General features: G+C 36.1%; 4 protein-coding genes and 5 long non-coding RNA genes across 27 annotated transcripts in view; 6 read left to right on the top strand and 3 right to left on the bottom strand.

Annotated features, from left to right (window-relative positions):
* Positions 1-920, top strand: part of LOC129921823 (myosin heavy chain, striated muscle-like) — a 10,254-nt gene extending 9,334 nt beyond the window's left edge. Inside the window, exon 4 of the mRNA XM_056004886.1 lies at positions 1-920. This exon is cut by the window's left edge and continues 2,212 nt beyond it. The gene's annotated coding sequence lies outside the window, so the exon portion shown is untranslated.
* Positions 921-1,574: 654 nt separating this feature from the next.
* On the top strand, positions 1,575-6,624 carry LOC129921824 (E3 ubiquitin-protein ligase rnf168-like). The gene is made up of 5 exons (XM_056004888.1): positions 1,575-1,673; positions 1,992-2,307; positions 2,848-2,912; positions 5,378-5,509; positions 5,664-6,624. Exons 2-4 carry the CDS (start codon positions 2,001-2,003, stop codon positions 5,507-5,509), a joined length of 504 nt encoding a protein of 167 aa, XP_055860863.1. The 5' UTR covers positions 1,575-1,673; positions 1,992-2,000; the 3' UTR covers positions 5,664-6,624.
* Positions 6,625-56,914: 50,290 nt separating this feature from the next.
* LOC129921844 (uncharacterized) lies at positions 56,915-60,589 on the top strand. Of its 3 annotated transcripts, XR_008773829.1 has the most exons (6): positions 56,936-57,003; positions 58,273-58,390; positions 58,785-58,923; positions 59,160-59,249; positions 59,901-59,989; positions 60,464-60,589. It is a non-coding gene; the product is annotated as an uncharacterized LOC129921844 (long non-coding RNA). The 3 variants fall into 3 exon arrangements; XR_008773827.1 differs by lacking the exon at positions 58,273-58,390 and having other exon boundaries at positions 56,915-57,003; XR_008773828.1 differs by lacking the exon at positions 56,936-57,003 and having other exon boundaries at positions 58,260-58,390.
* Positions 60,590-84,003: 23,414 nt separating this feature from the next.
* Positions 84,004-102,412, top strand: LOC129921686 (uncharacterized). Of its 9 annotated transcripts, XR_008773660.1 has the most exons (8): positions 84,004-84,413; positions 87,876-87,975; positions 88,080-88,252; positions 95,752-95,901; positions 96,881-96,965; positions 97,532-97,812; positions 98,399-98,508; positions 100,649-102,412. It is a non-coding gene; the product is annotated as an uncharacterized LOC129921686 (long non-coding RNA). The 9 variants fall into 9 exon arrangements; XR_008773657.1 differs by lacking the exon at positions 87,876-87,975 and having other exon boundaries at positions 84,007-84,413; XR_008773658.1 differs by lacking the exons at positions 87,876-87,975; positions 88,080-88,252 and adding an exon at positions 92,899-93,028 and having other exon boundaries at positions 84,008-84,413.
* An 18,227-nt stretch (positions 102,413-120,639) lies between these two features.
* On the top strand, positions 120,640-141,429 carry LOC129921707 (uncharacterized). The gene is made up of 7 exons (XM_056004235.1): positions 120,640-120,657; positions 121,660-121,813; positions 127,412-127,534; positions 128,620-128,644; positions 130,989-131,043; positions 131,561-131,621; positions 138,034-141,429. Exons 1-7 carry the CDS (start codon positions 120,640-120,642, stop codon positions 138,042-138,044), a joined length of 447 nt encoding a protein of 148 aa, XP_055860210.1. The 3' UTR covers positions 138,045-141,429.
* Positions 141,430-142,027: 598 nt separating this feature from the next.
* On the bottom strand, positions 142,028-187,779 carry LOC129921684 (uncharacterized). 2 transcript variants are annotated; one of them, XM_056004095.1, is made up of 14 exons: positions 187,695-187,755; positions 183,068-183,153; positions 181,478-181,683; positions 178,277-178,422; positions 167,055-167,104; positions 164,533-164,656; positions 158,728-158,866; positions 156,690-156,809; positions 151,987-152,038; positions 151,396-151,530; positions 149,752-149,934; positions 147,815-147,982; positions 144,199-144,345; positions 142,028-142,599 (listed from the first exon to the last, which is right to left on the bottom strand). In XM_056004095.1, exons 2-14 carry the CDS (start codon positions 183,123-183,125, stop codon positions 142,574-142,576), a joined length of 1,554 nt encoding a protein of 517 aa, XP_055860070.1. In that variant the 5' UTR covers positions 183,126-183,153; positions 187,695-187,755; the 3' UTR covers positions 142,028-142,573. The 2 variants fall into 2 exon arrangements, with proteins under 2 accessions (XP_055860070.1, XP_055860071.1); XM_056004096.1 differs by lacking the exons at positions 142,028-142,599; positions 183,068-183,153 and having other exon boundaries at positions 144,007-144,345; positions 187,695-187,779.
* A 10,831-nt stretch (positions 187,780-198,610) lies between these two features.
* Positions 198,611-215,739, top strand: LOC129921687 (uncharacterized). Its single transcript, XR_008773663.1, has 4 exons — positions 198,611-199,028; positions 207,302-207,451; positions 208,478-209,211; positions 212,560-215,739. It is a non-coding gene; the product is annotated as an uncharacterized LOC129921687 (long non-coding RNA).
* On the bottom strand, positions 201,429-204,242 carry LOC129921688 (uncharacterized). Its single transcript, XR_008773664.1, has 3 exons — positions 204,099-204,242; positions 202,372-202,452; positions 201,429-202,249 (listed from the first exon to the last, which is right to left on the bottom strand). It is a non-coding gene; the product is annotated as an uncharacterized LOC129921688 (long non-coding RNA).
* Positions 215,740-217,334: 1,595 nt separating the features above from the next.
* LOC129921685 (uncharacterized) lies at positions 217,335-265,969 on the bottom strand. 8 transcript variants are annotated; one of them, XR_008773653.1, is made up of 12 exons: positions 265,545-265,967; positions 265,347-265,441; positions 265,035-265,176; positions 264,846-264,865; positions 264,434-264,621; positions 262,763-262,891; positions 261,462-261,637; positions 221,368-221,427; positions 220,178-220,454; positions 219,141-219,174; positions 219,017-219,101; positions 217,335-218,888 (listed from the first exon to the last, which is right to left on the bottom strand). It is a non-coding gene; the product is annotated as an uncharacterized LOC129921685 (long non-coding RNA). The 8 variants fall into 8 exon arrangements; XR_008773651.1 differs by having other exon boundaries at positions 219,017-219,174; positions 265,545-265,645; positions 265,893-265,967; XR_008773649.1 differs by having other exon boundaries at positions 219,017-219,174; positions 265,545-265,677; positions 265,893-265,911.
* Between the last annotated feature and the right edge of the window lie 22,389 nt (positions 265,970-288,358).

The raw sequence follows: 288,358 nt of genomic DNA, 5'->3' as shown, positions 1-288,358 counted from the left end.
GCTCCAGTTTGAACTCATCAGTAGCAGAACTGACGCAGAAGCTTGAGCACTGTGAGAATGAGAGAAGTAACTTGAATCAAACAATACAGGAGCTCAAGACTATGATTGTCCATTTGGAAAAAGTCAAGGAGGCTTTGTCATCACAGCTGGAAGAAAAGTAAGTCCATAATTATTGTTTGATGTACATTTCTCTCCTGGTACACTATGTTTAAAAATTATTCTCAGTTAAAAGATTAAAGTAAAGGTTACCTGTTTCTGTGGCTTACAGTTCACGAGGGTTTCAACTGGTCAGCATGACGACCTACCGCCTTACTTTTCCCTAACTAATGTCAGTTACCCATTAGCGCTGGGTGAACTCAAAGTGCCCAAAGATCCCAAAATTAAAAATCCAAGTCTTCACAGGATTCGAACCCAGGACCCCTAGTTCAGAAGCCAAGCACTGTACCGCTCAGCTACAGCGCTTCAGTTAAAAGATGTTAACATTTTATCTTTAAAAAGAAATTTTTTATTTAAAATTACTTTTGTATAGCGCATTTTTCATGCTATAGCAGGCTCAGTGCTCTCTAGTTCAAACACTTGTGGACTTAGTGTGTGGTATGTGTATGTTGGAGGGGGGGGTATCTGGGAGAAGATTTTGCCTTATTGTAAGAGAGGTATCTGGTATATTTCTGTGCCCACATGATAGGTAGCTAAAGTGACATTCATCCACGTCCCAACAAAGTGACAATTTTGCATTGTTTTTAATTACCTGTTTCTCTTAGGGCTCTGTTTTGTTGTGGTGGTGATATTAGATGTTGTAAATTAAAAGTTGCATCGTTAAAAGAAAATTCCTGATTAATCATGTCCTAAACCTATAACAGTTTGTCTACTAAATGGAATGAATGACTTGCACTTGAGAAAAAAAATGTTTACAAAAATTGTTTTACATTTTATCACCAGCTGGAAACTAATTTAAAAAATAGAGCCTTTCAGAGATGTCTTGGATAATTTTCAAATGGAAAAAAAATTCTTGTTGGGTTTGTAGCATTTATGTTTGTATATTTTCTTTTTAATAATTACTCAGCGATTAGCAAATTTCTTAGTTATTAATTAGAATTGAGCATTTTTTGTTTGTTAATAATATGTTTTACAACAAAGAATCTAATACAAATCTAATAGATGAGCATATTTCAGTGCAACATGTAACAATACTTACTCGTGTCATTAAGATCAGTCTTTAAAAAATATATTTAGATATCTACTAGAAAAACAACTGAAAAGTGATATTTATTTATTTTTTTTAATCATCAGAAAGAGACAAATATACAAGTGAGCAAATGGAAAGATTGGCCAAAGAAGCCATTAAAAACATGGGTCATCAAAACCATCGCCAGAAAGTCAAATATGTGGAGACTTTAAAAAAGGTAAATTTAGCTTTGCAGGAGGTTCATTTTCACTTTGTAAAATATGTAAACATTCATCATTCACTCTTCTTCCCTCCCCCATTTCACAACTGCCATAATAGTCTCTCAACATGTTTTTGCTCTATTACAAATCTTGTCCAATTTTCTTTTGCAATGCTGTGTTCTATTTATAATTAAATATGCTTTAGATTGCTCCGGTGATTACTACTACACATTGTGACTCTTCAAAAATGACACAGACACCTGGTGAACCAAGAATTCCGTTTAAAGGTAAACAAAGCAAGCTTTTTGCATAATAGATACAAAAACTACATTTAGTTTTTTTTTAAATCTAATTCAAGCATAGGATCCTGAGAAATAATAAGGCAATGACATGGATCACAAAAATCAAGACTTTTCTTTATTGCGTACAGTATGGCTGACAAACATAACCGCGTGTATGTTCCACATTGGGGCCCAAAATTTCATATTTTCAACCTGAGTGTTCCACATTCTGGGTCTTGGGGGTAGGCATGTCTGTGCAATCAAATAAAAAAAAGTTTTTTTTTCAGATCAAATTCTAATTTGCTTTGCTATCTATAATTACAGGAAAAAAAAATGCTGTCTGAATCTGAGTGCATGTGCCCAGTATGCATTAGCTTACTCATCCTACCTGTAACGTTCCCCTGCAATCACTCACTGTGTTTAAAATGTTACAAGGAAACAGTGGAAAAAGCCAACCTCTCATGCCCTGTCTGCAGGAAGCGCATTTCAGTTTGGGCCAGGAAAGCTGCCAAGGAAAATAAATTGATAAACATGGAAAAGTGGACAGACATCCAAGAGGCCTTCCCTGAAAAAGTGAGGCGCAGGCTGGAAGCCAGTGATGAAAGCGACAGTGAAGATGATGAAGATGATTTTGAAGCCAGTAAGTTGAAATACATGAAATTAATGTTTTTTGGATTGTTATTTTTCTAGGTATCAAAAATAGTAATAAAATCCCATCAAGGATGTTTGAGAAATATAGAACATAAAGATAAAATCACCTTCAGTAATCCTTCAGTCTTTTTAGGGCATCCATGAACTGTTGGTCAATTCTCTCCATTACTTTCTTTTGCCAGAATAAGCAGCTTTTCCATAGACATGGCTGTACAGTTCATAATGTTGTCCCCCATTGCATCTTTTATCTGCCTCTCCTTCTTTTTCCTGGAACTGTTCCCTGCAGAAAAAGTTTTGCAAGCCCTTTAAATAGATGTACAGTCTTAGCCAGCGTTTTTTTATTCAACAATGGTCAGAAAAATATCATTACTGTGATTCTAACCACCTTTAGAATGAAACAGACCAGACTAAAGGTAGATTCATGCAAAGACAATGGCTTTAACCTTGAGTAATGATAAAAAAATATTGAAAAGCTCCCATTTGTTTCAGAGCTGAACAAAATTATTGAAAAGCTCCCATTTTGTTTCAGAGGAAAGACGACAAATTTCCTGTCCTGGAGAAATCAGACAAGAATATGAAGCTGCTATCCAGCAGGTGAAATATGAATAAACTTTATAATTCCTAGAAATGGAAACAAATTTTAAATTTTAATTGTCATTCTTTTAGAGTAAACATGGTAGTTACGGTGACATTTTTTTTTTATAGTGCATCTTTATTCATATTATTCCTTCATCATGTTGTATAAGTGTTTCTCTCTGGTTCATAGGTTTTATATATAGCATTCTCAGTGTGCTATGGTCAATCTCTTTTGTGGATCATTGGGGAGAGAGGGTATCTGGGAGGTTTCAGTGCTTCTCAGCTGCGTCCCACAAAATTCCCATACTGGTGTTGTTAGGTGATTCTCTTGTTTCATCTGACAGGGTGACTTGGCATATATTTGAATCACCTTCCTTGCTTCATTTCTATTAGTTGATAGTAGTAATGGGGGAGTGACTGGCATAATTAAGTGGTCTCAATTAATTCAGTTGTGGCTAATTATAACTTAAAAACAAAAAGAAAGAAAATCTAGATCAAAATCATTTTATAGCAATTGCACCATGATATAGTCCAGGGGTTCTCAACCTGTGGGTCGCGACCCCTTTGGGGGTCCATTGACGATTTGCCAGGGGTTGCCTAAGACCATCGAAAATAAGGATTGTTATTGTCTATTCTTCTATTGCTGTATGTGTGTGTGTGTGTTCGGGGGTCGCGGAAGAGTGGGGGATTGTAAAAAGGGGTCGCCGAGCATAAAAGGTTGAGAACCGCTGATATAGTCGATCTGGTTGTGGTATTCTCCATTCGGACTGTGCCATGTGGTTATACACGATTGTTTGTGGCATCCTAGTTTGTTAGCCTGTAAGAGATTGTTGTATTTCGCAAATTCTAAAAGTCGTTGACCTCGTTCATTGGTTGAGAGGTTACTGTATCTTCCACAAGTGCCTTTCCAGGTTTGGTAGGAGTCACTTCCTACTTTGGCATTCAGGTCTCCTTGTACAACAAGGATGTCCCTTTTTCAGGACTTTATTGACCACTTCCTATAATAGCTCATAAAACTCTTCTACTGCCTCATCCTCATAAGTTGATGTAGGAGTGTAGGCATGAATGATGGTGATATTGAAGGGTGATGCCTTTAAACTTATGGAAATGAGTCGACTAGATATAGGGTACCAGTTCTCAACGCAATTGCTGTAGTTACTGTGTTCAAGAAATCCTACTCCTTGTTCGTAGACATCTTGTAGTCCACTGTAGTCCAGTTTATGGCCCTCTTCTGTGGTTGTTTCACCTATGTTTTTCCAGCACATTTCAGAGAGTCCTATGATGTTGAAATGAATTAGGTTAACTTCATGTGTGGGCTCTTCAACTTTTCCTTCCTCTATTAGTGATCTCACATTCCATGTTCCTATGGTGAATTATTCCTGGTATTTATTTTATTTTTGCATGGACCAGTAATACACTTCTCACCTCCGTCCTGGTCTGTGACTGTAGACGCGGCCCTTGGTAACCCGGGCAACAGCCGAGCCGGTATGGATTTATTTACGGTCATTATCTCATTTGGTGTAACGAGGGCTAAATACTTGCATGGCGGCGCCCATCCCTCTCTATGCTTGACCACAACTGAGTACCTCTAATTTGGTGGTTTGCCTTGGTCCTGAACATGTGGCCGTCGTAGTCCATCCTGGGACTCTTCCTCCCTGGCTGGTGACCTTAGTCTAGAAGGCCTTTCACCCAGTGGTGCCATGTTATCACCACCCCCTCACATGGTTTAGTCCCCCAGCTGAAGCGGTTTTCCAGGACATGGCGCTTGGAGCCACATGTGTGAGATTTAGGGGTCGGAAGGGGACCAGTGAGGCCATCCACCTAATAGTGCATCATACCAGACCATCAAAGGTACTACCCCTTTCCAGTACCCCCTTTGCCCCTATTTAGACTTAGTTGTTTCAAAACTTGATTATCAAGAACATCTGGATATTGATTATAATACTTGAATAATGTTGATCAAGCATCAACTGTTACTGTCACGCAGACCAGATCTTTCTTTACAGCCCCTTTCTCTCTTTAAATAACTAAATATATGTAGATCTAGATTTATTTTTTAACTAAACTGTAGCTCTGTTCCATCTGCAAAATAACCACAACAGATACCAAAATCAATGAAATTCAATGACCAAAACAAAAATTTTACCCTAACAACTGTCCTACACAAAAAGACACTTCCAATGCTGGCTGGTGCAAAAGTAACTATTAATTATACCATTTCTCTGCCAATTCCTCCATAAAACAACATGTTGTGTTAAATGGTTAAAAAAATATATTATTTGCATTGAGCCCGATCTACTTCTCTGTGGCTATACATTACTGCTATAGCACTCTGTCTTTATAGCATCAGTTGTGCCAAGGCTTTGTTGAGTGTTTTCTTATATCAATAAACTCAAAAAAAAAATTCTTGTTCCTTTATGGTCGTAGGTAGAACTTCACTGGAATTGAATCTCTTTTATATGAAAACGTTTATTATTCATTAGATTCAGCAAAAAAAGGACGAACAGGCAAAGAAAGAGGAGGAGGCCAGTAAAGTAAATTTTGAAGCTCTGCAACAGGAAGAATTTTTGTCAGAAAATGTGGAAATAGAAGAGAAAGCACTGATGCTTGAATAGGTCAATAAATATTGTAATAAATAAAAACTTAATAATGTAAAAATAATTTGAATTTATTGATTTTGATTGTTTCCAATTCTGTTGAAGTGTCTTTCATATTTTTATTAATCAATGCTTTCATGTTTTTAAACTGGAGATGTGTTTCTTGTTTCAGAAAAAGTCTAAAAAAAATAGCCTCTTTCTGAATCCAGTTGTCAGATTAAAGAAGTGTTTAAAAGCAGAGGATATAGTGTTGAGTTGGAGAGCTAACAACTGTCTTTCTGGCACTGAAAGTTTCCATGACTCTTCACAACTCACAGAAAACAGATCAGCTATACCTGCTGGCAATAGTTCAGAAAAGAATGATGACCTTAGGTTTGCAACAAAATTGCAAGAATTTTTTGACTTAATGGATAAAAAAAGAATAGTGGGTGGATAGGTCAAAAGGATCTAGCAATGAATATACATTCTGTAGAAAGCATAAATGTGATGAGTGACTGTTACATTGTGTTGTTGATTGTTATATGTTGGGTTGAGTTGTTTTTTTATGTTTTAGTAATGTTTTTGTTGTTGGCTACTTTCTTTTTGATACTGTCACATGACCCATAACAGTCTGACCTTTTGCACTTACCTATACTATTGAATGACATCGTCATACAAAATAACAATTTAAAAGAAAGAATAATTATAAGTTATGTTATTTATCAGCCTCTAGGCATCAATTTATTGTTTATGTCCAGAATGTACAGAATGCTGTGTAAACATATGATGTTATTCTAAACACAGACTTATTGTTCTTGAGTTGTTGATTCCAAGTGCTTCCTATTCTATCTAGATCACATGTTTTTGAATTATATTGGTCTATATATATATAAATATACATTACAATTTATTGATGATTCTATTTATCCATCATTTGAAACCTTTCATTTACTTTTTTTACTGCTAATTATCAAACAAAATTTCTATATTACATGTATGATCTTTGCATAGTCTATGCCAAACATTTACCCTGGATTGTCATGTTATATTTGATATTTTCATGTATTAACTTACTGCCAAAGCCTTAAAGAGAAATACATTCATTAATCCAAACTTTGCAAAAAAAAAAACACTATTTGAAAATGTCTATTTTTTTTTTTAACTTATAGCAAGCATTGTTTATTAGAATATTATCAGACTTAATCAAAATACATTTTCTTAAACTAAATTGAACTAAAACTTTGACAGCACATTGATTAAAATGTAACAGACTTTGTTTTTGTCATGCCTTTTAATAAAAGCCTTAATGAAAAATGCCATTTGTAATTGAATCCAGTCTGTATTATATAAACAAAGAGAACAAAAACCTGAGGATTGTATGGAGATAGTTTAATAGTTTGTACAAAATATAGCATCACTACATTATGTGCTCACCAAGAGAATTATGGGATAGAAAGATAGTAACATCAGAAACAACATACTCTAGTGGCTATTGTCACTCAACTATGTACTTTCTATAATGGATACTTGCCTTGATCAATATACAACTGACTTCAGTGGATCCTATCAATTTACTGTGTGGGAGACCAAAGTTCAACAACTATAATTTAGATGTTAAAACAATACATTCTAAACACAATCACTAGTTTGATGTGAAGGCACTGAACTATGTATTTCAAAACTTAAGCTATTCTGTGCATGCAGTGTCTTCTGTTTTCTTGTCCCATGAAAAACCAAAAGGTCACTCAACACTATTTGATCACATCACTATCCTAACTTTTAACAGCAGTTAGTTGCATAAATAGTTCTGTACATATACATATATATTATTATAAATATAAATTGTAACAAACCAACATATGTTTATGAGTACATTGCATTGTGTTGGCTAGCTAGAGACACACACAGACAAGACACATTGCATTGTGTTGGCTAGCTAGAGACACACACAGACAAGACACATTACATTGTGCTTGCTAGCTAGAGACACACACAGACAAGACACATTGCATTGTGTTGGCTAGCTAGAGACACACACAGACAAGACACATTACATTGTGCTTGCTAGCCAGAGACACACACAGACAAGACACATTGCATTGTGTTGGCTAGCTAGAGACACACACAGACAAGACACATTGCATTATGTTGGCTAGCTAGAGACACACACAGACAAGACACATTGCATTGTGTTGGCTAGCTAGAGACACACACAGACAAGACACATTGCATTGTGTTGGCTAGATAGAGACACACACAGACAAGACACATTACATTGTGCTTGCTAGCTAGAGACACACACAGACAAGACACATTGCATTGTGTTGGCTAGCTAGAGACACACAGACAAGACACAATATGTTATGCTAGCTAGCTAGAGACACAGACAAGACACAATACATTGTGCTTGCTAGCTAGAGACACACAGACAAGACACATTACGTTGTGCTTGCTAGCCAGAGACACACACAGACAAGACACATTGCATTGTGCTAGCTAGCTAGCGACACACAGACAAGACACATTACGTTGTGCTTGCTAGCTAGAGACACACAGACAAGACACATTACGTTGTGCTTGCTAGCTAGAGACACACAGACAAGACACATAACATTGTGCTTGCTAGCTAGAGACACAAACAAGACACAATACGTTGTGCTAGCTAGCTAGAGACACAGACAAGACACAATACGTTGTGCTAGCTAGCTAGAGACACAGACAAGACACAATAGGTTGTGCTAGCTAGCTAGAGACACAGACAAGACACATTACATAGTGTTGGCTAGCTAGAGACACACAGATAAGACACAATACGTTATGCTGGCTAGCTAGAGACACACAGTCAAGACACATTACATAGTGTTGGCTAGCTAGAGACACACAGACAAGACACATTACATTGTGCTTGCTAGCTAGAGACTCACAGACAAGACACATTGCATTGTGTTGGCTAGCTAGAGACACACAGACAAGACACATTACATTGTGTTGCCTAGCTAGAGACACACAGACAAGACACATTGCATTGTGTTGGCTAGCTAGAGACACACAGACAAGACACATTACGTAGTGTTGGCTAGCTAGAGACACACACAAACAAGACACATTACGTTTGGTTGGATGTTTAGAACTTCAACAGATAGGCAAGAGACACAACCACTCCACCAATATACAAAAAAAAAACGGTCTGATGCAGTCAACTTGAATCTAGATTGATATATACCGCAGTCAACTTAAATCTAGGTTGATATATACCGCAGTCAACTTAAATCTAGGTTGATATATACTGCAGTCAACTAGGTCAAAAATATATCTATGTAGATTAATATAAAATTAATAGTAACTCACAGGAAACACATATCCTAAACAAAATAGGGGTCAGGAGGTATTTGAATACTATGTGTTTTTTTTTTTAGTAACAACATAACCAATAGACAGAATGAAGTTCCTTGTAAATATTTTGACCAGCAAAACTTTTACTGTCAGCATAATGGTAACAAATCAAGATGAACAATAAAAGAATGACCAATTCTATGACAAGCATCATATATATAAATGTAACTCATACAGAAGCTAGTTAGATTTATACATCTCATAACAATACAGATATGTTTGTAAAATGTTTTACATGTTTCGGATGTTCCTTCAGAGTTGAAGATAATTACTTCCTAGTCCAAACCTCTCGCAGGACGACGGGGGATGGGAGCGGGCACGGTTTGAACCAGGGACCATCGATAAATCTGAACGACAGTCCAGCGTGCAAACCGCACGACCAGGCAGATATGAAGATACTGACCATAGAAAAAGGTTGAAAATAAAAAGTGAAATGAAATCTATAAACAAATACCTAAACTAACTTTTCAAACATTTTACATGTTTTTTCAATACCATACAATTGGTCACAACTATACACACAGACTTAATATTAACATCACAATTTCTGAATGTTTAATAGGCTTTGATTCACTCAGACATAAAGCATCCATTCACTCAAACATCATAAAGCCTTCATTCACTCAAATATTAACTATTCATTTACTCAAACATAAAGCTTTCACTTTGAAAAAAACAAGTTAAAATTACTATTTTTTTAATTATGAGAGAAATGATCAACTATTCATTAATTCCTTAGCCAATGTTCCAGAGCTGTTATCAACAAATTATTGTGCATTGGTTAAACTGATTCCCCCCCCCCCAACCCCACAACCATACATTATTACTTAAAAATTAATTAATTAAAAGTTGTTCATTTTTACAAGTAAGTCGGGCCTTAACATTCAATTTTAATTAGTATCATAATTATGACAAAAATTATGACAATAATTTTTGGGTCTCATCATAGACATAAATAAATATAGACTGGAAAAAGGAAATAACTTCATGTAACTTGAAAACATGTATATCTATTGTATTCGAATTTCCGAATTCTGAAAAATTGAAAAATTGCATGATCTTCAGTCTTAGAGATTAAACAAAACTCCTAGACATAAATAAAGTACACAGAAATGCAAATCACAAATTTTCGTTTCATAAAACTATTATCGGCCAGTCTATATTTATTTATGTCTATGGGTCTCATACATATGGAACTTTGACTAAACCAAACAGCCAAACACCTTGGTACAATAACTAACTATTGCTTTTATTATGGCAACAAGGTTTAGTTTAGGACATCACTGGCCTAAATACAAATTTTCTCAAACAGAAAAACTAGTGTTCACACTGGTGATGACTGCACTCTAGAATTGACCAACACTATAAGTGACCAGCACAGCAATGAGTGACCAACACACAAGTATGCTGACACAGAAATTAGTGTCCCTTTTCATTTGTTTCCAAGAGATGAAGTTTTAAAGGGAAAATGGGAAATATTTATTCGGCTGAAGAGCAAATAGTTTACAAAGGCATATGCTCACATTAAATTCGCGGAAGACAAGTATCGGTGCTTGGATTAGTAGATCTAAAGTATTTTAGTGCCCACTCGTGACGTCACACAGAAATTCCGTGAAAATCTGACCGTTTTGCATGCGCAGAAAAATTATGTCAGAAAAACATCAATTACTAAGTTTACCTTACCTTTACCTATCTCTTGGTCTGTTGGACCGTTGGGGCACCAGACAAGACTTGTCGACCGTCTTTCTCCATTACTCCCTTTCTTTTGCCTTGTTTAGAACCTCTCTCAATGGCAGGCCCGTCCATTCTTTTATGTTGTCCTCCCATCGCTTTCTTTGTCTGCCTCTTCTTCCTTTCCTGGTACTGTTCCCTGAAGAAAGATCTTTGCGAGCCCCGTAGATCTTGTAATATGGCCATATTTAAGCTTTCGTCTTTTTACAATAGTTAGCAGGTCATCATGGGCTCCGATCGCTTCTGTAAACTTGTCTCTGATCTCTTGGTTTGTAACGCGGTCTTTAAATGTGATGCCTAGGATCCTTCTGTAGCATCTCAATTCCATTTGCTAGGATCCTCCTCTCTAGCTCTGCATTTTTATATGCTTGCGAGTTGTGGACTTTGAATTACTAAGTTATTATTGCACATTTTAAAAAAAAAAGAATAATATATTCATTTTCTGTAAATCAAAATCATATTATATCAAAAATTGTCAAAACCATCGGACTTTCACTTTAATAAACTCTAGGAGGATAACTGCAGAAAAAAATAACAAGTATAGACATTCAAAGTGAACTGGATAGATGTTGCATATAAGCTAGAGTAAATAATTCATCAAGAAGATTTCTGAAAATAAAAAGCGGCTGTATTGCAAGTGATCCTGGGAAGCTTATTAGACAAGTTCTGAAATCAGAATTAATGTTCCATGTGTTCCAGGATTTGCAAGTCTTTGTTTAACTTGGGTTAATAGTTCTGATGGAGGTGGGGTGGCTGAGTAGAAAAAGCACAACTTGGCTTCCAAACAAGGGTCACGAGTTCAAACCCTGGTTAAGACTGGGATTTTTTTTATTTTGAGGATATTTGGTTGAGCAGAAAAAGCACTTGGCTTTCAAACCAGGTCCCGGGTTCAAATCCTGGGGAAGACTTTTAATTTCAGAATCTGGCGCTTCTGAGTCCACCCAGCTTTAATTGGTGTAGTGTGCGTGTGAAGTTTTCTTGTTTAAACGTTATGTTGTTAGGTATAGGAAGTGGTTTGTATTGGGCATGTTTTGATTTGTTCATTCATTTACTATCTCATGTTTTGTACATATTTAAAATAGGTCTATTGTATTTAGTCAGAAGCGTAGCTAGCCATGTAGCTAGCCATGTGCGGCACTCCGATCATAAAATCTCGAAGCTGGTGTTCCATTAGTATAGCTCCATGGTTTTCATGCAAACATTTTTGAATAGGCGCTAACAACATCTAGCCCTGCTGGTTATTATTTGTTTCGATCGCCATCAAAATCCCTGAGATTTTCAAGAGTCAGATCTATTTCATGCTTTTTGGTCTGACTTTTGAAAGAGATGAATAAAGTGAGGCGGAAGTCGGGATTTTACTAGAGTTTTTGACAGCAAAATCGGAAGATCTCTTTGTTCTTTTTCATCTCTTTGTTTAAAGAGTTTTCTTATTCAGACAAAACCTATGGCCTGGTAGAGTTGAACTATCCTCTTAACCTAATCAACTATGGTAACAAACAGATTTCCAGATACCTGCACACCCAGGAGAGGACGAATAGGAGGACAAAGTTTTACAAAAGAGGACAAAAAGAGGACGAAGCTTGACGAAAAAGAAAAAAAAAGAACAATAGAAGACAACGCTTGACAAAGTATGATTGAAAAGAGGACAAAGCTTGACAATGGAGGACAAAAGGTGACAAAATGAGAACAGAGCTTGATAATAGCGGACAAAACGAGGACAAAGCTTGGCAATAGGTGACTAAATGAGGACTGAGCTTGACAATAGAGGACAAAAGGAGGACAAAGCTTAACAATAGAGGACAAAATGAGTTGGATTTTCGGAAGTCTGTTTTGCTTTTATCTATATTTCTTAACCACTCCGTGCACGCAAAAGTGTGAGTTATTAAGAACCTTAAGTCGTGCAGTAAAAAGCTAAAAAGGCCTACATTTTCTCCCAGATTTATTTTTTCCAAATCTCTTCCACGCAAACACATTGAGACTTGAGACTGGAAAATTATCTCCCCATTTTTTTTTTATATCTTCTTTGTCTTAGAGGAGAAAGGGAAAATAAGATAAGATAAAGGTTTTATAAATGTATCTTGTACCTTCTCACGCGAGATTTTTTTGCGGAATCTGATACAATCAACAAGCATCGAGACGAAGGTTTTATCAAACAGATTCGTAACAACAAAATAATTAAAAGTTCTCCCTTTTACAACTTCTAGAGCGATTATTTTCCTCCTAATAATTAATGAATGTTAGATTAAAAAACGCTGGAACATTTTTACCCCGCCCAATCCCCCTTGCTGTTCACGCTCGTTGACTTGTAGCACCAAACTGCTGGTAGACATCTATAGGCGTATTATATCTTGACTAATAAAACTTTAAATAGCTTCCTTTCGTGATCGAAACAAAATAAAACTTTTATTAAAATATTGACAAAATCTAGTTGATGTGAGATTTAAAAAAATGTACTAGATTTTAGTAATAATATCTTTTAACAAAATCTAAGTCACTACAATGACACAACCTTTCAGTCTCAGGTTCTGGAGTCGTCTGTCCTAATTAAGACCACAGACGACAACGCCACCTATGTTGCATCATTCGCACGCTAACATCTTCCCATCTTCACCATAAATAAACACACACACACAATGAATAACAACCCTTACCCCCCCCCCCCCGAGAAAGAATCCCGTTGGACCGTTTGGCTATCATGCAAGGTTTGCCTTCAGTATTCATAGATATGGATCAATATGTAGGGTTTTGTCCTCTTAGATAATTGTACACTTTTTTTCTCACACACCCATTCTCAGCCTTAAGCAATTCATTCTTTATTTTTCAACTGGTTCACAGACTAGTGGTTCACGACTAGTGGTTCACGGACTAGTGGTTCACGACTAGTGGTTCACAGACTAGTGGTTCACGACTAGTGGTTCACAGACTAGTGGTTCACAGACTAGTGGTTTACGTCTAGTGGTTCACTGGGTAGTGGTTCACGGATAGTGGTTCACGACTAGTGGTTCACAGACTAGTGGTTCACGACTAGTGGTTCACAGACTAGTGGTTCACGACTAGTGGTTCACAGACTAGTGGTTCACTGGATAGTGGTTCAAAGACTAGTGGTTCACAGACTAGTGGTTCACAGACTAGTGGTTTACGTCTAGTGGTTCACTGGATAGTGGTTTACGGATAGTGGTTCACGACTAGTGGTTCACAGACTAGTGGTTCACGACTAGTGGTTCACGACTAGTGGTTCACAGACTAGTGGTTCGCAGACTAGTGGCTCACGACTAGTGGTTCGCCAGCCATTTCTCGTTTGGCACGCTTTTCTTTCAGAGCTGAGACCCATGTTCTTATGTTCCCTGTACATCGCTTTCTTGGTCACCATCTCTCTCCAAGAAGTGCAGTCTAGGACTAAGTCTTCCCAGTGGTCAGTATCAATGTCCACTGCTTTTAGGTTGCCTTTGACGTCATCCATAGATCTGAGATGGACATGTATGATTAAAAAAAAAACAATCATTGTACTGCGTATGTGTGTGCGTGTGTGTACTGTACAAATTATACATGATTTGATGATAGTGTGTGTTGTTGCCTGTCGTTGACTTCTAGCACCAATCAGCTGGCAAACAACTAAACCGCTATAGGCGTAATGTATCTAAACAAATAAAACTTCAAATAACTTGAATAACTTCATTTTGTGAACAAAACTAGATAAAACTTTAATTTTAATATAGACAAAATCAAGTTAATATGAAACCAAATACATGGAGTAGACTTTAGTAAGAATATTTCTTAACATGATTTAACTCACTACAATAACACAACCTTTTAGTCTCACGTTCTGGAGTCGTCTCCCCTAACTAAAACTAAATACCAACAGCGCCTATTTAGTTGATGCAAATCAGGTGACGTTAATTTAGGTGATGTTATTTAGGTGGCGTTAATTAGGTGATGTTTATAAGGTAATGTTAATTAAGTAATGTTAATTAGGTGTTAATTAGATAACGTTAATTAGGGGAGGTTTTCCTTGTCTGTATTTGCCAAATACGAGCTATAAATCTACAAATAGAAAACAAAACCTGTATAAATACTCAGAAAGACACAGAGATAAAGGTACATTTCTTATTCCATTTGCTGAGATATATATATATATATATATATATATATACGAATGCTCCATCTTTCTTAGTGCTATTTGAGCATGGTATCAGTGGCACAAAGGGGTTCAATGAACCCAGGACCACGACCATCAGGGGACACAGCTTGTGACGTAGCAACACTAGCTCAACGGGGTTTATTTCACTTGAGCCCATGACGGATGACAAAAAGGGGCCACATGAGATTTAGGGGATGATATCAAAGTGAAAAAAAAAAAACACTTTTGTAAGAACCGATTAAAAAGTAGAATCTACAAATCCTCCTCAAAATGTTCTTAACTTTCTACCCAAAACGTTATATTCGTTTTAAAACATTAATCAGTGTTTTTAAGCTAAAGTCAGCGTACTAGCGACTTAAATTACTTCATTGTAAGAAACTGCTCTCAACCAGGTTAATTGTAGTGGTGGCTAGCTCTGACCGTGCATTTGAGATTACTTCATTGTAAGAATTTACTCTCAACCAGGTTAATTGTAGCGGTGGCTAGCTCTGACCGTGCATTTGAGATTACTTCATTGTAAGAATTTACTCTCAACCAGGTTAACTGTAGCGGTGGCTAGCTCTGACCGTGCATTTGAGGTAACAATAGTTGCTTGATCATTCCACTATGTTTCTTCTTCTGTATATTTTATAAAACCATGAATAGTATTCAAGGAATGGGGGGGGGGGCAGGGCCCTATGCGAAACGGATTGAGCGGGGCCCAGTCTGTGTAGGGATAAGAATAATTAGGGAAAATTATGATTATTGGTTAATTATGCATGAGTAAATGCATGACGCGTTGGACGTAATCATCTTCTTTTTAAAGTAACGTCTGTAATATATAAGATATAAGATTATGATCTAGAATTAGCGCGGGGCCTAAGAAAGGGCAGGGCCCACTGCTGAGGCATAGGTTGCAATGGCCTCACACCGGCCCTGTGTGTGGGGGGGGGGGAAGAGTTTGGTTAAGAAAATATTTATGTGTTGTAGAGAAAGAGAAAATGGAAATGGGAAGAGGGGTGACAATAACATTTTAGTCTATAGGGATAGTCCTGATGGTCAGGAATCAAAATTGTGACATACTTGCTAATTATTCAATTTTCTGAAAGCTCAATTTGTTTCTTTTTTCTATAACTATAACATAGTTAATTATAGGTATTTTGTATTGACACCATACAAAATTCTAGGACTACACCATACAAAATTCTAGGACTAAAGTCAGAGATCTAAACTGACTTCTTTCTGCTGTGTTTATTAAAAAACAAACTTTTGCACTTTGAGGGCCATAAGAGACATTTGTATATAATGTTCTTCTTATTGTCCAGTGCACAATTGTAAGCGAAATCAACGATGTGTTAAAAATGTTGGAAAGTTAGCAGCAAGATCTACATAAAGCAGATAAACAACTGCAGAAGATCTATAATGAAATAAATAATTAGAGAATGACTTTTTGAGTGTAAGATAAAAGGGGCTGCTAAAGTAGCAGAACTTTTAATTGTTGATGCAGTTTTTTCCCTCTACACCAGGGGTTCTCAACCTGTGGGTCTCGACCTCTTGGGGGTCGATTGACCATTTGCCAGGGGTCGCTTAACACCATCGAAACTATGGATTGTTATTGCCTACTCTTCTATTGCTGTATGTGTGTGTCGGGGGGGGGGTCGCGGCAGAGTGGGATTGTAAAAAGGGGTCGCAGAGCTTAAAAGGTTGAGAACCGCTGCTCTACACGATTGCGGAAAGTTAAGAAGCTATTTGATGAGCCTACTACTAATGACCAAGAAGAGAATACTCAAATAAAGAAGACTTTCAAATTCAACGCATTTTACGGTACTATTGATGTCATTGTTTCTAAGTAACATGACGAATTTCATGGGCATAAAAAAAGTGGTCGAAATGTTTTAGTATTTGAAGCCCATTTCATTTCAAGTACTAACAGCAAAGAGTTGGAGGACGTCAACATTCTTCTAGTCTTATCTCTGACTCAGATGATATTTTTCTATGAATATTGTTCAGAGATAAAGTACAGTTCCCCTTTTAGACCATACGGTCACGGTCTATAGGGAAGATGATGTTATAAGTCATCAGTTTCTTTGGCCAACGGTTAACGAGCAGGGTGTCATGTGGCCAGCACAAAGACCAAGCTCCTTTACTGTCCCCAACTGAAGTCAGGTATTCATTAGAGGGTGTACTCAGGGGCGCCCTGATAGTCCCGAACTCAAATCCCAGTCATTACCGGGATTCGAACCCAGGACCCCAGGTTTGGCAGCCAAGCCGTTTAACCATTCAGCCGCCGCGCCCATATTGTTCACAGATACAACCCACCAAAAGAAGCCTTTAATGACATATCAAGTCTGTGTTCAATACGAGATATGGCTAGGTTTTTCGGTACCAATACGCAAAGTCACATTGGATTGGGCTAAGTTTAATGAGAAACAACTAGATCTATATTAGTTTCCGAGTTAAACATACATCTATTGAAGATAAAAAGTCACTCTGCGCTCTCGATTTAATCATGTATTTACAATGTGTTGATGAAATGTGTCGAGTATATTACAAAATGTTCGCCAATTTAAATTTTAAAAAATTATTAAGAATTCGGGCCGTACTTTGGGCATCTCTGGTATAGAGCATTTGGTAATTAACGTCCTTTAGCTTATGGATTACCTCCCCTGCCTGCTCCCCTCTCCGGCAGAAAAGAAAAACAAGTTTTTGTCTCCGTTGTCGTCTTACATTGCGTCACAATAACCCAGGGGCGTAGCTAGTAATTTTCCATTGCTTGGGGGCAGGGTAGGCTTGACTTCTTTGGGAGCCCCTGCATTTTGCGTAATATTTAAATTTTAATGTAAAAAACACTAATTTGGAGGCACCCCTCAAGTGGGGGCCCGCTAGGAATATTCAAATCCTCCCACCTCCTCTCACGACCCTAGCTACGCCGATGCCGTAACCCTTAGTTACAATCACATTGGGATTTGTTTCCTGTGTGTGTATACAGGGCCGGCCTCAGGCCACTGCCACCTATGCGGTCGCAGTGGGCCCCACACTTTCATAAGCCCGCGCTAACTCGAAATCTCCTGAAAACTCATGAAAATCTTCAGGAAAAAGACAAAATTGTCGTTTTGGTGTGTCATTATTATGGAATTCTACGCGCGATATAAAAAGGCATTGTAAGCTTTCGTTTAATAAAAATACTACAAATTTTAACCTAAAGCGTTAGTTCCTTTCCTTTTTTTTTTACTATAAGAGTCACTGGCATATACATATAGATGTAAAATATAGATGTAAAATATCTCGATCTCTTAAAAAAAAAAGAATAAAAGTGATATTTTTTAAAAACTCTGATCGTGATTTTGTACGTAGCAAAGAAAGAATAAAATGCGATGACACATTTATTTTCTAATACAAACTCTTAATTGTCACTTATTATCCGTATCCCTACACAGACTGGGACCCGCATACTCCGTTTCGCATAGGGCTCTGCAATAGTTAGGATCGGCCCAGTGTTTGTGTGTGTGTGTGTGTGTCACGTGCTGTGACCTGCATAAAAGTTGTGTAATCTCCGAATGAACTCTTTATGTTGATTGTTGTATTTATGTGTATGTTTCTGTTGTGTTGTTTTTATATGAGAACTGTGTCCTTGTAAGCACAACAAATTTCCATAAGGTTCAATAGCTGTCTTAGTCTTAGTCCCGTACTTAGGCCTACTCTTGAACAGGCCCTAATTTTTTAATTTTTTTTAAATTAATTAAGAGCCCCCCCCCTTTTTTTTTTCCCTTTTTAAGTACAGATCGTATATGCCAGTGAAAACTATTACTTGAGGGCCCTAACTTAGCTATAGCTTTCCTTTACGTAAATATGGATCTGGTAATGATTGTGATAGTAAGTGTATGTGTTTTGCGTGGCTGGTAGTGCAGTGCGTGTGCCTGTGTATGAAATGACCAGTGGACCTTGAGTGTACATGCTTGAGTGAACAGCAGTGTGTCAGGGACTGTGTGTAAAAGGAAGTCAGAGTATAGAGAACAAGTGGCTGGAGTAGAGAGCATAATAAGGACGAATAAAATCATTGTGTTTATTGAAGCTCGTGTTGTTTTAGTCTATTACAATGATTGTACACCTTCAATTTCTTTCCGTTCTACGCTGTGATTAAAGCTCTCTCTCTCTCTCTCTCTCTCTTGTAATGAATTAATTAATTAATTTCAAATCTTATCTTATATAATACAGACGTTACTTCAAATAAGAGGATGATTACGTCCTACACGTCATGCATCTAGTCATGCCTCTTAACAGATGACTTAAATTTTGTCGTCATAAGTTTTTCCTGGCTGGCATGCTCTAGCAGCACTAGGGAAGAAGGAGCGTTATTACAGATTTGTCCTGGCATATGGAACAAGGAATATGCCTTTATTATGGAGGCCCCTGCCCTCTTGAAGCTCCAATATAAATAAACTTAGTAGTATTGACATTGTCACGAGTCGAGTCTGTGACCTATTTCGACCAGTTTCTAGAAGCTCGAGGTCAAACCAGTGTAAGTGTCCAGCGTAAACAAGTTAATTTTAGGTATCCAATCAAAGAAAGAGGTTAAGGGAAAAAAATAGCACACGTCAGCTTCTAGAAGGTCAAAGTTACTAAAATAATCAGGGGGAGAAGTTTCCATGATTCTGGAATGTACGATTAAGAAAGGTATAAATTAAGGGAAAGTCAGTTAGACGGGGTCCTCGCTTAGTCCTCGATTAGTAATGGTTATAAGTTTTGTGATATTAGCGGGTCCATTAGTTGAAGTTGAATGTTATACTAAGTGAAGTTTCATGTATCTTTAAGTTTTACTTATGAAGTATCAAGTCAAGTTGTTATTGAATTGAGAAGTCATTTTATGTGAAAGTTGAAGAAGTATTATTAAAGAAGTTTGGAAGAAAATAAAGAGATGTTTCTTTCTTCATTTCATTGAATTGTCAAGTTTGATCATATAATCCCCGGCAAGTGTGATCGTCACAGACATCTCTAAAAGTATGTTATGTTTGAAAATAAAGAGATTGAGTACTTGTAAATATAATCTCATTTCGTTGCAAAAATGTATATCTTTGAAACGTGGAGGCGACACTGCCTTATTATGCAATACGCTGTTGTAACTCCATGACAGATTTCCAGTGTAATGTAAGAGTTAGTACTGTTTTTTTTTCTTCACAAAGCTTATATTAACTCCCTCCGTCCGTCTGTCTGGTACAAATTTCTCCAACTTCCCATTCTCGGATTAAATTTAACTTTTGCACAGTTATTCATAGTAGATAACAATACATGAAGCAATCAAAACAAAACGACATACGAGTTAATCAATTAGTAATCAGTGGCGTAGCAAGGGTACTTGATGCCCGGTGCGGCAGGTCTTCATATTGTCCTCCAAAAAAAAAAAAGGGAACGAAACAGTAAAACATCCTTTTTTATCCAATAGAAATATATATGTAGTCAATGTTCAAGTATTGCTGATTCGGAATAAAATCAATTTTACAAAAAGATACATCTTAGTGCTTTCTTACTAGCAATTTATCGAGAAAATTATCAAAATACTTTTTTCTTACCAACTTTGTTCAATTGACAAAATTGCCAAATGTGTCATCAGTCGATTGAAAGTAATTCTTGCATAACTAAAGTTTAGAACTATTTCTCTTGCATGTGGCATGTACCACAATTGTCAGAAATATGTGAATCAAGATTGCGATATTCGAGACAGGTTCATCTAGTGAATGCTTTTCTTTTTAACTCTAGAGCTGAACGGAACCTTGTTTCTTGAGTTGAAGGCTTCTGAAGAAACTGCGACAACCGTTGAAATCTCTTTCTATCCACATGAAATTGTTTTTGTCCATAGTACTATCAACATTTTTTTTTTCATTCTAGGATTGGGAAAGCGACAAAAACATATCACATCATGATATTGCTTAAATTTGATGATAATTTCTTTAACAATATGTTGATTTTAACAATATGTTGATTTTAACAATATGGTCCAATGAAAAAAAAAGCTGTGAATTCTTTCCAAAATGACTGAAACTAAACGGAATCACAGTGAAATGAAAGTAAGCTACAACAGTCAACTTTAGTCAAGAGACATATTAATGCAATCTAGATTTAGATAAAACTAGTGCACTGAACAATTTAGTATAAAATGTACCAACATAGCTTTGTCCCTCATATAAATACAGAGCATTGAACAATGTAGTATACTTTTACCATGTACCACAGAAGAAAGTGTACAAGTGCGTTGCCTTCAGGGCTTTAAACAAATGTAATCAATTTGATTCATCATGTTCTACACCTTACATGTAATGGAAGAAAGAAAAGAGGAGAAAAACAAAGCATAGACATACAAACATTTGTTTGTGTTTCTTAATGTGTTATACAAATGTGTAGTTTTTACTGACAAAGTTTGTACTCAGCTTGATGCCCCTCATAACTTGATGCCCCATGCGGCCAGCACCACCCGCACATAGCTAGCTACGCCACTGTCGTTAATGAATTGTTTTATATGGAATACATTATAATTTAATAAACACTCAAATGTGTAATGATTAAGTTGAAATTTTTAAAGTTAAGTTTACTAACAAATAAATCACTAACTAACATGAGAAAATGACCCAACGCATAACATCCTCACTTGTAGATTAGTATGCACAGATGCAAAGTTATAATCTCCGTCTCGACAGGTCTGGGAAACCAAAAATTCTTGACCCCTACGGTGACATGTATGCACTACGCAAAGCAGCAGGGTTTCTGTCCAGGGCTTTTGCAAGAGAGGATTTGAGCCTCTCAAGCCCTGACTCAGATGGAGTTAGATGATGATGATTAATATGATAAATGGATTATTTTATGTCACCTTTATTCCTCCCCTAATAATGTTCTCTTTCATTATCCCACACAGGAGCCATCAGAGTTGCAGTCCTGAAACTATTCATTCATCTTCTGTGGAGTCATGGCCCTCATCGTCTCCATCATACCCATCGTGGAGCCAGGGGCCCATAGATACAACAAAGCCAACCTGGCTCGAAAAGCGAAACGAACATTTCATGAGGTTTATGTCTCTTTTTTTTTTTTGTTGTATATTTGCCAACTCCGAGTTATGAATTCAATTTAAAAGCAGTGCTTCCTGTTGTAGTAAACGCACCTTATGGATACAGCGTAGGTGGAAGGAGTTTAGCTTTTTGGTGTGGCGGGAGTATAGGGTCCAGGTCTATGATGCATATAGGAGTGAGGGGAGAACTACAGCACTGTAGACTGTCAGTTTTGTGGATATGCTGAGTCCTCTCCGTTGCCACAGTTGTTCTTGAAGTCTGCCAAAAGCAGCACTGGCGCGAGCAATACTTCCGTCAACCTCATCAGCAAACGCCAACCTGATGATGATGAATACAAGTAATATTTCGCTATGGACAATGTTTGTTTAAAAGTTTTTATAGAGATAATCGACTAAACAACAAAGTTGTTATACATTGACCATTTCTACTATCAAATACGTGTAGAGGTTTGGTATCCAACTAATACCTCAGATTATTGAAAATTTAATCTACCCATCATAACAGAGCTCAATTATTATAGTTCTTAGCAGCAAATAAAGAATAAGGCTGTGATTAATGCTAATATTAAGATTAAATCTTATGATTACAACTTTAATATGTATACGATTAAAACTAAGACTACGTCCAGTGTTACAAGTATCGCTGCCTTCTGGTGCGCTCCCGACTGTCACCTCGATAGTCCCGTGTTCGAACTCTTTAAAACTATGATTAAGTCTAAGATTTAATCTAAGATTATTAATTTTTAAATGAATTCTAAGATAAAGGTGGAAACTAGGATTGATTCTGTTTTGTAATGTGCAATGATATGATAAACATTTTTTTTTAAATTTCATACAAGAACACTGCATACAAAGAGCATACTAGAACACTCCATACAAAGAACATACAAGAGCAATCTATACAAAGAATATACAAGAACTCTCCTTGCAAAGAGCATACAAGAACATTCCATGCAAAGAACATACAAGTGCATTCTATACAAAGACCATACAAGAACATTCCATGCAAAGAAAATACAAGTGCACTCTATACAAAGAACATACAAGAACATTCCATGCAAAGAAAATACAAGTGCACTCTATACAAAGAACATACACGAATATTCCATACAAAGAACAAACAACAACATTTCATGCAAAGAACGCACAAGAACACTCCTTACAAATAACATACAAGAACACTCCTTACAAATAACATACAAGAACACTCCTTACAAAAAACATACAAGAACATTCCTTACAAAGAACATACAAGAACACTGCTTACAAATAACATACAACAACACTCCTTACAAATAACATACAAGAACACTCCTTACAAATAACATACAAGAACACTCCTTACAAAAAACATACACGAACATTCCTTACAAAGAACATACAAGAACACTGCTTACAAATAACATACAAGAACACTCCTTACAAATAACATACAACAACACTCCTTACAAATAACATACAACACACCTTACAAATAACATACAAGAGCACTCCTTACAAAGAACATACAAGAACACTGCTTTCAAATAACATACAACAACACTCCTTACAAATAGCATACAAGAACACTCCTTACAAATAACATACAAGAACACTCCTTACAAAGAACATACAAGAACATTCCTTACAAAGAACATACAACAACACTCCTTACTAATAACATACAAGAACACTCCTTACAAAGAACATACAAGAACACTCCTTACTAAGAACATACAAGAACACTCTATACAAGAACACTTCATGCAGAGTAACATTCAAGTACACTTATACAAAGAAGACAGAAAAACACACACTTAAACATACCATACAATGAAAGGTTTAAGAAGCTAAAATTATACTCCAGCACCCGTGACAATGAGGAGCTCTGGTGTGGTATATATTCTATTTACATCATTCAAGGATCTCTGGCGTTCTACGTCTGGAAATAATTATTTCCCTTTGCAACTTCCAATGTGACTAAAAAGCTTTAATCCTAGATACACATCCACTGCCACAGGTTGGGCATTTGCCTGAAGAGCCCATCCTACCGTCGAGAATGGACCCTGGCGTTCCAGCTTACGCTAATTAGATTTCGGACAATGTAATATTACAACTGTTGCGGCTGAGGGATAAAGCACACGGCTTCGAACCTTGTTTTATGACTGGGATTTTGAATTTTAGGATTTTCAGGGTACCCTCTGATCCCACCCAGCTCAAATGAGTACTGATATTAGTTGGGGTAACATAAATGCGATTGGTCGTTGTGCTGGCCACATGACACCCTCGTTAACCGTCGACCATAGAAACAGATGATCGTTATATCAGCTGTCTTATAGATTGCAAGGTTTGAAAATGTGTACTTTAATATTATTAAATATCTATGTTCTTTGGGGCCACGTTGTCTGAATGGTTAAACTCTGGGCTTCCGAACCTGGAGATCCTGGGCTCGAATCTCGGTGAAAATTTTGGTTTTTAATTTCGGAATTTTTAGGACGCCTCTGACTTCACCCAACTCTGATGGGTACCTGATTTAAGTTCTGGAAATTAAAGACGGTTGGTCGTTGCCCGGCCACATGACACCCTGCTCGTTAACCGTTGGCCAAATAAACAGATGGTCTAAACATCATCTACCCTCTAGATCGCATGGTCTAAAAGGGAAACTTTATTTACTTTATTTTATAATTTTCTTTGAAATGCAGAAATTATAGACTCAACAATGTAACTCCGACAATTCTGCTTTTATGTCGTCTGCTCGGGTTTGTAGAAAAGAATAACACTAAATTCAAGTGTCGCACACATTTTAGACCAACATTTTATGGTCCAGCAAACCTACACTAAAACAAGATCTCGTGTTATAGATCTAGTACCTACTCTAAACCATTTGTACTTGTTTAACAAATACGTAATTTGGGAATCAATGTCACTGCCAAAGAAAGGGAGACAAATCCTATGACTATGGTGTCACAAGAAAACGAATGCAAACAACGTGTTATTTCCCTTTTGAGCTGTACTAATAGACAATTAAAAATGTCTGAACTATATTCTCTTAATCATTTTTTTTGCGTTCATTCAGCTTGCGGTTTGGTTAAAGATAAATTAGTGTGTACAAGGTGGATTGGGTGGAGCGAATCGGTGGAGCTAGCTTGTGGCATGTCATGTCGTCATGTTGTGCACGCACCTAATGCTAGAGTGCACTGATGCACAATCTTCGGCCTGTGGGACATATTCAGCCCGTAACGCGGTGCTATACAGCTCAAGGAGACTTCAGACCATAGTAATAAAGATGCAATTTCTCGGTGCTATGAATTCAATTATTTATTTTCTTTTTAATAAGGCGGTCCGTGACTCGCGCCATTTGTAGAAAATGAAATATATGCCCCAAATCTGTTTCAAATTTAATTTTAAACATGCGAAACAGAAAAAATAAAGCAGTGAGATTCATAACAAACGAATATTCACACTTAACCAGAGTAACACCTTTAGTAAAATCACTAAATTTAGAGATCGCCTTCAGGACAGAAGACTCAAAAGTAAAGTAGCAAATTATACATAAAACACTGAACCATAATCTTCAAAAACAGAAACAAAATTTAATAAAATACTCTGAAAGACACAAAGATAAAGGCACATTCCTCATCCCATATGCTAGGACAAATTTGTACAAATACTCCTTCTTCCCTAGTGCTATTAGAGCATGGAATGGGTTGCCTGAGCTATCCAGTAAAACCAGTGACTTGGCAGAATTTAAGTCATTGGTTAATATGCATGACTAAATGCATGACGCGTAGGACGTAATCATCTTCTTTTTTGAAGTAACGTTTGTAATATATAAGATAAGAAGATAAATACATTTTAAAAACAACGCTTGTCTAAAGGGAATAACCGCAAAATAAATGAAATATATATCTCAGTACTACATGAAAAAGATTCCTTTTTCTACATAAAACAAAATAAATGTATTCAAACTAAATGATCAAAAATTTCGCTGATTTTTTTTTATTGAATCGAAAGGTTTTTCACAACATGACCTTCTGACATTAGCACGTGGCGCCCTCGAAAGTTGTTCATAACCTAACTGTCTGACCTCAAGCTGTTGTTTATAACATGACCTTCTGACATTAGCACGTGGCGCCCTCGAAAGTTGTTCATAACCTAACTGTCTGACCTCAAGCTGTTGTTTATAACATGACCTTCTGACATTAGCACGTGGCGCCCTCGAAAGTTGTTCATAACCTAACCGTCTGACCTCAAGATGTTGTTTATAACATGACCTTCTGACATTAGCACGTGGCGCCCTCGAAAGTTGTTCATAACCTAACCGTCTGACCTCAAGATGTTGTTTATAACATGACCTTCTGACATTAGCACGTGGCGCCCTCGAAAGTTGTTCATAACCTAACCGTCTGACCTCAAGATGTTGTTTATAACATGACCTTCTGACATTAGCACTGGCGCCCTCGAAATTTGTTCATAACCTAACCGTCTGACCTCAACCTGTTGTTTATAACATGACCTTCTGACATTAGCACGTGGCGCCCTCGAAAGTTGTTCATAACCTAACCGTCTGACCTCAAGCTGTTGTTTATAACATGACCTTCTGACATTAGCACGTGGCGCCCTCGAAAGTTGTTCATAACCTAACCGTCTGACCTCAAGATGTTGTTTATAACATGACCTTCTGACATTAGCACGTGGCGCCCTCGAAAGTTGTTCATAACCTAACCGTCTGACCTCAAGATGTTGTTTATAACATGACCTTCTGACATTAGCACGTGGCGCCCTCGAAAGTTGTTCATAACCTAACCGTCTGACCTCAAGATGTTGTTTATAACATGACCTTCTGACATTAGCACTGGCGCCCTCGAAATTTGTTCATAACCTAACCGTCTGACCTCAACCTGTTGTTTATAACATGACCTTCTGACATTAGCACGTGGCGCCCTCGAAAGTTGTTCATAACCTAACCGTCTGACCTGAAGATGTTGTTTATAACATGACCTTCTGACATTAGCACTGGCGCCCTCGAAATTTGTTCATAATCTAACCGTCTGACCTCAAGCTGTTGTTTATAACATGACCTTCTGACATTAGCACTGGCGCCCTCGAAATTTGTTCATAACCTAACCGTCTGACCTCAAGCTGTTGTTTATAACATGACCTTCTGACATTAGCACTGGCGCCCTCGAAATTTGTTCATGACCTAACCGTCTGACCTCAACCTGTTGTTTATAACATGACCTTCTGACATTAGCACGTGGCGCCCTCGAAAGTTGTTCATAACCTAACCGTCTGACCTGAAGATGTTGTTTATAACATGACCTTCTGACATTAGCACTGGCGCCCTCGAAATTTGTTCATAATCTAACCGTCTGACCTCAACCTGTTGTTTATAACATGACCTTCTGACATTAGCACTGGCGCCCTCGAAATTTGTTCATAATCTAACCGTCTGACCTCAACCTGTTGTTTATAACATGACCTTCTGACATTAGCACTGGCGCCCTCGAAAGTTGTTCATAACCTAACCGTCTGACCTCAAGCTGTTGTTTATAACATGACCTTCTGACATTAGCACTGGCGCCCTCGAAAGTTGTTCATAACCTAACCGTCTGACCTCAAGATGTTGTTTATAACATGACCTTCTGACATTAGCACTGGCGCCCTCGAAATTTGTTCATAACCTAACCGTCTGACCTCAACCTGTTGTTTATAACATGACCTTCTGACATTAGCACGTGGCGCCCTCGAAAGTTGTTCATAACCTAACCGTCTGACCTCAAGATGTTGTTGATAACATGACCTTCTGACATTAGCACTGGCGCCCTCGACAGTTGTTCATAACCTAACCGTCTGACCTCAAGCTGTTGTTTATAACATGACCTTCTGACATTAGCACTGGCGCCCTCGAAAGCTGTTCATAACCTAACCGTCTGACCTCAACCTGTTGTTTATAACATGACCTTCTGACATTAGCACGTGGCGCCCTCGAAAGTTGTTCATAACCTAACCGTCTGACCTCAAGATGTTGTTGATAACATGACCTTCTGACATTAGCACTGGCGCCCTCGAAAGTTGTTCATAATCTAACCGTCTGACCTCAAGCTGTTGTTTATAACATGACCTTCTGACATTAGCACGTGGCGCCCTCGAAAGTTGTTCATAACCTAACCGTCTGACCTCAAGATGTTGTTGATAACATGACCTTCTGACATTAGCACTGGCGCCCTCGAAAGTTGTTCATAACCTAACCGTCTGACCTCAAGATGTTGTTTATAACATGACCTTCTGACATTAGCACTGGCGCCCTCGAAAGTTGTTCATAACCTAACCGTCTGACCTCAAGATGTTGTTTATAACATGACCTTCTGACATTAGCACGTGGCGCCCTCGAAAGTTGTTCATAACCTAACCGTCTGACCTCAAGATGTTGTTGATAACATGACCTTCTGACATTAGCACTGGCGCCCTCGAAAGTTGTTCATAGCCTAACCGTCTGACCTCAAGATGTTGTTGATAACATGACCTTCTGACATTAGCACTGGCGCCCTCGAAAGTTGTTCATAACCTAACCGTCTGACCTCAAGATGTTGTTTATAACATGACCTTCTGACATTAGCACTGGCGCCCTCGAAAGTTGTTCATAACCTAACCGTCTGACCTCAAGATGTTGTTGATAACATGACCTTCTGACATTAGCACTGGCGCCCTCGAAAGTTGTTCATAATCTAACCGTCTGACCTCAAGATGTTGTTTATAACATGACCTTCTGACATTAGCACTGGCGTTCTCGAAAGTTGTTCATAACCTAACCGTCTGACCTCAAGATGTTGTTTATAACATGACCTTCTGACATTAGCACTGGTGTTCTCGAAAGTTGTTCATAACCTAACCGTCTGACCTCAAGATGTTGTTTATAACATGACCTTCTGACATTAGCGTTAAGCCATTAAAAACCTGACATTAGCTGGCACCCTTGAGAGGTTTCTTGTAAATATAAAATGGATTAACGTTTAAAAAAAAAATCTTTGGGCAGTTTAGACCAATAGCTCGTTGACATGTCGTAAAAACCTGTGACGTGGCAACCAGCTATTGGTCTAAACTGTCTACAGGCTGTGACGTCAGTCAGTGGTCAGTGTTGACACCTTCAATAACGAATGATCTCGCTCCTACCCCATTAGACTGCTTATAAACCAGTGGCGTAGCTACCAATGTGCGGGTGGTGCGGGCCGCACAGGGCACCAGGTGGAGAGGGGCACCAAAACTCCCCCAGTGTGTATTAATTTCCTATTTCCCTGAGCGTTTCAGTAAAAACGACTAATTGTATGGACACGAACAAACATAAACTACTGTATTTTAAACATGAACTAACGATTTATAAACTAGTCATGTCGCTATTTTGTTTCATCTCCTCGACTATTTCTTCCATACAATGTAAGCTATAGAAATGTTTGAATCTAATTTACTACATTTATTTCGGACACACGGCACATGTTGTTACTACACTGATCAATGCTCTGTAATATAAAGAAGAAGATAGGCCAAACTTTTTTTACTTCATTGTTTAGTCCATTGGTTTAATCTAGATATTGAGTTTACAAATATATTTCTAAACTATAGCTCTAAACCATAGTCTAAGTTTATTCATTTCTTTATGATTCTTTATAGTTTAATTTTGGAAATAATTCTATTGTAATGTCAATATTTTAAAATAAGCTAACCTTTGTTTTCTACGAGTTTTTTTTTTAACTAACTAGTTAATTGTAATACTGTAACGTAAAAAAATGATGAACAGTGCTCAAGGCTGATTAGTCAGGCTGGCGCCTCAAAACCATTTTAAGCTCACACGGAGAAATCGGCATATCTGGTTCTGTCCGGTCTGGGTAGACTAAATATATATATAAGGGCCCGATACCCAGATCTATCGGGGTCCCTCATTACCGACCCATCGGTATAGCAGAAAATGGCATCTGATGGGTAGGACTTTAGTGTAGCTGATGCCAAGTTTGGAGTATGGCAGGCGTTAATTGCCACTTGGTGGCTCCCTCTTGTCCTATAAGGGACATGTTTATTTGTGGGGCCAGAATCTCCTCCGCGGAGGGCAGGTACTAATTCTTCTAATAGGAATTCTATCAATGGAGAGCCCAGCTGATTTAGACAAATTGGCCGCAATGTGGAGGAACGATCGCATTTTTATGCGGTTCCTCTCTCTCCACTGTTGCACTAAGATTGTGGTGAGTAGCCTAGAGTCGCCCCTTTTGTAGCGCTCGTAGGCTGTAAGTACCGCCCTCTCCCTCCTTAAATGTAAAGGGGCCACGTTTGTTAAGATTTCAGCAGCGTTTGTTGGGCTTGTCCGAAAGGTGCCACAAATGAACCTTAGTGCCTGTGATTGTACTCGGTCGAGTGATTCGAGGGCAGTTTTACTAGCAAATACTTGAGCTGTACTCAATTTGTGATCTGACTGTCCCTAAGTACAATGTGCGTAACATGTAAGCTTTGTCACCCCACTTTGTGCTGGCCAGCTTTCTTAGTAACGCTAACTTCTCCGAGGCTTTTCTTTCAACTTCCTGGACGTGCTGAAACATTGACAGTTTTCTGTCCAGGGTCACCCCGAGATATTTTGGCGTGTTTTCACGTTGGAGTCGAGCCCACCGAGTTGAAGATTGAATGGAGCCTTAAAAATGTCGATCCCTAGGCTGAATAGGGACCAATTAAAATTATGTAAAAGCGATTTTTTTTTAATTAACAATATTTGATTAATGAATACATATTATTTTGAACAAAAAAGTAAGGTTTTGCAAAGTTATTAATTAGTTGTTTTTTTTTGGGGGGGGGGGGGGGGAGGGGGGGGCATTAAGATGAGGTACCGCACCGGGCATCATATTCTCTAGCTACGCCACTGTTATAAACACACACACACCATTTCGCTACATCACTTTTTTTCCAATGTTTTGTTAAGGAAACAACGAAACAACTAATATAAACAACTACCAAAAGTTAAGTGTGCGCGCGCATGCCCGCTACACGAGAAAAACATCCGGCAGTTGGACGTGTTAACATTTTGGTTGATGTGTTTCGTGCATTGGGGGGGGGGGGGGTAACGAAGCTGGGTGCTGGAAGGAGCAGAGCAGTGGTTAGTAACTGGTCTAGAGGGTTCTTGAAATTAGGTGGCATGTCTACAGGCCTTCTAATGGTTTCGAAACCTGCCTTCCGCAACCCTAGCCGTCTGCAACAACTTTATTTTGTAACCTTCATCTACTTCGCCTGTTTTCAATAAGAACCTATCTTTGGACTTCTTTGGATCTCAATTGTGGTACCAGTGGCCGTGGCGAAACATGTTATCGGCTCCTAGTCCAGACTATATAGCACTGTCGATCATAGTATCGAGAGGTTGTACATACATAGTTGAAGATCATTTGCACTGTTCTGTAATTTTATAATCATTGTAAATATGGACCTTACAAGTTGTCAGATCAAGATGCTTTTTTTTTTAATTCATCACATGGAATGTAGATCAAGAATTTTTTTTTTTTTTTTTTTTTAAAGGAAACCTCAGAATTTGCGCTATTCAGTTATTTTTTAGTTTTGGCAGCTTGTTTAAAATAATAGACAAGTTAACATTTACATAATTGCCACAGTTACTGGAGTTGTAAAAATAATAATGAATTACTATACTATATTGTTCTAAGTGCAAAGATCTTTATCGCGGTTTATGTCATTATGCATAATTTTTATTTTTACGTCTTAATTATTGTAAGAATTAAGTCGAAGACACTTGGAACTCGCTGGCACACGGAATTTCGCCTCAATGGCTCCTTCTGCACTGTCTGAACAAACTGTTCAGTCTAGGAAAGATCTAAGGAGATGTCATTTTTTTTAAACCCGCCTTCTTCTTATAAAATACAGACGTTACTTCAAAAACGAAGATGATTACGTCCTACGCGCCATGCATCTAGTCATGCCTCTTAACCAATGACTTTAATAACCAATGGTTCTTAATATCTTATCCCAAGAAGCTTGGGTTTAGATGCAAGGATGAAGGCCGAGCACACCGGGGATCCCCCCATATTCTTTATCTGTACCTCAACAGCTGTTCATAAAAAAGGCCATATGAGGAACGGTATGTGGGTAATAAAATGTTTCTTATGGTTTTCTTCCATCCCCGCCAGTGCAATGGACTCGGTCATAAGGCACCCCTACGGGAGTTCTGTTTTACTTCCCTATTTGCCTTATTTCCTTTTCTAACGACCGTTTCCACCCGAGCGCCATTTTAAGGCGGAGAAGCATTGCACAGACTAAAACATTTCACTCTTTCTTTCCTAACTGACGATACCAACGTTGATTTGACTCATTAAATTAAATTTAATTTTTGGTTTTTATAAACTTTAATTTGTGTTATATAAAAAGAGCATGCATTCTTCTATAATATAACTATAACTATAAATATGATAACTTTATTCCTAATATAACATTTCCTGACTACTTACAAAAAAAGTTATTGAAGTTTAAGCATAACAGGGGAGTGAAACACAATTGAGCAAAATGAATAAGTCCACTGGAACGTAGAAAATAATGAAGGAGGGAAAGAGTTAAATCGTTTGGTTATTTAAGTAAAAATGTTTGTAAAATGTTTTACATGTTTCGGATGTTCCTTCAGAGTTGAAGATAGTTTACTTCCTAGTCCAAACCTCCCGCAGGACGACGGGGGATGGCAGCGGGCAGGGTTTGAACCTTCGACCGTCGATAAATCCGAACGACAGTCCAGCGCGCAAAACCGCACGACCAGGCAGCCATCCTAGGTCATTGGTTAAGTTGCATGATTAGATGCATAGCGCGTAGGGCGTAATCATCTTTTTTGAAGTAACGACTGTATTTTATAAGAAGGAGAAGGGTTTTAAAAAATGGATCTTTCCCAGACTGAACAGTTTTTTTCAGACAGGCAGAAGGAGCCATGACGCGAACTTCCGTGAGCCAGAGAGTTCTGAGTGTCTTACAACAATTAAGAAGTCTGTGTGTTGAAATAAAAATTATGCATAATGACATAAACCGCGTTAGAGATCTATAATATGGTAGGGTAATTCACTATTTTGTTATTCGCTAATTACCACAGATGGGCAAAGATTGTGTAGGCAAAATTCTTGGTCTACATTCCATGTGATGAATTTTTCAAAAATTAAAGAAATACCCAGAAAGACACAAAGATAGAGGCTATTTCTTACAAGTGCTCCTTCCTCCCTTGTGCCGTTAGATAATGGAATGGGTTGCCTGAATCAGCCAAGAAAACCAACAACTTTGCGACTTTAAAATTTTACGATTTTTAACATGACTACATTGACTAATAAAATGCGTAGGACGTTATTATCTTATTTTTTGAAGTTGCGCCTGTAAAAATAATAATAATAATAATTATAGCTTTTATATAGCGCTACCTTCATGCTTATAGCATGCTCAGACCAGTGGGAGGGGGTATCTGGGAGAATCGTTTACCGTGCTGCCTGTAGGCGCTCAGTAAAAACAACTCTGTTTGAATTCGGTGTTGACCCTCTAGCCTTTTTCATTGGTAGCCAAAATCCCCTCGGGCCCCACCACGTGAGGTGGCCCCCAAATGATTGTTTTTTTTACATTAAATATTGAATATTGCGCTAAATGCAGGGGGCCCCAAAGAGGTCATGCTCCCGCCCCCCCCCCAATGATGGAAAATTCCTAGCTACGCCCCTGTGTGCTTGTGTGTGTGAGAGAGAATTCTTTTAAGCTTTAGGTCACTATCATGATCGAAAGTTATACATGGACGCAAGCCTCTTAAACTCAAGCATTTTCAATAATCATGTGGATGATAAAATCGTCATGATAATATAGATCAGTGATGCCCAAAATACGACCAGCGGGCTAGATACGGCCCGCGATGTGTTTCCATCCGGCCCGCCAAAACGTCAGCACAAAGAAGAGAAAATCATCCCTTCCAAAAAAAAAAGGGTTTAAAAATGTATCATTACCTACTTTAGGGCTCTTATATTTTGAGAAAGATGATAATAAGCGAACTAAAACATTTCTTGATACACTCCTATGTGCACTTAAATTGCTATCATGTGACAAAATCATGACATCCTTCCAATACTTTTGTGGTAAGACTAATTGTTTTATTTCTCTACCATTTATTTTTGTTTTCCTTAACAGTATTTCTTCTTCTATGACAAATTTCTCAATAAGATTATTATTTCTTCTGTCAGTAATTCTATCATAAATTTTTGCCAATTATGTTATCCTGCCTTTGTTCTTGGGCCAATTTATTTATTCCTTTTAATTCTTCTGTTTTAATTTCTTTAGTTCCATCTTTCTGTTGTCCTGCTTGTGTTACATCCTGTTCTTGATTTTGTATTTTAACTTCTATTATTTCTTCTTCATTCTCATTGTCCTCTTTGCAATTAACTGTTTCCTCAGTTATAACTATAGACTCCTGTATTTCTTCTTTTGGCTTGTCCCTAGACCTATTTACTACCATATTACTTATGTCATTTTCTGTTTCAGCCTTACTGTATTGCTTTAGTCTTTCATATTTCTTTTCCCATGATTTAATTTCTTGTCTTGAGGATTCCTTCAAGCCTGTTAAGTTTCCAATCAGCATATCATGTCTCATGTTAGGCATGGCTACTCCCTCACAATGACCAGTGTAAAAAGGTGTCCCAATGAACACTTTAAATACTTCCTTCACACTGCCATCTGCTAACTTCACTTTCCTGGTGTATCCTTTATAATACTGAGGCTCAATCGAATCAGCACGAACCACGAGTGTGTTACAGCCACTACCTCGGATTCCTTGAATTAGCACATTATTTATAAAAGCTGGGTAGAAGGCTATTTTGTTTTCCCAAACAAAAAATACTCTGTCAGAATCTCTATTTTTAAATTCCCTGCTTTTACTCCTATTGTATGTGTTATTATTGTAATTGTTGTACCTATTCCTACTGTCTGCTCTGTAATTAGGCCTATTTCTACTATCTGCCCTATTGTAATTATGTGCACTACCTGATCTATTATAATTATTCCTACTGTTTGACCTGTTTTGTGTTCCCCTGCATCTCATAGCCATATGTCCTTTATTCCCACATCTATAACATGTTTTTTTCCCTGTTGTTTGACTTATCTCTAGTATTGCTATATCTAAAATGTTGGCTATCCCTACTTCTATTCCCATTATTTGCGCTGTTTTCCTGTGTGTATCCCACTAAATCAATATTGTTTTTATCTTTAACAGAAAAAGGATTACTGGGATATGCATTTTTATATGTTCATATTATCTCAGTAATATCATCTTTGATAAATGATTGTAATTGAGGGTCACATTTAGCTATAAAGTTGTCAACCAATATAAAAAATTTTAATCCTTGAACGAAGTGGTCGTCTCCTTCCCATTAGGACTACAACAGTATGATTTTAAAACTCCTTTATCCCACTATCGGTCAGAATGTTACAAGATCAGCTGTCGTCATCGAGAAGTACATATAAGTCAAACTCATAAAGCGCTGATTGTGAGTGTGTATGTGTTTCGTGTGTGAATTTCGTTCGTATTTGCATCTATATTTTTTTTGTAAAGTAGTTACGCTGAGGTTGTCTATTGTAGTCAAACTGAATTTTCATCTTATCTTATCTTATCTCAAAGGTACTGTCAATCTTCTCAAACCCTATCCATTTATTAAAATAGTCTTCTTCCTAGCTTATAGAGGTTTGTGGTTCTGTTTGGTTGGACCGTGTGTTTTCAAAATATTTTTTTCTAAATGTGCTGGCATTGTGTCCATACGCATTCAGCAATTCCTTTTTTTTTTAATTTGGTCGCCATTTTGTACAGTATGATTGTGATTTGGACAAATTTGAGACCACTCATCCTCCCTTATGTTTCAATTAACCATTTTAATTTCATATCTCTTTAGGTAGTCTGAAGTACAATCTCTAGCCTCCTGAAAGGGTTGTAGTATTTTTTCTCAACCAATGGTTGTTGTCATGTGAAATGTTAGTGTTGTTTGTATGGCTACTACTACTATTAGTTTCAATGTCATTTTCTGAGGTACTGGTATTATTATATATTATATATAATATACATAACATACATAATATTATATTATATTATAATAATATATTATTATATTGTTACGAATCTCACTATCCAGGCTCTCTGCAAACTGCACCACACGACACCAACTTAAAGAACTTGACACCTCAGGGCTCCAAAAGTGACGTAACAGTTTAATAGTTGAATAAATAACAGCCAATACTGTACAATTGGCAACACGTAACACAGGCTGTACAAATATCTCTCCGATAACTCCGTACCGCCGTATCAACTCTTGCACTGGCCTCTCCGTCTCGTTCCGGGCTTGCACTGGGTTCAATAGTTCAGGACTGACTTCACACACTAGGCTCGTTGTGTCGGACTCGATCACAGACCAAGATCAAGACGCCAGTCGTCTCAACTGTACTTGACAGTACTCCGCACTGAACCGTACAGAACCACACCGCTGAACTGTGCTGTAGTCGACCGGACTGTAGTGAACCGGGCTCTGAACCCCTGCCGTGAACCGTCTTGACTGCGACACCTCCGCTCTTATATAGGGTCCCTACTGGCCTTCTCGAACCGGACAGAACGCCGCTCGACGTTTCTAGGTGGTCAAATGACTACAACTCTCGTGACGCTCCTGAGCTCTGTTCACGACGTCGATCCTTCCCGGACCGCCGTCGATCCTTCCCGAACCGCCGTGTTGACACTCGTCTCGGCTGACCGTCGTAACTCGGAACGGTTGACCGCTCGTCTAGCGCTGGCCTGGGGCGATTTGCGTCGGCTGACTACACTCACACCACTACCCCCATCTGTGCCACCACCAGGTTTATAACAATATTATTAGTATTGAAGCCCTCATTAATATTAGTAATATCAGTATTCACAGATACGGCATCGAAGGGTTACGTCCTTTTAGTAGGCCTAATTGAATACGTTATTTACCCCACGCACATTCTCAATACTCAAGTGCTTAATTTTTAGATTTGGAGCCAACACTATACAAGACTAGACACACATTTATAGAGATTATAATCGAACGTCTCAACGTCTTATAAGTTTAAGACGTTTCGTCTTACATGAGCACTAGCCGGATATGACCCGCGGCCTGCGGGCCTTAGTTTGGGTATTACTAATCTACTGGACTGAATATAGATCTATGTATATCTTGGAAAATGTTGCGTTCCCATTTTTTTTAAATAATTTTGCCATAGAAATAGAAGTAGAGTGATCAAATCAGCCAACATATTTATATCCAATATAAATAAAGGTCAAAACGGGTTTACCCGATTTATTAAAAAGTTTCGCTCTTTTGATAGAAATACAATTAGGTACTTTTTGTCTACTTTTAGGGCACTCCGGTTGTGAGGGGGGGGGGGACATTAAATATGCACTACTGTCTCCGCCATGCTCTAAAGAAACATTTATGCCAAGTTTTATCAAGATTGGTCAAAGGTTTTGATTTTTATTCGGGACACACATAAATACATACGTAATACATAAATAAACATACATACATACATACATACATACATACATACATACATACATACATACATACATACATACGCTTTACTTTCTGCTTTATAGTATACATTATTCCCTCCTATTTCTGGTCGCGGGCAGAGTGACAACTCGGTACCATCGAGATAGGACATTTCGCATTTCACACGACACCACCATGGGCATGCCTGGGACTGGGTTACAACTGTTTGTTTACCGATACGCCCTTCATGCCCTTTTCATTGACAGACCTTGTTTACCGATACGCCCTTCATGCCCTTTTCATTGACAGACCTTGTTTACCGATACGCCCTTGATGCCCTTTTCATTGACAGACCTTGTTTACCGATACGCCCTTGATGCCCTTTTCATTGACAGACCTTGTTTACCGATACGCCCTTGATGCCTTTTTCATTGATAGACCTTGTTTACCGATACGCCCTTGATGCCCTTTTCATTGACAGACCTTGTTTACCGATACTCCCTTGATGCCCTTTTCATTGACAGACCTTGTTTACCGATACGCCCTTCATGCCCTTTTGATTGACAGACCTAGGTTTATGATCAGATATTTACATTTCTTTCTTACATTGATGGTGTACTTGCTTGGACCTTCAACTTTCTGATAGTGTGTAAATAAAAGGACATATAACAGGTATGCAAACAACATCCCCTTATAAAGAAACCAATAGATATATGTCTATATAGATCATCGGTTCTGAACATTGGGTGGACTTTTTCTTCATTGGCATTTGGGTGCTGATACGCCATCTTATGCTTGATCTGTAAGCTATTCTTCTCCCCCCCCCCTCCCCCCCCCCCCGCCAGCTACGCCACTGCTTGAAGTTATTCTTGATAGGACTCTGTGACCCCTGTTTAGGGTGAGTTTTATTTCTTATTATAAATATTATTTAATATGGTTTCGTTCGTATTTGTATTTGTAGTTTTAGATTAGGAGTTACTTTCAAGGTTCCCCGTTATTTTGTTTTCTATAGGGTTTCAGTTTTGGCGTTATATTTTGATACTGTGGGTTCTGGTGCTGCCCTGAACGCCCTGAACATTGTTATCCTCGTTGATGGTGATCATTCTTCTTGGTTAAAAGATCATTGTGTTACCCTGAACGTTGTTATATGAAGTTGAACTGAACCTGTTACAGAGATGAATCTTTGTCTTGTGCTGGGAAGCTGAATTGCTGTTGACGTCAATGTTATCATGAACATATTATAAGTGTTTTTTTTTACATACTATTTAAGTATTTATATAGACTGGAGACGCGTGGCTGAGCGGTAAAGCGCTTGGTTTCCGAACCAGGAGTCCCGGGTTCGAATCTTGGTGTAGACTGGGAATTTTTTATTTCGGGATCATTGGGCGCCTCTGAGTCCACCCAGCTCTAATGGGTACCTGAGATTAGTTGGGGAAAAGTAAAGGCGGTTGGTCGTTGTGCTGGCCACATGATACTCTCGTTAACCGTGGGCCACATAAACAGATGACCTTTACATCAACCGCAAGATCTGAAAAGAGAACTTTCTTTTTACTTACTAAATACTTGGGCTACATCGGGATTTGAACTTGATCCACTTATTGACTCTAATGTTCGGCTACATATCCATTATAACCATTATTGTAAAAAGAATAAGGCGACACAACTTAGATCGAGTTTTTAAAATCTTATTACATTACTAGTCTCCATTGGATTCGAACTGGATTCCCATCTATCAGCACGTGTCAAATGACTATAATATTATTATGATTTGACTAATTAATATCATGCACTAAATAGCAATATCCAGAGTGCATATGTCTTCCCTAGGTCCGAACTTACAATTATTACTTTTTATTTTGTGGATATTGCCACCATTACGAAACAGAGTCATGGCGTTGCATCTATTAAAATGATTTTAAATACTGCTGTATTCTAAGTTGGGATTGATTTTGGCGTTAAAGTCTCCCATCAGTAGAATTAGGTCATCAGTGGGTGTTTCATCAAGTTTGGTTTGAAGTTTATTATAGAAATCATCTTTGATGGTATCTTCTGCATCCTCTGTAGAGGCATATACTTGGATGATAGTGATTTTAATTTGGTTTGTTTGGAGTCAAGCTGTAATGATGTGGTCACTGACTGGCTTCCAAGCAATCAGCGCTGAAGCTGCTTTTTTAGACAAGATGATTCCTACACCACCAGTGTGTTCCTTGCAGTCAGTGATTATTTGTCCAATTGATGTCCACCGCATCTCGCAGATCCCAAGGATGTCCAGCCGGTAAGAGTGAAACTCTCTTAAAACCTGGGCCAGTTTACCGCATTGATTTAGAGTAAACGCACCTAAAAGTCATTAACTATGAAAAATGTTGGATCTTCGCTCTTTGTAATGAACATTAAAAACTGGTGTTGTTTTGACTACTCGCTTATGCTCCTATATCTGTGACTATGACTTTATAATTGATGAATTCCATCGGGTATATTATAATGAATAGTGTAAATGATCATGAACTATATAAAACTTCTCAAAAACCTTGACTGCTCAACAGTATTATATAGTCTGGACCTGGATGCGTTAGCCTGCTTGTCTTGTGTGTTATTCTAAGTGAAAGTAAATACTGAATAAAGAGTTTGAAGATTTGTTACAAGGGAGAGAGTAGGAGTTTGAAGATTTGTTACAAGGGAGAGAGGAGGAGTTTGAAGATTTGTTACAAGGGAGGGAGGGAGGAGTTTGAAGATTTGTTACAAGGGAGGGAGGGAGGAATTTGAAGATTTGTTACAAGGGAGGGAGGAGGAGTTTGAAGATTTGTTACAAGGGAGAGAGGAGGAGTTTGAAGATTTGTTACAAGGGAGAGAGGAGGAGTTTGAAGATTTGTTACAAGGGAGGGAGGGAGGAGTTTGAAGATTTGTTACAAGGGAGAGAGGAGGAGTTTGAAGATTTGGTACAAGGAAGGGAGGGAGGAGTTTGAAGATTTGTTACAAGGGAGAGAGGAGGAGTTTGAAGATTTGTTACAAGGGAGGGAGGGAAGAGTTTGAAGATTTGTTACAAAGGAGGAAGGGAAGAGTTTGAAGATTTGTTACAAAGGAGGAAGGGAAGAGTTTGAAGATTTTGTTACAAGGGAGGAAGGGAAGAGTTTGAAGATTTGTTACAAGGGAGGAAGGGAAGAGTTTGAAGATTTGTTACAAGGGAGGAAGGGAAGAGTTTGAAGATTTGTTACAAGGGAGGAAGGGAAGAGTTTGAAGATTTGTTACAAGGGAGGAAGGGAAGAGTTTGAAGATTTGTTACAAGGGAGAGAGGAGGAGTTTGAAGATTTGTTACAAGGGAGGAAGGGAAGAGTTTGAAGATTTGTTACAAGGGAGAGTGGATGAGTTTGAAGATTTGTTATAAGGGAGGAAGGGAAGAGTTTGAAGATTTGTTATAATGGAGGAAGGGAAGAGTTTAAAGATTTGTTACAAGGGAGAGTGGATGAGTTTGAAGATTTGTTACAAGGGAGGAAGGGAAGAGTTTGAAGATTTGTTACAATGGAGGAAGGGAAGAGTTTAAAGATTTGTTACAATGGAGGAAGGGAAGAGTTTAAAGATTTGTTACAAGGGAGGAAGGGAAGAGTTTAAAGATTTGTTACAATGGAGGAAGGGAAGAGTTTAAAGATTTGTTACAAGGGAGGAAGGGAAGAGTTTGAAAATTTGTTACAATGGAGGAAGGGAAGAGCTTAAAGATTTGTTACAATGGAGGAAGGGAAGAGTTTAAAGATTTGTTACAAGGGAGGAAGGGAAGAGTTTGAAAATTTGTTACAATGGAGGAAGGGAAGAGTTTAAAGATTTGTTACAAGGGAGGAAGGGAAGAGTTTGAAGATTTGTTACAAGGGAGGAAGGGAAGAGTTTAAAGATTTGTTACAAGGGAGGAAGGGAAGAGTTTGAAGATTTGTTACAAAGGAGGAAGGGAAGAGTTTGAAGATTTGTTACAAGGGAGGAAGGGAAGAGTTTGAAGATTTGTAACAAGGGAGGAAGGGAAGAGTTTGAAGATTTGTTACAAGGGAGGAAGGGAAGAGTTTGAAGATTTGTTACAAGGGAGAGTGGATGAGTTTGAAGATTTGTTACAAAGGAGGAAGGGAAGAGTTTGAAGATGTTTTACAATGGAGAGTGGAGGAGTTTGAAGATTTGTTACAAGGGAGGAAGGGAAGAGTTTGAAGATTTGTTACAAGGGAGGAAGGGAAGAGTTTGAAGATTTGTTACAAGGGAGAGAGGAGGAGTTTGAAGATTTGTTACAAAGAAGGGGGGAGGAGTTTGAAGATTTGTTACAAGGGAGAGAGGAGGAGTTTGTAGATTTGTTACAAGGGAGGAAGGGAAGAGTTTGAAGATTTGTTACAAGGGAGGAAGGGAAGAGTTTGAAGATTTGTTACAAGGGAGGAAGGGAAGAGTTTGAAGATTTGTTACAAGGGAGGAAGGGAAGAGTTTGAAGATTTGTTACAAGGGAGGAAGGGAAGAGTTTGAAGATTTGTTACAAGGGAGAGAGGAGGAGTTTGAAGATTTGTTACAAGGGAGGAAGGGAAGAGTTTGAAGATTTGTTACAAGGGAGAGTGGATGAGTTTGAAGATTTGTTACAAGGGAGAGTGGATGAGTTTGAAGATTTGTTATAAGGGAGGAAGGGAAGAGTTTGAAGATTTGTTATAATGGAGGAAGGGAAGAGTTTAAAGATTTGTTACAAGGGAGAGTGGATGAGTTTGAAGATTTGTTACAAGGGAGGAAGGGAAGAGTTTGAAGATTTGTTACAATGGAGGAAGGGAAGAGTTTAAAGATTTGTTACAATGGAGGAAGGGAAGAGTTTAAAGATTTGTTACAAGGGAGGAAGGGAAGAGTTTAAAGATTTGTTACAATGGAGGAAGGGAAGAGTTTAAAGATTTGTTACAAGGGAGGAAGGGAAGAGTTTGAAAATTTGTTACAATGGAGGAAGGGAAGAGCTTAAAGATTTGTTACAATGGAGGAAGGGAAGAGTTTAAAGATTTGTTACAATGGAGGAAGGGAAGAGTTTGAAAATTTGTTACAATGGAGGAAGGGAAGAGTTTAAAGATTTGTTACAAGGGAGGAAGGGAAGAGTTTGAAGATTTGTTACAAGGGAGGAAGGGAAGAGTTTAAAGATTTGTTACAAGGGAGGAAGGGAAGAGTTTGAAGATTTGTTACAAAGGAGGAAGGGAAGAGTTTGAAGATTTGTTACAAGGGAGGAAGGGAAGAGTTTGAAGATTTGTAACAAGGGAGGAAGGGAAGAGTTTGAAGATTTGTTACAAGGGAGGAAGGGAAGAGTTTGAAGATTTGTTACAAGGGAGGAAGGGAAGAGTTTGAAGATTTGTTACAAGGGAGGAAGGGAAGAGTTTGAAGATTTGTTACAAGGGAGGAAGGGAAGAGTTTGAAGATTTGTTACAAGGGAGAGAGGAGGAGTTTGAAGATTTGTTACAAGGGAGGAAGGGAAGAGTTTGAAGATTTGTTACAAGGGAGAGTGGATGAGTTTGAAGATTTGTTACAAAGGAGGAAGGGAAGAGTTTGAAGATGTTTTACAATGGAGAGTGGAGGAGTTTGAAGATTTGTTACAAGGGAGGAAGGGAAGAGTTTGAAGATTTGTTACAAGGGAGGAAGGGAAGAGTTTGAAGATTTGTTACAAGGGAGAGAGGAGGAGTTTGAAGATTTGTTACAAGGGAGGAAGGGAAGAGTTTAAAGATTTGTTACAAGGGAGGAAGGGAAGAGTTTGAAGATTTGTTACAAGGGAGGAAGGGAAGAGTTTGAAGATTTGTTACAAGGGAGAGAGGAGGAGTTTGAAGATTTGTTACAAAGAAGGGGGGGAGGAGTTTGAAGATTTGTTACAAGGGAGAGAGGAGGAGTTTGAAGATTTGTTACAAGGGAGGAAGGGAAGAGTTTGAAGATTTGTTACAAGGGAGGAAGGGAAGAGTTTGAAGATTTGTTACAAGGGAGAGTGGATGAGTTTGAAGATTTGTTACAAAGGAGGAAGGGAAGAGTTTGAAGATTTGTTACAAGGGAGAGAGGAGGAGTTTGAAGATTTGTTACAAGGGAGGAAGGGAAGAGTTTGAAGATTTGTTACAAGGGAGAGTGGATGAGTTTGAAGATTTGTTACAAAGGAGGAAGGGAAGAGTTTGAAGATGTTTTACAATGGAGAGTGGAGGAGTTTGAAGATTTGTTACAAGGGAAGAAGGGAAGAGTTTGAAGATTTGTTACAAGGGAGAGAAGAGGAGTTTGAAGATTTGTTACAAGGGAGAGAGGAGGAGTTTGAAGATTTGTTACAAGGGAGGAAGGGAAGAGTTTGAAGATTTGTTACAAGGGAGAGAGGAGGAGTTTGAAGATTTGTTACAAGGGAGAGAGGAGGAGTTTGAAGATTTGTTACAAGGGAGAGAGGAGGAGTTTGAAGATTTGTTACAAGGGAGAGAGGAGGAGTTTGAAGATTTGTTACAAGGGAGAGAGGAGGAGTTTGAAGATTTGTTACAAGGGAGAGAGGAGGAGTTTGAAGATTTGTTACAAGGGACAGAGGGAGGAATTTGAAGATTTGTTACAAGGGAGAGAGGGAGGAATTTGAAGATTTGTTAGTAAGCAAAACGTCTGTATTGTATGAGATAAGAGTGGAATCATAGGAAGATTTTAACCAAGACGTAGTCTTGAAGTTATAGACACATAGAAGCGGCTCGTACAAAGAGCGTATATCACCAGTGTTAGCATAACCCTGCAAGATTGAGGAGAGTTCAACTTCAAGCCACTATTTACTTAATAGTTTCCGGACCTTTAACTGCAATGTTACAAGAAGCTTTATAAAGAGATATGGCTGCATTGTCATTAGGGTTTGCAAGAACAGAACGATAGCAGTTGTGCTCTTTCTTTAGCAGCTCTTAAATTTCCACCTTGTTCTCATCAAACCAGTCTCTATTGGGTTTGGCTGTCACGTCCTGGGGTATCATTTTTAGCTGGCTTCAGTTACTAAATGAATCATCGTACTGGAGCTTTCTGAGATCAACCTCTAGTATTCCTCTGAATTTCTCCTGTACAGCAGACAACCTATCAACACCGACCACCAAGTTGGTATTGCGTCCCTTCTAGTTTGATTAGAGTAACACCATTAGTAAAATCACTAAACTTAGGGACACTCTCAGGACAGAAGAGTAAAGCGTAAAGTATCTATAATACATAAAACACTAAACCAGAACTTACACATAGAAAAACAAAACCTGATATAAATACTCAGAAAGACACAAAGATAGAGGCACATTTCTTATTCCGTACGCTGGAACAAATTTGTAAAAGTGCTCCTTCTTTCCTTGTGCCATTAAAGAATAGAATGAGTTACCTGAATCAGCCAAGAAAACCAACGACTTGATTAACATGCATGACTAGATTGACACAAGAGATGCGTAGGATATAATTATCTTCTTTTTTTTTAAAGTTAACTTCTGTAATATACAAGATAATATATGCATCGCCCATTGTAGCCGTTGAACTATAAGCATTCATGGGCATATATTTGGGATGGTTCGTAGCATGCTTACCGGGCGGGCGATCAACTCTCGTTTTTTTTTAAATAAATGATTAATCCTTGACAAATTCATTGCCATAATGGGCATAAACGTTTTTAATTATTGCTTTTTTTAAAATAAGACCTTCAATTAATCACAAATATTCTTAGATAGACCTACTAAATAGATTTCAATTTAGATATATTTATATAAGGAGTTGGGGTTAGGGTTGATGTGGCCAAGTAGTAAAGCGCTTGATTTCTGAACCGAGGGGTATCGGGTTCGAATCTCAATGAAACATTATTTTGAATTATGTGATTGTAGTGACCTAATACAATACTACATGAAGACATGTCTTGATGCTAGGTTTTATTGAACAAGAATGACAAAACTGTTCACAATAACACAGTACACATACACACACACAAGCTGACCTGGACACCATGACATTTTGACACACTAGAACAGATCAGTTCACAACACACAACAAGAAATATAAATACACAACATTAAAGTAAAGTAAAGGCAGTCGTTGTGCTGACCACATGACATCCTCGTTCATTAACTGTCAGTCACAGAAACAGATGACTTTTGATCATTTGTCCTATAGGTCGCAAGGTCTAATTTCTGGATCATTGGGCACCTCTGAGTCCAACCAGCTCTAATGGGTACCTGACATTAGTTGGGGAAAAGTGAAGGTGATTGGTCATTGTGCTGGCCACATGACACCCTCATTAACCATAGGCCACAGATACAGATGACCTTTATATCATCTGCCCTATAGACTACAAGGTCTGAAAGGGGTACTATACTTTTTCTTTTCTTAAATTCCACTATATCCAGAAGAGAAAAAGAAAGTAGTATAAACCAAAACCAAAACAGTTGTCACTCAAACATCAGGATTAAGGATGCATGTTACATTCTATCAGGACACAGTCAATGAATTATTTTTCACCTTTGAACAGGGCACAACATAATGAGGCAACACTTATTCTGGATGTTGAAACTAGTGAAACATGCCTTGTGGAGTTCCTCCAAAGAACACATCGCCTTGTTTTATCGTGAGGCCCAAACAAAATTCTGGCCCCCAACAGTCTTTAAGAAACAATAAACAGTAGAGATGGGCGAGTCAATTATTATTCGAATTACACGATCGAATTAACTGGCTATCAGCGAAGAAATTGTTTAAATTGTAAACTATTTTCTTTTTTTTTTCCGGACCTCCCCGCGGTCGCATGCGGACCACAGTTTGAGAACCAGTTCTTTATAAACAAACAGAATCCCACTCCTATCAAAGACCAGCTTAGCACTCGAACTTCTGGCCCAACACACACACACATAGTCTCCCCTGAATTAAAAAATGTTAACAACACAATTCTCATGTCTCACTCACAATAATAAACAACTTCCACACAGACTCACATCTTACACCCCCGTCTCCTGACATACTGTACTAGTGGAGAGGCTTTTTACAAAACTTAAATTGACTCTGTCCGTCTGGAAAAAAATCTGAACACGTTATTAGGCCTACTTCAGCACCTATTTTCTGATCAAGTTGAAACTTCACTACTGGAATTCTGTCTCCTCGCACCTTCGATATGGAGTCACGGAGGTCACGGTCTCACGCGTGACGGGGGGGGGGGGGTTGGTGGTCCCTTTGGCTCCCAGCGCCCCCCAAAATCTCGAAAACGCCCCCAAAGGGGCGATATCGCCCCGTTGAAGACCACTGGTCTAGACGATAGTGTGGAGCGCATAGAACATGACCGAGCAGCCATCTATATTGTGTGTAATAAAAAATCTAACCAATCTAGTTAATTAAAACTAGTTTACATTGATAATTAGCGATGATTTATTTCCATGTCTATCAACTAATATTAGATCAATCTAACATTTTTTTTTTTTTTTTTTTGTTCTTCTAATTAGATAATTCAGAAACCAGTGAATCTATTTCTAAACGTTTGCTGTTTCTCGCTCATGGATAGAACAGCAGGTAAAGTCAACCTTCTCTGTGTCCTAGAACTTCTTATATACTTTTTACTTCTGTCGACTTCCAGAATGATCGCAAGGCAGAAAAGGTTTGAGTTTTGTTCAGCAGATTCAATATTTGTGCCGCTCGTGAAAATCAATAAATACTCAAGAAACTGCTCTTTGCGAAACCTTTTACAATGATATATAAGGCATATTAATTAGTATTTAATGTTGGAAGGACTACTTCATAGAACAACAAATTCCTATATGAATCATAATATTCATAGCAACGGATGATAAACCTGAAAAAAAAATAATTCCAGTGTGTTTGATGATCACACAGGTCAAGGGCTGTTGAATAAGGGGACAGTACTGCTAGTGCACGCATGTATGACCTGTGCTGAGGTCATGTGACAGATAGCCTTTACGGGGGAGAGACTCAGTGTGTAAAGTCAGTGTAAAGAAAGGACAGTTGAGTCCAGGACAGCAAGAGAAAAACTGTGCAGTACCTTGAGAGTCCTCGAAGATGTAGCTGTACGAGCTAGAGAGACTTGTAGAGATTAGTTAGGCAGTTCTGTTGTGAAGAAAAGCATTTCAGTTAGTGTAGCCAATTGTTTTTATTGGCTGTTGTTGGTGTAATTTGTCATTAAACCGCCACTTTGTTTATTGAAGCTCTTGTAGTCAAGTTGTTTTAGATGTGTTGTGTTGTTGGCAGTGTTTGCAGAAGGCTTGATAGAGAAGATCGTAACAATATAAACACACACATACACAATCCATATTAAGCCCACCAAGTGAAAAACAAATAAGCGAAAAGTTTCGCTAAATACTCAGAACGTGCGAAGTGTTTGGGAAACACTGCACTAGAGACATAATAGCGCTGACTTTGATTTAGGTTTTCCTTCAGTGGACAGTGACTTGAAATTCCCATCTCTTAAAAATTAATATATGAACAAGAAAACATAAAAAAAATACTTTTTGAAAAAAAAAACTACAAAACTTTTTGACCAAACAGACAGAGTTGATATAAGCTTTGTACAAAAAAAATGTGTGTGGGGGTGGGGAGGGGGAGTATTTGAAAATCCCCACGGACCCCCCACTTGAGAAAGCACCCAAATTAATGTGTTTTTTACATTAAAAAAATATTACGCAAAATACAGAGGCCTCAAAAGAGGTCAAGCCCTGGGCCCCCCAAGGATGGAAAATTCCTAGCTACGCCCCTGGTGGCCGCCTGTTCGAGTGATATGCACTTCAATGCTCGTCGTCAATGACGTCATCCCCCCGACGTCACGCATGAGGTTTGCCCTGCAATGAATGATCTTCATTTCAAAAGAAGTGTCCGAAAATTAAAAAAAAAAAAAACCATTACTTACACAATAAACCTGTTTTTACAAAGCGTATACCAAATCTTGTCTGGTAAAAAGTTTGAACACGTCATTTCACCCATTCCCATTCTTGGATCAAGTTGAGTGAAACTTTTGCACAATTATTCCTTGGCGAAGAAAATACATGAATCAATAACAAAATAAATAACAAATTTGTACTGGGGCGTGGTGGCTGATTGGTTAAGAGCTTGGCTTCCAAACCTAGGGTCCTGGGTCCGAATCTTGGTGAAGACTGGGATTTTGAATTTCGGTCCACCCAAATCTAATGGTGACCTGACTTAATTTGGGAAAGTAAAGGCGGTTGGTCATTGTGCTGGCCTCATGACACCCTGCTCGTTAAAAGTTGGCCATAGAAACAGATGACCTTAACATCATCTGTCCCATAGATCGCAAGGTCTGAAAGGAAAACTTTCCTTTTACAATATTGAAATGTATAGTTGCGAATGTGGAGTTCTTCCCCATACCATAGAAAAGCTTTTTAAAAAGTATTTTCATATTTTGCCTTTTTTATGTTCCTATTCTTGTCCAGATAGTTATCCAGTACTTCTGAAAGACCTTTTTGTTCCAAGTAATTTGCATTGCTGATGAGGAGCAAGATCACTCAAAGTAATCTATGTGCGTATTCTGAAATCCAATATGTTCATTACAAACTTAAATTGCTGTAACAAAATTTATCTATTTATCTATCACATTGACTTTTTCAATGAAAAAACATTTTTAAACGAATCATCTGAACATGTTAAAATGTGGGGAAGTTAATAGCGTACACAAATTCTACGTTCAAACTATGTCAGCATAGCCTAGGGCCTGGCCTAGATTATTGATCTATATTTGTTTTGTTAGTATTCCCCCATACTTAGATCGATCTCAAATTACATAATTCGAGATAATTTAAAATTTAGAGCATTTAAAGCGAAGACCAGGAAGTGAGAACTTAAAATTATAAATACGAATTACAAAAAAAAGATTACTTCCGCAAGAAGTTTATCTTATTGACGTCTGAAACACAAACATGGCAAGCTATAGAGTCAATATTTAACCATTTGACAACTAGAGTGGCCGTGAGTCGCCGCTACTGGTGGTCAACTAGCCGGAGGAAATTCCAGCTACCCTTCGCGTGTCCCTCTGGTGGAAACGTCTAGTGGTGGAAACTCCGGAGGAATTCAGCTACCCGTCGCCTCAGCGTGGCCCTCCGATGGAAACGTCTAGTGGGTGGAGACTAGATAGTCAAAGTACGAGTAGTGAACCAGGCCCGGCCGGGCTTCCCTGGGTGAGCTTTTGTTGTTTTTTTTCTCTCGCTCGGTGTTGGGATGGAAAGAACGCCCGGAACCCAGTCCAATAAGTTCGTCACGCCGTTCCACAAGGGGGCCGTCATCAGTGTCCCGTTAGCTGGAGTGGCGGTCCTTGCACGGAACAGTGGCGGTTACAGTATAGGAATATGAGACAAGCTCCCCTCAGTTAGCACTGTTCTCGGCCACTTGTAGCGAGTGGGGCCCAGGAACGGGGACTGTGCGCTGTGTACACGTCACGCAGGGCAGGTCTTAGGCCACTGCAACCTATGCGGCAGCAGTGGGCCCCGCACTTTCATAGGCCCCGCGCTAATATTAAGTGTATATTATTAAAATAAACCATTACAACTTATATATCAGGGTTCCCTCGGTATCCGGATTTTCTACGGGCTCAAGAAATTTCCTGAAAAAAAGACAAAATTGTCATATTGGGATGTCATTCAATTACTCGAGGTCAACAATTCACGAAGATATATTGAACAATTTGGCAATATTTGCTATTGCTTTTGAGCGTGATCTATGCAAGAAACAAAATTTTGAGAATATACTGTATGACTTCGCTACACGCAAGGTTCGTAAAGTTAACTTGCTCGAGGTATTTTACTTGGTAAAGAATGAATAAAATGCAATTTGCACTTATTATCTTTATCCTTACCAGACTGGGCCCCGCACTATCCGTTTCGCATAGGGCCCCGCAATTGCTAGGACCGGCCCTGACGTCACGGTCCGGTCTGGCCCAGTCAATCGATATGGCCGTCTACCGTTGGGAGCCATCAGACAGGACAGGGGTGAAGAGCCCCACGTCCAGGCCTGGTAGTTAGATACAAGCCTTTCTAACCACCAATGGGATAATGGCACCTACGGCGTCGACGCCCTTCTGGACTTCACTGAAGGTAGACAACTAAAGCGTGACCTCTATGTCGAAGGCGCCGACTCGAGTCGCCGATTTTGGGTTGTTTCGTTTACGCACGCACTGCTAGTTTTTAAATAACTTAAATAACTATTTATACCCTTACTAACTCTGACCTAGAAGAGCGATAGTGAAGCTATTTTTTAGATGTTTATCTGTATCTCTCTGCAGTGGACTGCAGCATGTTGGAATGGATTTTTTAGATTTTTTGAAAATTACTTTTTTTTTGCTAGCCTTTAAAATGGAACATATTTAGGCTTATGTGTAGGCTTTAATAGAATAAGATTCTAATGGGAATATTAATGTTTCAGCTGTAGAATATGGATATAAATAATGATTCATTGATTGGGGTAAGTCAAGTAATCAAGTTTGTATTTAAAATTATTTACTTAATTTAGAATTTCAATTTATTCTAGGTCTCGGGACTAAGCTAGGTGTCTACTCAGGGTCTAGACTAGATCTAGATCTAGACTAGGTACTTTGATAAAAATTTCAAACTCAATATATTGTAATGAAACTGATATAGTTAGATAGAGCTCTTTAAACTGAATTTATTGATAAGATAATTAGAACAGAAGTTGTCAGAAGTTATAGCAATTTTAGTGGCGAAAATTTTGCCTATATTTTTAAAAATATTTCGTGACCGAAAAAGGGAAATTTTGCAATAAAAATGCTGTAATTTATAAACTATTTGAGTTATTTGCATGAAAATTTCACAAGAAATGCATGATTATGTCCTGATATTTATTTTACTTTCAAACAAGGGATAGACTTTGACGAAATTTTCTTATTAATTTTTAAAGTGAGGTTACTTGTAAAAAAGAAACGATCGACGAAGAAGTACTTTTTCACATTTCAAAGACTGTAACTTTTGAACCATAAGAGATAATTGAATACAATTTTAAACAGAGATGCTTGATTACCTGTTACTACTTATTTTACCTTTAAATTATACATAGAAGTCCAAGAAAATATTTTACACTTCATGACGAGGCACCACGTGTCAAAAAAAAAGACAGAAAAAGTACTTTTTTTCTGTTAAAAAGGCTGTAATTTTTTTAATTTTCAGAGATATATGAATACAATTTTCAGCACAAATGCATGAATTTAATTGTGTTGTTCTTTTCATTATTTTGAAACCTGAGATTGACGTTAGCACAAAACTTTTTTTGGTTATAGAACTGTGGCAACAGTAAGTAGATGTAATAAGTCACCAGGTCGAAAATAATTTTCCAATCAATATGAACTATTTTGCTTGCCCTCAATGATAGTGGCAGAATCTGTAAAAGTATTAAATTACATCCCTGTCTGTTGCTGCCACATTAGAGTGAGCTCTGCGATGCTGCCAGGTGTCAAAGTTAGTGTATCATCCAATACATCTTAACTACACCACTACTGCTCCCTGCCTCTGCATCATCAGTGTATGTTTTGTTTGTTTTACATGTTCCTGATGTTCCTTCAGAGTTGAAGATAGTTACTTCCTAGTCCAAACCTTCGGCTGGACGACGGGGGAGGGAGCGGGCAAGCTTTGAACGCGGCACTATAGGTAAATCCAAACGACAATCCAGCGCGCAGACCGCACGACCAGGCAGCCATCCATCTGACTATCATGTCACCACACTCACCACCTCGTAGCACACCACTGCCAGTTACATCCATGATGAAGTCCATCCACCTACTAGATAGATTTATATAGAGAGAATATAGAGGATTCAGCTATTTAGGCAAGAATGGCTATCCTAACCTGTACTATACTACAAAAGATCATCTGTATTAGAAATTTATTAAATTAATTTAATAAACAAAAAACAAAAATTTAGTTAATGTTAATATAGAATTAAAATCGGAGTTTATTGATGCCTAAATATAGAGACTGTCTGAAATAAATTATTGTCTCCGGAATAAAATAATGTGGGTCAAATTTGTCTGCATTAAATGAAAACAATATAGAAATGCAGATCTTAGAGAGGAAGTGGAGATGGATTGGTCACACCCTTAGAAAAGATACCAGCAACAGAGCTAGGCAGGCCTTAGAGTGGAACCCCCAGGGAACAAGACGCAGAGGAAGACCAAAAAGAACATGGCGACGCAGTGTACTTGAAGAAGCAGAGAAGACCGGGAAGAGCTGGGACACCATCAAAAAGCTAGAAAGAGACTGTGGAGAGTGGCGTGTTTTTGTCGAGGCCCTATGTTCCATGAGGAACTCAAAGGAGTGATGATGATGATGATGAAATGAAAACACATGGCCTCTTTGCCCTTAAATATAACAAATATAGGTTAGGGGTACAAATATAAGTAGTCATCCTTATTCTCCTTAAACTTAAACTAAAGAAGATTTTGATACTTATTTCTTTTCTATGTCGAAACATTGTCAAATAATGCGCTGTCAAAGTCAAACTTTGAAATTTTAGCCTATAGGTGTCCAAATAGCATAAACTACTCTAGATCTAGTTTATAAAAGATCTATTATAATTTATTATTATTTATATAATAATTACTATAGATCTAGACAATCACAATAGTCATTATTATCATAATCATTATACTATGACTATCTCACACTATCTGTCTATACTATTAGTCTGAGTATAGTCACTAGACTATACTTAATTATAATACAAAAATAGTATGACTATCTCACACTATCTGAGTATCTGTCTATACTATTTGTCTGACTATACCATCACTATTGTCACTAGACTATACTTAATTAAAATACTACTATTTTATACTATATTTTTTCATACTAAATAAAATTATAATATAGTTAATGGACCTCATTCACCAATCGTAAACAAACAACATTTAGCCACGTGATTATCTATATCCTCTATACAAAGTATGCCATCCATAGTGGCTGTCACGTGATACATATTTTTTATTGTTTTATCAATATTATGCCATGGCTAAATGTGTTTATTTACGATTGGTGAATGAGGTCCATTAATATTATTTATACTATATTTTTATATTATAGAGTCTATACTTTATTAAATTATAGTTGTTACACTACTAACTAGTTATAGATCTAGACAATGTAGTCATCTAGTCAGTAGATCTATGTTATACACATTATAATAGTATTATAATTATACCGTTTAGTCAGTTTAGTATAGATTTCTATAGATCTAGATCTAATCAATCTAATCTATCTCTAGAGATCTATATATTATTATATAATAGATCTAGTCTATATTAATCCTTTCACCACTAAACAGTTGTCAGAAACTATCTATCACCAAAGACAGGCTTAGAGAAGGGATGTATAACTCTGTATCAGTTATTTTAAAAAATCAATTTTATGACTAATTTCACAGGAAAAAACTAATTAGATCTAATAAAACCTAACAAAAATGTCAAAAACATTCTTTTTATAATAGAAAAAAATACAATAGAGTCGACCTAGGAATACTGTTCAGAGTTGTATAACTTTGAAATCTCAGGAGATCCAGAGATACTAAATGTCCAGGCAGTTTCCAACATTGATGACTATCCGATTCTTCGCTCAGAAGTAGCAGCAGCAGTAAAAACCCTGAAAAAGGGAAAATCAGCTGGAGTTGACAACATTCCTGGCGAACTTCTTCAGGCGGGAGGAAAAACTATGATAAACGCACTCTATATGATTGGCAACAAGGTCTGGCAATCAGGAGATTGGCCCAAACCCTGGACCCAATCACTCATAATAACCCTTCCAAAGAAAGGCAACTTACAACTCTGTCAAAACTATCGCACCATCAGCCTCATAAGTCATCCCAGCAAAGTACTGTTAAAAATCATATTAAACCGGCTAAAACTGATAGCAGACAACATCATATCAGAGGAACAAGCAGGTTTTAGACAAGGTCACAGCACAACGGAGCCAATCCTAAACCTCAGAATACTCTGTGAGAAATATCTCCAACACCAAGAGAATCTTTTCCATGTCTTTATTGATTTCAAGAAAGCTTTCGATCGAGTATGGCACGGAGCACTCTGGGCGACAATGGAAAAGTACAACATTAATAAAAACATAATCAAAGTTATCCAGAACCTCTACAAGGATGCCACCAGTGCGGTGTACTTCAACAATAATATTGGTTCAAAACCACAGTTGGAGTAAGACAAGGCTGCCTACTGTCACCAACACTCTTCAATATCTTTCTTGAAAGGATAATGGAAGATGCCCTCGAGGGCTATGAAGGTACTGTTAGCATTGGAGGAAGAAGAATTACTAACTTGCGCTTCGCAGATGACATTGACTGCCTAGCAGGGACAGAAGAAGAACTAGCTGTCCTGGTGATGCGCATTGACAAGACTGCCGCAGCATATGGCATGCAAATAAATGCCGAAAAAACTCAAATTATGGCCAATAGCCATCAGGGCTTTAAAAGAGGCTTCAGTATTGGAGGTGAAAAGCTAACTAGTGTTAACAGCTTCAAATACCTCAGAGCTATTGTCTCAGATGAGGGAACAAAACCCGAATTATTGGCCCGAATAGTACAGTCCACAGCAGCCCTTTCGAAACTTAAAATAATATGGAAAGATAAGGGCTTAGCCCTCAGCACCAAAATCAGACTGATGCGCTCTCTGGTCATGGCCACATTTTTATATGCTTGCGAGTCATGGACGTTGAATGCAGAGCTTGAGAGGAGGATCCTAGCAATGGAATTGAGATGCTACAGAAGGATCCTAGGCATCACATTCAAAGACCGCATCACAAACCAAGAAATCAGAGACAGGGTTACTGTAGCGATCGGAGCCCATGATGACCTGCTAACTATTGTGAAAAGACGAAAGCTTAAAACCTTTGGCCACATTACAAGATCTACGGGGCTCGCAAAGACCTTCCTTCAGGGAACAGTGCCAGGGAAAGAAGAAGAGGCAGACAGAAAAAGCGATGGGAGGACAACATTAAAGAATGGACAGGCCTGCCATTGAGAGAGGTTTTAAACAAGGCAAAAAAAAGGGAGGAATGGAGAAAGACAGTCGACAAATCTTGCCTGGTGCCCCAACGGTCCAACAGACTAAGGGATAGGTAAAGGTAAAAAAGTAGGTCTAGATCTAGGCATTTAACTACATTCAATGTACCAAGCTCACTACAAACATTTGCCCATTTATTCTCTATGAAAAAAACAAACAAACAAATATAATATAAGATCATTAACATTGATGTCCAAAACTGGCTGTCTGAAATAAATTTTGGTAAGAAAATCATAATTTAATTCAAACACCCTATTATTTTTGTAGTATAAAATCAAACAACTTGGCTTATGAATCAAATAAAACAGCTCCAAAAAAACAGAATAAGTATTGCCGGGCTCATTAGCTTAGACTTAGCCAACCAAAAAATATAGTCTTAACCCTAGGAAGAGGTAAAGTCATCCGGGTAACATAGGAAAAAACAAAAACCTGATGTAGACATTTGAAATTCTTTTTTCTTTTACATAAAAAGACAACTAAATGGAAGGAAATTGGGTCAGAATCATTGGAAATGGACATGCTAGTTTCATTAAATATCAAAAAAAAGATTTAATGACCACAAAAACAGCTAGTGTCTGAATTCATGTAATGTCCGGATTAAATAAACTACTCTAGATATTATATTAGATCTATATTACATTATTAGTATATAGATTCTAGTTTCTATATCTATCTCTCTCTAACCTCAAGAACCTTTATGATGGTTTCACCTGTCAAGTAACCCACTGTGGCAAGCTGTCAGAGGAATTTCCAGTCATGGTTATTATTTTATTGGGGATCCCATAATGTCTCATTACAGTCCAAATAGATTCTCTGTCGACACTATCAAAAGCTTTTTCAAAGTCAACAAAAGTTGCATATAGAGGAGATTGCCATTCGACACATTGTTCTACAATTATCCTGAGTGTAGCTATTTGGTCAGCACAAGATCTCCCTTTTCTGAATCCGGCCTGTTCTTCCCTTAGGTGTTCATCACATGCTCCCTTTATTCTGTTTAGTAGGATTCTGCTAAAAATCTTGCTTGGTACTGACAGCAAAGTGATGCCTCGCCATTTCTCACATTGTGATAGATCTCCACTCTTTGGTATTTTTATTAGCAAGCCCTATAGATTGCAAGTTTTAAAAGGCATTCTTATTACATTTTAATCCGCAACTATTCTAAAAATTATAATCATTTTTTCAGACATTTTTTCTTTTCTGAGCCACTAAATTGATGATTATGTTAAATCAACAATTGATTTTAAAATAATATTTCTGATTTACTTTGATGCAAGAAAAGGCTAATATTATAAGCAATACGTACTATAGTCAAATTATGCACTTTTATAAAGTATGCTAAGCAGGCTTAAACAAAGCATTAAAAAAAGAATATTTGCTATTGATCTTTTAGAAAATGGGGCTATCTATGTTATAATTTTAATGAAGATTTTTTTGTTTTTACATTTTATCCTCAAATTTAAATTAAAACTATGTCAATAGCTATATGTCTTCATAAGTTATAACTAATTTAACATGTATTTATCTTTGGAATGTTTGTAAATTGTTTTACATGTTTCGGATGTCCCTTCAGAGTTGAAGCTAGTTTACTTCCTAGTCCAAACCTCCCGCAGGGTGACGGGGGATGGGAGCAGGCAGGGTTTGAACTAGAGACCATCTATAAATCCGATCGACAGTCCAGCGCGCAAACTGCACGACCTGGCAGTCAGGATCGTTATCTGGGTAAATATTGTCTGATAAATTGAAATAATGCTTAAGTCTAGAAGAAGTAAAACTATGGCATGCATCCTATTCACCTAAATTAATTCCACTAACTTCGATAGTAAAGCAGTTTACTTGCTATGTTGTGAGTTTTTTTTTTTAAAAAGATTTTAAAATATGAAACATTTGTTGGTGCTCCTGCTCTGACACTGAAAAAAAAGTAGGTCTGTTGAAGTTAATGAATAATAAAAACAAAGAAGAATATCCAGATTATACATGATTACATTTTGTAGTGTCATTCAATAAGGAAATCTACTTGAATTGTAAGCATGTTTCTAACCCTAAATATTTACTATATAAATAAATTATGGCTTTCATTAGCGCTACTTTCATGCTTATAGCATGCTCAGAGCACTATGGTCCAATCTCATTTGTGGACCAGTAGGAGTAGGTTTTCTAACTGCCTTAAAGCACTCAGTAAACACAACTCAACTCGAGTTGTGTGTCGAACCTCTTGCCCCCTTCATAGGCAGCCAAGCTAAGCCAAGTTCAAGCATAGTTGGCCTCTTGACCACGCTTCCTACTAGGCTCGATTGGTTACCTTGGTTGTGGAAAAGGAAATATTTAAAGTTCTTGAAGTGTTCAGTATCCTCATTTTGTAATTAAACCTGATGCATAATGGACATTAATATTTTTACTTTATATTTTCATATGTTTCCAACTGTGAATTGCCTCTTACTTTAAAATTTAGCTCTAGCTGGATAACTTTGTGCAATAGAAAAATTATGTTTAGATTTTGGAAATTATAATTTATGTGCTACATCTTAAATTCACTATATACTTGTAGAACTATTGCTTGGAATCTAATTGCAAGTTTCTACTGTCGACTGTCATACTAGATATGGTCTTATGACTGCATTAGAACCGAAACTATAATGGAATCTAATTGCAAGTTTTTACTGTCAACTGTCATACTAGATATGGTCTTATGACTGCATTAGAACCGAAACTATAATGTTTGCCCCCCCCCCCCTCCCTCCCTTCATATGGAAAGCAGGTAAATCTTTCATTTAGAGCCAAATTATATAACCCTTACCGTATTTATACAATAAAAGTGTACTGAGCATGTTATAGTAGAAAGAAGACACATTATAGAAATCTTATACATAAGAATTTGGATACCAAGAAAAAAAATCTTTTCTCTAGTGAAACTAGATCTGTATGGATAATGGTTTGCTTTTAATGTTTAACAATGCAGCCAATCAACCTTACTGGTACATCTGGTAACAGGTACATCTCTTATGGCTAAAATGACCAGTGTGTGTGTTTTGTATCAAGGATATGCATGTTGTTGGTTTTGAAAAAATGTTTGATGTGACTGCCAAGGCTTTTTACAAATCTTTTGTATGTGTGTATGTGGTTTTTTTTTTCTATTTTTTTTAAATTTTGTATTGTAATCGGAATTCTTAAATGGTGGGAAAAAAATGTAAACCACTATTTTGACTGTCAAAAACAGTAAACCTAAAAAAAATGAATTTTGTAGTTTTAAACAAATTGAATCACACTTATAACATATATAAAATATAGATTTATAACATATTGAATCACACTTATAATACATACAGGCTTGCTGCCTGGTCGTGTGGTATATTATTTGGACTTCTCGATGGTCCTGGGTTAATACCCTGCCTGCTGTCATCCTGCTGGAAGTTAGGACTAGGAAGTAAATTATCTTCAACTCTGAAGGAACAACTAAGATATGTGAAACATTTTACAAACATTTTTTTGTCTTCCTTTCTCAGCACATACAACTCAATTTACTTCTATTGGCTGGAAATATTTAAAGCATGACAGTGGCATAGGTAAATTACCAAATAGTGGATCTTATGTTGGATTGATCAGCCCTGATGAACTGACCTGACCATTGTAATTGAAACCATAGTGAGTAATAATTTCTTAAAAGCACTCTTCTTACCTCCCTCCCCTCCCCTTAAGATTCTAAAGAAAAAATTTGTCAGCATGTTACATTACTAGACTGTAAGACTCTTTATGACATATCTGTCAGACATACCTACAGGTTGGAAAACTTATCTATTTGACATACCTAGATGACATATTAACTCTGATTAATAAAAGAAAAAAGTTTTTCAGACACAATCACTTTATTTGTATTTCAGACTCATGACCACTCTATCTGTATAGGTCCTGGTATACCCTGGGATGATGTTCACCCACAACTTTTAACTTGAAATCTTAAAGGAAGTTTTGTAAGTATATTTCATTAGATTCTTCTGCTTAAAATAATTTATAACAATAAAGAAAAAGTTAAAGACTGCTATTGCATGAGGCTTGTATTTAAAAAAAAAAAAAGAAAATATAATTACTGACAAATGAATTCAAAAGTTTGATGTCAGCTGGCAGAATATGAACCTGGCACCATTATTATTATTATTATAGCTTTTATATAGCGCTACTTTCATGCTTATAGCATGCTCAGAGCGCTTTTTGGTCCAATCTCATTTGTGGACCGGTGGGGGGGAGGGGGTATCTAGGAGTTGGTTTTCCGTGCTGCCTTTGGGCGCTCAGTAAACACATCTCTGCCCGAGTCGGGTGTCGAACCTCGAGCCCCCTTCTAGGTAGCCAAGCCAAGCCAAGTTCAAGCGCACTTGGCCTCTTGACCATGCTTCCCACCATTGTGAAAGGTAATCCAGTGTGCATACTGCACAACCAGGCAGCCATCCAGTCTTAAAAAGAATGTGTTAATTAATCATTTTATTTAGTTTTAAATTAGACTGTTTTATGTTTTATTTGTATCTCTTTTCTATGGACTTTCTTTTGTTTTAACAATAATTTATTACCAGTTATATAAATTTAGTAAAATGTTTGCAGCTAAATATCACTACCATTGTTATCTTTAGGCTAAACTAACAAGCATGAATGTCTGGTACAGTAAGATAGGGTTAATGGTCAACCTGACATTATGGTTCATTCATTGGGACAGCTAATGGTGAGTCAATTCTATTTTTAAATATTAAATTAATCTGATGAATTCCTTTGACACTTTTTGTATTACGTATCAAACTTGGCAGTGAAACAAAGACCAAGGAAAAGAAGCATAACTTAATTTATTTAGGTGATAGAGTAGCAGAGTAGGCCTAAAGTGTCTAATGCAGAACATTCTCAGGACATAAGCAATGTATTCATATCTTGTACCTTTGCTGAAATGTTAACAGACAGAAATTTAAAGTAGGGAATCCACCTGGGAAATAGTTTAAAGAGTGTTGGTAGACAAAAAGATTTTAAAAAAATAACCATAGACTTGCAATGAAAAAAAAAAGAGCCTACTGCTGTGCCACACCAGTTGGTTAAAAGAAAGACTTAGCAAAAGAAAATCTGGAGATGCTTTAGTAATAAATAAGTCAGCACTTTAATATTGTATTCATATATATATATTCATATTATCACATTCCATCTTTCACAGTTTGTGTCTGACCAAGCAGTTCTCAAGTTAGGGCTTGATGAAGTCTACAAACTGACCACTATATCTACTGGACAAAAAGGATCATATTCTGACCCCCTCCCTCCCAACCATTTTCTCTGCCTTATCACAAAAAAAAAATTTAAAAATGGAGGCGCCATGGTTAAACAGTAAAGAGCTTGGCTTCCAAACCATGGGTCCTGGGTACAAATCCTGGTGAAGACTAAGATTTTTAATTTCTGGATCTTTGGGCGCCTCTGAGTCCACACAGCTCTGATGGGTACCTGATATAAGTTGGGGAAAAGTAAAGGCGGTTGGTCATTGTGCTGGCCACATGACACCCTTGTTAACCGTAGGCCACAGAAACAGATAACCGTTATATCATCTGCCATCTCTTATGTCATGAAAAAAATTATTAGAAGAGTTTATGACATTATGCTGATGTCACATGTTGATAGATGAATTCACAAAACTTTTATGTACATAGAGCTGTTGAAAAAGGCAATTAGAGTTGAACTTAGTCCAACATAATTATTCCTTGAATGAAATTGGCTTTTCATTGTGAATATTTTTGTCCATTGCCACTGCAGAGAACCAAAAATGTAATGAAACTGTTCTTATTATCTCCTGCAATTTTAAAACTAACCTATTAAAATACTTTCTGTTAGTAAACTGAGTTTGAGAAAACATTATATAAAATGAATTAGACTGAAACTTAAAAAAACTATGCTTACTCTGTGTTGCTCGGAATCCTAAACATTTCTCTTTGAAACATTTTGGAAGGAATCTTTTAATGATTAAAGCTGTGGTATGTAAATAAGATGTAATTATTTTTATTTTTTAGGGTACAAATGCACTTGGAGCTTTTGATGGTGTTCTGTTCAATGCAACTATTCCCACATCTCCAGCAGCTGGCTTTGCAGCTATTGGCGCAGACAGCTATGGCTTGGATGATTTTGATAATTATCTGCTTCCGCTCTTCAAAACTCAAACGCACGTTTGCCATGTTGCAGTTAATTCCTTGCCACTCTGGTACTGTGTGTGGTACAGAACCACCTTCACATTTATTTTTCCAATTAGACATTAAGCTTTCCATGTGCTGAAATTTAGCAATGTAGAACTTTTTATTTTACCATTTTCTAATATTAGTTTGTTAGCTTCAATAACTATTAACCTTTTAGATTGTTATCTTTCGTAATGTTAAGACTAGAAAACAAGATCTCAAAATTATATTTAGGACGATGATTACAATTACTTAGTCAATTACTTAGATAAAATAATTATAAAACAAAAGTTATATAAAGACATAATTATACAATCTTTATGTTTTGTATGTTCATAAAAATGTGTATAGCAGTGTTATGGAGTGTGTGTGTGTGGGTGTTTCCAAGGTAACGTTGAGAAATTAGCGATTGGTTGGTGGATATGCAGTGAGGATGGTGAAATTACAAAAATGGTCTAGTGTAATGCAAATTACCCAGGGATCTGAAACTGTACAGACATGTTTTTTGTAGTGAGTTAGATTTTGTTTAAAATACTTAAAATACCATTTTATATTATTGCTACTAGATTTATTTCATTTCATCTAGGTTAGTATTAGGGTTAGTGTTATGTTGTAATAAAAGTTATATTTAGTTTTGTTTCAAAAAAGAAGTTTTTTCAAGTTTCACAATTAAATATATATATATATATCCAAGCAGTAGTTCTCACCAAACTTTCATACACTGGCAGAACTACCTTAAAAAAATGTTCTGCTGGAGGCTGGTGTGGGTAGTATAGAAGAAATACTTATCATTCAACATCTGTGATGGGTTGGAAAATTATCCCACATGGGGGGCGACTGCATGCCAAATATATCTTCAAGGATGGCGTAACGGGGTGCTCCTGTAAGCACTATAAAGATTAACTCAGGCACCTTTTTGCCATAGAGGAAAGTAGGTTGTAATAGGGTTTATGAAAACACTGCACTCATCTTTTATCTTCAGCATCATTATTATTATTAAACCATTACTAAAATTTTGCTTTGTTATTTTGCCATGTAGCGATTTACTGCTGCTGGGGTGAACAATGCTTAAAAAAATACAAATATGCTGTGTTTTTACTTTGGCCCAGCGGTGGCTCCCACATTTATGTCTTTTGTATTTTTCTGTACCAGTTCTGTTACTATGCAAATGCAATAAAAAAAAATACAAGTTGTTGCACTATTGATATTTTTTATACTAATTTTTTATTTATATTATTAATTATTTATTATTATCTAAGCATCTGTTTGTATTTGAGCTGGGTAATGAATATAGATTCTTAAATTTAATTGTTGTTTGTTGCTTTCCTCACTTTTAAACTGTGACCATGTAAATTTTGTCTAGATGGAGAATGGTAATGTCTTAGTGTTAATGATTAGATTGAGAATGGTAATGTCTTAGTGTCATTGATAACAGTGAGAATGGTAATGTCTTAGTGTCATTGATAAGATTGAGAATGGTAATGTCTTAGTGTCAATGATAACAGTGAGAATGGTAATGTCTTAGTGTCAATCATTGCATTGAGAATGGTAATGTCGTAGTGCCAATGATAACAGTGAGAATGGTAATGTATTAGTGTCATTGATTAGATTGAGAATGGTAATGTCTACTGTCACTGATTAGATTGAGAATGGTAATGTCTTAGTGTCAATGATAACAGTGAGAATGGTAATGTCTTAGTGTTATTGATTAGATTGATAATGGTAATGTCTTAGTGTCAATGATTACATTGAGAATAGTAATGTCTTAGTGCCAATGATAACAGTGAGACAATCATTAGATTGAGGATGGTAATGTCTTAGTGTCAATGGTGTAACATTATGATTAGAGTGAGATGCACGAGATGATTTCAGTTCACGTGAAAATGGGTCTTACACATTGTCAAGCAAAGAGGTACCATTTTTTATCACACAACCACGTTTTTTTAGTAAGTTAGCACCATGATGTATCAAGAGACGTAGGTGTCTCTGTTTTATGAAATTGGATTAAATAATATGAGTACCTAAGTGGACATTTTTCTATGGATGTAGTTTGTATTTGATGAGAAATAATTCAGGATGATATTGTATGGCTGAGATTGCCTACTTTCTGAACTATTATTTGATGTAATAAATATTTGTCTGACAGAGAGGAGTTTGTAATTATTTTATCCATAATATGTGATGTGTTTAATTAAGAATACAAGAACACTACATCAAGGCCAGAAGAGGCCCTTATACCATTCAATCAACATTCACACCATTCAAGACGGTACAAATAGTTAGATTGAGAATGGTAATGTCTTAGTGTCAATGATTACATTGAGAATAGCAATGTCTTAGTGTCAATGATTACATTGAAAATGGTAATGTCTTAGTGTCAATGATTACATTGAAAATGGTAATGTCTTAGTGTCAATGATTACATTGAAAATGGTAATGTCTTAGTGTCAATGATTAAATTGGGAATGGTAACATCTTAACGTCATTGATTAGATTGAGAATGGTAATGTCTTAGTGTCAATGATTAGATTGAGAAAGGTAATGTCTTAGTGTCAATGATTAGATTGAGAATGGTAATGACTTAGTGTCAATGATTAGATTGAGATTGGTAATGCCTTAGTGTCAATGATTAGATTGAGAATGGTAATGCCTTAGTGTCAATGATTAGATTGAGAATGGTAATGTCTTAGTGTCAATGATTAGATTGAGAATGGTAATGTCTTAGTGTCAATGATTAGATTGAGAATGGTAATGTCTTAGTGTCAATGATTAGATTGAGAATGGTAATGTCTTAGTGTCAATGATTAGATTGAGAATGGTAATGACTTAGTGTCAATGATAAGATTGAGAATTGTTATGTTTAAGTGTCAATGATGACTGACTAAGTTTTGGAGGATGTCAGGAGGAGCATACCAGTTTACAGCAACTTCTATTAGTGACCATAAAAAGAGCAATGAAAAAAGGGCCTTAAAAGTTAATCAATTACAATCTTAGAAGCCCAACTACAAAGTACTGTTAAGTAGTAAACTCACTTTAATTTTTATAATAATACTTTGAAAAAGTTTTCTCTATTAAATCAATTATTTTATAAGAGTTAAACATACATTCTCTATGAAGAAAATATGGTTACAGGAGGCGAATCACAATATAATCATCTGTAGTGTAAACAAAATGTTACTTCGTGACCAAAGATTTGCTATTTTCACACAAAAATAAGCACAATGTCATTGTATTCACAAGAATTCATTCAATCTCGTTTTCACTATGCATGAAGATAAACATATTCACATTTTCTAAAGACTCTGGCGTTCAAAATTTTGCACAATGTCATTTTATTTGTACACGAAGGTAGCTGCAAAGTCTTGAGAAAAAAAAGACTATATCTAAATCATTAAATTAAGCTTGGTCTAAGACTACCTTGTTTCTCATTATATCTTTTATACTTTGCTAATCTACTTATAAGTCATTAAGCTGCTTGGCTTTGTAGCACTGGCAAAGATATATATATATATTGTAACGTTTCTCACTACCCAGATTCTCTGCAAACTGTACCACACGACACAACCAATTCAAAGAACTTGACAACTCAGGGCTGAGTAACAGTTTAATATCAAATATAGACATTTCGATTAGGATTTTATAACATTAGCCAATTGCGATTGAACTTGGTCCGTGAACGAATAAAAAATTACGGTTGGGGTTCGATGCTTAGTGGAGAATCTTATTAGGGGGTTGCAGCACTAAAAAGGTTGAGAACCGCTGGCCTATCTCAAGAGTTGCCCTGGCTGTAAACGTCATTGTCTAGGGGGTTGGGTAACTGGAAAGCGACTCTAAGCCTTAGTTAGCTTCTTGACGACAGAAACATTTAACTATGTGGAGGCCCCCGGGGTAGAAATTTTGTAGAGCCCCGTACACTTTTTCAAAATCATAAATTAAAAAATCCACTTATTAATAATAAAACTATATGCCATGTTTTGGAAGAAAGAAACAAAGTAGATTTATTCTACTTTATACTTTATAGACTCTTAAACAAAATTTTTATTGTATTTTTTTAGTTAAACAAAGAAGGTACATTTAATTTATCTTTGAGTTTGTGGAGGGTAAGGTCCTGGTTTGACGCACTGCCGTAGAGATTCAAAACTGCATTTCTAAGTTGTAAGCATGATACAAGCATACACTTCTTTCTTGTCAATCGTAAAATTTAAAGTTTTATCGGACACAATGTTCTAAACAAAAACCAACAAACATAAAAGTGGCTGAAACGTCAAAATTTTGAGACTTAAAATCTTGTGGAGACCCCTTTCTTGTGGATTCACTGGGGCAGTAGCTCCACCATGTCCTGTCCTAAATCCGGCCCTATGAACATAGGCTACTCTTTAAATAGACACATCTCAGAACTTTATAGTTAATGAAACACTTTATTAACTATTCTACGTATTAAGTAGTACGTCCCGTACGCAGATAAACGCAAAAGAAAATACAACGCTCACCAACAAGGACTATCTACGATAAGACTTTCCTACTAATAAGCTCTCGACTTACTCAAACCCAAACTATAGTCTAAACTAACCCTCTGAAAGTATATGCACTCTCTCTCATTTGTGCCCCAGTCACCAACTCGCTCTCTCATCTGTCCTTACACACATTCACCTGGACCTGTTGACCAGGATCTTACAATCTCGTGCAACTATGAATTTAGCCCTACCATTATAATAACTAACACGGTTTGTTACACTGGTCTGTAAAAGATTAGTTACTTTATGTAAGACTGGGTGTGTATGATGTGTCTGTCAGATGGACTAGTAAGCAATCAATGAAATAATTACACGTAAGTAACATATCCGGTGGCGCTATGGTTGAGTAGTTAAGTGCTTGACTTCAAAACCTGGGGTCCTGGGTTCGAGTCTTGGTGAAGACTGGGATTTTTAAGCGGTTAGTCGTTGTGCTCTATAGCTGTTGGCGAACTATAATAATTTTCTCTGAGTGCTGTGCAAACTGCGTTGGTAGCCTAATAATTTAAAGTCGTAGAATAAGCCAATCATAACTGTAATTAATCAACTTTTTACTTGACAGCCAATTAAATTAGTCCACCGATATATCATCAGTCGAATCTACACCTGTTTATTATTTAAATTTGTTTTGAGGTCAATTAACAAACCTATTAAAGCACATCTTGTTTATTCTTTATTATGATATTGTGTTCAGATATGAGGTGATGAAGACAATACAATATTTTATTTTACAAAAACATTTTCTTTTAGTTTACAATCTACTTCACATTATCTTCCTTACTAACTCTAATAGTTTCACATGCATTTAAAGCTTAAATATATATAGATTACAGACATAACTTCAAAAGAGAAGATAAATATGTCCTACGCATTTCATGTTTAAATCTAGTCAGTGGCGTCACTATGGGGAGAGGCGTGTGGTGCAAAGCCGCACCGGGTGGCACCCATCAGGGGGTGACACCCAAGTGTAGAAAATGCACTTTCCCCTAAAAACAACTTTTAAAAATACAAATTTCTACCTCGAATGTTTCTCACATTTTAGAATCAGCATGTACTAAACTTTCTGAATTCAGTTTGATTTGACTAGTAATTTTCCTATTATGAGAAAAATATTACGTTGTACACGCCACGGGAAAGAGATTATGAAGCTCAGAAATGTAGAAAAACGTTTGGCACCCGGGGATCCCCCCAGACAACTCTGAGTGAGATTAAGGCGCTCCCCCTTAACAAATTATCTGATCAGTTGAGTGGCGAAAGTAACATTTTATTAATGCAAAATGTTGAGAAACACATTGACATAAGCGCTCGCGCGCTATTCGACACATAGGGCTGCAAGCTTTCTCCACAGCTACTTTCTGTAACGGACTTAGGTTAGTTCTTTGAGAGCTAATTTATGCCCAAACTGTAGTTTTCTACAAGCGTACAATTATTATAAAGTACACTCAACGGAGTAGAAAATTAGTATTTATTTACTGCAAACAATATAATATATAATATAATATATTACATAAGGGTATCATGACACATCATAGCATTACCCCAAATATTCAGTACGCACACATAGCAAGAATAATAATATAATATCTCCTTACTCTAGGCATAACATAATAACCGAAAAACAATCACCAACACCCTACTCAGACAAGGTCAGCTTTCTGACTAGACGGACCACAGGAAACCTTATTGTCCCCCCCCCCCCCCCCTTGAAAAACCCCGTGTTAAAAACAATCTACAACTCAACTAATAAAATAAACAAACACACACACACAATTTCACTTTTTACACACCCCTCTCTTGACAATATACAATTGGGGCATTTAAATAGCCCCTCAAAGAACTAACCTAAGTCCGTTACACTTTCCTCTTAAATCGGTGTGACACCATGATTAAACGTTGACGGCATGTTTTTGCGCTTCTCTTTTCGGCTTTCGTGTTAAGGATGACTTAAGTAAACATGTTTCGTCTTGTCTAATTGTCACAGTCTTAGTTGACATTGCATGATCTAAAGTTCACGTCATGTTAAGAGTTTAAAAGACACGTGGAATTCCTGATGTAGAAAACAGGAAGTAGAATGAATAAAGTTGACTTTGAGTTCAGTCAAGTCAAGTCAGTAAGGTATTGCTCCCGGTCCAGGAAGGTTGGACGTTGCTTCCTGGACTGGTGTATATATATGTATATAGGATGAAAGTCGATGGACTAATGATTGTTGATTAATAATATTTGAGAGTTGATTTCATTATGTGCTTATTGAATATGAAGGTATTATTCGTATTTCAATGGAAATCTATAGTTGAAGCTCCAGTGGTAATTGTTCTTATTGTTACCCGCTGAGATGCGGACGTGATTGATAGGCCTACATTTGATACCGCTGCTATGCGGATAGGATTGTTTATTATTTCTTGACTTGTAGCACTAACAAGGAGTGCAGTGCATTATTATTGTAATAAAATAAACTTCATGTTTGTCTGCTGAAACGAGCTTCAGTTAGTTTATAATATTCGTCTTGTCACGTGTCTAGAGTACTTCAGGAAGCAAGAACTCAGCATTACACATTGACACTAATGATATATCTCACAAATGTCAATCGACGTTCAGTCGCCTCTTACCGTAGACGGCGAATGCCTGTGCTGGAAAATAGTTCTCTATTGGTAGCATTATCTCGGTATGTTATTCAAATGATCCTTCTCAGCCGTCATTGCTCAGTCTTTTTTCAAGGTGGCGTTGGGACAATGATTGTTTTGAGTAGGTGGATTTCATCTCCAAGCTAATTGATTTGTTTGTTCAAATTGGCCGTGCTTTTTGAAAGATGGCTCCTGCTTTCCAATCCGTGATAACACTGCCTAAATTCGGGTGTAACAAATCAGCTTACAGTTTTATTGTTCAATTTTAAGAAACAAAAAAAACCCACAATAGTTGTTTTTAGGGAGAGATTTCGTTTTCCTTGGGGGGGGGAGGGGTGACACCGACCCTAGTGACGCCACTGAATCTAGCCATGCATGTTAATCAATAATATAATAAACTTTAGCCTACTAAGTAGTTGGTTATCCTGGCTGATACCACACTCTAATTTTTAGTACCCATTAGAGTTTGGTGGACTTAGAGGTATCATAAATATTCTGAATCTCAAAGCCCTTGTCTTTACCAGGTTCAGAAGTCATGTGTTGTAACCTTCAGCCATTAAAGATGTAGTGAAAGAAGTGTATACTAAAAAAAAATGTATATGGGTTAAATACATTTTGTCGCATAATAACCTCAAAATGAATTTTTAAAATTTTTATTTTTTTTTGGACCACATTGTTCACCTGCGGTCACATCATTATTTTTCTTTTTTTTATGAAAATTAAACATATTGAAAATTTTTGCAGCCTATTACCTATGATATACTATCAATAAACTACATGTGAAAAATTTTTAGTCTAAATTATACAGAACTTAAGATTTTGAGATTCTTGTGGACAACATGCACCTAAAAATACATTTTGAGAAAAACGCATTTAAAGTTTTTAAAATGATATAAAATATTTATTGCAACCATAGGAAATAGGAGTTATAGTTATAGGAAATAACAGTTTTCCTATTTCTGATGTGATGGTCTGATTATGTTTTTTGTATGGCTGTTTTAGTGCCTCTGATCTCTTAAAGTGTGACACCAAGATGTAGTGCCATCAGGACACAACCTGTGGTTATGATCTAGGTCTGAGCTCATCATATGAAAAAATGAGCCCATAACAGCCAGCTTCATTTTTTTGAATGTCAGGAGCATTTTGGCGCAGAACTTTAAAATAGTTATTTGTAATTTTTTCAATTTTTGGCTTTGTAAGCCTATAATTTAGTTCTTTTTTGTTAGACATTTTTAAATTGTTCAAAGCATTAAACATTCTTTTTGAGATGTGGTTAATGCAGTCCTCTTTTAAGATTTCTACATCATATCCTGAGTTGGTAATGGCAGATGAATGTGATTTACTATCGCCATCACACAGCATCATGCCATAAACAAGTTTTCTGATGCCACAGAGTGAGAACAAATTTTGGATGCTGCTGCGGCCTCCATTGCATTTGCTGAGCCACTGAAGTTTTTTTGACACATATGCTTAGAGGCATCAAAATTTAGCTCTGCAGAGTTTGAATCACAAACACAGCAATAATTTGATAGGACTTCGGTGTCGATGACGAGTCCAGTATCAAAATCAATAACTGCCAATTCCTGAATGAGATGAGTGGCCCCTTTTATGCCAAGTCCCATCAAAAGAAACTGTAATAACAGGACAGCCTGTTGAACTTATTCTATCATCTGTAGTCAGAGGTTGTGAAATGTTTCTTCCATGCACAACAGCAGATGCCCTAATCATACATTCTTCACCAGCTTCAATTATAGCAGTGTTGACTATGTTAGCTAGATTGTTATAAGTATTTCTGTGCATGCAGGGCATACTCATAAGTCCACAAAACCTATCAAATTTAGAATGCGAGATTCCAGATTCTTGTAATGCAGCGACAGCGCGGACATTAATATCCAGATGAACATTATTACTTTTTTTTTAGGTCCAGTCAGGCCACAAATATGTTTCACAATTTAGGCATTTGATTTTAATCAAATGAGCCATGCCTTTTGATTGTGTGATGCACATGGTTAATTTTTTGTCGAAGCAATGTGGACAGCACAACAAGGAGACCATTGTGGTCAATTCCATTGAATTCATCATGACGTATATGAAATCTTCAGGCAGCCTCTTATTGGTGTTATCAGCGTTAGTAATTGCAGTTAGAATTATTTTTCGTTCAGCTGCACTTGCAGGCTGCGTTGTTGCTGCTTCAGATCCAGCTGTATCCAAAACAGAGCTGCAAACAAATAAAAAAAAATTAGAGGTTCTTTAAAAAAAAATTCAATAGTATGAAAGTACACGTCACATCTATTTATGTACAACATGAAGATTATTTTAAATTTTATAATGCATTTTAGGAATCACATATTGTATTAATCATCAAAAGTAAAAAATGTAAAGAGACATGTTACATGTAGATCTATATAACATGGTTCATACAACTTTTGTGAAAATGAATTCCAGACATTTATCTTATGTTTTCCAGACTTACTAACAGTAAAAAGGATGGCTACCTGAGCATGCCATATGTGCTCTGGACTGCTGTATTTGTGATCTTGGGTTCAAACCCGGCCAATAACTAACCCCTGTCGTACTGTGGGAGGTTTGGACTAGGGTGTAATAATAATTTTCAATTATTAAGGAACATACGATACAAGGGGGAAAAAAAGTTACTAATCTTGTAGCACTTAGACTTGGGAAATTTAATAGGCCCTATATAGTTTAATAGGCCTAACTTAGTTGTAAAATCTTATTCTTAATCTCATAACTAGTCCAATAGTTTTATAATTTTTATATAGATATTTAGTGGCTTAAACATTAGACACTAGTTAAAAAGTAAAGACTTATTTAGACTAGCCTAGGTTAGAGGGCCTACCGCTAGTAGGCCTATAATTCTATTGGAGGAGATAATTTTAAATAAAGATCTAGAGATAGATTAACTGTATTGAACTTGAAATTTAATTTGCAGTAGTGGCTTACTTATGTCTAATTCACAATAGGCCTATGCCTATGTGAATACTGACTTGTTTTTTTTAACGGGGTAAAAATTGATAATATTGATATCTAGATCTAAATCTATATCATAACCATACTAGATTATAATTATAGATCTATATGCTAAGTATGCTAGATCTAAATCTAGACTTAGATCAAGACTAAATCTAGACTTAGATCAAGACTAAATCTAGTAGTAGATCTAGTATTCTGTCTTTTTAGTTTTTGAGTTTAGACTCAAGATCTATATTCTACATTGAATAGATTTGGGGAAAAAAAAAAAGGGGGGGGGGGGGGTAATCGTGCATAGATCGAGACTAAATCTAGTTGCAGACCTAGTAATCTAAGTCATTTTTGTGCTCTAGTCTTTTATCTTTTAGTTTAGACTAAGATCTAGATCTATATTCTATGTTGACTAGATATAATATAACTTTTCTTTATTTAACTGGGGAAAGGGGGGAGGGGGGGGAATTGCGCATAGATCGAGACTAAATTAGGTACTAAATCTAGTAGTAGACCTAGATCTAGTAATCTAATTCGCGCATAGATGAAGACTAAATCTAATTCTAGACCTAGTAATGGAAGTCATTCTAAAGGCCTAGTCTTTTAGTTTAGACTCAAGTGTGCATAGACAGCTGCCAAATAATTAACCTAAAAAACTAGGGGCCTTCGATGGGAAGTTTTACCGATCTTATAGGCATATTCTATGTTGACTAGATATATTATAATATAATTTGTTTTCTTTATTTAATGGGGGGGGGGGGTAATCACACATAGATCGAGGCTAACATTAAGGCTAGTAGAAAACCTTGATCTATTAAGAAGTGGTGCATAGATCAAGACTAAATCTAGTACTCTAGTCTAGTAGAATTTAGAATTTAGTAGATCTAGTAGACCTAGAACAGATATAGATCTAGTAATAAAAGTCACGCATAGTCATAGATCGAGACTAAATCTAGTAGTAGACCTAGATCTAGTAAACTATCTAAGTCGCGAATAGATCGAGACTTTTAAATCTAGTAGTAGACCTAGATCTAGTAAGTCATTCTTGTTGCCAAATATTTTTGGTTTAGACTCAAGATCTAGATCTAGACTCTCTATATATATATATTCTATATTGACGTCATTGACGAGATATATTTGTTTTCTTTATTTAAAAAGGGGGGGGGGGGAGTTTCGCCCATGCATAAATAAATCTAGGCCAAAAACTTCCCGACCTTTGGTAGCCTAACTGAAATTTGATCGACCATCTAGATAATATAGAATAACATCTTCTAATCATCATCTTTTTTGAAGTAACGTCTGTATTATATAAGATAACAGCATTCATAATAAACTAGTTACTAGTCTAGGACTAGATCTATTACTAAATCTGATTTAAGTCTACAGTACACCGTCTAGAAATTGGCTGGCATTTCACCGACATGCCGTGGATTGCACATGCTTTCACAATAGAAAGATCTAGTAGGCCTATTAATGGAAGCCTCTATGCCCAACTAGATCTAGCAGCCTAGCATTTTACCGGTTACGGCGCCTGAGGGCTGAATGACATCGGATTAATTTTTTTTTAAAATTCCAGACTTTTTCCAGACATTTAACAAAATTGCCTCGAAAAGTAGCAATTTTCCAGACTTTTTTAAGACTGAAATCTGAATTTTGAAATTCCAGACTTTTTCCAGACCGCGTACGAACCTTGATATATGTATTACATCTTAAAAAAAAAAAGACCAAGTTGAAGTCCTACAACTACATGATAATTTAGATTTAGAATCTAGATCTAGATGTCTAGATCTAGTCAATCTAGAATATCTAGTCATTCTAGTAAACTAGCTAGATCTAGATCTAGTTCTAATGTGATCTATGTCCCTAATCTATACTAGATCTAAAAAAGGATAGATCTCTATGTTTGCAATCACTTTCATGATATTTATTTAATGTCTAGATCTATATATAGATCTAGATGTGATTCATTGATATGATAAACACGTTGCGTTTGTCGAATTCAAAGATTGATGAAGCAAAGGTTTCATTATCTCTGTATTTTATTTTTATGATTTTATCATTTTATGTGTAAGCACACGCTGGTCTAGTAAATAAAAAACTCTAGATTTAGACTTACCTTTGTAATTATGCATTTGTCTTTGAAGCATGTCTTCCTCTGGGCTTACAGTAACGTTTTTTCTTTCCAAACATATAGATCTAACCTTTTGTTGACATTTCTGAGTTTGAATAATGAATCGAGTGTTGATGTGAAGGAAGCTTTGTTTACAGAAGAAGGACCGGTTCACGTCATGTGCGCATGCGTGCAAATTTTGTTGTCATAGTTACCAATGTAGCTTTGATAGTGCGCATGCGTAAATATGGCTTAGTGAGTGTGTATATGAGGATATAGGAAAAAAAAAGAGGTAGTGACGTATTTTGAAAGTTTATATTTATAGAATGAGAAACCATGCTCATAATCGGAACTAGAAAAGTAGACCTTTGTATCGATACCATCTGTTAGGGATAAGAGCGTACATTAGCTTATCAACTTTAGCTTACAAAATGTTGATTTTTAACCAAAACATCAAAATTTTGCTTATACATCTACTTTTAAAATACAAAATTGATGTATAAAGCGCTGTTTTTTTAGTATTCTGAAAGGGAATTCGTTTTCTAGACATTTTAAACTATTAAAACCAATTAATTTTAAAATATCGATATTTTTGACCTAGATCGATGTTTTCTCACTGTGCATCCCCCTTAACTACTCAGAAGTCCGATTTTAAAGATCCATCCCCCCAAAAAAAAAAGGCACAAGCCGATTTCAAATAGCCACTACAAATAACAAACAGGTCGATTCAAAACAGAAACTACGAATAATGTTCATATAGAGTCCAAGCAGCGGCTATGAAAAATGCACAAGTCTATTCAATCAGCCATCACCAAAAGAGTAGAAGTTGATTCTAAGTAACCACAAAAAAAAAAAAAAACCAACATAGGTCCAATTCAAAACAGTCATTACAAAAAAGTCGATTCCGAAAAAGCAATCATAAAAAAAATGGATTACAAACAACAATTAATTTAAGAAATTTCTTGATTCGAAGACAAGCCTTATTAAGTCCTTAATTAAGATCATTCGGGAAATACCAAAAATAAAATACAAAAGCTTTAAAGCAAGCCTGCAGGTTATCACTATAGGTTGTTCCAAGATTTCGAATCTATCAACAACTGTTCTTACTAAGCATCTAGGAGGTAAAAAGAACCTGTGCAAGAAATTTCTTTTTAATAGGTGCGACAATGTAAGAGATTTCTTGGTTTTCGAAGATAAGCTTTATAATTTCCTTATTAAGTTGATTGGGAAATATCAAAAATAAAATACATAGCTTTCATAGCAAGCCTACGATTTTTCGCAAATTGTGGTCCCAACGTTTTTATTCTATCGAAACCCGTTCTTAGTAAGCATCTAGGAGTTAAAAGAAACCTGTGTACGAAATTTCACGTAAATAGAAGCGACAGTTTAGGAGATATCTTGATTTTCGAAGACAAGTCTTATAATCTCCTAATATTTATTTATAGTTGATTTGGGAAATACCAATAATAAAATACAAAGCTTTGATAGCAAGCCTGTGGTTTTTCGCAAATTGTGGTCCCAACGTTTTGATTCTATCGAAACCCGTTCTTAGTAAGCATCTAGGAGGTAAAAGGAACCTGTGTACTAAATCTCACTTTAATAGAAGCGACAGTTTAAGAGATATCTTGATTTTCAGAGACAAGCCTTATAATTTCCTTATTAAGTTGATTTGGGAAATACCAATAATAAAATACAAAGCATTGATAACAAGCCTGTGGTTTTTCGCAAATTGTGGTCCCAACGTTTTTATTCTATCGAAACCCGTTCTTAGTAAGCATCTAGGAGGTAAAAGAAACCTGTGTACTAAATTTCACTTGAATAGAAGCGACAGTTTAAGAGATATCTTGATTTTCGAAGACAAGTCTTATAATCTCCCTAATATTTATTTATAGTTGATTTGGGAAATACCAATAATAAAATACAAAGCTTTGATAGCAAGCCTGTGGTGTTTCGCAAATTGTGGTCCCAATGTTTTGATTCTCTCGAAACCCGTTCTTAGTAAGCATCTAGGAGGTAAAAGGAACCTGTGTACTAAATCTCACTTTAATAGAAGCGACAGTTTAAGAGATATCTTGATTTTCAGAGACAAGCCTTATAATTTCCTTATTAAGTTGATTTGGGAAATACCAATAATAAAATACAAAGCTTTGATAGCAAGCCTGTGGTTTTTCGCAAATTGTGGTCCCAACGTTTTGATTCTATCGAAACCCGTTCTTAGTAAGCATCTAGGAGGTAAAAGGAACCTGTGTACTAAATCTCACTTTAATAGAAGCGACAGTTTAAGAGATATCTTGATTTTCAGAGACAAGCCTTATAATTTCCTTATTAAGTTGATTTGGGAAATACCAATAATAAAATACAAAGCTTTGATAGCAAGCCTGTGGTTTTTCGCAAATTGTGGTCCCAACGTTTTGATTCTATCGAAACCCGTTCTTAGTAAGCATCTAGGAGGTAAAAGGAACCTGTGTACTAAATCTCACTTTAATAGAAGCGACAGTTTAAGAGATATCTTGATTTTCGGAGACAAGCCTTATAATTTCCATATTAAGTTGTTTTGGAAATACCAATAATAAAATACAAAGCTTTGAAAGCAAGCCTGTGGTTTTTCGCAAATTGTGGTCCCAACGTTTTGATTCTATCGAAACCCGTTATTAGTAAGCATCTAGGAGGTAAAAGGAACCTGTGTACTAGATTTCACTTGAATAGAAGCGACAGTTTAAGAGATATCTTGATTTTAGGAGACAAGCCTTATAATTTCCTTATTAAGTTGATTTGGGAAATACCAATAATAAAATACAAAGCTTTGACAGCAAGCCTGTGGTTTTTCGCAAATTGTGGTCCCAACGTTTTGATTCTATCGAAACCCGTTCTTAGTAAGCATCTAGGAGGTAAAAGGAACCTGTGTACTAAATCTCACTTTAATAGAAGCGACAGTTTAAGAGATATCTTGATTTTCAGAGACAAGCCTTATAATTTCCTTATTAAGTTGATTTGGGAAATACCAATAATAAAATACAAAGCATTGATAACAAGCCTGTGGTTTTTCGCAAATTGTGGTCCCAACGTTTTTATTCTATCGAAACCCGTTCTTAGTAAGCATCTAGGAGGTAAAAGAAACCTGTGTACTAAATTTCACTTGAATAGAAGCGACAGTTTAAGAGATATCTTGATTTTCGAAGACAAGTCTTATAATCTCCCTAATATTTATTTATAGTTGATTTGGGAAATACCAATAATAAAATACAAAGCTTTGATAGCAAGCCTGTGGTGTTTCGCAAATTGTGGTCCCAATGTTTTGATTCTCTCGAAACCCGTTCTTAGTAAGCATCTAGGAGGTAAAAGGAACCTGTGTACTAAATCTCACTTTAATAGAAGCGACAGTTTAAGAGATATCTTGATTTTCAGAGACAAGCCTTATAATTTCCTTATTAAGTTGATTTGGGAAATACCAATAATAAAATACAAAGCTTTGATAGCAAGCCTGTGGTTTTTCGCAAATTGTGGTCCCAACGTTTTGATTCTATCGAAACCCGTTCTTAGTAAGCATCTAGGAGGTAAAAGGAACCTGTGTACTAAATCTCACTTTAATAGAAGCGACAGTTTAAGAGATATCTTGATTTTCAGAGACAAGCCTTATAATTTCCTTATTAAGTTGATTTGGGAAATACCAATAATAAAATACAAAGCTTTGATAGCAAGCCTGTGGTTTTTCGCAAATTGTGGTCCCAACGTTTTGATTCTATCGAAACCCGTTCTTAGTAAGCATCTAGGAGGTAAAAGGAACCTGTGTACTAAATCTCACTTTAATAGAAGCGACAGTTTAAGAGATATCTTGATTTTAGGAGACAAGCCTTATAATTTCCTTATTAAGTTGATTTGGGAAATACCAATAATAAAATACAAAGCATTGATAACAAGCCTGTGGTTTTTCGCAAATTGTGGTCCCAACGTTTTTATTCTATCGAAACCCGTTCTTAGTAAGCATCTAGGAGGTAAAAGAAACCTGTGTACTAAATTTCACTTGAATAGAAGCGACAGTTTAAGAGATATCTTGATTTTCGAAGACAAGTCTTATAATCTCCCTAATATTTATTTATAGTTGATTTGGGAAATACCAATAATAAAATACAAAGCTTTGATAGCAAGCCTGTGGTGTTTCGCAAATTGTGGTCCCAATGTTTTGATTCTCTCGAAACCCGTTCTTAGTAAGCATCTAGGAGGTAAAAGGAACCTGTGTACTAAATCTCACTTTAATAGAAGCGACAGTTTAAGAGATATCTTGATTTTCAGAGACAAGCCTTATAATTTCCTTATTAAGTTGATTTGGGAAATACCAATAATAAAATACAAAGCTTTGATAGCAAGCCTGTGGTTTTTCGCAAATTGTGGTCCCAACGTTTTGATTCTATCGAAACCCGTTCTTAGTAAGCATCTAGGAGGTAAAAGGAACCTGTGTACTAAATCTCACTTTAATAGAAGCGACAGTTTAAGAGATATCTTGATTTTCAGAGACAAGCCTTATAATTTCCTTATTAAGTTGATTTGGGAAATACCAATAATAAAATACAAAGCTTTGATAGCAAGCCTGTGGTTTTTCGCAAATTGTGGTCCCAACGTTTTGATTCTATCGAAACCCGTTCTTAGTAAGCATCTAGGAGGTAAAAGGAACCTGTGTACTAAATCTCACTTTAATAGAAGCGACAGTTTAAGAGATATCTTGATTTTAGGAGACAAGCCTTATAATTTCCTTATTAAGTTGATTTGGGAAATACCAATAATAAAATACAAAGCTTTGACAGCAAGCCTGTGGTTTTTCGCAAATTGTGGTCCCAACGTTTTGATTCTATCGAAACCCGTTCTTAGTAAGCATCTAGGAGGTAAAAGGAACCTGTGTACTAAATCTCACTTTAATAGAAGCGACAGTTTAAGAGATATCTTGATTTTCAGAGACAAGCCTTATAATTTCCTTATTAAGTTGATTTGGGAAATACCAATAATAAAATACAAAGCATTGATAACAAGCCTGTGGTTTTTCGCAAATTGTGGTCCCAACGTTTTTATTCTATCGAAACCCGTTCTTAGTAAGCATCTAGGAGGTAAAAGAAACCTGTGTACTAAATTTCACTTGAATAGAAGCGACAGTTTAAGAGATATCTTGATTTTCGAAGACAAGTCTTATAATCTCCCTAATATTTATTTATAGTTGATTTGGGAAATACCAATAATAAAATACAAAGCTTTGATAGCAAGCCTGTGGTGTTTCGCAAATTGTGGTCCCAATGTTTTGATTCTCTCGAAACCCGTTCTTAGTAAGCATCTAGGAGGTAAAAGGAACCTGTGTACTAAATCTCACTTTAATAGAAGCGACAGTTTAAGAGATATCTTGATTTTCAGAGACAAGCCTTATAATTTCCTTATTAAGTTGATTTGGGAAATACCAATAATAAAATACAAAGCTTTGATAGCAAGCCTGTGGTTTTTCGCAAATTGTGGTCCCAACGTTTTGATTCTATCGAAACCCGTTCTTAGTAAGCATCTAGGAGGTAAAAGGAACCTGTGTACTAAATCTCACTTTAATAGAAGCGACAGTTTAAGAGATATCTTGATTTTCAGAGACAAGCCTTATAATTTCCTTATTAAGTTGATTTGGGAAATACCAATAATAAAATACAAAGCTTTGATAGCAAGCCTGTGGTTTTTCGCAAATTGTGGTCCCAACGTTTTGATTCTATCGAAACCCGTTCTTAGTAAGCATCTAGGAGGTAAAAGGAACCTGTGTACTAAATCTCACTTTAATAGAAGCGACAGTTTAAGAGATATCTTGATTTTCGGAGACAAGCCTTATAATTTCCATATTAAGTTGTTTTGGAAATACCAATAATAAAATACAAAGCTTTGATAGCAAGCCTGTGGTTTTTCGCAAATTGTGGTCCCAACGTTTTGATTCTATCGAAACCCGTTATTAGTAAGCATCTAGGAGGTAAAAGGAACCTGTGTACTAGATTTCACTTGAATAGAAGCGACAGTTTAAGAGATATCTTGATTTTCGGAGACAAGCCTTATAATTTCCTTATTAAGTTGATCTGGGAAATACCAATAATAAAATACAAAGCTTTGATAGCAAGCCTGTGTTTTTTCGCAAATTGTGGTCCCAACGTTTTGATTCTATCGAAACCCGTTCTTAGTAAGCATCTAGGAGGTAAAAGAAACCTGTGTACGAAATTTCACTTAAATAGAAGCGACAGTTTAAGAGATATCTTGATTTTCGAAGACAAGTTTTATAATCTCCTAATATTTATTTATAGATCTAGTATCGTATTATTTCCGACATTTGGATTTTTCCGGTATTTGGTTTCGCCCTTACCAATATAAACAACCATATTAATATTGGTTTACGTTCGATTGACGACTGCTGATAAAGTTTTCTGTACACTACGTGTGGACTTATTATTCAACTTCTAAATCTATATGTAGGCAAAAAACTTATAAATAGATCTTGTAGATTTGTAATTCTAGATCTAGATCTAGAACTTATAAGACCAAGACTTAGCCGGCAAGCTAGGCTGAGATGTGGCAATTCGATGATCAACTAAACAAATTATCATTTTTTTAATCCTTGCCATAACTGATGTCTCTCAATCAAAACTTAGAAATAATTAGAAAAGTAAAGCCTATCAAAGCTTGCAATACACATGTGATCTAATTCTAGACTAGATCTATAGATTTATCTAGATTATCAACAGTTCGCTTTCAGTGGATCTGATTTCACGATAAGTATAACTACTACAAGTTGTAATCTAGTACAAGATCTTATCTAGATCTATAGGAAAGGCCCATCAGCGAAATGGCATACAAAGCGAACACCTCCCGGTATTTTTTATCCATTCTTATTTATTTCAAAAGTAACTGCAGAACTAATAAAATGGTGTTACAAAGACATTTTTTTTACATTTCCCACATATTCACTTTTGTTTTCCCTCAATAAAATAAAGCGTAGCTGAAGGTCAAAGTTGACATGTATGGAAATTTCATTCTCAAAACATTTCCAGATAAACGAGAATAGGTCCGAACTTAAGGTGATTTGCATATTATGCTTCTAAATTGACGAGGAAATAGTTAGCTAGAATAGCTAAGGCTATTCATTCCGTTGAAAAAAAAATATTATGGGGTTTTCGCTCAAAATGACCTTTTAAACTGAAAACCTATTCAGCGAAACCCCTATTATAAGCTTAAAAAGCCATTAATAATAATTTAGTTACTGATTTAATCTGTTTTTCTTTTTGTCTTATCTATTGTTATTGTTTGTAAACTGAAATATTAAAATAATAGGCCTATTTTTAACCTTAACCCAACGTCTTCGATTTCGAAGATTAAGGATGAGTGCATCACTACGTGTTTCACATGACTACGCCCAGTTGCGACCAGCATATTTTCCTGCATTTTCTTTCCGTCTAAAATGTTTGACTCGCAGCTCTCCAACAGTCTCTCAGAGGTCATATGCTGGCAGCTACTTTCCTCTATGCCAGTGAGGGTGAAATGACGCTTCAGTTGATCTTAACAGCGCTTATACAGGATACGGGGGGGGGGGGGGGGGACCTCTGTTTTGCCCTCCTCCTTTTTTTTTAACTGTCTGGTTAACCTCTTGTTACTAATTAATGAGATTAATATGTGTATAAATGTTTAAAAGAAGCGCAGAATTCATTTTCACAGGGTAACCCCACCATTCTGAGATTAGGTTTTCAGATCTCCAAGAGTTTTCCAGGAGAAAATATTCGATTTCAGGATCGGAAAAAACGCGAACTATATATTTAGTAATAAATATAAGAGTTACCATATAATATACATTTATAAAATTACAAGATCTCTCCTGAGCCTTTCGTCTCCATGCCCGAAAACCAAGCTGTTGTAGATCTGTCTCCATACATCATCAATCCATCACATTCGGGATCTGCCTTTGGGTCAATCAGCTTGTGTGTGTGTGGGGGGGATCGAGTTGATGGCGCTTAAGTGCACTGAACATAATTTCTTAAAAAAAAATAGTTGAGTAACGAGAGTTTATGAAATGGAGAGTAGTACGACGTAGAGTAGCCTATAGGAAGGTGGCGTGATAGAATTTTGTAGTTTCTTTATTTCTTTTAAGAAAAAAAATTGAGCGCAAGTTTCGTAGGCTATATAGACATCGGTTCCAAGCAGAGAAAGGAGATGTGGAGCACGAGAAAGTGAAAACAAATTTAGGCTTTATGCCACAAGGAAGACAATAGTTATAATGCTTCATGGAAGAAGTTAGATGATAGAACTAATTGAAGCATAATTTCCTATATTTTAACATGCTATTTCGCTATTTTTTACGGCCTTTCGCTCATTATGACTCCCGCGAAAATTGCGTTAGCTGATTATGTCCGACCCATACCGCAAGTTGACTTGAATTATAAATTTAATAGCTGATATGGAAAAAAGAGTCAAATTTAGTTTTATAGCCCAATAGGTGAGGAGTCCGCAGATGTTTTCATTATAAAATTCTAAACTAAAAACTGGCACAAAAGTGTTCGCTATTGGTCCTATCCCATAGATATGTATAGATCTAGATCTAATTTTCTTCTACAAGATGACTAGTCTAGATTCTAGGTCTAGTTCTAATTACCACTTTGATATTCACTTTGTAAATAAGACATCAACTACTCAGGTCAAACATTTGTTATTGTTGAAATAGATCTATATAGATCTATAAATAAATGTTAGCACTATTGTAGAAAAAAACAAACATAGAGTCTGTATAGATTTAGATCTAAATCTAAGTGATTTTTTTATCTATTTTTTTTTAAGAAATTATGTTCAGTGCACTTAAGCACCATCAACTCGATCCCCCCCCCCCCCCCCCCCCACACACACAGGCTGGGCCTGTTCTAATTCTATATACAATAGATACTTAAATCTCTGGATATATAATATAAATAAAAAATAAATCACATTTTATTTTTTGTATCGGCAGTCTAGAATATAGAGTTAGATCTAATTTTTGATTTCTAATAAAAATGATGGTAAAAGAAATTATTTCGATACGACTTGAGTCTATTGACATTGCATTTATAAAGCTAGAATTTTTCAGAATCTATAAATAGTAAAACTTTCATTTTCTAAGACTTAAACTCTGTCCAACACAACATTCATCACATTTTATATTTTTCAGATGAAGATGCATAGCGGGCTTCATTATATTGCTTTTGAAACAGAGCCACATACAGATTAATAAAACCAGCTCTTTTGAGTAACAGGAAGGACTTGAAAACTACATATTAAAAAACAAGCAGCAAAGAAGAAAATTTAAGGCAAGTTGTTTTTCTAAATATTTTGATTTATTATTTAAAATGAACTTCATTGTTTCTTTTGTTGTATGCATAATACAGAACAGGCAAATTATGAAAATAATCTTGACTAGAATTTTTCAATCTAGATTAGATTTAGATTTAACTTTTTAGAATCGATTTCCACAGGGGATGGGAATGGGCAGGGTTTAAACCCGGAACCATCGGTAAGTCTCAACAGTCCATCACACAAAATGCATGACCAGGCAGACATCTTGATTTGAATTACTAACTAAGATACTTTATAAAAAAAAACAACTAGTTCTTGGCGTCCATTGTTATTCAAACAGTTACATAGTTACAAAAATTGATCTTGAAATAAAATGTTTGTTTTTTTTAAATAAACAAGTTAACTTTAAAGACCTTGCGATCTATAAGGCAGATGATGTAAAGGTCACCTGTTTCTGTGGACCACGGTTAACGAGGATGTCTTGGCCAGCACAATGAACAACCACCTTACTTTTCCCCAACTAATGTCAAATACCAATTAAACCTGGTTGGACTCAGAGGTATCCCAAAATTCAAAATACCAGTCTTTAACGAGATTCGAACCTGGTACTGCAGGTTTCACTAAGGGCCTCTTTTGAATGAATAGATCTACAATTTTCATACTAATAGATAAGATAATAATAATTAATATACAAACAATACTTCAATTCATTTCTTTTATTTCAACAAATAAATGAATGCATATTATGATTTGAATAAATATATCTTTATATTAAATTATATAAATATTTCTCATTGGATAGCTTGGATATAATACAGGTAAAAAAAAAAATACACTGTCTCACATTTACACATATTTATATATAATTTAACTACTATAATTATGAATGTACACAAATTATTTTTTTTAACACACATTATTTCAAATATTCTAGGTAAACCAGCCTATGTATTAGCTATGTTTAAAATTCATCCCACAACTGCATCTAAGACAGGGGTGGGCAAATTACGGTCCGGGGGCCGGATGTGGCCCAGCGGAATGTTTTATGCGGCCTGCTGACACCTACAGCAGACATGCCTATAGTCCCGCATTATGCGGAAACGGCCCGCAAAATCATCAAAAAAGCTCACATGTTCCGCCGTTCCGCATTCACGATTTTTTGTTCCGCCAAGTCTGAATTTTATCATTATTTATTAATAGTGCGAATTGAAAATACTGAGTGCAAAATAAAATATATATAGGTCTGTGTTTATTGTTTACATTTCATCTACTTCCGGACCCGGTGTGTCCTAAATTTACGAAGAAATGGCTGAAGACTAGATCTAGATCTACATCTAGTTCTAGACATAGATCTCTAGATCTACTGATCTAGTAGTCTAGGTCTAGATATTAGAATTAGATCTATTCTTAGAATCTAGTAAGTGCTAATTAGCCAAATATTCCATTCAAATCCCTTTCTTTTCACGACAAGTCACAATGGCTCTACTACAGTACTCTACTAGATCTATTATCTATCTAATGATGTCTAATCTATCATCATCTTGATCTAGACCTAGACAATCTAGGAATCTAGTCTTAGTCTAGACTAGGCTACTAGATAGGTCTAGGTCACTAGACTTCTAGATCTAGAATCTAGACTAGATTTAGATTAGAATGAATAGATTTCAATAGATCTAATCTAGTCTAGATTGTTTTTTAGATTTTAGATGATTTTATTTTATTTGATAGATTATCATACTTTCATAGATGAAATAGATCTGACTATTCTAACACTAACTCCTTGAACTGGTTTCTAAGTAATCTAAGAAACTTTCAAAAGGATTTAAAAAAAAAACGTTATTAAAGATCTAGACCTAAATTAATTAATTAACTTGACTTAGACTTAGACACAGTAAGTCTAAGGCCTAAATAAGGCTATTAGTATTAGATCTACTTTTCTTATTACATAGCCTAAATTAGTTTCTAGATCTAGAAGTAGGGCTAGCACTAGATAACTAGATCTAGAAGTAGACTCTAGATCTATCTAGAAATAGACTTAGAAGGTGATAGATCTCTAGATTCTAGATTTCTATGTATCATTATGTAAATTTAGTTCTTAATAAGTCTATTATAGACTATAGAACTATAGATTTAGACATAAATATTTAGATCTCTAATATAATTATTATAATCTGTGTTCTTAGACTTAGAGGACTTATTAGATATAGAACTAGTAGACTCTTAAATTATTTTAGATCTAGAACTATATACAAGATCTAGTGTGACTAGAGTAGAGCCCTAGAATTAGAAAAGGATAGATAATCAAGTAGATCTAGAATAATCTAGACTAGATTTCACTAGATCTAGTCAATAGATTTAGACCTAGTAGTAACAAATAAAAATTGTTTGTTTTTTTTAGTTTTTGTTCTTTAGGAGGGTTTTTGGGCCAAAGTCTTGTTCGGGTCTCTTGATTTAGAATGCACCATTGAAGGACATGGTCAGCATTCTCTGGTGATGGGCAAGTTTCTCTAGTCCCGACATTTAACTTCCGGACATATATTGTCTCATTCAGTGAACAAGCCTTTTCCTTTGTGGAAACTAAACAAGCATTACTACTGGTCGATTTTGACTGACTGTAATTTGACAGCAGTCACAAGGATAGAAACTAGTAAGCTAGTTCCACAGTTCCAGAACATCATGCATGAGTGTAAAAAGTAAAATACTGCACATTAAGTAGAACTGTATATTTGTCAGGATATTATAATGTAAAATGACAACAGCAATTTGAAAAAAAAATTCGTAAAATTGGTTTAAATAATTGCTAACTCTTGTTGTAATTCCTTAACGTGAAGTGTGGGGAAAAAAAGAAACGTGAATATAATACAGTGTAAATATGAATTAAAAGACATTCTACACAGTTAGCTTAGAGTGTCTCTATAAGTTGTATATAAATATGCGGCCCGCCATTCCCAATTTTTAAAATAATGCAGCCCTCGATACAAAAAGGTTGCCCACCCCTGATCTAAGATATTCATGTACTGTTTTGGATGTTATGTATGTCGACATATCCGATTTGATTTTCTGGCCCAATAAGGAGAGTCTCAGGCCCAAAAAATTTATTTGTACTTATGACAGGAAGATGACAGTAATAAATGACTGTTTTGAAATTTTCATTGAGAGACCTAGCAGCGTTAAAGCACAGGCACAAACCTATTCTTCCTATTAGCACAACACAGTAAAATATCTGATTGGAACTCATTACTTTCAATAAATGAATTAAAAATATTTATACTAAGCTTTATAGTTTCTTTGGATTTAATAGCCTTTAAATTTTTATTTTTAGAAGTGATGTTGTTCACAAGAGAATCAAATTTAACTTTTTGTTTTTTAATGAGGTGATATCAATCTCAGAAACCTTAGTTGGCAAAACTTTTTTAAGCTCTGATGGATTTATCCAGTAAGATAATAAGCCTGTAACTGTCTTACTCTCTTTTAGCCTGGTGTTGGCTTCCAGCATAAATAAAGTGTCTGCCACATTTCTTCTTCTTCTTCATCGTTCTCATTGTTATGTTGGAGTGTTCATATGACTAGACCAGTACATGAGATGAACTGCGCAGTGGTTTCCAAATCAGGGAGCTCTCCATATAGTTTTCTTTCTATTGGGGTGATTTGGGGCCAATGTCTTATACGGGCCTCTTGGTAGAGAGAGCAGTTTTGGAGGACGTGGTCGGCATTTTCTGGTGATACTCCACATGGGCAGATTTCACTGGTTCCAATTTTGAGCTTCCGGAACATGTGTTGTCGCATTCTGTTGTGTCCGGTCCTGAGTCGAAAGATTAGACGTTGGTCTTGTCGGGATAGCTTATAGTAAGCGTCATCTTTCTTGTGATTTGGATGGGAGCTCGTCCATTTCTCATTTATTTTATCTACAATTAATTTCTTCATTTCTTCTGGATAGAGTGCAGAGTTTACTTGTGAGTTTGTTCTCCCACTCTTGGCGAGTGTGTCAGCCTTCTCATTTCCTGCTAGTTGTATGTGAGCTGGTATCCATTGAATAACAGTTTTTTTGCTGTTGTTGTTGAGCTTTGTAAGTGCTGTTCTGAGGTTTTTAATATGAGGGGAATCAGAGTTTTGCAAGCTTTGGAGGGTTGTTTTCACGTCTGTTAGAAAGACAATCTGACTGTGGGGGGAACTTGGATGATTTGCTAACATGGTAGCAGCTAGTGCTAGTGCTTCCCTTTCTGCTCTGTGACTGTCAGAGAACTCTCCAGTTGCAATGGATTTTTCTAGTTTTCCTCCATCTGGCCATTCGATAAGTATTCCAGCTCCTCCATTTGTGGTGGCTTTATGGGATGAGCCATCCGTGTAAACTCTGATCCACTGATTGCTAGGGTAATTGGTATGTAGAAAACAGTTCACTATTTCCTTGAGCTCTGTTGGTCTGTAATCAGATTTTCTTTTTATGTTTTCAATATGGTCCCTTATAGTAGGAAGAGGGCTTTCGTCCCAGGGTAGAGATTCATTATAGTGTATTGAGGATTCCAGAGTAATTTTTTCAAGTTGGTGTTTCTTTTTTAGGTTTAGAGATTCCTGTATGAAATTGGTCCTTTTGAGACGTTTTTTTGTGCTAGTTTTGTGGATTTTTGTTCTGAGTGGGTGCCTCTCCAAGGTTTCCAATTTAGTGAATTGGGAAAGGATTTTTATTTCTCTTCTTTTATCCAGAGAGATCAGGGCAGCGGTTTCCTCCATAGCTCTTATGGGTGTTGTTTTGATTGCTCCTGTCATTATCCTTTGACCAATATTTTGAACCTTGTCTATTTTTCTTAGGTTGGTTTGGGCTGCTGAGCCCCATGCTGTGGCACCATACAGGTCTTACATAACTGGTATAAATCTTTTTCAGGATGTTGTGATTAGCTCCCCAATCTGTGCCAGCTAATTTTTTCAAGAGGGATAGTCTCTGGATGCCTTTACTCTGTGTTTTATCTATTTGGTTTTTCCAGGTTAGTCTCGGGTCATAGGTGACTCCAAGATAAGTAGGGCTGTCATTTTTTTCTAAAGCTTCCAAATCTAATGTTAATTTTATTGTTTGTTGTTTTGTTGACAGTGAGAATATGGTATATGTGGTCTTTTTTGTGTTGATGGACATGCCCCAGTCTTTGGACCAATTATTGAGTTTATCAAGAGCATCTTGTAATCGAAATTTCGATGTTCCTACATATTCTTCTGTGCTAATTATGGCAAGGTCATCTGCATACATGCTGCTTTTAACTTTTCTAGGTAGGTTTTGATTTAGATCGTTTATGAATATTAGGAAAAGTGTTGGGGATAGGACTCTTCCTTGGGGGACGCCATTTTTTATACCCACTGTGTGGCTTCTTTGTCCTTGCATGCAAACTAAGGCTTTTCTATTATTTAGGTATTCCTTTATCCAGTTGTACATTCTTTGGGATATGTGATGCTGGATTAGCTTGAGCAAGAGACCTTGTTCTCAGACTTTGTCAAATGCTTTTTCTAAGTCAACCCACACAATTGTTGTTGGTTTCTTTTCTCGAAAGCCGTCTTCTATTTCTTGTGTGATGAAGGCAATTTGATCTTCTGTTGATCTGCCTTTTCTAAGCCAGCCTGGGCTTCAGTGAGTAGGTTATTTGACTCAAGGATCTATGTCTGCCACATGAGTGCAGGACTCACCAAGTCCAACTATACAAGAACAGTGGGCGAATAGAATAATACCATCTTGACTTATTACTATCCAGGGCTGCAGTACATGCTAACCACTGAGAGTGAAGACCTATTAAAAAGAAAAAAAAATTATTTAAAATACCTGTACATATCAAGACATTGGATCATATACATGTAAATACCTTTGAATATCAAGATATTAACTATAATATAACAATATTTATTACTTACCTTTGCTAGTGGTTTAAAAGCCATAACATCTTGAGCAAGAGACCTTGTTCTCAGACTTTGTCAAATGCTTTTTCTAAGTCAACCCACACAATTGTTGTTGGTTTCTTTTCTCGAAAGCCGTCTTCTATTTCTTGTGTGATGAAGGCAATTTGATCTTCTGTTGATCTGCCTTTTCTAAGCCAGCCTGGGCTTCAGTGAGTAGGTTATTTGACTCAAGGATCTATGTCTGCCACATGAGTGCAGGACTCACCAAGTCCAACTATACAAGAACAGTGGGCGAATAGAATAATACCATCTTGACTTATTACTATCCAGGGCTGCAGTACATGCTAACCACTGAGAGTGAAGACCTATTAAAAAGAAAAAAAAATTATTTAAAATACCTGTACATATCAAGACATTGGATCATATACATGTAAATACCTTTGAATATCAAGATATTAACTATAATATAACAATATTTATTACTTACCTTTGCTAGTGGTTTAAAAGCCATAACATCTTGAACCCAACCATCTAGGAACTGGATGTAAGCTGCTAAACTCTTGTAAGCCTGTAGACATTTTCAAAAGTAAAAATAGCAATAACATTTTAATAATTGATTTAGAACTCTTGTAATATAAAGAATTGGTTGGACTTCGAAGCATCCTAAAAATATAGAAATTCAAAACCCTAGTTTACACCAAAAATTCAATTGAGACTAGTGAAGTGCTTCAGCCGCAACAGCCAAAAGGTTTGGGCTAAGGTGTAATTAGCTTCAAATCTTAAAAGAGCATTTGAAAGTTGTAAAAGAAACACAGATCTAGGACCATTAGATTTATCAACAAGTTACTAGTCTTGATGAGCCTAGTCCTAAAATAAACTTTAAAAAGTCTTCAGCCTGGATAGTAAAGTTTTCTTTGGTTTAGATGCTAGATCTGATCTATATAATACTAGTATCTAATAATAAGTAACTATTATCTGTAACTATAGTCCAAATATATCTTGTGCAGAGATGTGTTTAATGAGCGCCTAAAGGCAGCACTGAAAAACTCCCAGATACCCCTCCCCTCCGGTCCACCAATGAGATTGGACCATAGCGCTCTGAGCATGCTATAACTATAAGCATGAAAGTAGTGCTACATAAAAGCTAAATTTATTTATCTTATCAAGTGACCTAGAAGTGAAGACTAGATCTAGCTATATCTATTAGATAAAAATTAAGTTTCATATGCTTAAAATATGCAGCAACAGAGAGATGTAGATTTTAGATGTTATCTAGATTTTCTAGATCTATTCTATAGAGTCTAGATGAGATCTAGAATGACCTACTAAGCCTAAGCATTATGTAGGCTAGACTCTAGATCTAGTCACACTCTAATCTGAGACATCATCCAGATTTTGTATATAATATATCTATGAAGCCATAGATCTACATCTAGAATACTAGATCTTGAAGGCTTGAGTAGAGAGTAGATCTCTATCACAATCTATGTAGGCCTACATTATATGTTACAACAATGTTGATCTAGCTCTAGACCAGTGTTTCTCAAACTTTTTTGTCTGCCGGCACAGTAAACAAACTACAAAAATTTCGCGGCACACCACGAAGAGCAACAGATGTTTTATAATAAAAAGAAAAAAAGATTTTGCCTGTTTTTCAGTATTATGTTTAATGTGAATGTTGTGCCTGTTTTTGAGAGCAAATGCGATCTAATCGAGGCTCCAAAGTCGACAAACAAACTCGCATTTCATCGTCTATTGTAAGAAGTCTCTCTCTTTTCTTAGATTTGATTTCAGTCAGTGCTGAAAATCCAAACTCACAAAACCATAAAGATGTAAATGGAAGAACAATTATTTTGATTGCTTTTAAATTGATTACAGGATATAACTTGTTGATTGAAATCCAAAACACATCCAAGCTTTCTCGGAAAACTTGACTTAAGAATTGCATCGTTTTTTAAATCATTGAGCTGCTCTTCTTCTTTAGTTGTAAAATTTGTAGCTTCATTGTTTCCAAATGGAGAGTTGACCCATTTATATTCATTACTTCAAACTGTTGAGAAGTAATGCTGCAATGTTGACTGCAGGTGTTTCAAAGTGTCCAGAATTTCGGGGGTGATTTCTTTATTTGAAGCAGATTCATTGTAAGTAGGAAAGCAGTCCTTTCGTGATTTTACTTTGCCACAAAGACAATCAATTTTAACCAAATGATATTAGTTTTGATGATGCAATGATGATGGTTTCCGATGGTCCTTGAAGACTTCAATTCAATGAATTTAATTTGTCAAATAAATCAGAGAGAAATGTCACCTTAACCCACCAAATCTCGTCATGAATAGAAAATCCAAAGTCTTTTTTTTTTTTCAGCCTCCAAGAATGAAATCAGCTCAGCCTTGGGTTGGATGACACCCTTTAACACTTTTCCCCTGGAGAGCCAACGAACGTTGGTGTGATACAGGAGACATTAGTAGTCTGAATCCATTGCTTCACAAAGCTCTGAGGAAAGTCAGAATGCAAGCGGTCGAGATTTGAGGAAGTTTACAACTTCAATCACTTGATCCAGAACAGACATCAAATATTTGAAGGCAAGAGCTTCTCTGTGGATCATGCAGTGAACAACTAATACATTTGGATTTTCTTGACGCACAAGAGTGAAGAATCCCTTTCTATTTCCCTGCATGGAAGGACAGCCATCGGTGCAAACGCTGACACAGTTTGTCTCCACTGTACTTTGAATAGCAAAATGTTTTCGTTCACCACTTAAATTCGCCTTTGGTCGTAGTTGGTAAGTCTTTGCAAAATAAGAATTTGTTGACACATTTTTCATCCTTTATGAACTGAATAAAAGCTAACAACTGGGTTTTGCACTAATGTCAGTGGATTCATCCACTTGAAGGGACCACAACAGAGACAGTTCATCGTCAGTCATTTCGAAGTGTTCGAAGATTTGATCTTGTAAATCTGACAATAAGTCTTCAATTCTGCGCAAGATAGTACTATTTGACAAAGGAACTTTTTTAACTTTTTCGGCAGCATCGGGTCCAAGGATAGTTTCAACAACTATTGCTAAAGCTGGTGCAATGACTGATTCAGCCTCTGTGTGTTCTTTCTTGCATTTGCTAATAACTGAACAACCTTATAAATTGCAATTAATCCCTTTTCTGAAAGCTTTAGGTAGTTCGTAAGTTTCTTAGCTTGTTTATTTTGTTGAGCCCTGATGTTTTCGAAGTATTCCTTCAGTTGCGCTTTTACAGCTGGATGTTTTGTTTCCAAGTGTCTCTTCAATTTGCTTGGAACAAGCGCCTCATTCAACAGAGCTGAATTGCAGATCAGACAGAATGACAATGGAGAATCTTCAGGTCCTGAAGATATGAAACCATATCCGATGTAATCTTCTTTGTACCTTTGTTTGGTTCCATGCTTTTCATTGAACGCTTTCGCAGTTTCATTCTTACCAACGTATTTCTCCATGGATAACAATGATTAAGGCTTAGTAATAATTTGTTATTGTTAGCATACACCTACAAAATTTACATGAAACACATCGCTTATTATTATCGTTACCAATATAAGAACTGCTGAGCGTCTGCTAAGGCGGCCTACATTTGAGTCATTATAATAATATATGTATAGTGGACAACTCCATAACCTGAAGAGCTAACACCCCTTTCCGTCATAATGTAGCGATCCACTACTATTACTGGTCGTTGCAAGCTGGGATGTCGTTACAAGGTAAAATAAAAATTTAATAGTAGGCAAACCTGTGTAACGCTGCACGTGTGGCATTCTGAAAACTCCTCGGCACACCTGCAAATCTTCGGCGGCACACAGTTTGAGAAACACTGCCCTAGACAATAATAAATATTGACTATTCAATCTGATTCTACATTTATGTCAAACAATATTATGAATATAGTATAGATGTCTAGATATGCTAACTTAAATAGTTAGAATATAGATCTAGAATCTAGTCTAGATTAGTTATTAGTAGATCTAGATCTAATCTAGGTCCAACAATAAAATTGATTCAGAATACCTTGAACTCATCCTTTGTGATTGTGTAAGCACTTTCAGTAGAACAAGATTATAAGTGAAGAGATCTGGATAACACAAGGAGGGCAGCAAATCATTTTCTTTATTACGCTGGCTTGCTTTCAAAGTGTAAGAATTAATATTTGTTTCTGACTATATCATTCTTTGCTCAACTTATCCATGGTAAGTGCCTAAAAGCTTGTGTTGACTGTGCATAGAAACCAGATTTTTACCAACAATATGTCTGCCGTGCCCTGATCACATGACTATGTCTACCAACCTAAAGGTTCCTGATGTGATGGGGAAGGTAAAGGCGGCTGGTTGTTGTGCTGGCAACCTCATTAACCATGGGCCACAGAAACAGATGACCTTTACATCCTCAGCCCCCTAGATTGTAAGGTCTGAAAGGGGAACTTTACTTTGATTTACTTTAGTGGGAAAAAAAAAGTTTCTTCTTCCCTTTTTTATTCATTAAACACTGTTTTCTTTTCACTCAAAGAACTTGTAGGACTACTTTTAGCCTAATCAATTTGATGGAAACGTGGTGGCTGAGTGGTAAAGCTCTTGACTTCCATACTGGGGGTCCCTGCTATGAATCCTAGTGAAGACTGGGATTTCTAATTTCTGGATCTTTAAGCACCTCTGAGTCCACCCAGCTCTAATGCCCAATCCATGGTTCAACAAATTTAAAGATCTTACATGGCAGTATGAATAAAATGATAGTCTATAAAGTCAACTAAAAAAAAGTGAAATTGTACAAGATATAAAATGGAAATATTAATTTGGAGCAAGTCACAACATTTTGAAATAGAAATGTACCAGCTACAACTCGCTAGATGCAGTGGATACAAAATCACAAAATTTTGAAATAGAAATGTACCAGCTACAACACGCTAGATGCAGTAGATACCAAATCACAACATTTTGAAATAGAAATGTACCAGCTACAACACACTAGATGAAGTGGATACCAAATCACATCAGTGTAACTGGCAACTCAGATGTAGACTTCTTGGACAACCAGGGAAGGCTAACACCAATCATCTAGCAGGCTGTGAGCTTCAATCAGCTAATTACATTTTGAAAAAGAAATTTACCAGCTACATCACTCTAGAACACAGGACTCTACAACATAGGATTCAGCAGTCAATTCTACAGAAAATAGACAAAGTAAAAAAGTAAAACAAAAACCTAACTCCAAACAATAAAAACAACAACCTTCAAAGCAATGGAAGAGATCATTTTTTCCCTGGTTTCTCTGGACAAAATAAGAGAAATAATAATCCTTACTCAGTTTACTAAAATGGAAACCTAAGAGAGCTTCCCACTCAAAACTTAAACCCACAAGTCTGGCACTCAAAATTAACTGAAAATACCTCATTTCATACGAGAATCTCAAACAAAGAAACACTGCTTATAAAATATAATTTATGAATTAGTTAAACAGTGCAATGACTCTCTTCCCTGGGACCTAAGCTCTCTTTCTGCCAAAAAAAAATCTTATCACAATCAGAAAGTTCTCAAGGAAGAAATCTAATATACCAATAACCAGTGGGTCAATTATACAGATGGCTCATCTCAAGAATCCACCGGTAACGGAGGAGATGTCTTATGCAATGAATGGCTCAATTGAGAAAGATTAGAAAAGTTAATAGCCACTGGCGATCTCTCAGACAGCCACTGAGCAGAAAGGGGAGTATTAGAACCAGCAGCTACCACACTAATCAACCATCCACCTGTGAACAGCCAGATTTTCTTTCTAAGGAATACCAAAAACATTTCTTTCCTATCTTTCAAAAAATCTGATGCCTCCTCTATCAAACAAGTCAAGACAGCTCTTATAAATCTCAACAATAATAGCAAAAAAACTGTTCTCCAATGGATCCCAGGCACACTTTCGTATAGAGATGAACAAGCTGACACTGCCAAAATGGGAGAATAAGTAAGCAGTCTTAAATTCCATGGAAGGTGCAGTGGCTAAGCAGTAAAACACTTGGCTACTGAACTGGGGTGCAGGGTTCGAATTCTGGTAAGACTGGGGTTTTTAATTTCACGATCTTTGGGCGCCTCTGAGTCCACCTAGCTCTAATGGGTACCTGACATTAATTGGGGAAAAGTAATGACAGTTGGTCATTCTGCTGCCCTATAGACCACAAGGTCTGAAAGGGGTACTTTACTTTTTCTTTTCTTAAATTCCACTATATCCGGAAGAGAAAAAGAAAAAGAGAGTAGTATAAACCAAAAATATAACAGTTGTTGCTCAAACATCAGGATCAAGGATGCATGTTACATTCTATCAGGACACAGTCAATGAATTATTTTTCACCTTTGAATAGGGCACAACATAATGAGTTAACACTTATTCTGGATGTTGAAACCAGTGAAACATGCCTTGTAGAGTTCCTCCAAAGAACATATTGCCTTGTTTTATCGTGAGACCCAAACAAAATACTGGCCCCCAGCAGTCCTTTAGAATAAAAATTGTATGGAAAGCTGCCTGATCTGAAAAGAATGGAGTTCGTCTTCGATATATATATATATATATATATATATATATATATATATATATATATATATATATATATATATATATATATATAGTTAAACTTTTGTCACACAGTCTCATATTTGTTTATATTGACTTTAGTATTCACATTTATTCAAATAAAATAGCTGTATATATTCTACATTTATCCTTAAAATGTTGTGCACTGTTGGCCACTAGTTCAAATGTTTGCTGTGTTAAAGGCTATAACTAGGCCTACTCATGTGGCTCACATTGAGTTAAAATCAGACATTGTAATCCTTTTTGTGTGTGTCTACATCCTCTTATTGTTTTTTTGTGTTTTCAGGTGGCGATTTTATTGTTTACCATGGAGTTGTCTACTTTTCAAATTTTACTGACCAAGTTTTTTACAGTGACTGATCCATCAGCAGTTTCCGAAGCAGTAACTGATATCTCAAAAAAATATCGCTTTACTGATGGTGTCTGGTCACCTCAGGTAATCTTTCTCTTTTTCTTTTAATATGTAAAGAAAATTATCTGTATGTATTTTTGTATATAGAAATGGATACTGTTTGTCTAAGGTGGATGTGTTTGACCATGGTGGATAAAACAGAGCTTGATCTTTGCAGAAGCTGTAGAACACCTTTCCACCATGGGAACCATAAATTTAAATGAAAGTGTTCAGATTTTATCCATGATCACCTGTCCAAAGATTTGAAGTATCACACTCAATGATCTATTTAAACAAATAAAAAGAAGTCTACTGTTTAACCGCAAATCTTAATGACATTTGTAAAGACCTTCACATAATCCCTGTTGGTTTTTATTATCTTTTTAATATGTTTAATTTGTTGATTTTTACTTGAAAAATGTGTAGTTTTGGATACTGGATAGACAACACACATACCCACATTCTCATTATAAAATAATTAGTTTCTACTTTTGGACATTATGACAAATAATATAATCCATTAGCTTTGTGGCGGTATTAAAATGCCCTATAAAAAGGAACTTGATTCAAGAAACACAAGGAAAGGAAAAGAGAAATCTATTGTACATAAGTAAGAAGTAATGGGATGCAGTATGCACAGTGGATATTAATTAAAAAAAAGTAAAGTTTACCTTTCAGACCTTGCGATCTATGGAGCAAATGATGTCAAGGTTATGTTTCTATGGCTAGTGGTTAATGAGCAGGTCGTCATGTGTCCAGCACAATGACTAACCGCCTTAATTTTCACCACCTAAAATCAGTTACCCATTAGAGTTGGGTGACTGAGGGGCACCCTAAAAATTCAAAATACCAATCTTCATTTAGGTTCAAACCCAGGACGCCATTGTTTTCCTATGAGGTACACAAATCATTTAGCTGACAAAAAAATCAAAATATTGATATAGAAGCGAAATGAAAAATGACTGAGCTTTTGGCCCATGACTTTGAAATGTTAATATCTATGTAAACTTGTTTATGTTGGCAGAGGATCAACAGGATTTGTTCATTGAAAGACACTTGAAGGTGTAGGCAGTTAAAGCAAAAGGACTTCTTGCAATGTTTGTTTCAAGGTAATGTTTTATAGACATAACATTTACCATCCTTTTTATTTATGAAAGCAGTAAAAGTTTTTTTTTCTTTTCTGGGGGGGGGGGGGGGGGATTTTTGTGTAATTCTGTTTGTGGTAAAAAAAAAATAATAAAGTTCCCCTTTCCAATCTTGTGGTCTATAGGGCAGATGATGTAAAGGTCATCTTATTCTGTGGCCTATGGCTAACGAGGGTGTCATTAGGCCAACAAAATGACCAACCGCCTTTACTTTTTCCCCAACTAATGTCAGGTACCCATTAGAGCTGGGATTCATACCCTGGACCCCCGGTTCAGAAGCTAAGCGCCTTACCACTCAGCCACCGCACCTCTCTGTTTGTGGTAATCAGGCTATTTTATCTTGATAGGCTATAAATATAAGTGTAAAATATTTGTTAATGTGTATAAGATGCATGTCCAGATAAAGGTGCTACAACTGACCAAATTAAAAAAAAAATCATATGTAAAGATAAACTAAATCATGAATAGTGATGTGCCTTTAGAACTGTTTCATGGGAGTAAAACATCTAAAATCATTTTTTTTTCCGCAGGACCAGACACAACAGAATTTGACAACATATGTATTGGAAGCTCAAAATCAGAAACTGAAATCTGCCCATGTGGAGTGTCACCAGAGAATGTTGACCATCTTCTCCAAAACTGCTCTCTTTACCAAGAGGCTGTACATGACACTGGCCCCAAAACACCCCAATAGAAAGAAAACTATATGGAGAGTTCCCTGATTTGGAAACGCTGTGAAAATAATCTCATATACTGGTCCAGTCATCTGAATGCTCCAATAAAAAAATGAGAAGGAAGAAGAAAGAAGATTGTATGTACCATTTTTGTTTGTTTGAGGATGGGGAGAAAAGTGTTCTTAGAATTCAAACACCAAAAGTATGTGTCTTTATGAATTCAATGTAATTGATACTAGGCTTTTTGGGCTGAAATTAAAATGCTGGAAATTTTATTGGAAGTGCAGAAAAAAAAAAAGTTTTTAGCCAAAATAAACACTGTATAGCCTGAGAACAAATCAGGGGGAAGAACCAAGGGTAATGCTAGTATACTATAGAAGTATCTTTTTTTATGCTTGAAACTTCATTGATGCATAACAGTGTCACAAACTGCTTGTTAATGTGATATGAAACATATTTTTTTTTTGTTACACATATAATCACTCTAAAAAGTTTATTTCTAAAATAGATAACTGTCTCTAGAAACCTGCTAGTGGACCATGACCAACCTTTTTCTATCTTGCTTTGTATGGTATAAACTTTCCTAGTTTTTACTTTATTTTGTTGTTCTAGTCATGTCAGTTATGCTATAGGCTACTTTTAATTGCATGTATAAGATAAAAATAGTGAAAACAAGAGTACATAACATTTTGTAAAGAAATTATTAATATTTTGCATTTTTAGGGGAGCAACATGGCTATTGAAAAGCAGAGACCATACAAACCTCATTAGATGAAGAGTTTTATTTTGTTGGTAAAGTCCTTGGTTTTGAGCCAGCAGAGAAACATAGAAAGGTAATTTGTCAACATTTCAGATTTATCACTAAGAGAAAAGCAGAAAAGCTTTGATGGGCAGTATCTCTGTTGACCCAATGATCCATCCAACTTATGGAACAAGTGATGGTGAAGATGTTCATTACAGTGCTAATGTCTGGGAACACTGAATAACTCACATTTTTAGTTCATGCTTTTCAAAATTTGGTGATAAAAGCTGAATTGAAGCCTTCATCTCTGGCCAATAGTCATGCTGTTTATTATTGCTGGTATTATTATTGCTGGTATTATTATTGCTTTTGATTAGCACAACTTCCATGCTCCTATAGCAAGCACAGTGCATTCTGGGTCAATATCTTTTGTTGACATATGAGGGGATATGGAGGATATCTGTGAGTCCTTCCTTTAGGCTCTTAGCAAGCACAACTTCCATGCTCCTATAGCAAGCACAGTGCATTCTGGGTCAATATCTTTTGTTGACATATGAGGGGATATGGAGGATATCTGTGAGTCCTTCCTTTAGGCTCTTAGCAAGCACAACTTCCATGCTCCTATAACAAGCACAGTGCATTCTGGGTCAATATCTTTTGTAAACATAAGAGGGGGGGGGGAGGATATCTGTGAGTCCTTCCTTTAGGCTCTCAGCAAGCAAATCAAATCCATTAAAAAACACCTAGTTTACAATGTGATTTCAATTTAAGCTCTCCTCACTTAGATAGTCAAGCAGTTTATAGCTTAGCATTTATACATTCAGTTTATAGCTTAGAATTTATTTATTTGGTTTAAAGCTTAGCTTTTATACATTTATTTTATAGCTAAGCATTTATACACTCAGTTTATAGCTTAGAATTTACTTATTCAGTTTATGGCTTAGAATTTATTTACTCAGTTTATAGCTTAGCCTTTATACATTCAGTCTATAGCTTAACATTTATACATTATCTGATCACCAAATATTTATTCTTTCAGCTCTGTTTATAGCTTATAATTTATTTATTCAGTTTATAGCTTAGCCTTTATACATTCAGTCTATAGCTTATCTTATATAATACAGACGTTACTTCAAAAAAAGAAGATGATTACGTCCTATGCGTCATGCATTTAGTCATATTAACCAATGACTTAAACTCTGCCAAGTCACTGGTTTTCCTGGCTAGCTCAGGCAACCCATTCCATGCTCTAATAGCACTAGGGAAGAAGGAGTATTTGTACAAATTTGTCCTAGCATATGGGACGAGGAATGTGCCTTTATCTTTGTGTCTTTCAGAGTATTTTATTAAATTATGTTTTTGTATTTGAAGATTATGGTTCAATGTTTTATGTATAATTGCTAATTTACTTTTGAGTCTTCTGTCCTGAAAGCTTTCTAAATTTAGTGATTTTACTAAAGGTGTTACTCTAGTCAAATGTGAATATTCGTTTGTTATGAATCTCACTGCTCTATTTTGTGTCTGTTCCAGTTTCTTAATGTTTTCTTGAGTTGAGGGGTCCCAAACAGAGGATGCATATTCTATTATTGGCCTAACCTAGGTTAAAAAACATTTTAGTTTTATGTTCTTATTTGATTTATAGAAATTTCTTTTAATAAATCCTAATGCTTTGTTTGATTTTTTTATAGTTTCATCAATATGTGGATTCCATGAAAATTTTTTCATTTATTATAACACCTAGGTATTTTGTGTTTTTAGTCTGTGTTACTGGTTTGCCATGAATACGATAAGTGGAATTAATTTGTTTTAGTTTTTTTGTTACTCTTAACAACTGACATTTTTCTGGGTGGAAAGACAAGCTCCAATTTGATTCCCATTTCTGTAATTCATCTAATTCTCTTTGTAAAATATCTGTGTCTTTTGTTGTTTTTATTGTTCTATATATTATGCAATCGTCTGCAAATAATCTGACTTTTGTTCCTGAAGTAATGCAATTTGGTAAATCATTTATACATTCAGTTTATAGCTGAGAATTTACTTATTCAGTTTATAGCCTAGCATTTATACATTCAGTTTATAGCTTAGAATTTACTTATTCAGCTTATGACTTAGCATTTATACATTAAGTTTATCACTTAGAATTGTACTCAGTTTATAGCTTAGCCTTTATACATTCAGTTTATAGCTTAACATTTATACATTATCTGATCAACAAATGTTTTTTCTTTCAGCTCTATTTTTACAATATATAAAGAGTGACTTTAGCTCAACTCCTCACCAAGCTTTACAGTCTGTGACATTTTTTTGGTAAAACTTTTAATCAGATTTATGTGTGTATACTTAATTATGTTAACTACATTTATCAAGAATACTATATTCATAAAAAGAAGCTGCTTTAAAGGATTAAAGATAACTTTGACCCTTTTGAGAAAACAAATTTAAACACAAGATTTTGAATTAATTTTGTAATTCTTTTATATTTTTTTTTCTGAAAGCCACATAACGACACAAGTATTTATTCAAGGTTTTGAATGTATGGTATACTGTTAGGTTTAGTATTGAGTCATTCAGTAAATTGTTTTTGTTTTGTGGTTTTTATAAATTAATAAATGGAAGTTTATATAATGTGTTATGCTTATATGTATGATTTTTTTTACTGATCTAAAGAAAGAAACTTGAGGATTTTAATTTTTATTCCTTTTGAAACATGTAAGGAATATTAGAACATTGGTTGGCAACATTATTAGTGTAAAAATGTATTTCACTTGGTAGCCAAGAATGCTTATAACTGAGATGACATCACTAATTGTGGTTAACAAGGGTGCCATGTTGTCAGCACAATAACCAACCGCCTTTACTTTTCCTAACTCATATCAGGTACCCATTAGAGCTGGGTGGACTCAAAGGCACCATAAAGATCCCAAAATTAAAATACCCATCTTCACTAGGATTTGAACCCAGGGTCCTTCTGTTTGGAAGTCAAGTGCTTTACCACTCATCCACATGCCTCTGTTAAAGGCTAGATTTTGTGACAATTATTTTTAGGACAGAGAATGATGTATGCACAAAGTTGTAGCTTTTTTTTATTTTTATTAAATTTATTTGTATTTAACCACTGACTTATTAATCTCTGAATTGTCAAATTTAAGTTTGTAATCAGTTAGTGTTGACCTTGGCTTGATAGGCTAAAAGGATTAACAATAATAATAATAATAATTATAGCTTGTATGTAGTGCTACTTTCATGCTTACAGCATGCTCAGAGTGCTGTGTTCCAATCTTATGTGTGAACCAGTAGGGGGGGGGATTTGGGAGAGGGTTTTCCATGCTGCCTTCGGGTACCCAGTAAACAGAACTCTGCTTGAGTCGTGTGTTTAACCTAGAGTCACCTTGATAGGTAGCCAAGCCAAGCCAAGTTCAAGCATACTTAGCCTCTTGACCATGCCTCCACATTGAAATTAAATTGTAAATGTTAAATATTTTTAAAAATTTAATACAGAATTTGATATTTATGAAATATTTAATACAGAATTTGATATTGATGAAAAATTTAATACAGAATTTGATATTGATTACAAAAAATAATACAGAATTTGATATTGATACCTGATACCATTTCATTTGTGTGTGTGTGTGTTTCCAATAATAAAAAAATAACAAAAAATAATACAGAATTTGATATTGATACCATTTCATTTGTGTGTGTGTGTGTTTCTAATAATATTTCTATGAATGTACAATTTATTCTCTAGATAAAGATTCATTTTCTGTTTTGTAAGGCAGCTCTCAATCCTCAGTGTTATGAACATAATGATAACAGAGTCGAAAACCATGTCCGCTTAGTATGGCTTTAATACACTGAATGACTACACAACACACATTTTGTGAACACATTCTTACAGACGAGTTACAATCACATGTAAACATAAGAACCAAAACCGATACAGCATATAATTTTCATAAGTGAAATTCTAAATTTACTGAACTAAACAGACTTCAGCTTCACAGAACAGACTTCTATTTCACAGAACATTCTACTTCACAGAACAGGCTTCTACTTCACAGAACATTCTACTTCACAGAACATTCTACTTCACAGAACACTCTACTTCACAGAACACTCTACTTCACAGAACATTCTACTTCACAGAACAGACTTCTATTTCACAGAACAGACTTCTATTTCACAGAACATTCTACTTCACAGAACATTCTACTTCACAGAACAGACTTCTACTTCACAGAACATTCTACTTCACAGAACATTCTACTTCACAGAACATTCTACTTCACAGAACAGACTTCTACTTCACAGAACATTCTACTTCACAGAACATTCTACTTCACAGAACAGGCTTCTACTTCACAGAACATTCTACTTCACAGAACATTCTACTTCACAGAACAGACTTCTACTTCACAGAACATTCTACTTCACAGAACATTCTACTTCACAGAACATTCTACTTCACAGAACATTCTACTTCACAGAACAGACTTCTACTTCACAGAACAGACTTCTACTTCACTGAACATTCTACTTCACAGAACAGACTTCTACTTCACAGAACATTCTACTTCACAGAACAGACTTCTACTTCACAGAACATTCTACTTCACAGAACAGACTTCTACTTCACAGAACAGACTTCTACTTCACAGAACATTCTACTTCACAGAACAGACTTCTATTTTACAGAACAGACTTCTATTTCACAGAACAGACTTCTATTTCACAGAACAGACTTCTACTTCACAGAACAGACTTCTACTTCATAGAACATTCTACTTCACAGAACATTCTACTTCACAGAACAGACTTCTACTTCACAGAACATTCTACTTCACAGAACATTCTACTTCACAGAACATTCTACTTCACAAAGCAGGCTTCTACTTCACAGAACAGAATTCTACTTCACAGAACAGACTTCTACTTCACAGAACAGACTTCTACTTCACAGAACAGACTTCTATTTGACAGAACAGGCTTCTACTTCACAGAACAGACTTCTACTTCACAGAACAGACTTCTATTTGACAGAACAGGCTTCTACTTCACAGAACAGACTTCTACTTCACAGAACAGGCTTCTACTTCACAGAACAGGCTTCTACTTCACAGAAAATTCTACTTCACAGAACAGACTTCTACTTCACAGAACAGACTTCTACTTCACAGAACAGAATTCTACTTCACAGAACAGACTTCTATTTGACAGAACAGGCTTCTACTTCACAGAACAGGCTTCTACTTCACAGAAAATTCTACTTCACAGAACAGACTTCTATTTCACAGAACATTCTACTTCACAGAACAGACTTCTATTTCACAGAACATTCTACTTCACAGAACAGGCTTCTACTTCACAGAACAGACTTCTATTTCACAGAACACTCTACTTCACAGAACATTCTACTTCACAGAACAGACTTCTATTTCACAGAACAGACTTCTATTTCACAGAACATTCTACTTCACAGAACATTCTACTTCACAGAACAGACTTCTATTTCACAGAACATTCTACTTCACAGAACATTCTATTTCACAGAACATTCTACTTCACAGAACAGACTTCTACTTCACAGAACATTCTACTTCACAGAACAGACTTCTATTTCACAGAACAGACTTCTACTTCACAGAACAGACTTCTACTTCACAGAACATTCTACTTCACAGAACATTCTACTTCACAGAACATTCTACTTCACAAAGCAGGCTTCTACTTCACAGAACAGAATTCTACTTCACAGAACAGACTTCTACTTCACAGAACAGACTTCTACTTCACAGAACAGACTTCTATTTGACAGAACAGGCTTCTACTTCACAGAACAGACTTCTACTTCACAGAACAGACTTCTATTTGACAGAACAGGCTTCTACTTCACAGAACAGACTTCTACTTCACAGAACAGGCTTCTACTTCACAGAACAGGCTTCTACTTCACAGAAAATTCTACTTCACAGAACAGACTTCTACTTCACAGAACAGAATTCTACTTCACAGAACAGACTTCTATTTGACAGAACAGGCTTCTACTTCACAGAACAGGCTTCTACTTCACAGAAAATTCTACTTCACAGAACAGACTTCTATTTCACAGAACATTCTACTTCACAGAACAGACTTCTATTTCACAGAACATTCTACTTCACAGAACAGACTTCTATTTCACAGAAAATTCTACTTCACAGAACAGGCTTCTACTTCACAGAACAGACTTCTATTTCACAGAACACTCTACTTCACAGAACATTCTACTTCACAGAACAGACTTCTATTTCACAGAACAGACTTCTATTTCACAGAACATTCTACTTCACAGAACATTCTACTTCACAGAACAGACTTCTATTTCACAGAACATTCTACTTCACAGAACATTCTATTTCACAGAACATTCTACTTCACAGAACAGACTTCTACTTCACAGAACATTCTACTTCACAGAACAGACTTCTATTTCACAGAACAGACTTCTACTTCACAGAACAGACTTCTACTTCACAGAACATTCTACTTCACAGAACATTCTACTTCACAGAACAGACTTCTATTTCACAGAACATTCTACTTCACAGAACATTCTACTTCACAGAACAGACTTCTACTTCACAGAACATTCTACTTCACAGAACAGACTTCTATTTCACAGAACATTCTACTTCACAGAACATTCTACTTCACAGAAAATTCTACTTCACAGAACAGACTTCTATTTCACAGAACATTCTACTTCACAGAACAGACTTCTATTTCACAGAACATTCTACTTCACAGAACAGACTTCTATTTCACAGAAAATTCTACTTCACAGAACAGGCTTCTACTTCACAGAACAGACTTCTATTTCACAGAACACTCTACTTCACAGAACATTCTACTTCACAGAACAGACTTCTATTTCACAGAACATTCTACTTCACAGAACATTCTATTTCACAGAACATTCTACTTCACAGAACAGACTTCTACTTCACAGAACATTCTACTTCACAGAACATTCTACTTCACAAAACAGACTTCTATTTCACAGAACAGACTTCTACTTCACAGAACAGACTTCTACTTCACAGAACATTCTACTTCACAGAACATTCTACTTCACAGAACAGACTTCTATTTCACAGAACATTCTACTTCACAGAACATTCTACTTCACAGAACAGACTTCTACTTCACAGAACAGACTTCTACTTCACAGAACATTCTACTTCACAGAACAGACTTCTATTTCACAGAACATTCTACTTCACAGAACATTCTACTTCACAGAACATTCTACTTCACAGAACAGACTTGGCTAATAGAAGAAGAGATGTTAGTTTGTTAGTTCAACACTTTCAATGAAATTTAAGCCTCTTGTGTTGACATGTATGGAAAGGATTTTTTTTATTTTTACTTCAAGAAATCTAAAATGTCCTAATATAGAGTTGCCTGACTGCTATAGGCTTTGCACTGTCATCACTGCCCACTTCCCTCCCCTGTGGCTTGCAGATGCTTTGCACTGTCATCACTGCCCACTTCCATTCCTGTGTCTTGTAAATGCTTTGCACTTTCATCACTGCCCACTTCCCTCTCCTGTGGCTTGCAGATGCTTTGCACTGTCATCACTGCCCACTTCCCTCCCCTGTGTCTTGTAAATGCTTTGCACTGTCATCACTGCCCACTTCCCTCCCCTGTGTCTTGTAAATGCTTTGCACTGTCATCACTGCCCACTTCCCTCCCCTGTGGCTTGTAAATACTTTGCACTTTCATCACTGCCCACTTCCATCCCTGTGGCTTGCAGATGCTTTGCACTTTCATCACTGCCCACTTCCCTCCCCTGTGTCTTGTAAATGCTTTGCACTGTCATCACTGCCCACTTCCCTCCCCTGTGGCTTGCAGATACTTTGCACTGTCATCACTGCCCACTTCCATCCTCTGTGTCTTGTAAATACTTTGCACTTTCATCACTGCCCACTTCCCTCCCCTGTGTCTTGTAAATACTTTGCACTGTCATCACTGCCCACTTCCATCCCTGTGGCTTGCAGATGCTTTGCACTGTCATCACTGCCCACTTCCATCCTCTGTGTCTTGTAAATACTTTGCACTGTCATCACTGCCCACTTCCCTCCCCTGTGTCTTGTAAATACTTTGCACTGTCATCACTGCCCACTTCCCTCCCCTGTGGCTTGTAAATGCTTTGCACTGTCATCACTGCCCACTTCCCTCCCCTGTGGCTTGTAAATGCTTTGCACTGTCATCACTGCCCACTTCCCTCCCCTGTGTCTTGTAAATACTTTGCACTGTCATCACTGCCCACTTCCCTCCCCTGTGGCTTGTAAATGCTTTGCACTGTCATCACTGCCCACTTCCCTCCCCTGTGGCTTGTAAATGCTTTGTAATATGTGCTAGGACATTATAATGTTGATTACTGGAGGTACATGTGATACTTCTAAAACAAATTTATTTAGAAAGCCTACTGTTAGACTATTGTTGGAATTCAAAAAGAAAATATTGAAATATTACACAAAGTTGTATATTTGATTCTTAATTGAAGCATGTCTTTTCAGTAGACTAGTGACACTTTGGCTAACTGAAGACCTATTACATTTTCCAAGTTCTTGGCTTAGTGCATTGGTACTATAAGATAATAGTCTTTGGACATTAAATTTCTTTTTTTAGAATTACAATAATAAAAGGGGGACTGCAGAGGAAAAAAAGTTTAAAATTTAATGATAAAACATGATGTTACGCAACATTTAATGAAACAAAATATGTGTACGACATGAATGTACAATACTAATGAAAGGCCAGTATATGTTTGCCTTTATCATTTAACGTTTGATTCCACTTGTGTTAATACACCTTATTTTTATACAAGCAAATCTACACAACCGCTAAAATACTTATTGGTATCTACGTTATTTATCAGATAACTGTAAGTTTAATTTTTAAAAACTTTGAATAAAGAAGAGGTATGTAAATCTTATCTTATTAAATACAGACGTTACTTCAAAAAAGAAGATGATTACATCCTACGCGTCCTAAAAGTAATAAAAACTAATACAGAAAACAGTGTCGTCAAGATTTGACCATCTTCAAATTTGTTCTAAATTCAGAAAATATTTGCAATAAAAAATCCTTTTTAAAAATGCCGGTACTGTTGTTTTTTTTTTAATGGTAAACCTTCGTCCTCTCAAAATAAAAACGACTGTTACTAAAGACGGATTAGTTGTAACAAGTGACGCCCAGTAAATTTCTAACACATGTCATGGGCCGGATGAGCAACAAAATGTATCGAGTCTTCAACACACAATGTAACATTCGTATCAAGAGGATGAATAGCACCATGTCACGAGCCGGATATGACGTCACGAGCTGGATATGACTAGTAGTTTGGACATCTCCGGTCAGTAATATATTGTTACATATAAATGGTGGTCTCTGTACTCCCATATGGTGGTGAAAGTTGGACACTGAACGCTGAGGCCGAAAGAAGAATTCAAACTTTTGAGAGTAAATGAGTTTGTTTTTTTAACTAGTCTGGCTGGCAAAAAGGATGAACTTCTCAATACTGTGAATAGACGAAAGCTGAGCAAGTTCGGTTCAATTGTTTGTTGTTTGTAAAATGTTTTACATGTTTCGGATGTTCCTTCAGAGTTGAAGATAGTTTACTTCCTAGTACAAACCTCCAGCAGGACGACGGGGGATGGGAGCGGGCAGAGTTTGAACCCTCGACCGTCGATAAATCCGAACGACAGTCCAGCGCGCAAACCGCACGACCAGGCAGCCATCCAATTGTAGTTGGCTGTCAAAAGTCATCCTTCAAGGTACACTGAAGGGAGCACAAAGAACGGGTCGTCCAAAAAAAAGTTGGCAGGACTATGTGAACGGCCTTGACATCCTGCTAAGAACATCCGGGGCAGTGGATTTGGGTGAAGTGAAATGTCCAACCCTACGTCGATAGTCAAATGGACGGAAGAAATGCCAGAGATTGTTCGTATTGGTTGTCTGCTTGGTCATGTGGTATTCTCTTTAAACTGTCGCCTCGATGGTCAAGGTTCGAACCCTACCCACCTCCACCCCCCACAGTCCCGTTGGATGTTTATGCTAGGATGTAAATAAAAACAAAATGTTGTTCTTCGTGCTGTACAGTCAACATTCAGACATTAACAACTGAGATGCTTTGAACTAATCAACAAAGTCCAATGACTCATTAGATTAGCAATATAGGTCAGGATTTGCATATAGTCCACACTGTGGCACATCTGACCTGTCAGCCATTCATTAACACTGATGGAGTGGTGTCTAATATAATATAAATAAATAATAGGTCTGGTTGGGAGATTTGTAAACAATTTTTACTCTTCCCTAATTGTGAAAACCATTGCAACGCAGACGACCGCATGCCAAAGGCGATGAAGAGAGTAGATTAGATTTGCGGTCGAGGGGTGGACTGGGCTCTAGGTCGGCAGCCAGTCTAGGAGATAGAAACTCCAAAATAAAGCCTACAGCCTTTTGATGTCTACAGCTATCTCAGACTACTGAGCCACTGTGGTCGACACTTGACATAAAGAAGGGTTTTGGTCTGTGCACTCCATATTCCACTATAAATAGACAGTGCAGGCTGGATGCCTTGCAGTGTGTCTCGAATCACCCCGAGTACCGAATCTTCTTTGGTGATTGTAATGGAAGACTGCGTAAAAGAGGTGCCTTATGCACTATAAAGATCAACTCAGGCGCCATTTCACCCTCAATGGCATAGAGGAAAGTAGCTGGCAGCAGATGGCCTCTGTGAGAGACGGAGAGCTCCCACAAAGGTTACGGGACTCATATTTGAGACCCAAAAGAAAGCCCTTATGGAAGACAGGCGCAGAAGACGGAAAGAAAATTTAAATAGACCGCCGGCGGATAACGGCTTTGTCTGCACGAGATGCGGAAAAACATGCAGGTCGCAACTGAATTTGCGCAGTCATGTGAAACACTGGACTCATCCTTAATCTTTGGAGTAGAAGACATGGACATTGTTATTAAACTTGTAGAATGGGGGGGGGGGAGGGGGCGGACGTAATAGCCGAAAACTTGTTCTTGTTAAATTGAAAACATTTTTAGTCGATTGATACGTTAAGAAGGTCTACAAATTTTTTTTTAGTTTTAAAGACATTACTACTTGCAGAAAGTCATAACTAAAGTAAACATTGCTTTAAAATAATTACTTACAAAATTATAACATTACTTGTATTAGAATGTCTTTTGTTCAATGCACCCATACATACAGACTACTCGATTTCTTTGTCACACACTTTTATTTCTGTGTGGAGGCCCACAAACGTGTTCTTCAACCCGGACCCACGCTGGCTACGCCACTGCATTGCATATTATTCTTTCAATCAAAGACTGTTGGCTTGTGTAGTCCCCGATCTAGCACTATATTTTTTTAGTAACCCGTGGCAACCCGGACCCACGCTTGCTACGCCACTGCATTACATATTGTTCTTTCAATCAAAGACTGTTGGCTTGTATAGTCCCCGATCTAGCACTATATTTTTTTAGTAACTCGTGGGAAGACTAAAGCTTGAAAAGTATCTATGGTGTTTGTTTGAACCATCACTTGACATCACGTTTGCTTAACACACGTGCTTAACCCGATATAAACAATTCAAGAACTTGACAACTCCATTGGACCTCATTCACCAATCGTAAACAAACAACATTTAGCCACGTGATAATATTGATAAAACAATGAAAAAAAAAACGTATCACGTGACAGCCTTTATGGATTGCGTAATTTGTATAGAAGAGATAGAGAGGCTAAATGTTGTTTGTTTACGATTAGTGAATGAGGTCCATTTCCAAATAAGGGGCTACTTTAATACTATAGCTTTATGCTCTAACGAATGTAATATATTACATCCAAATACTGTACAATTAACACTTTACCGTTGTACTCAACTTGAACTGGTGTCTCGACTGTCCCGGACCGACCCCTTTCGATGTAGGGGTCACGGAAGTCGCGCCCGTACTGACTTCACTCTGGACTCCCTGCGTCGCATTGTCTTGCTGTGGATTAACAGTACCCGACTGAGGCGTCTTAACTCTGACACAATCTAAAGAAAGTGTTCAAGGATTGTCTCAGGCCAATGCTAGACAAGTGCAAAATAAAAAGTCGCATCGACCGATAACTATGATACTTTTTAACTCTTTCTCTCCTAATGGATGCTGCCAACGTTGATTTGACTCCCATTAAACTAAATTGATTTTGATTTATAAACTTTAATTTGTGTTGTGTACAAAGAGCATGCCCGCTCCTATAATTCAATAACAAATATAGGCTAACATTTTCTGATAACATACAAAAAAATATTGAAGTTTAATCATAGCAGGATAGTGAATTACAAATGAGGGAAAAGAATAATAGTCCTACTATCGGAACGAGAAAAATAATTACGAAGAGAAAGAGTTAAGAGCTATAAAAATTTATTTTTACAGCCAATGATAGTCATGTTTCATCAATACAATTTCAATTTATATATATATATTTTTATTCGGCCTTCTTTCCATCCTCTTTTAGACGTAACCCTAGGGGTGACTGCATGCTTAGGGGAGCTGAAGCGCTGTAAAGGCCTATCGGGTGCCATGATGATGTTCGCCTTCACTAGCTTAGATGAAAGCAGGGAACAGGCCGCTGGAGAGAAATTAGAGTCCCAAAGAAAAGCCCCTTCCAAAGGCATGCACGGAGGACGAAAAAATAACTTAGGCCTACATAGACCCCAGTTCGAATTAAGTCTTTGTCTGCACCGGGTGGAGCCAGGGCCGGATTTAAGTACGTTGAGGCCCCAGGGCAAGATTTTGTGGAAGCCCCTACAATTTTTCAAAAGCTTTAAGATCCACTTATGAATGATTAGGCTATATCTAAAAGCATGTTATATTTTAGAAGAAAGAAACAGAATTCTTATAAATTTAATCTCACTTTCCCTTTAAACAATAATTAATATGTATATTTTAGTTTAAAAAGTGTAGGCCTATAATTGTTCAGTTCTTGAAGTGAAAAGCCCTTGGAAGACTCACTGGCGAAAATCCGGAGATGCACCGGCCAAACTGGTGAAAGCACCTTAAAAAGATAACCCGAGAGCTTTAGGCAAACAAAACAATCTATCTATATATAAGGCAACATTTAACAAGGTGGACGCGTTGAAAATCAACAACAATTTAGTGTGAATGACATAATAACAAATATCAATGCATTAAATCAGGACAGTCAGAGGCGTAGCTAGGAATTTTCCATTGTTTGGGGTTCCGGGGGGCTTGACCTCTTTGGGGGCCCCTGCATTTTGCGTAATATTTATTTTTTAATGTAAAAAAACCCCACTAATTTGCGGGCCCCCTCAAGTGAGGCCCTGGGGGATTTTCAAATTCTCCCCCCTCCTTCTCATCCCACTCTAGCTACGCCACAGGGGACAGGAGACATCCAGCCGGAAGAAAACGATTGATGACTAAATAAGGTGGACAACTCACGAATAGAGAGACAATAGGATGATACACAGTTGTCTCCGTTGAACTAATACGAAATGATAGAGAGCATGCTTAATAACACTCCTGCAGGACTATAATGAGACACGGCTGTAGTGTAAACGAAAATTCGTAAAAATGGAAAAAGACTGAAATATATCTTGTAGCAAGAAGCTTATTCAAAATCGAGGTCAATTAGTTTACTTTGTGCAGAACCACAGTCCTTACCTGTCTACGATCTATTGGCATATCAAGAAGGGGATGACGAGGATAATGTACACAAAGGGCTTTCTATTATAGAAAACTACAAAACATTGCAACACGAGAGACAGTGAAGTGTTACAGTAATGCAGCTAATTTTTGTTGTAAATATATCATCACATAATCTTTGATGCTCTCGCTGAGAGCATAAGGCCTGAGTCAGCCTTTAACAAGAGAAAGATAGCCATATAAGTAATAATTACTTTAGAATTCGTTAGATAGGACAATTTTAAATTGAATTTAAAAAGTAAACAAATTGGACAGAACACAAATCTTGTAGGTAAACGTTGTTGTTTGATGAGTGGAGTGTTACTGGTTGAACGTCAGATTTACTAGTTGAACGCCAGTTACTGGTTAAACGTCAGAGTTACTAGTTGAACGCCAGTTATTGGTTGAACAGCAGAGTTACTAGTTGAACGCCAGTTATTGGTTAAACGTCAGAGTTACTAGTTGAACGCCAGTTACTGGTTAAACGTCAGAGTTACTAGTTGAACGCCAGTTACTGGTTGAACAGCAGAGTTACTAGTTGAACGCCATTTACTGGTTAAACGTCAGAGTTACTAGTTGAACGCCAGTTACTGGTTAAACGTCAGAGTTACTAGTTGAACGCCAGTTACTGGTTAAACGTCAGAGTTACTAGTTGAACGCCAGTTACTGGTTGAACAGCAGAGTTACTAGTTGAACGCCAGTTACTGGTTAAACGTCAGAGTTACTAGTTGAACGCCAGTTACTGGTTAAACGTCAGAGTTACTAGTTGAACGCCAGTTACTGGTTAAACGTCAGAGTTACTAGTTGAACGCCAGTTACTGGTTAAACGTCAGAGTTACTAGTTGAACGCCAGTTACTGGTTGAACAGCAGATTTTGTTCACTTCTAGGAAGACAAACATTGGGCCTTATCATTTCGAGGCCTCATGCTATCTGTCTATCTATCTATCTATCTATCTATCTATCTATCTATCTATCTATCTATCTATCTATCTATCTATCTATCTATCTATCTATCTATCTATCTATCTATCTATCTATCTTCCTATATCTATCTTCCTATATCTATTTCTATCTATCTATCTATCTATATAAAGAGAGAGAGAGAGAGAAAGAGAGGGGGGAGAGACAGGGATTCACTGCATTAAATGACGACCAGTTTGTGATTTAATTAGGTCTACTGGCACTGTTCAGCGTGCGCCCGACAGGTGACAAAATAAGCAGTGACAAAAAGGAGGGCACTCACGGAACTTGCATTCGATGTGATCGCAGATAATCCATTGTGTTGCTTCATATATTCTTTAGTGACAGTTTCGTGACTTTGTTTTGTAACACTGATTTGCTTTCATTTTGTCATTAGTATAGGGATTTATTGAAAAGTTCTGTCGGAGTTTTATTTCACCATCAAGCTCATAGTGATCATCTTCATCATACTGACCTTTGACTTTTGTCGCACGGGTGCTGTGGCGAATTAAAAAAATAGGTTCTTTAATCTGATTTGCATAGGATTACCAAACAAAAGAATCTCGGAAGCAGCTTACGTGAATTTTAATGTGTGACATTGACAATTCTATTTTGTTTTCTTTTGGGACATTCGTTTCTCTTTTCAAAGGACGCAACTACAAACTGTCTAGTTTCTAATTTAATATCAGTTTTGAGCAGAAAATTGCAATAAAACTTTCGTAAAGGCACTCTACTGTATTGGAAAATATCAAGCTTTATATCGTGAAAGAAAGTCTACAAGCCTATTTCGCATTTTCACATTTAGGACTATAAGAGCAGCAAATGATTTGGAAAATGAAGACCTTTCTGGGTTCAGTGATTTTGCTATAAACGTGTAAGTAACATTTTAACAAATCAATTAGGTCTGCTTTTAATGTTCATTGAGTGTTCATTTTAGAGAATCCATCCGATTACTTTTTTTTTAGTATTGTAGCCTACTGGTATATAATCAAAGTCCAAAACACAACAATAGGAGAAACTGTAATTTCTTTTTTGTCTTTCGAGTTTCGGATTTTTTTTTTCAGAAATAATTACACCATAGTCAAATTTACTGTACGGCGGAAGGGTTCAAACACGAACCATCGTAACGACAGTCCGAGGCGCATACCATAAGACCACGCAGCTATCCATATTTTACATTATATGGACTGCAGTTCCTTAAGTAGGCTATCTGTCAAAAATCATCTTATTTTACTTTTTAAAGAATGGTCAATGTTTTGTTATGTTTTAGAAATATAGATTCGATATTATATTATTAGCGATATCTATTGATAGTTTATCTGAAAATTAATAATTAATAAATATAAAATAAATATAAGTAATAAATTATAAAGATTGGGTGGGGAGGGAGGGGGGGGGACATATTTGTGAATTTAAAAAAAAAAGAACAAAGAGTGTAAATAAAAATCTGAAATTTAAAAACAGAAAATTAAGAGACGTCCCTTCATCTTTTAAATTGGACCAGCAACAAAATCAATTCAAAACATTCTTTTCAAGAAAACATTTCAACATAGACGTCATGCCCATTTCTACACCGCCTACATGGCTATATTTGAAGGAACTTCATGAACAGAAATGTCTAAGAAAAATCGGAAAAATCTTGGAAGCCACCCGCTCCATCAGAAGAGGTCGCGAAGTGGGCTACTATACTGTCAATCTTGACAAGAACAGAGCGGTACAAAAACTCGTCCGTACCTTACTCGGTCAGACTATATCAACGCCAGTCGTTGATCAGGAAACATGAAAAGGACCAAAATGCCTGAGTGTAGTCGCTGAATGAACTCTTTATGTTGTGTCTGTTCTATTTATTTATGTGTATGTTTCTGTTGTGTTGTCTATATATGAGAAAAGAGTCCAAATTTCCATATGGATCAATGAAGCAGTCTTAGTCTTAGTATTTATTGTGTTGCAACAGTCAAAACGATGACCCCCCACCCCCAAATAAAAATTAATATGCAGCCTCGTTTGCTCTTCACATTATATCGGTCAGTGTCTCCTCCTACTTTGGGCTTATTTTCACTTGCTCTACCGTCGCCAGGAGAAAGCTCTTTACAACTCAGAAGCAGTGTTCCCCCAACCCCCCCCCCCCCCCCAAGCCCACTAAAAAGTGACAAAGGGCAGCGCCAACATACTTTTTGTTTTCCATCTAGAGCCGAGGTTCTCAATGTAACTGGTCTTTTGACGTGGTATTACTATTACACAAAAGACTGGTCATTAAGATGTAGAAACTTGTATCACACAATCAATGTGTCGCGAATGCTGTAGAATGCTGGGTTCGTGCTGCCTGGAGTCACACTTGACACGTAACAAACACAAATGGTATAGTTCCGTGGATTGACTAGAATCCGAATTGAAGCAGACAAGACATAACGTGTATTCAATGACAATATGCTGCACTTCATAGTAGTTACAAAAATGCATAGAAATATAGTTACGTCCGTGTAACAGCGGTACCAGATATATCCAATATACTAAGTTCTCAAGAGCAGGTGTATATATATATATATACTTTACTATTAAATCACGTCCGCACCACAGCGGGTAACAATAAACTTCAATAATATGTAGGCCTATCCAGCTCTAAGTACAGAAAATAACTATCAAAATACGTGTACTGTCTCAAGTCCCATAAACGACTCAACTGACTAAAAGTTACTACTGTCTTCAAGTGACTGCCCTACTCAACTGACTCAAGGTTACTACAGACTAAAAGTTAATTTAGTCATTCTTACTTCTTCTTTCTATATCAGAGGTTTCACGTGTCTTTCACCTTCTTGGCCCGAGGTGAAAATATAGCAGGCAATATCAACCGTGACTGTGACACTCAACCTGTGGGTCACGACCCCCTTGGGGGGTCGAATAACGATTCGCCAGGGGTCGTCTAAGACCTTTGAACATATAGATTCTAATACTGCAAATGCTACGTCATGCTTAAAAAAATAGTCACATAAGTCTGCACCACAAAAATGGTGAATACGAAATAAGTTAAAAAGTAAAAGTTTCCGTTGCGGTCTATGGTATGGATATAATGAAAGTTATCTGTTTCTGTGGCCCACGGTTAACGAGGGTGTCATGTGGCTAGCACAACGACCAACCGCATTTACTTTCCCCAACTAATATCAGGTGGGCCCCACACATTAGAGTTGGGTGGACTTAGAGGCGCCCAAAGATCCCCGCGTCTCCCAAATAAGAAATAGATTAGTAAATAAATGCATGTCACAAAGATGCAATTTTATTTATTTATAATTTAATCATAATCAGAACTATTGTTTTCAAGACTATAATGACAATTGTTTCATGTTGAAACCTAAAACATGGCAACGCATATCAAATATTTACATCAAGTGAACTGTTTTAGAACATTATCAAAAGCACAGCTACTTAGGCTTATGATTTTTAAGGTTGGGGGTCGCCGCATTAAATAATATGGGCATATTGGGTGAGAAAATTTGAAGTGAAAGGCTGTTAAGGCGGTAACATTGTAGCCCTATCTTTGTGGGCTACCTCCGTAAGTTGTGGGCTTAACATTGTAGCCCTATTTTTGTTGGCTACCGGTAAAACTTTACATCGATGTAGCCCTATCTTTGTCGGCTACCTCCGTGAGGTGAGGGCCTAACATTGTATAGGCCTATATGTAGGCTATACTTCCTTAAATTATATCCTAACATCGAATATTCGTATGCTACTCCCATAAGTTGGACTTCAATGTAGGTTACATTATATAGCTCCTAAGTTGTAGCATTGTAAAATTGTAGACTTCGTCCATAAATTGAAGTACGCTGTTAAAATGTGTTAATGTACGTAGGTGACATCATTTCTATAAAATTATATAGTGGGTATGCAGATGAGATTGTTTGTAATTTTTTTTTTAAAATGTTCCTGATGTTACTTCAGAGTTAAAGAAAATTTTGATTTACTACCTAATCCAAACCTCCCGCAGGACGACGGGGATGGCAGTGGGCAGGGTATCAACCCGGGACCATCGACAAGTCCTAACGACAGTCCAGCGCGCATAACGCACGACAAGGCAGCCACCCTTGTAGACCATATATTTATATTTATGACGGGTTTACGAAAATGCAAGACCCGCGCACTTTAGGCCTATACCCTCACCTTTAATTCAATTTAAACTTTTTAACAAAATATGCATGTCAAATAAAAGATGCTAAATGGGATTAATATAAAATAACGTTACTCGATTATTCTCTTCACCAATAAAGCCTAACGTGATTATGTATATATATAGCCTATCATCTATTAAATTAATATTAGCCTTTTAATACAAGTTTGAAGCCGGAAAAGTTTGATTTCTATAGTTATACGAAATTCTACCCAAGAGAATGGTCGTATTTATGACAATATTATAGCTTGTGCCTACATTTACAGCCCCTCCTCTCACATGTTCATACATGAGATGACTTTCTGACGGAAAACTTCTGACTATTATGGGGAAAACATTTTTTTTTTGGTCTACGAAGTTACTATAACAGTTTGATAACCACTGCCACTGCATATTTATCCCGTTTAGATTTAGCTAATTAACAAATTAGCATCGAAACTCGTGTTTAGTAAGTGTTCTTGGTGCTTACTCAGTTACTGCTAACCTGGACAGCTTCCGTTTGCCCGGTGATTGTTAATCGAAACATTGAATGCACCTTGTGCGATTGTCTGGCTATAGAATATCAACACCAACACATAGTGACATAGCCATAGCAGGTAAGTTATTTTTTTTTTTCAAATATATAGTGATTTTAGTCCAGACTCCGCTGCTAAAAGCGGAGGAAATTACCCTATATATTATATAATTTATATAATATGATTTATTATATAAGAATCTAGATCTAGATATAAAAAATAAATGAATTTAATAGGCATAGGCTGCTCATACTATACTCATAGGCGACATAGGCATAACTAACTAACTTGTTACTTAAGACTTATAAGCCGGCATAAGCCAAGCCTAAAGGTAATATTAAATATATAAAATATAATTTATAATAGTCTAGTAATAGATCTACTATATGTCTATATACTTTATATAGTCAATATAGATCTAATTATTAATATTATCTAGATCTACATATTAAATATTAGTGATGTCCACTGATGTAACTTGTAAGGTATTACTTTTTTATTACATTTAAATTTAATGTAGAGGTCTAGTCTCTAATCACTCTGTAGAAATAGATCTAGATTTAGAATCTATGTCTAGTTGAATAGTATATAATATATAATAATTCAAAATCATTGGAACTGTCATTCATGCAATCATGATTCACTCAATCAATGACTCATCGTCATTGACATCATAAATCATAAATGACATGATCATTTCTTACATTCAGTGGCATCTTCAAAAACCTTCAAAACCTACACATTTCATTTGTACAGTCTAGAGAATCTAGTCATACTAGTCATAGTGACAGGTCTGACAGTCATACATGCTATATTATTATTGACTTAAATTTAAACTCTGCTAACTCTTTGGTTTTCCTGGCTGATTCAGGCAACCCATTCCATTCTCTAATCAATGGCACTATTATAGTCACTAGGTAAGAAAAGGCACCTCTTGTATGAATTAGTTCTAGCATATATATATATGGAATTTATATGAAATGTGTCTCTATCTATAGATTTTGTATACATAGTCTAGATAAGATGTAGATCTATATAGATTTACTTAATTATTCATGCCTTCATGGCATGAAGGCTTGTGTTCAGGAAAGTGGAGAACCCTTTAAAGTATCATATGGGGTAAAACAAGGTTGTTTCCTAGCACCCACACTGTTCAATATTATGTTTTCTGTCATGCTGACAGATACATTCACAAATAGAGATACAAGCGGGATAAATACAACATACAGATTTGATGGTGACCTATACAACCCGAAGCGGCTCAAAGCAAAGTAAAAAAAAAATCAGCAGTAATCAGGGACTTGCTATTTGCTGACAACTGTGCCCTAAATGCCTGCTCTGAAAATTATCTGCAAAAGATCATTAGTAACTATGTATCGCCAATGCTAGTGCATCCTATTTCAGAATGTCTAAAATGTTTGGAATAGACGGTTATCTCCACATACACAAAGCTAGAGATTTATTGAGCTGTCATCCACCCGACAGTTCTCTATGCCTAAAAGACCTGGACAATATATATATATATACTTTCACATGACCCATCTCAGAAAAATACTGAATGTTAAATGGCAAGAAAAGATACCAGATACAGAAGTCCTTCAAAGAGCGGGCCTACAAAGCATGCACACAATCCCGATGCAGTCCCAGCTGTGATGAGAAGGCCACATCTGCGCAGTAGGCGACCGCAGCATCCCTAAACGACTCCTCTATGGCCAATTAAGGGAAGGAAAGCCCTCACAAGGTGGACAAAGAAAACGCTTCAGTGACACCCTCAAAGCTTCTCTGAAAGCATTCAGCTTTGACTCAGACACCAGGGAGACAGAAGCACATAAAACTGGCGCACATATTGCAGGGGGCACTAGAATATCGCTGGGAGAAGAATAGCGCCAGAGAAAAAAATCAAAGGCCAATGACACTAGCTCCAGCTGGAATAACCTGCCTATTGTGCAGCCAAACTTTCCGGGCTCACATGTTTGTAAAATGTTTTACATGTTTTGGGTGTTCCTTCAGAGTTGAAGATTCCAAACCTCCCACAGGACGACGGGGGATTGGAGCGGGCAGGGTTTGAACCCTGGACCATCGATAAATCGGAACGACAGTCCAGCCCGCAAACCGCACGACCAAGGTCTCACCAGCCACATGTGGAGGCTCAAAACCCCAGTGCAAAGCCCTCAGCCCCCTGCATGACAAAAGTCATCATTGAACTTCAATGGATGAACTTAATTATAGATTCTTAGATCAAGACTAGTTTTGATTTGCCATATACTGTTTCTTCACTAATCATAGGTCTAGAATTATATGTGTTTAAATTATACTTCCCCCTTCATTTGTCATGGTGTGAAGCTTCTACCTGGGCATTAGCAATGGTCGGGATGATGTCATCATCCACTGATATTTTTTTTCTTGGTTGATTCCTAAAGCCTTTGTTTTACATGTTTCAGATGTTCCTTCAGAGTTGAAATAAATGGGCGAAACCTCTTGCAAGATGACGGGGATGGCAGTGGACAGGTATGAATTCTGGACCATCAAGGCCACCCAATGGCAATCCAGCACACATACCACATGGCCTATGTAAAGCATTGCTATTTCCAATTTATCTGGCCAAAGGCCGAGTACACCAGAAACCGCCGCCACTTTCCTTTGTTGTGCCAAGCTAACCGTGCAGGACTCGCCATTGGTGTAACGTTCCCTTGAGGAGCGGCGCATGGATTATTGACAGGGACGTGTGAGCTCTCTTTCTACTCCACTCAGTGCAATGGGAAAGCTCTTGCATTCCCTTGAACACTCCCACAGGAGGTTTGTTTTGCTATTCATTTAGCCTGATCACTTCCTCAAATGATCGTTTCCACTCAGGTACCACGTTGAGGCAGAATAGCGTACTCGGGAGATGTAATACCAGAAATGAATGTAGTCCCATCCTGAACATCTTTAGAGCAACATAGTCTAGAAAAAAAAGTCTAGACATTTTTTGTAACATTGAGAAATTTCTTGCAGAATTAATCTTAAGTGTCTTCATAGACATATAAGATAGGTTTTCTTTGCCATTTCACTGTGAACTATTTTTTTTTTATTGGTTACTGCCACTGACTGACTGACTGACTAGTGGCCAATTAGAATCACTACTTTCCTCTTGCTATCAACACAATCTACTTTTTAGATTCAGCTCCTCTTTAATTCTTGTGTTTTATTATGTTAAGAGGTTTTATTTCCACCTCTGCTTATCTGATTTACTCTTAACACCTCTATTCATCCTATCCCCTTTGGGTTGGAACTCAAAATCAGTGAAACTAGCTTTTAAAATAAAACATCACTGGTTCATTACTAGGAACCTCATATAGAGGAAATTTTTAAAAATCAAATAAAGCAAAAGGTTTTTATTAAAATATATATTTTTTTTTACAAATCCAATAAAGACAAACTAAAATGTTATATATCCTTGATTAGGGTTAAAAGAATATGCATCCTATGTTTGGGACCCCTCAACTTAAGAAAAAAACATTTAGAAACAAGAAGAGACACAAAATAGTGCAGTGAGATTCATAACAAATCAATATTCACATTTAGTCAGAATAGCACCATTAGTAGAATCATTAAATTTAGAGACCCTTCAGGATAGAAGACTAAAGTAGCAATTATACATAAAACACTGAACCAAAATCTTCATATACAAAAAAAAAAAAAAAAAGCAAACTTATATAACACTAAGAAAGACAAAGAGATAAGCACAATTCTGATTCTATTTGCTAGGATGAATTCAATAAGTGCTCATTCTTCAGCCAGGAAAACATTAATATGATTTTATGCACATATTAATGTATTAATTAGACATCTATAAAAAAAAAGTTTTCATTGCAGAATCAAGAAAGACCTTCAGTTAATACCAAGGAAGTGATTACAGTTAACACAAGTCTGGACCTGGACACATTCTCAAAGCTCTTACCTTTCTTGCGATGTTACTTTGTGATTTCTCCGGTGAATGAAGAAAACAAACTAAATGTGGAGGACCAAGGTATTTTTGTGTACAGTCTTTATGTGAATATCTTATTACTCATATAGTTTAGTTTTGTACATTTACTTGAGGTTTTGTGTGTGTGATTATATACATATATATAGTATTCTCTGTAAAGAGTATGGCTTAACAATTAGCATGAAGAAAAAAATGTTATGGGACCACCTTCTACAACATCACCCTCCATCCTCATAGACGATAACAAACTGGATGCTGTAAATGAATTCTGCTATCTTGGATCCACAATTTAGGATGACCTGTCTCTAGAAGAGGAGAAATGGTTACAGAAGACTGCCTCAACATTCGCTAGACTCAAGTCAAGAGTTTGGGAAAACTAGAAGCTCACTACAGCGACTAAAATGGAGGTCTACAAGGCATGCGTTCTGAGTAAGCTATTGTACAGCAGTGAGTCGTGGACCACCTACGCAAAGCAAGAGAAAAAACTAAACTCATTCCATTTGCGCTCTCTCCGAAGAATCCTGAAAATCACATGGAAAGAAAGATCCTTCTTGCACGAACAGGTATTCCCAGTATCTTTATAGTCCTCAGAAAACACCACCTGCTCTGGCTTGGACATGTTCGCCGGATGGAAGACAATCGCATCCTGAAAATTATTCTCTGTGGGCCTCTTGAGTTTAAAAACTGGTTGCTCCGACCTCCTTTACATGGATGTAACAAAATGGGACCTAAAACCAGCAAACATTGATACTGACCATTGACATAGCCTTAGCCTTCACTAGGGACAGCAAAAAAACATGGGCCTCAGCTCTGGAAGAAAAGCATGCCATGTGAAAAATGGCCAGCTCCTCTACCACCTAATTGAAAGTCACCTTAACCTGCAATATTTGTGGACGGGAATGTCTCTCCAAAATAGGGCTCCAAAGCTACATGAAAAAGTGTTTGAGATGAACCATAGTCACTCTACAACTGAAGGGGGCCAACTGGAAGTATTCTCTAAAACAGACTTAAGTTAGCTTTTTATAAAATACATTCCTTGACTGGCTTTTTATAAAAAGTTTAAAACAACAACACATGAGGGTATGGGTTGGCTGAGATATTAATCACACCAATAAGTTTTTATTTTTGGTAAAGTAAATAGACTTAAGAATACAGTTACACTTAAAAATAGATATACAGTTATACCAATTTCACCCTTGTTGTTTATTGAAAAGTAAAAACATTTGTTAATATATTAGTACAGTGATGCCCAACATAAATCGACCTGCGGGCCATTTTCATTTCCGACACTGGTGTCACGGGCCACATAAGGGAAAGGTACAGAAAACGAATTGAAATTGATCTGAAACTATTTGATTCGAAACCCGTGGATCTAGCACTTACATTCATTGATGGGATAGTATTGTCTTTTTTTTTTCATGCTTCGGATCATTTCTCTACTAAAAATATGAGCGACAGTGTAGCTAGCTTTACCAACGACTCATATTCTTGACTCTTTTTGGTAAATAACATTAATCTTCCAATCTCTAGACGTAGTTTTAAACAATCTTTTGATTCCAATGACGTCAAATTTGTTTTATAATGGCGTTTCTTTACCTTATTTACAACTCAAATATATTGGCTTATTATCAGGTTCTGCCAAAAAGTAAAGGTCCTTTCTGTTTTTATAAATTCTACATTAAGAGTCCAATCTCATAAACGCACAAATGTTAGAAACATTGAGGGGCCTAACGTAGGGAAAGAGACATTTTTCAACCTTTTCTTTAGGGGGGGGGGGGATAAGTGGATTTTTCTACAATTTGTGCCGACATTTCGGTGGGCCGGATGGAACCACGTCGCGGGCCGGATCTGGCCCGCGTTTTGGGCATCACTGTATTAGTACAACAAGGGAAATACTTTAATTCACTTTTAGCTGAAATAAAAAATTGAATACTTGTGTGTGATGCTCTTGAAATAGTACAGGTCAACACATATACATGTAAAGTATCAAGTCTCATTGATCACATTATTTACAAACATTGAAAACGTCCAAAACAAACTCACACTAAAACCCCAACTTGCCTCTCTGTACCTCTGAATCTTCTCCTGTCCAAGCCACATACTACAAACATTCACAGGTTGGCCCTTGAAACAGAAACATGGATTACCTTGGTCTACAGCATCAAACACAAAGAAAGAAAAGAAATCCAACATCTTTTTTATGATTTTTGAATTGGTGACTTGGCTTGACCATGTAAGTGTGGCGGCTGAGTGATAGAGTGCTTGGCTTCTGAACCGCAGGTCCTGTAGCTAAATGCTGGTGAAGACTTTGATTTTTAACTTCTGGATCTTCGGAGCGCCTCTGTGTCCACCCAGACCTAGTATTAGTAAATTTGAACTCTCAACCTTAAACCGTACATGAGGACATTAACTCATGGATACTATCAGAAAAATATTGCACAAGTCAGCCTCTGAGATCCTAGGGACAAAGCAAAGGAAAATTAAGCCATGGGTTACACAAACATCCTTGATTTATGTAATGGAAGTAGAGAACTAAAAACAAAAAAAAAGTGAATCCCTTTCTGGCAGAAGAATGCAGTTCAACCAACAAAGAAATATGCATGAAAATGAAGTCAACAAAAGAAAAATTAATCTTTGACCAGCGAAGTATAAGCGATAGTTGCTTGAAAGCTGGCAATAGCAAAAAAAGCATTTGAAACATTAGAACCTTTAACAAACTGGAACCTCAGTGATAGAATACAATGAAATCTTCTGATTGAAGAAGCAGGTGTGCTTAGAAGGTGCACAGAATATTGCAAAAGATCTGTATAACTTTGAGATAAACCCTGACTACGATCTAATCAACAAAATGCTTTGGGACAACAGAGACCTTGGTGAGGCTCTAATATTAGAAGTAGAGGAAGCAATAAGACACTATAAGGTGGCAAGTTGTCAGGAATTGATAACATACCATTAGAACTACCCTAAATCACAGCAGCTCACATATAACTTGAGACAATGCCAAAACTATAGAAACTATAGAAAAAGTCTAAAATGTTTGTTTGTTTTACATGTTTCGGATGTTCCTTCAGAGTTGAAGATAGTTTACTTCCTAGTCCAAACCTCCCGCAGGATGACGGGGGATGGGAGCGGGCAGGGTTTGAACCCTCGACCGTCGATAAATCCGAACGACAGTCCAGCGCGCAAACCGCACGACCAGGCAGCCATCCATCTGTCATCCAAGCAAGATAATGTTAAGACTAATTCTCAACAGACTCTAGAGAAAAGCAAAGCATGTCCTTTCTGAAGAAAAGGCACAAGACTGTTAAATGAAAAATTAGTTATTGCTACTTTACTTTTGATACTTCTGTCCTCAAGTGTCTCTAATTTTAGTGGTTTTACTAATGGTGCTACTCTAATCAAATGTGAATATTCCTTTGTTATAAATCTCACTGCTCTATTTTTTAATTTTTTCTAGTTTCTTTATGTTTTCTTGAGTTGAGGGGTCCCAAACAGAAGATACATATTCTAATACTGACTAACTAAGGTTAAAAAGCAGTTAATTGTATGTTCCAATTTGATTTGTAAACATTTCTTTTAATAAATTCTACTTCTTTTTATTTTTATTTTGTAATAATTTCATCAATGGGGGGGGGGGGTTTCTATGATATCTTTTCATTTATTATTACACCTTGATATTTTGAGTTTTTAGTCCTTTTAAAAACAAAAACATTTTAAATTTTGTTTACAGTGTCTAGGACATCCAATCAAAACCAGCCTAAAAGTACACCAAATAAATCATTTTGTGTACATTGGTTTATGGAGTAATCAAGAGAAAAAAAAATCTAACTTTGAAATATTAATTTTATTGTTGTTTTTAAGGTGTTAACCTTATTAATTTTATTGTTGTTTTTAAGGTGTTAACCTTATACAAGCTTATTGACTAATAATGTAGTTGTTTTTTTTTATACTTTAATTGATTTATTATGCTTACAGAGTCTTGAAAAAATGTCCAGTTGGAATCGGTTCTGTAGGCCCCAGTATCCCAATTAGTTGTTGGAAAGGTTTTTATCCAATGACCAGGCGTGAGCTGGGGGCTCTTCACTCCAATTCCTAAAGTTTCACAATTTCTAGTTCCAATACAAGCCTAAAGTTCAGTCCCTTTAGAGATGCAAAAGTCAATATCCTTGCAATACTATTGTACAAAACTATGGCATCAAAACTGCTGCAAGATTGTAGTAACAGTTTGCATACTCACATTAAACAAGGGTAAGCCAACAGTACTGCAAGATAGCATTATGGAGCCACAAAACCAACAGTACTGCAAGATAGCATTATAGAGCCACAAAACCAACAGTACTGCAAGATAGCATTATATATATAGCTCTTTCTGTCTCAGAAGACAATGGATGTGCCCAGATGAGTCACTGGCTTTAGTTATGTCTTGAGAGGTGCGGAATCTGGAGTGACTGATCAAGCCAATTCTAGAGCGGCAGAGTTTGCCACAGTTCATGCATGTATATACATCTGTCCTAGGGCTAGCTGACAGGGCAGATTTCTTTTTCTTTCTCTTGGCTGACACAGCTTTGTTTCTTTCGTACCAGCACGTACAGTCTGTCTCCATGCTGTCCTGTCTTGGGCTATCTCCTCCTACACATTTTGGTCGATGCCTGTGGCTCTCATGTCTTGCTTGCAGACATCTCTGTAGGTTAGTATTGGGGGGCCCTTGGGTCTGGCTCCCTCTGCAAGCTCAGCGTGTAACATGTCTTTAGGAATTCTTCCATCTGACATAGGAGTGACATGACCGAGCCAGCATAGTCTTCTCTGTTTAAGGAGAGCATAGATGCTATGCATGTTGGCCTGTGTCAAAACTTCCTGGTTGGTGACATGATCCCTCCAGAAGATGCACATTATGCGTCGCAGGTGGAAGCTATTTAATCTGTGTTCTTGAGGCATGTAAGTTGCCCAGCTCTCACTGCCATAGAGAAGTGTGCTCAGAATGCAGGCATTGTAGACAAGAATTTTTGTTACCGTGGTCAATTTGGTATTTTCCCACACATGCTTGGAGAGTTTTGCCATTGCTGCAGAAGCCTTTCCTATTCTTTTTGTCAGCTCAGTGTCTAAATCTAGGTTGCTGGCTATTGTTGTTCCCAAATATGTGAATTCCTGCGCCACTGTGTGTGATTTCCAATATGTATCACTGATAGCATTATAGAGCCACAAAACCAACAGAACTGTAAGATAGCATTACAGAGCCACAAAACCAACATTCATCATAGTGAGAATAAGGGTCTATAACAAAAAAGCAATACAGCAGCAAAAGTGTGTAAGGTAGCATTATAGAGCCATCAAACCAACATTCATCATAGTGAGAACAAGGGTCTATAACTAAAAGCAATACAGCAGCAAAATTGTGTTTTAGGAGTCAGCACACAAAAAGACTTGGTGCCAGAATAATACAAGTACACACCACTGACACACCACAGTCATTAATAGCAACAGTGTAGTACTTCTCTGACAATTGGTTTTTAGAAGAGTATCAAAGATTTGTTGAGATTTTAAGACAAATATTGTGATTTCGGAATTATTATTTTTTTACTTTACTTTTTTCTAAATGTTTTTCATAATTAAAATATTGTTTTTGTTCTTTTTTTCTCTTAGGCTCAATGGAAAAAAAAATTCTAATGGTCATTTCAATTTGCTCAACTTTCTTGATTGCTGTTGCATTGGTTTGTACTGGCATTTTAATTTACATTTGGAAAAGAGTATTCAATGTCGGTTTAGGTGAAATTATTTTTTGTATTTAAAGGATTATAAGCTATATTTGTTTCGATTTTTAAACCAACTCTCTCATCCTTTTTATGTTTCCCATGTTTGGTACTTTAATAATATAATACAGACGGTACTTCATGTTTCCCATGTTTGGTACTTTAATAATATAATACAGACGGTACTTCAAAAAAGAAGATGATTACTATTTGGGCATAAATAAACCCACCCCTTTGTAGACACTACTCCCATCTTTATAAAACTCTAAACCAGGCCCTCTTAGTCTTTAAATGCCCCTAATTAATTCACAAATCCTATTACCACATTAACCCAGCATAACCAGCTGAAAAAAAACAACAAATTATGCTATTCTTCCTTGGTACAGACCGCAAAAGAGCTCAGGGCAAAAAGCTGGCTGGAAAATACAACATATTCATCATCCTATATCTTCAAAGCTGATAAAATCCTCCTAGCATTGTTTAAGTTAGCTAAATCATTCACGAATTTTTGTATATCAATACCTTCTGTTTCATTCATGTACATTTTTAACAGCACCAGTATTGAAAAGCTGCCTTTTGTGCTTATTGTCATGCTAATGTCTCAGAAACTAGAAATGCTATTGAAAAACTTATTTCACCATGGCCTTAAATGTGCTTAAAAAAAGATGTGACAGCTGCTTTTAGTCTGTTCCCTTCTTTAAATATTAAACATGCATCTAGGTGAAATGTCTAAACTAGCATAATGTTCTGTTTCAAGTTTCTATAAAGCAAAAACACTATATATTTAGGCCAAATTCAAAACTCCTGATTGGAGACGCTATCTCCCCAGGAGATGCACTTACATATTTATATGCATTACTTACATTTTTACATTACTTTTAAAACTTTGTGGCAGCCCTTTTGTCTCTAACTGTTTTAGTAATGTAAGATTTGTTTGATTTTTATTAGTTACTGTTTGTTAAAAAAAATTATAGTTATAAATAAACTTTAAGTACCGGTAAACAAATTCACAATATATTTTCACTGTTACTTTGGTTGAAACCAATTTTATAACAACAAAAAAGATTCTTTCAATATTGTTTCATTTTTTTAATTTCTCAGGCTCCTCAACAGCTGTTCAATTTAGGTAAGAATTGATTTATTTTTTTAATGTTTCTTTTATGCAAACCTAACTTATGCATGGATAATTTGAACAATGTACAATGACATATTTGGAGGCATGGTGGCTGAGTGGTAAAGCTCTTGGCTTCTGAACCAGGGTCCGGGGTTCAAATCCTGGTGAAGACTGGGATTTTTAATTTCTGAATCTTCGAGCGCCTCTGAGTCCCCCTGACATTAGTTGGGGATGGTTGGTCGTTGTGCTGGCCACATGACAGCTTCGATAACCATAGGCCACAGAAACAGATGGCCTTTATGATGTTCACATTTATTTGCACTAATTTCATGTTGTTTGTCAAATGCAATTAGCAAATATAAAAATGGGTGGGTAGATAGACGAATATGTTGAGCGAGATTATCTTCTTTTTAAAAATTTTTTTGTCATCTGTAAATTCAAAGAATAATTGGTTTACAAAAATTAAATATTGCATAATCTAATAAATTTTTCCTTGTAAAAAAAATAATCATCTCACATATTATTATAATCTTCTGAGCTTCATTTGACATCATATATATTACAGACATTCTTTCAAAAAAGAAGATAGTTATATCCTATGTGTATGTATGGTTAAGCTATGGCTTCATTTTCTTAGTTAATCTAAACTAGCTAAGACTTTGGTTTTCTTAGTTGATTCAGGTATCTAGTTCCATAATGTAAAAATTCAACATGTTGTCATATTGTGTTGTTTATATTGTTCTATAATTAAGGAGATCATTTAAGAACATTTGAAACAGTTGTGTGCCTAAGACTGTTTCTCATACTTATCTTGAGTTAAATGTTATTGATATAGATTTGGAGCCTTCATATTATTACACAGCCTATATCCTTAATCTTGGGAATCAAAGACATTGCCATTACTCCAGTTAGTTCTCTACCTAGCAGGAAATCCTGAATCCATCAAAAAGACCTATTAGTCGAGTTTCACATGACTTAAATTTCTTTAAGTCATAACTGCTTTTATTTGAAAATATATATTATTGACATCATTGTCAGATAGTCCAGAGATCTTATCTTATAAATTACAGATGTTACTTTATAGAGAAGATAAGTACATCCTTGTTTGTGTATCCATGTACTAATTAATGTTAATGTCATAATCTACCACTAGTTCATGTCTGTAAGATACTATAGAATAATTGTGTTAGTCTGAGCGAAAGGAAATTCAATTTGACTACAAAAGTCTACCTCAGCAGTATTACAATAACAAAATAGATGAAAAAAAACTAACACTATCAAACATGAAATACACACACACACAACCAGTGCTTAATGTCTCTGATGTTGTTTAGTCTAGCTGTTTTTTTTTTTTTTTGTTTTTTAATTTGGTACGAACTTAAATAGTTCATTCATATCCTAAAGTTTTATGTTGGTCTATGGTCAATATTTTCCCATTAATGTCATAATGACTGCATCCACCCATAATTTAAAAAAACAACATTTTCATGTTTTAATTTCAGTTCTGATAATTGGTAACATAGTTCTTTCTAGAGTGTGAAGATCTGTGTACTCCATATTATGAAGTAATTTCTTCTGCTATTACTGTGCTTTTTATATTTTATATGGCTTAAAAGAACTCATCTATGATTATGTCAAATTTTTTACAAAAAATTTCATAGTACCTATTAGAATTTTCTTACTTAAATTGTCTGATTTTGTCAAAGGTTCTGTTCCTGCCATTATGTATGGCTTTTCCTTTTGTAATAAAATTCCTAAAGCTGGTGATTTATTTTGAATACCAGTACTTAGAAAGTTTATTTCTGTGGTCTTAAGATGTGTAGCTATTTTAGCTTTTACTTACTTGGTTATTTTAGATTTACTAGATTTAGCAAGAGTTGCCGGTATAGTTGCATATAGATAATGATGTGAGAACAATAACATCAAAATATAAGACATTATAAAGTGTGGAGAATTGTCTCTTCTCTTATTAGATGAAATAATTTAATAAGGATCATTTTTTTGTGTCCAGAGACAGATGTTACTTTATAGAGAAGATAAGTACTCATACTCAATAAATGGACTTCTACTTGCTCACAGTTTGCATCCTTATCGGATGTCAAACATCTTTCTTGAAATTCCCATATTATCTCCCCTTAAAGAAAACAAGTATCAATGAAAACCCTGTATGGCAATTTAAAAAAAGAGTAAGTAAAGTTCCCCTTTCAGTCCTAGCAATCTATAGTGCAGATAGGTCATCTGTTTCTTTAGCCAACAGTTAACAAATAGGGTGTCATGTGGCCAGCACAACACTAACACTAAACATTTTTCTTATTGTTTTTTTTTTAACAATTTTAAAATGTTCTTATTCTTTCAGTATTCAAAGCAATGCTGTGGTCTGCACCTCCAATGCTGCTGAAGAAATAGAGATTGTAAGTATTTAAATACCATTTAAAATTTTGTATCAACATTATTTACTATTTAATTTCTGTATTCCACAAACATATAAGAATTGCAATGAGAGGGGGGGGGGGGGAAGATTCATCATGTGAAAAGTTTAGAGATGAAAAAAGAGTTCTTATTAAAAGAATTTTCAACTGGTCATTGCCTACATTGATTCTGTCAACCATATCTATGGCCTCTTTAAATCGAGAAATGACAATGGATCATCTTATGGAAGTGAGATGAAGCTTATGCCTTAATCTTGGATGGAATGATGCCACCCTCTCCATGTGTGTAGCCAGCCAGGCTAATGAGCCCCTCCCTACCCAAATCTTACTTGCTTAAGTGTCAGTACTCGCCTTTTCCCCTTCTCCTGTTAGTGATAAATAGTTAGACCAGGCCCAAGGTCTGGTTGTCAGAGGCTATTTGAGATGCATGGCTTTTTAAGAAAAATGTTTTTATATTTAACTTGTTAAAATTTTATTAGATTTTTTTTTCATTCCCTAGGCGAACAGTACAGAAGAAAACCATGTTTATGACTCAAATAATATATACAGGATATCAGACCGTAAGTCATTAAATAGTATTTGAACAGTCTTATTTCAAGTTTATTGCTTTCATGATCTCTCTATGGTGCAAAGAAATGTCTACTGGTAAGGCTGTTTGTGCCTGTAGAAAGTAGAGCTATTAGTTTTCTAACAATTTATTGAACATTTTTTATAATGAATAAACAATGTCAAGAATGCTTAATTGGATATTACAGTTGCCAACTCTAAAAAAAAAGATTAAGATATAATTTTAACAATATATTAATTACATTATCTTACGTTAGATCCCCTCTTGTTTTAAATACTTTTAAGTCATAGAGTGAAGTCTACATGTCCTTCCATATTGACATTATTTTTTGCTACAAGCAGAAAAATTAAGAAAATTTCATTCTGCTGCATTAAAAAGTACTTATACATTTTAAATTACAAAAACTGATCAAAACTTCCTTCTTTTTGTACACTTAGCTATTTAGTTGTTCTGCCACCTATAAAAATCCTCAATAGGATAGAAAAAGTTCTTTACAGAGCGACCATTTAATTAATCTCCAGACATTAGATCCCTAAAAAGAACTGAAAAAAAAAAAAGATATTTAAAAAAATGCTATTGCAAACCTTTTACTTTTTTTAACTAACAAACTTTCACATCCAAGACATAAAGCAAAACTTGTATAGGCAGTTTAAATTCACACCAGACAATGGAGGAAGATTAAACTAATTTTTTTTATTTTTTTTAGTGTTTTTGTAGTTTGGGTACTACATCAGAAATGAAGATTATAAAATCCTAGTCCAAACCTTCTACAGGATGGCAAGGTAATGACCGCCGTTAGGTGGGTTTGATGTAGCGACCATCATGACAGCAGTCCAGAGCACTTATCACTACACTACAAAGTTTCCCTTTCAGACCTTGTGGTCTATAGGGCAGATGATGTTAAGGTCATCTTTTTCTGTGGCCTACGGTCAATGAGGGTGTCAAGTGGCCAGCACAACGACCAACCGCCTTTACTTTTCCCCACCTAATGTCAGGTAGCCATTAGAGTTGGGTGGACTCAGAGGTGCCCAAAGATCCCGAAATTAAAATTCCCAGCCTTCAACAGAATTTGAACCCAGGATCCCCGGTTCAGAAACCAAGCGCTTTTCTGCCCTACTTTAGTTAGTATATATTTATTTGGTTTTTGAAAGTTTTTTTTTTAGAAAAATTACTGGCCAAGCAAGCATTAAAAAAGAAATTATAGTATAAAAAAAGATTACATTATTATTGACTACATTATTAGTCAATATGTTTTTATAACTAGACTAAGTAGCCATCCAATTAATTGAGGTTTTTAACAACATTTAACATTCAGTTGTTTTCATGTTGTTTTTATTTTTTAAATTAGAGTGTTTGTTATTTCAAATTTTTTATTTGACCATTACAGTTCCAGCCCAAGACTTCAGACGACCTAACTGAAACAATTAATTCAAATGCTACAAGTATTTCTGACCTAAGTGTGAGTCATTTAATAAAGTCTAATTTCAAGTTTATCAACATGCTGTTTTTATTTTTTCTATATATCACAAGCTAATATAAAAATGTTAATACTGTGTATGTGCATAAAGTAGATTTATTATTTTCTATGATTTTATAGGATAAAGTTCTTTAATGACTCTTCAGTTTTTCAAGTTTTTTTTTAATATTAAGGGGACTTTTTTTTTTTATTAGAGTGTTTGAGCTCTATTTGTTTGTTTTTGTTTGACCACACCAGATCCAGCCTGAACAGAGCCTAACTGAAAGCATCCCAACCAGTATTGCTGACCAAACTGTGAGTTATTTAACAATGTTAATAACGTCTAATTTCAAGTTGATCAACACTCTGTTTTTAATGTTTGTATATGCAGAGATGCTTACATGCCAAAAGGGAATTGTGTATTCCCAGACCTGGAAATGTGTATTTTAAGAAGAAAATGTGTATTTTCCTAAATATCAAGAAATATACTAAGGATAGACTAAAATTAAATCATTCAAGCACATAACATACACAAAGGGCAGCAATCCTAAACACAGCATAAAGTTATATAAGACATTTTGTACATAAGTCAAAATATTTACACTTGCAGTCTTTGTCTGAGACTTTTCTAGAAAATGTTAAAATGAAAACGTTCTTGTCACCTGGCAATGATTTACTGATCATAATGCCTCTTGTGTACGGTACTTCACATTCCATAATAGCAGCAACAGAAAATGTATTCAAAAGAATGAGAATTTTTGTTACAAGTGAATATAGACTTAAACCGGATGTAATGGTTTGCTTATCTGGATCAGTGACATCTAGTTTTGTAAAAGTAGTTTTGTTTATAGGCAATTTCTTTACAAGGTTTCCAGCCATTGGAAATATTTTATATCATTCAGATTTTCTTCTTCCATACCTTTTTTTTGCAGAGTTATCTATGAAAGCTTTGGCATCCTCTACAATCACTAATAACAAACATTTTAAACATTTGTTTTTCAGGCAGATAATTTTAATTAGTCATTGAACTTGTTTCTAATATAAAAAAAGTAATTGAGTCTGCCTAAAATGCCCCTGATTTCATTATTTGAATTTAGGCCTTCATAAGTAATGGAACCTAGATAGTCGCTAGTGACTATTCCAGTAGCTACCACAGAAGGTACATTCTGCAAGTTAGGGAACATCAGTTTGATTCCCTCATGTTAAAAGAGAGATTAAGCTCAACCAATATTTCTTCAATGAAAACCTTTGCCCTTCTCACTATCATGTAAAAAAAAAATCTAATACAGATCTAGAATAGATCTAGATCTGTAAGCAGCTTCATAAAGTTATTTTTTAATGTGCATAGGGATATTTAAAGGTATTTTATCAACCCCACAGAATTGTAGGCTGTGAAATACTAGATCTAGATCTGTACAAAGTTAGCTTAGAACAGCCAATTTTTGCCCCCCCCCCCTCTTTTTAATTTTAGATTCCATAAATAAGAAATAGCTGCTTTTGAGTAGAATAAATGTCATAAACTGGGATTTTATAAAAGAATTGAGTCTCATTTTACATTTGAGTAAAAATCAATAATAGTATGTAATCATCTCACTGTATTTGTTCCACAAAAAGAACTAACCAGCAATAGTGTTTATTGGAACATATTTGAAGAAAGTTGATGGGAAGGGATGGCACCCTGAGCTACCGTACCAGGTGCCACAGACACTGTCTGGGAGGTTTCCATTCTGTTTTTAGGTGATCACTTGGATCTCTACTCTACTTATTCCAGAAGAGTTTTATCCTGTGTTGTCCTGTTTGTGGGAAAAAAGCCAAATTATTTTTTTTACAATTTTATTAATTTTAACAATCAAAACAAGACTATGGCTTAAATATATTATATTGTTCTATATTGTACATGTTTCAGATGTTCCTTCAGAGTTGAAGATAATTACTTCCTAGTCCAAACCTCCCGCAGGACGACGGGGGATGGGAGCGGGCAGGGTTTGAACCCTGGACCATCGACAAATCTGAACGACAGTCCAGCGCGCAAACCGCAAGACCAGGCAGCCAAATATTCCTGGTCCATTGGTGACTTCAATGGGGGATCACACAAACTCTCTTTGTAATCTTGTTATTTCTATATATATATATTACAAACTTGTATAATAAAATTGATACTGTAAATATGTGCATAAAGTAGATTTATAATTTTCTATGATTTTATAGGATAGAGTTCTTAAATGAGTTTTAAAGTTGTTTTTTATTATTAAAATGACTGTGTTTTTTTTTATTAGAATGCTTGACTCCAGTTTTCATGTATTTTTATTGTTAAAATGATGTCTTTTTTTTTATTAGAGTGTTTGTGATTTCAAATTTTTTGTTTGACCATTCCTGTTCCAGCCCAAGACTTCAGAGGGCCTAACTATAACTATTAATAGAACCTCCACCCGTATTGCTGACTAAACTGAAACAGATCCAGTTTATATTAATATGGCTTGCCAAACTGTGAGTGATTTAACAATATTTCTAGTCTTATTTTAAGCTTATCATCAACATGCTATTTTATTATTTCTATATTTCAAGTTTTTTTTTTTATTATTAAAATGACTGGTTTTTTTTTTATTAGAATGTTTGAGCTCTCTATTTTTTTTTTGTTTGACAACACCAGATCCAGCCCAAATCTTCAGAGTGCCTTATTGAAAGCATCTATAAAATACCTACAAACAATGCTGTCCGAATTGTGAGTCATGTTTAAAAATCCTAATTTTAAATTTATCAACATGCTATTTTTATTATTTCTATATGCTACAAACTATTATAAAAAAGTTCCTATAGGGTAATATGTGTGTTTGTGTAAAGTAGTTGTTAATTTTTTTTTAAAATAATCTTATAGGATAGATAGTGTTCTTAATGGCTGTCCAGTTTTTATGTTATTTTATTGTTAAAATGACTGTCTTTTTTATTAGAGTGTTTGTGATCTCAAATTTTGTATTTGACCATTCCAGTTCCAGCCCAAGACTTCAGAGAGTCAAACTGCAACTGTTAGTTGAACCTCTACCTGTGTTGCTGACCAAACTGTAAGTTATTTAACAATATTTGTAAAGTCTTATTTCAAGTTTATCAACATGCGGTTTTTTATAATTGTATTTGCCTCAGGCTAATATAAAAAAAAATCCTACAGAATACTGTGTTTGTGCACAAAGTAAAGTTATCATTTTTTATGATTTTATAGGATAGAGTTCTCTAAAGTTTGTTTAGTGAATTAATCTCCATTCTTTGATTTTCTTGTTTGAACATTCCACAGCTTAATGATTCCAAATGCCCAACTGAAACTGATCCAGTTTATATTAATATGGCTTGCCAAACTGTGAGTGATTTAACAATATTTGTAAAGTCTTTCAAGTTTTATATAAACATGCTACTATTTTTATATGCCACAATCTTAAGAAATACTAAGACTGCTTTATTGATCCTAATGGAAATTTGTTGTGATTACAAGGACTCTTTTTCTCATATAAAGACAACACAACAGAAACATACACATAAATACAACAGACACAACATAGAAAGTTCATTCAGCGACTACACACAGGCATCTTGGTCCTATTCATGTTTCCTGATCAACGAGTGGCATTGATATAGTCTGACCGAGTGAGGTACGCATGAGTTTTTGTACCGCTCTGTTCTTGTTTTGATTGACAGTTGTCGCCCACTTCATGACGACCTGACATAGTTCTGATGGAGAGGGTGGCTGTTGTCTTCCAAGATTTTTTCGATTTTCCCTTAGACACTTTTGTTCAAAAAGTTCCTTTAAATGTGGCAATGTTGTGAGTGTAATTTTTGATGCCCTTTTTATAATGGTTACTAGACGGCTACATGTTCCACTACATATTATTGTGTGTGTGTGTGTGTATATATAAAAAAGAGCTATTCAATTCTACGATTTTATAGTATAGAAAGAGTTCTTTACAAAATGCCCTGTCATCTCAAAACATTTATTCCTCAAGATGAGGTGGAAAAAAATATACATTGACAAAAAAAATTTAGTGCAAACAAACAGAAAAATTGCATTCTACATCAAAACATTATTTTGACATCCTAGTCCAATCTTACAGGATGACAAGGGGATGGGCCAGGTTTGTGCATAGGACCATCATGACATCTGTTCAGAGTGTGTACCACATGACCAAGTACCCATCCAATTAATGCTCCTCTATAGAAAATTAAACGTGATGTCATTTATATGTTATTTTTTTTTTACACTCACTCCATCTGTCTGTATGGTAAAAAGTTTGTACACATTTTTTCTCGTACACCTAATCTCTGGTCAAGCTGAAATTTTGCTAAATTATTTCTTTTACATGACAATGCAAGAATCAATTAAAAAATTAACCAATTAGTTAATTAACTATTGCTACTGTAATTAATTATTTTGTTGGGTATCTTGAGCAAAAAAAAAGAAATCATACTTGACAGATGTTGTGGTATAAGTTGAATTAGTCCCCCTCAGAACTCCTGAGACATCAGTGAAAATTATTTTTATGCATTTAAATAACAATCATGGAATCATTCACCTAGATAGCCCCTTCGTCCCTCCCCCTTTCACAACTGGTCCAAATTATTTGTATGCCTTTCAATAACAATCATGTAATCATTCACCTAGATACCCCCTTCATCCCTCCCCCTTTCACAACTGGTCCAAACAAGTGATAGGATCATAGCACATTGAGAAAGCTAAACAAAAACAATTGGTAAAAATATTTCTAATTGCACAGATTTACTATGTCTTGGCCATTCATATAATTACATGACTGATCCAAACTAATTGATACAATCACACTTAATATAAGCTTGTTTTTTTTAAAGTATATTTTATGTTTTTTTTTTGTTTGTTTTTTTAATTAAAATGACTTGCTTTTATTAGAGTCTTTGATATCACTAAATTTTGTTTTTAACCTATCCACAGACTGTCAATGAAATGAATAAATGAAAACATTTGAGCAGCCTTAAACATACTGAAATTTTATTCTACAAAAATGTAACTTCCTTCAGAATGAAAAAAAAACAAGTTTTGGGCAATTATATGGAAAAAAAAACAAGTTTGGGACAATTTTTAAAAAATGTCTGATTCAGGTCTTTTTGAATGATTGTTGTGTTTTTTTAATTTTAAAATAATTTTTTTGTGTGTTTTAGATCTATATGTTATCACTGTAAAATTGAGTTGTTTAATTTCATATGCATAAGTCTTGTTAAGTTGTTCAGTATTTTATAGAGATATTTCCTTTTGATATCATCATAAGCAATTTAAATTGATGTACTAGTACATTGTTTTCTTGCCATTTTTTTTAGTTTGTATTTATGTTATGAGTGCTGCTTTCAATCTGTTAGTATTACTTCTTCCAAAATTCTTGATATTGGTTAGTCTAATTGTGAATTCAGGTGTTTTCCTCCATTTTTTTTAGCTCTGTTGTAATTTTGGTCCTCTCCTGAAGCTTCTAATTTTTTATTTCTGATGTTTAAATTAGTGTTGGTGAGTTTATAGTGTTGGTAGGTTTATAGTGTTGGTGGCTGTTCATATTTTCCTTTGTCTCCATCTTGTTTTATTTAGGAACTCCTCAAAGTATTCAGCCCATGTGTCAATGACCCTTCTGTTTTTTTTTGTGACGAGGACACCATTATAGTTCCCATACATGTGTGATCTTGCTTGAAATCCATTCTTGTCATCCCTTATTTTCATGCCCATTCCTCTCGCATCAAGGTTCTCAATGAGTGCTCTTTGTTTTTTTTATTGCCTCATTTTTATTCTTTCTGACAGATTTTGTAACCCTTCGCCTTGCTTCCTTGTACTGCTTTCTGGTTTCTTTCTTTAGCATTATCATCCAAGCATTATTTGTCTGTTCTATATGCCTGCATTCTATATGTCAGACTCTCCTTTTCTTTTGCTTAAATCCAACCATGTCATCTGGTTTACTTTTAATAGCATGTTGTTGTTTTTTTATTGCTCATTTGTTATAATTAGGATTACCCACAGGCTATGTCTGTTGTTGTGCTTCAACAATTTATCTTTTGGTCTGTGAATTCTAGTATATGCTTCATTTAATTGGAGTGGCCAGCTTTAAATTCCTTCCCATACACACTTCTGGCCTGTGAACTGTTCTCACGTAACATTTTGACCCAATATCCCCCATCCAATTTCAATACTCTTCTAAGATATTACTTTGAATTAGAGCGGCTCACTTATATTGATCTCCCACACACAAACACATCCTTCTGGCCGTTTTTTTTTTTTACCACCACCCCAACACACAAAATAAAATATCTATATCTGCATTTTCTTTTTAAAACATTTTACACACATGAAAAAAATTTGTGTCCTAGCTTTGATAGAAAAAAAAAGATTGTTTTCATATAATGTCTACAAAAACAAGTTAGGGGCCACATACTGCCATTGAAATTTACTTTCAAAAGGAGTTTTTTTTAAAATGGTGATTAAAACAGAAAGAAGTATAAAATTGTCTTTTTGTTATAGCAACTTGAAGATAAAATTGGGAATGAAACATCATTTTAGGAAGTTTTAATTGCTGTAGTTTCCATTTGTGAACTGGCTTAGTTGTTCTAGAGCAGGGGTTCTCAACCTGTGGGTCGCGACCCCCTTGGGTGTCGCCTAAGACCATCGAAAATATGGATTGTTTTTGTCTATTCTTTTTTTGCTGTGGGGGGGGGGGGGGGGTCGTGGGGGATTCTAAAAAGGGTCGCCAAGCTTAAAAGGTTGAGAACCGCTATTCTAGAGACAAGTTAAGTAATAACAAGTTAAATTTGTATTTTTTTTAGTTCACCACAATCGGGGTACCGTAACTAGTGAAAGGTGAGGGAATCAGTAAGTGCCCTTAGAATTATAGTCTAGATTGTAATTGTCCTTTTCCAATGCTGTTAGATGTGTTAGGAATTCTTAAGTTTCTGCATCAAGTGGGTCTATCATGAGTTTTTGATTAGCATATTGCTGTGCTACTTTGGTTATTGTATATTTTACTTTTACTCTTTGTCTAAATTTAGCTTTGGCTACTAGATGGTCTGCATCTGTTTGTCTGAAACTTCTTACATGAAAGACATCAAATCTACATCTTTTACTTAATGATTATCCATTTATGATCTATTTGATTTCGTTTTTTCCATCAGGTGAGATCCATGTTGCTTTGTACATTTTCTTATGCTGGAATTTAGTGCTACAGATAGACATTCCTTTTCCTGAGGCCAAACCCAGTAATGTTAGGCCATTATTATTTGCCTCTTCATATAAGTTTTCTTTGCTGATTATTTGTCTGAAGGCAAATTTTTTTCCAATTTTGGCATTGAAATCTCCTAGAACTATTTTGATGTCCTGCAGTGTTGCCTTGTCATAAATTCTTCTAGTCCATCATAGAAGGTTTATTGTGTGATCAATGCTTTTTCCTTCAACGTTTAGGGCGTTTTATTATAGCCTAATCATTTTTTTTAAATAAACTTTATATTATTTATATTTGTTTTAGCTTTCCCAACAATATTTTTTTTTATATGACTGTTGTTAACCCTGCGCACAACCAGCTGGGGGTGGCCTATTAAGCTCTCTGGATAGCTGCCTTTACTTTCAGTTAAGGTGCCATAATCTTTGTGGATCCTTCCTTTTCATACAGGCAGCAAGTTCGATTTTGGTATACCATAAGTATTTTATTTCTTCGATATTTGCCATATCTGAAGAGCATTCCCCTATTTGCCACCTGAGTAAAAGTTTGATGGGAGATCAAAGACTCCAGATGAGAAAAGTTCCAGCTTGATTTAATTGTGATCCTTCAGTTGTGAAACTACTATATGGAAATGAATCCCTGGGCAATGGCAATGGTCGAAACTATATCTCCTCAGCAGTTTCCCTCTCTCCAAGCAACTGATCTAGATCCAAAGGAACAGCAAGTGTCGATACAAGATCAGTGGCCTCACAGGCTTTATACTATTGTCTTTCTACTTCTGCTGATGAATTTCAGAATTATGGCCCTTGAAGGCCTGATTGTTAATTTGTTTACCAACATTGCATTGCACTAGATAAAATTATCTTATAAGCTTTGGAAGGTGCCTGTTTTCTTCGTATTCAACTTTTTTTTTCGCATATTAACTTCGAACATTTACTTTTTAAAAATTAATGTAGCCATGATATCTGGACAGTTATTTTGTAGGGATACTGTTTGAGTCACAGCTTTTCTGGAATGTTACTTGCGAGTTGCATAATGAAACTATCGATGTGAGGAAATAAAGTTCTAAGGTTATTACCTGCATGTAATTGTTATGAACTATTTGTTATGAAATATTTGTTGTGATTAAAATTTTGAAACAGTTCCCTCTTCTGTCATTTATTTGTGGAGTTTTGTCTGTATTTGTTTACACCAAACTCAAATACCAGCATACAGCTGTTTAGTAATCTGCAGTAACAAGTTTTCGCCAGCATCATACACTGTTTTGTAATTACATTAATTATAGAGTACTTGCTTACAGAAATAATATAATATAGATGAATCAACATTATTAAGGTGTACGGTACATTAAATAAAATAACTGATGAAGAAGACAACATAGCAAATTTTAAAATACTGTGGAAACAATCCTGTAATAATTTCACTGAAGACAAACAAATGATATACAATGAATGGCAATGCCTTCAATTTCCAAGATTAAAGATGAATGCGAACCCAGTCATGACCTGTATATTTTTCCACATCTGGTGCAGACAGAGCCATCTGGTGTGGGGTCTAGTTAAGTTTTCTTTATAGAATTATAAATACATTAAAAGGCAAATCAGAATCAGGTGATAAGGTATTAGATACTTCTGGTCAATGATTTTAAAAATAAAATTGGAAAGCTCATTTACTTTACAAGACACAAAACAAACTAGTGCAGCAAACTATAGAATAACTATAAATGGAAAAGGCAACACATTATATAAAGAACTTGAAACTGTTTAATAAAAGAAATAAAAACAAGCAACATAATTTATCTCTAGATCCAGAATTATAAGAGGATGTACAAAATGTTCCTCATAATGATAAGGACAAGGAGGCTCATTATCTAAGGCCGGCCCTGGTTACATGTTTTAGAGGTCTATTATTTCATGCACAGTACACCAACGATTGCTTCATTATGACTGATAGATTGCTTCATTATAATTGATTTCCTTGTGTAAACAATGCTTAAAATGGTATAAAGATAAGAAATAGACAAAAACTAAAAAAAAAAATTCCGAACAAGGGTAAGTACTTTATCTACCTAAGAGTCTTGTACTTTAGCTACCTAATAGACATTTGTACTTTATCTACCTAATAGACATTTGTTTTAATATAAAGAAAAAACGCAATACAAAAACAATATATCCAAATAGTGTATAAAGAGAGATGGCTCGCAGAATTGACTTGGGAAGAACAATATTTACAGCACATCAATGGCTGTGTCTGGCAGATACTACGGCTAGTACACAGCTGTGGACTTTAATCTGGTTCTCCTAGTACACACTCTGTTGAAAGTAAACAGATAATTATACATTACTTTCATCATGTCTCGACTACTGTAAACAGTACTGCTTCTTGCACGACTTAATCAAAGTTAGATATGTTGACCTCTAGTTCCTTTGATGGATTATGGGCAGGACATGGCCTAAATTGTGCGATGTGTCAAAAAATACAAATACCTCTAGCTCACAAAACAAAATTTAAGCAACCGATAAAGTGGATTAGTTTAAATAAGGAAACAACAAACCTATGGACTGAACAGAATACCGACAAATAAACATTTCCAATACATGGTTGAATATTTTTTGTTATTATAAAGAAGAAAATTACTTCAATAAAACAGGAAACGAGGCATTTCGTGTTTTGTAGAAACCTCACTCAATGGTTATGTCTGTGCTGAATGGCTGATTGTGGCAAAATATGTAGGTCACAGTCAGGGCTACCTAGCCACGTGAAATACTGCACTCCTCATTAATCTTCAGACTCGAAGACAAGCTTTAGTATTATTATTAGAAACCTCATTAAAATTTCTTATTGTAAACAAAGTTTCTACCATAACTGACATCATGATAATTGTTTCCACTTACAAGAGCTAAGGCAAAGTAAGCAGATCGAAATATCTAGGCCTACTGTATATTTTGTTTTTTTTATAGTTCTAATGTTTTAATTGGTGTAATGCACAAAATGTAAGACACATTTCCTAATGGATAATAAAGATTATTATTATTCTCTCGACAATATTACTGGCCACCGAAAGGCAGGAAAGCCGCCATAGCTTTGTGTGTCTGTCAGTCTGTCCTTTGTTTGTTTGACATGGTTCGGATGTTCCTTCAGAGTTGAAGATTGTTTACTTCCTAGTCTAAACCTCCCGCAGGATGACGGGGGATGGGAGCGGGCAGGGTTTGAACCCTCGACCGTCGATAAATCCGAACGACAGTCCAGCGCGCAAACCGCACGACCAGGCAGCCTTTCCTCAACCTGTGACACTTATAGAAAATCTTGTGAAAATCTGATTTTACAGCTTCGAAAATCTCTTTTGCTTAGGCTACTTTATGATTTCTGAAAGTTAACCGTTTTTATTGTTATAATAATTATGCAAGCCGGTTTTTCATAAAAATGCATAATGATACACAATCTTTGATACATAAAGATACAGACTATTTTATTTCCAGTGATACATATGAGTCTATATTGAATGAAAGTACAGGTACAATCTTTTAATTAACTTCTCTTGACTCAAAATATTGTTTCGTATATAGAAGATCGTTTAGTGGCTATGTATCTTTTCTAAAACATGTTTATTAGACAAAGGAATAGTTTAAAGCTTAGAACCTAGATACAAATCGCAAATCACTTACACTACCAAAAGCTCAAACGTCAGATAAAAGATATGTAATAAAACATGAATGGCTGCTTAATCGTTTGTTATGCGTTCTGGGCTATCGTTCGGTGGTCTCGATGTTCATGAGTGCAAACCCTGCCCGCTGCCTTCCCCCTTCGTCCTGCGGGAGGTTTGGGCCAGGATGTAGTTCATCTTCAAAACTGAATAAGCATTCGAAAAATGTTAAATGTATTTACACACATTTTGTTACAAAATTTCCTACCGTTGGGGGACGTTAATTGTGTGGTACTTGTATTTGCAGACTTGTAATGTAACGAGCAATAGTGACAGCATAGTGATGACTTTGTCTGGCAGACACTAGTGTTAGTGCACAGTTCTGGCCTCAAGTCTAGATCTCCTGGTTCACATTCTGTAGACAATTTAAAAAACACATACTATATCATCAAGAATGTCTTCAATGCTCTTCGATTTGTGACTTGCAGCATACATTATTTTTATCTAAATGTTTAGCAACTAATGAAAAAGATTAGGCTAAGGGATTAGTGGAGGCAGGTACGATTAAAACAGCAATTTCGTGTATTATAACGTCACAAATATCTTTAAGCGAAAACAACTTTTGTAGTCTACACAATTGAAACAATAATTTGCATTTTTTGATTACAATTATACACGTCACATTCTTTTAACAAAATTTAAAAACTTTAATGCACGCATCACGATGATACTCTCTCTGTAATATACACAGTGGTATAGAGTTGGTATAGACTGAAATACTATTTGATAAGCAATAATACACATTAATTCACAATTTTACATTGTTTGAAGCAGAAAAATATACTGCCTTTTTAAAGCGAGGATTGGACTTATAGTCATAGTCGAGTTCGTAGAAAACCAGAAACGTGTTCGTATTCAACCACGAGGGAGGAGCTATGTATACATATACACACACAATTACACAATAACACAGTCACGATCGAAAGACTACTACTAATGTCTAATATCTCTATGAAACATAATGGGTCACTTCAAAAAAGGAGTCAATTAGTCAATACTGTACAATTGGTAACACGAAACAGTGTCTGTAAAAATGCTTAACCGTACTGTACTGATGTATAAACTCTGTACTGATGTATCAAACTCTGTGCTGATGTATAAACTCTGTACTGATGTATAAACTCTGTACTGTTGTATCAAACTCATCCAGATCAAATCTCAAACTAGCAGAGTTCTATAGCTCAATGTCTACTGGTCTAGCTCTGAATCATCCAGATCAAATCCAGATCAAATCTCAAACTAGCAGAGTTCTATAGATCAATGTCTACTGGTCTAGCTCTGAATCATCCAGATCAAATCTCAAACTAGCAGAGTCCTATAGCTCAATGTCTACTGGTCTAGCTCTAAGCTCTGCATCATACAGATCAAATCTCAAACTAGCAAAGTTCTATAGCTCAATGTCTACTAGTCTAGCTCTAAGCTCTACATCATCCAGATCAAATCTCAAACTAACAGAAGTCTATAGCTCAATGTCTACTGGTCTAGCTCTAAGCTCTACATCATCCAGCTCAAATCTCAAACTAACAGAAGTCTATAGCTCAATGTCTACTGATCTAGCTCTAAGCTCTACATCATCCAGATCAAATCTCAAACTAACAGAAGTCTATAGCTCAATGTCTACTGGTCTAGCTCTAAGCTCTACATCATCCAGATCAAATCTCAAACTAGCAGAGTCCTATAGCTCAATGTCTACTGGTCTAGCTCTAAGCTCTACATCATCCAGATCAAATCTCAAACTAACAGAGTCCTATAGCTCAATGTCTGATGGTCTAGCTCTGAATCATTCAGATCAAATCTCAAACTAGCAGAGTCCTATAGCTCAATGTCTACTAGTCTAGCTCTGAATCATCCAGATCAAATCTCAAACTAGCAGAGTTCTATAGTTCAATGTCTAGCTCTAAGCTCTACATCATCCAGATCAAATCTCAAACTAGCAGAGTTCTATAGTTCAATGTCTAGCTCTAAGCTCTACATCATACAGATCAAATCTCAAAGTAGCAGAGTTCTATAGCTCAATGTCTACTAGTCTAGCTCTGAATCATCCAGATCAAATCTCAAACTAGCAGAGTTCTATAGTTCAATGTCTACTTGTCTAGCTCTGAATCATCCAGATCAAATCTCAAACTAGCAGAGTCCTATAGCTCAATGTCTACTGGTCTAGCTCTAAGCTCTACATCATCCAGATCAAATCTCAAACTAACAGAGTCCTATAGCTCAATGTCTGATGGTCTAGCTCTGAATCATTCAGATCAAATCTCAAACTAGCAGAGTCCTATAGCTCAATGTCTACTAGTCTAGCTCTGAATCATCCAGATCAAATCTCAAACTAGCAGAGTTCTATAGTTCAATGTCTAGCTCTAAGCTCTACATCATCCAGATCAAATCTCAAACTAGCAGAGTTCTATAGTTCAATGTCTAGCTCTAAGCTCTACATCATACAGATCAAATCTCAAAGTAGCAGAGTTCTATAGCTCAATGTCTACTAGTCTAGCTCTGAATCATCCAGATCAAATCTCAAACTAGCAGAGTTCTATAGTTCAATGTCTACTTGTCTAGCTCTGAATCATCCAGATCAAATCTCAAACTAGCAGAGTTCTATAGTTCAATGTCTAGCTCTAAGCTCTACATCATACAGATCAAATCTCAAAGTAGCAGAGTTCTATAGCTCAATGTCTACTAGTCTAGCTCTGAATCATCCAGATCAAATCTCAAACTAGCAGAGTCCTATAGCTCAATGTCTACTAGTCTAGCTCTGAATCATCCAGATCAAATCTCAAACTAGCAGAGTTCTATAGATCAATGTCTACTGGTCTAGCTCTAAGCTCTACATCATACAGATCAAATCTCAAAGTAGCAGAGTTCTATAGCTCAATGTCTACTAGTATAGCTCTAAGCTCTACATCATCCAGATCAAATCTCAAACTAACAGAAGTCTATAGCTCAATGTCTATTGGTCTAGCTCTAAGCTCTACATCATCCAGATCAAATCTTAAACTAACAGAAGTCTATAGTTCAATGTCTACTGGTCTAGCTCTAAGCTCTACATCATCCAGATCAAATCTCAAACTAACAGAAGTCTATAGCTCAATGTCTACTGGTCTAGCTCTAAGCTCTACATCATCCAGATCAAATCTTAAACTATCACAAGTCTATAGCTCAATGTCTACTGGTCTAGCTCTAAGCTCTAGATCATAAAGATCAAATTTAATAATAATTTTATTTATAAAGCGCTGTTAACAAACAAAATGTAGGCTCAAGGCGCTGTAATAACATTACAAACAAAAAACACTAGAGCTAAAATGACAGTTAATCTAAAAAAGTTTTAAACAGATAGGTCTTAAAGTTCTTCTTAAAATTGGTGTAGCATGTTGTCTGTCAGAGATCAATGGGGAGTGAGTTCCAAACCTTTGGTCCGTGAACTGAAAAAGCACGCAGACCGTAGCTTTTGAGGGAGAAACGTGGCACTACTAAAAGCGTTGAGTCCATTGAGCGCAGGGCTCTCTGGGGGACATATGGAGTAATCAGTTCGCTAAGGTACAAGGGCATCTCATTGTTATATATACACTGATGACAAAGTGTGGCGACCTTGTAATCGATTCTCGCTTTCACGGGAAGCCAATGGAGCGTGCGCAAGAGCGTAGTAGCAGAATCTTGTCTAGTTTTTTTTAAGGACTATTTAATCGCAGATGTATTAATGTTAGTCTAGCTCTATTACAATTTTAATTACATGACTGATCCAAAATAATTGATCATATTAATATAAGCTTTGTTTTTTTTTAAAGTATTTTTTTTAACGTCACATTTACTACCAATACATTGCCTACTAGTTTTGGGTGAAGTGGATGGTATCAATGGTCTCGTTGTCGTGGTACTTGTAGTTGCAGACGTGTAATATGACGAGCAGTAGTGACAGCACTGTGTTGGCTGTATTAGGCAGACGCTAAAGTTAGTGCACAGTTCTGGTCTCAAGTCTTGATCTCCTGGTTTACAATCTGTACAGTATTTAAAAAAATACATTACAAGACTATATCTTGAATGCTCAAAAAAAAAAATGAGCGACTTTTGCAAAGTACAGTTTTAGTGTTTTAGATTCGCATATATACAATGCTTGGCAACAAAGAAGAAGAATTATGCTAAATGAGGCCTGGGAAATGTAACAAAAGAAAAACCTGTAGACATAAAAGTATTTAAAGATAAGCATGTCAAAATACTGGTAAACTGCAGAAATCAGATCCCCACACAAAAAAAAATAATTAAATTTTCAACATTGCCAAATCTAAGCCACATTCCTTGTCGTAGATCCGAGAATGAGTGTGAGAAAAAAAAACGTGTTCAAACTTTTTACCAGACAGACAAGTGAATCGATAGAAAATAAAATATGAGAGCCTAAGTGACTATAGAAATAATATAAAATAACATTATACCTTGTTATATTAGAGGGATTTCTAATGGTCCGAAAGTTACGCTGAGCAGGGCACGTATCCCGTGTGGGGGACGAACGTATGCCAAAAGCAGTCTTTTTTTGGTGAGCTAAAAGGTGGTCGACGTAACAGAGGCGCCCCATGGAAACGCTTCAAAGACTAGCTTAGGCGCTAACTTGCCCTAGCTGACATAGAACAGAGTACCTGGTTGCATGCGGCCTCAGAACAAGACAGCTGGAGGTCACTCACAAAGGCCGCGGGATACACATTTGAAACTGATCTTCGGACTCGAAGATAAGCCTTATTATATTAAACGAGGGGATAATGACAACTGACCATGCAGCCACCTTCGAGGCCCTAAACATCCCTAAGAATATTCTCGCTACCTGTTAGTGGCCAATACAGCTGCAAACCTACAATATCACCTTGTAAAATGTCCAGTAGATAATCGACGCCGTTAGCGCCATTATCCAGACAATTCAATGGGAACGAATTTATTCAACGACCAGGCATGGACCAAAGTCTTGTCTGAAGGTTCCACAATGGCAGCAATCATAACTATGATTGGATCGTCCCATATACGTGGCGCCTGTTGTTCCCGTACCCCGCCCGGAAATGTCTTCATGTTCTTGTACTGTAACCACAACAATACAGTGTGAGAACCACCGCTCCAGCTACGTCCTCACATCAAGTGAGATACAAAAAAAAAAAAAAAAAAGAAGATATTAGGATATCAAGTAGAATTTAGAAATCTTTAACTACAAATCCCAAAACTAAAAAGTGTAGCTAGAAGAAGAGACGATTCAATTTGTACCGATAAGGACGCCTATGTAAGGCTACTTATCGACATTTGCCCCTTGTGAATACATATTTTAAAGTGCTTCTGAAGTCTTATGAAGTAATTGAGAGCGCCTGCAAATCCGAGTAGCTATTACGAAAACGCATATATATCACGATGTCACTAATCGAGAACATCAAAGCTCACACAGCTTTCTCATTTCTATCAAGAATTGCATAGAATCCTAAATGCTGCTGGTAAAATCATTGGCAAAAAAAAAAAAAACCCATTCGGGCAGCTACAAGCTAAAAAGATTCTAGAAATAAAAGGTCATCCATTTGGGTCAGGATTTTGTGATTTTACCATCACTAAAGAGATACAAAACACCGATAGCAAAGACAAACAGACACAAAAAATCCTTTGTTCCCCTGGCAATCAAATTATTAAATAGAAACAATCTTATATAAACTTTTCGCAAGAATTGCATATGAACGCCTGATAGTACTTATTGTTAAAAACTAGTAGTTCATACATCCCATTAAATGTCAACAAAGTTTCCTACCTTTAATTGAAGTGAATAGCACAAGGGGATTTACTGTCGTGGCTAATCTTTTAGGTGTGCTTCTTCTGGTGCTGTACGTTGGGGTAAAGGGTGTGCCATAGTTACATGTGCCACAGCAATCCACTTGAGAATTCAAGCAGTGATCTTTTGTACAATCGATGATTCTATCTCCGTATTCACAGCCTAAAGTGGTACAATCTCAAATTAAAATAAGGCCTATATGGAGAATTCTTTTAAAAAAAGTCTTTTTGGTGTGTTAAGTTATGAACTATCGATTCGCTGTGTGTTTTAATAGAGCATATGTGGCGCACAAATTGCTGAGGAAAATAGAACAGCGCTGGCAGAAGAAAAACGCCAGAGAAGAAAAGCAAGGCCAATTACACTAGCTCCAGCTGGAATAACCTGTCCAGCATGCAGCCAAACATTCCGGGCTCACATAGATCTGACCAAACACATGAGGAAGCACAAAACCCCAGTGCAAAACCACGATGGACGAACTATAAAATATGTATGTGTTTTTTTTTTGGCATTGCACTATGAAAATTGTCAACTCCATTTAATAATTATGGATTCGTATAGATAATTATCACCGTTTGGTACAGAGGCGGACTGAGTGTCAAAATCAGCCAGGCATTACTTACTATTGGCCAACATTTTGAGTGCCATATCATAAGTATTGTAACGAATCTCCCATATCCAGGCTCTCTGCAAACTGCACCACACGACACGACGAACTTAAAGAACCTCACCTCAGGGCTCCAAAATAACAGTAACATTTTAATTTCAAATACATCACAATTGGCAATAACTGAATGTCCAAAAACCTTGTCTTACTCCGGACTTCACACACCTTGCTGGTTCTGACTTCGCCTCGTACTGGTCACATTGCGAGGTAACGTGAAGTGAAGTGATTCTGTACTCGTTGAGGAAATCGCAGCAATCACCACATTTTTTTGTCATAGGAGTTACTTTCCTACAGCTTGCTATTGATGTTACAGAAGGCACCATCTTCACTAGCATGGCCATTGTAGCTGCGTATTTCGTGGCTCTGGGTTTCTACCACCTCGTTTAAAGTTTTCATTTCGGGGCTCGTCATCTCTTCCACTGAGGTGTACATCTGTTCTACCCTGGCACAGGTCTCATTCTGTAAGCTCACACTTGAACACATTCTAAAAGTCAGCCAACATTTGTTCTTTAAAAGTAATCAACAGCTCTACTACATCGGGCTCTAACTCAAACAGGTAGGTGTCCGGATCTTCACCTTCTTCAGTTAGCAATAGGAAGGAAAAAAACCCGCATTTACAGCTTTAGTTCTGAATAATGTAGAAGTAGTTTCCTTTATTCGATATCAAACACAATAATTAATTACCAATAATGAATTGACTAATGGGTTTATTTTTAATTGATTCATGTTTTCTTAGCTACAATATAATTATTCAAGTTTCCACTTGATACAAGAATAGGTGTTGGAGAAATAACATCTACATTTATCTAAGGAGACCAAAACCTACATATTTAGCCATATATCTTAATTCTGAAGGATTACACTCCTCTAAGATACTCTAAGCGTTACTAGACATGGATTGACATGTATGGCATTATGTATGACGTAATAGATCATTGAAAGTGTGTATTGAGGTTTACCTTTCACGGGCCTAGACACATTGTTACACGTGTCACAACATGCTCGATAGCCAAGAGTAGAGTAACAGTTGCCCATAAAGTCATTGATAAACAAACTGCAAGAATAGCTCGGTCTGTCTCCAAATGCACAGTTTTCTAGAGAGAGTAAAATGTAACAGAGCTGCTCAAAAGATTCCTCAAGCGGACTAATTCAACTTAATGCCACCACATCTTTTAAGTATGATTTCTTTCCCTTATTTTAAAAAATAATTCATTATCAATAGTTAATTAACAGAGCTGCATTAACCATAGAGTAGCAGCAATAGCACAGTATTAAGATTTACTACTTCTAAAGAGAAAAGTATTGCTGGGAAAATTAAGTTAGCTTTATAATGTACATAAAGGTACATGGATGGCAGTTTTAAAAAATGTGTTTTACAATGGACACAACTGAAGCGACCATAATTTCAAAAATATTTGGCCTTTTATCGTACGGATGTGTCATGTAGTACCCCCATAGTACCAATAAAAAATAGTTTATTTTAAAAATCAATATTCAGTTCTGATTAGGTGAATAAGAAAAAGAATATTTAAGATCTTTAAGCTACACACCATCAAGTTGAGGAGCGTATGGGTCGCTGACACAATGTCCATTTATACAGACCTGAAACAAATACAGGTATTTAAAAATTCAATGATTAAAATTTTATAAACTGTGTGATAAATTACTTATTTTGTTTCAAGATTTTACCAAGAAGAACATAAAAATACTTTTAAAAAAACAACAAAAGTTATATTAAATGTAATTGAATCAATTAGTTAAAATCAGTCATGTAATTATAGACTGGGATTTTTAATTTCGGGAGCTTAAGGGGCATCTCTGAGTCCACCTAGCTCTAATGAGTACCTGACATTAGTTGAATAAAATTAAAGGCAGTTGGTCGTTGTACAGGCCACATGACACCTTCCTTAACCATAGGCCACAGAAACAGGTTACCTTAACAACATCTGAGATATAGACCGTATGGTCTGAAAGGTAAACTTTACTTTTTTTCCTTATATGTAAATATATATCTAATTTTATATAATATAGACGTTACTTCAAAAAAAGAAGATGATTACGCCCTTCGCGTCATGCATTTAGCCATACATATTAACCAATGACCTAAACTCTGCAAGTCACTAGTTTTCCTAGCTAGCTCAGGCAACCCATTCCATGCTCTAATAGCATAAGAGAAATAATTTATATATATCCTCCTTCGTGATCGAAGATGAGCACATTTCTCATATCCTATGTACTCGTAGATGAGTGTAAAGTCAAATCCTCACTTTAAAAAGCCGACCGCATACGTGGCCTGGCTGGGTTGGGCCAGTTGCAGATAAGTTTGCCTTTTTCTCTCAGCTTTTTGTTAGTTGTTAGTTCGGCGCTTTTTCACGCTGGTCACTCTTCTTGCTTCAAATCTCAAGACTCCAACACTCACAGCTTCACGCCATGAGGAACGATTGAGAGCTAGTGCTTCCCAGCGGTAAATGTCAATATTTCACTAGAGCTCTTGAGAGTGTCTTTATAGTGTTTGCTGCTTGCATTGACCTCCATTGGGAGCGCTTTCCAAAACACAACTCCCCGTACAAAGGTCGTACGGAAAGGCGATTATCTTGCATGCGGACTACAACTCCCGCCTATCGAAATTGGGGTCTTTTTTACTGTGACATCGATACTGTTCATGTTGGCTTACGTTAGGATTTCTGTATCTGGAATGTGGTCAGACCAATGCGCCTTATGATATTTCTGAACTTAAATTGTGTAATGTCTCTATAAATAGCTCGTTTTTTATCTATAGTATTAGTCTATCTTTATGTAATTGTACAGCAGACTGACCTAGATATATAAATCTGTGTGATAGAAATATTTACACCAATGGTTTTCATTTAGCTTAATCAATGCACTATGATCCTATCACTTGTCTAGACCAGTTGTGAAAGGGGGAGGGAAGAAGGGGGGGGTATCTCGGCGAATGCTTACATGATCTCCTTTTAAATGAATTTTAAAAAATGTTCCCTCAGGGCTAAAGATTCCTCAAGCGGACTAATTCAACTTATGCCACCACATCTTTTAAGTACAATTTCTTTTCCTTATTTAAAAAAATAATTCATTATCAATAGTTAATTAAGCAATTAGCTATTTTTAAAATTTTATTCTTGTGTTATCAGGTAAAAAAAAATGAAGCAAAATTTCAGCTAAATACAAGATTGGGTGTGGGAGAAATAACAGGTACAAACTTTTTGCCATACAGACAGAGTGAATTGATAAAAGCTTTGTAAAAAAATGATGTACTTCTATTATTTGTAAATTTTAAAAAAAATTTCATCAACATTTAGACCAGTGTTTTTATAATAGTGTTCCGCGGAACACAGGCCTGACTTGGTGTTCCTCGAACTATTTAAATAATTATTAGGAGTAGTTTAGGCCTACACATGAATTAATCTCTACGTATGAATTAGTTTCTAAGTAAATGCAGAAAAAAAAGATTTTGTTAGCTCTTCCTGGTAACAAAAAAATTCTATAACATCACTATGAACTTTGAACTGACCTAGATTCTGACTCAAAATTGAACCAAAGATAGAAAGAGCATATCTCTGCACTGTTTTATGGGGCTACTGATAACAAAACAGATCAATTTATTTCGTGGAGGGAATTAAATTGTTTTGTTTTAGCTTATTTTATTGCTTGAGTTTTCATATATTTACTTTATCAATGTAACCCATTGACTTTTGTTGGTGGTAAAATGTAAAATGTTGTAAAATGTTTTACATGTTTCGGATGTTCATTCAGAGTTGAAGATAGTTACTTCCTAGTCCAAACCTCCTGCAGGACGACGGGGGATGGGAGCGGGCTGGGCAGGGTTTAAACCCTGGACAATCGATACATCTGAATGCCAGTCCAGTGCGCAAACCGCACACAAGGCAGCACAAATGCAAGGGCCCCCAAAGAGGTCAAGCCCCCCTCCCGGGCTACCAAATGATGGGAAATTCCTAGCTACGCTCTGGGTAGGGGTTGAACATTAAAGCCTCATTAACTAAGGATTCTGTAATATTAGTTTTGCTTCATTTATTTCTCTGGATAGGGGAAAGGGACGATGTTGGCTATTTCTGCCACAAGTAGTACTACCAATGAAATAGTAGTTGTAGTGGGTGGAGTCACAATAAGCGAGTTTAGGGCTAGACTAAACCCAGAAATATGAGAAATGGTTAGAGAGAAAGATGGAAGAAAAAGAGAGAGTGAAGGACAAAAAAAAGAGGGAACAAAAAAGGAAAAGAGAGTGAAAGAAGGAAGGAAAATAAAGTGAGAAGGGGGAAAAAGAGAGAGAGGAGGGAGGAAAAGAGAGAAGAAAGAAAAAAAAATGAGAGACAGAAGGAGGAAATAGAGAGAAAGAAGAAAAATAGAGAGTGCGGATGCATGTGTAAATCAGATGTACTTGAAGTATTTCTAAAGATACTTGATTATACTAAGTGCGTGCGTACCTTGTTGAGTGTATTTTAACTGCGAACTCGGACATGAACATCACATTACAAGACATGAACAGCTACAACAGGATCAAAGCCTCAAGAACCAAGTTAAATCCAGATGAACAGTATAAACCATCTTTAATACAGAATGGGCCACAGTCTAGTACGTCACTAACAGCGATGTTTACCCCTCAAGAGTCTAGCAGTAATTGATTTCTAAAAGTCTATCCTAACCTCTAACCCCAAAGTCGATGTCGTCACTATACAATGTACGTTCACTGTCGGTCTAATAAAGTGCGCAAACCAACTAACTAAACTAGCTATCTAGCAAGAGAGAAGAAAGAAAGGATGAAAAAAAAAAGAAAGAGGGGAGGAAGGATGAAAAGAGATAGAAGGAAGGTAGGAACATAGAGAAAAGAAAGAATAGAGATAGATGAGAGAGAGAGAGAAAAGGAAGGATGAAAAGAGAGAGAAGGAAGGTAGGAACAGAGAGAAAAGAAAGAATAGAGATAGATGAGAGAGAGAGATAGAGAAAAGGAAGGATGAAAAGAGAGAGAAGGAAGGTAGGAACAGAGAGAAAAGATAGAATAGAGATAGATGAGAGAGAGTGAGAGAGAAAAGGAAGGATGAAAAGAGAGAGAAGGAAGGTAGGAACAGAGAGAAAAGAAAGAATAGAGATAGATGAGAGAGAGAGAGAAAAGGAAGGATGAAAAGAGAGAGAAGGAAGGTAGGAACAGAGAGAAAAGAAAGAATAGAGATAGATGAGAGAGAGAGAGAGAGAGAGAGAGAGAGAGAGAGAAAAGGAAGGATGAAAAGAGAGAGAAGGAAGGTAGGAACAGAGAGAAAAGAAAGAATAGAGATAGATGAGAGAGAGAGAGAGAGAGAGAGAAAAGGAAGGATGAAAAGAGAGAGAAGGAAGGTAGGAACAGAGAGAAAAGAAAGAATAGAGATAGATGAGAGAGAGAGAGAGAAAAGGAAGGATGAAAAGAGAGAGAAGGAAGGTAGGAACAGAGAGAAAAGAAAGAATAGAGATAGATGAGAGAGAGAAAGAGAGAAAAGGAAGGATGAAAAGAGAGAGAAGGAAGGTAGGAACAGAGAGAAAAGAAAGAATAGAGATAGATGAGAGAGAGAGAGAGAAAAGGAAGGATGAAAAGAGAGAGAAGGAATGTAGGAACAGAGAGAAAAGAAAGAATAGAGATAGATGAGAGAGAGAGAGAGAGAGAGAAAAGGAAGGATGAAAAGAGAGAGAAGGAAGGTAGGAACAGAGAGAAAAGAAAGAATAGAGATAGATGAGAGAGAGAGAGAGAGAGAGAGAAAAGGAAGGATGAAAAGAGAGAGAAGGAAGGAAGGAAAAGACAAACAGGGAGAGAGAGAGAGAGAGAGAAAAGGAATGAAAAGGAGAGAGAAGGAAGAGAGAAAAAAGAGAAAAGAAGGAAGGAATAAAAAGAGAAAGAAGTAATGAAGAGAGCGAGAGAGTGAAGGAAGGAAGTTCAAAGACTCAAAAACAAAGATATACTGCTGCAAGGGTGAACGACTGTATAGAAACTACAAGAAACATGCATAGATGTGACCCTGCGGGTCCAAGTAAAACGAACGACATTTGGACCACGAGACCTTACTGCCCTCTCACAACTTTTTAAAAATTTAATTCAGTAAACAATTTTTTTTTCTCTTCGGCTTAGATTTGTATTGCTAGTTCTAGTACAATAATCACATTGTCTTAGCGTTTCTTCACCGATCAATAACCCTGATGCAACCAGTGGTTGATAAACGTTTTTGAAATACATTGAGGATCGATGAAAGCTTACCTTTCCATCGCCACAAGATGTTCCAGTGAGTGCTATATGCGGGATACATAACCCTCTTAAAACATCTGCACATAACATTGCTTGGCAGATTTCAGTGATAGAGCGTCTAGATTCGGAAGCCTGATTTAATAAAATAAAAAAAAAAGGTTACAAAGACAGTTTGTGTAGAAACACAAACTCAAAATCGGCACCCGAAGTGGTCCACCCAGGCAGGTAAAAAGGGCAGGATTCAATATTTTTAGAAAGAACATCAGAATGAAATTGAAAATGAAAGAGAAATATGAAGAAAGAAGGTTGACAGATCTTGTGTGGTGACCAAGGGTCCAGCAGACCAAAGGATAGGTGAAAGTGAATGTGTAGTCAGACGTGAACGTGGCCTAACTGATGTCTTATAATGAATATCTAATTCATCTAATTGTTTTGTAAAGGGTCGATCTCTTATTGAAATCCTCAAGAAAAAAACATTTCCGTAAAAAAAAAAATTACTTTAATTATCGACTGTACAGCATTGTCTGGACCCTGCTGGGCCATTATCCATGGCATTGGGTCGTGGGCGTCGAGAGCCCGAGTGGACTGTTCACTCTGTGACCAAGGTGTGATTACCAGTTAACGCTGTTATATATATATATATATATATATATATATATATATATATATATATATATATATATATATATATATATATATATATATATATATATATATATATATATACTCATATCTTAGGCACACTGATTTAATATTGATCACGATGTATAACCATCGTTTATTGTGTCATATCATATCATTGTTTCATTAAACCTTTTGCTTTGTTTTACGCATTCTCGTTGTTGACTAGTATACGTTATCAGATTACCATTATTCGTTCTCTTGGTAATTACTTCATAAATTAATTGATAGACAGTAAGGCGTGTCCAGGCAGACGAGCCAAAGTGTAACCCCGACAGGAATTTACTACTCAGCGTTGAGGTGGGGAACCCTGTGGAGTATTACATACCCTAGAACCTATCAAGTTGATACTTTAAACAAATATTTACTGTACCTAACAAAACACGAATCAATAAAAATAAAAAAATAAGTGAGTTAATAATTGGTAATTAATCATTTTGTTTGATATCTTATAAAATAAATAGCTTGTACATTATTGATATAGTTTTAAGGGTGGAGTTCTTCCCCTTTAGATTAGGTTTTCTTTTTAATAAAAGAATTTCTTTTCTTTTTTAAAGTTCCGATTACCATACCAGGCAGTGATATAACAACTTAAAATGTGAGCGTGATAAAACATCGCCAAGGATTTTTAAATGAGGACATTTTTCTATGTGCGGTGAGGTGGCTGAGCGGTAAAGCGCTTGGCTTCCAAACCGGGGTCCGTGTTTCGATTCCTGGTGAAGACTGGGAGTTCTAATGGGTACCTGACATTTGTTGGGGAAAACTAAAGGCGGTTGGTGGTTATGCTGGCCACATGACACTCTCGTTAACCATAGGCCACAGAAACAGAAGATCTTTACATAATCTGCCCTATAGACCACAAGGTGTGATTTATAGGGAACTTTTTTTTTCTAAATAATCGTAATCTTTGCTGCCCTTTTGGCCGAAATAATCAGTATTTACACTAAAAATTAATTTGTTGGCTAAGATAGTACCAAGGTATTCACAAATTTACATTATTTCAATGTTCTCTTTTGCTACAGAAACAATATCGTTTTCCTTCTTTTCCCTGCGAAAATCGATTATCATTTATTTTTTTACATTTAATTTTAAGAAATAGAAATTATATCTACAGTATCTCTTTGTTCTATTCTCTGAAATACTCATTTACCTCCGAAAGCAGGGCAAGGAGAGTCTCATCAAATTAGGGGATCGGTAATTAATATGATGATAATCAATGATTAAGAAGTGACTTAGCAGGAAATAAAAGTGACTAAGAAGTCAATGCATGATGAAGTGACTAAGCAAATATTGCGTGATATGAGTGATAACTCTGCTTAGCAGGAAAGAAGTTAATTTAATTGGGCTGTTAGCGAGTTGTGTTACTTACCCTGCAAAAGAAGGAATCATTTCCAAAAAACTGTTGACACTGTTGATCAGGTTTGATCACCTGACCCAATATTTTATCAGATACATCTGGAATGTCTGCTGATGCTTCGACAGCGTAGACAAGACAAGTGTAACCTCGACTTGGAATAAACATTTACAATATATAATACATAGAGTTTACATTTTAGCTTCAAATCTTTACTCCTTTGAAGTTAGAGTTACATAGGCAAGACTCGTGTGTTGGTCGAGAGAAAGGGAGGAATGAAATGGTTTGACTGTGCACTGTAATAATAATAATAAAAAGGCCCTTAACATTCCTAGGAACATCCTCGTTGCCTGTCAGAGGACGTACTGCTGCAGACCTGCTACATCACCAGAAAATTCGTCAGTGGAAACTGATAATGTGACTACGATGAATTTTCTTTCCCTTTAACTAAACTCAACCCTGGCAGCGCCAGAGAATGAATAGTCATTCTTTTCTAACATAATAATAATAATAATAGTAGTCGTCATCTTTACTATTCATGATTGGATTTGATGTGTGTGTGAATTGGAGTTCTATATTTCTATATTCTCTATTACCTTGGTAAGAATCATAGATGCTTGGGTGTACTGTGTAGTGAACTACAAGTGCGAGATCAATACATAGCTAACACAGTCACAGAGAGTCGATACAGAATCCAAACTTGAGATAGGACAATGACTAACTTTTATTACAGAAGGGGACACAGTCGAGCCAGTCACTAAACTAAAAGTCTACATCAGTAATATCAAACTCACTAACAAGGGCGTCACTAAAATGTGGCGTTTTAAAGTCCGTCGACTAAAGTGCGCCTCGAAACTAAACTAAGTGTCATAATGAAAGTATGCTTACAGATGCCGAATACTATTTAAAAATGTCCGTTTTTCAGCTTATAAAATTGAAAAAAGCCAGACTCAAACTCAAATATAACCTAATAACAAGCAAAATAAAAATAATATTTAAAAAAGTATTAAATCTAGTTATATCAATTAGTTTGGATTAGTCATGTAATTAAATTTATAACATAATGGGCCTATCTTGATTCTAGACAAACAATAATAAATATGCGCGATTAGAAATATTTTCAACAACTGTTTTTGTTTAGCTTTTAGGTTTTTAATACGCTATGATCCTATCACGTGTCTGCACCAGTTGGAAAAGGGATTGGGGAAGAAAAAAGGGAGTATCTGGGTGATCCTTGTAAAAAAAAATGAGCAGCCTGAGTTCGAACTCGAGGTCTCCTCAGCCTCCTCAAGCCAATACGGTAACCCCTCTGCCTGAGATATGCCTATAAAAATGGATTTTACAGTTATTTACAAAATTTTCTTTCTACAAATAATAATAATTCAGCTTATCAGTCAAGTGAAATTTCTTTCCCTTGCTCGAGATACCAAAACAAAGACACCCAACAATTCATTAACAATAATTAACTAACTAATTGTTTTTTTTTTATTTGATTCTTGTACTGGCAGATAAAAGAAATAATGCAAAATTTCAGTTTTCTTTTTCCAAGATTGAGTACGTGAGAATTAACATGTACAAACGTTTCATCAGACAGACACAGGGAGTTGATACAAGCTTTGTAAATAATAAGGCATGTCTTCGACTCTGAATATTTATAAGAATGCAGTATTTTCCGTGGCTAAACAGCCCCATCTGCGACCTACATACTTTGCCACAACCAGCGCAGACATAACCATTTTCCGCCGGTGGTCGATTTACATGTTCTTTTCGAGGCACCACCAAATTTCAACAGCCACATGCAGATCTTGAGTTGAAACAACAACAAATAAATGTTTTCATAACAATGTAGAAACCAACCTGGAGCTCAATTTTTTCTTCAAAAAGCTGGTAAAGTAACTGACACTGCAGGGAGAGAACAGCCATGGATTATACTCTGTCCCAGGCTTTTTTTCCGCATCAGGAGAACCCATTTTATAATGTATCTCTCTGAAGCGTTGCAGAGATTGTTTTCTCCGTCGTGACGTGCTGAGAGGCTGCAAATTGTAATAAATTAACTAGTTAAATTTCCTAGTATGGTTGTTTAAGAAAGTCTTGTCTTTTCCTGCCTCACATGGCTGCTTTGTGGTATACTCCCCGCTCCATATATTACAAAATCAAAGTCTCCTGCCCGCCATAACCTACAGGAGGCTTTCAATTGAATCTAATACTGCTCGGGTAGGCGAACTAAAGTAATAGCAAAATTCTTTATTGAAGAATTTCATGATAAATTAAACAATGTAAAGGACAGTGAATTGCGACTATGAATCTTATCTTATATGATACAGACGTTACTTCAAAAAAGAAGATGATTACGTCCTACGCGTCATGCATTTAGTCATGGATATTAACCAATGACCTAAACTCCGCCAAGTCACTAGTTTTCCTGGCTAGCTCAGGCAACCCATTCCATGCTCTAATAGCGCTAGGGAAGAAGGAGATTTTGTACAAATTTGTCCTAGCATATGGAATGAGGAATAATCTCATAAAAATGATAATGAATGCCACCGATGTCACTGACACAGTAGTTTCCCCCTCTCCCCACAGCAGTTCCCCCTGTTATGACATGATTAGGATTTAGTTATTTGTTTCGGGAATAAGGGGAAAGTTGTACTTAGTGACAAGTGACGTGAAAGATAGTTAAAAAACAAGAACTCTCTAAGCGACGCTTTAGAATCAAGGCGCTTTCTTCTTTACAGTAAGAATAAGAAGAATTATATAGACAGCTAGTAATAGAGGACATCGGACGGTTCCCGTGAACTACCAACCTGATTTACTTTACATTTGTGTTTGGTAATCCACTTATCATAATCAGCTGTTCCTTTCTTACTAGACCATTTTGTGCAAAGTCTACAGGTATTTGTAAGAATTTCTGCATCTAAACATTTACCTGTTTCTATTGATATGGCTGTAACAACGCCATGATGGCTCGAGTGCCCTCGACGCTGCCATGTCCCATCAACGCTCACACCGCAGTCAGTGATGCCTTCTTCGTTGCTGATTCCAACCTTTTCTTTCACTTCCCTTGCAGCCTTTTCCATACTTTCTTCTGCAACTTTCTTAGATGCAAGGCCTATGGTATGCATTACAGATTGATAAGATGTTTCAGAAATAGGAGGCTGGACTGTTTGTGTGTTGACAAGAATTCAAGAGCGCACTGTGACCTCGACCTATGGATCTTACAAATGATACCATCCTGAGATTTATTTACCTAAATCCTCTTTTTTGACCATCTCTATTTTCTTTAGAAGATCTAAAGCTTTCTTCAAATGAGCAGTCAGCTGAAGTGCATTTCACAATTAGTTCCTGACAAAATCCAATTCTTGCGCTTTCATTCAAAAACAAATTTAGAGAATAGTTGAAGCATTTCTTCTTTCATCCTCTTTTTTGACCATCTCTATTTTCTTTAGAAGATCTAAAGCTTTCTTCAAATGAGCAGTCAGCTGAAGTGCATTTCACAATTAGTTCCTGACAAAATCCAATTCTTGCGCTTTCATTCAAAAACAAATTTAGAGAATAGTTGAAGCATTTAGGACATATCAAGTAACTTGCCAAGAAATTATTAAAACATGCTAGGTTTAAAAAGATATTACAATCCAGTGGATTATCTGATAAACTTGATTCAGATGAAATATCTACATTAGGTGAAGCAGCTTGATGTGTCTCTTGTTGTTCACCAACTTGTCCATGATCATCACTTGTACTACTTGTAGACTTTGCAGACTTGGTCTTATTTATTCCCACGAAATTTTCTTTTTCTACCACAACTTTGCCTTTTATTATGCTTATTGGCCATTATTGTTACACAAATAAAAATGCAATATGAATATAGATCTAAATATCAAAATATACAAAAGAGTCTTTCACCAGCAGCAATCCAAAACGAAAAAATGTTGCTAGAAATTACACAAAATCCAACAGAAAATAAACATGCTTTTGTTGACTGGGACAGTGAAGTAATAGAGTACATTCCCTTAGCTACTTCCTTTATATCTATAAGCATATCGCATTTTAACTTCATTAGAAAATAATTAAAAAGTATAATTTACAAAAAAACAAAAACAAAAATATTTACCTGCTTATGGTCGTTGCTAAGGTAAACAAACACTACCCCACCTAATACAAAAATTATTTTAAAATACTTCTAGAAGGAATACTTGCCTCAAATAAACTGAATTTGATAGAGAAATGGTTGTACAATATAAATATGATGAGAATGAAAAAGTGATATTTTGGTCATTTCTTACTATTCTCTAACCTTAGATCCACCTTAAGTATTAAAAGTGTTTGCTGTTTTAACACCAGCGACGACTCAATGTATCGATTGTTGGCCTTTCGTTGGTGTTATCTGTTCCAGTATTGAGTTCAGTGTTACCTCCAGTTGGACTTAGTTACATTTTCAAGTACTATACAATGCGGAAGAGCATAACACCCCTCTCCCCACAGCTGACGTACCCAACGAAACAAAACTTTTAACACTATCGCTAGGCGTATCAGCTAATCTATGTAACACATCTCCTTTATTTTTGCTATTAGCCCATTTGTTTATAAGTCTAATTAAGTAGACGCGGTGGTTGAGTGGTTAAGCGCAGTGGCGTCACTAGGGGTGTGCGGTCCGCACCTGGTGACACCCACGTGAGTAAAATGCAACTTTTAAAACTAAAACATTAATACCTTGAATTTGAGAAAAATAATTTCTTGTAGACACCAGGAAAAGAGTTTCTGAAGCTCAGAAATGTAGAAAAACGCTCGGCGTCCGGGGCTTCGTCCCGGAACACTACGAGTGAGATTAAGGCACTCTAATCATCTAATCTAACCAGTTGAGTGGCAAACCTAGCATTGTTTATTTTAAACTGTTCAGAAACACATAGACTGAAACGCCTCATTCGACGTATAGGGCTGCAAGCTCTATCCACAGCCCTTTCCCAGCTGGCTCCACGGAATTCAGGACTTCTAAAAAAGTGTGAGGCCATGCTAGACATGTTTTTGCGTTCCTCTTTTCGGCTTTCATCTTTAAGTCTGACTTTGGTAAACGTGTTTCGTCTTGTCTAATGTGATATGTCTCACAAATGTCAATCGACATTCAATCGCCACTTTCCTTAGACGGCTTGTAGGGGAAAATATTTCTCTATTGGGTACATTATCTCAGTATGTTATTCCTAGTATCTTTCTCAGCCATCTACTCAGCCTCGTTTCAGCCTTCCACGTCTTGAAGCGTGGGGGCCGCTGGGACAATGATTGTATTGAGAAGCTGGATTTTAATCTCCAGGCTAATTAATTTTGTTTATTCAGATAGGCCTTAATTTTTAAATCCGACATGCAACACCATGATATGATCTTCATCGCTTGAGATAACACCTTCTAAATAGGCTTGGTTAACTTTTCTATTTGTTCAAGATCTGTATAACCAATGCTTATGGGTGTATTGGGTAACCTGCACCCAATATGCATAACTTTGAGGGCGTCTTTATCCGTCATCTCGAGTATACATTAAATTGTATTTCAAAGAAATGCTATGTCGTCTGCAAAATCCAACTCGATTGAAATCCGAATGCAGCCCGTTTAATGTATTTTTATGACATCGTCGATGGCTACAAGAAAGTGAAATGGGGAATAAGATATACCCTAATCTTATATACGTCTCGATGTTTAAGTAGGCCACCGTCTGTTGTGACACAACAGCTTGATTCACTTTAGACATGTCGCTGAATCTGGACAAATTGTTGCGAGTTTCCTTATAGCAGCATTAATGCCTTCCAACAAACTAAATAGCAAAGGAATTACCCATGTGCCAGTTCATGTGCCACCGTTTGAGAAGTAGAGATAGAATAGCGATCTTCTTGGCGATCTTCTATCACAGAAGAGCTCTTCCCGTTTGTTCGGCACATTGTTTCACCAAAAGCAATCCCTGAGAGAAATTAGGATTCCGTTATTAGAACATAGGTTAAGGATTCGTCCTGGATATGGTTTGGATATGTTCTTTCAGATTCGTAAGCAAGTCATAACTAAATGGATAAGTAAATTGTGATATCATGAGTGTTTTTTTTACCTATTTGAAATAATAATATTAGTATAATATTACTGAATAATTATAACATATTAAATTAAATTAGATTCCATTTTGCCTTAACTGGCATGGGAGAATAAAGCTGACAGAAGAAGGCCTAACCCACAGGAGCCGAATACAAAAAGGAAACTTAAATAGACAGTTATGCTCCTACTTAGATCACTCAATCCTCATGCTCGGCTTCTCAGGCGCTCTCAAGGGATTAAAAAAAGTGTTAATAAGTTGAACAGATTTATTTACATGGACCAATGTCTTCCGCTCTACTAACTTGAGTGTCTCTCTTGTCACTATTCTTAGAGTATCTCTAATCTTGTAGTTTCTGTCTTTGTCAAACTATATTGCTACTATATTGCTACTCATTAAATTTCCTAAATCTATCTATAACTCAAGAACACTCTACAAAAAAAGGATTTGTCGACACTAGATGTAACAAAATATGAAGGCTGGGTTTCGTATCCAAGTGAAATATTGCTTTTTTTCATTTACTTTTTACCTTTACCTATTCCTTAGTCTGTTGGACCGTTGGGGCACCATGCAAGATTCGTCGACAGTCTTTCTCCATTTCTCTATGTCTTTTGCTTTAGAACCTCTTTCAATGACAGGCCCGTCAATTCTTTTATGTTGTCCTCCCATCGCTTTCTCTGACTGCCTCTTCTTCTTTTTTTTTTATTGGTACTGTTCCCTAAAGGAAGGGCTTTGCGAGCCCCGATGATTTTTTAATATGAATATAAATTTTTTAACGCTAGTTAGCAGGTCATCATGGGGTCCAATCTTTGCGGTAACCCTGTCTCTTATCTCTTGGTTTGTGATGCAGTCTTTGAATATGATACCTAGGATCCTTCTGTAGCATCTCTATTCCATTGTTAGGATCCTCCTCGTCAACGTCCAAGACTCACAATACAAATGCGGCCATGACAAGGGAGCGTATCAGTCTGATTTGTTGTCGAGGGCTAATACTTTGCCTTTACATAATAACAATTTTATTTATAAAGCGCTGTTAACAAACAAAATGTAGGCTCCATGCGCTGTAATAACATTACAAACACAAACACGACAGCTACAATGACAAACTAATCTAAAAAAGTTTTAAACAGATAAGTCTTAATGTTCTTCTTAAAAGTGGTGTAGCATGTTGTCTGTCTGAGATCACTAGGGAGTGTGTTCCAAACCTTCGGTCCGTGCACTGAAAAAACCCTCAGACCGTAGCTTTTGAGGGAGAAACGTGGCACCACTAAAAGCGTTGAGTCCATTGAGCGCAGGGCTCTCTGGGGGACATATGGAGTCATCAGTTCGCATATTATTATATGTTCTGAAAGTGCTGCTGTGGAGTGCAATTCGGGCCAGTAGTTCACATTTCATTTAGTGCCACCAAATGCAGTTCCTCCCCTAGGGCCTCGATTTATCTAAGGTCGGCCCTGGAGGCAAGAAAAGTGATAACTCAAGATGTCTGACCAGCTTTAAAAAGTGAACACTAAAGAGGACACGTAAATGAACAACATAAAATAGACGTTCATGAACATCTTGCACACAAGCTCAAAGTAGAAATCTTGAGCTGAATTGTGAATAGAAGAACTTGAATGTGTAAAGCTTAGACTTAGAAGAAAGACTCTTTTCAATGATAAGGATTACAGGAAATTGATTAAATGAGAAATCATAGACCATCAAACGGCTTCATTAGTGAAGACTTCATTTAAAAACAGCTTAAATTTTACTTGTTCGATTTGTTATTTCACTGCTAATCTTGAATCACGGTCTAATGAAGTCATCAGTCAAAACAAAGAGACCCACATTGAGAACTTTTAGCAAGAAAAAGGAAATACGTTTAAAATATGACCTCAGCGTTACGACCTAGTTTCCCACTACATGGCTGCCTGCTCGTGCGGTATGCTCGCCGGACTGTCGTTCCGTTGTCTCCATGGTCCAGGGTTCATACCCTACCCGCTGCCATCCCCCGTCGTCTTGCGGGAGGTTTGGACTAGGAAATAGATTATCTTCAACTCTGAAGGAACATCCAAAACATGTGAAACATTTGACACTTCAAAACAACGTGTTAAATGTAGAATACATACACTCACATTGCATCTGGTTCGTAAAAAAAAACAAAAAACAAATTAAATTTAAATACGTATTAAGCTGTTGTAACAAATTAATTCTCAACCAATATTCTGGAAGGAAGTATGATCATGAGCTGAAGTAGGCCTACTGTCTAAAGACATTAACCCGAAAAGAGAGCACTTACCTAAGGTACTTTGTTTATCATTGTTACTGCCCAATGTAAAGAGGTCATAACTGTAATGAAAAGAATGGATACGATATTGTTCGTTATTAATGTTAAATGTACTGAACTGAATTTAAATGACTCTATTTTTACCAAGCTTAAAATCAACTCATTCTGTCTGCCTTGTAAAAAGTTTGTACACTCTTCGGCTCAATCTCGGATCAAGTCGACCCTAACCCTATATGCAGTACTTTTTTGTAAAAAAAAATAGGTGCCGGTACTCAATGATGGATTGCCTAACTTTAAATTACTAATAAATTAATAATAAACGTTAAAATACCAGAAAAGTAATAATTTTCCCCCACATTGAAAAAGGTGAGAAAGGTGCTGGTCCGCCGTACTGGTGCTAGGAGAGTTTTTGGGAGGGTGGATTATAGTGATATGAATAATGCACCTGAATATCACGTGATCAGGTCATGAGATCTTGTAGAAAGGACTGGTGTTTTTGTGATTTTTCAAGATTGCCTTGGTAGACCAATAAAAAAAAGAACGAGTAGGCCAGAGAGACAATTTAGTTTCGTACATTCACCCCTCAGTGACGTCAGTTCAGTGAAACCCCGAGTAAAGTAGAACGAGAGTGTAGGACGAGACAAGAGAAACTAGTTCAGTCCAGCGATTACAGTCAGTCGTTTTGTGTTGCTTCTCGTAAAGTACTTCAGTATTACACGCAGTAAAAGAAGTAAAACATTATTTGAAAGGGGGGTGCTCAAGTTCATGAGTAGTTTGTTTTGTGTTGAGCAGTGTTTGCTGAGAGGCTGATCAAAACAGATGCAACATTGGTGTCTTAAATTAGAATTTTCTATGGCTTTTATGAAAATGATCCACGAACTTGAATTCAAAGTGCTGAAACAATAAATACGATGACAAAGACTGAAATGCTTTAAAAGAAAGCCTTCAGGACAGAAGGCTCAAAAGTAAAGTAGCAATCATACATAAAACACTGAACCATAATCTTCAAATACAAAAACAAAATTTAATAAAATACTCTGAAACACAAAAATAAAGGCACATTCCTCGTCCCATATGCTAGGACAAATTTGTACAAACACTCCTTCTTCCCTAGTGCTATTAGAGCATGGAATGGGTTGCCTGAGCTAGCCAGGAAAACCAGTGACTTGGCTGAAATTAAGTCTTATCTTATCTTATATAATACAGACGTTACTTCAAAAAAGAAGATGATTACGTCCTACGCGTCATGCATTTAGTCATGCATATTAACCAATGACTTAAATTCTGCCAAGTCACTGGTTTTCCTGGCTAGCTCAGGCAACCCATTCCATGCTCTAATAGTACTAGGGAAGAAGGAGTATTTGTACAAATTTGTCCTAGCATATGGGACGAGGAATGTGCCTTTATCTTTGTGTCTTTCAGAGTATTTTATTAAATTTTGTTTTTGTATTTGAAGATTATGGTTCAGTGTTTTATGTATGATTGCTACTTTACTTTTGAGCCTTCTGTCCTGAAGGCTTTCTAAATTTAGTGATTTTACTAAAGGTGTTACTCTAGTCAAATGTGAATATTCGTTTGTTATGAATCTCACTGCTCTATTTTGTGTCTGTTCCAGTTTCTTAATGTTTTCTTGAGTTGAGGGGTCCCAAACGGAGGATGCATATTCTATTATTGGCCTAACCAAGGTTAAGTAACATTTTAGTTTTATGTTCTTATTTGATTTATAGAAATTTCTTTTAATAAATCCTAATGCTTTGTTTGATTTTTTTGTAGTTTCATCAATATGTGGATTCCATGATAGTTTTTCATTTATTATAACACCTAGGTATTTTGCGTTTTTAGTCTGTGATACTGGTTTGCCATGAATAAGATAAGTGGAATTAATTTGTTTTAGTTTTTTTGTTACTCTTAACAACTGACATTTTTCTGGGTGGAAAGACATGCTCCAATTTGATTCCCATTTCTGTAATTCATCTAATTCTCTTTGTAAAATATCTGTGTCTTGTGTTGTTTTTATTGTTCTATATATTATGCAATCGTCTGCAAATAATCTGACTTTTGTTCCTGAACTAATGCAATTTGGTAAATCATTTATGTAAATTAAAAATAGTAGTGGACCCAAGACTGTACCTTGAGGTACACCTGAGTTTACTGTTATCGGTGTTGATTTAGAGCCATTTATTATTACAGTTTGTTCTCTCCCTATCAGAAAGTCTTTAATCCACTGATGCAGTGGACCATTAATGCCGAAATATTTTAATTTTTTAAGCAAACTATGGTGGTGAACTTTGTCAAAAGCCTTAGAAAAATCTAGTAAGATAGCATCTATTTGTTCACTATTATCTAAACCTTTTGAAAAATCATCAATTAGTCCTATTAGTTGTGTTTCACATGATCTATATTTCCTAAAGCCATGTTGGTATGGTGTGAGGACATTATGTTTGTCTAAGTGGTTTATGATGTTGCTACATATTATGTGTTCTAGGATTTTACATGTGATGCTGGTAAGTGATACTGGTCTGTAGTTCCCTGGGTCAGATTTTTCTCCTTTTTTAAATAGGGGGGTGACATTAGCTTCTTTCCAGTCCTTTGGTACTCTGCCCTGGTTAAGTGAAGCCTGAAAGAGTATTTTGAACACTGGGGCTAGCTCATTACTTAGTTCTTTGAGTAATCTAGCTGGAATACCATCAGGTCCAGAAGCTTTATTTGGTTTGGTGTTGGCTAATAGTTTCTGAATTCCATTTTCTTGTACTACTATATCTTCTATGTTGTCTACTTGTTTCAAATTCAGTAATATGTCTTTGTCTCCTGGGGCTGAGAATGCTGATGCAAAGTATTTGTTTAGAATGTTTGCTTTAGTTTCATTATCATTATGTATTATGTTATGTTCATCTTTTAATGGCGCTACGCCTGTTGTTTCCATTTTCTTAGACTTAATGTATGACCATAGGTTTTTGTTGTTATCTTTAGATATTACATTGTTTATGTATTCACTCTGCAGCTGTCTGCTTACTTTTTGGGTTAAGTGTTTAATTTTTATATACTTTTTGTAAACTCTTTCTGCATTAGTTTCTTTAAATTTTCTATAGAGGTTTTCCTTCTGTTTACAAAGCTTCTTTAGTCTATTATTAAACCAGCATTTATTTATTTTGTTTGATGTGTATTTAGTTGGTATATGATTTTCTATTATGCTTTTAAGATGGTTTTTAATGAAATTCCAGAGGTCATCGACTGGTTGGTTACTGTCTTTTTCTAATAAGAATGTTTGTTGAAAGTTTAGTGCAGCTTGGTGTAGTTGTGTTAGGTTACATTTATTCCAGAGTAAGATTTTTCTTTTGAGTTTTGTATTGGCTACTGCTTTTATCTGACTGTGTATTTTTATGATCTCATGGTCTGATAGACCAGGGATAATTTCATAATCAACTACTAATCCAGGTCTGTTGGTTAAGAAGAGATCTAATGTGTTGTTTAATCTAGTTGGCTTTTTAATGATTTGATCTAAACTTAGGTTGTGTAAAGTTTCTATGAAAAGCTCATTTATGTCCTTAAGGTTTTGGTGTTTATCTATGGTTAGTGTTTTCCAATTTATATCAGGTAGGTTGAAATCACCCATAATCCAAAAAACTGCATTTTTATTTGTCTCTTTAAGTGTAGTAATCTGATTACATAGTTCCTGCATGTATTCTAAACTAGAATTTGGTGGTCTGTAAATGCTGCCTATTATTAGGGATGTTGAGGTGGTATTAATTTTACAAAATGTTGATTCTACATTTTTTGAGTTAGGTAAGGTAATTTCTTCTGCTATAAGAGTGTTTTTTATTGCTAAAAGAACTCCTCCATGATTATCAGCCCTATCTTTTCTAAAAATTTCATAATTACTATTGAAAATTTCTGCATTATAAATTTCAGGATGCAGCCAAGTTTCTGTTCCTGCAATTATGTCTGGTTTCTCACATTCTAATAAAATTTCTAAGTCTGCTGTTTTGTTCCTAATGCTTTGAAAATTTATAACTAAGGTTTTAAGGTATTTTGGTATTACTTCTTTAGTAGGTTTGTTTAGTGAGGCTGTTGTATTAATTTTAGTAGATTTAGGTTTAACAGGAGTGGATCTGGCTAGTGGTTGGTGAGTTTGGTTCGGGATGGTGTTTAGGATGTTGTATGGGTTAGAAGTGTCCGCATCAAAGGAATCAAACAGTCCTGATGTAAACTGAGGTAACCCACACGGTACACAGTGCCATGATGCGTCTTTGTTGCCTAAGGCATAATACACAGGTGTATTCATATGGAGACATGATGCATGGTACCATTCATCGCACGTGTCACATTGAATGGCTTTCTGTTTCAGGGTGCATATTTTTTTGCAGATGTTGCATCTATCTTTAGATCTAGGCCCTGGATTTGACTCTACATCTCCTGCCATTAATATTAACAGTGATAGGTATTTATTTCTGCTGTGTCTGATTGAGAACTTCCATTTGTGATGGGTAATCTTCTTTAATGTTATAGATGTGTATGTTAGGTTATTTTTGAAGTTGCATTGTTCTAAAGTGTGATGATTGATTATGACTGTTGTTTCCTTTTTAAGTTTAGTGTTGACAAAGGTAGATCTAGTTCTGTGTTCAGCTAGTGTGCATTTGGTGATTATTAGGATAAATAGCCAGAGCAATTTCATGATGACTGTTCTTGATTTTAGTTTTTAAAGGAGTCTAGTCTAAATCTAGTTTAAGGTTTACAATGCCTAAGTTAAGTCTAAATCTAAAGTGAAAGCTAGTTTACAATGACAATTAAATCAAACCAAATGGTTTATTAAATTCAAAATGTGGACCTAGACTAGATCTAGATTCTAGATCTAATTCTAGATCAATATATTTACGTGTATAACTAACTACATAGAATATTACTATTAGTTATTATTAGTAGTATTAGTAGATGATTAGTAGATCTAAAGCCTTAATTAAAGTCTAAGTCTAACACTAGACAGACTAGATCTAAAATCTAAGGATATAATAATAATAAATTTTTATATATAGACTAGATTCTAGATCTAATAAATTATAAGGATTAGTGAGACAAAATAGTCCTAAGCTAAGAATTGTTAATTTGAATTAATTAGTAGAAAAAATGCTGAATTAAGTTAAATATATAATTTTAAGATATTAGTTTATTAGTTAAATAGCTTTTTTAATGAATTTGGTTTGATTTAATACAACAAAACGAAAAATTTAACTCATCTCTGATTACAGTAAACAGGGAGCAGCCATCTTGCCAAGAGCGCGTAACTCTTCTATATATATAATCCTCCATATAATATATAAGTCATTGGTTAATATGCATGACTAAATGCATGACGCGTAGGACGTAATCATCTTCTTTTTTGAAGTAACGTCTGTATTATATAAGATAAGAAACAAGGAAACTCTTTAAAAAATGTCTCCAGCTAGCTCTGGTGGAAGATTAAGAGGACCTGGACACCTGCCTGTTCGTAGATCAGCCAAGCGGCATTTTGAACAAGGTCATTGAACAGATCTAACGAACAGATCTGTACCATAGTTGAAATTTAACTTGAGATATGGATAAATGTACTATGCTTAGCAAGGCAGGTGAACATATAGGTAGCATGCTCAATAAGACAGATGAACTAATGTGTACCATGCTCAATAAACAGATGAATCAATAGGTACCATGCTCAATAAGACAGATGAATCAATAGGTGCCATGCTCTATAAGACAGATGAATCAATAGGTGCCATGCTCTATAAGACAGATGAATCAATAGGTGCCATGCTCTATAAGACAGATGAATCAATAGGTGCCATGCTCTATAAGAAAGATGAATCAATAGGTGCCATGCTCTTTAAGACAGATGAATCAATAGGTGCCATGCTCTATAAGACAGATGAATCAATAGAAACCATGCTTAATAAAACAGATAAATCAATATGTACCATGCTCAATAAACAGGTGAATCAATAGGTACCATGCTCAATAAGACATATAAATCAATAGGTACCATGCTCAATAAGACATATGAATCAATAGGTACCATGCTCAATAAACAGGTGAATCAATAGGTACCATGCTCAATAAACAGATGAATCAATAGGTACCATGCTCAATAAACATATGAATCAATAGGTGCCATGCTCTATAAGACAGATGAATCAATAGGTACCATGCTCAATAAACAGATGAATCAATAGGTGCCATGCTCTATAAGACAGATGAATCAATAGGTGCCATGCTCTATAAGACAGATGAATCAATAGGTGCCATGCTCTATAAGACAGATGAATCAATAGGTGCCATGCTCTATAAGACAGATGAATCAATAGGTGCCATGCTCTATAAGACAGATGAATCAATAGGTGCCATGCTCTTTAAGACAGATGAATCAATAGGTGCCATGCTCTATAAGACAGATGAATCAATAGAAACCATGCTTAATAAAACAGATAAATCAATAGGTACCATGCTCAATAAACAGGTGAATCAATAGGTACCATGCTCAATAAGACATATGAATCAATAGGTACCATGCTCAATAAGACATATGAATCAATAGGTACCATACTCAATAAACAGGTGAATCAATAGGTACCATGCTCAATAAACAGGTGAATCAATAGGTACCATGCTCAATAAACAGGTGAATCAATAGGTACCATGCTCAATAAACAGGTGAATCAATAGGTACCATGCTCAATAAACAGATGAATCAATAGGTACAATGCTCAATAAGACAGATGAATCAATAGGTGCCATGCTCTATAAGACAGATGAATCAATAGGTGCCATGCTCTATAAGACAGATGAATCAATAGGTGCCATGCTCTATAAGACAGATGAATCAATAGGTGCCATGCTCTATAAGAAAGATGAATCAATAGGTGCCATGCTCTTTAAGACAGATGAATCAATAGGTGCCATGCTCTATAAGACAGATGAATCAATAGAAACCATGCTTAATAAAACAGATAAATCAATAGGTACCATGCTCAATAAACAGGTGAATCAATAGGTACCATGCTCAATAAGACATATGAATCAATAGGTACCATGCTCAATAAGACATATGAATCAATAGGTACCATGCTCAATAAACAGGTGAATCAATAGGTACCATGCTCAATAAACAGATGAATCAATAGGTACCATGCTCAATAAACATATGAATCAATAGGTGCCATGCTCTATAAGACAGATGAATCAATAGGTGCCATGCTCTATAAGACAGATGAATCAATAGGTGCCATGCTCTATAAACAGATGAATCAATAGGTGCCATGCTCTATAAGACAGATGAATCAATAGGTACCATGCTCAATAAACAGGTGAATCAATAGGTACCATGCTCAATAAGACATATGAATCAATAGGTACCATGCTCAATAAGACATATGAATCAATAGGTACCATACTCAATAAACAGGTGAATCAATAGGTACCATGCTCAATAAACAGGTGAATCAATAGGTACCATGCTCAATAAACAGGTGAATCAATAGGTACCATGCTCAATAAACAGGTGAATCAATAGGTACCATGCTCAATAAACAGGTGAATCAATAGGTACCATGCTCAATAAACAGGTGAATCAATAGGTACCATGCTCAATAAACAGGTGAATCAATAGGTACCATGCTCAATAAACAGGTTAATCAATAGGTACCATGCTCAATAAACAGGTGAATCAATAGGTACCATGCTCAATAAACAGGTGAATCAATAGGTACCATGCTCAATAAACAGGTGAATCAATAGGTACCATGCTCGATAAACAGGTGAATCAATAGGTACCATGCTCAATAAGACATATGAATCAATAGGTACCATGCTCAATAAGACATATGAATCAATAGGTACCATGCTCAATAAACAGGTGAATCAATAGGTACCATGCTCAATAAACAGGTGAATCAATAGGTACCATGCTCAATAAACAGGTGAATCAATAGGTACCATGCTCAATAAACAGGTGAATCAATAGGTACCATGCTCAATAAACAGGTGAATCAATAGGTACCATGCTCAATAAACAGGTGAATCAATAGGTACCATGCTCAATAAACAGGTGAATCAATAGGTACCATGCTCAATTAACAGGTGAATCAATAGGTACCATGCTCAATAAACAGGTGAATCAATAGGTACCATGCTCAATAAACAGGTGAATCAATAGGTACCATGCTCAATAAACAGGTGAATCAATAGGTACCATGCTCAATAAACAGGTGAATCAATAGGTACCATGCTCAATAAACAGGTGAATCAATAGGTACCATGCTCAATAAACAGGTGAATCAATAGGTACCATGCTCAATAAACAGGTGAATCAATAGGTACCATGCTCAATAAACAGGTGAATCAATAGGTACCATGCTCAATAAACAGGTGAATCAATAGGTACCATGCTCGATAAACAGGTGAATCAATAGGTACCATGCTCAATAAGACATATGAATCAATAGGTACCATTCTCAATAAACAGGTGAATCAATAGGTACCATGCTCAATAAACAGGTGAATCAATAGGTACCATGCTCAATAAACAGGTGAATCAATAGGTACCATGCTCAATAAACAGGTGAATCAATAGGTACCATGCTCAATAAACAGGTGAATCAATAGGTACCATGATCAATAAACAGGTGAATCAATAGGTACCATGCTCAATAAACAGGTGAATCAATAGGTACCATGCTCGATAAACAGGTGAATCAATAGGTACCATGCTCAATAAGACATATGAATCAATAGGTACCATGCTCAATAAACAGGGGAATCAATAGGTACCATGCTCAATAAACAGGTGAATCAATAGGTACCATGCTCAATAAACAGGTGAATCAATAGGTACCATGCTCAATAAACAGGTGAATCAATAGGTACCATGCTCAATAAACAGGTGAATCAATAGGTACCATGCTCAATAAACAGGTGAATCAATAGGTACCATGCTCAATAAACAGGTGAATCAATAGGTACCATGCTCAATAAACAGGTGAATCAATAGGTACCATGCTCAATAAACAGGTGAATCAATAGGTACCATGCTCGCTAAACATGTGAATCAATAGGTACCATGCTCAATAAACAGGTGAATCAATAGGTACCATGCTGAACATGATAGATGAACTGTTAGGAACCATACTTAAAAGACGTACGAACTGACAGAAACCATGCTTAACAAGACAGATGAACTAATAGGTACCATGTTTAACAAGACAGATGAACTAAAAGGTACCCTGTTTAACAAGACAGATGAACTAATAGGTACCATGTTTAACAAGACAATCAATAGGTACCATGTTGGCTACCATGTCAAAAAGAGAAACGAACCTTTACTTAACCGAGACGCTGGTGATATTAGCGCTGTCTGTGATAGCAATTCCTACGAATGTAGATCCCACGACAAGAAGCCTACGATTACTGTGAACTATCACAATCTTAAAGATATCAACGCGAATCCTGCACTCAAGTGTTTAACAAAAGCTGAGACTCAAGTGCGAAATCGAATACTAAGAAACTCACCAAGGTCTGGAGCCAACAGAATTATGTTCAGATACCAAGATCAGTGGGATGCTGATCAGGAAAACCAAATGTAATATATAACTTTTTTTTTTCAACAAATAACTAAATTTTGTGAATAAATGTTAATCGGCATATACAAAAAAATATTTTTTTCCTTTATATAATTTCCCTTACATTCATGTATTCATCATCATAGAAATAGCCGAATGTCTCTCGAGAATAGGTGTCAGCAGTGAGATGAACCACTGTCGTTCTACGAGATGAACCACTGTCGTTCTACGAGATGAACCACAGTCGTTCTACGACATGAACCACAGTCGTTCTACGAGATGAGCTACAGTCGTTCTACGAGATGAGCTACAGTCGTTCTACGAGATGAACCACAGTCGTTCTACGAGATGAACCACAGTCGTTCTACGAGATGAACCACAGTCGTTCTACGAGATGAACCACAGTCGTTCTACGAGATGAACCACAGTCGTTCTACGAGATGAACCACAGTCGTTCTACGAGATGAACTACAATCGTTCTACGAGATGAACCACTGTCGTTCTACGACATGAACCACAGTCGTTCTACGACATGAACCACAGTCGTTCTACGAGATGAGCTACAGTCGTTCTACGAGATGAGCTACAGTCGTTCTACGAGATGAACCACAGTCGTTCTACGAGATGAACCACAGTCGTTCTACGAGATGAACCACAGTCGTTCTACGAGATGAACCACAGTCGTTCTACGAGATGAACCACAGTCGTTCTAAGACTTAGGAAGGGCAAGGATGTATTAATTTTCTTATTAATTACAAACGTTACTTCAATAGAGAAGATGATTACATTTTAGGCGTATTTATGTATCAATTTAGTCATACATGTTTATAAGTCACTTGAAATATGCCAAGTCGTTGCTTTTGCTGACTGATTAAGGCAGCCCATACTAATAGCACTAGGGAAGAGAGAGCACTTGTGCAAACTTCCATATGGAATAAGAAATGTGCCTATATCTGTGTGTCTTTGATTGATGAATTGTTTTCAAAAGAGTAGGCTATATTTATGCGAAAAAGAAAACCTTGCATCATTAACTTTAAAACAAAAGGTATTGTTTGAAACTCGGTGGTGACACAGATGGTCGTAACAGTATGTGTTTTTAGCCTACCCACATCGCCCCAGTCTAGCACAGGACGAGCGGTCAACTGTGACCAGCGACAATACTCGCCAGTTCGGCAAGGACCAGTGTTGTAAATATTACGCACGCAGGTCACGGCGGAAGTGATCAACTGGAGTGGTCAAGAAGGTTCGAGAAGGCCAGTTGAGACGCTATATAAGAAAAATTTGTTTACTCTGTGTTAATGTTGTCGCCAATTGTGATGTATTTGAAATTAAACTGTTACTAATACTTAGGAGCTTTGAGTTGTGAGGTTCTTTAAGTTCGTTGTGTCGTGTGGTGCAGAGAGTCTGGATAGTGGAGATTCGTAGCAGTATTTTTTCAAAAGATTTTTAAAAAGCCATTGCACTAGAACTTTGTAATATTTAAAATATCATAATATCAGATTTGTAAAATATCTTTCTAGTTTTTTTTTTTTTTTTGGGGGGGGGGGGGGGCTTAAACAAGGGCCGGACCAACCATGCAAGACTATTAGTGGCTTTTTCTTTTTTTTTTAGTTGGGGGGGCGGGGCTACTAAGTAATGTAGGGTAATTCTTACCCTGTTAACAGCATCACGTGATCATAAATGCCAACGATGCTACTCCCGGAGCCTATGTTAAATGCTTGTAGATTATCTATCGCTGTGTCCGCATTCATCTCATCGTAACTAGCGTCCCTGTCTATAAAACTTGAAGAAGCGACCGTCTGGGGAAAAATCGGTTACTCTTTATTGTTAGGTATTTATTCGAAAAGAAAAAAAAAAATTCAAACAATTTGTAAGGCTCTTCAATGAAGAACAGCACATATTAAAAACGAAGGCAATAAAAAAAACTAGACATTCTGGACCAAGATAGAATACATAAATAAATAACTTTTGAGCTAACAAATGTAAATTCCTCTCTATCTGGAAGAAACAAAGAAAACAATAGAGTAGATTAACCGCGGAATAGATCAGCACGCACTACAATTTGGGATAGGATAGAATTATCTTCAGAACATATGAGGGAACATGCGAAACATGTAAAACAAAACATTACCAACATTTTTGTGTGGTACTATATTTATAGATTTAGATTTCGGTTTATAGGTCAGTAATTAGTTAAGTCATTGGTCAGTAATTAGTATAGTCATTGGTCAGTAATGAATAAAGTCTTTGTTAAGTAATTGGCCAATACTTAGTAAAGTCATTGGTCAGTAATTAGTAAAGTCTTTGGTCAGTAAATAGAAGTCATTGGTTAGTTATTAGTCAATGATGCTTATTCTTAAATCACTGTGCTCGGATATTTTTTGTTAGTCAAGTTTTTTTTTTAAAACTACTTCTATGATTTCAACAAGTTAATTGTGTTTGATGGAAATATTTGTCATTGCTGAAACGTTTATTTTATTGAATGGGGTTTAAAAATATGAACTCTAAACAAATTCAATATTGTTTTTCTTATAAGCACCTCCAACCATCTACATGTTATGTTAACTTAAGAAGCAAGAAGGTCTAATTTACTATGCATACATCGTAACTCTCAAATTAAATTGATGAAACTTTAAAACTTTCAGGCCTAAAAAAAATTGACACAGGCCTTAGAAAGTAAAAAAAAAAATTCTACAGTCTAATCCAAGCAATTAATATATATTTATAAACAACAACTCCGCAATATGCAATGAGAAATCTCTCGCATTCTCTTAGACACACCCACATGAACCTTGTGATGAAACTCATTTTGCCGAATCCCTTCCTCTAGCGATCGTTTCCACCCGAGTGCCACGTTGAGGCAGAGTACCCGGGCATCATAGACCAGCGCAACCGAATCAGAAACTGTATTAGTAACGAACCATGCTAAGATAACTCGTTTAGAGCACGTGAAAGGAAGCGGGCAGTAAGTTCTAAGGTCGCCTTGTCCCCGTACGAGGACAGACCATAAACCGCACACCGCACACGAACCAGTTCTCTTTCAAATCCTTGTCCCGATCTCCCTTTATGCAGAACGCGACATTCATAAAGAATGTGGTCTATTGTTTCCACAAAATATAGATTAATAAAAATTGAACTCCCAGAGATAGAGTAGATGCAAAATGTAACTGTTGCTGTGGTCGACAGTGAATGAGAGCGTTGTGTGGCCAGCCGAACGACCAAATGCTTTTACTCTATCCAGCTAATATTAGGCACAGATTAAACTTGAGTGAGATGAGAGAAGTACTCTGGATCCATAAGTTCACCAGGATTCGAACTCATGACCCCACTAACGACTCCGCTATTGTAGCTAATTAAGTTATAATCAATTATATTCATTTTATGTCTACAGAAACATTTCTTGTTAGCTGTAGGATGTTTAAAATATGTTAGATACAAGAGAGGCTTCATTTTCATGAAAAAAAATGAATTGGTCATAGTAATTTGATTACCTTTCCATTTGTAAGATCTTTTATCTTAAGATTCTTATTGAAAAATACACTGGCGTTATGGAAAAAAAACAGGGCGATATACTGTGTTCTAATGAACAACGTACAAATATGAACAGAATAACATTGGAAGCGTGGTCGAGAGGCCAAGTGCGCTTGGCTTGGCTACCTAGAAGGGGGCTCGAGGTTCGACACCCGACTCGGGCAGAGTTGTGTTTACTGAGCGCCTAAAGGCAGCACGGAAAACCAACTCCTAGATACCCTCTCTGACTCACAAATGAGATTGGACCAAAAGCGCTCTGAGCATGCTATAAGCATTAAAGTAGCGCTATATAAAAGCTATAATAATAAAAAAATTTTTTATGAAATACACATAATAAACACTGTGGGGCGAAATCCCCGTGGCAAACTAAACAATACACATTCATTTTGTTGTGATATCCAAACTTGGTAAAGGCTTTTAGAAAATCAACCCTGAGGAAAAATCGGAGAGTCGCTGACTTTAACTAACTGCGACGCAGCTGTACCAGCACCTGCCTTTAACCTGCGACGCAGCTGTACCAGAACAGCTGCATGGAGAGGGAGGCGATGTCATTCCAACCATCTCTAATGCACAGGCTTTCTTCACATTTCTATCAGACGTCCAAAAGTCGTCTCGCGACTGGAGGAAGCTTTAACTCTTTCTCCTAATCGACGATGCCAACGTTGATTTGATCCACATTAAACTAAATTGATTTTTAGATTTATAAGCTTTAATATGTGTTATGTTAAAAGAGCATTTTGATAACAAACAGAAACGTTAAGTTTTTGAAGTTTAAACAAAACAGTATAGTGAAATTATGTACAAATGAGCAAAACGAATAATACTATCAAAACGAGGAAAATAATTACGAAGAGAAAGAGTTAATAGCAGTAGTCTTGTTGAGCAATTGAGTTATCTATTATTTTTTCCGTGTGGAATGGTATGCCGATGTGAGTACATTTTACTCGAGCAGCCAGTCTTGTGTGTGTGTGAGTGTATTTTTCACTGTTGATATGAATTTTTTTTTTTTAATGAAATCAAGAAACTATTCTAATGATAAACTATCCCTAATTTACCGGTACCTAAATTTCTGGGTCGATAAATTACCGGGTTCCTTAATGTCCGGTGTCAAATATTCCAATGCTTAAATTTCCTAAATCCCACACTTAACCACTGGACATGTAAACAATAATTTAGGGGTGCATTACTCCAGACACTTGCTCGCAACACAATCACATTCTTTTCAGTAAGTTTCGCACAATAAGTTTTTCTTCATTGTAATTTGTATGTTCACTATTGGAACTATTTCTTTAAAAAAAAAAATTTAAAATGTACTGTTTTTACCTTTTTGGGTCTGGTTTTCACTTTATGCCTATGGAAAATTCCTTCCTGATCGGTGTCCAAAGTATACAAAGGAATATCGAGGTCAAAATGCCGCGAGCGTCTGAGATTAAGTTTGGTTAGAGATTTTGTTTCTGTGCTAAAAGTTACATTGACCTGGTCAGGCATTTGATCTCCAGTGACTTCACTCGCCTCATATTGAAGCATAACTGTGAAGAAAAAATAAGGCTTAAATTTACATGACGATATATAAGAGCTGTTACTATGACATCCATTAAATGATTTTTATAAAGTTCTTATGAATAATAACAATGATTAACTCTTTCTCTCCTAATCGACGATACCATCGTTGATTTGACCTAATTAAATTAAATTAATGTTTAATTGTATAAACTTGACTTTGTGTTAAATAAAAAGAGCATGCTATTCCCTTTAATTCTGTACCAGATACAACTTTTTCTGATAACAAACAACAAAGCTATTGAAGCTTGGTCATAACAGGGAAGTGAAATAGTAATGAGCAAAATGAAGACAAATAAAAACGGAGAGAAAGAGTTAAATGTGGGTGGAGTGAAAATGAATATCGAGGGCGGCTTTAGTTCAATAACTGATAAATATTTGAATACGTTACTCTATACGAGCTATGTCTGTTGATCTCAAACTGTATCGGATATTTCCATAGGAAACACTAGCCGAATGGGGGGGGGGGTAACTGTTGTGTGATTGAAAACATTCCAAAAAAAATTCTTGCTTTTTCCAACTTTATGTGTACATTAAGATGCTCTGTCAGCATTTCTAGAAATCACGTCAAAAAGCAAACGCCTCTTAAATTAACATGAAGAACCAGAGAACGAAGATCTGTTATCTCAGCACACAAACATTATCAACATTGATCCACATAGATTGTTATTTATACAATAACTTTTACTTATAATTGCATTGTTCGTTCATTATTATTTAGTGTATAATTAAATAATGTATTTTTATTGGGTTTTTTTTTTATTCTTTTTTTTTGGGGGGGGGGGGGGGCGAGGGGTAATCAAGGTTACAAAAATTATAAATGAGGTACACATAGGTCAAAAGTTTGGGAAACACTGCCTTAGTCTGTTGGACCATTGGGGCACCATACACGATTAGTTGACCGTCTTTATCCATTCCTTTCTTTTGTCTTGGTTAGAACCCCTTTCAGTGGCAGGCGGAAAGAGAACCCAAACCGACCACAGGAAGACACACGGTTATGTCTGCTTTGGGTGTGACAAACTCAGTAGATGACAGCAAGGCTGCGTTGCCAAGTAAAATACTCCTCCTTAATCTTCGAATCGGAAGTCAAGCCTTATAGATTGGCATTAAATGTGTCTCTCACTGCTAATACCTTTAGCACAATGTTATTGGTTAATTTTTGTGTACATGTAATTACAAAAGAGACTCCAATGAGCTCTTATACAAGGTTATACATTCTCACGTTATTAGCCAAATAAAAATCTCTCTTCTATTACGTTATAACACCAGAGATTCTAACGACTTTTGTATATAAGGCAGAACAGTAGAGTCTAAGTTATTAGAATAGTGTTTATATTAATAGATCACACTGACCGTCAGTACTTGAGATATGACAGATGAAAACAGAGAAAATTACAACAATAATAGACATTCTTCCAATATGTTCTCTCAATTACAGTCTGTTGATAAATAAACGTTTTTGCAATATAAAATTTGCAAATTTAATGCATTTAAAAAGAACATTCAACTCTTGTCTTGTGACTAATTTACAGAATTACACACATTATACTTTTTGGTTTTCTCACTTCTTATTTGGTACATTAAACCGCTGTGTTTTCAATCGTGAATATATCTTTGTTGTTCTAGCCCCCAAATAAATCGATCAATTAAATATTTATTATAAGACATCAGTTAGGCCAGGTTCGTATATAATTTCACATTCACTTTCACCTATCCTTTGGTCTGCTGGACCGATGGGGCACCACACAAGATCTGTTAATCCTTTTTCTCCATTCTTCTCTGTCATTTGTCTTTGATAAAATTTCATTCTGATAATATTAAACCCTGCCTTTGTTACTTGCCTGGTTTGACAAAGTCGGGGGCCGATTTTCAGTTTGTTTCCCACAGACTGTCTTTGTAACCTTGCTATTTTTTTAAATTTTATCTTTATTTTTCATTTATGTTTCATCAAATACTTAAGCCATTGTAGGCAAACATAATAGACCCCAATTCATTTCAGGCAAAAAACAAAAATATTAAATATATATCATGCTAGCAGTTCACACCGGCTACACCCGTTGATTTGTTCCAAGGTTTTATTTGTTAATATTGTTTATTATGGCCGGAACCCACTTCTTTTTAGAAATTATTTGAATAAATGGCCTACATGTTAATGATCACCCTAACGTACTTTTCAGCAAGTGAATTAGTTTATCTGTAACAATGAAGTTTAACGACCCGCTCCCTCTCTGTCCTTCTCTCTCTCTCTCTTTTTCGCTCTCTGGAACCTAAATCGACCACCATCGGACAATAGTTATGCCTGCGCTGACTATGGTAAAATATGTAGGTCGCAGCTGGGACTGCGTGTCTACGTGAGATACTGTACTTCTCATTAATCTTTTTCTTGTTGGGATTCTAAAGATTACATGGATTTGGCACTTTATCACTAACATGGACATTCAGTTCAGACTAAGATAGTGAGTCTCTTTCGTTAATAAGTTAACAATTATTTTTACATTAGGATTATATCTAAAGGCGTACCAAGGATGCCAGCCAACCGGAGTGGCTCGTGCTGTCAGCGCCCCCCCCCCAACCTTACAATAGTGTACGTAATACATATTTGCATAGTCATGTGAGAAATACATAACTTACAAATAATGAAAACGAAGCTAGCTAATGAACTATCTGTAGTAACAGTCACAGTCCTAGAAATACATGTACATTTAGCCATGCTGCTTAAGAAGTTAAGTGTCTGACTTACTTACTTTGCGTTGAAAATTAACAAAGCGGATACAAATCAGTGAAATGATTAATACAATTAATCATGCTAGCTTATCTGAATTAGTGAAATATATGTTTTGTAATGTTTTGGCGCCACCCCCTTACGCCCCGGCACCTTCAATGAAGTCCAGTAGGGCGTCGGCGCCGAAGGCGCCATTATCCCGTTGATGGTTAGAAAGGCTTTTATCCAACCACCAGGCCTGGACATGGGGCTCTTCACCCCTGTCCTGTCTGAGGGCACCCAACGGTAGGCGGCCATATTGGTTGACTGAATGGGAAAACCGGGCCGTACCGTGTACACAGCGCACCGTCCCCGGTCCTGGGTCCACTCGCTATAAGTGGCCGAAAACAGCGCTAACTGCGGGGAGCTTGTTTCATATTCCTATACTGTAACCGCCACTGTTCCGTGCAGGGACCGCCACTCCAGCCACGGGTCTGATGACGGCCCCCTTGTGGAACGGCTTGGCGGACTTTTTGGACTGGGTTCTTTCCATCCTAACCTCGAGTGAGAGAAAAAAAACAAAAGCTCACCCAAGGAAGCCCGGCCGGGCCTGGTTTGCTACTCGTACTTAGCCTATCTAGTATCCACCCACTAGACGTATCCACCGGAGGGCCACGCTGAGGCGACGGGTAGCGAATTCCTCCGGACGCCCCGGCACCAGAGGCGGATGCTCTTCTCTCCCCACATTTGGCACGCCACTGATTCTAACTTGTCTCAATAGAGATTACTTAGGTTGGACTACTCTCCATCTTGCAGTTTCAGAATGTATCCAGCTTTTATTGGACAAGTCAAGACTGGACGTCATTGAAAAAGGTCTGCTGCACACAGTAAAAACAGGAAATGTTCCTAGCACGTCCAGAGTAGTCCGATCTAAGTTCAAGGATGCAGGCTAGTAAACAATCTGTTTTCCTTGTATAGCGAGACATTTAATCTTCAGCTCATTGGAACTACAGTGCCAGAATATTGGTGAATATTTGTGTCCATTATATCCCTTTCATTAAATAACAATTTTTTCTTATAAAGTTGTCAATGTGATAAACACTGACCAATATTCAGCTAAATACAAGACAAAGAATGCACCAAAAGGATGTCGCATTTCATAATAAAATAACATGTGTGTGTATGAGTGAAGGGTGGTCCATTACAAGTCAAGACTACATATCGTGGACTAGCCAGTACTGCCTAATTGGCCCTGTATTGTTATGGCCCAATATATGCTCAAGACTACATATCGTGGACTAGCCAATACTGCCTACCTGGCCCTGTATTGTTATGGCCCAATATATGCTCAAGACTACATATCGTGGACTAGCCAGTACTGCCTAACTGGCCCTGTATTGTTATGGCCCAATATATGCTCAAGACTACATATCGTGGACTAGCCAGTACTGCCTAACTGGCCCTGTATTGTTATGGCCCAATATATGCTCAAGACTACATATCGTGGACTAGCCAGTACTGCCTACCTGGCCCTGTATTGTTATGGCCCAATATATGCTCAAGACTACATATCGTGGACTAGCCAGTACTGCCTACCTGGCCCTGTATTGTTATGGCCCAATATATGCTCAAGACTACATATCGTGGACTAGCCAGTACTGCCTACCTGGCGCTGTATTGTTATGGCCCAATATATGCAGCATATTAATTACGCCTATGACTGCTTTATTGATCCTTGTGGAAATTTGTTGTGATTACAAGGACTCTTTTCTCATAAGTAGAAGTCTGCAGAAACTAACAGATAGAGACAAGGAACACGAGGAACACAACAAACAAGAAACATAAGGAACACAAGGAAACAAGAAACATAAGGAACACAAGGAAACAAGAAACATAAGGAACACAAGAAAACAAGAAACATAAGGAACACAAGGAAACAAGAAACATAAGGAACACAAGGAAACAAGAAACATAAGGAACACAAGGAAACAAGAAACATAAGGAACACAAGGAAACAAGAAACATAAGGAACACAAGGAAACAAGAAACATAAGGAACACAAGGAAACAAGAAACATAAGGAACACAAGGAAACAAGAAACATAAGGAACACAAGGTAATTACTTCAATTGTCATTACATACTTAAGTAAAGCAAGGAATCAGCAGTACAACGGGGAGGGGGGACTGATTTAAATAATGCTACATATATAAGATCACAGACCTACATAATAATCTTAAGGCTTGTGTTCGAGTCCGAAGATTAATGAAGAATGCATTATTTCCCGTGGCTACTCAGCCCCAGCTGTGACCTAAATATTTTACCAAAGCCAGAGCAGGCAATAATATTGTCCGCCGCGGTCGATTAAGATTTTCTTTTCGTCGTCTACGTCTATCCTCTGTCGCGGATTTTGATTTGGTCTCAAGTGTGTATATAAAAAAAAATGCAAAAAGAAAACTGAACCACTTCCACATGAACTGTCTAATAAAAATACGTAATGTTAAATGGCAAGAAAAAATAGCCAATACTGAAGTCCTTCGAAAAGCGGCCTGCAAAGCACCCACACAATCTTGATGCAGTTCAGGCTTCGATGGGCAGCACCCATCTGCAGAGTGGAAGACCGCCGCATCCCTAAAAGACTCCTGTATGGCCAATTAAGGGAAGGAAAGCGCTCACAAGGTGGACAAAGCAAATGCTTTAGGGACACCCTCAAAGCTTCTCTGAAAGCCTTCAGCCTTGATACAGCCACCTGAGAGACAGAGGCGCATGATTTAGACTTAGAAGACGATCCGATGCGAAAAGTTTTCCTAAACATTAATTTATTAAACTCTTGAATCTATAATACATGGGCACCCTGAGGGGTACATTGTGATGCACTTGAACCCGCCCCCCCCCCCCCGGATTTTTACTAAATCTACATCTACGTATAAACCAAAAAAAAAAAAAAACAGTTCTGGAAGATGCATTTCATTATAAATTATTTTTTTTTTAAATTGGCTAAAACGTGGCTACTCAGAATTCAGAGGCGCGCACGTACATGGTTGGCCATCCTTTCCATACGCCTAGGCTAATCACTACTACATTAACCAGTGGAAGCACTACTTGTTCAGTTGCTACTTAGAAGTTAATTGATTTGATGGCGCGAACAAATGGCTAAAATTTCGATACTCAGAATCCAGTGCACCCCCTTGCGGGCGCCCATGAATACAGATATGTAATGTGATTTCTTCGGAGATAAATAGTTTTTAAAATATATATTTTTAAGTTTTATTTCTTATTACCATATATTGTCATTGGAAATACGCCATTTTGATTTTAAGGCTTAATACTAGACTATCTCCCTTGAATTACTTGCCAACTTTTTTCTGTTGCTGTTTTGCAAACAAGCTTTTGTACTTTAAGCAATAGCTAAAAACTATATATAAATTATGTAACAGAAGTAATAACATAGATCTACAAAGGCGAAAAAAATAATAGAAAAAATATTAACATCAAATATATAACCCTCAACTTTAAACTTGACATGTTGTAGTCATAGCGTAATTTAATCTTCGTTGTTTCTTATATAATATATATGTATATTATAATATATAATAAGAACAAATATTTACACCACCACATCATTCAAGTACAATTTCTTTCACTTTTTCGATTCCAAACAAAATAATTAATTACCAATAGTTAGCAAACAAATTGGCTAATTTTAAATGACTGCTTGATGCACAGGGTTAATTAGATACACGGGTAGGCCTGACACACACAAACCGTAATAGAATAAAGAGAAATAATAATAATAATAATAAAACTATTGAATGTAAAACAGTGAACAATATAAAAATAAGCAATATCTACAACAAAGTTGAGAAAGTCATGATTGGATTGTGGCATGGAAAGGAAGATTCGGGAAATGTTACAATGGCATCGGAGTTAGTAACCTTGTGATGGCTCCAAATAGAGACTGGGCCGATAAAAAATCATTGATTTTATTAAATCTCTTCAATGGGATAAAAGAGCAGAAAGATGAAATAGTATGAGTGTTACTACATCTCTGGACCAAATAGGGGAACGAGGGGGGGAGACACTGTGAGAAGCATGCGAGGTTCGACAACCGACGCGAGCAGAGTTGTGGTTACTGAGTGCCTAAAAGCCAGCCCGGACAATTTCTCCCAGTTGCCCCCTCCTCCCACTGGTCCACAAATGAGATTGGATCATAGCTGAGCATGCTATAAGCATGAAAGTAGCGCTATACAAAAGCTATAATTTATTTTATTTATGAGTGTGACAAGCAGAGTGAATTTGTCATACACAACTGCTTTTGAAGCTGGCCGACGATATAGGATCCAAACTAGAGAGATTTGATCGGGACATCGTTTATGTTACGTCACATTTTAGACTTAGACCTCAGTTGAACTGTATGTCGGTGATCTAACAAAGAAAGTGAATGACTTAGACCTCAATTAAACTGTCTGTCGGTGATCTAACAAAGAAAGTGAACGACGAGATCAGTATTGACCAAAGTGACTCACCGTACCTTGCCCTTCCCCTTTACGAGCGTGACGGTGATCCTAACAGTAACTGATGTAATACGGAGCCGGCGCTGGCGAAGCTCCGAACAGGGAAAGGTGATTACATCACACCTAGTTCTGCCGTGAAAACTACGATAGTACGTGTCGGCGCGTGTTGAAAGGTACGGAAGAAGAAAAGGTAAAAATAGCCACCGGTACGGTAGAAGAGAAAAACTGTCTCCATAGAAGAATGTAAATACTAGTGGATTAATGAAAAGAGAGGGGGGAGCGGTAAGTGGAATCACTACCCACCCCCAACCACACATTGTTAAACAAATTTAGTGTAAAAGAGGAGCCAGTTTTCTTTTCTTGATCAGGTTACACTCGACCTATACCCCCCCCCCAAATCTTGTAGATGGACCATCCTTAGTCACACTCAAAGAATTTTTTCAGAAAAAAAAAATCGCGAAACGTGAATTAAATCTCAAGCAGAACTCTAAGGCTCTACGTCCGCTCCCCTAACTCTAATTGTAAGTCTCTACTACGAGTCAAGGTTTAGTCACAACTATTTAGATGTACTTGTTAGATGACATATGTTAGAAGACCGTTATGTCTTCCCTCTGTTGACATAATGAAAACGTTATTTCTAATCTCATGGATCGTCCATGAAGGACAATAGCGCCGTAGGAGCTATGTGAATTGAACTTATTTGTTGATTTTGATATGAATACAGGTGAAACAGCAAAGTTTATTATTCATTGCATATTTTAGGTATTCATTTTTTGCTTTTCTATTTCATTTGAGGCCACATTATTCACTTCGCATTGGGCCGCCCTATTCGTTTTACCTCCAATTATGTAAGGCAGGCTCTGCTTGTAGACAGTAGACTCCACTCAGCACTTTAAGGGTTAAACTTCCGTTTAGATTACTTTCGATTCCGCGAGGAGTGTGGTGTCTTCGTTTCCTTTTTTTAAGGAGTGTTTTTTTTTTTTGTTTGCTTTTTTTTTCTTTTTCTACTATGTCTATAAAGACATTTTGGATTGAACGCAAGGATCTGGACGGTGGCTTGGTCCACCCACCAGGCACTCTGCTACTAAAATTGTCCGGATAGGGAGCAGTCAGAGCTTCGATGGCGTCCATCGTCGCCGCCTTGAGGCTCGGGCCGGAGGAGGTGAACCCCTTCCTATGGTTCCTCCCGACTAGTTATGGGAGATTTCAATCATCTTTCGTTGGATCAACACTTGCCAACATATACTCAATATGTTAATTGTCCCACACGGCACGATAAAACCTTGGACATGTGTTATAGCAACATAGAAGTGGCCTACACATCTCGATCGTTATTTCCCCTCGGAGAGTCGGACCACACAATCTATCTTATACCAACTGCCCAGTCAGATGAACTTACCACAACTGTTAATTCGTACATCCAGTTCTGTGAAAGCATGATTGTACCAAAGAAGAAAATTAAAACATTCAGTAATAATAGACCCTGGATTACCAACATTGAAAATTAACATTCTGTCGTCATCGAGAAGTACATAGAAGTCTATTTATAAAGCGCTGGTTACGTGTATGTGTTTTTCGTGTGTGAATGTCCTTCGTATGTGCATCTATATTGTGCATCTATATTGTTGTATAGTAGTTACGCTGAGGTTGTCAATTGTAGTCAAACCGAATTTCCATTTGATTGGATCAATAAAAGCTATCTTATCTTATCTTATACTTTCTTTGTCTATTCTCTTTATACTTTCTTACTCTATTCTCATAATACTCATATATATATATATATATATATATATATATATATATATATATATATATATATATATATATATATATATATATATATATATGTATATATATATAAGAAACGGCTTATCTTGATTAGAGAACTACTATTCGCCGACGATACTGCACTCATGTCTCATTCACAAGAAGGATTGCAGAGGCTTGTGAATGCACTGGCAGCTGCTTGTCAAGAGTTTGGCCTCACAATCAGCCTCTCCAAGACTGAAATCCTGGCACAAGGTGTTGCAGAAATACCAGTGATACACATTGGAAATCATACACTTGCGGTGGTGCGGGAATTAACATACTTGGGAACAACAATAGCAAGCAACCTAGATATAGACACTGAGCTGACAAAAAGAATAAGGAAGGCTTCTGCAGCAATGGCAAAACTCTCCAAGCGTGTGTGGGAAAATACCCAATTGACCACGGCAACAAAAATCCTTGTCTACAATGCCTGCGTTCTGAGCACACTTCTTTATGGCAGTGAGAGCTGGGCAACTTACATGCGTCAAGAACACAGATTAAATAGCTTCCACCTACGCTGCCTGCGACGCATACTGTGCATCTTCTGGAGGGATCTAAAAAAGGACTGGGTCAATTTTAGTGTGGTAAATGTGTAATTAAACATGTTAAAGAAAATGAAATTAAGAAACAGTAAAAGAAGGATGTATAAATGGTAGAGACCATCCTCCTGTTTAGCGAGACCTCTACCGGCCTTTTTCGTTCACTCAAAAAAAAAACATCAATAGTATGATAGTTTGTTAGTCGGAAGAAATTGGTCCGTTCTGCCGTAAAAAGGAGGTAGACCATAGAATCGCGTTGGTGAAGAGGCATTAAATTGTTTTATTCAAAAGAACCTAGTGAATCATGGGCGTAGCTAGGGTGGGGGAAGGGGAGGTCCAGATTTTAAACACCCCAGGGCCCACCACTGGAGGGATCCTCCAAATGAGAGCCCGAAATTTGTTTTTAGATTAAATATTATTATTATATCTTTTATATAGCGCTACTTTCAAGCTTATAGCATGAAACCCTAACGCTTTTGGTCCAATCTCATTTGTGGACCAGTGAGAGGAGGGGGTATCTAGGAGTTGGTTTTCCGTGCTGCCTTTAGGCGCTCAGTAAACGCAACTCTGCCCGAGTCGGGTGTCGAACCTCGAGCCCCCTTCTAGCTAGCCAAGCCAAGCCAAGTTCAAGCGTACTTGGCCTCTCGACCACGCTTCCCATTATCTCATATCATGATGTCAAATGTCAAAATGAAGGCGTTGCCAGGGCTCCCAAACCCTAGATACGCCAATGTTGTGAATCAATCTTGTCGCTTAGATAGAAAAGTTCTATTTAGAAGATGAAACGACGTAGCTTAAATTGATATTTTAATTTTTTTTTACATTTTAATAATGTCGCTTTTACTCAGATATAATTATAAGGCTTCTCTTCGAGTCCGAAGATTAGTGGGGAATGCAGTATTTCCCGTGGATAAGCAGCCCCAGCTGTGACCTACATATTTTGCCACATCTAGCGTAGGCTTAACCGTTGTCCACCGGTGTTCGATTTAGATTTTCTTTTCGCTGTCTACATCTGTCCTCGGCAGTGGATTTTCGTTTGGTTTCAAATGTGTATCCCGTAAAACACAATTAAAATGCAACCATTTTTGAGTTTGTTTTTCCAAGAATGGCACCTTTGTATTTCCTCTTTGTAAGCAGTAACGTCTGGGATATTTGTACCGACAAAAAATATAACAAGGCCAAAATAAATATATACAACTAGATTACTTTAGTAGATGTGTATTTTCGGGAATAGACAGACAGACAGACAGACAGATAGATAGATAGATAGATAGATAGATAGATAGATAGATAAATAGATAGGCAGACAGGCAGACAGACAGACAGACGGAGGGATGGATGGATAGATAGATAGATAGATAGATAGATAGATAGATAGATAGATAGATAGATAGATAGATAGATAGATAGATAGATAGATAGATAGATAGATAGATAGATAGATATAGATAGATAGATAGATAGATAGATTGGTTTATGTTTGCTTTTGCCAAGATATAATCTTACCCACTTTTAGGTAGCCAAGCGCTTTACCATCCGGTCGCCATGCCTCGATATGTAGATCTAGATTTAGTTTATTTGTGCATGAATTAGTAGACAGATGTCAAACCTATACCTTGGAGTAATGTAGAGTTTCTTTTTTTTTTCCACAGCAAATTGATTTACTAACTTTTTATTGGTAGACCAGACGCTATGCTGTCACAAAAAATTGAACTAAAGGATTTATCCAACAGTCATACCAACTTAACGGCCATACGTGACAGCAGGAGTGGATGTCATGTTAATATGCATGACTAAATGCATAACGCGTAGGACGTAATCATCTTCTTTTTTGAAGTAACGTCTGTATTATATAAGATAAGAAGATAAGAATGCCTTGGATGGGTTCGTCTTTCTTATGCTGTCTGCTGCTGTAGCTGTGGGTGGGTGTCATCGTCCATTTCGCAGGAGGCAACAGAGAAGTGGTCTGTAGGTGTCATCCTGAGACTATACTAGGTGGGCAGATCTCAAGGTGTTTGAAACTTGCCAGTCATGGGCATAGAGAAATATGCAAGAAGATTTTCTAAATTATGTTTAGATATGTAAACTTTATTTAAGATAAGATAAGATGCAACACAAAAGAATGGACGGACCTGCCATTGAAAGAAGTTCTAAGGCAAAAGATAGAGAGGAATGGAGAAAGACGTCGACGACGGTCCATTAGACTTAGGTATAGATTAAGTTAAAGATAAGATAAGATAATGTTTATTAATCCAATCAAATGGAAATTCAGTTTGACTACAATTGAACACCTCAGCGTAACTACTGTAATAATAACTGTATAGATGCAAATACAAACAACATTCACGCACGAAAGAATTATTACACACTCAAAAACAGGCTCTATGAATTCTACTTCTTAGTACTTCTCAATGACGACAGATCCTAATACAAGTATTTCAAGCAGATATTATCTGATAATTTATACTGATGGCTAGGAATATATTTATTTCAAAACAATTTTTTTTGAGGACACATTTATTCATATATTAAGAAACAAACATTAATAGCAAAATTGTTTGGATGGGCGCGGTGGCTGAGTGATTAAGCGCCTGGCTTCCGAACGTGTGGTTCTGAGTTCCAATCTCGGCGAAGACAGAGATTTTCAGTTTCAGGATGTTTGTCCATCAAACTGTAATGTAACCTGTCTGTAGTTGAAGAAAGTAAAGGCGGTTTATCGTTGTGCTGGCCACATGACACCATGCTCATGTTAGAGACAGATGACATTAACATCATCCGCCCCATAGATCTTGTGCTGGTCACATGACACCATGCTCATGTTAGAGACAGATGACATTAACATCATCCATATGATCCGCCCCATAGATCTTGTGCTGGTCACATGACACCATGCTCATGTTAGAGACTGCTGACATTAACATCATCCGCCCCATAGATCGTGTGCTGGACACATGACACCATGCTCATGTTAGAGACAGATGACATTAACATCATCCGCCCCATAGATCATGTGCTGGCCACATGACACCATGCTCATGTTAGAGACAGATGACATTAACATCATCCGCCCCATAGATCTTGTGCTGGCCACATGACACCCTGCTCATGTTAGAGACAAATGACATTAACATCATCCGCCCCATAGATCTTGTGCTGGCCACATGACACCATGCTCATGTTAGAGACAAATGATATTAACATCATCCGCCCCATAGATCTTGTGCTGGACACATGACACCATGCTCTTGTTAGAGACAGATGACATTAACATCATCCGCCCCATAGATCTTGTGCTGGCCACATGACACCATGCTCATGTTAGAGACAGATGACATTAACATCATCCGCCCCATAGATCATGTGCTGGCCACATGACACCATGCTCATGTTAGAGACAAATGACATTAACATCATCCGCCCCATAGATCTTGTGCTGGCCATATGACACCATGCTCATGTTAGAGACAGATGACATTAACATCATCCGCCCCATAGATCATGTGCTGGCCACATGACACCATGCTCATGTTAGAGACAGATGACATTAACATCATCCGCCCCATAGATCTTGTGCTGGCCACATGACACCCTGCTCATGTTAGAGACAGATGACATTAACATCATCCATATGATCCGCCCCATAGATCTTGTGCTGGTCACATGACACCATGCTCATGTTAGAGACTGATGACATTAACATCATCCGCCCCATAGATCTTGTGCTGGACACATGACACCATGCTCTTGTTAGAGACAGATGACATTAACATCATCCGCCCCATAGATCTTGTGCTGGCCATATGACACCATGCTCATGTTAGAGACAGATGACATTAACATCATCCGCCCCATAGATCATGTGCTGGCCACATGACACCATGCTCATGTTAGAGACAGATGACATTAACATCATCCGCCCCATAGATCATGTGCTGGCCACATGACACCATGCTCATGTTAGAGACAAATGACATTAACATCATCCGCCCCATAGATCTTGTGCTGGCCATATGACACCATGCTCATGTTAGAGACAGATGACATTAACATCATCCGCCCCATAGATCATGTGCTGGCCACATGACACCATGCTCATGTTAGAGACAGATGACATTAACATCATCCGCCCCATAGATCTTGTGCTGGCCACATGACACCCTGCTCATGTTAGAGACAGATGACATTAACATCATCCATATGATCCGCCCCATAGATCTTGTGCTGGTCACATGACACCATGCTCATGTTAGAGACTGATGACATTAACATCATCCGCCCCATAGATCTTGTGCTGGACACATGACACCATGCTCTTGTTAGAGACAGATGACATTAACATCATCCGCCCCATAGATCTTGTGCTGGCCATATGACACCATGCTCATGTTAGAGACAGATGACATTAACATCATCCGCCCCATAGATCATGTGCTGGCCACATGACACCATGCTCATGTTAGAGACAGATGACATTAACATCATCCGCCCCATAGATCTTGTGCTGGCCACATGACACCCTGCTCATGTTAGAGACAGATGACATTAACATCATCCGCCCCATAGATCTTGTGCTGGCCACATGACACCATGCTCATGTTAGAGACAAATGACATTAACATCATCCGCCCCATAGATCTTGTGCTGGCCACATGACATCATGCTCATGTTAGAGACAGATGACATCCGCCCCATAGATCTTGTGCTGTCCACATGACACCATGCTCATGCTAGAGACAGATGACATTAACATCATCTGCCCCATAGATCTTGTGCTGGCCACATGACACCCTGCTCAAGTTAGAGACAGATGACATTAACATCATCCGGCCCATAGATCTTGTGCTGGCCACATGACACCCTGCTCAAGCTAGAGACAGATGACATCCGCCCCATAGATCTTGTGCTGGTCACATGACACCCTGCTCAAGTTAGAGACAGATGACATCCGCCCCATAGATCTTGTGCTGGCCACATGACACCATGCTCATGTTAGAGACAGATGACATTAACATCATCTGCCCCATAGATCTTGTGCTGGCCACATGACACCATGCCCATGTTAGAGACAGATGACATTAACATCATCCGCTTCATAGATCTTGTGCTGGCCACATGACATCATGCTCATGTTAGAGACAGATGACATCCGCCCCATAGATCTTGTGCTGGCCACATGACACCATGCTCATGTTAGAGACAGATGACATTAACATCATCTGCCCCATAGATCTTGTGCTGGCCACATGACACCCTGCTCAAGTTAGAGACAGATGACATTAACATCATCCGGCCCATAGATCTTGTGCTGGCCACATGACACCATGCTCATGTTAGAGACAAATGACATTAACATCATCCGCCCCATAGATCTTGTGCTGGCCACATGACATCATGCTCATGTTAGAGACAGATGACATCCGCCCCATAGATCTTGTGCTGGCCACATGACACCATGCTCATGTTAGAGACAGATGACATTAACATCATCTGCCCCATAGATCTTGTGCTGGCCACATGACACCCTGCTCAAGCTAGAGACAGATGACATCCGCCCCATAGATCTTGTGCTGGTCACATGACACCCTGCTCAAGTTAGAGACAGATGACATCCGCCCTATAGATCTTGTGCTGGCCACATGACACCCTGCTCAAGTTAGAGACAGATGACATCCACCCCATAGATCTTGTGCTGGCCACATGACACCCTGCTCAAGTTAGAGACAGATGACATCCGCCCCATAGATCTTGTGCTGGCCACATGACATCCTGCTCAAGTTAGAGACAGATGACATCCGCCCCATAGATCTTGTGCTGGCCACATGACACCCTGCTCAAGTTAGAGACAGATGACATCCACCCCATAGATCTTGTGCTGGCCACATGACACCCTGCTCAAGTTAGAGACAGATGACATCCGCCCCATAGATCTTGTGCTGGCCACATGACATCCTGCTCAAGTTAGAGACAGATGACATCCGCCCCATAGATCTTGTGCTGGCCACATGACACCATGCTCAAGTTAGAGACAGATGACATTAACATCATCCGCCCCATAGATCTTGTGCTGGCCACATGACACCCTGCTCAAGTTAGAGACAGATGACATTAACATCATCCGCCCCATAGATCTTGTGCTGGCCACATGACACCCTGCTCAAGTTAGAGACAGATGACATCCGCCCCATAGATCTTGTGCTGGCCACATGACACCCTGCTCAAGTTAGAGACAGATGACATCCGCCCCATAGATCGCAAGATTGATATTACATTTAAATACGTAAAATTAGATCTATGAGATCTTATGAAATGTGCATAGCTATTGTTATTGTTGCAATTGACTTTCAAAAAACTATAAATAATTTTAACTCCCGTTTATTTTTTATAAAACGAATGATGACAAAAATGACAAAATAAATAAATTAGCGTTTGTCTTATATTATTCTATAAAAGAGAGGTTACTTCAAAAAAGAAGATAATTACATCTACGTCCGGAAGCTCAAAATTGGAACCAGTGAAATCTGCCCATGTGGAGTTTCACCAGAGAATGCAGACCACGTCCTCCAAAACTGCTCTCTTTACCAAGAGGCCAGTATAAGTCATTGGCCCCAAATCACCCCAATAGAAAGGAAACTATATTGAGAGCTCCCTGATTTGGAAACCACTGCGCAGTTTATCTCATGTATTGGTCTACTCATCTGAACACTCCAACATAACAATGAGAACGAAGAAGAAGATCTACGTCCAACGTGTTTAATGTGCCACTCTTGTCATACGTGTTAATAAGTGACTTAAACTCTGCTAATTCGTTGGTTTTCTTGCTTATTGAGGCAACCCATTTCATTCTCTAATGGCACTACTTTACTCCACTAAAAAAAAAAATAAGTCCATCTGGAATAACCTGCCCAGTGTGCAGCTGAATATTCCGGGCTAACATAGGTTTCAGCAGCGACACGAGGAAGCGCAAAACCCCAGTGCAACGCCCCCAGCCCCCTGGATGACAAAAGTGGTCATCATGGAACAACGATGGACAAACTATATGATATATGATTTAGATCTAGTCGACATAACGCCATGCCGTAACTTAATTTTTCGTTTTATTCATGTCCTTTTTATAAGTAGCATAAAGTTTTTCTTTTCTTCTTCTAATAAAATTGTTATTTAATGAGACCTTAATCCTAATTATACCTAGACAGCGCATATAATTTAATTTATATATCATATTTTAGTAATTAATACGTACAAATAAAAATAAATAAATAAAATCAGCTGTCGTTGACGCGAAAAATTAAATTATAAACAATTACACCTCTCAACGATTTTCTTTACATGATTGATCCCTTTCCAAATAATTCTTTAATCGTCTCTTTTCAAAAAGATCACTGATTAGTCTAGGTCTAGTTAGTAAACTAAGATCCACCATGACAGTCTAATAACTACATCTAGGGGTATTCGATGGGAAGTTTTACCCAAATTACTGGGCCACGGTTGTGGCCACTGATGTTGTGGACTACCTATAATATTCTAAGAATACGTTTTTTAATTGAATTCTAGACTAGACTTACGTCTAACTTACAGTGATGCCTTCAAACTTCAATCAGACTACACTACTAGACTACAGACATTATACTATTAAAGTATTATACTCAATATAAATATAGTACTGATACTCAGTGATAGTATGTGAGAAAACTGTCTAAGATCAGACAGTATGATAATGAGTATGGAGACAGACTGTGCAATGCTCAGAATGCTGGTAAGACCCTTACTAATACTAATAGCAAAAGGACTGAGCCAGCCCTATTAATCCTGATTATAAATAATTCATGAATATGGAGGTAAATAATTAACAAAATAATTTTTCTTTCAAATCTAGCCATGATTAATGATAATGTTTTAAAAGTTCTCCGGTTCGAATCCCAGTAACGGCTGGGATTTTGGATTTCAGATCTTTAGGTCATTCCACCCTTTGGGTTGGAAGACATGAAGCGACAGTTTCTGCGTACTAAGCTGATCCGCCATTTTGTTTGTAAGTTTACATTTGTAGCCTTACTCTGGCTATACTGACTATAGTAAATCTAGATCTAATACAATTGGGTTTAAGTTTCCAAAACACAATCTCTACTTTGACCTTTTTAGTGCATTAATTTAAACAAAATGCCTAGCTACTGCTGCATAAAAGGGTGCTAAAAAAACTCATATACGTCAATAAACAAGAAAGGAATGAGATTTTTTAACATTCCTAGACGACCTAGGCCTAGAACTTGGCTAGGCTCTAGGGATGAAGAGATTACTTCAAAAAGAGATTACTTCGAAAAGACTTGGCTGTTGTCCTGGGGAGGTTTGGACTACAAAGGAACTTCCAAAATGTAAAACATTTTACAGTACAATTTAGTGGATTTAATTATAATAAGATAAAGTAGATAGATCTATATTAACTAGATGATACAATAAATAGTTTGTCCATCATGGCTGAGGGCTTTACACTGGGGTTTAGTGCTTCCTCATGTGACTGGTGAAACCTATGTCCACCTATGTTAGTCTGGAATGCTAGTAATACTATATTCTAGTATAAAGACTAGATTTCATATCACTATGCTCCAACAATAGTGTATCACTTACTCCTATTGCTAAAGTCAAAAGTAAATGCTACAGATTTAGATTATATATTCTAACATATAGGATTTATAGGTAAATCTTCTCAGGCTACATTTAGTAGATCTACTGATCTAAATAGTAATTTAAAAAAACAACAATATAGTAACATGTAGGTCAATTACAAGTTGTAAGTTAGAAATCTAATCAAGATTAGTATCTAGAAGGTTTTTTCATGGTCTAGATCTAAGACTTAAAACTGTATCTAGAATCTAGAGCTAGATCTAATAATTAATACAAGTCTAGATTATAAACATGCATCTAGATCATGATAGTATTATAAATAGTCTGTAATTGGTCTAGATCTAGTATAGAGCTTGAGTCAATATAAATAAATTCTACATAATAGTCTGTGGCATTTTACGTCTCGAGAGATGATCTTTTCCCTTTGCAACCTCTTGTGTGACTAAAGAGGCCAATCCTTGATACACAGCTGCTATCGCAGGTTGGGCATATATAATCACCAGGCGCCATTGCATTTTCACCCTTCTTTCTACATAATAGTATACTCTAAACATACATACTAGATCCACACACATAGCATGTGACATAGTACTCGACTCTCAAGCTCTAGCTAGATTGACTAGAATCTTTCAATCTAGATTAGATTTAGATTTAACTTTTTAGAAATGATTTCCACAGGGGATGGGAATGGGCAGGGTTTAAACCCGGAACCATCGGTAAGTCTGAACAGTCCATCACACAAAATGCATGACCAGGCAGATATCTTGATTTGAATTACTAACTAAGATACTTTATAAAAAAAACAACTAGTTCTTGGCGTCCATTGTTATTCAAACAGTTACATAGAACAGGTATTGATCTAGAAATAAAATGTTTTTTTTAATAAACAAGTTAACTTTAAAGACCTTACGATCTATAAGGCAGATGATGTAAAGGTTACCTGTTTCTGTGGACTAGGTTAACGGGGATGTCTTGTCCAGCACAATGACCAACCACCTTACTTTTCCCCAACTAATGTCAAATACCATTTAAATCTGGTTGGACTTAGAGGTATCCCAAAATTCAAATTACCAGTCTTCAAGGAGATTGGAACCTGGTACTCCAGGTTTCAATAAGGGTCTCTTGAATGAATAGATCTACAATTTTCATACTAATAGATAAGATAATAATAATTAATATACAAACAATACTTCAATTCATTTCTTTTATTTCCACAAATAAATGAATGCATTATATGATTTGAATAAATATATCTATATATTAAATTATATAAATATTTCTCATTGGATAGCTTGGATATAATACAGGTATAAAAAAAAAATGCACTGTCTCACATTTACATATATATATATAATTATATTATAATTATTATATAATTATATATATATATAATTTAATTTAACTACTATAATTATGAATGAACAAAAAATATTTTTTTAACACACATTATTTCAAATATTCTAGGTAAACCTGCCTATGTATTAGCTGATATGTTCAAAATTCATCCCACAACTGCATCTAAGATATTCATATACTGTTTTGGATGTTATGTATGTCAACATGTCCGATTTGATTTTCTGGCCCAATAAGGAGAGTCTCAGGCCCAAAGAAATTATTAGTACTTATGGCAGGAAGGTGACAGTAATAAATGACTGTTTTGAAATTTTCATTGAAAGACCTAGCAGCATTAAAGCACAGGCACAAACCTATTCTTCCTGTAAAAAAATATTTGTAAAATGTTTTACATGTTTCGGATGTTCTTTCAGAGTTGAAGATAGTTTACTTCCTAGTCCAAACCTCCCGCAGGACGACGGGGGATGGGAGCGGGTAGGGTTTAACCCTCGACCGTCGATAAATTCGAACGACAGTCCAGCGCGCAAACCGCACGACCAGGCAGCCATCCTATAAGCACAACATAGTAAAATATCTGATTGGAATAACAACTCTAGGTGTTGTCTCATTACTTTCAATAAATGAATTAAAAATATTTATACTAAGCTTTATAGTTTCTTTGGATTTAATAGCCTTTACATTTTTATTTTTAGAAGTGATGTTGTTCACAAGAGAATCAAATTTAACTTTTTGTTTTTTAATGAGGTGATGTCAATCTCAGAAACCTTAGTTGGCAAAACTTTTTTAAGCTCTGATGGATTTATCCAGTAAGATAACAAGCCTGTAACTAACTGTCTTACTCTCTTTTAGTCTGGTGTTGGCTTCCAGCATAATTAAAGTGGCTGCCACATGAGTGCAGGACTCTCCAAGTCCAACTGTACAAGAACAGTGGGCTGATAGAATAATACCATCTCGACTTATCCAGGGCTGCAGTACCTTTTTTGCTAACCACTGAGAGTGAAGAACCTAATGAAAAGAAAAAAAAATAATTAAAAATACCTGTTCATATCAAGACATTGGTCTCATATACATGCAAATACAATGAATATCAAGATATTTAGTATAATATAACAATATTTATTACTTACCTTTGCTAGTGGTTTAAAAGCCATAATATCTTGAACCCAACCATCTAGGAACTGGTTGTAAGCTGCTAAACTCTTGTAAGCCTGTAGACATTTTCAAAAATAAAAATAGCGATAACATTTTAGTAATAAATGTAGAGCTCTTGTATAATGAAAAGAAAAAAAAATAATAAAAAAATACCTGTTCATATCAAGACATTGGTTGAACTTCGAAGCGTCCTAAAAATATAGAAATTAAAAACCCAAGTCTACACCAAAAATTCAATCGAGACTAGTCAAGTGCTTCAGCTGCAACAACCAAAAGGTTTGGGCTAAGGTGTAATTAGCTTCAAATTTTGAGGAGCATTTGAAAGTTGTAAAAGAAACACAGATCTAGGACCATTAGATTTATCAACAAGTTACTAGTCTTGATGAGCCTAGTCCTAAAATAAACTTTAAAAAGTCTTCAGCCCTAGACTTAGATCTAAACTGGATAGTAAAGTTTTCTTTGGTTTAGAAGTTAGATCTGATCTAGATAATACTAGTATCTAATAATACTAATAATAAGTAACTATTATCTGTAATATGTCTGCAAGCGAGACATGAGAGCCTCAGGCATCAGTGAAAGTATGTGGGAAAACATAGCCAAAGACCGGAGTGCATGGAGACAGAGCGTGCTGGGACAACCCTTGCTGAGAACAAAAGAATTGAAGCGGCTTTAATGAAGAGGGAAAAAAAGAAAGCTGCCCTGTCTGCTAGCCCTAAATCAGAGGCATACACATGTACGAATTGTGGCAAAGTCTGCCGTTCTAGAATTGGCTTGATTAGCCACACCAGATTCTGCCCCGTCTCAAGATTAAGCCAAAACCAGTGACTCACTTGGGCGCATCCATTGCCTTTCCAGACAAAAGGAGCCATATATATATTATCTGTAACCATAGTCCATATATATATTTATAAGTTATCTCTAATCTAATAAATTATAATACTAATATGTAATATATATATATATATATATATATATATATATATATATATATATATATATATATATATATATATATATATATAATATTATAGATCTATCTTGGTGGTCTCTCAAGATTGCTTGCGGCTACCTATGGAGGGGGCTTGTGGTTCGACTTGTGCAGAGATGTGTTTAATGAGCACCTAAAGGCAGCACTGAAAACCTTCCAGATACCCCTCCTCTCCGGTCCACCAATGAGATTGATTGGACCATAGCGCTCTGAGCATGCTATAAGCATGAAAGTAGCGCTATATAAAAGCTAAATTTATTTATCTTAACAAGTGACCTAGAAGTGAAGACTAGATCTAGCTATATCTATTAGATAAAGATTAAGTCTCATATGCTTAAAATATGCAGCAACAGAGATATGTAGATTTTAGATGTTATCTAGATCTATTCTATAGAGTCTAGATGAGATCTAGAATGACCGACTAAGCCTAAGTATTATGTAGGCTAGACTCTAGATCTAGTCACACTCTAATCTGAGACATCATCCAGATTTTGTATATAATATATAATAGATCTATATAGCCATAGATCTAGATCTAGAATACTAGACCTTGAAGGCTTGAGTAAAGAGTAGATCTCTATCACAATCTATATGAATGTTGTATATATGTCTAGATATGCTAACTTAAATAGCTAGAATATAGATCTAGAATCTAGTCTAGATTAGTGGATCTAGATCTAATCTAGGTCTAACAATAAAATTGATTCGGAATACCTTGAATTCATCCTTTGTGATTGTGTAGGCACTTTCAGTAGAACAAGATTATAAGTGAAGAGATCTGGATAACACAAGGAGGGCAGCAAATCATTTTCTTTATTATGATGGCTTGCTTTCAAAGTGTAAGGATCAATATTATTTATTTCTGTAATTTCCTTACTATATCTTTCTTTGCTCGACTTATCCATGGTAAGTGCCTAAAAGCGTGTGTTGACTGTGCATAGAAACCAGATTTTTACCAACAATATGTGTGCCGTGCCCTGATCACATGACAATTTCTACCAACCTAAAGGTACCTGATGTGATGGGGAAGGTAAAGGCGGGTGGTTGTTGTGCTGACAACCTCATTAACCATGGGCCACAGAAACAGATGACCTTTACATCCTCAGCCCCATAGATTGTAAGGTCTGAAAGGGGAACTTTACTTTGATTTACTTTAGTGGGAAAAAAAAGTTTCTTCTTCCATTTTTTATTCATTAAACACTGTTTTCTTGTGTTCTTTTCACTCAAAGAACTAAAGGACTACTTTTAGCCTAATCAATTTGATAGAGGCGTGGTGGCTGAGTGATAAAGCTCTTGGCTTCCATGCTGGGGGTCCCAGCTATGAATCCTGGTGAAAACTGGGATTTCTAATTTCTGGATGTTTGGGCGCCTCTGAGTCCACCCAGCTCTAATGGGTACCTGACATTGGTTGGGGAAAAGTAAAGGTGATTGGTCGTTTTGCTGGCCACATGACACCCTTGTAAATCATAGGCCACAGATACAGATGACCTTAACATCATCTGCCCTATAGACCACAAGGTCTGAAAGGAGAACTTTTACTTTATTAATCTGTTTGATATAGTTATATTCAAACTCATTTATGCTTTCACTCATACTAACTTTATAGATTTATGATTGCCCAATCCATGGTTCAACAAATTTAAAGATCTTACATGGCAGTATGATTAAAATGACAGTCTTTAAAGTCAACTAAAAAAAAAAGTGAAATTGAAAAAGATATAAAATGGAAATATTAATTGGGAGCAAGTCACAACATTTTGAAATAGAAATGTACCAGCTACATCATGCTAGATGCAATGGATACCAAGTCACAACATTTTGAAATAGAAATGTACCAGCTACATCACGGTAGATGCAGTGGATACCAAGTCACAACATTTTGAAATAGAAATGTACCACCTTCATCACGCTAGATGCAGTGAATACCAAGTCACAACATTTTGAAATAGAAATGTACCAGCTACATCATGCTAGATGCAGTGGATACCAAGTCACAACATTTTGAAATAGAAATGTACCAGCTACAACACACTAGATGCAGTGGATACCAAATCACATCAGTGTAACTGGCAACTCAGATGTAGACTTCTTGGACAACCAGGGAAGGCTAACACCAACCACCTAGCAGGCTGTGAGCTTCCATAAGCAAATTACATTTTGAAAAAGAAATGTACCAGCTACATCACTATAAAACACAGTGCTACATCATATGATTCAGCAGTCAATTCTACAGAAAATTGTCAAAGTAAAAAAGTAAAAAAAAAAACTAACTCCAAACAATGAAAACAACAACCTTCAAAGCAATGGAAGAGATCATTTTTTCCCTGGTTTCTCTGGACAAAATAAAAGAAATAATAATCCTTACTCAGTTTACTAAAATGGAAACCTAAGAGAGCTACCCACTCAAAACTTAAACCCACAAGTCTGGCACTCAAAACTAACTGAAAAGACCTCATTTCATACAAGAATCTCAAAGAAACACCACTTATAAAATATAATTTATGAATCAGTTAAACAGTGCAATGACTCTCTCCCCTGGGACCTAAGCTCTCTTTTTGCTGTAAGAGACAGTATTGAAAACATAACCAAAAAAATCTTATCACAATCAGAAAGATCTCAAGAAAATGGTGAATATTTTTCTACAAATCTAATAAACCAATAACTAGTGGGTCAATTATACAGATGGATCATCTTAAGAATCCACCAGTAACAGAGGAGCTGTCTTATTCAATAAATGGCTCAATTGAGAAAGATTAGAAAATTTAATTGCCACTGGCGATCTCTCATGCACACTTTCTAATGAATAAACATTTCTTTCTAATGTTTAAAAAAATCTGATGCCTCCTCTATCAAAAAGGTCAGGACAGCTCTTATAAATCTCAACAATAATAGCAAGAAAACTGTTCTCCAATGGATCCCAGCACACTTTCAAATAGAGGAGAAGAAAAATCTGACACTGCCCAAATGGGAGAATAACTAAGCAGTCTTGAATTCCATGGGAGGTGCAGTGGCTAAGTGGTAAAGCACTTGGCTACTGAACCAGGGTGCAGGGTTTGAATCCTGCTGAAGACTGGGGTTTTTAATTTTGGGATCTTTGGGCACCTCTTGAATCCACCCAGCTCTAGTGGGTACCTGACATTAGTTAGGGAAAAGTAAAGGTGGTTGGACACATGACACCCTCGTTAACCATAGGCCACAGAAACAGATGCCCTTTACATCATCTGCCCTATAGACCACAAGGTCTGAAAGGGGTACTTTACTTTTTCTTTTCTTAAATTCCCACTATATCCAGAAGAGAATAGAAAAAGGAAAAAAGAGTAGTATAAACCAAAAATATAACAGTTGTCACTCAAACATCAGGATTAAGGATGTTTGTTACATTCTATCAGGACACAGTCAATGAATTATTTTTCACCTTTGAACAGGGCACAACATAATGAGCCAACACTTATTCTGAATGTTGAAACACATGGCCATGTTTTATCATGAGGCCCATTCAAAATACTGGCCCCCAACAGTCCTTTAGAATAAAGATTGTATGGAAAGCTGCCTGATCTGAAAAGAATGGAGTTCATCTTCGATAAATATATATATATCTGAACCCTACAATTTATAATGAGAACACAGAGAAAAAAAAAACGCAAACAGTATGTAATATTTAAGTTAAACTTTTGTCACACGTCTCATATTTGTTTATATTGACTTTAATATTCACATTTATTCAAATAAAATAGCTGTATATTTTATACATTTATCCTTAAAATGTGGTGCACTATTGGCCACTAGTTCAAATGTTTGATGTGTTTAAGGCTATATAAGGTTATAACTATTCCTTTGGCTCACATTGAATTAAAATCATACATTGTAATAATTTTTGTGTGTTTCTACATCCTCTTATTGTTTATTTGTGTTTTCAGGTGGCGATTTTATTGTTTACCATGGAGTTGTCTACTTTTCAAATTTTACTGACCAAGTTTTGTATAGTGACTGATCCATCTGCAGTTTCCGAACCAGTAACTGATATCTCAAAAAAATATTGCTTTACTGATGGTGTCTGGTCACCTCAGGTAATCTTTCTCTTTTTCTTTTAATATGTAAAGAAAATTATATGTATGTATTTTTTTTATATAGAAATGGATATTGTTTGTCTAAGGTGGATACTGTTTGTCTAAGGTTGATGTGTTTGACCATGGTGGATAAAATAGAGCATGATCTTTGCAGAAGCTGTAGAACACCTTTCCACCATGGAATCCATACATTGAAATGAAAATGTTCAGATTTTATCCATGATCACCTGTCTGAAGATTAGGAACTAGATATAGGTCTTGAAGTATTACACTCAATGATCTATTTAAACAAATAAAAAGAACTCTACTGTTTAACCACAAATCTTAATAAAATTTGGAAAGACCTTCACATAATCCTTGTTAATTTTTATTACCTTTTCAATATGTTTAATTTGTTGATTTTTTCTTGAAAAATGTGTAGTTTTGGATACTGGATAGACAACACTTATACCCACATTCTCATTATAAAATAATTAGTTTCTACTTTTGGACATTATGACAAATAATATAATCCATTAGCTTTGTGGAGGTATCAGAATGCTCTATAAAAAGATACTAGATTCAAGAAACACAAGGAAGGGAAAAGAGAAATCTATTGTACATAAGTAAGAAGTAATGGGATGCAGTATGCACAGTGGATATTAATAAAAAAAAAAGTAAAGTTTACCTTTCAGACCTTGCGATCTATGGAGCTAATGATGTCAAGGTTATGTTTCTATGGCTAGTGGTTAATGAGCAGGTCGTCATGTGTCCAGCACAATGACTAACCACCTTAATTTTCCCCACCTAAAATCAGTTACCCATTAGAGTTGGGTTACTGAGGGGCACCCTAAAAATTCAAAATCCCAATCTTCATTGAGGCTGGAGGTTCAAACCCAGGACCCCATTGTTTTCCTATGAGGTACACAAATCCTTTAGCCGACAAAAAATCAAAATATTGATATAGAAACGAAATGAAAAATGACTGAGCTTTTGGCCCATGACTTTGAAATGCTAATATCTATGTATACTTCTTTATGTTGGCAGAGGATCAACATGATTTGTTCATTGAAAGACACTTGAAGGTGTAAGTTGTAAAAGGTTTTGAAAGACTTGCCAAAGCAAGGCATTCTTGACAGGAATAAACATTGGGAGCAGCTCTAGCTGACTCAGCTCAGAGGATGACATCACAGCTAATTGACATATGCCTCAGAAATATGGACAGTGTACAGTAAACATGCAAAGAAACTAAACCATTTTCACATGACATGTCTGAGAAAAATACTAAATGTCAAATGGCAAGACAAAATACCAGAGTGTGTCTGCAAAGCATCCACACAATCCTGATGCAGTCCCAGCTGTGATGGGCAGGTCACGTCTACAGAATGGAAGACCACCGCATCCCTAAACGACTCCTGTATGGCCAACTAAGCAAAGGAAAGCGCTTGCAAGGTGGTCAAAGAAAGCGCTTCAGGGACACCCTCAATGCTTCTCTGAAGGCGTTCAGCATAGACCCAGGCACCTGGGAGACAGAGGCACATGACAGAGCATCATGGCGTCGCTGGCAGAAGAAAAACGCCAGAAAAGAAAAGCAAGGCCCACGACACTAGCTCCAGCTGGAATAACCTGCCCAGTGTGCAGCCGAACATTCCGGGCTCACATAGGTCTCACCAGCCACATGAGGAGGCATAAAACCCCAGTGCAAAGCCCTCAGCCCCCTTGATGACAAAATGGTCATCATTGAACCACGATGGACGAACTATAAGTTGCAATCTGTCTTGGTAAGCAGTATTGAAGTTAGGGTGATAGCTTTTTTGGTCACAATAATTTATTTTGAAAATTTGCTTTAGTAGACAGATTTATAATCATTAAACATTGTTTTAAATGTCTAAAAGATTAATTAAAACTTGTAAAACTGTTGTGAAATTATTTTCACTGTTATCAGTATTTTTTATTCCTAGATTTATCACTGCTTTTAGTTTCCTATATAATCGTTGTGTTACTATTCAAATGTTGTGTAAACATGGGGGTAGTGTTGTAACCCTGCCTTGCACCAGTGCTTGAGGTGCGCACTAGTGAACGTAAACAGGAAGAGACTAGAATGGAGAGAAGAACAGGGCATCAGGGATTGTGAAGAGTCTGAATGTTTGGAAACTAAGAAGCAAGCTTTTGGTGCTGCCTGAAGGTTGTAGAAGGGACCTGGAACGAAGCTGGGAAGGCTGTCGTTGGTCCACATTCGGGTTGCTGTCTAAAGGACTGGTAAATTAGTAGAAAGACTCTGAGGAAGCTGAAGGATGCTATGTGTTTGTCCTAGTGAATAAACACCTGTCTTTATTTCCTATTACAGGGTCTGACAAGGCGTGGTAGCACAACCATGTCCAGACTTAGGATTGGCCACACCTACATCACGCACTCTTTTGTACTGAAGAGAGAGGAGCCCCCACTTTGCGAGTACTGTGACTCTCGCCTCACCGTGGAACATATCCTCGTTGATTGCCCCAGATACCAGGATGTCAGGGCAAAACATTTTAGAGCCACTAATCTAAAAACACTATTTAATAATGTCGACCCTGGGAAGGTACTGGGCTTTATTCGGGAAGTGGGGCTATCTACGAAGATCTGATTTCTGAATTTGTGAACATGCACTATTTACATTAGATTTTTACCAAATATTTAAATTTTTACTACCTTTACTATTTTAACTGTGAATAGACCTTAATTTTAATTATATTACTGTATAGAATCTGGCCCTTGTTGTTTAGAGAGAGAGTAGTCCTTAGGGGACTGCAGGCACGACATGGCCTAAATTGTGCCGATGTGCCTCAAATCAACAAACAAACAAACAAACATTTCCTGTTACACTGTGTTGAGTTGCATGCCTATTCGTTGAGTGCCTAGCCGAGAGTTGCAACAATTGGTGTTATGACTCTACAATGCACGCTGTCATTAGGTGTGAGACTGCGCACCAGGAGACACAGGACAGAGACAGGAAATAAGAGAGGAAGTCAAGATGGCCGATGATTAGAGATGAAAACGACGCTTGTGATGTGATTAGTGTAATTCTAGATCTAGTTTCCTATTTGGTTATTAAACATTCTATTTTGTTATTTTATACTCCTTTCGTTGAGGTTATTTGGCTAAGCTATAGCAATTGTTCTGGGTGGAAAGACATGCTCCAATTTGATTCCCTTTTCTGTAATTCATCTAATTCTCTTTGTAAAATATCTGTGTCTTGTGTTGTTTTTATTGTTCTATATATTATGCAATCGTCTGCAAATAATCTGACTTTTGTTCCTGAAGTAATGCAATTTGGTAAATCATTTATGTAAATTAAAAATAGTGGTGGACCCAAGACTGTTCCTTGAGGTACACCTGAGTTTACTGTTATCGGTGTTGATTTAGAGCCATTTATTATTACAGTTTGTTCTCTCCCTATCAGAAAATCTTTAATCCACTGATGCAGTGGACCATTAATGCCGAAATATTTTAATTGTTTAAGCAAACTATAGTGGTGAACTTTGTCAAAAGCCTTGGAAAAATCTAGTAAGATAGCATCTATTTGTTCACTATTATCTAAACCTTTTGAAAAATCATCAATTAGTCCTATTAGTTGTGTTTCACATGATCTATATTTCCTAAAGCCATGTTGGTATGGGGTGAGGACATTATGTTTGTCTAAGTGGTTTATGATGTTGCTACATATTATGTGTTCTAGGATTTTACATGTGATGCTGGTAAGTGATACTGGTCTGTAGTTTCCTGGGTCAGATTTTTCTCCTTTTTTAAATAGGGGGGTGACATTAGCTTCTTTGTAGTCCTTTGGTACTCTGCCCTGGTTAGGCCATGCCTGAAAGAGTATTTTGAACACTGGGGCTAGTTCATTGCTTAGTTCTTTGAGTAATCTAGCTGGAATACCTTCAGGTATTATTTGGTTTGGTGTTGGCTAATAGTTTTTGAATTCCATTTTCTTGTACTACTAAATCTTCTATGTTGTCTACTTGGTTCAAATTAAGTAATATGTCTTTGTCTCCTGGGGCTGAGAATGCTGATGCAAAGTATTGGTTTAGGTTGTTTGCTTTAGTTTCATTATCATTATGTATTATGTTATGTTCATCTTTTAAGGCGCTATGCCTGTTGTTTCCATTTTCTTAGACTTAATGTATGACCATAGGTTTTTGTTGTTTTCTTTAGATATTACATTGTTTATGTATTCACTCTGCAGCTGTCTGCTTACTTTTTGGGTTAGGTGTTTAATTTTTATATACTTTTTGTAAACTCTTTCTGCCTTGGTTTCTTTAAATTTTCTATAGAGGTTTTCCTTCTGTTTACAAAGCTTCTTTAGTCTATTATTAAACCAGCATTTATTTATTTTGTTTGATGTGTATTTAGTTGGTATATGATTTTCTATAATGCTTTTAAGATGGTTTTTAATGAAATTCCAGAGGTCATCGACTGGTTGGTTAATGTCTTTTTCTAATAAGAATGTTTGTTGAAAGTTTAATGCAGCTTGGTGTAGTTGTGTTAGGTTACATTTATTCCAGAGTAAAATTTTTCTTTGGGGTTTTGTATTGGCTACTGCTTTTATCTGACTGTGTATTTTTATGATCTCATGGTCTGATAGACCAGGGATAATATCATAATAAACGACTAATCCAGGTCTGTTGGTTAAGAAGAGATCTAATGTGTTGTTTAATCTAGTTGGCTTTTTAATGATTTGATCTAAACTTAGGTTGTGTAAAGTTTCTATGAAAAGCTCATTTATGTCCTTAGGGTTTTGGTGTTTATCTATGGTTAGTGTTTTCCAATTTATATCAGGTATGTTGAAATCACCCATAATCCAAAAAACTGCATTTTTATCTGTCTCTTTAAGTGTAGTAATCTGATTACATAGTTCCTGCATGTATTCTAAACTAGAATTTGGTGGTCTGTAAATGCTGCCTATTATTAGGGATGTTGAGGTGGTATTAATTTTACAAAATGTAGATTCTATATTTTTGAGTTAGGTAAGGTAATTTCTTCTGCTATAAGAGTGTTTTTTATTGCTAAAAGAACTCCTCCATGATTTTAAGCCCTATCTTTTCTAAAAATTTCATAATTACTATTGAAAATTTCTGCATTATAAATTTCAGTGAACGAATTGTGTGTCCCCTTACCTGTCAATTCTGTTTAGTGATGGTCAAGCTCAACTGATATTATTCTAAGCAGCTTTTATTCTGAGAATCATTCAACCACAGAAGCTGTAAGGGATATCTGAAATCCATTGCTTACTTGTCTAGCAGAAAGATTTCTATCCGTTTAGTGATAAAAGATTGAGATTAATTGTATACAACTTTTTCTAGTCACTAAATAACACACTTTTATGCTCAAGCAATACTGTTCATGAATGGTTTAGTTTTCTTGATGCTGAGAGTGTTCATGAAAGAGGGATCAAAGGTCAATTTGGGTGTTTTTTAAGACAACTTGCAATGTTTATTAATTTTAATTTACCAGGTACCTATTATTCATTTACTTTGGATTTTAAGATATTTGTCATTGAAATAAGTACAGTTAATTAACCACAGGATTCCATTAAAAAATTTAAATGCTAAAGAAATTTAAAAAGAAAACATTTCATTTTTGAGATTACATCATCTTTATGTGGAATGTTTTTTGAATAAATGGTACCTGTACAGGTGATTAGACCTATTAATAAATGATAACTGGATATATTTGTATTTGAAACCACTGGCTTGTATTTTACTTGTTACTAATAACTTAATTTACTTTTAAATATATGCATTATCTTCTATTTTGAAGTAACATCTGTATTATATAAGATAAGATTATCAACTGTAGTTTTCTTTTAAGAGTTCTTTATGAAAATGTTACCACTGAACACTGCTATATTACTAGACTTTTTTCAACTATGTTTTGTAAATGAAATATTGTACAATGGCATATTTATTGTATTACATAATTAAGGTTTTTAAAGCTATATATTAAAAACATCTCATATTTAATGTACTCTCTGCACTGAACAATTTTTTTTAAAGTGATAAAAATTTTGGTTTATTCATATCAAGTTTGTTTTGTTTGTATATATGTAGAATATGTATATCATAGTGAAAACATTTATTTACTTGCATTTTAGTTTTTATAATCATTTATAGAATTCAGTGTAAATTCATTGTACATTGAACCTCGTTGGTAGTGACAATGTTATTAAGTTGACATGAAGTATTTATGTATAGTCCTGGGTGTTAACTACATTGTTCATTAGATGACTGCCTGACAGTGTTTTATCCCATGGGAACCAATAGATCAGCATGTCAATATATCTGTTGTAAGATGTTTAGAGTATACAACTCTAGCAATAAATATTCTGATCAAGTTTATATTTTTGGAACAGAATATGCTAATGTGTTAAATACATTTTTTTAAATTTTAAGAATAACAACTGGTACTTTATCCCTTTGTATCTTTCTTTTTTTTTTTTTAATGTCTAAGTAGTATAACTTCTAATTTAATTGTCTCCCTTTTAAAATCAACCATCTAAATTAGGGATGGGCAACCTTTTTCTGTTGAGGGCCGCATTAACTTTTTTTTTTAGGAATAGGGGGCCACATATGTATAATTTGTATTTACAACTTAGAAAAATATGCTAGCTGTCTATTAATTTACTTGTATACTGTATTAGACATTCAAATTGAGGAATTATAACAAGATTTAGCAATTTTTAAAACTAATTTAACTAATATTTAAAAAAATTTTGTTACTGTCTTTTTACATCACATTCATTCTTCACAACAATCCAGTTATACTTAATGTGAAGTATTTAATTGTGCATAATGTTCCGGAACTCTGGAACTAGCTTTACTAGTTCTTATCTTTGTGACTGCTGTTAAATTACAGCCAGTCAGCATCCACTTGTTCTTCTGGTTGCATATGTTCAAACAAAAGAAAATATTCTTGTGCATCCAAAAATGTCAAAGTTTAGCATCAAGTCTTTTTAAGTGTGGAAATACAGCTTATGCACCCTTCAAACTGCCTCTCTTTTGGGTCATAATTTGCTAGGAAGTATTTCCTCGGGAGCTGAATCAGCTTCTGTACTAAATGGTGAAGTGAGGATATTCAAAAATGGTTTAAGTTCTTGACGTCTTAACATTTGTTTTCAAATTCCATAAGTCTTGTTCTTTTCTTTTTACTAGAAATAGTTTCACCTTTCAGCAAAGGAAAATGTGTCACAGTCTTAGTTGACATTGCATGATCTAAAGTTCACGTCATGTTAAGAGTTTAAAAGACACGTGGAATTCCTGATGTAGAAAACAAGAAGTAGAATGAATAAAGTTGACTTTGAGTTCAGTCTAGTCAAGTCAGTAAGGTTTTGCTCCCGGTCCAGGAAGGTTGGACGTTGCTTCCTGGACTGGTGTATATATATGTATATAGCATGAAAGTCGATGGACTAATGATTGTTGATTAATTATATTTGAGAGTTGATTTCATCATGTGCTTATTGAATATTAAGTATTATTCGTATTGCAATGGATATCTATAGTTGGAGCTCCAGTGTCACTAGTAGCAATTGTTCTTATTGTTACCCGCGGACGTGATTTGTAACTAACATATATTGGATACTTTTGATACCGCTGTTATGTGGATAGGATTGTTATTATTTCTTGACTTGTAGCACTAACAAGGAGTGCAGTGTACTATTATTATTATTATGGTAAAATAAACTTCATGTTGTCTGCTGAACGGACTTGAGTCAGTGGTATAGTATGTTTAACATTTACAAAATGATAAAACCTGTTTTCACTTGCTTGACTGGAGAAATGGAAAAGCTTGAAAAGATGCTCATAAATTTCATGGATGTGCAAGTAGCCCATTGCAACTCTTCATTAGAAACATTAGTAAAAAGCCACTGTCAGTGTCATTAAGGAAAAAAAAATTTTTCCTTGAGACCCCATATTCTTTTCAATACCTTGCCCATGTGGTACTTCTTGAAACTGTCTGTGGCTCTGATAAGTTTGATCACTGAGATGATTAGGTCAATAATATGTCTGATATTCACTGTTTTTCTCAGTCAAAGCATGGGCTCCATCAGTTGTTACACTTGACATCTTGTTCCAAGCCAACCCAACACTTTCAACACAGTTCTACATAAATACTGGCCTGAGTGTGTGTCTTGTTTCGAAATATTACCAATAAGCATAATCTTCATTTGCTTAAAACTTTAGAGAATGTTTATTTAGCTTCTTCATCATAATTGATTGATTTGATTTTAGGCACATCGGCACAATTTAGGCCATTTATGTATCATAATTGATAAGATATTTTAAAATTATTTATTTTTAATATATTTGCATTTTTATATGTTTAATCTGTGGGCTCACCTGAATTCTGTAGGTTTCAGCGGGCCGCAAAAAACACTTTGGCAGGCCGCATGTGGCCCGTGGTCTGTAATTTGCCCACCCCTGATCTAAATGAATTAAGTTATTTCTACTACTAAAAGTAATATCAGGACTACCAATGTACCTTAGTTTTTAACTAAATATTTATTTGTGCAGCACTTTCAGTTTTATTGTGATATCGTATACATTGATTTGATTGACTCATTTTGATGTATATGTATACCTTGCAATCAAAGTGGCATTCATTTTTTTTTTTTAAATTGTAACTGGTCTGTGCTAAATTACTGAATTCATATTAAGAGATAACTATTAATGTATTTGAAAGTTAATGGTAAAGGGAAAATAGGTCATTGTGCTGGTCTCAATACACCTTGAAATGTACAGTAATTACTTCAATGAACAAGAAGAAATTAATCAGCAATGAAATTACCAAAAAAGATATGACAGGAAATGCTATTAACATCTAGTCAGTGATTACCCTCTACAAAGTCATAGTCAACTAATCTAATTGACTTCAATATTCAATCATTATCAAAAATAAACCATTCCAAAGACAAACTGAATGATAGACAAAAAATAGAAGCTTTTTGATGTAGGGCAAAATGTGAAAATAGTCAAGTTAAAATAAATTTCTCTTTTCAGACTTTGCGATCTGTAAGACAGATGATACAAAAAATCATCTGTTTCTGTGTCTTATGGTCAATGAGGGTATCAGGTGGCCACCACAATGACCAACCGCCTTTACTTTTCTCCATTAAATGTCAGGAACCCATTTGAGCTGGGTGGACTGAAAGGTGCCTAATTGTTTTTCTTTATATTAGGACTATTATAAAAAAAAATGGTCTTCAAACCCTAGACCTATGTTTGGCAGCCAAGCACTTTACCACTTAGCCACCACACCTCCAAGTGAATTCTATAGAAACTTTTAACTGTTTGCTCATCTTTCATTCTACAACTAAAGCAAGGTAATTATGTATTGTTAGGGACAATGCTGTCTGGAATGAGAGAATATGTTAGCCTGTCGGGGCCTAAGGTCATGTCTAGCCTGGGATAACAAGAAGTTACAGTTGCCAGATTGTAAAACTAATGGGTGGGTTGTATCTGTGCACCTCTGTGACCAAGGGGTTTAAGTCATCTAAGCAACCAGACAACTAAACTAAACTAAACTAGCGAACTAAAAGAAATCTAGAAACATAAAGAAGAAATTCAAAAATGAGACTTTAATTTCAATGACTAAGGCAGCAGTTACAATCTAGTACATAAACATTAGAAGTGGCCATCATGACAGCAAACTTTAGAAAAAAAAACTGCTAGTTATTTTGACAGTTGTTCAAATATAAAACAGATTTACACATAGTAAAATTTTTAAAAATAAAAGAAAAATTCTGAAACTTACAGGCAGTCCCAGGTACAGAATAATTAAAACTGACACACACCATTGGTCAACAGTACAGGAAACAGCATAGGCTCTATTTTAAGTACTCCACCCTAACCCATATAATAGGTAGAAATACAAGTATACAGCTTAGCACTAGCCTACAGAAGTAAAATTTAAAATACATAAAAGTAGCTTTGGGAGCGCCAGTTCACAATTATAAAAATTTACCTGTTAATAAAGTCTAGGTCTAATGTTTGTTTTGTTGGTTTTACATGTGTTCCATCAGAAAGAGAGATAACATCTTAGCCGTAACCTCCAACAGGACACTGAGTGTTAACACCAGAGACTATGGAGATGACAAAGTGGATACCTTATGATCACCAACAGATAATACAAAGTGAATTAGTATTTGAAAATTTTAAACACACTAAGGGGATAAACTCATTGCTTTAGTGAAGACTGACAATACCAAGTAGTAAATATTATTATACTCTTTATTTATAGCAAAATATGTAGGTCCTAGCTGGGGAATACTGCATACTTCTCACTAATCTTCGGACTTGAAGATAAGCCTTATTATTATTATTTATGAAAAATTTCTCCTCTAAGAAATCAGACAAAAACTCAAAACTGTATTCATGGTAACAGCAAAACATTTATATTATAACAGCATAGAATATGTTAACAGTTTTATTTTAAATATAATAATATAACAATATTATAATAGAGCTAAATAATGTCAAGTCGCTATTTATACTGTAAAAAAGCATAGAACAAATTGTGCAGGGATGTGACACAAAAAATTATATGATAGCACACTAAAGCAGGGGAGATAACAAATTGAATTAAAAGCATAATCTAGCAAGGCTTTGGCGTTGTGACTGTACAGAGTATTGAATGTTAACTGAAGACACGTATAGTTGTTACAACATTTTCCGGTGGAAGTGACGTTCTGCTTTAGAATTCATGAATAATTAAAGATATAAAAGTTTGCTTAATACTGGTACAATAATAATAACGATAATATACCAAAGCACCTTCCTCCTTCAAAATACAAAAACATGTAACTGAAACAACAAGAAGATTGAGGGAAAAAAAAGGAATATTTAAAAAAAAATGAACAAATGACTGGACTGATTGTCAAGATATACCTAAATATAGAACAAGATTTATACAAGTCAATTATGGTGATTCCACCTAAATAGTTCTCACAAAGTACATCACTTGAGTACTTGTACCTGTTCATTGTTCTATCCATTGTATCTGTTAGGTTTTCTGACCTTGCGACCACTTCCGGTAATGTAACCATGTTGTGAGGTTGGGTTACAGGGTTCAGGATGTATAACTGTGGGTGTAGAAGTATTTGTCGCCACTCTAGTAGGTGAGCATGGTTACTCAACCTGAGGTTAGGAGCATTCTTCATTGTTTCCTACTGAGTCCCATATTGCAGCTTGGTCACTAAAATTGTCTTGAGAAGGTCTGGTTTTCAAGTAGCATTAGGGAAATGTTAATTTCTTTCAGACGCAGTAGGAATGTAAAAACATCAATGCCAATTAGCAATCAAAAGATAATGACAGGTTCCCTTAGAGCACAAGGAAGTCTCTAAATGATGGTAGAAAAGGAAAATCTCTAATAGATCCGGTGTCTGTGTCTTTGCCTCTAGGAATTGTTTTACTTCTCAAGATGTTCACTGTCAATACAAGAGAACAAAATTTGATAAAAACATTTTTATAGTCAGTGAAACACAAAACTTGGCAAAGCTTTACTCAGGGGTTTAGTATAAAGAAAATATAAAGAGATATACACAGCATTGCTTACCATTGTATTCCATACATCTCTTGACCCATTTTTTGGTTTACATTTCATCTTCATGTTGGTCTACATCTTCATCATGCTGGTCTACCTCTTCATATTGGTCTACATCTTCATCATGTTGGTCTACATCTTCATGTTGTCTACCTTTTCATCATGTTGGTCTAAATAAGAATAAAAAAATTAATAAGAAAAACTTTTGCCTTGATAAGGAAAAAAAAAAATTCTTTTGTTGCTTTTCTTTTCATGTTAAACAAAACTATTATGATGATGCAGGTTTCACTTTATGTTTTAACTTAGTATTTTATTAATAAACTTTTAAGAAAAAAAAAATACACCCAAGACATCTAATACAGCAGCAAAGAATAACAAACAAATAAAGTTTTAAAAATTTTAAGGTTAATTAAGACATTTAAGTCTAAGGAACTTATTGGAGATTTTCAATTATGCCAGAAAACAATAAATAACTAGCTATGTAGTGTATCTGGTGTACAGAATACAGAAAGCTTTAATATTTAGAGTAAAAATTATGCTATTAAGTTTGTGCATTTCTAGCAAAATGAAATCACAACTAAGTTCTTTTGCTTGCAGTACAAACTCATTGGTTTTGTTGAGTTGGCAACAGCAGTCTTTCCTTCAAAATCTCCAGGTTTATTCTTTTTTTTTTTATATATATTTTTATTTCACTTTATATTGTTTCAGCAAATCTCTTTATTGTTTGCTTTTCTTTTTCTATCCTTATCTATTGTATTTCTTTTAGAATGTACTTAAAAATCAAAAAGTAAGCTAAGAGCAAATTACTAAGTTTAAAATTCCCACCAGATAAGATCCAAACAAATGAAAATTTAGTTTGATTATGATTACCCGGAGGATTACCACTATAGCAACGACAATATAGATACAAACAGGAACAACATTCACACACAAAACATACAAAGACACAGTCATACACAACCACTGGTTAATAAACTAAACCTCTTTGTCATGTGACTAATGACCATGAAACACACTGACAGAAAATGGAGTAAAAGAGTTATAAAATCTTTCTGTTCTAGCCTTAATGAAGAGGAAGCGACCACTTTATCCAGATCTGATGTAACTGGTTTAGTGGCTGCAGATTGTCCTCAAGAATGCATAAATGAGATCAGATGTTTCAACATTACTTACATGTACATTGCACTTGATATTCTTGTCGAATGTTTGACATGTTTTGAATGTTTCTTGAGAGCTGAAGAGAATCTACTTCCTTGACCAAATGTTCAGCAGAATAAATGTCATCAGGCAAGATATGAGCATCAAGATGACCATACACAGTCCAGTGCACATATCACATGACCAGGCAGCCATCCTTTCTTATGAGAAGACAAAGTCTTAGTGTAGTGACCTCTCTTGCTTAAATTTTTTCTTGTAACTTGGTGCACAAAATAATTGAGAACTGAAATGACTTCAACAAAAAATTATAAAAATCTAGGAGAGAAAAAAATTCTAAGTAGAGGAAAAGTGACAATTATAATACACATTTTGTTAATGTTTTATTTCTTTGATTTTATGCACATCTGCACAATTTAGGCCATGTCGTGCCTGCAGTCCCTTAAGGACTACTCTCTTTCTCTACATAACAGGGGCTAAATTCTATACAGTTAAATCATTAAAATCAAGGTCTATTCACAGTTAAAATAGTAAGGGATTTGGTAAAAATCTAATGTAAATAGTACATGAATAAGATGATAATTCCCCTCTCCCTTTTCAAGTTAGTTGTTAGTAACACCAGGTTAGTAGCAACAAAATCATGTAGAAATAGACATGGCTTTATTTAATTTAGTCTGACTGTTGTTGACTTGTAGCACCAAACTGCTGGTAGGCAACTAAACTGTTGAAGGCATAATATATCTTAGCTAATAAGAACTTGAACAACTTCCTTGTGAACAAAACTAAATATAACATTTATAATACTTGTGATCACATGAAATAAATGTAGTAGACTTAAGTAATAAAATTTCTTACAATCTAACTCACTACAATAACACAACCTTTCAGTCTTACATTCTGGAGTCGTCTCCCCTAAGACCAAGTGACGACAATGCCACTTTTGCATCATTCACATCCAATCGCTTATCTCTTAACACAGTCACCATAAAAACACACACACTCCATAACACTTCTGCTTGTCCAACATTCTTTCACTGAATCAAGCCCCAAGCATCCTACTTTTCCATATGTTAGACTTTGCAATGACCATGTTTTTAATCATACTAGTTACATTTAGCAGACACTCTGGCACATATTGGAAATAATAGTGCAAATATTATGACTAATCAAGCTTTAAAAAACTCTAAATTAGATTCTTATTTCTGTACCTTGATATCTGTCAACAAAAACAACTGATACATTTGAACCTAAGGAAGAACAAAAAGAATCTGAAATATAAAGTTGTGTAAAAAAAACTTGAAAGAGTTCAAGGTAACAAAACTTAATATATAGATATAAATTGCAGATATAGGCGAGAACCTAAAAAATTGGAATTTAATTTTGTAGCTTGATATCTGTTAACAAAAAATTAAACTTCAGTAAAAAGAAGTGTGATTAAACATTTCAAATATATAAATTCATATGTTGCTAATGACACTGAAAAAAAAAAGTGTTTCTGGGAGTAATAAACAGGACTACACATTTGTAAAAACACTGCAGATTATGTATAATATATAATAACCATAATCATATATATTTATTTATTTATTTATAACGGTAATCAAAACTAACATAATATAATATAGTATAATATAAAGAGAGAGAGAGAGAGTTGAATGAATACTTGATGTGCCCCAACAGTTAATAGGACACTTGAGGTGCCACATAAGTTAAAAAGACAAGCAGTAGTTAGGACACTTGTGGTGCCCCAACAACTGATAGGACACACATGAGGTGAACAACAGTTGGTATGATGGATGAGGTGCCCAACAATTGATAGGACAGAGTGCCCCAACAATAAGACCATTGAGTTGTTAGGATGAATGAGATGCCCCATGATAGGATACTTTAGGTACCCCAACAGTTAATAGGAGACTTGTGGTGACCTAACAGTTGGTAGGAAAGAAGAGGTGCCTTACCAACTGATAGGATATTGAGGTGCCCCAACAGTTATAAGGACATTTGAGGTGCCTAAAAAGGTGCCCTACCAAACAATAGGACAAGAGGTGCCCTACAAATTGATAGGACACTAGAGGTGCTCTACCAATTGATAGTATGCTTGAGGTGCCCTACCAATTGATAGGATATTGAGGTGCCCCAACAGTTATAAGGACATTTGAGGTGCCAAAAAAGGTGTTGAAAAACTTGTGGTGCCCCAACAGCTGATTAGACAGACTTGAGGTGGACAACAGTTGGTATGATCGATGAGGTGCCTAACAATTGATAGGACATTTGGAATGCCCAAACAATTGATAGAACACTTGGAGTGCCCAAAAATAAGAATATTGAAGTGCCAAACAGTTGTTAGGATAAATGAGATGCCCCAACAAATGATAGGACATTTGAAGTGCTTCAACAATAGATACAATACCTAAGGTGCCTCTAGAGTTAAAAGGATATTTGAGGTGCCCAAACAGTCGTTAGGACACTTGTGGTGCCCCAATAACTGACAGGACACACTTGAGGTGCCCAACAGTTGGTATGAGGGATGAAGTATTCCAACAATTGATGACCATATAGGTGCCCAACAGTTGGAAGGTATTGATATTTTGTTTTTTTGGCACATCAGCACAATTAAGGCTATATCATGCCCATAATCTATCAAGGGTTATTCCCCCTTCATAGCTCAAGAGCTAAGTTTTATACGGTTGGGTCATTAAAAACAAGATTCATTCACACCTCAGATGGTGAAAATAGTAAACATTTACATAAATTAATAAAAATCTATTTTAAATATTACATATTCACAATTGCTTTACCCTATCACAAATCAAACACTGGTAGACAGTTGAAGGATGAAAAAGGTGTCGTAAAAATTGACCAGACACTTCAGTTGCACCAACAATTAATTAGTAAATAGTATATTGAAGTTGGACAGTGATTGTAAATTTTGACACAGGCAGACAATATTTTTATGCCAATGTATATTATATATCTCATCAAGTAATAGTCAGTAATTTTGTGCAGTACAAGTATATATATTGCATTGAAGTTGAACTGTAATTGTAAATTTTGACACAGGCAGACAGTACATTTGTGTATATTATATATCTCATTAGTAAATAGTATGTAAACACTTGTAGACAGTTGAAGGATGAAAAAGTGCCCCAAAAAATAAACCAGACACTTCAGGTGCACCAACAATTAATTAGTAAATAGTATATTGAAGTTGGACAGTGATTGTAAATTTTGACACAGGCAGACAATATTTTTATGCCAATGTATATTATATATCTCATCAAGTAATAGTCAGTAATTTTGTGCAGTACAAGTATATATATTGCATTGAAGTTGAACTGTAATTGTAAATTTTGACACAGGCAGACAGTACATTTGTGTATATTATATATCTCATTAGTAAATAGTATGTAAACACTTGTAGACAGTTGAAGGATGAAAAAGTGCCCCAAAAAATAAACCAGACACTTCAGGTGCACCAACAATTAATTAGTAAATAGTATATTGAAGTTGGACAGTGATTGTAAATTTTGACACAGGCAGACAATATTTTTATGCCAATGTATATTATATATCTCATCAAGTAATAGTCAGTAATTTTGTGCAGTACAAGTATATATATTGCATTGAAGTTGAACTGTAATTGTAGAATTTAACCCAGGCAGACAGTACATTTGTGTATATTATATCTCATTAGTAAATAGTATGTAAACACTCCTAGACAGTTGAAGGATGAAAAAGTGCCCCAAAAAATAAACCAGACACTTCAGGTGCACCAACAATTAATTAGTAAATAGTATATTGAAGTTGGACAGTGATTGTAAATTTTGACACAGGCAGACAATATTTTTATGCCAATGTATATTATATATCTCATCAAGTAATAGTCAGTAATTTTGTGCAGTACAAGTATATATATTGCATTGAAGTTGAACTGTAATTGTAAAATTTAACCCAGGCAGACAGTACATTTGTGTATATTATATATCTCATTAGTAAATAGTATGTAAACACTTGTAGACAGTTGAAGGATGAAAAAGTGCCCCAAAAAATAAACCAGACACTTCAGGTGCACCAACAATTAATTAGTAAATAGTATATTGAAGTTGGACAGTGATTGTAAATTTTGACACAGGCAGACAATATTTTTATGCCAATGTATATTATATATCTCATCAAGTAATAGTCAGTAATTTTGTGCAGTACAAGTATATATATTGCATTGAAGTTGAACTGTAATTGTAGAATTTAACCCAGGCAGACAGTACATTTGTGTATATTACATCTCATTAGTAAATAGTATGTAAACACTCCTAGACAGTTGAAGGATGAAAAAGTGCCCCAAAAAATAAACCAGACACTTCAGGTGCACCAACAATTAATTAGTAAATAGTATATTGAAGTTGGACAGTGATTGTAAATTTTGACACAGGCAGACAATATTTTTATGCCAATGTATATTATATATCTCATCAAGTAATAGTCAGTAATTTTGTGCAGTACAAGTATATATATTGCATTGAAGTTGAACTGTAATTGTAAAATTTAACCCAGGCAGACAGTACATTTGTGTATATTATATATCTCATTAGTAAATAGTATGTAAACACTCCTAGACAGTTGAAGGATGAAAAAGTGCCCCAAAAAATAAACCAGACACTTCAGGTGCACCAACAATTAATTAGTAAATAGTATATTGAAGTTGCACACTTATTGTAAATTTTGACACAGGCAGACAATATTTTTATGCCAATGTATATTATATATCTCATCAAGTAATAGTCAGTAATTTTGTGCAGTACAAGTATATATATTGCATTGAAGTTTAACTGTAATTGTAAAATTTAACCCAGGCAGACAGTACATTTGTGTATATTATATATCTCATTAGTAAATAGTATGTAAACACTCCTAGACAGTTGAAAAATGATAAAGGTGCCCCAAAAATTGACCAGACACTTCAGTTGCACCAACAATTAATTAGTAAATAGTATATTGAAGTTGGACAGTGATTGTAAATAGTATGTAAACACTTGTAGACAGTTGAAGGATGAAAAAGTGCCCCAAAAAATCAACCAGACACTTCAGGTGCACCAACAATTAATTAGTAAATAGTATATTGAAGTTGGACAGTGATTGTAAATTTTGACACAAGCAGACAATATTTTTATGCCAATGTATATTATATATCTCATCAAGTAATAGTCAATAATTTTGTGCAGTACAAGTATATATATTGCATTGAAGTTGAACTGTAATTGTAAAATTTAACCCAGGCAGACAGTACATTTGTGTATATTATATATCTCATTAGTAAATAGTATGTAAACACTCCTAGACAGTTGAAGGATGAAAAAGTGCCCCAAAAAATAAACCAGACACTTCAGGTGCACCAACAATTAATTAGTAAATAGTATATTGAAGTTGGACAGTGATTGTAAATTTTGACACAGGCAGACAATATTTTTATGCCAATGTATATTAAATATCTCATCAAGTAATAGTCAGTAATTATGTGCAGTACAAGTATATATATTGCATTGAAGTTGAACTGCAATTGTAAATTTTGACACAGGCAGACAGTACATTTGTGTATATTATATATCTCATTAGTAAATAGTATGTAAACACTTGTAGACAGTTGAAGGATGAAAAAGTGCCCCAAAAAATAAACCAGACACTTCAGGTGCACCAACAATTAATTAGTAAATAGTATATTGAAGTTGGACACTTATTGTAAATTTTGACACAGGCAGACAATATTTTTATGCCAATGTATATTATATATCTCATCAAGTAATAGTCAGTAATTATGTGCAGTACAAGTATATATATTGCATTAAAGTTGAACTGCAATTGTAAATTTTGACACAGGCAGACAGTACATTTGTGTATATTATATATCTCATAAGTAAATAGTATGTAAACACTTGTAGACAGTTGAAGGATGAAAAAGTGCCCCAAAAAATCAACCAGACACTTCAGGTGCACCAACAATTAATTAGTAAATAGTATATTGAAGTTGGACAGTGATTGTAAATAGTATGTAAACACTTGTAGACAGTTGAAGGATGAAAAAGTGCCCCAAAAAATCAACCAGACACTTCAGGTGCACCTACAATTAATTAGTAAATAGTATATTGAAGTTGGACAGTGATTGTAAATTTTGACACAGGCAGACAATATTTTTATGCCAATGTATATTAAATATCTCATTAAGTAATAGTCAGTAATTTTGTGCAGTACAAGTATATATATTGCATTGAAGTTGAACTGCAATTGTAAATTTTGACACAGGCAGACAGTACATTTGTGTATATTATATATCTCATTAGTAAATAGTATGTAAACACTCGTAGACAGTTGAAGGATGAAAAAGTGCCCCAAAAAATCAACCAGACACTTCAGGTGCACCAACAATTAATTAGTAAATAGTATATTGAAGTTGGACAGTGATTGTAAATTTTGACACAGGCAGACAATATTTTTATGCCAATGTATATTATATATCTCATCAAGTAATAGTCAGTAATTTTGTGCAGTACAAGTATATATATTGCATTGAAGTTGAACTGTAATTGTAAAATTTAACCCAGGCAGACACTACATTTGTGTATATTATATATCTCATTAGTAAATAGTATGTAAACACTCCTAGACAGTTGAAGAATGAAAAAGGTGCCCCAAAAATTGACCAGACACTTCAGGTGCACCAACAATTAACTAGTAAATAGTATATTGAAGTTGGACAGTGATTGTAAATTTTGACACAGCCAGACAATATTTTTATGCCAATTAAATATCTCATCAAGTAATAGTCAGTAATTATGTGCAGTACAAGTATATATATTGCATTGAAGTTGAACTGCAATTGTAAATTTTGACACAGGCAGACAGTACATTTGTGTATATTATATATCTCATCAAATAATAGTAATTTTGTGCAGTACAAGTATATATATTGTATTGAAGTTGGACAGTAATTGTAAATTTGGACACAGGCAGTAATTTTGTGCTGATATATATTATACATCTCAAGTAATAGTCAGTAATTTTGTGCAGTAAAAGTATATATATTTATATATACATTCTATTGAAGTTGGACAGTGAAAAGATTAAGAAGCACTCTTCAAAGTGATGAGCTATATCAGTGCTAGTATTCAATGACATTACAGGAAGATAATCAGTATTGAAATATATTACTGATAATTTTGATTTTCATTTTTAATTTTTATGTTCTATATTTAGAAAGCTGTTGACAGTATTGTTCTTGTCAAAATTTGGTATCACTGATATTGTGTCCTTGTTAAATTTTGTCTTTTTTCAATGTGTAAAAAAAATATATATATGATCAGAACATAAGGTTTTAGAGGTCGCAGATTTAACACTGTAGATTTTTGTGTTTAGACTATTGTTTATTTTAATGTTTACATTATATTAATATTGTGCACAATTTCTTGGGGTCTTTAAGTCATTTTTATTTATATTTGTAAGTATATGTAGTATTTCTTGAAAATTTTCTGTCCTTTTCCTGCTGTGCTTGTTTGTTTTTATATATAGACCAAATCATGCTTTTGGAACAGGATGTGCTTTAGGGTAAGAGAGTGAGGTCAATGTGTTGCTCGAATCCTCCTCAATTGAATCAAAGTTTTCAGTGCACTGAGTCATCATATCATCATTTATATAATTGTAACATTTTGGTATAAACTTTGTTACATTTTTTTTTTACATTATAATATTTTATTAATTTTGTTTTCTCTTTCTATATGACAAAATAATATATTGTAAAGACATAATAATTGATTATGACATTGATTATTAGATTGTTGACAATTTAGTGTGTTATGTTAATCACAATAGTATTGGCTTGATAATATTGTCAGTGATTGTAAACTATAAAAGATATTAGATATCATTATTATCTATAAAAAAAGTACAGAATGCATTGGTACATTTGATAAGTATTAATAGATACATGGATGGATATACTGAAGTAAAGAAAGTTGCTGAATTGTTTGGTCTTAAAGATGAAGAAAAGAAAGATGTTTTGACATAAATGGAAAGGAAAGAAAATCAAGTTGATATTTTAAAGAGTTGGCGAGAGCACAAAGAGAAGAGAGAAATGCAACTAGATGCTGAAAGAAATTAAAAGGAAGCAAAACCAGACAAAGAATCAGAAATTTAAAAAAAAAACAACTGAAAAATAAAAGCTGCAATTCAAAACAAGGGAGACAAAACAGAAACTACCAAGCGTGAGCATAAAGAATATTTATAGGCAAAAAATGAGGGACCTTAAAGAAACTGATGAAATACTGAAGTTATTTTCAGACTATCTGTAAAACTTGCAATTACAATGAAGATACTTGTTCTAATATATTCATATGTAAACTAAGAGGCAAGACTTTGAGTGTTATTAACTAATTAATAGAGAGAACAAAGAAAGAAATGCATCCTGTTAAAAGCAATATTATTGGAATCTAGATCACCAAAGAGAAATTTATTATCAACATTAAAGACAAGAATCTAATTCTCCAAAAATATAATGTACCAAGAAATAGATAAGGAATTGGAAATCAGAATAGGTAACAAAGCAATAATGTTAATACAAATGAAGTTCCAACCTACAGTATATAATATTGAAGTAAAACTGGAATTTTTTCCAGCATATGTTAATGGTGTACTAGTGAAATATACCACAGTCACTAATGATAAACATGTTAAAACAAGATACTATGACAGGTATAACTAAGAAAATATAACAGGTATAACTAAGATAATATGACATGTAAAACTAAGGAAATATGACAGGTAAAACTAAGAAAATATGACAGGTAAAACTAAGAAAATATGATGGGTAACAGTAAGAAAATTATGCTGGCAAAACAACAAGATATCATGTCCAATAGCATTTATTGACTGCCCATGGATAAAAGAAAGAATCACAGCTATGGTGATGAAAAATGTTTGTCCCCTGATTATTGGAAATATTCACTGTTACCATGTTCATCTTTCACCTCACCAAAAAAGACTGCTTTTGGCATACGTTCATCACCCATATGGAATACATGCCCTTCCCAGCATAACTGTCAGACCAAAAGAAGTCTCTCTATTTATAAGACACAGAAGAGAGCACATGGTTGCATGCGGCTTCAGGGTGAGAACGCTAGAGGTCACTTACAAAGGCAATGATAACTACTGAATTGATGATAGAACTACTCCTGGCTACTCTCCATTTGAATTGATAATTGGATGCAATCCAAAGAGTCCTTTAACAATATTTTTTTAAAAGTTAATTGGAGGCTATATGTTATTAAAGAATGAATTTGAATTTGTAAATAAAGTAAGAGAAAACAGTTATTTTACTTCTAAAGTAGCAAGAGCTAATTCAGATAAGCAATGAAGAAGACAAAGGAACATAAAAAGTTAACACTGCAACATGAGAAGGTTGATAGAAGATTAAGTTTTTGTGTGGTTGGATTACTGGAAAAATTAAAAGATCTGAAATGGAACTTTATAATTATAAAAAAAAAATATGAAATGGAACTTTATAATTATAAAAAAAAAAAAAGTCAATTATATGATCAATATTCATGTCGATGGAAATGTGGTTCAGTCTTAGGTTTAGTACTATTTTTAATGTACATAAATAATTTACCAAATTGCATGAACAAAAGTCAGATTGTTTCCAGACAATTGAATAATATCTAAAACAATAAAAACAACTCAAGATACAGAAATTTTACAAAGAAAATTAGATGAATTACAAAAAAGGGAATCACATTGGAGCATGTCTTTACATCCAGAAAAATGTCAGTTATTTATAGAAACAAAAAAACTAAAACATATTTATTTCACTTATCTCATTTATGGCAATCACTCAAGCTCAGATAGGAAAAACCTACCAAGTGTGCAGCCAAACATTAAGGACTCACCACCCACAAAGGAAAAGTCCTAAGCTAATGACAGTAAATTTATCAATTAAATGTGTTTCTCCACAACTACTTAATTGCAAGTGCAAATGTTGATTAGTGTGCGTTGCATCACGAGCGGCGATATTTCCTTTGATGGACAGGTTCTTATGTTCCTTGAGTGTGACTTAATTATTGTTACAAACCTTCCATCGGAATATAAATGAAGACGTCTAACACAGTTATACATCCTTATGAATTTCTTTTTTAAGCACTCAAAGAATGATTTCACTGGGAATCGCAAATACATTTTGATCACCACATTAAGTGCAGAGATGAAAAATCTGCGAATTATCACACATTTGTACACAAAGGTTTGTAGATATCCACATGACAATTAAATAGAAATGTTTCGAAACATCACTGGTTACATCGCTTCACAATGTCTCAGTGGATGAGAGATGAGCGTGATACAAATGACACAAATCCCAACTGTTCCTGCACAATCATATACATCTGATGGCTTCTATTTTCATCCTTTTTTTTTTTAACATTTGTTTTGCAAACGTGCATCAGTTGAATAGCTGGAGCCCAATAAAAAGTTTCAGGCTTGCATTTTCGGCTGACTCCTGTTTTGAGCTTGTCGACCGACAACTTCATTTTGATGAACTGACTGTAACAATATTTGTGATGACGTCGTGTTCAAGCTATTGAAGGTGGTCTACAAGCATCCGGTTTGAGGGCTGAATCAGCCTCACAAACTTCGCACTCAACTAATGTCGAGTGAGTTGAATCAGCCTCAAAGCTTGCACTCAACTAATTATGTCCCAACTATTATTCAACTGAACTGAAATAACCGGTTATTTCACAAACTCATTCTTCTATGATATTTTTATAATGCCTTTAAACATTCCAAGTTATGATGATGCTTTGTCCAAGGCATTGTAGCACGTGAAAAAAGCAAAACAAGAAAAAGGATGTGCACTGCTGGGTTGTCTACAAATGCACACAGACATAACCAACTATTTTGTCTTGGATCAACAATTCAATTGATGACTATTAATACATCTAGTCCTCAGCTAAAAATCCTCATGTTTAAAACATAATACAATATCCTTTCCTATAAGTACAAAGATGGCCACCGAGACCGATCTTCTTTGAAAAAGTCCTCAACTACATCCTTTTAACATAAAGATGGCTAAAGAGCCCAGTCTTCACTTTTAAAATTCCTACGTTAATCATTCCTATGAACACGAAGATGGCTAAGGAGTCCAGTCTTCGCTTTTAAAATTCCTCCATTAATCATTCCTATAAACACGAAGATGGCTAAGGAGTCCAGTCTTCGATTTTAAAAGTCCTCCATTAATCATTCCTATGAACACGAAGATGGCTAAAGAGTCCAGTCTTCGCTTTTGAAAAGTCCTAAGCTAAACATAGTAAAGTCATCAATTAAATGTGTTTTCTCCGCAACTATTTAGTTGGTCTGCAAGTACAAATGTTGATTAGTGTGCGTTGCATCACGAGCGGCGATATTTCCTTTGATGGACAGGTTCTTATGTTCCTTGAATGTGACTTAATTATTGTTACAAACCTTCCATCGGAATATAAATGAAGACGTCTAACACAGTTATACATCCTTATGAATTTCTTTTTTAAGCACTCAAAGAATGATTTCACTGGGAATCGCAAATACATTTTGATCACCACATTAAGTGCAGAGATGAAAAATCTGCGAATTATCACACATTTGTACACACACGTTTGTAGATATCCTCATCACAATTAAATAGAAATGTGTCGAAACATCACTGGTTACATCGCTTCACAATGTCTCAGTGGATGAGAGATGAGCGTGATACAAATGACACAAATCCCAACTGTTCCTGCACAATCATATACATCTGATGGCTTCTATTTTCATCCTTTTTTTTTTTAACATTTGTTTTGCAAACGTGCATCAGTTGAATAGCTGGAGCCCAATAAAAAGTTTCAGGCTTGCATTTTCGGCTGACTCCTGTTTTGAGCTTGTCGACCGACAACTTCATTTTGATGAACTGACTGTAACAATATTTGTGATGACGTCGTGTTCAAGCTATTGAAGGTGGTCTACAAGCATCCGGTTTGAGGGCTGAATCAGCCTCACAAACTTCGCACTCAACTAATGTCGAGTGAGTTGAATCAGCCTCAAAGCTTGCACTCAACTAATTATGTCCCAACTATTATTCAACTGAACTGAAATAACCGGTTATTTCACAAACTCATTCTTCTATGATATTTTTATAATGCCTTTAAACATTTTAAGTTATGATGATGCTTTGTCCAAGGCATTGTAGCACGTGAAAAAAGCAAAACAAGAAAAAGGATGTGCACTGCTGGGTTGTCTACAAATGCACACAGACATAACCAACTATTTTGTCTTGGATCAACAATTCAATTGATGACTATTAATACATCTAGTCCTCAGCTAAAAATCCTCATGTTTAAAACATAATACAATATCCTTTCCTATAAGTACAAAGATGGCCACCGAGACCGATCTTCTTTGAAAAAGTCCTCAACTACATCCTTTTAACATGAAGATGGCTTAAGAGCCCAGTCTTCACTTTTAAAATTCCTACGTTAATCATTCCTATGAGCACGAAGATGGCTAAGGAGTCCAGTCTTCGCTTTTAAAATTCCTCCATTAATCATTCCTATAAACACGAAGATGGCTAAGGAGTCCAGTCTTCGATTTTAAAAGTCCTCCATTAATCATTCCTATGAACACGAAGATGGCTAAAGAGTCCAGTCTTCGCTTTTGAAAAGTCCTAAGCTAAACATCGTAAAGTCATCAATTAAATGTGTTTTCTCCGCAACTATTTAGTTGGTCTGCAAGTACAAATGTTGATTAGTGTGCGTTGCATCACGAGCGGCGATATTTCCTTTGATGGACAGGTTCTTATGTTCCTTGAATGTGACTTAATTATTGTTACAAACCTTCCATCGGAATATAAATGAAGACGTCTAACACAGTTATACATCCTTATGAATTTCTTTTTTAAGCACTCAAAGAATGATTTCACTGGGAATCGCAAATACATTTTGATCACCACATTAAGTGCAGAGATGAAAAATCTGCGAATTATCACACATTTGTACACACACGTTTGTAGATATCCTCATCACAATTAAATAGAGATGTTTCGAAACATCACTGGTTACATCGCTTCACAATGTCTCAGTGGATGAGAGATGAGCGTGATACAAACGACACAAATCCCAACTGTTCCTGCACAATCATATACATCTGATGGCTTCTATTTTCATCCTTTTTTTTTTAACATTTGTTTTGCAAACGTGCATCAGTTGAATAGCTGGAGCCCAATAAAAAGTTTCAGGCTTGCATTTTCGGCTGACTCCTGTTTTGAGCTTGTCGACCGACAACTTCATTTTGATGAACTGACTGTAACAATATTTGTGATGACGTCGTGTTCAAGCTATTGAAGGTGGTCTACAAGCATCCGGTTTGAGGGCTGAATCAGCCTCACAAACTTCGCACTCAACTAATGTCGAGTGAGTTGAATCAGCGTCAAAGCTTGCACTCAACTAATTATGTCCCAACTATTATTCAACTGAGCCGAAATAACCGGTTATTTCACAAACTCATTCTTCTATGATATTTTTATAATGCCTTTAAACATTTTAAGTTATGATGATGCTTTGTCCAAGGCATTGTAGCACGTGAAAAAAGCAAAACAAGAAAAAGGATGTGCACTGCTGGGTTGTCTACAAATGCACACAGACATAACCAACTATTTTGTCTTGGATCAACAATTCAATTGATGACTATTAATACATCTAGTCCTCAGCTAAAAATCCTCATGTTTAAAACATAATACAATATCCTTTCCTATAAGTACAAAGATGGCCACCGAGACCGATCTTCTTTGAAAAAGTCCTCAACTACATCCTTTTAACATAAAGATGGCTAAAGAGCCCAGTCTTCACTTTTAAAATTCCTACGTTAATCATTCCTATGAACACGAAGATGGCTAAGGAGTCCAGTCTTCGCTTTTAAAATTCCTCCATTAATCATTCCTATAAACACGAAGATGGCTAAGGAGTCCAGTCTTCGATTTTAAAAGTCCTCCATTAATCATTCCTATGAACACGAAGATGGCTAAAGAGTCCAGTCTTCGCTTTTGAAAAGTCCTAAGCTAAACATAGTAAAGTCATCAATTAAATGTGTTTTCTCCGCAACTATTTAGTTGGTCTGCAAGTACAAATGTTGATTAGTGTGCGTTGCATCACGAGCGGCGATATTTCCTTTGATGGACAGGTTCTTATGTTCCTTGAATGTGACTTAATTATTGTTACAAACCTTCCATCGGAATATAAATGAAGACGTCTAACACAGTTATACATCCTTATGAATTTCTTTTTTAAGCACTCAAAGAATGATTTCACTGGGAATCGCAAATACATTTTGATCACCACATTAAGTGCAGAGATGAAAAATCTGCGAATTATCACACATTTGTACACACACGTTTGTAGATATCCTCATCACAATTAAATAGAAATGTGTCGAAACATCACTGGTTACATCGCTTCACAATGTCTCAGTGGATGAGAGATGAGCGTGATACAAATGACACAAATCCCAACTGTTCCTGCACAATCATATACATCTGATGGCTTCTATTTTCATCCTTTTTTTTTTTAACATTTGTTTTGCAAACGTGCATCAGTTGAATAGCTGGAGCCCAATAAAAAGTTTCAGGCTTGCATTTTCGGCTGACTCCTGTTTTGAGCTTGTCGACCGACAACTTCATTTTGATGAACTGACTGTAACAATATTTGTGATGACGTCGTGTTCAAGCTATTGAAGGTGGTCTACAAGCATCCGGTTTGAGGGCTGAATCAGCCTCACAAACTTCGCACTCAACTAATGTCGAGTGAGTTGAATCAGCCTCAAAGCTTGCACTCAACTAATTATGTCCCAACTATTATTCAACTGAACTGAAATAACCGGTTATTTCACAAACTCATTCTTCTATGATATTTTTATAATGCCTTTAAACATTTTAAGTTATGATGATGCTTTGTCCAAGGCATTGTAGCACGTGAAAAAAGCAAAACAAGAAAAAGGATGTGCACTGCTGGGTTGTCTACAAATGCACACAGACATAACCAACTATTTTGTCTTGGATCAACAATTCAATTGATGACTATTAATACATCTAGTCCTCAGCTAAAAATCCTCATGTTTAAAACATAATACAATATCCTTTCCTATAAGTACAAAGATGGCCACCGAGACCGATCTTCTTTGAAAAAGTCCTCAACTACATCCTTTTAACATGAAGATGGCTTAAGAGCCCAGTCTTCACTTTTAAAATTCCTACGTTAATCATTCCTATGAGCACGAAGATGGCTAAGGAGTCCAGTCTTCGCTTTTAAAATTCCTCCATTAATCATTCCTATAAACACGAAGATGGCTAAGGAGTCCAGTCTTCGATTTTAAAAGTCCTCCATTAATCATTCCTATGAACACGAAGATGGCTAAAGAGTCCAGTCTTCGCTTTTGAAAAGTCCTAAGCTAAACATCGTAAAGTCATCAATTAAATGTGTTTTCTCCGCAACTATTTAGTTGGTCTGCAAGTACAAATGTTGATTAGTGTGCGTTGCATCACGAGCGGCGATATTTCCTTTGATGGACAGGTTCTTATGTTCCTTGAATGTGACTTAATTATTGTTACAAACCTTCCATCGGAATATAAATGAAGACGTCTAACACAGTTATACATCCTTATGAATTTCTTTTTTAAGCACTCAAAGAATGATTTCACTGGGAATCGCAAATACATTTTGATCACCACATTAAGTGCAGAGATGAAAAATCTGCGAATTATCACACATTTGTACACACACGTTTGTAGATATCCTCATCACAATTAAATAGAGATGTTTCGAAACATCACTGGTTACATCGCTTCACAATGTCTCAGTGGATGAGAGATGAGCGTGATACAAACGACACAAATCCCAACTGTTCCTGCACAATCATATACATCTGATGGCTTCTATTTTCATCCTTTTTTTTTTAACATTTGTTTTGCAAACGTGCATCAGTTGAATAGCTGGAGCCCAATAAAAAGTTTCAGGCTTGCATTTTCGGCTGACTCCTGTTTTGAGCTTGTCGACCGACAACTTCATTTTGATGAACTGACTGTAACAATATTTGTGATGACGTCGTGTTCAAGCTATTGAAGGTGGTCTACAAGCATCCGGTTTGAGGGCTGAATCAGCCTCACAAACTTCGCACTCAACTAATGTCGAGTGAGTTGAATCAGCCTCAAAGCTTGCACTCAACTAATTATGTCCCAACTATTATTCAACTGAACTGAAATAACCGGTTATTTCACAAACTCATTCTTCTATGATATTTTTATAATGCCTTTAAACATTCCAAGTTATGATGATGCTTTGTCCAAGGCATTGTAGCACGTGAAAAAAGCAAAACAAGAAAAAGGATGTGCACTGCTGGGTTGTCTACAAATGCACACAGACATAACCAACTATTTTGTCTTGGATCAACAATTCAATTGATGACTATTAATACATCTAGTCCTCAGCTAAAAATCCTCATGTTTAAAACATAATACAATATCCTTTCCTATAAGTACAAAGATGGCCACCGAGACCGATCTTCTTTGAAAAAGTCCTCAACTACATCCTTTTAACATGAAGATGGCTTAAGAGCCCAGTCTTCACTTTTAAAATTCCTACGTTAATCATTCCTATGAACACGAAGATGGCTAAGGAGTCCAGTCTTCGCTTTTAAAATTCCTCCATTAATCATTCCTATAAACACGAAGATGGCTAAGGAGTCCAGTCTTCGATTTTAAAAGTCCTCCATTAATCATTCCTATAAACACGAAGATGGCTAAGGAGTCCAGTCTTCGATTTTAAAAGTCCTCCATTAATCATTCCTATGAACACGAAGATGGCTAAAGAGTCCAGTCTTCGCTTTTGAAAAGTCCTAAGCTAAACATAGTAAAGTCATCAATTAAATGTGTTTTCTCCGCAACTATTTAGTTGGTCTGCAAGTACAAATGTTGATTAGTGTGCGTTGCATCACGAGCGGCGATATTTCCTTTGATGGACAGGTTCTTATGTTCCTTGAATGTGACTTAATTATTGTTACAAACCTTCCATCGGAATATAAATGAAGACGTCTAACACAGTTATACATCCTTATGAATTTCTTTTTTAAGCACTCAAAGAATGATTTCACTGGGAATCGCAAATACATTTTGATCACCACATTAAGTGCAGAGATGAAAAATCTGCGAATTATCACACATTTGTACACACACGTTTGTAGATATCCTCATCACAATTAAATAGAGATGTTTCGAAACATCACTGGTTACATCGCTTCACAATGTCTCAGTGGATGAGAGATGAGCGTGATACAAACGACACAAATCCCAACTGTTCCTGCACAATCATATACATCTGATGGCTTCTATTTTCATCCTTTTTTTTTTAACATTTGTTTTGCAAACGTGCATCAGTTGAATAGCTGGAGCCCAATAAAAAGTTTCAGGCTTGCATTTTCGGCTGACTCCTGTTTTGAGCTTGTCGACCGACAACTTCATTTTGATGAACTGACTGTAACAATATTTGTGATGACGTCGTGTTCAAGCTATTGAAGGTGGTCTACAAGCATCCGGTTTGAGGGCTGAATCAGCCTCACAAACTTCGCACTCAACTAATGTCGAGTGAGTTGAATCAGCCTCAAAGCTTGCACTCAACTAATTATGTCCCAACTATTATTCAACTGAACTGAAATAACCGGTTATTTCACAAACTCATTCTTCTATGATATTTTTATAATGCCTTTAAACATTCCAAGTTATGATGATGCTTTGTCCAAGGCATTGTAGCACGTGAAAAAAGCAAAACAAGAAAAAGGATGTGCACTGCTGGGTTGTCTACAAATGCACACAGACATAACCAACTATTTTGTCTTGGATCAACAATTCAATTGATGACTATTAATACATCTAGTCCTCAGCTAAAAATCCTCATGTTTAAAACATAATACAATATCCTTTCCTATAAGTACAAAGATGGCCACCGAGACCGATCTTCTTTGAAAAAGTCCTCAACTACATCCTTTTAACATGAAGATGGCTTAAGAGCCCAGTCTTCACTTTTAAAATTCCTACGTTAATCATTCCTATGAACACGAAGATGGCTAAGGAGTCCAGTCTTCGCTTTTAAAATTCCTCCATTAATCATTCCTATAAACACGAAGATGGCTAAGGAGTCCAGTCTTCGATTTTAAAAGTCCTCCATTAATCATTCCTATGAACACGAAGATGGCTAAAGAGTCCAGTCTTCGCTTTTGAAAAGTCCTAAGCTAAACATAGTAAAGTCATCAATTAAATGTGTTTTCTCCGCAACTATTTAGTTGGTCTGCAAGTACAAATGTTGATTAGTGTGCGTTGCATCACGAGCGGCGATATTTCCTTTGATGGACAGGTTCTTATGTTCCTTGAATGTGACTTAATTATTGTTACAAACCTTCCATCGGAATATAAATGAAGACGTCTAACACAGTTATACATCCTTATGAATTTCTTTTTTAAGCACTCAAAGAATGATTTCACTGGGAATCGCAAATACATTTTGATCACCACATTAAGTGCAGAGATGAAAAATCTGCGAATTATCACACATTTGTACACACACGTTTGTAGATATCCTCATCACAATTAAATAGAAATGTGTCGAAACATCACTGGTTACATCGCTTCACAATGTCTCAGTGGATGAGAGATGAGCGTGATACAAATGACACAAATCCCAACTGTTCCTGCACAATCATATACATCTGATGGCTTCTATTTTCATCCTTTTTTTTTTTAACATTTGTTTTGCAAACGTGCATCAGTTGAATAGCTGGAGCCCAATAAAAAGTTTCAGGCTTGCATTTTCGGCTGACTCCTGTTTTGAGCTTGTCGACCGACAACTTCATTTTGATGAACTGACTGTAACAATATTTGTGATGACGTCGTGTTCAAGCTATTGAAGGTGGTCTACAAGCATCCGGTTTGAGGGCTGAATCAGCCTCACAAACTTCGCACTCAACTAATGTCGAGTGAGTTGAATCAGCCTCAAAGCTTGCACTCAACTAATTATGTCCCAACTATTATTCAACTGAACTTAAATAACCGGTTATTTCACAAACTCATTCTTCTATGATATTTTTATAATGCCTTTAAACATTCCAAGTTATGATGATGCTTTGTCCAAGGCATTGTAGCACGTGAAAAAAGCAAAACAAGAAAAAGGATGTGCACTGCTGGGTTGTCTACAAATGCACACAGACATAACCAACTATTTTGTCTTGGATCAACAATTCAATTGATGACTATTAATACATCTAGTCCTCAGCTAAAAATCCTCATGTTTAAAACATAATACAATATCCTTTCCTATAAGTACAAAGATGGCCACCGAGACCGATCTTCTTTGAAAAAGTCCTCAACTACATCCTTTTAACATGAAGATGGCTTAAGAGCCCAGTCTTCACTTTTAAAATTCCTACGTTAATCATTCCTATGAACACGAAGATGGCTAAGGAGTCCAGTCTTCGCTTTTAAAATTCCTCCATTAATCATTCCTATAAACACGAAGATGGCTAAGGAGTCCAGTCTTCGATTTTAAAAGTCCTCCATTAATCATTCCTATGAACACGAAGATGGCTAAAGAGTCCAGTCTTCGCTTTTGAAAAGTCCTAAGCTAAACATAGTAAAGTCATCAATTAAATGTGTTTTCTCCGCAACTATTTAGTTGGTCTGCAAGTACAAATGTTGATTAGTGTGCGTTGCATCACGAGCGGCGATATTTCCTTTGATGGACAGGTTCTTATGTTCCTTGAATGTGACTTAATTATTGTTACAAACCTTCCATCGGAATATAAATGAAGACGTCTAACACAGTTATACATCCTTATGAATTTCTTTTTTAAGCACTCAAAGAATGATTTCACTGGGAATCGCAAATACATTTTGATCACCACATTAAGTGCAGAGATGAAAAATCTGCGAATTATCACACATTTGTACACACACGTTTGTAGATATCCTCATCACAATTAAATAGAGATGTTTCGAAACATCACTGGTTACATCGCTTCACAATGTCTCAGTGGATGAGAGATGAGCGTGATACAAACGACACAAATCCCAACTGTTCCTGCACAATCATATACATCTGATGGCTTCTATTTTCATCCTTTTTTTTTTAACATTTGTTTTGCAAACGTGCATCAGTTGAATAGCTGGAGCCCAATAAAAAGTTTCAGGCTTGCATTTTCGGCTGACTCCTGTTTTGAGCTTGTCGACCGACAACTTCATTTTGATGAACTGACTGTAACAATATTTGTGATGACGTCGTGTTCAAGCTATTGAAGGTGGTCTACAAGCATCCGGTTTGAGGGCTGAATCAGCCTCACAAACTTCGCACTCAACTAATGTCGAGTGAGTTGAATCAGCCTCAAAGCTTGCACTCAACTAATTATGTCCCAACTATTATTCAACTGAACTGAAATAACCGGTTATTTCACAAACTCATTCTTCTATGATATTTTTATAATGCCTTTAAACATTCCAAGTTATGATGATGCTTTGTCCAAGGCATTGTAGCACGTGAAAAAAGCAAAACAAGAAAAAGGATGTGCACTGCTGGGTTGTCTACAAATGCACACAGACATAACCAACTATTTTGTCTTGGATCAACAATTCAATTGATGACTATTAATACATCTAGTCCTCAGCTAAAAATCCTCATGTTTAAAACATAATACAATATCCTTTCCTATAAGTACAAAGATGGCCACCGAGACCGATCTTCTTTGAAAAAGTCCTCAACTACATCCTTTTAACATGAAGATGGCTTAAGAGCCCAGTCTTCACTTTTAAAATTCCTACGTTAATCATTCCTATGAACACGAAGATGGCTAAGGAGTCCAGTCTTCGCTTTTAAAATTCCTCCATTAATCATTCCTATAAACACGAAGATGGCTAAGGAGTCCAGTCTTCGATTTTTAAAGTCCTCCATTAATCATTCCTATGAACACGAAGATGGCTAAAGAGTCCAGTCTTCGCTTTTGAAAAGTCCTAAGCTAAACATAGTAAAGTCATCAATTAAATGTGTTTTCTCCGCAACTATTTAGTTGGTCTGCAAGTACAAATGTTGATTAGTGTGCGTTGCATCACGAGCGGCGATATTTCCTTTGATGGACAGGTTCTTATGTTCCTTGAATGTGACTTAATTATTGTTACAAACCTTCCATCGGAATATAAATGAAGACGTCTAACACAGTTATACATCCTTATGAATTTCTTTTTTAAGCACTCAAAGAATGATTTCACTGGGAATCGCAAATACATTTTGATCACCACATTAAGTGCAGAGATGAAAAATCTGCGAATTATCACACATTTGTACACACACGTTTGTAGATATCCTCATCACAATTAAATAGAGATGTTTCGAATCATCACTGGTTACATCGCTTCACAATGTCTCAGTGGATGAGAGATGAGCGTGATACAAATGACACAAATCCCAACTGTTCCTGCACAATCATATACATCTGATGGCTTCTATTTTCATCCTTTTTTTTTTTAACATTTGTTTTGCAAACGTGCATCAGTTGAATAGCTGGAGCCCAATAAAAAGTTTCAGGCTTGCATTTTCGGCTGACTCCTGTTTTGAGCTTGTCGACCGACAACTTCATTTTGATGAACTGACTGTAACAATATTTGTGATGACGTCGTGTTCAAGCTATTGAAGGTGGTCTACAAGCATCCGGTTTGAGGGCTGAATCAGCCTCACAAACTTCGCACTCAACTAATGTCGAGTGAGTTGAATCAGCCTCAAAGCTTGCACTCAACTAATTATGTCCCAACTATTATTCAACTGAACTGAAATAACCGGTTATTTCACAAACTCATTCTTCTATGATATTTTTATAATGCCTTTAAACATTCCAAGTTATGATGATGCTTTGTCCAAGGCATTGTAGCACGTGAAAAAAGCAAAACAAGAAAAAGGATGTGCACTGCTGGGTTGTCTACAAATGCACACAGACATAACCAACTATTTTGTCTTGGATCAACAATTCAATTGATGACTATTAATACATCTAGTCCTCAGCTAAAAATCCTCATGTTTAAAACATAATACAATATCCTTTCCTATAAGTACAAAGATGGCCACCGAGACCGATCTTCTTTGAAAAAGTCCTCAACTACATCCTTTTAACATGAAGATGGCTTAAGAGCCCAGTCTTCACTTTTAAAATTCCTACGTTAATCATTCCTATGAACACGAAGATGGCTAAGGAGTCCAGTCTTCGCTTTTAAAATTCCTCCATTAATCATTCCTATAAACACGAAGATGGCTAAGGAGTCCAGTCTTCGATTTTAAAAGTCCTCCATTAATCATTCCTATAAACACGAAGATGGCTAAGGAGTCCAGTCTTCGATTTTAAAAGTCCTCCATTAATCATTCCTATGAACACGAAGATGGCTAAAGAGTCCAGTCTTCGCTTTTGAAAAGTCCTAAGCTAAACATAGTAAAGTCATCAATTAAATGTGTTTTCTCCGCAACTATTTAGTTGGTCTGCAAGTACAAATGTTGATTAGTGTGCGTTGCATCACGAGCGGCGATATTTCCTTTGATGGACAGGTTCTTATGTTCCTTGAATGTGACTTAATTATTGTTACAAACCTTCCATCGGAATATAAATGAAGACGTCTAACACAGTTATACATCCTTATGAATTTCTTTTTTAAGCACTCAAAGAATGATTTCACTGGGAATCGCAAATACATTTTGATCACCACATTAAGTGCAGAGATGAAAAATCTGCGAATTATCACACATTTGTACACACACGTTTGTAGATATCCTCATCACAATTAAATAGAGATGTTTCGAAACATCACTGGTTACATCGCTTCACAATGTCTCAGTGGATGAGAGATGAGCGTGATACAAACGACACAAATCCCAACTGTTCCTGCACAATCATATACATCTGATGGCTTCTATTTTCATCCTTTTTTTTTTAACATTTGTTTTGCAAACGTGCATCAGTTGAATAGCTGGAGCCCAATAAAAAGTTTCAGGCTTGCATTTTCGGCTGACTCCTGTTTTGAGCTTGTCGACCGACAACTTCATTTTGATGAACTGACTGTAACAATATTTGTGATGACGTCGTGTTCAAGCTATTGAAGGTGGTCTACAAGCATCCGGTTTGAGGGCTGAATCAGCCTCACAAACTTCGCACTCAACTAATGTCGAGTGAGTTGAATCAGCCTCAAAGCTTGCACTCAACTAATTATGTCCCAACTATTATTCAACTGAACTGAAATAACCGGTTATTTCACAAACTCATTCTTCTATGATATTTTTATAATGCCTTTAAACATTCCAAGTTATGATGATGCTTTGTCCAAGGCATTGTAGCACGTGAAAAAAGCAAAACAAGAAAAAGGATGTGCACTGCTGGGTTGTCTACAAATGCACACAGACATAACCAACTATTTTGTCTTGGATCAACAATTCAATTGATGACTATTAATACATCTAGTCCTCAGCTAAAAATCCTCATGTTTAAAACATAATACAATATCCTTTCCTATAAGTACAAAGATGGCCACCGAGACCGATCTTCTTTGAAAAAGTCCTCAACTACATCCTTTTAACATGAAGATGGCTTAAGAGCCCAGTCTTCACTTTTAAAATTCCTACGTTAATCATTCCTATGAACACGAAGATGGCTAAGGAGTCCAGTCTTCGCTTTTAAAATTCCTCCATTAATCATTCCTATAAACACGAAGATGGCTAAGGAGTCCAGTCTTCGATTTTAAAAGTCCTCCATTAATCATTCCTATAAACACAAAGATGGCTAAGGAGTCCAGTCTTCGATTTTAAAAGTCCTCCATTAATCATTCCTATGAACACGAAGATGGCTAAAGAGTCCAGTCTTCGCTTTTGAAAAGTCCTAAGCTAAACATAGTAAAGTCATCAATTAAATGTGTTTTCTCCGCAACTATTTAGTTGGTCTGCAAGTACAAATGTTGATTAGTGTGCGTTGCATCACGAGCGGCGATATTTCCTTTGATGGACAGGTTCTTATGTTCCTTGAATGTGACTTAATTATTGTTACAAACCTTCCATCGGAATATAAATGAAGACGTCTAACACAGTTATACATCCTTATGAATTTCTTTTTTAAGCACTCAAAGAATGATTTCACTGGGAATCGCAAATACATTTTGATCACCACATTAAGTGCAGAGATGAAAAATCTGCGAATTATCACACATTTGTACACACACGTTTGTAGATATCCTCATCACAATTAAATAGAGATGTTTCGAAACATCACTGGTTACATCGCTTCACAATGTCTCAGTGGATGAGAGATGAGCGTGATACAAACGACACAAATCCCAACTGTTCCTGCACAATCATATACATCTGATGGCTTCTATTTTCATCCTTTTTTTTTTAACATTTGTTTTGCAAACGTGCATCAGTTGAATAGCTGGAGCCCAATAAAAAGTTTCAGGCTTGCATTTTCGGCTGACTCCTGTTTTGAGCTTGTCGACCGACAACTTCATTTTGATGAACTGACTGTAACAATATTTGTGATGACGTCGTGTTCAAGCTATTGAAGGTGGTCTACAAGCATCCGGTTTGAGGGCTGAATCAGCCTCACAAACTTCGCACTCAACTAATGTCGAGTGAGTTGAATCAGCCTCAAAGCTTGCACTCAACTAATTATGTCCCAACTATTATTCAACTGAACTGAAATAACCGGTTATTTCACAAACTCATTCTTCTATGATATTTTTATAATGCCTTTAAACATTCCAAGTTATGATGATGCTTTGTCCAAGGCATTGTAGCACGTGAAAAAAGCAAAACAAGAAAAAGGATGTGCACTGCTGGGTTGTCTACAAATGCACACAGACATAACCAACTATTTTGTCTTGGATCAACAATTCAATTGATGACTATTAATACATCTAGTCCTCAGCTAAAAATCCTCATGTTTAAAACATAATACAATATCCTTTCCTATAAGTACAAAGATGGCCACCGAGACCGATCTTCTTTGAAAAAGTCCTCAACTACATCCTTTTAACATGAAGATGGCTTAAGAGCCCAGTCTTCACTTTTAAAATTCCTACGTTAATCATTCCTATGAACACGAAGATGGCTAAGGAGTCCAGTCTTCGCTTTTAAAATTCCTCCATTAATCATTCCTATAAACACGAAGATGGCTAAGGAGTCCAGTCTTCGATTTTAAAAGTCCTCCATTAATCATTCCTATAAACACGAAGATGGCTAAGGAGTCCAGTCTTCGATTTTAAAAGTCCTCCATTAATCATTCCTATGAACACGAAGATGGCTAAAGAGTCCAGTCTTCGCTTTTGAAAAGTCCTAAGCTAAACATAGTAAAGTCATCAATTAAATGTGTTTTCTCCGCAACTATTTAGTTGGTCTGCAAGTACAAATGTTGATTAGTGTGCGTTGCATCACGAGCGGCGATATTTCCTTTGATGGACAGGTTCTTATGTTCCTTGAATGTGACTTAATTATTGTTACAAACCTTCCATCGGAATATAAATGAAGACGTCTAACACAGTTATACATCCTTATGAATTTCTTTTTTAAGCACTCAAAGAATGATTTCACTGGGAATCGCAAATACATTTTGATCACCACATTAAGTGCAGAGATGAAAAATCTGCGAATTATCACACATTTGTACACACACGTTTGTAGATATCCTCATCACAATTAAATAGAGATGTTTCGAAACATCACTGGTTACATCGCTTCACAATGTCTCAGTGGATGAGAGATGAGCGTGATACAAACGACACAAATCCCAACTGTTCCTGCACAATCATATACATCTGATGGCTTCTATTTTCATCCTTTTTTTTTTAACATTTGTTTTGCAAACGTGCATCAGTTGAATAGCTGGAGCCCAATAAAAAGTTTCAGGCTTGCATTTTCGGCTGACTCCTGTTTTGAGCTTGTCGACCGACAACTTCATTTTGATGAACTGACTGTAACAATATTTGTGATGACGTCGTGTTCAAGCTATTGAAGGTGGTCTACAAGCATCCGGTTTGAGGGCTGAATCAGCCTCACAAACTTCGCACTCAACTAATGTCGAGTGAGTTGAATCAGCCTCAAAGCTTGCACTCAACTAATTATGTCCCAACTATTATTCAACTGAACTGAAATAACCGGTTATTTCACAAACTCATTCTTCTATGATATTTTTATAATGCCTTTAAACATTCCAAGTTATGATGATGCTTTGTCCAAGGCATTGTAGCACGTGAAAAAAGCAAAACAAGAAAAAGGATGTGCACTGCTGGGTTGTCTACAAATGCACACAGACATAACCAACTATTTTGTCTTGGATCAACAATTCAATTGATGACTATTAATACATCTAGTCCTCAGCTAAAAATCCTCATGTTTAAAACATAATACAATATCCTTTCCTATAAGTACAAAGATGGCCACCGAGACCGATCTTCTTTGAAAAAGTCCTCAACTACATCCTTTTAACATGAAGATGGCTTAAGAGCCCAGTCTTCACTTTTAAAATTCCTACGTTAATCATTCCTATGAACACGAAGATGGCTAAGGAGTCCAGTCTTCGCTTTTAAAATTCCTCCATTAATCATTCCTATAAACACGAAGATGGCTAAGGAGTCCAGTCTTCGATTTTAAAAGTCCTCCATTAATCATTCCTATAAACACAAAGATGGCTAAGGAGTCCAGTCTTCGATTTTAAAAGTCCTCCATTAATCATTCCTATGAACACGAAGATGGCTAAAGAGTCCAGTCTTCGCTTTTGAAAAGTCCTAAGCTAAACATAGTAAAGTCATCAATTAAATGTGTTTTCTCCGCAACTATTTAGTTGGTCTGCAAGTACAAATGTTGATTAGTGTGCGTTGCATCACGAGCGGCGATATTTCCTTTGATGGACAGGTTCTTATGTTCCTTGAATGTGACTTAATTATTGTTACAAACCTTCCATCGGAATATAAATGAAGACGTCTAACACAGTTATACATCCTTATGAATTTCTTTTTTAAGCACTCAAAGAATGATTTCACTGGGAATCGCAAATACATTTTGATCACCACATTAAGTGCAGAGATGAAAAATCTGCGAATTATCACACATTTGTACACACACGTTTGTAGATATCCTCATCACAATTAAATAGAGATGTTTCGAAACATCACTGGTTACATCGCTTCACAATGTCTCAGTGGATGAGAGATGAGCGTGATACAAACGACACAAATCCCAACTGTTCCTGCACAATCATATACATCTGATGGCTTCTATTTTCATCCTTTTTTTTTTAACATTTGTTTTGCAAACGTGCATCAGTTGAATAGCTGGAGCCCAATAAAAAGTTTCAGGCTTGCATTTTCGGCTGACTCCTGTTTTGAGCTTGTCGACCGACAACTTCATTTTGATGAACTGACTGTAACAATATTTGTGATGACGTCGTGTTCAAGCTATTGAAGGTGGTCTACAAGCATCCGGTTTGAGGGCTGAATCAGCCTCACAAACTTCGCACTCAACTAATGTCGAGTGAGTTGAATCAGCCTCAAAGCTTGCACTCAACTAATTATGTCCCAACTATTATTCAACTGAACTGAAATAACCGGTTATTTCACAAACTCATTCTTCTATGATATTTTTATAATGCCTTTAAACATTCCAAGTTATGATGATGCTTTGTCCAAGGCATTGTAGCACGTGAAAAAAGCAAAACAAGAAAAAGGATGTGCACTGCTGGGTTGTCTACAAATGCACACAGACATAACCAACTATTTTGTCTTGGATCAACAATTCAATTGATGACTATTAATACATCTAGTCCTCAGCTAAAAATCCTCATGTTTAAAACATAATACAATATCCTTTCCTATAAGTACAAAGATGGCCACCGAGACCGATCTTCTTTGAAAAAGTCCTCAACTACATCCTTTTAACATGAAGATGGCTTAAGAGCCCAGTCTTCACTTTTAAAATTCCTACGTTAATCATTCCTATGAACACGAAGATGGCTAAGGAGTCCAGTCTTCGCTTTTAAAATTCCTCCATTAATCATTCCTATAAACACGAAGATGGCTAAGGAGTCCAGTCTTCGATTTTAAAAGTCCTCCATTAATCATTCCTATAAACACGAAGATGGCTAAGGAGTCCAGTCTTCGATTTTAAAAGTCCTCCATTAATCATTCCTATGAACACGAAGATGGCTAAAGAGTCCAGTCTTCGCTTTTGAAAAGTCCTAAGCTAAACATAGTAAAGTCATCAATTAAATGTGTTTTCTCCGCAACTATTTAGTTGGTCTGCAAGTACAAATGTTGATTAGTGTGCGTTGCATCACGAGCGGCGATATTTCCTTTGATGGACAGGTTCTTATGTTCCTTGAATGTGACTTAATTATTGTTACAAACCTTCCATCGGAATATAAATGAAGACGTCTAACACAGTTATACATCCTTATGAATTTCTTTTTTAAGCACTCAAAGAATGATTTCACTGGGAATCGCAAATACATTTTGATCACCACATTAAGTGCAGAGATGAAAAATCTGCGAATTATCACACATTTGTACACACACGTTTGTAGATATCCTCATCACAATTAAATAGAGATGTTTCGAAACATCACTGGTTACATCGCTTCACAATGTCTCAGTGGATGAGAGATGAGCGTGATACAAACGACACAAATCCCAACTGTTCCTGCACAATCATATACATCTGATGGCTTCTATTTTCATCCTTTTTTTTTTAACATTTGTTTTGCAAACGTGCATCAGTTGAATAGCTGGAGCCCAATAAAAAGTTTCAGGCTTGCATTTTCGGCTGACTCCTGTTTTGAGCTTGTCGACCGACAACTTCATTTTGATGAACTGACTGTAACAATATTTGTGATGACGTCGTGTTCAAGCTATTGAAGGTGGTCTACAAGCATCCGGTTTGAGGGCTGAATCAGCCTCACAAACTTCGCACTCAACTAATGTCGAGTGAGTTGAATCAGCCTCAAAGCTTGCACTCAACTAATTATGTCCCAACTATTATTCAACTGAACTGAAATAACCGGTTATTTCACAAACTCATTCTTCTATGATATTTTTATAATGCCTTTAAACATTCCAAGTTATGATGATGCTTTGTCCAAGGCATTGTAGCACGTGAAAAAAGCAAAACAAGAAAAAGGATGTGCACTGCTGGGTTGTCTACAAATGCACACAGACATAACCAACTATTTTGTCTTGGATCAACAATTCAATTGATGACTATTAATACATCTAGTCCTCAGCTAAAAATCCTCATGTTTAAAACATAATACAATATCCTTTCCTATAAGTACAAAGATGGCCACCGAGACCGATCTTCTTTGAAAAAGTCCTCAACTACATCCTTTTAACATGAAGATGGCTTAAGAGCCCAGTCTTCACTTTTAAAATTCCTACGTTAATCATTCCTATGAACACGAAGATGGCTAAGGAGTCCAGTCTTCGCTTTTAAAATTCCTCCATTAATCATTCCTATAAACACGAAGATGGCTAAGGAGTCCAGTCTTCGATTTTAAAAGTCCTCCATTAATCATTCCTATGAACACGAAGATGGCTAAAGAGTCCAGTCTTCGCTTTTGAAAAGTCCTAAGCTAAACATAGTAAAGTCATCAATTAAATGTGTTTTCTCCGCAACTATTTAGTTGGTCTGCAAGTACAAATGTTGATTAGTGTGCGTTGCATCACGAGCGGCGATATTTCCTTTGATGGACAGGTTCTTATGTTCCTTGAATGTGACTTAATTATTGTTACAAACCTTCCATCGGAATATAAATGAAGACGTCTAACACAGTTATACATCCTTATGAATTTCTTTTTTAAGCACTCAAAGAATGATTTCACTGGGAATCGCAAATACATTTTGATCACCACATTAAGTGCAGAGATGAAAAATCTGCGAATTATCACACATTTGTACACACACGTTTGTAGATATCCTCATCACAATTAAATAGAAATGTGTCGAAACATCACTGGTTACATCGCTTCACAATGTCTCAGTGGATGAGAGATGAGCGTGATACAAATGACACAAATCCCAACTGTTCCTGCACAATCATATACATCTGATGGCTTCTATTTTCATCCTTTTTTTTTTTAACATTTGTTTTGCAAACGTGCATCAGTTGAATAGCTGGAGCCCAATAAAAAGTTTCAGGCTTGCATTTTCGGCTGACTCCTGTTTTGAGCTTGTCGACCGACAACTTCATTTTGATGAACTGACTGTAACAATATTTGTGATGACGTCGTGTTCAAGCTATTGAAGGTGGTCTACAAGCATCCGGTTTGAGGGCTGAATCAGCCTCACAAACTTCGCACTCAACTAATGTCGAGTGAGTTGAATCAGCCTCAAAGCTTGCACTCAACTAATTATGTCCCAACTATTATTCAACTGAACTGAAATAACCGGTTATTTCACAAACTCATTCTTCTATGATATTTTTATAATGCCTTTAAACATTCCAAGTTATGATGATGCTTTGTCCAAGGCATTGTAGCACGTGAAAAAAGCAAAACAAGAAAAAGGATGTGCACTGCTGGGTTGTCTACAAATGCACACAGACATAACCAACTATTTTGTCTTGGATCAACAATTCAATTGATGACTATTAATACATCTAGTCCTCAGCTAAAAATCCTCATGTTTAAAACATAATACAATATCCTTTCCTATAAGTACAAAGATGGCCACCGAGACCGATCTTCTTTGAAAAAGTCCTCAACTACATCCTTTTAACATGAAGATGGCTTAAGAGCCCAGTCTTCACTTTTAAAATTCCTACGTTAATCATTCCTATGAACACGAAGATGGCTAAGGAGTCCAGTCTTCGCTTTTAAAATTCCTCCATTAATCATTCCTATAAACACGAAGATGGCTAAGGAGTCCAGTCTTCGATTTTAAAAGTCCTCCATTAATCATTCCTATAAACACAAAGATGGCTAAGGAGTCCAGTCTTCGATTTTAAAAGTCCTCCATTAATCATTCCTATGAACACGAAGATGGCTAAAGAGTCCAGTCTTCGCTTTTGAAAAGTCCTAAGCTAAACATAGTAAAGTCATCAATTAAATGTGTTTTCTCCGCAACTATTTAGTTGGTCTGCAAGTACAAATGTTGATTAGTGTGCGTTGCATCACGAGCGGCGATATTTCCTTTGATGGACAGGTTCTTATGTTCCTTGAATGTGACTTAATTATTGTTACAAACCTTCCATCGGAATATAAATGAAGACGTCTAACACAGTTATACATCCTTATGAATTTCTTTTTTAAGCACTCAAAGAATGATTTCACTGGGAATCGCAAATACATTTTGATCACCACATTAAGTGCAGAGATGAAAAATCTGCGAATTATCACACATTTGTACACACACGTTTGTAGATATCCTCATCACAATTAAATAGAGATGTTTCGAAACATCACTGGTTACATCGCTTCACAATGTCTCAGTGGATGAGAGATGAGCGTGATACAAACGACACAAATCCCAACTGTTCCTGCACAATCATATACATCTGATGGCTTCTATTTTCATCCTTTTTTTTTTAACATTTGTTTTGCAAACGTGCATCAGTTGAATAGCTGGAGCCCAATAAAAAGTTTCAGGCTTGCATTTTCGGCTGACTCCTGTTTTGAGCTTGTCGACCGACAACTTCATTTTGATGAACTGACTGTAACAATATTTGTGATGACGTCGTGTTCAAGCTATTGAAGGTGGTCTACAAGCATCCGGTTTGAGGGCTGAATCAGCCTCACAAACTTCGCACTCAACTAATGTCGAGTGAGTTGAATCAGCCTCAAAGCTTGCACTCAACTAATTATGTCCCAACTATTATTCAACTGAACTGAAATAACCGGTTATTTCACAAACTCATTCTTCTATGATATTTTTATAATGCCTTTAAACATTCCAAGTTATGATGATGCTTTGTCCAAGGCATTGTAGCACGTGAAAAAAGCAAAACAAGAAAAAGGATGTGCACTGCTGGGTTGTCTACAAATGCACACAGACATAACCAACTATTTTGTCTTGGATCAACAATTCAATTGATGACTATTAATACATCTAGTCCTCAGCTAAAAATCCTCATGTTTAAAACATAATACAATATCCTTTCCTATAAGTACAAAGATGGCCACCGAGACCGATCTTCTTTGAAAAAGTCCTCAACTACATCCTTTTAACATGAAGATGGCTTAAGAGCCCAGTCTTCACTTTTAAAATTCCTACGTTAATCATTCCTATGAACACGAAGATGGCTAAGGAGTCCAGTCTTCGCTTTTAAAATTCCTCCATTAATCATTCCTATAAACACGAAGATGGCTAAGGAGTCCAGTCTTCGATTTTAAAAGTCCTCCATTAATCATTCCTATAAACACGAAGATGGCTAAGGAGTCCAGTCTTCGATTTTAAAAGTCCTCCATTAATCATTCCTATGAACACGAAGATGGCTAAAGAGTCCAGTCTTCGCTTTTGAAAAGTCCTAAGCTAAACATAGTAAAGTCATCAATTAAATGTGTTTTCTCCGCAACTATTTAGTTGGTCTGCAAGTACAAATGTTGATTAGTGTGCGTTGCATCACGAGCGGCGATATTTCCTTTGATGGACAGGTTCTTATGTTCCTTGAATGTGACTTAATTATTGTTACAAACCTTCCATCGGAATATAAATGAAGACGTCTAACACAGTTATACATCCTTATGAATTTCTTTTTTAAGCACTCAAAGAATGATTTCACTGGGAATCGCAAATACATTTTGATCACCACATTAAGTGCAGAGATGAAAAATCTGCGAATTATCACACATTTGTACACACACGTTTGTAGATATCCTCATCACAATTAAATAGAGATGTTTCGAAACATCACTGGTTACATCGCTTCACAATGTCTCAGTGGATGAGAGATGAGCGTGATACAAACGACACAAATCCCAACTGTTCCTGCACAATCATATACATCTGATGGCTTCTATTTTCATCCTTTTTTTTTTAACATTTGTTTTGCAAACGTGCATCAGTTGAATAGCTGGAGCCCAATAAAAAGTTTCAGGCTTGCATTTTCGGCTGACTCCTGTTTTGAGCTTGTCGACCGACAACTTCATTTTGATGAACTGACTGTAACAATATTTGTGATGACGTCGTGTTCAAGCTATTGAAGGTGGTCTACAAGCATCCGGTTTGAGGGCTGAATCAGCCTCACAAACTTCGCACTCAACTAATGTCGAGTGAGTTGAATCAGCCTCAAAGCTTGCACTCAACTAATTATGTCCCAACTATTATTCAACTGAACTGAAATAACCGGTTATTTCACAAACTCATTCTTCTATGATATTTTTATAATGCCTTTAAACATTCCAAGTTATGATGATGCTTTGTCCAAGGCATTGTAGCACGTGAAAAAAGCAAAACAAGAAAAAGGATGTGCACTGCTGGGTTGTCTACAAATGCACACAGACATAACCAACTATTTTGTCTTGGATCAACAATTCAATTGATGACTATTAATACATCTAGTCCTCAGCTAAAAATCCTCATGTTTAAAACATAATACAATATCCTTTCCTATAAGTACAAAGATGGCCACCGAGACCGATCTTCTTTGAAAAAGTCCTCAACTACATCCTTTTAACATGAAGATGGCTTAAGAGCCCAGTCTTCACTTTTAAAATTCCTACGTTAATCATTCCTATGAACACGAAGATGGCTAAGGAGTCCAGTCTTCGCTTTTAAAATTCCTCCATTAATCATTCCTATAAACACGAAGATGGCTAAGGAGTCCAGTCTTCGATTTTAAAAGTCCTCCATTAATCATTCCTATGAACACGAAGATGGCTAAAGAGTCCAGTCTTCGCTTTTGAAAAGTCCTAAGCTAAACATAGTAAAGTCATCAATTAAATGTGTTTTCTCCGCAACTATTTAGTTGGTCTGCAAGTACAAATGTTGATTAGTGTGCGTTGCATCACGAGCGGCGATATTTCCTTTGATGGACAGGTTCTTATGTTCCTTGAATGTGACTTAATTATTGTTACAAACCTTCCATCGGAATATAAATGAAGACGTCTAACACAGTTATACATCCTTATGAATTTCTTTTTTAAGCACTCAAAGAATGATTTCACTGGGAATCGCAAATACATTTTGATCACCACATTAAGTGCAGAGATGAAAAATCTGCGAATTATCACACATTTGTACACACACGTTTGTAGATATCCTCATCACAATTAAATAGAAATGTGTCGAAACATCACTGGTTACATCGCTTCACAATGTCTCAGTGGATGAGAGATGAGCGTGATACAAATGACACAAATCCCAACTGTTCCTGCACAATCATATACATCTGATGGCTTCTATTTTCATCCTTTTTTTTTTTAACATTTGTTTTGCAAACGTGCATCAGTTGAATAGCTGGAGCCCAATAAAAAGTTTCAGGCTTGCATTTTCGGCTGACTCCTGTTTTGAGCTTGTCGACCGACAACTTCATTTTGATGAACTGACTGTAACAATATTTGTGATGACGTCGTGTTCAAGCTATTGAAGGTGGTCTACAAGCATCCGGTTTGAGGGCTGAATCAGCCTCACAAACTTCGCACTCAACTAATGTCGAGTGAGTTGAATCAGCCTCAAAGCTTGCACTCAACTAATTATGTCCCAACTATTATTCAACTGAACTTAAATAACCGGTTATTTCACAAACTCATTCTTCTATGATATTTTTATAATGCCTTTAAACATTCCAAGTTATGATGATGCTTTGTCCAAGGCATTGTAGCACGTGAAAAAAGCAAAACAAGAAAAAGGATGTGCACTGCTGGGTTGTCTACAAATGCACACAGACATAACCAACTATTTTGTCTTGGATCAACAATTCAATTGATGACTATTAATACATCTAGTCCTCAGCTAAAAATCCTCATGTTTAAAACATAATACAATATCCTTTCCTATAAGTACAAAGATGGCCACCGAGACCGATCTTCTTTGAAAAAGTCCTCAACTACATCCTTTTAACATGAAGATGGCTTAAGAGCCCAGTCTTCACTTTTAAAATTCCTACGTTAATCATTCCTATGAACACGAAGATGGCTAAGGAGTCCAGTCTTCGCTTTTAAAATTCCTCCATTAATCATTCCTATAAACACGAAGATGGCTAAGGAGTCCAGTCTTCGATTTTAAAAGTCCTCCATTAATCATTCCTATGAACACGAAGATGGCTAAAGAGTCCAGTCTTCGCTTTTGAAAAGTCCTAAGCTAAACATAGTAAAGTCATCAATTAAATGTGTTTTCTCCGCAACTATTTAGTTGGTCTGCAAGTACAAATGTTGATTAGTGTGCGTTGCATCACGAGCGGCGATATTTCCTTTGATGGACAGGTTCTTATGTTCCTTGAATGTGACTTAATTATTGTTACAAACCTTCCATCGGAATATAAATGAAGACGTCTAACACAGTTATACATCCTTATGAATTTCTTTTTTAAGCACTCAAAGAATGATTTCACTGGGAATCGCAAATACATTTTGATCACCACATTAAGTGCAGAGATGAAAAATCTGCGAATTATCACACATTTGTACACACACGTTTGTAGATATCCTCATCACAATTAAATAGAGATGTTTCGAAACATCACTGGTTACATCGCTTCACAATGTCTCAGTGGATGAGAGATGAGCGTGATACAAACGACACAAATCCCAACTGTTCCTGCACAATCATATACATCTGATGGCTTCTATTTTCATCCTTTTTTTTTTAACATTTGTTTTGCAAACGTGCATCAGTTGAATAGCTGGAGCCCAATAAAAAGTTTCAGGCTTGCATTTTCGGCTGACTCCTGTTTTGAGCTTGTCGACCGACAACTTCATTTTGATGAACTGACTGTAACAATATTTGTGATGACGTCGTGTTCAAGCTATTGAAGGTGGTCTACAAGCATCCGGTTTGAGGGCTGAATCAGCCTCACAAACTTCGCACTCAACTAATGTCGAGTGAGTTGAATCAGCCTCAAAGCTTGCACTCAACTAATTATGTCCCAACTATTATTCAACTGAACTGAAATAACCGGTTATTTCACAAACTCATTCTTCTATGATATTTTTATAATGCCTTTAAACATTCCAAGTTATGATGATGCTTTGTCCAAGGCATTGTAGCACGTGAAAAAAGCAAAACAAGAAAAAGGATGTGCACTGCTGGGTTGTCTACAAATGCACACAGACATAACCAACTATTTTGTCTTGGATCAACAATTCAATTGATGACTATTAATACATCTAGTCCTCAGCTAAAAATTCTCATGTTTAAAACATAATACAATATCCTTTCCTATAAGTACAAAGATGGCCACCGAGACCGATCTTCTTTGAAAAAGTCCTCAACTACATCCTTTTAACATGAAGATGGCTTAAGAGCCCAGTCTTCACTTTTAAAATTCCTACGTTAATCATTCCTATGAACACGAAGATGGCTAAGGAGTCCAGTCTTCGCTTTTAAAATTCCTCCATTAATCATTCCTATAAACACGAAGATGGCTAAGGAGTCCAGTCTTCGATTTTAAAAGTCCTCCATTAATCATTCCTATGAACACGAAGATGGCTAAAGAGTCCAGTCTTCGCTTTTGAAAAGTCCTAAGCTAAACATAGTAAAGTCATCAATTAAATGTGTTTTCTCCGCAACTATTTAGTTGGTCTGCAAGTACAAATGTTGATTAGTGTGCGTTGCATCACGAGCGGCGATATTTCCTTTGATGGACAGGTTCTTATGTTCCTTGAATGTGACTTAATTATTGTTACAAACCTTCCATCGGAATATAAATGAAGACGTCTAACACAGTTATACATCCTTATGAATTTCTTTTTTAAGCACTCAAAGAATGATTTCACTGGGAATCGCAAATACATTTTGATCACCACATTAAGTGCAGAGATGAAAAATCTGCGAATTATCACACATTTGTACACACACGTTTGTAGATATCCTCATCACAATTAAATAGAGATGTTTCGAAACATCACTGGTTACATCGCTTCACAATGTCTCAGTGGATGAGAGATGAGCGTGATACAAACGACACAAATCCCAACTGTTCCTGCACAATCATATACATCTGATGGCTTCTATTTTCATCCTTTTTTTTTTAACATTTGTTTTGCAAACGTGCATCAGTTGAATAGCTGGAGCCCAATAAAAAGTTTCAGGCTTGCATTTTCGGCTGACTCCTGTTTTGAGCTTGTCGACCGACAACTTCATTTTGATGAACTGACTGTAACAATATTTGTGATGACGTCGTGTTCAAGCTATTGAAGGTGGTCTACAAGCATCCGGTTTGAGGGCTGAATCAGCCTCACAAACTTCGCACTCAACTAATGTCGAGTGAGTTGAATCAGCCTCAAAGCTTGCACTCAACTAATTATGTCCCAACTATTATTCAACTGAACTGAAATAACCGGTTATTTCACAAACTCATTCTTCTATGATATTTTTATAATGCCTTTAAACATTCCAAGTTATGATGATGCTTTGTCCAAGGCATTGTAGCACGTGAAAAAAGCAAAACAAGAAAAAGGATGTGCACTGCTGGGTTGTCTACAAATGCACACAGACATAACCAACTATTTTGTCTTGGATCAACAATTCAATTGATGACTATTAATACATCTAGTCCTCAGCTAAAAATCCTCATGTTTAAAACATAATACAATATCCTTTCCTATAAGTACAAAGATGGCCACCGAGACCGATCTTCTTTGAAAAAGTCCTCAACTACATCCTTTTAACATGAAGATGGCTTAAGAGCCCAGTCTTCACTTTTAAAATTCCTACGTTAATCATTCCTATGAACACGAAGATGGCTAAGGAGTCCAGTCTTCGCTTTTAAAATTCCTCCATTAATCATTCCTATAAACACGAAGATGGCTAAGGAGTCCAGTCTTCGATTTTAAAAGTCCTCCATTAATCATTCCTATGAACACGAAGATGGCTAAAGAGTCCAGTCTTCGCTTTTGAAAAGTCCTAATCTAAACATAGTAAAGTCATCAATTAAATGTGTTTTCTCCGCAACTATTTAGTTGGTCTGCAAGTACAAATGTTGATTAGTGTGCGTTGCATCACGAGCGGCGATATTTCATTTGATGGACAGGTTCTTATGTTCCTTGAATGTGACTTAATTATTGTTACAAACCTTCCATCGGAATATAAATGAAGACGTCTAACACAGTTATACATCCTTATGAATTTCTTTTTTAAGCACTCAAAGAATGATTTCACTGGGAATCGCAAATACATTTTGATCACCACATTAAGTGCAGAGATGAAAAATCTGCGAATTATCACACATTTGTACACACACGTTTGTAGATATCCTCATCACAATTAAATAGAGATGTTTCGAAACATCACTGGTTACATCGCTTCACAATGTCTCAGTGGATGAGAGATGAGCGTGATACAAACGACACAAATCCCAACTGTTCCTGCACAATCATATACATCTGATGGCTTCTATTTTCATCCTTTTTTTTTTAACATTTGTTTTGCAAACGTGCATCAGTTGAATAGCTGGAGCCCAATAAAAAGTTTCAGGCTTGCATTTTCGGCTGACTCCTGTTTTGAGCTTGTCGACCGACAACTTCATTTTGATGAACTGACTGTAACAATATTTGTGATGACGTCGTGTTCAAGCTATTGAAGGTGGTCTACAAGCATCCGGTTTGAGGGCTGAATCAGCCTCACAAACTTCGCACTCAACTAATGTCGAGTGAGTTGAATCAGCCTCAAAGCTTGCACTCAACTAATTATGTCCCAACTATTATTCAACTGAACTGAAATAACCGGTTATTTCACAAACTCATTCTTCTATGATATTTTTATAATGCCTTTAAACATTCCAAGTTATGATGATGCTTTGTCCAAGGCATTGTAGCACGTGAAAAAAGCAAAACAAGAAAAAGGATGTGCACTGCTGGGTTGTCTACAAATGCACACAGACATAACCAACTATTTTGTCTTGGATCAACAATTCAATTGATGACTATTAATACATCTAGTCCTCAGCTAAAAATCCTCATGTTTAAAACATAATACAATATCCTTTCCTATAAGTACAAAGATGGCCACCGAGACCGATCTTCTTTGAAAAAGTCCTCAACTACATCCATTAAACATGAAGATGGCTAAAGAGCCCAGTCTTCACTTTTAAAATTCTTCCATTAATCATTCCTATGAACACGAAGATGGCTAAGGAGTCCAGACTTCGCTTTTAAAATTCCTCCATTAATCATTCCTATGAACACGAAGATGGCTAAGGAGTCCAGTCTTCGCTTATAAAATTCCTCCGTTAATCATTCCTATGAACACGAAGATGGCTAAGGAGTCCAGTCTTCGCTTTTAAAAGTCCTCCATTAATCATTCATATAAACACGAAGATGGCTAAAGAGTCCAGTCTTCGCTTTTGAAAAGTCCTAAGCTTAACATAGTAATGTCATCAATTAAATGTGTTTTCTCTGCAACTATTTAGTTGGTCTGCAAGTGCAAATGTTGATTAGTGTGCGTTGCATCACGAGCGGCGATATTTCCTTTGATGGACACGTTCATATGTTCCTTGAGTGTGACTTAATTATTGTTACAAACCTTCCATCGGAATATAAATGAAGACGTCTAACACAGTTATACATCCGTATGAATTTCCTTTTCTAAGCACTCAAAGAATGATTTCACTGGGAATTGCAAACACATTTTGATCACCACATTAAGTGCAGAGGTCAAAGACCTGCTAAATATCACACATTTTTTGTTATATTTATTGTTACAAACGTTCTATTGGAATATAAATGAAGACGTCTAACACAGTTATACATCCGTATGAATTTCTTTTTTAAGCACTCAAAGAATGATTTCACTGTGAATTGCTAATACATCTAGATCACCAGATTAAGTGTAGAGTCTCAATGAATGAGAGATGAGTGTGATACAAATGACAATCCCAAATGTTCCTGCACAATTATATACATGTAATGGATTAAATCTTTTTTTTTTACATTTGTTTTGCGAATGTGCATCAGTTGAATATCTGGAGCCAAATAAATAGATGCATCATGAGCGGCAACATTTCCTTTGGTGGAAACGTTCATACTGATTGTTCATTGAATGGGTTAGGGTTAGGATTTTTTGCATGCAATTGTATCACATGGAATAGTAGATTTTTGTTTTCACATTAACTCCCAACATGAAAATATAATGCACATTTTTCCACACCTTAGAAATGAAACATTTTAAGAGTATTCAAGTCAACTTAATATGTCATTATATTGCACATAATCACAAGAAACCATAAATGTTTTTTTTCACACTATCACACACTGAAGAATTGAAACAGTTTATTTAGTTAAAGATCTACATGAAGTCAAGTCAACTTGTTTATGCAATAGTACATATCACTGTGAATTGGAGATCCTTTTTTTTTTTGTCCAATTAAGTACTGGGGTGTTAAGACCATGCACATTAACACATAGTTGCTACAATAGTAACTTTAATCATCCCAATCTCCAGTAACTTGAATCATCCCAATCTCCAAGTGGCAAAGTGAAAGTTGATGGTGATTCACAACTTTTCATTTTTGTGTTTGAATTCCATATTTAGAATACATTACTATTGAATTAATCCAAATGACAAAGAATCCAATTCCATTATTTGTTGAAATATATTTACATTTATACAGTTGGAATTATTTCAGAGCAAAGCAGTTTTTCTGAAAAATTTAATAGGAACATCCACATATTTTAACTGAAATTAAAATGGTATATCACTAAGTTTAACAAATGAAAATTCAGTTCACCTTCATAACTAGACACTACTAAAACAAATACAATACAGATTTCTTTAACTAGACAGGTGAACTTACAAGTTGTGTGTGAAGTGTTTGTGAAGTAATTACTGACATCATAATATACAAAACAAATACAGGAACCATGCATACATATACAACTAATGCAGGATATTTAAAGTATCATGCACATACAACATACAACTAATGCAGGATATTTAAATTATCATGCACATACAACATAAAACTAATGCAGGATATTTAAAGTAACATACACAAACAACATACAACTAATGCAGGATCATCACTTTACAAAAAAATAAATGCTGTGAAGTATAAGAATATTTCTTACCTTATTCTTAATATGGCTCCATTTGAAGAAATGGCAGACGAACTTAAGATAAAACATGTTGATCATTTGTAGATCGGTAGAATCTTTTCACAGTGAGAGAGACGTTTAATGTTCCTTCTGTAGCCTTGAAATGTTCATCCTTTTTCCTTGACCTCATGTTTAATTGACCATTTAGTCTATAAGTGAGATAAGAAAAATGCACTGTTTAACAAATACATCACATTTAAATGCATAACCTTTAAATGCAATATTGATAAAATTTCTTTTCATTCAAGAAGAGCTTTTTCTGTCTCAGACCTAATGTTTAAAAAGAATGTGTTTTTTAGTGATGGTCATTTTGTTTTCAAATAATAGTCATACTATCTCACTGTGTGATGGAAAAATAGAAAAGGTTTATGAGACTTCATGGTATTTTAATGTCAATTTTTTTATGTATCTCTCTTTGATAGGAGGTATAGTGGTTGAGCGGTAACACACTTAGCTTATAAAGTTGAAGTCCCAGGTTTGAATCCTGATATTTTAAATTTTGGGACCTTTGGGTACGTCAAGATTCTACCCAACTCTAATGGGTACCTGACATTAGTTGGGGAAAGTTAAGGCGGTTGGTTGTTGAGCTGGCCACATGACACCCTGGTTAACTGTGGGCCACAAAACATGACCTTTACATCATCCTTCCTATAGATCGCAAGGTCTGAAAGGGGAACATTTTTTTAAATAAGAAAATCACATTCAACTTTTCATTTGGCTATATACATAAATGTGCCACGAAGAATGAAGCAAATTGCTTATTTTAAATTTTTAGGAAGTAATGCAGTCTAATGTGAGTTCATTAATTTGTGTTTTTAACCCAAAAGCTCCATCTTTTAGGTTTTGAAATGCTATCCAATTAAACAAAAGGAGGTAACTAATTTTTTTTAAAAATAATAATTAAATAAATAAATAAATAAGTAAATAATACAAACAAAATAAATAAATTACATAAATAGAAAAATATAGCTAGTTTTAAAATACTTCAAATATCAAAAGTATAAGTACACATTTTAAAAATATCTAATTTCACAAGTAGGCCTTATAAGCTACCCTATCTAGACTTTTATTTAAAATATTTTTAGAAAAACAAAAGACTATAAGGTCTGGCTTAAGTTTTGTGTTTTGGTTCTAAACTAGCTCTTATTGTCTGAAAGTTTAAGAAACTATTGCTAGGGTCCTAAAAAAATACATCAGAATTAGGCTCCTATTGTAAAAACAATGCATCTTAAAGCAAAAGCTCTTGGGTTATAGTGTAAAAAAATATTTATTACCTTGATATGTAGATCACTAGATAAACTTTATGACAATAAAGTTGACAGTGGAGAATCAAGGCATCAGTGAAGAATCAGTGCACAATGATTGAGCCACTAACCTCCAGATCAGTAGCATGTAGAGTCTGTCTTTAAAAAAAAAAAACTTGAATGTTGAAGCAAATTTACAAATTGAAAGAAAAATGTCAATCTAAAAAAAAAAAAAGGAAACAGTAATAGCCCTTGCCCAAGTGTATTAATATATATATATATATACTAGATATATTTTACCAGCGACCTGCGGGTCTTTATTTGCTTATTACTGTCGATATAGTGTTTTTAAAACATTTAAACGAAATAATAATGTAATAAATAAAGCGAATGTGTAAATGTAAAAATAGAATGAATGAAGCCATCAAATCAAAATAGCTAATCTACTTAAATCCATTTTTTCAAATTAAAACATTTGCTTGTAGGCCTACATATATTTGATTAAAATTTGAAATGAATAGACTTAATTTTGTATGTTCATGTGTTAAAGTATAAAGTAGATCTTGAGGTAGACAAAGATCTAGATCTAGACTAATCTAGAGTTAAAAATTGGCTTTTATAGAGTTCATTCTGTGCTGCGCATGCGTGAACTTTTTTCATGAATGAATATAGGCCTATCTCAACACGGCTACGCAGCTTTAGCGAACAGCGAACGAATGTATTAAAAAAATTTAAATGGTACTTTGATTAAAATATGAAATGAATGGACTATAATTAGTATGTTCATGTGTTAAAGCATAAAACTATCTTTGCAAAAAAAAGTTTTATCATCTTAGAGTTCAATAAGAGTTTTAGACCTAGGCATAGACTATAACGAACTAATGTAAAAATGATTTTGTAACACAAATTTGAAGGTTAATTTTATTAAATAATGAAATAAATAAACTATATTTTGTATTTTCATGTGTCAAAAAAAAAAAATAATAAGTGCAAAGTTTAGTTCTAAAAATTAGATCTAGATCTAAATCCTTTCGATCTTTTCTCATGTCAACATTGTAAACATCGCCTAGATCCATAAAATACTATAGCTGTAATAGAGCTGGTCTTTTTTTTTTTTGATGGTCTTAAGTTTGTTTTAGGGCCACAATACATACACTATGGTCTAAGTTGGTACCCAAGGAACATTTCTGCCAAGTTTTATCAAGTTTTTATTTCTATACTGGAACATACATACATACATACGCCAAACATTCTGCTTTATATAATATATATATATATATATTAATAAAATATCAACCTTACAAATCAGAAGGTAAGTTATTATAAAAATGTATGCACCATTCAAACAGTAAATGTGAAGCAGCTCTTGTGTGGTTGCAACTACACCACCTTATTAAAAGTTCACATTTTGGTCCTAATTTGTTAACTTTAGAAGAAAACATGTAGATTATAAACCTAAAACTAGAGCAATGTTTGAAAATTTGCTGGCCAAACAACCCATGGTTAACCAATGGCCATAGAAACAGTTGAGCTTGACACTATCTGACCCATGATCACTTGGTCTAAAAACGAGTACTCTAAAACTAGTACTCTAAAACTAACATTTTATGTTTTTATAACAGATTTTTATATGCTTTTAAAATTATTTTTTTTTTTACTTTGCTTTAAGATATTTGACTGGTACACTAGAATTCAACTCACCTATTGTTCTTAGAGAATTAACTAAGTAACCTTGGACACAAACTTGATCTCCTTGGCCTGACATTTCCAGACTCATGACAGTAAAGTGGGTCACTTCCAATGCAAGAAAGGTGTACACACTGTTTGGCAGAGTGACTTGGCAATGAAGACTTGTGTATCATAGGGGTGCACTGCTGATAGCTGATACCCTGAAAACAGTTTGTGATTACATAATCTTATTTGATTGACCTAAATTAGGTAAATTAATAAATGCCCTTTAATATTATATTAGTTATGATGATGCATTGTCCAAGGCTAAGTAATGCATCAAATAACAAAGATAGTTATCTAACAAAATAAATACCTATAGCTTTTAATATTTTCTTCTTTTGTAAAATTTGTTTGGTGAATTAAAATAAAACTTTGTACTCACTGTGTAGCCATCTTCATAGTCTTGAGAAACGAACCAGACAGACCATTAGACATTTGTTGATATGCAGATCAGGGTTATGCTAACCAAATCTAAGGCTTGACCAAAACACAGAAAATAGTTCAGAATAATGTTTAAAAAATTTGAATAAATTGTTTCAGAATTAACTGTTGAAGAAAAAAAATGTCTTACTTTGGCTTTGAAAGCTTTAATTCATACAAATGCCAAAGAGAAAACTGTAATCATCTGATAGCAGATTACCAAGGAATAGTAGTTGCTTGGATAGGATGACAAATTGGTACTGTTGGCAACAGAATGTTTTCTTGTTAAGATTCTGAAATATGGAAACATCATATACTGAATTAGAATCTCTCTTAAAATACACTATCTCATGATATTAAAATAACATTGTTATATAATAATAGTAAAATAATATATTTAATTTAATTTCCATTATCTTTTTTGTAAAATGTGATTTGAATGAAATTAAAACTTTGTACTCACAGTGTAGCCATCTTCATAGTGTTAAGAGATGAACCAGACAAACCATCAAACATTTGTTGATATGTAGTACAGGAATATGCTAAGCAAATCTGAAGCTTGACCAAAAACAGAGAAAAATGTATAACAAGTTATTTTTAACATGCAATGATAAATTATTTTAGAATTAGCAGTTAAAGAAAAGAAAAAAATAAGTCTTACTTTGGCTTTGAAAGCTTTAATTCATAAAAATGCCAAAGAGATAACTGTCATCTGATAGCAGATTACCAAGGAATATTTGTTGCTTGGATGACAAATTGGTACTGTTGGCAGCAGAGAATGTGCACTTGTTAAGCTGATTAAATATGGAAACTTGAACTACAATATCTCTTAAATACACTATCTCATGATATTTAAAATAACATTGTTTCTATGAAAACAATAGTTAAGCCTATAAGTATTGCATGGTTTGACTATGTTAAATAAGATATGAAGGAAAAATACTTGCCCTATAATTAGACTTCCCATGATGTTTACTTCTAGATTTAATTTCTTCATTCATATATTTACCTGACCTGTCTGTTTACAGCTTTGGCTTTTATCTTCCAGGCTAGTAGTTGATTAGTAATCAATACTCAACGTCTTGAACTGATTAAAAAAACAACTACAAGGTAAATAAATAATTGTATAATTACACATTAAGATGCAATTATTATCATTTGAATTCAACCAGATATCAAGTAGCTGAGCATTTAAACAAATAAATGGCATCTAATAAAAAATTGCTATTCAAAAGTCTTAGTGAAGATACTGGGATTTTGACTAAGCTTCATAATGAGATAATCCCCAATTGGATCTAGCTCTTTAAATGTTAAAGTGAAGAAAATTTATTAAAGTTGTTATGTATACATTTGAAACTAATTACCATAAGGCTAAGAGATAACAGAAAACAAATATTCTTAAATTGTTAGGAAAATATTTAAAACATTTTCAATTAGCATGCAATAAAAAAAAAAAAAAAAGAAAAATGCAATTAAAATATATAAATACATAGAAAAAAAATATACTTGCTTTGATAGGTCTGTAGTAAGAAACTGGTTCTTATTTAACATTCATGAAAAGAAATGAATTAAATTAAAGTAGTTAAATGTAACATTGGAAAGAACCACTTGCCTTAAAAAGAGAAATATGGTACAAGCTTGCTACAATTCTGATTATAGGTGCTTTTTATTTCTCAGATGTCTCTTAGTCATAGTTCTCATAATCTAGATCCCATTTCTAGATCACTTGGCTGTAAACTGCATTTGGAACTGAAAATGTTATAAAATATGAGAATATGGATGTTATGACTGCAAAGAGAAAGAGTTTATTTTGAAGATATTGATTTTATTACCAAGTTAGTAAGGCTAAACCTGAGTTTACCTATCTCATAAATAATACATCAATCATAATCAGGCTTTTCTAATATGCATATATTTAAAACTAGTTTCCAAAAACTAAGATAACAGAAAAATATACAAAGTGTTATGTTAATATTAAAAACAAGTTTAATTAGCATGCAGTACAAAGTCAAAAAAACTATACTATTACTTACTGTGCTGCTCAATATCTATATATACCAACTGCCTGCCTATTCTTTATTAAGCAAGCATCAAAAGAAACTTAAGTCTAAATTACATAAATTATAGCATTTGAAGCAATGTCTTTGGAAAAAAAAAATTGATCATCTTATCTTCACTACTTTCCATCACAACACCCTCACCTGTTCCTTTGTTGAACTGCTGGGGCACCACACACAATCTGTCAACTGTCCTTCACTTCGCTCACAAGGCTGTACACCTTAATATCTCGTTCTGAACATTTTTAATGTGATATGAAGCTTGTGTTGAAACTTTGGCTAACAAAAAAAAGTTTGAATTCATTATTTCGAAATGCACATCAAGCATTATGAAATTCAACCATTGTTATGCATATATTTTTAATTACAAAATGTTCTATAAAATCAGAAAATTATTCTTTAAATGTTATATAAACATTAAAAATATATTCTCAAATTGCATGCAAAAAAAAAAAAAAAGAACATAACTGAAACATTAAAAAAAAAACAAAAAAAAACAACAACTTGCTAGATCAGTAGTTCCACAGCTTTCCTGTTCCTAATTAGCATACTTCAAATGAAACAATGAATTTAAATGAAAAATGCATAAATCACAATGAATGGATTACTTGCCTTTAACACTTTGTAGCATAACACTTTACACATGTTTTAACTTCTGACCAGTTCCTCACAAGTGATGGTTATAATCATCTGATAACTAGACATTGATCTGAAAATGTTCACAAATTTAATTATGATAATGAATAAATAAAACATTGGACTATGAAATCAGAGTTGTTAAGTTTTTTTGAAGATAAAATTTCAACTTAACTATTAAAAATAGATCTATAAAAACTATATGAAGCTTAATGAGTTATTAATTAACATAATTATTCTTTAAATAACTTCAATTAAAAACATGCTCAATTTGCATGCAATAACACAAAAGATAAAGCAACACACAAAAAAAGAATGAAACTTACAGATATTTGCTTTGCTAAATCAGTGGTTTAATAGCTTGCCCTTGCTTATTAGGAAAATTTTATGACAATGACATTAAATTCAAAATTGTTAAATTCTACCTTTGTCAATGACTACTTGCCTTAAAGAATGCCGGCATCCTTGATACACCAATTTTTTTAGCGTTTTTATTTACTGTCTGCTTCTCAGAGGCAATAATTTCTAGCAATCTGTATGATGTTCCCTTTTTATATTACAAAGAAGAGATCTGTGTTTTGATCTGAAAAGAAAAGTTAAAAACTATTCATTACAACACTCCTGTTTAAAATATAATTGGTTGCTAAATTTTTTAAACACTATTATTATAGCTTTTATATAGCGCTACTTTCATGCCTATAGCATGCTCAGAGCGCTTTGGTCCAATCTTATTTGTGGACCAGTTGGGGGGGGGGGGGTATCTAGGAATTGGTTTTCCGTGCTGCCTTTAGGCACTCAGTAAGCGCAACTCTGCCCGAGTCGGGTGTCGAACTTCGAGCCCCCTTCTAAGTAGCCAAGACAAGACAAGGTCAAGCACACTTAGTCTCTCAACCACGCTTCCCACTAGATCTAAGTTACATTTCTAGCATAATGAGGCACCATCTTTAATACAAAGGACTGTGAAGGTTATGGATAAGCAGACAGTCTTTAATACAAAGATTATGGATGAATGACACCATCTTTAATACAAAGATTATGGATGAGTGATACCATCTTTAAAACAAAGATTATTATGGATGAGTGACACCATCTTTAATACAAAAATTATGGATGAGTGACACCATCTTTAATACAAAGATTATGGATGAGTAACACCATCTTTAATACAAAGATTATGGATGAGTGACACCATCTTTAATACAAAGATTATGGATGAGTGATGGATGAGTGACACCATCTTTAATACAAAGATTATGGATGAGTAGGCCTGCAGTATTTCACATGGCTATGCAGACCAAGTCGTCAATGCATATTTCGACACAAATGAACAACTTAAGACCTAAAATCTAAACTAAGTAACTAGTTATGTTATTAAGGCAGCATTTTCTTTTCACAAATATGATAAGTACAAAGTAAGACTGGCCTAGGATACACTTGATGCAGGTAACAATAACACAACAATAGTTAGATGTTTACTAGATCTAGAATTCTCTCTCTCTCTCTCTCTCTATATATATATATATAAAGTAAAGTTCCCCTTTTAGACCTTGTGGTCTATAGGGCAGATGATGTAAAGGTCATCTGATTCTGTGGCCTACGGTTAACGAGGGTGTCATGTGGCCAGCACAACGACCAACCGCCTTTACTTTTCCCCAACTAATGTTGATGATTTGATTTTTGATTTGAGGCACATCGGCACAATTTAGGCCATGTCGTGCCTGCAGTCCCTTACGGACTACTCTCTCTCTAAACAACAAGGGCCAGATTCTATACAGTCATATAATTAAAATCAAGGTCTATTCAGTTAAAATAGTAAAGGTAGTAAAAATTTAGATATTTGGTAAAAATCTAATGTAAATAGTGCATGTTCACAAATTCAGAAATCACATCTTCGTAGATAGCCCCACTTCCCGAATAAAGCCCAGTACCTTCCCAGGGTCGACATTATTAAATAGTGTTTTTAGATTAGTGGCTCTAAAATATTTCGCCCTGACATCCTGGTATCTGGGGCAAGCCCAACTAATGTCAGGTACCCATTAGAGCTGGATGGACTCAGAGGCGCCCAAGGATCCCGATATAAAAATCCCAGCCTTCACCGGGATTCAAACCCGGGACCCCAGGTTCAGAAGGCAAGCGCTTTACGGCTCAGCCGCTGCGCCTCCATATATATATATAGATCTTTAGCCTAGAAATATATAGTAATAAATATGTAGATCTAGGCTTATAGACCACTAGAATCTCAATCTAGATTAGAGCTAGATCTATCTAGACTTCTAGATACTAAGAGTCTCTAGATCTAGATACAGATGAGCCGGTTATCGTTATCGTGACGTAAGCAAATTTACTTTATCTAAAAGGCCTATATTCCCTATAAGAGTGAATAGTCTATATCTATAATCCATATTATAGTCTATAGCCTATACATCTCTAGAATCTAGACATAAATTAATCATGTTATAAAAGTTATTTAATCTTTGACAGAATTACCATAAAGTTGATAAAGAGTTAGTTGCCAAAGCAAGTAAATATTGACTAGATAATAAGATGGCATTACTAAATTTAAATTAGATCTAGAAGACACTGCAAACATACCTGGAACCGAAGATTAGACACAAGGGACATAACGAGATAGGCAATAGATAGGATTAGCCTCATAGGAGCGTCCCATTTCATTTGAATGCTGGCAACACACTGAGCTCTATTCACTTCGACCGCACGTGACCAATAGGCTTCTGTGTCAGAACTTGACCGAGATTAGGTCTAATAGATTGGGATTGGCCAGTTTATCCAAGACATGTGCATTTGTTACATCCGGAACTAGATAGACCCACACTTCGACGTTTAGTTGCTATGACACAATAGATTGCTTAAATTACTCTGACCCGTGACCCCTCAATACACATACACACAATATACTAACCAGTGGTGGGCAAACTCGTCATCCAAAAGAGAGAAATATAAACAATACAAAATTGAAGTTTGATCAGAGTTAGTAGCCCTGGAGACACTTTTATTTGAAATAATTAGGATTTAAAGTACAATCTCGCGACTACCGTTACCTTTGTCTTAGGTTGGGGGGCCTACATCAAATTAAACTTAGTATTATACCAGGGCCGGATTTACCTATAGGCAACTCATGTTAGAACTATAACTTCCTCACAAGCTACGGTCTGCGGGCAATTTCTGTGCACGGATCAAAGGTTTGGAACTCACTCCCCATTGATCTCAGACAGACATGCTACACTAAATTCAAGAAGAACATTAATAAGACATATCTGTTTAAAACTTTTTATTTAGATTAGTTTGTGTCATTTTAGCTCTCCTGTTAAAGTTTGTAATGGCCTTGAGCCTACATTTTTTGTTTGTTAACTGCTCGAGTCGGGTGTCGAACCTCGAGCCCCTTTTATAGGTAGCCAAGCAAAGTTAAGTTCAAGCGTTCTTAGTCTCTCGACCACGCTTCCCAGATGTGCCGACAAATTCGATGGTTAGATTACACAAAGGATTGCGTAATAACATGTCCTTTTTTTTCACTAAATTATTATGTTTGTTTGTAAAATGTTTTACATGTTTCGGATGTTCATTCAGAGTTGAAGATAATTTACTTCCTAGTCCAAACCATCCTCAGGGCGACGGGAGAGGGGAGCGGGCTGGGTTTGAACCCGGGACCATCGCGAACGACAGTCCAGCGCGCATACCGCACGACCATCCTCGTAAATAATCCCCCATCGTAAATAATTAATAACCATTCCATCAAATATTGACTATGTTTATGACGTTGTTGATCTTTTTTAAATTAGCATTACATGTTCGTAATGAAAATAAAAGAGCTGTCATCTACAGATCGTTCGTTATCTCTGCACAGTGAATAGTGAATAATAAGATGTTTTTTTTTAATCGGTAAAAATTGTAGATTAAAATGTTTCTCTCTATAACCAACGAACTTTGTCATAGAGCAGAATATCTGCATCATAGATACACACACACTCTCTCTCGCTCTACTTCAATTAAAAATTCTTAAAATGTGCGAAGATTAAGATCACTAGATAAAATTCAAGTAGGCCTACTTTGCGAATTTCGGGAATTGTTTGCGCACTTAGTGATTCCTAATTAAAAAATCTCTTGATATATTTTTTTCTTTCAAAATTGAGACAAATCACAGACCTATAGGCCTTTATATTAACACCAATTTCTTCCACCTTTCTACTGTTGAAATCTAAACTCTTATTTTCCTAATGGAATTATTTTTTGTAAGCACTTAGTTATAAAATTTGCTAAATCTACCTCACGTATTATTCATTCAATTGGAAATTAATCCCAAAATTATTCTATTATATATGAGTATTGTGTATTGGAATGATTGCATGCCAAATGCAATCTTTAAATTAAGCGTAATGAAGGATGGCGTAACAGAGACCCACCCCCTCCCCCATGCGCTATAAAGATCAAATGAGGCGCCATTTTGATCGAGGTGACAGAGAAAAACAACTGCCAGAAAAGAATACATTTGATTAGAGTAGCACAATGATCAAAATCACTCAGAAGGTTAAAAAGTAAAGTAGCAATACTACATAACACTAACTGTACCATAATTTACAAACACGAAAGGTCATCTGTCTCCATCGAGAAGTCCATACAAGTCTAACTTTTAAAACGTTGGTTGTGAAGTCAATAGAAGTCTAATTTATAAAACGCTGGCTGTGAAGTCTATAGAAGTCTAACTTCTAAATCGCTGGTTGTTAGGGTGTATGTGTTCCGTGTGTGAATGGTGTTCGCATTTGCATCTATATTGTTATTGTTACAGTAGTTACTTGAGGTGGTCAAAGACAAAGACAGTTCTAGACAAACAATTTCCATTTGATTGGATCAATAAAAATTATCTTGTCTGAAAGTTTTCTGAAAACAAAATAAAATACTCAGAAAGACAGCAGGGTAAAGCACATTACTTGTTCCACGTGCTAGGAAAAAATGTGTACAAGTGCTCCTTCTTCAATGGTGCTATTAGAGCATGGAATGGGTTTTCTGAATCAGCCAGGAAAAGCAATGACAAAAACAAAATACTAAATCACTAATTAACTAGATAACTGGATTCTCACAGGCCGTAATTTTCCTTTGAAGTAACGTCTGTAATTCATCAGATAAGACAGGCGCAGAGGACGAAAAAAAAAAAAGAACGTAGGCCTCAGAGAACCTGCTTTTTATGCATAAGTTGTGGCAAAATATGCAGGTCGCAACTGGGTCTGCTTTGCCACGTTAAATGGGGCATTCATCTTTAGTCACACAATCTTCGGAATCAAAGGCAAAGAGATGAGTATGTATAAAGTTACTATGAAGCAAGCAGCTGGTGATCTCGTATGATGTAACCTTTTCTCACTGCTCGCTGCCACAACCGTGACCTCCACAACACACCTGACCAGAGATTGATGTGCTGTTAATGAACAGATGCCCACTGTTGCAATAGGCCTACTTATCCATTCTCGCCCCATCTCTTCATTTGTGTGTGTGGGAAAAAAATAGCTGGATCTCAGAATTCAGGGTCAGGTCTAAACTTGTATCAACTACATGTTATAATAATGGGGAAATGAACAAAAGTAAAACATGTAGAAAATCGTTAGGAAGCATAATTAGACTTTTTTTTTTAAACGGAATTTGTGGAACTACTCAATGAAAGCAAACATGCTTTCTCTCCCTTGTTTTTAGTACCGGTATTAAAAAAAGTATCTTTTCAGACCTCACCATTTGTAGGTCAGATGATGTAAAGGCCATTGTTTTCAGGGCCGGATTTAAGTGAGATCATGCCGGGCTATAGCCTCTATAAAAAAAGAAAAATATTACCGAATTATGACGGGTCTGAACTTTTTTTTTTGGGTCAAACATTCTATTTGTATTTTTGCCACCACAATCTTAAGTCGGTTGGCAACATTGTCGTGATTAACAAGTGCCCGCTTGTTGCATGCTCATGAGTCTTTAATAATAATAATAATAATATGTAAATATAGCTCCGGATTTAAGTACCGGTATTGTTATTCATAATAATCATATAAGTCTTTTTAAAGCTTTTCGAAAAAGTGTATGGGACAAAATCCTGCCCCGGGGCCTGGACGCATTTTAATCCGGCCCTGTCTGTTTAAAAAGCCAACGCTTAACGATAGTGTCATGTGGCTAGCACAACGACCAACCTCCTTTACCCCGCCCCATTAATGCCAGGTACCCATTAGAGTTGTGTAGACACAGGCGTCATAATTATCACGAAATACCAGTCGTCAGAAATTCTTGCTGAGAACCATAGGAAGCTAAGTGCTTCACCACACAGGTACTTATCCCTCCTCCCCTTTAGGAGTTTTTAGAGCGGATAAAACAAAATGGAGCTGGGGTTGTAGCTCATAGTGCACCCACCCACGTTCCCCTGTGTCGACCAACTGACATTTATACTGTTACGAAGTGTCCAGTTCGGTTGACCCATCGAACAGTTCCGTCTTAGTCTTACAGGTCTTCCCACGCCACAGACGTCTGCCAGTCTACCATCACAACCGTCTATGAAGTAATCTTCTATGCTTGAGATTTTTTTTTCTGGTTGCGCTACATCGAAGAAGGCGCAAGTCACGGAGAGTTCATAAGGCTGTCATTCCACAGCCAACGTGATATGACACGGAGGTCACGGTCTTTCCCGAGCGGGTCCTTCGCGATCAGTGCAGAAGTCGGCTCAGTGCAAAATATCGTGATTTAATATAGACCACGGCGACTCGTGCCAATAAGTTAATGGTCTTACCCACTGCTTTTTATTTTTGTAAAAAGAAACTAGATGCCGGCACTCAGTGATGGATTGCCTTACTTTTAACTATTTATATAAATTAATAATAAACGTTAAAATACAAGAAAAGCAATTTTTTGCCCACATTGAAAAAGGTGCCGGTTCGCCGAAGCAGTGAATACCGTCAAAAAAAAGTAATGGTCATACCATATCGCCCCCTTTCCCAAAAAAAACCATTCCAGATGAAATCCAAATAAACTATTCCAAATCAAATAATCTTTTACCTACAATCACTGACTGGTATATTGTTAATTACCAACACTGATTCATTGCTACACTACTGATTACCTACAATTGTGTAATCATCCTCTTTTTTGAAGCAACGTCTGTATTAGATAAGATAAGAAAGATACGAATTATTGATTGGTACATTACCTAGTAGGCTATTTACAACCATTGATTGGTACACAGCCATAAATTATGAGCCGATTTTTTTTAATCTATGTTTTTATAGACATTTATTATAAACTTGTTATCTTGTCTCTGAATGGATATTCTAACTCCCCCACCCCTAGCGACGACACTAAAACTTGACACTCAGACATGACAGGTAACAAGAGTTGTCTGCGTGGGTGTGCAGACGTCTGGTGGCCTAATTCTTTTCCCTACGTGTACTAGCACAAGGTCAAGGTTATTAATGGTTGGAGATGTCGTTGCATACTTGGTGTTGCTTTGCAAGAGACATGGAATCTTTCGAACCCAATAATATTACGATACCGCTACTACAATAAATTGTAAAAATGTCATATTTTAAATAGATCTATATTTCCCGGTGTTGAAAAACCGAAAACTAAATTTCTAATATGTAGCTTATTGTTATAACAATTAGATCTATAATATTCCCACACCTTTTTTTCAAGTCTAGATTCTAGACTAAATCTAGGTCCATAATTTCCCGGGTACGCTGTTCTGCCTCATCGTGGCACCTGGGTGGAAACGGCTACTTGAGGGGGTAGCTAGGCTAAATGAATGGCGAAACATAACTCCCGTGGGGATGCCCACGGGTAGACGAGAGTCCACCTCTTGCACGGGCGGGGTTGTAAAAAAGTCCCCACAAACCTGTCACACATCCATGCGCTGTTCCTCAAAGGGACCGTTACATAAATGGCGAGTCCCCCACGGTTAGTTTGGTATAACGAAGGAAAATGGCGGAGGCTCCCGGTGTCATCGGCCTTCGGCCATGTGCAGCCAAGCATGCGTCGGGGGCCAAAGGCATTGGAAACAGCAATGCTTTACATAGGCATTGACTCGGGTCTCTCTCAAACAGAACTGTGTTCTCACAGGTTTTTTTTTTTTTTACTGTTTGGCGTCCAAACATGTTTTTTTTTCAAACTTAGAGCTCGAAGAGCCTTCGGCTCAGCCCTTGGACATCAACAAGGTCCATAACTTTACACATAAATCAATCTTCCTAGCTTGCCATTATAAGATTCTAAATAAAGTGGATCTTGTTGCGCAACCTTATATTATCTTATATCTCAATATCTCAATCAAAACTAAAGTGTGCACGACCGATATTGAACTACTATGTAACAGTCTCAGGCTATACTACCTGCCGAGAGAGTTTACACAATTTTACGTCATACTTGAGTATAAAAAACCCACAGCCAACACAGAGAAAGCAGCAAAACATATACCCGGTACTAAACATTTTACATATAATTGGGACAAAAAGTTCTGATGCTGTCGACTAGTTATGGGAGATTTCAATCATCTTTCGTTAGCTCAACACTTGCCAACACATAGTCAATATGTTGATTGTCCCACAAGGCACGATAAAACCTTGGACATGTGTTATAGCAACATAGAAGTGGCCTACACATCTCGATCGTTATTTCCCCTCGGAGAGTCGGACCACACTTACACCCGTGTACAAATCGGTTTTAAAAACAACAAAACCCGAAGTACAGTCCATCCAGTCATGGTCTGACGACGCTGTTTTACAGCCACAAAGTTGTCTGGAGCAAACAGATTGGGACATGTTTGTAAACAACTGCCCAGACAGATGAACTTACCACAGCTGTTAATTCGTACATCCTGTTCTATGGAAACTATAATTATATCAAAGAAGAAAATTAAAACATTCAGTAATAATAGACCCTGGATGACTAACATAAAAAAAAAAAACCATTCTGTCATCGAGAATTCATAGAAGTCTATTTATAAAGCGCTGGTTATGAGTGTGTATGTGTTTTTCGTGTGTGAATGTTGTTCGTATGTGCATCTATATTGTTATTGTACATGAGTTACGCTGAGGGTGTCAATTGTGGTCAAACTGAATTTCCATTTGATTGGATCAATAAAGTTATCTTACATATTACAAACGTTACTTCAAAAAGGAAAATAATTACGTCATATCAGGTGTCAATCTAGTACAAGGCGTCTGCAGTCAACACCGCAACGTGTCATACAGCCCAAAACTATCTCCGTGCTTCAACACAGCCATCGCGTGTGTCCATTAGCGCACGAGTTTCTCCTCAAAATAATGCCAACATTGGCAAGACTGCACTGGGTCGGAAATAAGGAAAGTAATTCAAGACATTGTAATAGGTTAATGAAGGCCTGCTACCACTGTAAAAAACAAAATATGGCAGACAGAGAAAGCGATTAGAAAACAACAAAAAGAATGGACGTGCCTGTCTTTGGAAGAGATTTTATACAAAGCAAAGGACAGAGAGGGAAGGAGGAAGACGGTTGACCGATCATGAGTGGTGCCCCAACGGGCTAACAAACCAAGGGATAGGTTGAGGTCAATAAAGGCGCCACGACAAATGGTGCAGTGACAGCTGGTTCAATGACACCGAGTTAATTCCAGATCCCCCCTGACCTTAAGGTGGCGCCTCGGTAGAAATGTTAGTGGAAGCAGATAGGCGAACATCGGGTAGTGAGCCTCGCTTCTGTCCGTTTTTTTTTTGTTTTGTTTTTGTTATGTGTTTTGTTTATGTTTTGTTTTTTTACTCTCCATGTTGAGAATGAAAGGTACACCTGACACACACACACACACCCCAGTCCCAGTCCAAAAAGTCCGACACGCCATTCCACAAATGGGGCCGTCATCAGAGACCCGTGGCTGGAGTGGCGGTCCCCGTGGTCTGTGAACGTGTGCAACTGGAGCTCCCACGCCTGTCCGTCAAATATAAAATGTATGTTAACTCTGAAGAAGATTCAATGACAATTCTTTGAAAACAATAATGGACCTCATTCACCAATCGTAAACAAACAACATTTAGTCACGTGATCTTACTGAGAAAACAACGAAACAAACGGTCATGTGACAACCATCATGAATTAAACATGAGATCGTAAATTATATAGAAGAGATAGAGCACCAAGGACATAGAGTTTATCGACAAATGGCTCACGTGACAAATGGCGCGAAAAGCATACCAGGTCAAAACTACAACGACAGAGAGAGCGATATAGAGCGAGAGAGAGGGAGAGAGGGAGAGTGGGTCAAAGAGAGGAAAAAGGAGAGAAATAGAGAGAGAGAAAAGAGAGCGAAGGAATGAGAGAGAAAGGGGGGAAGAGATAGAGAATAAGAGAGAGATTAAGGCTTAGAGGGAAAAATAAAGAGATTGGAGCCCCACCACAAAGAGAATCTTTCGTCACCTTTAGTCCATCGTACAAATATTCGTGTCCCTTTTGGTACTCGCCCAGGGTCCCGTGCAATGCTGAGACGCCATTGATTAATTGCTCTTGTAGTAACGCTATCTTCGTTTTTTTTTGTTTTAAATAAAGTTTTGTAGAAACAAAGGGAGGATAGTAGAATCAAAGCATAACGAACGACGAGAGAGAGAGAAAGAGAGAGAATAAGAGAAAGAAAAATATAGAGATGTTGACATTGTGTTGATGTGTTTGTATATAGAGCTATTCCCCTCGGTAAGCAAGCTCCTATTGTGTGTTATGTGTTATTAAAGAGTTTGATGTACCCAGCATCGAGTGTTAGCGTCGCATATAGAAAATCTAATCGACCACCGGCGAACAATTGTTATGCAAAATATGTAGGTCACAGCTGGGACTGTGTATCCACGAGAAATGTTGCAATATTCGGACTCGAAGACAAGCCTTATTATTTTTATTATTATTTAAGCTAACATGGATGTCTGGAAATTTAGGCATCGGATATTTAGGCACCCGATAATTAGACACTTTTTGACAAGGCGGAAAATTAGGCACTCTTTATTTAGCGACCTTAATTTTGAACATAATTAAACAATTTTAACGGATATTTTATCATTAGGCTATGGGCTATCGTTGACCTAAAAATAAATATAACGATTCTTACTACTTTTCATGACACAAAAGAAAAGCTGAAACAAAACGGGGAAAAAAAATATAATCATGAGAATGTGTGGCAAAAAAAAAAAAGACTCCGGATTAAGAGTCATTATACAATATAGACGTCACATGATTCAGGGGAGGGGAGGTAGAGATGATTCTCCGCTCATTGCTTCACCTCCATCACCAACTCCTATGGTTGTCGGATGAGTTTTTGAAATTGATAATTACGCAATTTGTGTACATGTTTAGTTAGCAATGTAAATACGTTAGATTAAATAATATTATAAAATATTTATTATATATTATGTCGGAGAGTGTTGGTGATAAATATAATCGCTCTCTCCTCATCTACTTTAACCCTTAAGAAGTGCTCCTGAAAAGGGAAAGGGGGGGGTCGTACTTTTGAAACGGGGAGGGGGCGGTAAAAATGTGGATGTTGATGATCGGCACATAAACCTTTATTTCTTGTGAGATAGTCGCCTGTGTAAGGGAGCCTGATTCATTGGTTATTTTTTTTAAGAACTCAAGGTAATACTCATAGTAAGAACTCTACCGCTGAATGAGGTAGTTCCTTATTTCTGACCTACTTTAACCAAAGTCACGTGATGTTGGACAACAAAGAGGAGAATGGCCTTGTCTTCTTATAATTCCATTGCTGTTGCTCCAATATTTTTACGAAATTTTACACTTACAAACATTTTAAAATATATAGAGTACATCAACGAACTCCCTGAATTTTCAAATAACTTTACAAATGTTTTCATAAAGGGCCAAGAACTGTTTAAGGATGGGTTTAAATCAGGGGTGGGCAAATTACGGCCCGCCGAAGTGTTTTATGCGGTCCGCCGACGCCTAATTCGATCAGATGTTTCCACACATTACACATATAAAAATGCAAAAAAATATTTAAATAAATAATTGTAAATATCTATAGATCTAGAAATTATTGAAACTTTTGATTCTTATCACTTATCACGAAGGGGCAAAATAAACATTGTCTTTAAACGTCATTCTAAAAAGTTTAAAGTAAGCGAAGATTATTTAAAATGGCAATATTTCGAAGCATTCAGTCAAAGACAAACACGGGCCAGTATTTATTCAATTCTATCAAAAACTGTGTTGAAAGTGTTGGGTCGGCTTGTACAAGATGGCAAGTGTAACAACTAACGGAGCTCGTGCTTTGACTAAGAAAAACAGGCTTTTTAATTAAATAAAGCATTGAATATCAAATATATTGTTGGAATTGATTTCTCAATGATCTTATTATTGGCACAGACAAACAGCTTAGGGTCCCCAATTGGTGAGGGCCTTGCACTAACTACTGTTTTATTATTTAGAGAAGAAATAGCGAAACTTGTCCTCAATGTTATTGTTGAAGAACAATATGTTTAAATAAATTGAATATTTTACTGCTGTCACTTTGCCAAGGGCTTCCAATTATCTGCCGGCCATGACTGGCAGTTCCGAGTGAAATGTATCTGCATCTTAATTTTTTTCAAACAAAGTTATTCCACTTCTTGAGGCGGCGAGTGAAATCGGGTCTTATCATTTTCCTTAGCTGAAAGGTGAAACTATTTCTACTGAAATGGTTGAAAGTACAATACTTATTTGGATTCCTGTGGAATTTAAAAATAAATTTTAAGAATTGGAACTAGTTTTTATACCATCAGCTCACCATTTAATGCAGAAGCTGATTTAGCGCCAGATGACATACCTCAAAGCAAAATATGACATGAAAGAGTAATTCCAGTGAGTTCTTCCACAGAAGTTTCATGACTGCCAGAAGCTGTATTCCTAAACTTATGAAAACTTTGCTGCGAAGCTTTCACATTATTCTGAACCTGATTTATCTGTGAACACGCTTTATTTCGTTTGTTTCAAAATTATCAAGTGTTATAACAGGCCGATGCTCACTGACTGTAATTTGACAGCAGTCGCAAGAATAAAAAAACTAGTAGGCTAGTTCTACAGTTACAGATGCACGGATGTAAACAGTTAAATGCTTCACATTAAGTACAATTGTACATTTGTGGTGAAATGTTGTGATGTAAAAGGACAATACCAAAATTTAAAAAACTATTCATAAAATTAGTTCAAGATATTGCTAACTTTTTTTGTAATTCCTCAATTGATAGTAAAAAAAAAAAAGTATGCGGCCTGCCAGTCCCCAATTGTTTTTAATGCGGCCCTCGGTAGAAAAATGTTGCCCACCCCTGGTTTAAATTATCAATCATTCAATGATATTTCCTTTATAGTCCACAGCAAGCGTCAACACATTGCCGATGATGCATACAGAAAAAGATGTTTTTACAAACGTTCTTGTAAGATTAAAAAAAGGCTTGGTATAAACTACACAAAACACACACACACGCATGCACGCGCACACACACACACATACATGTATATTTTTTTTAATTAATTTTTTATTTATTTATTTATATTTATAGGCCTATATATGGGATAATAATAGTTGAAACATTGTTATTTTCATAAACTTCAGCTATTTTTTAACGTTATATGTATTTCATATATTTTTTGTGTTGGATACATGATGCATTATTATGTTATTAAAAGTTCTAGCATTTTTAAGAAATTCACAAAATGTTACATTAAAGTTTCAAAAATGCGTCGACGAAATAGATCTAGATCCATTTTATTACTTAGAAACTAAATTGAACAATGAAAGGGCGGGGTAAGACACATTTGGCCTGTGTAACTGTAAGAGTAGATCTCGATTTATCCTTGACTATCATATGTGTTATTTGTTCGCTAAACAACTCAAGCCTATTACGCACAAGGAAAACCCATGGCAGTCTTTTTATCTTTTATAACAACTAGTCGACATATCGACTACATACTAGCCCTAGAGCTATCTGACCAATACACATTGGTCTGCTGTCCAACTTTTAGTGTTCTACTCAAGTTCAAGCTTGTTTACTTTTGGGCAGAGGAAAAAAAAGGGGGGGGATGAAAGTGTTACTTTTTTTTTCTAGGACTGGTTACCCGAATGCTAAGAACTGTAAGTGTAATCATTCATTGTAGATCAAGTAATCTTGATCTCAGTATGGCAGATTATAGGCCAACGTAACTATTTGTTTTAGTTGAAACTATGTAAAAAATGTATCTCTAGATTCTCCTGTTATTAACAAATTATAGTTTAGCGCTAATGAGTAAATTGAAACCACTAAATATTGACTTAAAACGCTTCAGAGTCCCACTACAAACTAACTAAAACTAAGCACGGTGCGCGTTGTATACACACAACCACGTGACTCGGGGGAATTCGGAACTACCTCTTCCAAGTAGAATTGTTCATTTTTAATTAATATAAAAAGAGAGAACTATAGATATTTGGATTACTATTGTATATAAACTAAATACTTGTATTAGTTTATGAACATAAAAACCGAGACATATTGCCTATTGTTATAGCGATAACAACGATTGGTCTTGTTTAAACCTCGAAGTAACGCGCGAAATGTCCTTTAGCCCCCACCCCCCTTTTCCACGCACTCCCACTAAAAGGAGAGGATTAGTCGTGGGTAGACGTTGAACGTGGCCGTGAAAATTACGTAATGAGTCTCAAGGCTACACACTGGCGGTGTAAGGAAAGTAGATCAGCATATAGTACAAATGGACGTTTGGGGAGTTCAATTTTATAGGCTTTGCAGAGCTTTCAAAAACTTTGGTAGACGAATTTCAGTTTTAACCATCATAATGTTAATAACAGTAATACAAGTAATAATATAAAGGTAATGCAGATAGTTAAATTTCATTGGGCAGTGTTGAAAGGGAAACGAGTGTTTTGTTGTTGTTTTAATCATATATATGTGTGTGTGTGTGTAAGTGTTTGTTTAATAATGTGTGTATGAAACCTTTTTTGACTTTTTTATTTTTCATTCTAAAGAGCAAAAAAATTGTATGTGGTACTGAACATAAAAGGAATGGGGTATATCATACCTTCTCGAAAATTGTAGTAAATAGGCCATATATTAAATTTGGTTTATGATAGAGAAGGCGGGGTTAAATTGGAACATCAACGATCTGCTATAAGCAGACTAAGTATCTACAAGAGACCAATATTCCATTAAAAAAAACATGACATAGAAATGTTTAACTCATCTGTCTTTTCGAAGCATATTTGATCGTGATTTCTAGCCGTTTTGCAATTTCCAAACATATACATTTTATACAAATATTATATTACATAAATTTACATATATATTCAATAAAAATTAATTACCACAAATAATATTTTAAGGAGGTAACACACCTATACACTCACACAATAGATCTTCGTAAAGGGGCTACCCATTAAAAATAGAAAGAAGGAGTGTTGATAATGGAGATTAAGACTGTTTATAAAATATGAATACTACTTAAGTTGATCAGTATATTTTAATTCCTATAAGTAACGCGCATAAAGCCTTCCTCCTCATTCCCACTCTAGTTTTAACACCTTGGTATACAATGCTGTTCCCTGCCCTTAATTTCAGTGTGTAGCATTGAGACTCATTGCGTAATTTTCACGACCTAGCTCAACATCTACCCGCGACAAATCCTCTCCTTTTAGTGGGAGTGCGTGGAGGGGGGAGGGCTAAGGAGGTGAAGAAATGAGAGGAGAATCATCATTTTATAATGGCTCTTCATCCGGAGTCATTTTTTTCACACATTCTCGTGATTGTCATTTTCCCCCGTTTTGTCAGCTTTTCTTTTATATCAAGAAAATTCAGTAAGAATCGTTATAGATGCTATTTTTTTTTATAACGTCACCGATAGCCCATGGTCTAAGGATGAAATATACGTTCAAATTTTAATATTATTTTCAAAATTAAGGTCGCTAATTAAAGAGTGCCTATTTTCCAGTGCCTAATTTTCCGTCTTGTCAAAAAAGTGCCTAATTATCCGGGTGCCTAAATTTCCTAAATTCGCTTAACCGAGAGGGAAATAGAAAACCAGAAAGAAAAAAAAAAGAGAAAGAGAAAGATTGAAGCCCCGCCTCAAAGAGAATCTTTTGTCACCTTCAGCCCATCGTACAAATATTCGTGTCCCTAATGACACTCGCCCAGGGCCAGGTCCAGTGATGAGACAGTCTCTGATTATTTGTTATTGTAGTGATGCTATTTTTATTTTTTTAAACAAATTTTTGTAGGAACCAAAGGAGGATACAAGAATAATTGCATACTAAACGACGAGAGAGAGAGAGAGAGACAGAGAGAAAGAAACACAAAGAGAGAATAAGAGAAAGAAAAATATAGAGATGTTGACATTGTGCTTATGTGAATGTGTTTGTATATAGAGTTATTCCCCTTGGTAAGAAAGCTCCTATTGTGTGTTGTGTGTTAAAGAGTTTGATGTACCCAGCGTCGCATACAGAAAATCTAATATCGACTACCGGCGGACAATGGTTATACTTGCCCTAGAAGTGGTAAAATATGTAGGTCACAGATGGGACTGCGTATCCACGAGAAGTATTGCATTCCTCGTTAATCTTGGGACTCGAAGACAAGCCTTATTATTATTATTTAAGCTAACATAAGAGGGAAAGAGAAAAGGAGAGAGATTGGAGCCCCGATGATACTCGCCCAGCGCCTCGTCCAATGTGTTATTGTAGTAATGCTGTCCTCATTTTTAAAAAATAAATTTTATTAGAAACCAAATGAGGATACTAGACTCAAAGCATACCAGACGAGAGAGGCAGAGAGAAAGAAAGACATGTTGACATTTTATTTATGTGTATGTGTTTGTATGTAGTTGTTCCCCTTGGTAAGAAAGTTCATACTGTGTATACATATATTAAACATAAATGAATAACAGCACCAGGGACCAAGTTTTTAAGAGAGAAAGTAGTGAACTAAAATGCTACGAAAATAAGGGCATGCGCCGACCGAGGCTCGAACCCGTGACACTGGATTCGACACCACCGCCTAGCGATAACGCACCAAGCGAAACTAGCCTCTAGACCATCGGAATGTCCAAAAAAACATTCTTCTGATCCAGAGTCATTTCGCCCGTATACAAATTACCACCCAGTGGTCAAAGGTCACAAGCCCAGCTATCCTCTGCCCCACCCTCGCAGCATCCGTTCACTAACAACTTCGATAGAGCCGACACAGACAACCGTTAGGCATGTATTAGACAAACGATGGCTCTATCTAATTGTTTATCTCTCACAAAGACAAGTGGACAACATAAACACATTACATATAGAAGCTTCAGTGGGTACGAGCAATAATGCTGTAAACGTAAATGTAAGAGAGTGTGTTATGAAAGAGTCTCGTGTATCTAGCGTGCTGTGTTCTTTAGTGTTATATTAGGTTAATGAGTGTATCATTATTTTAAGATAACAAGAGAGGGAAAGAAAAAATAGACATAGAAAGAGAAAGAGAGGGAAAGAGATAAATATATATATATATATATATAGAGAGAGAGAGAGATCGGAGCCCCGCCACAAAGAGAATCTTTCGTCATCTTGAGAAATAAAATACCATTTAAAGATGCTTTACTCATTTTAAAGATTAGAAGTAGTAATACCATCTCCCAATAGAACTAGGCCGTCGCAATAGGACGAATTATAAAGACTCAAGAGATGCCTACATGCCAAAATGGAAATGTGTATTCCCAGACCTGGAAATGTGTATTTTGAGGGGCAATTGTGTATTTTTCTAAATATAAAGAAATATACTCAGGAAAGACTAAAATCCTTCAATCTCAGTAAGATACACTAATACAGGCATGCAGCAATCCAAAAAAAAAAAATAACACAGTATAAGAGTTCTATAAGACATGCTGTAAAGTTTTCAAAATATTAACACTTTTACTCTTTGTCGTAGTTCATAGACTTTTCTAGATTATGAATAAGTTCTTTACATTTGGCAATGATGTTATGATCATGGTGCTTCTAGTGTTTTATTCCTGATTCCGTAATGGCACCAACAGAAAATTCATTTAAAATAATATGACTTTATGCTAGAAGTGCATTTAGACTTAAACCAGATGCAATGGTTTGTTTGTCTGGATCTAGTGACATCTAGTTTTGTTTATGAGCGATTTCTTTGCAAGCTACCAGTAGAGTATGCAGACACTGGACATTTTTTTCACATTTTTAAAGTATTCAAATTTTAATTTTCAAAATATTATTTGCAGACTCAACAATGAAAGCTTTGGCATGCTTTACTATCACCAATAAAAATAAATAAAGATTTGTTTTAAAAGACATACAATCCTAACTAGTCATTGAACTTGTTTCTAATATAGAGTCTGCTGAATTATATAAGCTCCCTAGCTGTTGTAAGATAAGGCTATTTATTCTAGGTTCTTATGCTTGAAAACAAACAGATGTGTTGAAGAAGGGCACATGGGATAAAAAAGTTAATGCTTTTTTCTGCATAAGCAAAGGCTTTTCTTTTGTGATCAAAGTAAGCCTTGAATATTCCTGATGTTATTTTTTGAATTCAGGCTTTTATAAGTAATGGAACATAGTTAAGATACTAGTGACTATAACTGTAGCTTTAGATATTCCTACTTTCTGTAATTTTTGAATCAGGGCACATCAGTTTGATTCATGCTAAGGGAGAGAGAGATTAACCACCATTTTGTCCATTTAAACCTCTGCCCTACTCACTTTCATCTGCTGTATTATAATAGCTTACAAAAATCATATCTAAATCTAGAGCAGTGGTCTTCAACCTTTCTTGGCCTACCTCCCCCCTTTTTTTTCTTTCAAAAAATCTGCCAGCGCCCCTTCTCTAAGAAAAACACTTATAAAAAAAGTTAAGAAGGCAAATTTGAACAAAATGTCATTTTTAAATTAATTTTTATGCTGATGAGAGATGACCGCATGCCAAAGGTGATCTTCTTTGTTGCCCTCACTAGCATAGAGGAAAAATACCTGGTAGCAGATGTCCTCTGAAAGAGACAGTTGAAGAGCTATCACACAAAAGCTGTGAAACAAACATTTGAGACTTAAAGAAAAGCCATTATTGAAGACAGGTGCAAAAGACGGAAACAAAACTAGAATAGACCGCCAGCAGACAATGGCTTTGTCTGCACAAAATTCTGGAAAATATGCAGGTCTCAACTGGGTCTGCGTAATTATGTGAAACACTGCTCTCACCCGTAATCTTTGGAATTGAAGGCGAAAACAGCCAATATTATTATTATACAAAAATGATGTCAAATAATTTGCAGTGATTACACACAAAAGTTAATCTCACTGTCATGACTTTCTTTCAAATCCTTAAGAATAACCCCCTTTTAAATATTTGGGCCTACTGTTTTTAGTTTAATTGTAAATTTAGTTTTATTCTTTTAATATAAACATTATTATTGCTGAATTCACTACAAAAAGAAATTAAGCTAATGGGAAACTTGTGCCTCCTGCAGTCTGACAATATTAGAAATTTCAAGCTTTAAATTAGACAAAGCAAGGCAAAGGTCTCCTCTAGTCGCTACATCCAGTCTATTACTTTGCTTATTCATTAAGTTTGTCACCCACTAAATCTTGGTTAACCATGTATGTTGATGAAAAAGCTAAAACATAACTCCATTTCTGACCACAGTTTTGGAACTTTACTGAAACATTTAAATGCAGCCACATCTCAGTTGTGCCTCCAGGGGCGAAGCTAGGAATTTTCCATCATTTGGGGGCCAGGAGGGCTTGAACTCTTTGGGGGCCCCTGCATTTTGCGTAATATTTAATTTATTTAATGAAAAAGACACTCATTTGGGGCCCCACAAAGTGGGGGCCCAGGGGATTTTCAAATTGTTCCCCCTCCTCCCCCCACCATAGCTACACCACGTGTGTGCCTTCTATGTTAACATCCCAGCTAACTTAAGTTTTAAGTCTAATCTCTTTTTTTATCATTTGTTTCACAAAACTGTTGAAAGATGAGATTATTTTTGGCATGGGTTTGTATTTTATTTACAATTTTATTTAATTAGATTCAAATAGAAATGACATTGCAGGCTTAACTTTTTTGTGTATCATAACTTACTAGGTGAATAGTGTGAATAGGTCTGTTCTTTATTCTATATTACTATGAAGTCATTGTTGCGTTCAACCACTGATGGTTTCCTATATGTGGTCATTTATAAGCTACATAAATAGACAATTTTAAAATATTTCATCACTAACAGAATGTATAACATATGTTTTAAAAAAAATTTTTTTGTTTTAATCAATTTTCAAACAGTATCATAAGACTTTTAAAAAAGCTATGCATTTTTCTAAGAGGCTACCAAAACATATCCAGCTTTGCCGTTTTATGTTTTTAATGTTGTTTTAATAGTAGATCTTTATAATTGTTCATGAATATTCTTTTAAAAATTATTTTTTATATTGCTATATGTTCGTGAAGCAGACTTGGTTTCATAACCTCATCTGAAAATGCCGTCGTTCAAAGTAGAACATACTTTTTATCTAGTGGCAATTCACTAAAACTCTTAGTACGGCTGATATGCAGATGGCGTCCCCATCGGAGCCCACTGGTGACTGATCTGGAGGCTGGGGCAGATTCATCAATGGTTTGTTGGTTTTAGTGTGCAAGGGCCTATGCCATAGGCTATTTAATTTATAGCTATTTTAATAATTCTATGGAATTGTAAGCTAATGTTCTGAATGTGAAATACTAGAATCTAGAATTCTAGATCTACTACTAGACTAGTCACTAGACCTATATTTGCCCAATTTTTAAA

Source organism: Biomphalaria glabrata, chromosome 11 (assembly GCF_947242115.1).
Source record: "Biomphalaria glabrata chromosome 11, xgBioGlab47.1, whole genome shotgun sequence".
Taxonomy (NCBI): Eukaryota; Metazoa; Mollusca; class Gastropoda; family Planorbidae; genus Biomphalaria; species Biomphalaria glabrata.
This window is presented reverse-complemented; position numbering and strand designations above follow the sequence as displayed.

Excerpts from the sequence above, each read along its gene's own strand:
- LOC129921707 (XM_056004235.1), top strand. Across the intron at positions 127,535-128,619 it reads AGTATTCAATGTCGGTTTAG|GCTCCTCAACAGCTGTTCAA; the intron begins GTGAAATTATTT and ends TTAATTTCTCAG. Across the intron at positions 131,044-131,560 it reads CTGCTGAAGAAATAGAGATT|GCGAACAGTACAGAAGAAAA; the intron begins GTAAGTATTTAA and ends TTCATTCCCTAG.
- LOC129921684 (XM_056004095.1), bottom strand. The coding sequence starts at position 183,125 with ATGTCTATTATTGTTGTAATTTTCTCTGTTTTCATCTGTCATATCTCA. Across the intron at positions 181,684-183,067 it reads TCATATCTCAAGTACTGACG|TTATGCTTCAATATGAGGCG; the intron begins GTCAGTGTGATC and ends TTTTCTTCACAG. Across the intron at positions 164,657-167,054 it reads TGATAAACAAAGTACCTTAG|GGATTGCTTTTGGTGAAACA; the intron begins GTAAGTGCTCTC and ends AATTTCTCTCAG.
- LOC129921824 (XM_056004888.1), top strand. The coding sequence starts at position 2,001 with ATGCTGTCTGAATCTGAGTGCATGTGCCCAGTATGCATTAGCTTACTC. Across the intron at positions 2,308-2,847 it reads TGAAGATGATTTTGAAGCCA|AGGAAAGACGACAAATTTCC; the intron begins GTAAGTTGAAAT and ends ATTTTGTTTCAG. Across the intron at positions 2,913-5,377 it reads ATGAAGCTGCTATCCAGCAG|ATTCAGCAAAAAAAGGACGA; the intron begins GTGAAATATGAA and ends ATTATTCATTAG.